The 251,742-nt window shown below is 47.5% G+C and overlaps 8 protein-coding genes, 1 long non-coding RNA gene and 1 pseudogene across 25 annotated transcripts in view; 4 read left to right on the forward strand and 6 right to left on the reverse strand.

The window, feature by feature from the left end:
* Positions 1-12,635, reverse strand: part of ANHX (anomalous homeobox) — a 14,624-nt gene extending 1,989 nt beyond the window's left edge. Inside the window, exons 1-7 of one of the 2 annotated variants that reach the window (XM_069558550.1) lie at positions 12,387-12,635; positions 9,863-9,990; positions 6,978-7,101; positions 6,002-6,218; positions 5,491-5,611; positions 4,096-4,388; positions 501-648 (exon numbers count right to left, since the gene is read on the reverse strand). In XM_069558550.1, the coding sequence (XP_069414651.1) occupies positions 501-648; positions 4,096-4,388; positions 5,491-5,611; positions 6,002-6,218; positions 6,978-7,101; positions 9,863-9,990; positions 12,387-12,635 (1,280 nt within the window). The remainder of the gene's footprint in view (positions 1-500; positions 649-4,095; positions 4,389-5,490; positions 5,612-6,001; positions 6,219-6,977; positions 7,102-9,862; positions 9,991-12,386) is intronic. The other variant, XM_069558551.1, reaches the window with a different exon arrangement.
* A 7,169-nt stretch (positions 12,636-19,804) lies between these two features.
* LOC138422319 (U2 small nuclear ribonucleoprotein B'' pseudogene) lies at positions 19,805-20,652 on the reverse strand (annotated as a pseudogene).
* Positions 20,653-35,329: 14,677 nt separating this feature from the next.
* CHFR (checkpoint with forkhead and ring finger domains) lies at positions 35,330-63,799 on the forward strand. Of its 6 annotated transcripts, XM_069557596.1 has the most exons (17): positions 38,788-38,975; positions 39,130-39,273; positions 43,681-43,780; positions 46,987-47,096; positions 47,987-48,046; positions 48,193-48,411; positions 48,799-48,966; positions 51,009-51,165; positions 52,050-52,367; positions 54,153-54,295; positions 55,325-55,441; positions 55,958-56,041; positions 56,815-56,885; positions 58,186-58,273; positions 60,786-60,893; positions 61,328-61,400; positions 62,733-63,799. In XM_069557596.1, exons 2-17 carry the CDS (start codon positions 39,141-39,143, stop codon positions 62,773-62,775), a joined length of 1,992 nt encoding a protein of 663 aa, XP_069413697.1. In that variant the 5' UTR covers positions 38,788-38,975; positions 39,130-39,140; the 3' UTR covers positions 62,776-63,799. The 6 variants fall into 6 exon arrangements, with proteins under 6 accessions (XP_069413693.1, XP_069413694.1, XP_069413695.1 ...); XM_069557592.1 differs by having other exon boundaries at positions 35,330-39,273; XM_069557597.1 differs by lacking the exon at positions 48,193-48,411.
* A 13,478-nt stretch (positions 63,800-77,277) lies between these two features.
* Positions 77,278-123,573, forward strand: GOLGA3 (golgin A3). 5 transcript variants are annotated; one of them, XM_069558323.1, is made up of 24 exons: positions 77,278-77,402; positions 83,554-83,873; positions 86,113-86,232; positions 88,527-88,639; positions 93,012-93,670; positions 94,565-94,676; positions 98,837-99,143; positions 102,231-102,433; positions 104,480-104,617; positions 106,195-106,356; positions 106,596-106,964; positions 107,724-107,801; positions 108,568-108,831; positions 109,966-110,060; positions 110,835-111,051; positions 112,596-112,739; positions 113,372-113,569; positions 114,356-114,472; positions 116,520-116,659; positions 117,248-117,380; positions 117,594-117,716; positions 118,461-118,625; positions 119,491-119,654; positions 120,231-123,573. In XM_069558323.1, the coding sequence occupies exons 2-24, from the start codon at positions 83,741-83,743 to the stop codon at positions 120,445-120,447; spliced, it is 4,371 nt and encodes a 1,456-aa protein (XP_069414424.1). In that variant the 5' UTR covers positions 77,278-77,402; positions 83,554-83,740; the 3' UTR covers positions 120,448-123,573. The 5 variants fall into 5 exon arrangements, with proteins under 5 accessions (XP_069414424.1, XP_069414421.1, XP_069414419.1 ...); XM_069558320.1 differs by lacking the exon at positions 77,278-77,402 and adding an exon at positions 77,531-77,625; XM_069558318.1 differs by lacking the exon at positions 77,278-77,402 and adding an exon at positions 77,535-77,625 and having other exon boundaries at positions 86,113-86,352.
* Positions 123,574-129,136: 5,563 nt separating this feature from the next.
* On the reverse strand, positions 129,137-130,553 carry LOC138422345 (uncharacterized). Its single transcript, XR_011249842.1, has 2 exons — positions 130,334-130,553; positions 129,137-130,198 (listed from the first exon to the last, which is right to left on the reverse strand). It is a non-coding gene; the product is annotated as an uncharacterized lncRNA (long non-coding RNA).
* Positions 130,477-155,025, forward strand: ANKLE2 (ankyrin repeat and LEM domain containing 2). Its single transcript, XM_069557093.1, has 13 exons — positions 130,477-130,880; positions 138,789-139,259; positions 140,743-140,937; positions 142,316-142,509; positions 142,586-142,774; positions 145,677-145,799; positions 147,633-147,699; positions 149,254-149,426; positions 150,140-150,246; positions 150,953-151,143; positions 151,435-152,071; positions 152,625-152,756; positions 153,106-155,025. The coding sequence occupies exons 1-13, from the start codon at positions 130,694-130,696 to the stop codon at positions 153,341-153,343; spliced, it is 2,904 nt and encodes a 967-aa protein (XP_069413194.1). The 5' UTR covers positions 130,477-130,693; the 3' UTR covers positions 153,344-155,025.
* On the reverse strand, positions 154,917-163,294 carry PGAM5 (PGAM family member 5, mitochondrial serine/threonine protein phosphatase). Of its 4 annotated transcripts, none has more exons than XM_069557094.1 (6): positions 162,790-163,294; positions 160,338-160,516; positions 159,556-159,681; positions 159,381-159,469; positions 159,128-159,261; positions 154,917-157,397 (listed from the first exon to the last, which is right to left on the reverse strand). In XM_069557094.1, exons 1-6 carry the CDS (start codon positions 162,978-162,980, stop codon positions 157,247-157,249), a joined length of 870 nt encoding a protein of 289 aa, XP_069413195.1. In that variant the 5' UTR covers positions 162,981-163,294; the 3' UTR covers positions 154,917-157,246. The 4 variants fall into 4 exon arrangements, with proteins under 4 accessions (XP_069413195.1, XP_069413196.1, XP_069413197.1 ...); XM_069557095.1 differs by having other exon boundaries at positions 159,128-159,258; positions 162,790-163,134; XM_069557096.1 differs by having other exon boundaries at positions 154,917-157,153; positions 162,790-163,122.
* A 1,813-nt stretch (positions 163,295-165,107) lies between these two features.
* On the reverse strand, positions 165,108-175,474 carry PXMP2 (peroxisomal membrane protein 2). Its single transcript, XM_069557098.1, has 5 exons — positions 175,135-175,474; positions 172,725-172,841; positions 170,907-171,069; positions 167,915-168,034; positions 165,108-165,448 (listed from the first exon to the last, which is right to left on the reverse strand). Exons 1-5 carry the CDS (start codon positions 175,254-175,256, stop codon positions 165,380-165,382), a joined length of 591 nt encoding a protein of 196 aa, XP_069413199.1. The 5' UTR covers positions 175,257-175,474; the 3' UTR covers positions 165,108-165,379.
* Positions 175,475-175,569: 95 nt separating this feature from the next.
* POLE (DNA polymerase epsilon, catalytic subunit) lies at positions 175,570-231,836 on the forward strand. 2 transcript variants are annotated; one of them, XM_069557099.1, is made up of 49 exons: positions 175,570-175,662; positions 179,632-179,773; positions 180,210-180,290; positions 180,714-180,758; positions 180,912-181,004; positions 181,312-181,466; positions 183,585-183,726; positions 183,853-183,933; positions 184,631-184,738; positions 185,071-185,181; positions 185,443-185,528; positions 185,699-185,818; positions 187,608-187,740; positions 187,832-187,945; positions 188,053-188,265; positions 188,526-188,633; positions 193,056-193,184; positions 193,260-193,362; positions 193,448-193,594; positions 193,953-194,098; positions 195,975-196,123; positions 197,224-197,316; positions 197,573-197,717; positions 200,910-201,067; positions 201,417-201,612; positions 202,244-202,458; positions 203,661-203,763; positions 204,205-204,285; positions 204,382-204,504; positions 209,765-209,977; positions 210,247-210,456; positions 210,696-210,839; positions 212,263-212,403; positions 212,556-212,709; positions 212,787-212,893; positions 213,107-213,283; positions 213,366-213,589; positions 213,701-213,921; positions 214,156-214,360; positions 215,544-215,717; positions 216,584-216,709; positions 219,005-219,137; positions 221,191-221,380; positions 223,083-223,214; positions 223,335-223,528; positions 228,899-229,099; positions 229,393-229,518; positions 230,131-230,220; positions 230,367-231,836. In XM_069557099.1, exons 1-49 carry the CDS (start codon positions 175,601-175,603, stop codon positions 230,478-230,480), a joined length of 6,858 nt encoding a protein of 2,285 aa, XP_069413200.1. In that variant the 5' UTR covers positions 175,570-175,600; the 3' UTR covers positions 230,481-231,836. The 2 variants fall into 2 exon arrangements, with proteins under 2 accessions (XP_069413200.1, XP_069413201.1); XM_069557100.1 differs by having other exon boundaries at positions 221,194-221,380.
* Positions 231,837-233,138: 1,302 nt separating this feature from the next.
* P2RX2 (purinergic receptor P2X 2) lies at positions 233,139-236,708 on the reverse strand. 3 transcript variants are annotated; one of them, XM_069558620.1, is made up of 12 exons: positions 236,481-236,708; positions 236,012-236,147; positions 235,835-235,906; positions 235,666-235,741; positions 235,499-235,595; positions 235,243-235,323; positions 234,995-235,133; positions 234,478-234,608; positions 234,167-234,257; positions 233,983-234,048; positions 233,812-233,889; positions 233,139-233,619 (listed from the first exon to the last, which is right to left on the reverse strand). In XM_069558620.1, exons 1-12 carry the CDS (start codon positions 236,654-236,656, stop codon positions 233,515-233,517), a joined length of 1,248 nt encoding a protein of 415 aa, XP_069414721.1. In that variant the 5' UTR covers positions 236,657-236,708; the 3' UTR covers positions 233,139-233,514. The 3 variants fall into 3 exon arrangements, with proteins under 3 accessions (XP_069414721.1, XP_069414719.1, XP_069414722.1); XM_069558618.1 differs by having other exon boundaries at positions 233,139-233,889; positions 236,481-236,680; XM_069558621.1 differs by lacking the exons at positions 235,666-235,741; positions 235,835-235,906 and having other exon boundaries at positions 233,139-233,889; positions 236,549-236,663.
* Between the last annotated feature and the right edge of the window lie 15,034 nt (positions 236,709-251,742).

The following is a 251,742-nucleotide window of genomic DNA, read 5'->3' on the forward strand; positions in this document are numbered from 1 at the left end:
AGACCCCAAACCCTGGGGACCCTGTCCTGTGACCCTCTATCACAGGTTCCCCCTTCACCAGAGGCCCAACACTCTCCTCCTATGAAATCTGAACCACTGTCATGCCCCCATGCCACAGTCTGCAGCACATCCCCTATTCACAGCCCTCTAAAGCTCCTTTAAAATTATAATTTGGAATATACAGGCAGCTCTTGATGCTGTCCAGAAACTGAAACAATCTTTGGGGAAAAGAAAATGCCTGAAAGAGGCTGCTAGAGCCCAGGGAGACCTCTGGGGAAGCACCATCCACATGCCTATATCTGCTCCTGTGCTTCCAAGTGTTCTTTTGTCTGTGGGAAAAGACTATGATCATGTAGGATGGGGGAACTGTTGAAGTTTCCAGAAATCCATGAGGAAAAGACTTCATCTGCCCCATGGCAGATGGTGAGTCTCCCGACCAGGCACCACCCCATGCGTGGCCCGTAGGAAGTGTCACCTGAGCCCGGTGGCTCTGCACTTACCTCTGGGTGAGGATGAAATTGGGAGCCTGTGCCGGGGGCTGGGTCACCTGAAGGTTGCCCGCCTGTTGTTCTGCTTGGCTACCGCAGGAACCCGGATCCTCCTCCAGGTATGTGCCCTGGGGGTTGATGCTGGGAGGGTCAGCGAATCCTGCAGGGGCGGAAACCCCACAACTTAGAGCTGGGAGCCGGAAGCACAGTCCATGTGCAGCCCAACACAGAGGTCCGCGGAGAGGCAGCGTCCAGTCTGCCAGCCCCCGGTCTCCGCTCCGCGTTGAGGAAAGAGAAGCCACTTCTGTCCATCTCAGTGGCTTTTTCAGGCTTCCAGAGACCAAAACAATGTCAAATTTTACTGGCTTCAAGTTTTTGTCATTCTAGACCTCACACCAGCCCAACAAAGACTCAGTATCCAAATCTGCCCACGTTCACCGCTGCCGCGTGAGGACAGACTCCTCTCTGCCTCCCTGCTTCACCACAGGCTGAGCCCAGCCACCTGCCGCTTCCCTCCCTTTTTTCCTTGGGTTTCACCTTGACTTCATGGCAGTGTGAGGTGTTACTCCCTTGCCCCACCCTTTTTCTTTACTTAAAATGTTGTAGAAAATCTCTCAGGGTGCCTTTCACTCTAAAAAGGAAATCCACATGGACTCGATCAGTTCCAGGTTGACATATAGGAGCAAAGTAAGCTAAGAAGGAAGGTCCATTTGTGCCCTAAGTCCATCTGGCCAATAAAACTAGCAAGCGTCCTGATCTCAGACCCCAAACGATGGTCCTCCCTCCTGTCTGCCAGAGCAACCATCTCATCTGTCAGCCGCTCAGACCGGCCAAACCGTTTGCTGTGTGACTGCCTCCATCTCCATTGTATCTTCTTTCCACAGAACTTCAAAGATACTCTGAGGTCCATGAAATATGGGTAAGTGCAAATTTGAACATTTCAATTCACACAGAATAGATCAATGGGTTAGAGCTTCTTCCTCTAAGAGTAAGGGAAATAAAAAGCCCCGAGCCTAGAACAAAGGGAGTGTCATGGGAAGGGCAATTAGCAGGTGGGAGGTGTCCGTGTTCGGCAGATGCAGGGCACACGTCCAATGCCATGGCGGTGGGTGGGGTGTCTGAAGGGAAGCCAGGGCGTAAGTAGGGGTCAAGGACCCTGAGGAGTTTGCAGAGAGGGAAGAAAAATGAGGCGCTCAGGTAGTCAGCAGGGAGCTCACCAATTCCCAGAGAACATCACCCCTCACATATGCTCAACATGGTGTGAAGACCAGCTCCCCACTTCCCAGTATGAGGCTGCCCACTGCCTGTCCTGACTCCAGCCTTGTTAGTACACATGGACAGGAAAGGGTCTCTGAAATGAAAGACCAATCTGTTCAGAAGGAAAAACTGCCTCAGAAAAGTAAGTCTCCAGGCTCTTCCACTTTCAGGCCCTACCTCTTCCTGTTTCCAAGGAAGGTCCTGAATCCACCATCCTAACATTTCCTCCTTCAGGCAACAAAGCATATTTACTGAAGCTTGTAAGCAGGATACTCAGAGAGGTATAGATATTGCATCTATAAAAAAGTAACACAATCTATGAAGAAAGGAAAATCAGAATTAAGAAAAGAGAGCTTGGAGTTCTCTTAAAATACATAACTGTCACAATATCAGAAGATAGGACTTCCTTGGTGGTCTGGTAGTTAAGAATCCGCCTACCAGTGCAGGAGATATGGGTTTGATTCCTGGTCCGGGAATTTTCCACATGCCAACTAAACCCCTGAGTCACAACTACTGAATCCCACGTGCGCCTATGGCCCGTGCTCTGCAACAAGAGAAGCCACTGCAATGAGAAGCCTGTGCACTGCAACTAGAGAGTAGCCCCTGCTCACTGCAGCAAGAGAAAGCCTGCACACAGCAACCAAGACCCAGTGCAGCAAAAATAAGCAAATAAATTTTTTATAAGAAAGTCAGAAGATAGAGTTTAAGACAAAAGCATATACAATAAAAAGCAACTTTTTTAAAGGTAAGCATTTTGGGAGATTGGCTCAGGATTTCCAACATCCAAATAACATTTGTGCTGTAAAGAGAGAATTGGAAGGAGGAAATTATCAGGAAACTATCAAAGAATATTACAGAAAGTGCCGGGAGCTTAAAGAAGACCTTGCTCTCTCTTTAAATTGAAAAGCTTAAGAACAAAGTGATTTTAAAAGACTCACACCTAGAACCATCACTGTGAAATTTCAGAACACCAAGACTTAAAAAATAAAAAGCTTCAAGAAAGGAAACATATGTAAAAAACATGTAAAAATCAGAATGACATCTGACTTAAGATGACAACACTGGATGCTGTAATGATATGTTGCTTTCAAATTTCTAAGAAAAAAAAGTGTTTTGAACTCAGAATTCTGGCCCTGACAAATCATTAATCAAGCATGAGGGAAAATTAAAGACAACTTCAGAAGATGCAAGGAATCAGAAAATTTACCTGTAGTCACCCTTTCTTGTAAAGTTAAAGACATTCTCTAACATAACAAGAGTCAAGAAAGAAAGAAAGAGACTTGCAATTAAGGAAACACTGAAGTGGAATTCCCCTGGCGGTTCAATGGTTAGAAGTTCACCTTCCAACGAAGGGGACGTGGATTTGATCCCTGGCGGGGGACTAAGATTCAACACTGAGCAAACCCAGGTGCTCTCAGGATAATGGCTTCATCCCAGGCCTAGGGAGACTGCACTTGGATGGGGACAGGGAGAAGGAGGTTCCCAGCAACAAGTCTTCAGAGGTGATGCTTGAAATATTGGGAGAAGCTAAGGACGTGACAAAAGCAGACAATGTAGGAAAAAAGAAAGGCAACAAGAAACTATAATGAGACATACGTATATATAACCACAGAAGAGGACTTCCCAAGTGGCGCTAGTGGTAAAGACTGCCGATGCAGGTAGGCATAAAAGATGTGTTTGACCCCTGGGTCAGGAAGATCCCTTGGAGGAGGGCACGGCAACCCACTCCAGTATTGCCTGGGAAATTTCAAGGACGGGGGAGCCTGGCGGGCTACAGTCCATAGGGTCACAAAGAATCAGACACGACTGAAGCAACTTAGCATGCATGCATAACCACAGAAGACTAAGAAATTTAGGTGACAGGCTGAATTCAGTGCCAATATCCTCCTTATGGAGGTCACAAGCTGCTGTCATGGTTGGTGCACAAAATATATACCTGAATACGACTTCGTTAAGGGTACGTATAGCTACAGTTACAACTAAGAAAGAAACCAGGACAAGAGGGTAAAGTCCGAGCAGCTCAGCCCTCCTCTGTGCTGGCAGATGTGGACAAGCTAGCCACGGGGACTGGATCAGGGCTGGCAGCCATTCCATTTCATTTGAACTCTTTCCTCACTATCCTATTTTTTAGTCATGTGCACATTTTATTTTGAAAACAAACATAAATGAAAAAAACATCCAGCTATTCGTGGGAAGAGACTGTTCCAACTGCACTGGTTTGTGGGTCTAATAAACTACATGTAATTCAGGCAGAAAGTCCTTGCCCCTCAAAATCCTGCCCCTTCAAATGAGATACAAGTTGTCAAAGCATCTGAAGTAGAAACACGTGGTCTGTCTAGAGTGGACCTACCTGTGGGGCTGGGCTCCCTGAGGGCGGCAAAGGACACAGCCAGAGCAGCGTCGGTAGGGCGCATGGTGACGTCCAGCCCACGACTGTGGATCAGCTGCCCAGTCTGGAAGGAAACTTCCTTGGAGGATGCCAGTGCGAGAGACATCAGCCACGACTCAGGGGCAGCCAGAGAGGGGTCCAGCATATCGTTGGCAGCAGCCAGAGGACAGAGACCAGGGCCAGAGCAGACAGGGGGCAGAGTGGCAGGATCATGGTTAGGTCCCTCCTGGTGTATCTCACCACCCTGCAGAGACCTGGGGGACATAGGGAACACCACCCCTTGGTGGGCAGAGGTCCTCAGACTGGGATAGGGGGGCCTGGGAGGCCATTCCAGCTCAGCCTGGGAATCTGGGCTCGGATGGCTGTGGGGCCCACCACATTCCCAGTCATGCTGCCTTTACCATCCTCCCTGGGGCTGCAAGAGTAAAAAGTATTACTGCTAGAAACCTAAGATATATTAGCAGTTTATTTACAAGTGCTTTCAATGAAGCATTGTTCTGCAATACTGAAAGCTGAAAATGATTAGGAACAACCTAACAGTTGAGTGACTATGTGAAGGTGATCTTAAAGGACTATTACACAGAAGTTAATAATTCAAAGAAGTAATATTCCACAAATGCTCACTGTATCTCAGATGGCGCTCCTGGGCTTTTGTTAACAACTCCCCACCTCTATAATCTGTGTGAAGACCTGCATGGCAGGGCTTATCACTGTCCCCATTTCACAGATGAGAAAAGTGAGACACCAAGAGGTCATGGGAACTTGCCTACGGCCACATGGCTGGGTAGTGCTGGCCTGAATATGAGGTGTCAGCCCAGGTAATGTCATGAGAGATGCTAATAACACAAGGGTAACAGGGAAAAGTGGGCACAGCTTGTCTTGCTCAGACTCAGTCCCCCTGCTGGCCAGCACTCTTCTCAGAGCAGTCTGTGCATCGTCACAGGAGCGGCAGGTAAGGTGAGGCACTGCCTGGGCTGTGGGAGGAACTTATTAACTTAGTGGTTACTGACTTAGAGATATACCAACCACACCAAACGCTAGAGATAAACAAACCACGAGGAAGGCTATTTGCCTTTAGGAGATAGGTCTGCGTGTTTTTCTAAGTCTGTTTCCCCATTCTCCAAAATTTACATGAAGTTAGGCTGTGAGTCAGGCTCTAGGAAGCAAGTGTGCTGTACGTGATGTGGGTTCCTTGCCAGTGGCTCCCCCTCCTACCTGGAGTCACAGCTATCTCTGCCCTCAGCCATCACAGACCTCGTCCCAGGGTCTAGCTGGTGTTCCTATGCCCACTCCATTCCTGGTCTCCCACTGAGAGTGGAAAACTGAACTGCCCTGGCCTATGTGCGGTGGCAGTACCTGGGAGCCAGTGACTTGGGCATAGTCTCGTCTCCAGAGAGGTCTGGGGTCAGAGCCAGCGGCTCCCACGGCCCTTGGGTGGTCTCCAGGGTCTGTAGAGGCCCACTTTTCTCTGGTCCTGCTAAAAGCCGATCAGACAGGAAGGGAGGCTGGGAGATGCTTGGAGTCCCAGCCTCCTTCCCAGCAGATTGAGAGCAGTCATGCTGGCTGCCTGCTGCTCTTTGTTTGACCCTTGATCTGTCTTTGGTCTGAACTGAAACCCACAATTATGAACCCAGGCCACCCCAAGTCTGGTGCTTGGCTCAACTCCCCGACTCCTGGGCCTGACCTCACAGTAATCTCTCAATGCAAAATGCTGCTGCAGCCCCACCTGGACCACCCTGAGCCCAACCTGACCCTTAGCGTCAGTGATCTCACTTCCCACAGGGTGAGGTGCTGAACGTGCAGACTGGGGCTGGAGGGAGGGGCCTGGCTGGTCCTGGATACAGGTTTCGTCAGAGGGGCCACTCACTTGACCACTGAGGCCTGTCCACAAGCCCAGAGCCAAGGTGGGGGTGGTCTGTTGGCTGCGGGGGGAGGTGCCGACTCGCCTCCCCCGACGTGAGGTCTTCTGCTGAGTCTGGGGCTGGCGCTGCACGCTGCATCAAGGCCCTCTGGCGCCGCCGGTAATTGGCAAACCAGTTGTAGACTTGCTCCGTGGTCAGGTGCGTCTCAGAGGCCAGGTCCTCCTGCCCCAAAACAACCCGCCACTACCCCAGCCCACTCCCAAGCCAAGAGGCCGGGGCACAAAGGAGGCAAGCCACCACCCATCCGACAGTCACTCATAGCCAGGAGGGCTCCGAGCAGCTGGCAAACCAGATCCTCCCGAGGTGCCACCCAACCACTGACCCTCCACCCACCCGTGCCAGAGTGTATCGGCCATGACCAACCCTACAACCAGGCACGTCTCAGATGTGAACTGGCACCACCAGCCACAGCGCCCTGCTCTGGCGGAGCCCAGCTGACTGGACACGGGGAGGAGAGAGCAAGCCAGCTTTCTGAGGAGCAGGATCTGAGGGGGCAGACTCTTGCCCCCTCCACCTGCTCCTGGAGGGTGCCCCCCTCCACCCCTCCTGCTGGAGCCCCGGCCTCAGCGAGCGCTCAGTGTCTCCTGAAGTCACATCGGCTGACGGGGTATTAAGATGCCTGTGACAAAACTCACTCCCCAACCTATGCAGGGTAGACATGCAGGGGCTGCCAGCCAAAGGGTGTCATCCCCAAGGGAGTTCAGGGTGGTCAGAGACCACCATCGCCCTTGCAGATAGGCCACTAGGGATGGTGTGGATCTACCCCCTAAGGTGGTGATGTCACCTAAGGGTGGCAGTCCCCCAAGGGTGTTAGTCCCCCACCTGACAGTAGGGGTGAACCAACCAAGGGTGGTCCTCCCCTAAGGACAGGGAGTGTTGGCGAAGGGGAGGATGCCTGGCCATGCTTATATCTGCTCTTACCCGCTCAGCCTTGCTGGGGTTGGTGCTCACGCCCGAGGCAAAGTCCTCCAGCTTCTGGCGAACTTCTCTGGGGAAGTTCCGGCTCTTGAGGCCATTAGGACAGAGGGAGGCAGGTGGTGGATTCCTAGAGGAGGACACTGAGTAGGTGGTAACAGACCCCTGCTCCTCTGGATGCACCTGTTGTGCCCCTCTGGACTCTTCTCCTTTCACCGGCCACCCTCTTCCCCACCGTGTGCTGTAGGCCCTGGATCCAAGCCCTGAGCAGGGAGGGGCCTGGTGGTGCCTGGGCCCACACTCCACACTCTCATCAGGGTTCCCAGCACCCCTCATTGACCAGTGGCCCTGACTGCTGAAGCTGGATGATGAAGATATTGAGGTGGGTTATGCTATCCGCTTTACTGACTGTATAATGGAATTTTTTGCAAAAGAAAAAATGACAGGGGACTTCCTTGGTGGCTCAGTGGTAAAGAATCTGCCTGCCAGTTCAGGAGACGGATTTGATCCCTGGTCTGGGAAGAACGCACATGCCAAGGAGCAACCTAGCTCATGCACCACAACTACTGAGCCTGTGCTCTAGAGGCTGGGAGCCACAACTACTGAGGCCCAAGCACCCTCAAGTCCGTGCTCTGCAACAAGAGAAGCCACAATGAGAAGCCTGCAGAATACAACCAGAGAGTAGCCCCCACTCACTACAACTAAGGATTCCCTGATGGTTCAGTTGGTAAGGAATCTGTCTGCAATGCAGGAGACCCTGGTTCGATTCCTGGGTAGGGAAGTTCCCCTGGAGGAGGGGTAGGCTACCCACTCCAGTATTCACAGGCTTCCCTCGTGGCTCAGCTGGCAAGGAATCTGCCTGCAATGCAGGAGACCTGGGTTAGATCCCTAGGTTTGGAAGATCCCCCGGAGAAGGGAATGGCTACCCGCTGCAGTATTCTGGCCTGGAGAACTCCATGGACTGTGTAGCCCGTGGGGTCAGAAAGAGTTGGGAACGACTGAGCGACTTTCACTGCAACTAAAGAAAAGCTTGCACAGCAACGAAGATCCAGCAGAGGCAAAAATAAATAATTTTCTTTAAATGACATATAAGTGAACAACACCGGTTTTCTACAAGATTTGATATCCAAACACCAATTGAAAAATCCCCATGAAGGTCGAGAACACACCCCATACATCCCAGTGAAGCTCAGTTTCCCACTTCTCACATCTTCCCCCAGCCTGTCCTGCCCGTCCCAGTGAGAGAACACCACGTCCCGGCCAATCAGGCCACGAGCCTGGGTTTATTATCTTACCTTCTTCAATACATTCAACCTATCAGCAAATCCTCCTGAATCCATACTGACACAACCCGTTCCCCAGCCACGGCCTCTGCCAGAACCTCCAAGCACCTCCTGTCTCTGCTCCTGCACTGACCACCAGCTGTAATGTGTATCACGCCTCCTTGTGCCCAGGGAGTGCCGTCCCTGTGCCCAGGCCTCGCTCAGGTTCTGTGGCCCTGTGCTGCAGCCCCCACCACAACAAAGGACCACCGAGCCACAGCCCTCTGCTGGGCTTGTCCTGTCTGGCATTCCTTGCTCTGAATTAGGGGATCTGCTTTGTTCCCCAGTCTCTGGTCCGTCATCTACACCCAAGTGCAGCTCCAGGAAAGCCCCAGGGGCCTCTTCACAAACACAGCACACTGCTCCCCAAGTCACTTTGCTGAACCACCCTCAGGCAGGCCTAAAAACCTATAGGGAGGGGACTGACTGCAACCCTTGACAGCCTCAAGGCCGATTAACTTCTGGTCTTTGAGGACGTATTTGGTGGGCACTGTGAGAAAAATTCTGTCTGATCCAAAAGGAATCCATCCATCTCTTCCTCCATCATCCAGGCCCTTGGCTCAGCAACTCCTGTCACTTGGGCTTTCAGGAGCTCAGAGTGAGACCTGCAGCCCCTTCTGGCCGGTGGAGAACACCCAAATAAAGAACAAAGGCTCTACAGCCTCAACGTCTAAGCTGGAATCCTGCCTTTGCGTCTCTCTAGTGTGTAACCAGGTGAGTCACTAATTTGTCTGTGTCTCGGTGTCCTCATTCATGAATGGTGATGGTTATAACTGGTAGTCATAATGTTTACTTAGTGCTGATTATGGTCATGGTGGTGATTGTTAATTAACATCTGTTCAGCAGCTATCATGTGCCAGACTTCAACCTATCTGTCTTCAAAAGGTCCTGCAGCCCTGAGGCGGAGAAGGTGATGGCACCCCACTCCAGTACTCTTGCCTGGAAAATCCCATGGACGGAGGAGCCTGGTAGGCTGCAGTCTGTGGGGTCACAAAGAGTCGGACACGACTGAGCGACTTCCCTTTCACTTTTCACTTTCATGCATTGGAGAAGGAAATGGCAGCCCACTCCAGTGTTCTTGCCTGGAGAATCCCAAGGACCGGGGAGCCTGGTGGGCTGCCGTCTATGGGGTCACACAGAGTCAGGCACGACTGAAGCAACTTAGCAGCAGCAGTAGCAGCAGCAGCCCTGAGGAGGTGTGCTGAAATCTCAGCCAGGCCACTGGCAGAGCCTAACCATGGGGACTAGCTGACATGAGGGGCATCCCTCCTCCCACAGGAGGAAAGTGAGGTCGGGGGTGCCCACCTGCTGACTCCCTCCCTGCAAGGTCCTCACTGACCGGCAGTGGCTCCTGGTCTGGGTCTTGGGAACGGCTCTCTGTCCTGCCCTATGGGCAGAGGTGGGACAGTGTTCCCACAGCTGAGCAGGCGGAGAGGTGGCTCAGTGTTGGGCACTGACATCACTGTTTCATCTCACCTCCCTCCCTCTACTTCACCTCAGCCCTTCTATGGTTCTGGAAGGCAAATCCCTCATGCGCCCCTGGGAATAAGCGCCAAGACCAGCACATACCTCTTCCTGCACCGGAACTTCTGCACTGGTGTCAGCGTGGACACACCAAGCCTCTTCATGGCCAGACGGTAGTGGATGTCATTCCAGAGCTGCACCAGCTTGGGGCTGCCACCCGGCACCTGGCACCCCTGTGGACAAGAGCCTTCTGAGATCCGCACCCTCCCCTGCCCTGGAGCCCCATCGTCCACTTGCCTGAGCCCTAAGACCAGCCACTGACTGGTGCCCAATGGTGAGGGCATGAGCTCCATGGCTGGGCTCCAGTCCCCACCAGGGAGCCCCCGGGGGGGGGCACATTTCTCCTCTACCCCCTACAGGTGAGGGGCAGGCAAGGGGAAAGCCACCTCTGGGCTATGACATCGCACAGGAGGCAGAGCTGCGCTAAGGACCATATGAAAGATCAGATTTGAGGGGCCTGAGGCGTGACCCCTGCCTTGTATGAGAGGCCTTTCCCACCAGCTGGGTGGGTCCCTGGGTCTCAGAGAGCACATTCTGAGCTGAAGGGGATGAAGGGGTCCTGGTCACACCACTGATGGCTCCCAGACCCAGTGGGACGTGGTCACGTGACCTGACTTTTGAGATGGCCAAGGATGCGGAGGACAGGCCTCGCCTAGACACAGCCCCTGAGCTTTAACCCCAGTGTTCTCAGGACCATTTCAGTGAGGGAGGTGCTGAGAATCGTTTAGCTTTCTCTCCACAGCAACAAAAAGCCCATTTTGCTGGGTCGAAGCCTGCAGTCTCCTCCCAGGATAAAGCAGCAGACCCAGGGCACAACCTATGGGCAGGGAAACCACCTGGGACCTTCCCACCTGCATGAGTGGCCCTGGGCAGGAAACACCCTTTTCTGAGGTGGTGGCCCCATGGCTTCTCTCAGGTCTCAGAACACATCACTTTCTCAGAGGCATTTCTAGACAATCCCGAGTGAGTTATAGTCCCTCTCCTGGGAGTTTTGCATCACATTTCATCCTTGACTGCCTACACAGCAGCTATGACAACTCTGTGTGTTCATCCATTTGGTCTGACATCGCTGGAAATCTGAGTTCTCTTATGTTTCAGGTGTTGGGGATCCTTGAATGAGCAGAACTGATGCGCCCCCTGCTCCTGGGGCCTGCGGTGCAGGAGGGGAGGCAGACAAAGCACAGGTTGAAACATAAACAGATTTCTACTTATGAGCTGAGGAAGGAGCCATAGAGGGGGATGAGGGCTCCTTTATATCCTCGACAATAAAGGAGGCACTAGCTGTACAGGGTGACATTTAAAGCAGAAACCAGACACGGAGGAAAGCTCCAGCCACACAGAATGGGGCTCCAGCCTCTGGCAGAGGAAATGACACCTGCAAAACTCAAAAGAAGAGGATCTCAGGAGTTTCAGAAACAGCAAGAAAGCCAGCATGACAAAGGGGGGTAGGAGGGGTCCAAAGGCTGGAGAGCAAGCCAGCACTGACTGCAGGCTCTGGGGCCACCACCTCAGCACACACCATGGTCCCATCTGCAGTTTTAAAACTCCCTCTGGCTGCTAGGTGAGGAACAGATGGAGGGAGCAAGAGAGAACATGGCGGAGTGCTGGCAGGGAAGGGAGAAAGGTGGATGCCACAGGGCTTGGGGGAGAGGGAGCAGAAATAAAGAACTGAAAGAACTGAGTATCTTGAAAGTAAACTCAGCATGACTTATGCATAGATGTACATGCATACATGCATATGGAGTGAAAAAGGGAAACACTGGCCCCCAGATCTCTTATTAAAACCTTTCGAGCCACACATAGTTTGGAATTCAGAACGTCACACATTTTAAGAAGTAACACAGGTATACACTACAGAATTTGCCCCACTCCAGAATGATCTGGGCAGGCAGCAACCAAACATACCAATATTTGGGTAGTAAAACGTACCACAGTAACATAAAAGTGGATAAAGACATCACTGGCTTCATGTGGACATAGCTCAGGTTTTCATGCCAAATGACTTGAGGTTCAAAGTGCCACCAGAGGACTGACAAACATACTTGTGATTTCAGAGCTCCCGAATGCAGACCCACAGCCAGGGGACTGAGAGACTGGGTCTGTTTGCTTGTCTCACTAACTGGGATGCCAACTTTCCAAGCCAGGACCACGAAGATTCCAAAACTAGACAGTCTCATCTTCAGTTACCAGGCAAGTTAAAACTTATTAGAGAGAGAGTGGCTCAGAGGTTAAAGCATCTGCCTGGAATGCGGGAGACCCGGGTTTGATCCCTGGGTTGGGAAGATCCCCTGGAGGAGGAAATGGCGACCCACTCCAGTACTCTTGCCTGGAGAATCCCATGGAGGGAGGAGCCTGGTAGGCTACAGTCCATGGGGTCGCAAAGAGTCGGACACAATTGAGCGACTTTACTTTACTTAGAGAGGGAGTGGACCATCCCTGCTTGCTTTATGGCACCTCTTTACAAGCTCCTGCTGACTCTGGGCATTTGTGTCATGTTTAGGACAGTGGTGGCCGCTTCCCCTCTCTTCACACCCCCATCCCCCAACCCCATCTCATAGACCAGCTCTACCTCCAGCAGCCGGCAAGCGGCCTGGTGCTGTTCTCGCTGGGCCAGCACGCTGGCGCACACCAGGGCCACATCCGCATTGTCCAAGAGGTACAGGCGGAACTGGCTGTCCAGCACAGCTGTGACCAAGGGCTGCACCTGGGTGGGATCATCCTGGAGGTCCCGGCACAGCCTGCCTGCGAGGGTCACCAGCTCCGGCAAGGGCAGGCTGGGGCCCCCGTTTCCCCTCAGCAGTTGCAGGAAGCTCTGCATCGCCAGGCAGGTTGGGCCCCTCTGCAAACAAGACGACAAGTCAGGACCACGGTCTGCCCATGCTGATCAGCTGACCGCACATCTATATTCAGCCAAGTCTGCCAGGCCTCTCCTGCCACAGGTACTTGTAATGCGGCAACAGCGAGCGAAGGCAGGGGCATCAGGGACCCGCAGAGTTTCCCATGAGTTCCCACAACAGTCCAGATCCTGGCTGTGTGTTGTGGCTGCAAGAGTCCTCCTCACTCCTCACTCCCAGAACCTCTGTTCCCTTCGTGCCCCTTGCCCACATCACCAGCTCTCTGTTTCTCACATTTTAAAACTACAATCTGACTGTGTGCATATACACCAAACCGAGAGAGCTTCCTTATGGCAATACTTAGTCTGGCAGCACTGCAGGAAGGACCCCTAGTCTCCACTGGGTTCTGAAAAGGACCAGGTGGAAGGAGGAACTGTAACCACCTCCCCAGCCCCACACTAGTGAGCACTTTCTCAAACCTAAGGTCCAGACCTGTGTTCCAACTACCTGAGGGCTATGGCAGCCAAATTAAAGGGTGTGTACTTAGCAGATGCTACCAAACCACTTTCCACACAGCTGTGAGAATCTGAACAGACTTGCCACGCTCCCTGGCAAAAGGTCTGGCCTGTTTCCAGCTCTTGCCGCCCTGTACCACCTACAGGGACACGCCCTCGTCGCCGCTCCCGGACCTCATCGCCTTGTCACCGGCTCCTGTCCCAAGGCCCCACCTTTCTTGCTGGCATGACGGGCAGGAGGTCCGAGCCCTCGCATCCTTCGAGGGACCCAGGTTTCCTCTGGGGCCGACTGCCCCATCCCACCCCCCACCGGGCTCCAGGAAGGGCAGGGAGGAGGCTAAGGGCCAAACTCACACGAAGAGGATCCTGGGGTTGAGGAGGGGTACCCGGAACACTGAGAGGGCCCGGCTCCGCGGGGATAGACGGCTCTATCGCGCCATTCTGCCTGGACACCCTCTGCCCGGCTGTGGCCCTGCGCCGCCCCACCTCTCCAGGTGCCCTGCTCCCCGTGGGGGCCAAGAGGCCTCCCCGGGCCCCCACCCAGGACCGCGAATTCAGTCACCGTACCCCATAAACTCCCTCCTGAACGCCCCCTTCACCCACCTTCATCCAGACGCCCCCAACTCACCCCCTAGCCAGGCCCGGGTTCCCAGCTTTCAGCACGCAGACACCCGGAGGCGGTTCCGAGGTGCGGTTGCTACAGAGTATCGAGGACTTGGCCAATCCCTGAGTACCTGGCCCGAAGACCCTGGCCTCGCCCTCTCCTCCTAAATGCAGGGGGCCTGGGGATCAGCCTGGGTGCCAGGGGTTCTAGTGGTTCTGGCAGGTCTTAGCCTAGAAGTTCTCGAGGGTCCATGGGATTGGGGGGGCGGGGGGCTGCACGGAAGCCAAGATCTTGTGGGGAGCTGGCATCGGAGGCCCCAGAGCAGCAGGGCCGAGTTGGAGGAGAGGGTGTCACGACCCTCAACCCCTGCAGCAGGAGGAAGCTGTGACCCTGAGCTGACCCCAAGCAACCCCTGAAGCTCTGCGGAGCCAAAGCCCATGGGACAGACACTCCCCGCCTCCCTCACGTGCCCGGAGGGATTCACCCCAGCCTGGGTCGCAAGGGAAGGGGGATCAAGGAGCCGGGATCATAGGGGAGGCCCCTGTAGGGCCCACCTCCTGTGATCCTGGGAGCCTCAGGACCCGAGTTCTCCACGCCCCTGGTCCACACGCAGGGGAAATCACTGAACTGCCGCCATCCCTGCCCTGGCGTCTGCCCGGTACAGGTTACAGTCTTGTGAATTTTGCCCAGCAAGCTGGAAGGCGCCCTAGAGATGAGACCAGGAAGACTTCAAGTTGATTTTTCTTTTTCCAGTTTTAAAGTCTTTAGTGCATTTGTTATAATATTGCTTCTGTTTTAAGTTTTGGTTTTTTGGCCTCCCAAGGCAGGTGAGATCTTATCTCCCCTACCAGGGATTGGACTGCACCCCCTGCATTAGAAGGCAAGGTCTTAACCACTGGACTGACTGACAGGGAAGTCCCGCAAGGTGTTTTTTTTTTTTAATATTAATTTTTATTTATTGGCACAACAATTCTCTCATTGTGACGCCAGGGCTTCAGAGTGTGCTGCAGGCTCTAGAGCAGGTGGGCTGAGTAGTTCCTGAGGGCAGGCTTAGTTGCTTTGCATCATGTGGGATATAAGTTCTCCAACCAGGAATAGAACCTGTGTCCCCTGCATTGCAAACTGGATCCTTAACCAATGGACCAACAGAGAAGTCCTGTAAGCTGGTTTTTAAATGGTGGTGGAGGCAAAAATTCTCTGAGGCCAGAGCTTATGGGCAAGACTTTGGCAGAAAGAGAAACATTTCAGTGTTTGTTCACAATCTGGAAACAATCCAAGATCTGGTGGAAGTTTTTGGTAAATACATCAAACTTCAGAAAGAAGGTAGGCTCAGGAAGGTTAATTAGTAGTTGTGCAGAGAAAGAGTGCCTCCTGACCCCTACAAATGATACATTGTTTCTCAAAAACTGCCTGTTAGAAAACAAGGTGAGTGCTATGAGCCCATCTGAAAAGTACAGACATGAAATGATACATGCCACACTGTTAAAACATTCCTTGCCACCTGGTGACAAATTATTTATCATTTCTATTTGGCTTTTAAATTTTCTTCTTTTTGCTTATTCATGTTTTCTACTTTTTATAAAAAGATAATGGGTTTTTCTCCTTTTAAGGTTCTTTTCAAGAAATGAAAGAAAAAACACATAACAGGGTTGGAGGAAGCAACCTCCACCCATGCAGTATACTAGAGCAGACACGGGTGAACAGAGGCAATGAGAGGCTTGCCGCAGGAAACCCTGCCGCTGTGGGAATGTGTTCCCAGGTCCTTTCTCCAGGGCCAGCTGAGAGCTCAATGACAACATTCCTGGTTGTTGTCCACCCATTAAGCACCAGTGAGTTAAAATGTCAGTGGAACCCAAAATGTCCACCTAACTACATTATAAAATTAAACTTAAATGTAATTCAACAAATGTTATGATTCTGATTCCTTTCTATAAAGTCAGTTGTTTTTGTTGTTGGCTGCTAGATAAGAAGTTACTATTTATAAACACTGTCTTATTTGAGCTTCCCAACCCGGCTCTGAGTGAGAGTTATGTTCTCTTCTTATGTTCTCTTAGTATGGGTCCAGTGAATTTTAAAAGTTTCCACCTATAAGTGACTTCCTTTAAATGTAAGACTCAAAAGCTTACATTCTTAAGCACATAATTTTAAGTATTCTAAATCAGGGCAAACTCTTCATAAGTTTCATTTTTAATAGAGGTCTGACCTTCCAACAAAAGGTAGGCCAAAATGTGTGAAGTATCCAACATCCACTGTAAATAGATGCTGCCTCCCTTCTTCCATGCTCTCTAGTATGAAATGCAATCATCACCACATAATGCATTCTAAAGCATAATGACCAGCTGTTTCCTGATTTTCTGTTCTCTTCTGGACCCAGGCTACCTGGGTTGGACTGCCAGTTCAGTAGCTTAAAGTTGTGTGACTTTAACCCTATCTATACTTTCTCTTCTCTTCTCTTTGGTGAAGTTTATTATTTGAAATAATAACAGGCCTTCTTTGCTCATTGGATTGAAAAACTTAAATGAGCCAATACTCTCATGTGCTATTTTCTTCATCATTTTGTTTCTTACCTACACTGTTGATTTTTAACACGTTCAAAATCTGGTTAGGTAACCTCCCTCTTATGACTTCTGTTCAGAAATTTTGTGGTCATCCATGTACTTTCCCCGTAATGATTACCTGAGTAATTTTTTAAAATTCCTGATCCAGGGACTCCCTTGGTGGTCCACGGGTAAAGAATCCACCTGCCAATACAGGGGACATGGGTTCAGTCCCTAGTCTGGGAAGATCTCACAGGCCATGGAGTAACTAAGCCTGCAAGCCACAACTCCTGAACCCATACGCCTCGAGCCCATGCTCTGCAATAAGAGAAGCCACTGCAATGAGAAGACCTTGCACATATCTAGAGAGTAGCCCTGACTCACCACAACTAGAGAAAGTCTGCATGTACCAGCAAAGACCCAGTGCAGAAAAAAAAAAAAAGGCAACAAATAAAATCCCTGATTCACAGAAGGCTGGAAGCCCACCTAGATACAACCTCCTAACAACCTCTTCTTCACCCTGAACCCCTCTCTTCCATCCAGGGAATTACCTTCATCCCCAGGGTCCCCCTGATGGAGTTCTTGTCCCACCCTCACTGCCCTGGGATGCCTTCTAGAAGGCCCCAGAGTAACTACCTCCAGTGGGTAGGCTGGAGATATCAGATTTGTTAAATGTCTCTCTGTATATTGAGTGCTTGCAGCTGTTGGAGACCAGTTCTTTGGTTCACAGAAGTCCAGGGAGCAGGCCATCTGGGGAACAACCTGGGAAAGCAATGCTGGACAGAGGTTACTTGACATCCTGGGTAAAATTCTGTGAAGGACAGAGAGTGTAAACAGGAGCTTCCAAGAGTGACTCAGCTGCTCTTCCTTTCTTGGAAGAAGGCCGGTGCAGATGGGGGCAGGGAACAGGAAGACCCTCCCCACACACTGACCCAAACACAGTTGAGGCTGCCAACTCTGCTAGAGGATTAGACCCTGTTCTCCTTCAAGCTCATATGAGTTGCACTCCTGCCACAGGTCTTTCAGGGGGTCAAAGCTATACATCCTCCTCCTCTGGGTCCTGTGCAGGGGCCCCACAGTGCACCTCCTTCATCACCCCGGGTGCCAGCATCACCACTCAGGGCCATGACCAGCATGTGGGTGTCTGACACTCCCTGGAGTCTGGGTCTGTAAGGCCCAGGCTGGAGAACTTTACTGTCCAAATAAGGCCTGCAGCAGGGGGAGGCAAGTGAGGAACCAAACAACTCAGTCATCAAGATAAATAGTATTTTAACACAGTATTTTTAAAAACCACAACTTTCGCCAGAGAATCCATGATGAGCAAGATATTTTTTAAACAATTCTAAAGATGAATAGAACTGATTTTCTTTTGCTTCAGGCGCAGAGGTGGCTGGGCAGTGGTGCTGTGCCCAAACAAGACCCACTTCACATGCTGCAACCCTTCTCTCCTGCTGGTGATTAGTCAGGGGCTGGTTGGGGACAGGGACTTGGAGCCCAGGGACTGTTTACTGAACATATGTGACTCTGTGAGGTGTCCTTATTTCCAAATGACAAGGTACCCATCAGAAGGTTAAGTCACTGGTCTACAGTCACAGGACTGGCAGAGGGTGGGTTTGAGGTGTGTGGTTGTCCTGTCACCTGGCAGCACCCTGAACTGGAGGGTGGGAGAGGAAGAGGGGAGTCGTGGTGTAACCTGCATCCTTCCCACTCAGTCCACCTTCCCGATGCTGGTCACACTCCAGATCCACAGTGGACTCTGACGTCACAGACGAATGAGTTTGAGGAACCCATCTCAGGAGTTGCTGATTCCCTACTCTGTGTAGAGCATGAAGAAATCAATCTGTTTATTTCTGTTGTTTAGAAACAGCCTATTTAACCAAAAACGTTTTAGATTTACATAATATTACATGTGAAAAGTTGAACAGACATACAAGTCCAAGAAAATGAAAGCATATTGTGAATGTTCTTGATGTTTTGATTCTCTGTCTTTACAACTTACATGAAGTGCATGGATCTATAGGGTTTACCTCTGAGTTTTTCATGTGCAGACACTGTCCTCACCACTTCCAGCACGCTTGAAGGCTCTTTCATGCCCATGTCCAGTCACTATCCCTCCACAGTAACCACCGTTGACAAGTCACCAAACATTAGCTTTTCCTGTTTTTGCACTTGACCTGCCTTCTCAAAAGCTACAAGCTTCCCCTCTTTAACCTTCTAGAAGGTCTCTTTTTCCCCTTTATATTTAGGTGTGCAATTCACTTGGAAATAGTTTTAGTTTATGATATGATATACAGAGGTGTGAACTCCCCTCCACAGAATACCCAGTTGGTCTAGCTCATTTATTAAAAAGGGTGTCTTCACCACTGCATTGAAGTGGCACTTTTTGCCTGAAATCAGATGATGGTACATGTGTGGGTTTCCTGGGTTCTCAAAGGATATATCATTCATTGCTCTGTTTGTCTAGCTTTATACAAAATTATACAATTTTAATCATGGGATAAGTTGATATTCAGTGTGTATCCTTCAATTTTCCTCCTGTTTATCTTTGCTATGCTTCAACCTTTGCATTTTCACATGATTTTCAGAATAAGCTTATGGACAAAAATGCATCTACTATGATTCTGAGATGGCATTGAATGTATCAATCAATTTGGGAAATGTTTAAGAAAATATTGAGTCTTCCAATCCACAAATACAAAATAGATCTCATTTATTTAATTTCAAGTAATATTTTGTAGTTTTCTATATAGAGGCTTTTCACCTTTCTTTAGACTTTTTTCTAATATTTTTGATGCTATTGTCAATGGTAGTTAGTTCCATTATCTAATTGTTTTGTAAGATATGGAAATACAGTTGACTTTTGTATATTGACATTATGTCAATACCTAACAGCTCTGCTAAATTCACTTAATTCCAAGAATTTATTTGTAGATTCTTTTGGGTTTTCTAAGTACATAGTGTGTAAGAATGACTAGTTTTCTTTCATTCTTTCTAATCCTCACACTTTTAAAAAAACTTATTGTACTGGTTAGGAACACCAATATTCCTTGTTGAATTAAAGAGATAATAGTTGTAATTTTCTCTGTTCTTATATGTAAGGAGAGAATAGTACATATTTTCATCTAAAATTAAATTATGTGTTTGCATCATGAAGTGTCTCTGAAAGATTTTTTAATAGATATAGTTTATCAGATTAAAGAAGTTCCTATTAATAGTTTTAAGAACTTTTGCTTTAAATACCTATTTAATTTCATCAACTTTTTTTTGCATATTTTGAGTTGCTTCTTCTCCTTTCTTCTGTAAATGTGGTGAATCACAGTGTGATTGTGTGGTGTTTTGTTTTTTTTTTAACATTAAACCATCCTTGAATGGATAGTATAAACCATAACATGATATAGTTTTTTTACAGAATACAAATAAAAGTTTTATTGTACAAAATTAAGGCCTTCGCAGTCCATAGTTCACTAAGGCTAAACAAAGACCACGTAATTTTTTAAAATCCTTTCAACAATTTCACATACACTGCCCCTCTCCCCCCAACTATTAAAATGGCCTGGCCAAATGTTATCAAAACAAAAACTATAAATAATACCAGTCCTTTAAAGACAGTTATCCCAAATGTTATTTTTTGGCATAGGTTATCATCATGGCATGGGACAATGTGATCTCAAATCCCTGTAGAGCATCTCTGGCAGCTCCAGCCTGTCCATCATTTTCAGATTCAACAAAAGCAATGTCAGTTCCTCTCAGGTACCTAACGTACTTCCTTAAAACCAGAGAAGTGATTAAACAACATGGATAATATCATCTCACTAGTCTCTTCTGGTAAATTTTTAAGGAATAAAGTACTGTTTGGAGGGTAATCAGGGACCTGAGGATTGGTGCAGCATTTCCTTGGATATTAGCTGAATTTGGTGTTCCCTGACCAGGCTTTTTGTCCATGGTTGGTTTTTGCAGTCAGTTCCACAGTTTTGGCTTTTTTCTTTTTTCAGCAAGAGTGCCACACGTTATATATTATATCCGAATCTGTTTTTGCATACTGGATTTGCATCAGTTTGCCATAACATGGAAATCCTTATAACTGTCTCAAGGCATTTGCAGATGAGCTCAGTTCCTTAAATGTAACAAAGGCTTGCCCCCTCATCTTCATGGTCTTTAAAGACACAGTATCTACCACGTGGCCAAACTGAGAAAACAGAGCATACAGACGTCTCTTCTTCTTTTTTGTCATTCATATTGTTAATGTAAATTGGATGATTTGGTGTGATATCTGTGTTTGGGGTTATAGTGTTCAAATAGCCAGAGGGTCCTACCATGTCCTGTAAGAATCTCTCATGATATAATTTTTAAATATCACTAGATTACACCTGTTTATGACTTTTGAGTCTCTCTTCATAAAAAAGAAATGTCTACGTTTTCATTTTTTCTAATGTGCTTGTTTGGATTTGGCACCAAAGTTATGCAGGTCTCAAATATTTGGGGAAAGTATTCTCTAACTTTTCCTATTTTCTGGAATAACTCCAATGTTTATAGAATTGGAATTATTTCTTCTTTAAATGTCAGAAGAATTCACTGATGAAGTCATCTAGGCATCAAGCTTTTTTTGTGGAAAGGTTTTTATTTTTAGAACCAATTTCTTCCATAGATTTAGGACTGAATTAGTTTTTTTCTTATTGTGTCCATTTTGACTTGTGATTTTTAAGGAATTTGTCCATAATATCTAAACTGTCAATTGTGTTCGCCTACTACAAAACCTTCTTTTACTTTCATTTATGTTATATTAATTATTTATTCATTTACTTTGATGTAAATTCTATTGTGATATCCCCATTTTCATTCTGGATATTGGAAATATATTTTTTCCTCTTTCTTTTTTTAAAAATTTTATTTGTTTATTTCTGGCTATGCTGCGTCTTTACTCTGCAAGCTTTTCTCTAGTTGCAGTGAGCCGGGGCTACACTCTAGTTGTGACCCCCAGGCTTCTCATTGTGGTGGCTTCTCTTGTTGTAGAGTATAGGCTGTAGGGCACGTGGGCTTCAGCAGTTGCAGCTCCCAGCCTCTAGAGCACAGGCTCAGTAGTTGTCATGCGTGGGCTTAGCTGTTTCTTGACATGTGAGATCTTCCCAAGTCAGGGATCAAACTCATGTCTCCTGCATTTGCAGACAGTTGCTTTACCACTGAGCCACCAAGAAGGCTCTTTTTTCCTCTTTCTTGCTTCTTCTTGACCAGAAGTGAGTTTCACTAATCAAAGGATCAATTTTCAGTAGTATTTATTCTCTTCTACATTGGTTTTTTATTGGAATAAAACTGCTTTACAATGTTGTGTTAGTGTCTGCTGTACAATGAAGTGGTCAGCCATATGCATGCATGTAACTCCTCCCTCTTTGGACCTCTTTCCCACACCCCAACCATCTAGATCATCACAGAGCACTGAGCTGAGCTCCCTGTGCTTTGTAGCAGGTTCCCACTAGCTATCTACTTTATACATGGTAGTTTATATATCATGCTTCCCAGGTAGCTCAGCTGGTAAAGAACCTGCCTTCAATGCAGGAGACGAGACGCTGATTCGATTCCTGGGTCAGGAAGTTCCCCTGGAGAAGGGATAGGTTACCCAGTCCAGTGTTCTTGCGCTTCCCTGGTGATTTAGATAGTAAAGAAATCGCCTGCAATGTGGGAGACCCAGGTTCGATCCTTGGATTGGGAAGATCCCCTGGAGAAGGGCATGGCAACCACTCCAGTATTCTTGCCTGGAGAATCCCCGTGGACAGAGGAGCCTGGAGGGCTATAGTCCATAGGGTCGCAAAGAGTCAGACATGACTGACAAGCAACTAAGCACTGCATAGCACAATGTATATATCAGTCCTAATCTCTCAATTATTCCCATACTCCCCTTCCTCCCCTGGGTCCACAAGTCCATTCTCTACATCTGTCTCTCCTCCTGACTTGGAGACTGTACCATTTTTCTAGATTTCACATATATACATTGTTATATGATATCTATTTTTCTCTTTCTGGCTTACTTCACTCTGTATGACAGACTCTAGGTCCACCCACATCTCTAAAAATGACCCTGCTTCATTCCATTTAGCAGCTGAGTAACATTTCATTGTATATATGTACCACATCTTCTTTATCCATTCATCTACCATTGGACATTTAGATTGTTTCTGTGTGCTGGCTACTGTAAATAGTGCTGCAGTGAATGTTGGGATACATGTGTCCTTTTGAATTATGGTTTTCACAAGGTATATGCCCAGTAGTGAGATTACTGGATTATATGGTAATTCTATTTTTAGCTTCCTAAGGAACCTCCATACTGTTCTTCACAGTAGCTGTATCAATTTATAATCTCACCAACAATGCAAAAAGTTTCCCTTTTCTCCACACCCTCTCCAGCATTTATTATTTATAGATTTTTTTATGACAGCCGTTCTGACCTGAGGTGATACCTTATTACAGTTTTGATTTACATTTCTCTAATAATTATAATTAGCATATTATAATACTACTTATAGTAACATAAGATAGAAATATAATGATCATAATTAGCAATGTTCAGTATTTTATCATGTGCCTTTTGGCTATTTGTATGTCTTTTGGGGGGAGATGCCTATTTAGGTCTTCCATCTATTTTTTTGATTGGATTGTTTGCTTTTTTGATAATGAGCTCTTTGTATATTTTAGAGATTAATCCTTTCTCCATTGCTTCATTTGCAAATATTTTCTCCCAGTCTGAGGGTTATCTTTTAGTCTTATTTATGGTTTCCCTTGCTGTGCAAAAGCTTCTAAGCTTAATTAGGTCCCATTTGTTTAGATTTTATTTTCATTACTCTGGGAAGTGAGTCAAAAAAGATCTTACTGTGGTTTATGTTGAAGAGTGCTTTTCCTATGTTTTCCTCTAAGAGTTTTTGTAGTGACCAGTCTTATTACATTTGGATCTTTAATCCATTTTGAGTTTACTTTTGTGTATGATGTTAGTGTTCTAAACTCATTCTTTAAGATGTAGCTGTCCAGCTTTCCCAGAACCATTTATTGAAGAGGCTGTCTTTTTTCCATTGTATATTCTTGCCTCCTTTGTCATATATTAGGTGACCATAGGTGTATAGGCTTATCTTTGGGCTTTCTGTCCCATACCATTGGTGTATATTTCTGTTTTTGTACCAGTAGCATACTGTCTTGATTACTGTAGCTTTGTAGTATAAAGTCAGGGAGCCTGATTCCTCCAACTTTGGTTTTTCTTTCTCAAAATTACTCTGGCTATTTGGAGTCTTTTGTGTTTCCATACAAATTGTAAGATTTTTTTGTTCTAATTCTGTGAAGAATACCACTGGTAACTTGATAGGAATTGCATTGAATATGTAGTTTGCTTTGGATAGTATATTCATTTTCACAATATTGATTCTTCCAATCTAAGAACATGGTATATTTCTCCATCTATTTGTGTCATTTTTTGATTTTTTTCATCAGTGTTTTATAGTTTTCTGAGTGCATGTCTTTTGCCTCCTTATGTAGGTTTATTCCCCGGAATTTTCTTCTTTTTGTTGCAATAGTAAATGGGATTGTTTCATTAATTTCAATTCCTGTTCTTTTGTTGTTAGTATATAGGTATGCAAGAGATTTCTGTGCACTAATTTTGTATCCTGCAACTTTACTAAATTCATTGATTAGCTCCAATAGTATTCTGGTGGCATCTTTAGGATTTCTATATATAGTATATCATCTGCAAACAGTGACAGTTTTACTTCTTCTTTTGCAATTTGCATTCCTTTTTTCTCTCTGATTGCTGTGGCTAGGACTTCCAAAACTATATCAAATAAGAGTGGCAAGAATGGACATCCTTGTCTCTGCTCTGATCATAGAGGAAATGCTTTCAGCTTTGAGAATGATGTTTGCTAGAGAATGATGTTTGCTATGGGTTTGTCATATATGGCCTTTATTATGTTAAGGTAGGTTCCCTCTGTGCCCACTTTATCATAAATGGATGTTGAATTTTGTCAAAAGATTTTTCTGCATCTATTGAGATGAAGACATTGGTTTTCTTTTTTGTTACTATGGTGTATCACATTGATTGATTTGCATATATTGAAGAACCTTTGCATTCCTGGTATAAACCCCACTTGATCATAGTGTAGGATGCTTTTAATGTGTTCTCTTTGCCAATTTAATGGATTCTCTTTGCTAATACTTTGTCGAGAATTTTTGGTTGTGTTCAGTGATATTGATCTATAATTCTCTTTTTTTATTTTATCTTTGTGTGGTTTTGGTATCAGGATGATGGTGGCCTCATAGAACAAATTTGTGAGTGTTCCTCCCTCCAGAATTTTTTGGAAAAGTTTGTGGAGGATCAGTGTTAGCTCTCCTCTAAATGTTTAATAGAATTCACATGTGAAGTCATCTGGTCCTGGACTGTTGTTTGTTGGAGGACTTTCAGTTGCAGTTTCAATTTCATTACTTAGGATTGGTCTGTTTATATTTCCTACTTCTTCCTGGTTCAGTCTTGGAAAGTTGTACCTTTCCAAGAATTTGTAGATTTCTTCCAGGTGGTCCATTTTATTGGCTATAGTTGCTTATAGTAGTCTCTTAAGATCCTTCATATTTCTGTGGTGTCAGTTGTAATTTTTCCTTTTAGAAATTTTGGAAATTTTCCCTTTATTAGAAATTTTCCATTCCTAATTTTATCAATTTGAGTCCTCTCCCTTTTCTTTCTTGATAGTCTGGCTAAATATTCATCAATTTTGTTTCTCTTCTCAATGAACCAACTTTTACTTTTGTTAATGTTTGTTATTGTTTTCATTTGTTTCATTTATTTCTGCTCTGATCTTTGTGATTTATTTCATTCACTAACTTTGGATTTTCTTCATGCTTCTTTCTTTAGTTGATTTAAGTGTAAGATTACATTGTTTGAGGTATTTTTTTGTTTCTTGAGATTAGATTTAATTACTATAAACTTCTTAGAACTGCTTTTGCTGTGGTCCATTGGTTTGGGGTTGTTATGCTTTTGTTGTCATCTGTTTCTATGTATTTTTTATTTCCTGTTTAATTTCTTCAGTGATTATTTAGCAGCACACTGTTTAGTCTCCATGTGTTTGCATTTTTACAGTTTTTTTTCTCCCTCTGTAATTGATGTCTAATTTCATAGTGTTGTATTGTGGTCAGGAAAGATGCTTGATGTAAATTCAGTTTTCTTAAATTTTACAAGGCATGTTTTGTGACCCAAAATGTGGTCTATCTTAGAGGATATTTCATGTACAATTGAGAAAAAAGTGTATTCTGCCATTTTGGGGTAGAACATACTATAAATATCAGTTAAGTTTATCTGATCTATTTTGTTATTTAAAGCTGGTGTTTTTTAACTTATTTTCTGTTTGATAATCTGTCCACTGATGAGAGGGATGTTAAGGTCCCCCACTATTATTGTATTACTGTCCATTTCCCCTTTTACGGTTATTAGCATTTGCCTTATGTATTGATGTGCTACTGTTGGCTGTGCTCAGTTGCATCTGACTCTTAGCAACACAGCGGACTATAGCCTGCCAGGCTCCTCTGTCTTTGGAATTTTCCAGGCAAGAATACTGGAGTGGGTTGCTGTTTCCTTCTCCAGGGCATCTTCGAGACCCAGGGAAAATCCTGCATCTCTTGCATCTTCTGCACTGGCAGGTGGATTCTTTACCACTAGTGCCACCTTGGGTGCATAAATGTTTATATCAATAATTGTTATATCTTCTTTCTGGATTAATCCCTTGATCATTATTAGCCCTTACTTATCTCTTGCAACAGTATTTCTTTTCAAATCTATTTTATCTGATACAAGTATTGCTACTGCAACTTTTTTAAAATTTCCATTTACATGGAATATCTGTACATCCCCTCATTTTCAGTATCCCTAGGTCTGAAGTCTCTTGCAGACAACATACATACAGATCTTGTTTTTGTATGCATTCAACCAGTCTGTGTCTGTTGGGGCATTTAATCTATTTACATTTAAGGTAGTTATTGATATGAATGTTCCTATCACCATTTTCTTAATTGTTTTGGGTTTTTGTGTATCTCTTTCTTGTTTCCTGCCTAGAGAATTTCCTTAGCTTTTGTTGTAAAGCTGGCTTGGTAGTGCTGAATTCTCTTTTTCGCTTGTCTGTAAAGCTTTTGGCTTTTTGATCAAGTCTGAATGAGATCCTTGCTGAATAGAGTAGTATCTGTTGTAGGTTTTTCCCATTCATCACTTTAAACATATCCTGCCACCCCCTTATGGCCTACAGAGTTTCTGCTGAAAAGTCAGCTTGTAGCCTTATGGGAATTCCCTTGTATGTTATTTTTTGTTTTATCCTTGCTGCTTTCAATACTTTTTTGTGCTTAACATTTGTTAGTTTGATTAATATGTGTGTTGGTGTGTTTGTCTTAGGGTTAATCATTTGTGGGACTCTTTGCACTTCCTGAACTTGGAAGGCTATTTCCTTTCCCATGATTAGGAAGTTTTCAACTATAATCTCTTCAAATATTTTCTCAGACTCCTTTTTCTCTTCTTCTTCTGGGACCTCTATAATTTGAATGTTAGTGAGCTTAGTGAGGTCTCTGAGACTGTCTTCAATTCTTTTTATTCTTTTTTCCTTATTCTGCTCCTCAGCAATTATTCCCACCATTCTATCTTCCAGTTCACTTATTTGTTCTTCTGCCTCAGTTATTCTGCTATTGATTCATTCTAGTGTATTTTTCTTTCAGTTATTGTGTTGTTCATCTCTGTTTGTTCTATAGTTCCTCTAGGTCTTTGTTAAACATTTCTTGTATTTTCTCTATCTGTGCCTCTATTTTATTTCCAAGATTTTGGATCATTATTATTATAAATTCTTTTTTAGGTATGTTGCCTATTTCCTCCTTATTTATTTGGTCTTATAGGATTTTACCTTGTTCCTTCATCTGTAACATACTTTTCTGTTCTCTCTCTCTCTCTCTCTCTCTCTTTTTTTGAGTGGGTCTGTGATCCTGTCTTACTATTGTTTGGCCTGAGGTTTCCAGAACTAGAGTTTGTAGGCAGTTGGGCAGAACCAGGTCTAGGGGTTGAGATGCATACTTCTGGAAGATCTCACTTCAATTAACAGTCCCTGTGGTCTAAGGTTCTGTTAGTTCAGCAGTTCAGACTCAGTGCTCCAATCACAGGAGTTCAGGCCTGACCTTTGGCCCATGAACTAAGCATGGCAAAATGACACAGAAATAAAAACAAACAAAACAAAAAAGGGGGGGACAACAACAAAGCATAAAAAATAAAATAAATTTAGGAAATTTAACTGATATATTAGAAAAATAAAACTATAAATGAAACAACCAGCAGAAATTATAACAGAACCACAAAAAAAAATTACTGGAAAAAAACCTTGGCTGTGGGGATCAGGGCTTAGGGGCAGGGTATAGCCTCATGATCTGTACAGCTAGAAAAAGCCCTTGGAATGGTGGGGGGAGGGCCTGTGGGCAGGGCCTATGCCCAGCACAGCCCAGAGGGGACCCCAGAGTGCCTGCTGCTTCAAAGTATGGAGGATCAGGCCAGGGACCTCAGCAGGCTCCCAGGGGCAGAGAGAGTGGGGGGAAATGGTAGATGCATTCCCCTTGATCCTCCAGTCCCTGAGGATCCCTCCCTGTCTAGCTCCACTCTTCCTTCCCAACTCCCTCTCATACCCCCAGGATCCACATGGCGCCTGTCATATTTCCACTGCTCCTGCCCTTTCCCACCCACCCATGTCTGACCCCCATCACTTGGGGGTTGCTCCCATCCACGTGGGTATCAAGGTCCCCCAACGGTGTCTGGTTAGGTACTTTTGTGGTGAGGAGATGCAGATTCTATGTCCTCCCACTCCACCAACTTCTGTACTTTGGTGGTGGCTTAGCCGCTAAGTCATATCTGACTCTTGTGACCCCATGGACTATATAGCCTGCCAGGCACTCTGTCCATGGGATTTTCCAGGCAAGAATACTGGATTGGGTTGCCATTTCCTTCTCCAGGGGATCTTCCTGATCCAGGAATTGAACCCAGGTCTTCTGCATATAGCAAGTAGAGATAAGAAAGCCTTCTTCAGTGATCAATGCAAAGAAATAGAGGAAAAGAACAGAATGGGAAAGACTACAGATCTCTTCAAGAAAATTAGAGATACCAAGGGAACATTTCATGCAAAGATGGGCTCGATAAAGGACAGAAATGGTATGGACCTAACAGAAGCAGAAGATACTAAGAAGAGGTGGCAAGAATACACGGAAGAACTGTACAAAAAACATCTTCACGACCAGGATAATCACGATGGTGTGATCACTCATCTAGAGCCAGACATCCTGGAATGTGAAGTCAAGTGGGCCTTAGAAAGCGTCACTAAGAACAAAGCTAGTAGAGGTGATGGAATTTTCCAGTCAAGTTATTTCAAATCCTGAAAGATGATGCTGTGAAAGTGCTGCACTCAATATGCCAGCAAACTTGGAAAACTCAGCAATGGCCACAGGACTGGAAAAGGTCAGTTTTCATTCCAATCCCAAAGGCAATGCCAAAGAATGCTCAAACAACCACACAGTTGCACTCATCTCACACGCTAGTAAAGTAATGCTCAAAATTCTCCAAGCCAGGCTTCAGCAATACGTGAACCGTGAGCTACCTGATGTTCAAGCTGGTTTTAGAAAAGGCAGAGGAGCCAGAGATCAAATTGCCAATATCCGCTGGATCATCGAAAAAGCAAGAGAGTTCCAGAAAAATATCTATTTCTGCTTTATTGACTAAGCCAAAGCCTTTGACTGTGTGGATCACAATAAACTGTGGAAAATTCTGAAAGAGATGGGAATACCAGAGCACCTGACCTGCCTCTTGAGAAATCTGTATGCAGGTCAGGAAGCAGCAGTTAGAACTGGACATGGAACAACAGCCTGGTTCCAAATAGGAAAAGGAGTACGTCAAGGCTGTATATTGTCACCCTGCTTATTTAACTTCTATGCAGAGTACCTCATGAGAAACACTGGACTGGAAGAAACACAAGCTGGAATCAAGATTGCCGGGAGAAATATCAATAACCTCAGATATGCAGATTGTTATGCTCTGAGCCCATATCTCCGAACCGACCGAGAGAGCAAGTCCACCACAGTATTGCAAACGCAAGAAGGGAGTTTGTTTATTCCTAGCGCGCTAGGGCCCAAGTCTCATCCCACACAAGGGAATCTGACAAGAGCCGCGAACAAAGGAGTATGGCGGCTTATATACAGGCAGTTCTTTGTCTCAGTTACAGGAGTAGCTGGCGTTACATGATTGGCCAGGCAGGATGAGCACATACCCTGTCTCTTTCTGGTAAACATGACTCAGGTCCTAGAGACCGTCGTTTGGTCCCTAACATTCCCCCCGTCCTTAGATCATATAGAGGAATCTTCCTCTCGGTCCTGAGACACAGTTTGATATTGTTGTCGAAGCACAAACAGCTGTACTGTATTTATGTGTTCCTTTACAAAGGCTACAAGTCTATTGATAATACATGGGCCGAAGGTAAGCATTAGTAAAAGTACTAGCAGGGGTCCTAGCAAGGTGGAGATTAAGGTAGTCAGCCAAGGGGATTGTTGAAACCAAGATTCAAACCATCCCTGTTGAGCCTCACATTCTCATTTACGTTGGGCTAGTCCATCTCTCACTTTGGCCATAGATTCTCTAACTATTCCTGTATGATCCGCATAGAAACAGCACTCTTCTCCTAGGGCAGCACAGAGTCCCCCTTGTTGCAGAAAGAGCAGATCTAATCTCCTCCTGTTTTGCAGAACTACTTCAGATAGAGAAGTTAGAGATGATTCTAAATGACTAATAGATTGCTCTATATGGGTAATGTCTTCATCTATGGCCGCTCTCAGGGAGTTAAATCCTTGGCCTTGCAGGGACAGAGCTGTTATTCCGGTTCCAGCCCCGGCTATTCCAAGACCGAACATAGTTGCTATGGTTATGGCAGTAAGAGGTTCCCTCTTAACTTTATAAGTTCTTTTTGGAGGATTTAGAGTTAATTTCTGGGCCCAATAATCATATATTGCTTTCTCTGGTCGGTACAGAATCTTTGGCATGACAGCCACCATAACACAGAATTCTTCTTTGGGGTCAAAGATTGAGCTATGCAGGCATGGAGTTAGCCCCATGTGTGAACACACCCACCATCCCCCCATTTGAGATATTAACCATTTAGCTACAGGCAAATCATCAGGCTCGATGACATGCACACAAAGTGGAGACTTTGCTGGTAACACCGTGCCCATGCATAAGCCCTTTCCCCATACCTCTTTCATCGTCAGACCCACCTTTCGGTCCCCCCAGTGACATTGAGGAGGGTCGGTGCTGTTGGCCAAGTCATAAGAGGCATTGAGGCCTACTGCTTCGTAATAAGGGGGAATTAAGTTGTAACATAACCAACAAGATTTAGTTGCCTCAGGATGGGTCTGATTCAGGGTGGCATAAGCTGCCCTAATCAGCTTCCATAGGGGATCTATTTCAGCTAGCGCTTCTGCTTCGGGACTCACTGCCAAAGATGTTGGCATGGAAGTCGTTAGGTGGGGGGTTACAGCCAGCTTTTCTACTTTGATGGGCCCGATACTGTGTATAAGAATTGGCTCTAAGACCTGGCTCACTACTATAATCCCTTTCCCATCAACCCCAAACCCTCCTGATTCCCTCGTCTGTAGCCCCCAAGATAGGCCAGAGATCCAGGTCCCCTCTTTTTTGCTTTTTTCTGGATTGAACCTTATTCTGACTTGTGCATAACTGCAACTTTCACAGCTAAAAGTTGGATCTCTGAGGACCCTAGGGAGGGGCGTGGCGAATGAAAAATTAAGTAAATCTCGATTTCCTACTTCCCAGCGCCGAGGTCCATCATTAGAAGTAACACAATCCCAAGTTTTACAATAAGAGTCTTGTGCCCCCCCCCCAGGTCTTCCAGTCATGCCTGGGTGCACCTGGGCATGACCAGAACCCTTGTTCTCAGAGATAACCCCTAGCCCAAGGCACATTTACCATCAGCTTAAGGTCAAAGTACAAGTCTGGCCACCATGTGTTTGGTGGATGTACTGCACTAGTGGAGTTTAGCACCTCTCGTGTTAGTCCATTTTGCAGCTTCCAGGTGATTTTGACGGGTTGATGCGGGTTCATGCTGGCAACTCCGGAGCAGAGTAACTGGGTCATCCACAAGAGGGCCCAGCCGAGTTGTCCTGGTCCTGTTGGCGCCTTCGAAGCTTTAGCCTCAAGGGGTTGGACGGGTGCAGAGATGCTTCCCATTCTTTCTTAGCATCTTTTTGCTCTGCTGAAGCAGCTGGGCGTACGTGGTTGCAATGCACCCAAGGCCCGATACCGTCAACCTTTAGGGCGGTTGGGGTGGTAAGAAGAACAACATAAGGACCCTTCCATTTGGGTTCTAGTGCCTTGGTTTGGTGCCTTTTGACCCATACCCAGTCTCCTGGGCCAATGTCATGTGAGGGAATAGTTCCCTTATTTTGACCCACATGTATTTCCCGGAGCAGTTTCCAGACACGAGAGTGCACCTTGCTTAAGGCCATCAAGGCCTCTTGGAGTTGCCCCAACGTGGGAGGCGGTAGTTTCTTCCCTTCAAATATTGGACATGCAGGGGGATGTCTCCCATACAGAATCTCAAATGGGGTCAGATTAAGTTGATAAGGAGTATTACGCGCACAGAAGAGGGCGAAGGGAAGGAGGGTCACCCAGTCCCCGCCAGTCTCTATAGCCAATTTAGTTCAAGTTTCTTTTAGAAACTACTTGCCCTGAGCTCTGTGGACTGTATTCACAATGTAACTTCCATTTAGTCCCCAGGGCTAGGGCAAAGCTCTGAACTATTTGACTCACAAAAGCAGGTCCATTATCAGAGCCGATGGTCACTGGCAGGCCAAACCTGGGAACTATTTCTTCTAAAATCTTTTTTTGCCACTATCATCGCAGTTTCTCCCTTTGTAGGAAAAGCTTCCACCCACCCTGAGAAGGTATCCACCAACATTAACAAGTACTGGTAACCATACTTGCCTGGCCTTACCTCGGTGAAATCTATTTCCCAGTGTTGCCCTGGTCCTTCTCCCCGATACCTCAGTCCTGCATGTTGTCCTTTTCCTGGCCTTATCTGTTGACACGCCTTACAAGCATGCACTATGCTCTTTACAGTTGTCTGGTGCCGGGGAAATCGCAGGCGCGCAGTTTGAAAGAGCATCAGAGTCTTCTTTTCTCCCAGATGAGTAGACAAGTGCAAATGCTCACATAGTTGCCGTCCCAACTGAGCAGGGAGTATCAAGTAGCCGTCTGAGTCTCGGTACCATCCATCTTTATCTTTTTGAAGGTTGGTGTGTTTTTGGATCCAAGCAAAGTCTGTGGATGAATACTCAGGGGTTGGGGGCAGAGTTCCCATACCTGGAGGTGGAAGTCCGATCGCCAACACAGGGGTGATGAAATCTTTATCAGCTACTTTTCGAGCTGCCAGGTCTGCGGCACGATTCCCTCGTGCCAGGTACGAGTACTATTGACACAGCCTGAGGCATCTGTACAGCCTCTAAAAGTCTACGGATTTCAGGCAAGTTTTTAATTTCTTTTCCTTCAGCTGTCAAAAACCCCCGTTCCCAATATATCGGGCTCTGGATGTATACCGTGCCAAAAGCATAGCGACTGTCAGTGAAAATAGTTATTCTTTTTCCTTTGGCTCTCTCTAATGCTTGGATCAGGGCAATTAACTCTGCCTTTTGTGCTGAGGTATCCGGGGGAAGGGCCTCTGCCCATATCGTCTGTCCAGAGTCATCTACTACTGCGGCTCCCGCCCGTCTCTGTCCATCTTTTACATAACTGCTGCCGTCTGTGAACCATTTTAGCTCACTGTTACCCAGTGGAGTATCGGTTAAGTCCTTTCGCATTGCTATTACCCCGGCCAGTATCTCATCACAATCATGGAGGGGGCTATTTTCCTCCGGATTGGGCAAAAGAGTGGCCGGATTTAGAGTGCAGGGCGTTTGGAAATGAATCCGTGGGGTGTCAAGTAGCAAGGCCTGGTAGTGCGTCAAGCGGGCATTAGAAATCCATTCACCTGGGGGTTGCTTTAAAACTCTCTCTATGGCATGAGGAGTGTAGACCAAGAGTCTCTGTCTATAAGTCAGTTTATCAGCATCGTGGACTAAGAGCGCGGTGACCGCGATGATACGGAGGCAAGGTGGCCATCCGGCTGCCACTGGGTCCAGTCTCTTGGAAAGGTAAGCTACAGGTCGCTTCCATGGTCCCCATCTCTGTGTTAGTACCCCTTTTCCTATCCCCCGCTTTTCATCTACAAATAATTGGAAAGGCTTAGATGGATCAGGGAGGGCAAGGGCAGGAGCGTCTAGCAAGGCTCGCCTGAGCTCTTGGAAGCCCTCTTTCATTGGCTCAGTCCATTTCCAGTCCTTGTTTTCTTTGGTCCCCTCATATAGGGGCCTGGCCTTTTCTGCAAACCCCAAGATCCATAACCGGCAATATCCCACCGTTCCCAGAAATTTTCTCACTTGTCTAGGCTTAGCCGGCTCAGGGATCTGGAGGATGGTTTCTTTCATAGCCTGTGTTAGCCACCTCTGGCCCTGTTTTATCTTATAACCGAGGTATGTAACCTCTTGCTTGGCAATCTGGGCCTTTTTGGCACTAGCCCGGTAACCTAAAGTCCCCAAGGTTTGGAGAAGGTCACCTGTTGCCTCTTGGCACTCTTTGTCTGTAGACGCTGCCAGCATAAGGTCATCAACATATTGTAATAAAACAATGGTAGGGTGTTCAACCCGATACTCACGGAGGTCTTCGTCCAGGGCCTCATTAAATAACATGGGCGAGTTTTTGAAACCCTGTGGTAAGCGAGTCCATGTCAGCTGCACAGGGGTCTGACCACCGTCTTCCTGCCATTCGAAGGCAAAGATCTCTTGGCTTGCAGGGGCAAGAGGCAAACTGAAAAAGGCATCTTTTAAATCTAAAACAGTGTACCAAATGTAGTTTGGAGGCAAGTTGCTTAGCAATGTATAAGGGTTAGGAACCATAGGATGAATATCATTCACCCGTTTGTTGACTTCTCGTAGATCTTGAACCGGTCTAAAATCAGTTCCCCCAGGCTTTTTCACAGGCAACAGGGGAGTGTTCCATGGGGACCAGCACCTTTTTAGGACCCCAGCGTCTATGAGGCATTGTATATGAGGAGTAATTCTTTGTCGAGCCTTTTGACTCATGGGATACTGTCGTACCCTCACCGGGGAAGCACTGGCTTTCAGTTCCACAATGATAGGGGGCCTCTGTTTGGCTAGTCCCATTCCTACAGTTTCAGCCTAGGCCTGAGGGTATCTGAACCCATGGTTGTACTTCGGGGCTTATTGTCGCTGGGGCCTCTGGCAAGTAGTCTGTATTCATCTTTTAATGCCAGAGACAAGACCTGAAGAGGATGCCCGGTCCCATCTAAAACCGACACTTGTCCGTGGTCAAAATGAATTTGGGCATTTACTTTAGACAGTAAATCCCTTCCCAACAAGGGCGCTGGACACTCAGGTATCACCAAAAAAGAATGGGTTACCTGGTGGGCCCCCAAGTTCACATGCCATTTTGTAGTCCATCCATATCATTTAGTCCCGGTTGCTCCCTGCACCCAGCTACTTTTTTTAGACATGGGTCCATCTTTTTGGTTTAAGACTGAGTATTGGGCTCCCGTGTCCACCATGAAGCCAACCGGTTTCCCCTCCACATTTATAGTTACCCAGGACTCCGGGAGGGGCTTCGAGCCCTGACCCCCCTAGTCGCTATCCTCACCCGCGTAGAGGATATGACTGTCTGGAGAGGGAGTCTCGTTCTTGGGGTTCTTGGGCCCCTCTTTTAGATTTTTCTTGGGGCATTTATCTTTTCAATGTCCAAACTCTTTACAAAACGCACATTGGTTTTTCTCAAGCTTACGCCTTGTTGTTTTTTCTTCAGTTTTTGAGTCCAATTTTTTTCCTTTCTGGAACCTGTTTTTGTTTTCAACCCCAGCAAAAAATATCTGGGCCAGCTCTTTTTGATTTTTATGGGTTTTTTCAGCTCTAAATTCTCTTTCTTTTCTTCTAATGTGGTCCTCTCTCTCTTCTGGGGTCTCTCTATGATTAAAAACTCTCTCGGCTGCCCTCACTAGATCTTTCAAGGATTGTTCATTTAACCTCTCTATCTTTTGTAATTTTTTTCTAATATCGGGGGCTGCTTGATTTACAAATGCTAACATAACTGCCGCTCGTGACTCATCTGCCTGTGGGTCCATAGGGTATACTGTCTAAAAGCTTCCATTATCCTTTCAAGGAAGGCTGCTGGGCTCTCATTTGGTTCCTGCCTCACTGAATTTATTTTGGCCAAATTAGTTGGCTTTCTGGCGGCCGCTCTAAGGCCAGCCATAAGAGTCTGACGGTATACCCAGAGACGCTCCCTACCTTCAGCGCGTTCGAAGTCCCAGTTGGGTCGCACCAAGGGGAATCCCTCCTCAATGAGGTTAGGCTGTATTGTGGGCCTCCCATCCACCCCTGGCACATTTTTTTGAGCTTCTGACAGGATCCGCTCGTGCTCTTCTGTAGTGAAAAGCACCTGTAACAGTTGCTGACAATCATCCTAAGTGGGATTATGAGTAAAAAGGATAGACTCTAAAAGATCAATAAGACCCTGCGGTTTTTCAGAGAAGGAGGGAGTCTGGGTTTTCCAACTGTACAAATCACTAGTGGAAAAGGGCCAATACTGATATGTCTGCTCTCCACCCTCTCTGGCTGGTCCCGCCCGGACCGGAAATGCGTGAACAGTGGAGGAGGGGACTTCTGGGTCTTCTTCCGCTACACTGGCCATTTCTCTTGTTTTTCCCCGAGTTCCCTGGGCGGGGCCCCCTTCTCTGGGATGAGCTGAAGGCTCGGTTCTCCTCCTGGCTTCTCCCGATGAAACCTGTGGAAGCAAGGGCGGATGTGGATCCGCATACAGGGGTGGGAACAATTTGGTCTCCAGATCTGTCAGATTAGGATACAGAGAAGATTCCTGGAATACCGGCTTTGGTCGATTTTCGTCCTTTTTTTCTTCTTTTTCTTCGGAAGCCTTCATTACTAGCACCTGTGGGCTTGGCGAGGTTGGAGTTGGGGAAGAGGGACAGGGAGGTTTAGGAGGAGCGAGAACAAAGGGTTTAAGCCATTCTGGCGGGTTCCTCACTAGATCCTGCCAGACCAGAATGTAGGGAGTCTGATCTGGGTGCCCGGCAGGACTAGGAGTAAGCACCCTCTCTTTAACTGCCTGGATAATTTGGGGATTGAAGGTTCCCTCTTGTGGCCATCCGACGTCAAAGGTGGGCCACTCGACAGAACAGAAAGTCACCAGTTTGCTCTTCTTTACCAGTAACGAAAGATTCTGAGCTCTAGACTTGAAATCAGAGAAGTGGTTAATCATAAGAGATAAAGGAGTAGAAGTTGTTTGTCCCATGATCACAGAAAAGTACACTGGGAGCCAACAGAGCACACAAAGAGCAGCGCAGACACCACAAATAGACAAACAGATAACAAACACAAGGTGGCCACCGACAATGCACTCAATCTTACCTGCAGGATGTTCACAGAGCCAGCTGCCTCCCCAGCACGAAACCAGGCCCCGGCCTTACGCTGACTTGCCTCTGCACTTTACAGCCAGATGCCTCCCCAGTACGATACCAGGCCCCGGACTTAATCTGGGTTTCTGCAATGTTAGCACCGGTGCTCAGAGCTCTTATCTCCTAACGAGGTTACTCCCTTCTACCAGGAGAGTTGTCCTCCCCGGCGGGATGGAGATCCCGGACGAGCCCCCAGATGTTATGCTCCGAGCCCGTATCTCCGAACCGACCGAGAGAGCAAGTCCACCACAGTATTGCAAACGCAAGAAGGGAGTTTGTTTATTCCTAGCGCGCTAGGGCCCAAGTCTCATCCCACACAAGGGAATCTGACAAGAGCCGCGAACAAAGGAGTATGGCGGCTTATATACAGGCAGTTCTTTGTCTCAGTTACAGGAGTAGCTGGCGTTACATGATTGGCCAGGCAGGATGAGCGCATATCCTGTCTCTTTCTGGTAAACATGACTCAGGTCCTAGAGACCGTCGTTTGGTCCCTAACACAGATGACACCACCCTTGTGGCAGAAAGTGAAGAGGAACTCAAAAGCCTCTTGATGAACGTGAAAGAGGAGAGTGAAAAAGTTGGCTTAAAGCTCAACATTCAGAAAACAAAGATCATGGCATCCTATCCCATCACTTCATGGGGAATAGATGGGGAAACAGTCGAAACAGTGTCAGACTTTATTTTCGGGGGCTCCAAAATCACTGCAGATGGTGACTGCAGCCATGAAATTAAAAGATGCTTACTCCTTGGAAGAAAAGTTATGACCAACCTAGATAGCATATTCAAAAGCAGACATTACTTTGCTGACTAAGTTCGGTCTAGTCAAGGCTATGGTTTTTCCAGTAGTCATGTATGGATGTGAGAGTTGGACTGTGAAGAAGGCTGAGCACCGAAGAATTGATGCTTTTGAACTGTGGTGTTGGAGAAGACTCTTGAGAGTCCCTTGGACTGCAAGGAGATCCAACCAGTCCATTCTGAAGGAGATCAGCCCTGGGATTTCTTTGGAAGGAATGATGCTGAAGCTGAATCTCCAGTCCTTCGGCCACCTCATGCGAAGAGTTGACTCACTGGAAAAGACTCTGATGCTGGGAGGGACTGGGGGCAGGAGGAGAAGGGGACGACAGAGGATGAGATGGCTGGATGGCATCACTGACTCGATGGACGTGAGTCTGAGTGAACTCCGGGAGTTGGTGATGGACAGGGAGGCCTGGCGTACTGCGATTCATGGGGTCGCAAAGAGTCGGACAAGATTGAGCGACTGAACTGAACTGATGGACCCAATTATTCTTACACAAACGGGTGGCTACTTCCTTGTCGACGTCCTGGTCGGTCAGACGTGGCCTCGCTGCTCTGAACCGCAAGGTCGGCTCCGGAACTCGGCACTTTAACTCTCACGCGCTCAGCACGGACGATCCCAGATCAATCTCCTTTGGAACACTCACCGGAGCGCCGCCAGATCCCAAAAGGCAGCATCGCTTGAGTCCAGGAAACGTGTGTTTAAAACGGAGACTGTATCACCGCCTCCAAGAGGTGCCAATGCGGAGATGCTCGTGCTTTCCAGAGCTCTCCCAGGGTACTATCAACATTCCGATCGCCAGAAAACTGGCTTTGGAAATTTTCAACTTGCATTTACCTCGTCAGATGTAAGGCAGACCGTCGCTTCGCACTTCTCAACGCCATCTGCACTTCCAACGCACCTTTGGGAATTAGCTTCGGTGCCCAATGCTCGTTCCTCTGTCCCCTCTCCGCGGACTTAACATGGGGCTGACTTCAGCTACTTCTGAGATCCGCGAACACCAAGTCGTCCCGGCCAACATCAAAGATGGCGTCCAAGCCCACAACCTTTCCACTGCGCACGCTCCGCTGGCCTCCACGTGTCCACTCTCGATGTCCGTCCCCCAGGTTCCACTCTAGCCGCCGCGTTCAGTGGTTGCCACCGCCCGCCAATCGCAGGGCAAGGACGCCGCGGGCCCCGCCCAGCGGATCAGCTGAGGGATCTGCGATGTCTGTTGACAGCAGCGGTGGCTGCGCGGCCGGTTCCGGGTTCGGCGCGGGGCGGGGGGTAAGCTGGCGACGGGCGCGGGCGTCCGGCGGGACGCTGGGGAGGCTCGCGGTGCGGGCCGCAGCGCGGGGGCGCGGGCGCCGAGGAGGAGCGGCAGGCCGCAGCCTCTGCCCTTGCGGTCAGAGTCTCACCGGACGTTTCCGGGTCTCGTCAGATGTGAATCCGATGGAGCGGCCGGGGGAAGGCGAGCAGCGGCCCCAGGAGCAGCCGTGGGGGAGGCTTCTTCGCCTGGGCGCCGAGGAGGGCGAGCCGCACGTCCTCCTGAGGAAACGGGAGTGGACCATCGGGCGAAGAAGAGGTGCGGGGCGGAGAGCGGGCATGGGAAACGTGGGACGGGCGGGGGACAAGCCTGGGGATGGGTCAGGGCACGGGGGCGGGGGACCAGGGACCCGGGATGGGGGTGGGGGACGGGGACTGAAGGATAGAAGCCGGGGCCTGAGGGCGGAAACCTGGTGATATGAGCAGGGCGAGACCGGGCCCACCAGGCTATGGGAGGCCCCTGGGCGGGGCGCATTCTGCCGTCCAGTTTTTCCAGTGGAGTGGGCTTTCGTGTAACAGCTGCCATGTATTCACTTAATGGTCTGCCCAGTCACTTCTGAGTACTTCATTCAGGTTATTTAATCCTCACCACAACTTTATGAAGTAGATATAATAATTTATCCCGGGGAATGCGATCTTCTCAAGTTTATTACTACCCAAAGCATCTTCTCTAACCTTAATAGAAATGAAATTAGAAAGCAAAGCAGAAGGAACACTGGAAAATCCACAGATATGTGGAAATTAAATAACATTCGTAAAGAAGCAATGGGTCTAAGAAGAAATCAAAAGGGAAATTAGAAAATATCTTGACATAAGTGAAAATATCATATGTGAAGATCGCTCAGTCATGTCCAACTCTTTGCGACCCCATGGACTATATGCATGCATGCTAAGTCGCCTCAGTCGTGTCCGACTCTGTGCGACCCTATGGATGGCAGCCCACAGGATTCTCCAGGCAAGAATACTGGAGTGGGTTGCCATTTCCTTCTCCTCATGGATTATATAGTCCATGGAATTCTCCAGGCCAGAATACTGGAGTGGGTAGCCTTTCCCTTCTCCAGGGGATCTTCCCAACCCAGGGATTGAACCCAGATCTCCCACACTGCAGGAGGATTCTTTACCAGCTGAGCTTTCAGGGAAGCCCCAGACTATAATGTATCAAAACTTAGGGGATGCAGATAAGTAGTGCTTAGAGGGAAATTTATAGCTGTTAAAAAAGATCTCAAGTCCCAGCTCTTAGAATAGAGTTGATTAAATATTTGTTGATTTAATGAAAGGGGAAGCTAAGGACTTGAAGAAAGTCGCACAAGTAGTGAGAGGAAGCGCCCTCACCCTCCGTGCTTACTGCCTCTGCTGCTGCTGCTGTCACTTCAGTCGTGTCCGACTCTGTGCGACCCCATAGATGGCAGCCCACCAGGCTCCCCGGTCCCTGGGATTCTCCAGGCAAGAATGCTGGAGTGGGTTGCCATTTCCTTCTCCAATGCATGAAAGTGAAAGTGAAGTTGCTCAGTCCTCTACTGCCTCTAGACCTCTGATAATTTAACCTCCCTTGTAGCTTTCATACTGAGAGTGCAGTGCACTGATGAGGCGAACAAAAATATTTTGGTTTTATGCAAATTAATAAATTGTGACTCTGGGAATTCCTTGGTGGTGCAGTGTCTGAGACTCCACACTCCCAATGCATGGGAACTGGAGTTTCATCCCTGGGCAGGGAACTAGATCCCACATACCGCAATTAAGTTCACAAGATGCAACTTAGACCTAATACAACCAAATAAATAAATAATTTTTAAATGAAAATAATACATTGTTTTTCTGACTTTATACTTTAAACAAGAGAGAATGAGAAAAATTACTATTTAAAAGCAAGTATTTTTTGGCTTCATTTTACCCAGTACGATGTACCTGTACCTGTTTTTCTGTTGGGGTCTTTTGGGAGACAGTCTTAAACCCCAGCATCAAGTTATTATTTTTTTACAACTTTAAAAATATTTATGGATTATTAGAAACTTTTCAAGATGCATTAATTAGTGTAAATGGATGTTTGATGAAGAGCAGAAGCCCTAGAGACCGCCACCTCCAGGCCCACCATGACACCAGCAGAAGCAGCAGCACCACCACCACAGTACAACTTACTTTGGGTTAAAAATTTACATTTCAGTGCCTTTGTACCTACTTCATAGGGTCACTGTGAAGATTAAAGAAGCCGGGCTAAGAGTTAGCACTTAACGTTAGCCATTGTTATTATAACACAACACTATAGTATCACTTTACACGTTAATACAAGGAAGCTCCAATACTTTGGCCACCTGATGGCGAACAATTGACTCATTGGAAAAGACCTTGATGATGGGAAAGATTGAAGGCAAAAGGAGAAGAGGGCAACAGAGGATGAGATGGTTGGATTGCTATCCAACTGATATCCAACTGATACCACTGATTCAATGGACATGAACTTGGGCAAACTCCGGGAGATAGTGAGGAACAAGGCAGCCTGGTGTGCTGCAGTCCATGGAGTTGCAAAGAGTTGGACATGACTTTGACTGAACAACAAAGCAAGGAACATAAATATGTAGTTAAGCTGATTCAATGAAAGTCCTTTCCGTGAATGTATTAACCTTTCCAGCAAAATGTAGAGTTTAAAAGTCTGCCCAGGCCTCCATAACAAAATACCACAGATCAGGAAGCTTAAACAACAGAAATTTATTTCTTATACTTCTAGAGTCTAGGAAGTCCAAAATCAAGGTGTCAGTTGATTTGTTTCCTGATGAGAACTCTTCTTCCTGGATCACAGAGAATTGCCTTATCTTTCTGTCCTAGCATACTGGTTCAAGAGACCTGTGGTGTCTCCCTCTTAGAAGTAGTTCAACCCTCTCAGATTAAGGCCCCACCCTAATGATCTTATTTAACTTTATCATCCAAAGTCACTCTCTCTAAATACAGTCACTTTAGGGGATAGGGTCTCAGTGTATAATTTTGGGGGGCACACAGGTTATAGAACTTGATTATTTTAAAACTGTTACATACCTGCTATGTACAAGGCATTATTTTGAGAAAAAGGGAGAGCTGAGTTGATGTATAGCGGGGGGAGTGGGAGTCCTCGCTTTCCCAAAGAGCTCCCCATTCTTGGGGAGTGGCAGAAATGCATACCAGCCATGGAGAGGTTAATGAACTGAAAGACAAGCACACAATATTCCAATTCTCGATTGGAACGCTGATGTTCTGGCATGGAGAAGCCTATTAAAACCCCACTCCGGTGCCACAGTGACCAGCCTGGCTCTGGGGCTGTGAGACCATCCTGGTGGTTTTGCTCAGTGTAATGGGACAGTCTTGAGCACAGGTGAAATTCATCTCAGATAAATGTAACAAAATACTTCCCATAATTTGGAGTGTTTGGACAAATAAGGTTTAAGGATTATGGAAGCATAGTTCACACTTAGTAAAATTTGCCCCTTTTAGGTGTTCAATGAGTTTTGAGAAATAGAGGCACCACTACCATCAAGGTACAGAACATTTCTATCACCTCAGAAAGTTCCTGGTGGTCTTTTGGAGTCTGTCCCTGCCCTTTCAACCTCAAATCCTGACACTCACGTATCTGATTTCTGCCCCTGTAGTTCTGCCTTTTCCAGAATACCGTCTAAAGCCATCTAAGGGAAATCACACATTGCAGCACTGTCTTTGGGTCCAGCTTATTTCTCTTGGTTGGTGCTTTTGAGGTTCATCCTTGGCAGTTATGTGTATCAAGTGTGTTCCTTTTTTTGCTGGGTGGTGTTCTGCAGAGTGTGTATTAATTCATCACCAGTTGATGGGTACTTGTACTGTAATGCTTCCCACGTTTGTTTATTAAAAATAAAGCTACTGTAGGGAATTCCCTAGCTATCCAGTGGTTAGGACTGTGTGCCTAAAGTCTGTGCCAAAGGTGCAGACTCAATCCCTGGTTGAGGAACTAAGATCCAACAAGTCGCAGGGCATGGACCCCAAAACAATAAAATAAAGCTACTATAAACCTTAGGGGCTATGGTGCAAACCTATCATAGGCAGATTAGTGACTTGGTGTTAAAACACTCCTGAAAGCATTTATTCTTTTGATTTTAGGAAAGAACAAAGTATTTGAAGATTTCCCCCTTAGACTTAATGAGAATACAGTAATTGTATTCAGCTGTAGATACATCCCTGTTTTGTTTTAAATTTTCTTAAATGTGTGCATGTGCCTGTGAGAACTCACTCAGTCATATTTTTGTGAGTCTGTCATTGCTTCAATTTTGTGACCATTTATGAAACCTTACATAAATGAAACCTTACATTACACAGAAGAAATTCAGGACTACAATACTGAAGATATTTAATAAGCCCCTTAGGTTTTTCTCAAAGTTCTATAATACTTATCAGGTTGTCTGCATACATGTGCATATTGTAAAAACGTCACCATGAAGCTGTTGATGTATAGCTAGAGGTGTTGATGGGGTATATCCTCTGGGCAATGAGGAAGCAGAAAGGTTCAAGACATAGTCCCCTTTCCTTTTGGATTAACACTTAAATGCTTTTTGGGTCTTGACTTAGTGGGTCTTGACTTCTGGTCATATGCTATCATTAAAAGAAGCATAGTGTTGTGCCCAGTACCCACAGTTGTATTCCCCTTCTCTGCACACCCTCCTCTCTGTTTTAGGTTGTGACCTTTCATTCCCTGGCAATAAATTGGTCTCTGGAGATCACTGTAAAATTACAGTGGATGAAAAATCTGGTCAGGTATCACTGGAAGATACCAGGTAAGCTCTTTCTGAACTTCTTTCCTGTTTCCTCTTGTAGCTTCAGGAGGTCGACTTTAGCCAGTGACTGCAGAGAAGAGACAAAGGCCCACTTTCTGTAGCTCAGAAGTCTGCTAGGGTCTCTGGGTATTGGGAGATATATTTTCTGGCTTCTAGGATGGGCTTCTTAGTGACACTGGTGCCTGTGACAATTCTTGAATGTTTTCAGATTAAAGCAAAAATGTCTCAGAAGTAAGACTTAAAAGGCAGTGATATATTTTGGGTTTTTACAAATATATGCAAGTTCAGTTCAGTCGCTCAGCCATGTCCGACTCTTTGTGACCCCATGAATCGCAGCACGCCAGGCCTCCCTGTCCATCACCAACTCCCGGAGTTCACTCAGACTCTCGAGCAGTGATGCCATCCGGCCATTTCATCCTCTGTCATCCCCTTCTCCTCCTGCCCCCAATCCCTCCCAGCATCAGAGTCTTTTCCAATGAGTCAACTCTTCGCATGAGGTGGCCAAAGGACTGGAGATTCAGCTTCAGCATCGTTCCTTCCAAAGAAATCCCAGGGCTGATCTCCTTCAGAATGGACTGGTTGGATCTCCTTGCAGTCCGAGGGATTCTCAAGAGTCTTATGCAAGTTAGGCTTCTCCAAATCAAGAAGTTTCCCTTTCTTTTTTACTATTACACCACATAAGTAGTGTATGAAAATGAAAAGCTTTTCAAATTGCACTTACCCACTAAAAATATATACATATTTATTTTGTATTAATAGGATTATACTATTATACTGTTGTTATAATAAACAAAGGCTCAGTGGCTGAAAACAACAGCAATCTGGGATATTATAGGCCTGGGGTCCTAAAGTCCAACTCAGGTCTCATTGGCGTCAGCTCTTTCTGGAGGCTCTAGAGGAGAAGTAGCTGTCTTCTGTGCCAGCTTCCAGAAGCCACTGCCTCCCTTGGCCGAGGTGGCTTGAGGGGCAGGGGTGATCCATGCAGAAGGAACAGCAGCTGCAGAGGTCCAGAAGCGCCAGCAGGAAGACCCCAATGTCCACACTGGAGAGACCATACTTTAGTTTGAGAACAGTAAAGAGTCACTAAGGGGTTTAAGCACCCCTTGGAGAAAGAAATGGCAACCCACTCCAGTATTCTTGCCTGGAAAATCCCATGGACGGAGGAGCCTATAGGCTACAGTCCATGGAGTCACAGAGTCAGACATGACTGACTTCACTTTCACTTTTTAAGCAGAAAAGTGAAATCAGACTTTTGGGCTAGAAAGAGCTTGAGGATGGATCTTGAGCCTGGCAGCAGAGCCGTGGCCGTGTGAGACAGCTTCACTGGTCTCTGTAAGTGGGCTTTTACTGGGAAGGCAGCCCAGCCTTTTGGGGACCTGCTGCCAGCTGCTGAGGACTCGAAACAGAGATGGTGTGACAACACCGCCTGCACTATTTACTGTATGGCCCTATACAGAAATCTAGAGTAGTGGAAGCCTGCTCAGAGGCCAGGCTAGAGCCTCTTCCTCACTGGGGGTCATAAGAGTGCAGCCATGGAGTTAGGGCCGAGGTAGACCAAGTGCCCAAAATTGGCTAAGGGGGAGGAGGTTGCTCAGGTGCGCTCCTTCCTTTGGTTGCAGTCTAGTCTCAGTCCACTCAGGAGGACCTCCTCAGGGAGGGGCCTCCTGTCCCGTCTGACTCAGGCTTCTGTCTCTCCCAGTAGTATCCGCTGCCCTCCCATCCAGCAGTGTGGTCCATGATTTTCTTTTTTAATATTTATTCGCTTATTTTAGGCTCTGCTGGGTCTTCGTTACTGTATCAGGGTTCCTCTAGTTGTGGCGAGCGCGGGCTACTCTTCCTTACTGTGCATGGGCTTCTCATGGCAGTGGCTTCTTTTGTTGTGGAGCATGGGGCTTCTCCACTTCCATAGTTTCAGTATGCAGACTCTAGAGACCAGGCTCAGCAGTTGTGGTGCACAGGCTTAGTTGCCCCATGGCATGCAGAATCTTCCCAGACCGAGGATACAACCTGTGTCCCCTGCATTCGCAGGCAGACTCTCAACCACTAGACCACCAGGGAAGGCCAAAAGGGTCCCAAAGTCCAACTCAGGTCTCATTGGCGTCAGCTCTTTCTGGAGGCTCTAGAGGAGAAGCAGCTGTCTTCTGTGCCAGCTTCCAGAAGCCACTGCCTACCTTGGCCAAGGTGGCTGGAGGGGCAGGGGTGTTCCATGCAGAAGGAACAGCAGCTGCAGAGGTCCAGAAGCACCAGCAGGAAGACCCCAATGTCCATGCTGGAGAGACCAGACTTTAGCCTGAGAACAGTAAGGAGTCACTAAGGGGTTTAAGCACCTGATTAACTGGTCCCTGATTAACTGGAGTGGCATCCCAAGCACAGGAATTGCACTGTCTTCCTGTCATCGGTAGTTGTGTGTTGATTTGCTTCTGCCCAGAGCCTGCCTCAGGGCTTCCCAGGTGGCACTAGTGGTAAAGAACCTGCCTGCCAATGCAAGAGACGTAATAGATGTGAGTTTGATCCCTGGGTCAGGAAGATCCCCTGGAGGAAGGCATGGCAACTCCAGTATTCTAGCCTGGGAAATCCCATGGACAGAGGAGCCTGCCAGGCTTCAGTCCACGGGGTTGTACAGAGTCGGACACGACTGAAGCGACTTAGCACACAGAGCTTGTCTCGTGGGGGCCGTCAGTGCTCATGTGAGGAATGAACTGAGGGCCTAAGGCTGCTGGAGGGAGGGGTAGGTCTGTGGACAGAGTCTGGTGCAGAAGAGAAGCTGGAAGTCAAAGGACATGCTGCTGGTGCATTCTAGGGCTTCACCAGGAGGAAAACATGAGTTTGGAACAGTGAAGGCATTCAAACACTTGACAGCATCATTTGGCTGTGAGTGACAGCACAACAGGCAAGGATTTCCTTAAGAGAATTGTAAGGCGGCACAAATGTTTATATCATTCCTATGAGTATTTATCATTTTCAAGGTGATAGGGGCTTCCCTGGTAGTCCAGTGATTAAGACTCCACACTTCCAGTGCCAGGGGTGTCAGTTCAGTCCCTGGTTGGGGAATGAGATCCCATGTGCTGTGTGCCGCCACCAAAACTTTCTTAAATTAAAAAAAAAAAAGATTGGTAATATTGAACTGCTTTCCTACAATTGTAGAAAAGGAAACTTAACTCCAAGTTATTTTAAGTAGGATAAATTCCATTTTGTTGCCCCTACAGCGCCAATGGAACTGTCATTAACAAGCTGAAGGTTGTTAAGAGGCAAACTTGCCCTTTACAGACTGGGGATGTCATCTACTTGGTGTACAGGAAGAATGAGCCAGAACACAGTAAGAGGGGGGTTTCCTGGGCTGGACCCACAGGTGAGGTGTGGCAAGGGGCCCTGCAACAGCTGGAAAGCATTTGGGAAGAGGCTTATTAAAGCCAGTATTTCCTGAAGGAAAGTTAGCTTACCTGCATCCCTTTTGTGTTTATGTAGATTCTTGGTGTAGGTAGTGTCTGTTGAAGAGTGGGTATGTTGGCCTCGCAGTCTGAGCCCCAGGCATTCTTCAGAAATGCCACCGTGGTCATGAGCCAGGGGTCTCAAAATGGTAGCCAAGGAGAAGTGAGTGAATGGGGAGGGGTGAGCTGACAGAAAAAGACTCCTAAATTGAGAATAAGACTTAGAATGGGGGCTGGAGGCCACAGATGGCTCTGCTCTGGGACACTTGATAGTAGATAGCAGAGGTCAGACAGGATTCCACTGGAGCTTGTCCCAATCTGAGCATCCACATTTGTGGAAGAAGAATGATGCAGGACAGAATTAGGGGAGTCCTTCAAATGGTGCCCCCAAAATAGGAAGAAGGAGGCAGGTGTTCCCTAGGTTGTTCTCAGCATAGTCAAAGCCACCCCTGGCCACACAGAAGGATCTCGTGTCCGCTTCTGGTGGTTTGAAAAAAGCAAGGCATAGACTCATCCCTCCTTGTTGCTCTGCTTCCCTTAGTCAGCCTCTTCATGCCAGATGAGTTTCCTGAGGCTTATTTATTTTGGCTTTGGTTCAGATGTTTTGATTCACTTGCTTTAAATTCCCTTAAACCGGCAGCTGTGGTTATTAGTTGATAAGTCAAAATAGTCGACAAGAACAAAGTGGCTGTGAGGTAATGGGAGGGAACAGAAGAGAAATGTGAGTTCTCACCTGGCACGTGACTGACAGTGCTCTGATTTGGTTAATTTCTTTCAGACGTGGCATACCTCTACGAATCTCTAAATGAAAAGCAAGGTGTAACACAAGACTCCTTTGGTAAGTGAGATTTTCCAAGAGGAGTGTGTGTGTGTAAAGTGGGTCTGTGTGTTGACTGTCTCCGTCAACAGGAGTAGCTTGCCTGAGGCGGTGGTGCCCATCTGTGCCCTGACTGTATTTTCCTCCTGCTCCTTCTGTGTTCACAGAAGCTAATAAAGAAAATGTGTTCCACGTGACCAAAGATACCTCAGGTGCAGGCCGAGGTGACGATCCTCAGGATCCCCAGGTCCTGCTGTCGTCACCTGCCACTCAGGTGTGCTTTGAGGAACCACAGCCATCGACGTCCACATCAGACCTCTTCCCCAAGGCCTCTACCTCTTCCATGGAGCCCACCTCTGCAGGCCGAGGGCCTCCCTCCAGCTCCAGTGAGAATGGGGGTCTCGGGGCGGTAGCTACAGTGCTTTCTATTCACTGTTCCTGCCCTGTGTTGTTACGGAGACAGACAAGCACTGAGGAGTTCAGTGGTGGCTTTAGGCATCAGGCTGTCAGTAGTAAGGTTTTTCTAGCAGTCGCTATCTTGTTCCATCCTCAAGAGAAATCCTGGGAATAGGGAACTATAGCAGTGTGGTATTTTTTACAAGTTATGTAATTCATATACTGTAAAAATCATGTAGAATGAACCCTTCCAGTTTTCTGGGTTTTTTAACGGCATCTTGTATTACCTGTGCCTAGTTTGAATGAGTGACACTTTGATCTGCTGTCTTTTCTTCTGAGGCGGGTGAATCAGACTTTCTTGTTTGTCCCTCTCACAGGCTCCAGAGGTGCAGACGTCTCTCCAAAGGGGTGTGGTCCATCTGTGACAAGTGATGAAATCTCCAGCTTCCCTGTGACTCTCCCAAACAGAGAGGGGGCCTCCTTTTCTCTGTCGGAACCCCAGGATCAGGAGGATTTGGAGCCTGTTAAGAAGAAATTAAAAGCAGGTCAGAATCTTGAGGTTTCATGTAACCTTAGGGCCCCAGCAGGACCATCCAATATGCACCTGTTGGGGCCCCACCGTCTGCCAAAGCCTGAGGATGCTGTATTAGGCTGACAGCAGATGGCAGCCTGGGCCCTTTCTTTCCTGTTTGTACCATTGGGATTGAACTGTGTTTACTGCCAGGATATGCTATCAGTCTGCAAACTGCATTCTTTTTTTTTTGGCTGTGCTGGGTCTTCATTGCTGCACAGGCTTTTCTCTGGTTACAGCAAGCAGGGCTACTCTCTAGTGATGTGTGCGCTTCTCACTATGGTCGCTTCTTGTTGCAAAGCTCAGGCTCTGGGGCTTGCGGGCTTCAATAGTTGTGGCTCTGAGGCTCCACAGCACAGGCTCAGTAGCTGTGGTGCACGGGCTTAGTTGTTCTGTGGTATGGGAGGTCTTCCCAGATCAGGGATCAAACCCATGTCTCCTGCATTAGCAGACGGGTTTTTTACCACTGAGCTCCCAGGGAAGCCCCTGGAAACCATATTCTCGAGTTGCGACTCTGTCCTGATACAACAGCCAATTTTTAAGAGTATGTTATCTTTAAGTGATAGTTTGAAACTTCACATTAAAGACAATTTAGAGAAAAACCTATGCTTTAAAAGCCAAAGTTAAAAAGATTGTAAAAAATGTTTGGGAATGTAGTTCGTAAGACAGTAGCTGTAAGGCAGACCTGAGGGCTGCCCGTGGATTGGAGCAGCGTGATGCGAAGGAAGATGGGCCTTAGAAAGAAACTGTATTTCCTAGTGTATTGAGTGGAAAATGAGTTGATTGACCTGGGAAGGGGTGGAATGAATTGGCAACAGATACATAAACAAGTATAACAATGAAGCCATTTTTAATTATCAGAAATGAAAAATTATATAAGGAAGAAAATTCTAATATGCTGTTTGACTGAACAGACTATTTAAGCATAGTAATATACCTACAATATATTGACCCAATAATTGTGTTAGAATAATATTGGGAAGGCTACTCAAAGGGCAAAATCCTTCTCTGTTTTAATGGATATCAGGAGATGATAGCTAAAATCTTCAGCGTAAATGTAGCATGACAATCCAGAAACACAGAGGCTGGGACCAGAAGAAACAGCTAAAAGACACTGTGAGGCAGGAAGAAAGTCCTTTCCTCAGAGGAGACAGGGATGGTGAAGGTGAGCAGAGGCTGGGGCAGAGGGCTGCTGCTTTTGTTTTCTTTTAAATATTTGACTTTTTAAATCATGTTTCTCTAATAAAAATAAAAATTAATCTGTGACATAGAAAAATTAAACATGCCAGCCAAAAAAAAAAAAAAAAATTTAAGCTCCTGGTAACATTTTTAAAATTTAATTATTTTTTAATTGGAGTATAATTGCTTTACAACATTATATTAGTTTCTGCTGTGCAGCAATAAGAATCAGCTATGCATATATCCCATCGTTCTTGAGCCTCCTTCTCACCCACCCCCCACCCCATCCCACCCATCTGGGTCACCACAGAAGCACCCAGCTGAGCTTCCTGTGCTGCACAGCAGCTTCCCACTAGCTATTTATTTTATATATGATAGTATGTGAAGTATGTCAATGCTGCTCTCCCAGCTTGCCCTACCTCTCCTTCCCCCACTGTGTCCACAAGTCTCTCTAGGTCTCTGTCTCTGTTCCTGCCCTGCAAATAGGTTCATCAGTGCTCCTGGTAACATCTGATGGTCTGTATTTTCCAGCACTTTCCTGTATGCATATGAGTCACATTTTTTTATTCAAACGAAAATGACTTCATACACAAATGCCATTTGACAACTGGCCTTTTCTCGTACCAATGTATCCTGAGTGTCTTTTTATACTGTTAACTGTGCTAAAACAATGCTTAAATATACCAGATTATGAAACTTATTTTGGACCTTCTTAAAAATGCCCTTTGAAATACACAGAGGAAGAGGTCTTCTGTCCACAGTTTAAGATATCTATAAATCCAAGAGACGTGTTGCCTCCATGGTCATGACGGTCAGAATGTGTCCCTTCCCTTGTAGATGGGGAGCCAGACCTTAACCTGCCCGTACTGGTCACAGACCCAGGCAGAGACCGTCCCGCTGCCTTTGACGTCAGAGCCGAGGCCATGAAGCCAGACAAGATGGAGGAGACGCTCACGTGCATCATCTGCCAGGACCTGCTGCACGACTGTGTGAGGTGTGCCCAAGTGGGGTCCTATGGGAGGCCAAGGGTGGGGTGGGCCTTTGGGTCAGGTTGGAGGCTGCACCCACTGAGGGTGCCATAGCCGTTTTCCTTGTATGGCTGACGAGCCGGGAACCAGGCTGATGACTGAAGCTACAAAGGAGCCCGAGAGACAGGTGCAGTGGCTCTGACCTCGGGTTGGCCTCAGGCGGAGCAGGAGAGCTGCACCGAGGGCTCGGTGTCTCCTAGCAAAGGGAGCCTGGCAGTCAGCATGGAGCAAGCCTCCTAGAACGAAGATCTCTCATTGCTCCTCTGTGGGAACCTGGAATTAATCTGTCTGAAGTTCAGCTGAAATGCGTGTCCTTTCCACCCACACCCCATGTCACTGCTCTTCCTCCCTGGCCCTCCCTAGGGGTACCATGTGACCTCTAGTTTCTTTTTTTTTTTTTCCTACTTATAGTTGACAGGCACAGAATTAAAGCAGTTGAGATGGGTGCCATGTTTTTGCACAGGGACTTTTTCTCTGGCAGGTTTTGGAAGGCAGGTGGCTTCCCCTGGCATTAGCTGAGGATGCAGACCCCACCAGCAGCAGACCTCACGCATAGTATGGGTGGAATGCCCAGGAATGACAGGCTTAAGGCCCTGCTGAGGCAAAAGAGCATAGGGTCTGGGGATGGGCAGTTGGCTCATTTTTCTGTTTGTACCCGAACCTCAGTCTGAGCAGGGCCAGACTGTTTTCCTCCGAGGAAAGAGGCAGTGTGACCCTGGGTCCTTGATCCTCATGCCCCAGGCCAGCCGTGCCCCTGGGGCCCTGGCATCTGAGGGGCTACTGCACTTGCTGGGGAGATGCTCTGCCCAAGAGTGCCCCCAGTTCTCTGAAGCCCATCCCGTGCCCTCAGCCTGCAGCCCTGTATGCACACCTTCTGTGCTGCCTGCTACTCGGGCTGGATGGAGCGGTCTGCCCTGTGCCCCACCTGCCGCTGTCCAGTCGAGCGCATCTGTAAAAACCACATCCTCAACAACCTGGTGGAGGCGTACCTGCTGCAGCACCCGGACAAGAGGCGCAGTGAGGAGGATCTGCACAGCATGGCTGCCAGGAACAAGATCACACAGGACATGCTGCAGCCCAAGGTCAGGAGGGCCTTCTCCGACGAGGAGGGCAGCTCCGAGGACCTGCTGGAGCTGTCGGACGTGGACAGTGAGTCCTCGGACGTTAGGTGAGCCCCTTGGGCCTGGAGTGGGGTGGGTGGCCCAAGTCTGACCACCCCTTAGGACCAGCTGGCCCAGGCCACTGCTGAGGCGCAACCCGGCAGCCGTGTTGCCTGCCTTGTGCCAAGCACGCCACTCATTCAGGTGACCGTGATGAGGCTTGCTCACTGCCCTGCCTCCTGTGATAGCCTTTTTTCTCTTTTGTTATGCAGTGGAACATTTATTCTATTTTTTTGTTGTTTATCTGTATTGTTTTCCAGTTTATTAAGATATAACTGACATACAGCCTTATAGAAGTTCAGGGTGTGTAGCATAATGATTGGGCTTAATTATTGTGAGAGACTAGCCACAGGAAATGATACTTTTTTAATTGCTGAGTCCTCATCAAGTGCCTTGATTCACCAGCTAATACAAATACCGCATAAGCACACTCACTCTCCACAGCTTACGTAGTGAACATATATCCTAGAGTATCGCTTATCATCTGTCAGGGTATTGTTACAGAAAAGCCACAGCCACCTGGTAGACAGGATGCAGTCCTAGGAGACTTTATTTTACAGCTGATGTCTCCTGACTTAGAAGTCCAGGGTGTGAATTTTTGTGTTGAGGCCATAATATTTAAAAAGACAAACCCCTACCCCTAGTTTGTCTCTTTTCACAAAATTTAGCACATAATGTTCAAGCAAAAAGAAAATAAAAACTCACTTTTGTGTGAAGTTTTTAGTGTATATTCATCCATTCATACACAAATATAGTCATACATACTTAATTTTTTTTTATTAAGACATTTTTTGTAATATTTTGAAACCTGGGACAAAACCACAGTGCGCATTCTGTGTTTACAGTTTAGTCCACATGTTATTTCTTGGAGACAAGCATATGGAAGTAGGATGTTCATGTCAGGAGTCTCCGTGAGAGGATACCTTGCTGTACTTCTGACGTCTGGTCGAGCGCAAGATTGGTGCTCGACAAATGCCTGCCATTGAGTGCAGGTGGCAGCACTCCCCTGGGTGTGTGGAGGAACCCCAGTGATCCCTGAGACACTCGGGGTCTTGGGACAGGCAGGTGACTTATTCCCATTTACATGTTTTCCTTACAAACATGGCTGAGTGTCTTTTCAGCGTTGCTGCCTTTTCTAGTCATGTCTTGCGTGTCCTTCCCATGGGTGCCAGGCTCAGGCAGGCATCCTCTGACTGAGACCAGAGGAGAGTCTACATGTGCCTTTCCTGCAGATTACGTTTTACCATCTGCAGGTTTGAAGGCTCAGCTGAGGAGCATACAGCTGAAAGGTGCTGTGGACAGCGGCATCCAGCCCTGTGCATTTTCAGATTTTAATGAGGGGTAGGGTGTGCACTGGGTGGCGTCAGACCTACAAGAGCGCATCCTGCCCAGTGTGGGGACAGGAAGGCTCCACTCCAGGGGATGGCTCAGGGGGTCGAGGGGCAGGCAGGAGATGTCTCCAGACCCCAGGAGTGTCTGAGGGAGAGAGCTCTGGAGAAGTATGGGAAAAGGGGGCTGGGAGGTGGCAGGGAGTAGAGCCTGCCGACTGCTAGTGTGCAGGGTTGAGTGTAGTGGGCTGGGGGGTGCTGGAGGGCAGCTGTCCTTCCCCTTCGCACACACCAGGTCCAGCAGCTGATGCAGAGCTGAGACATGGAGGCGGGACGAGGCCCATGAACTGGGGTCTGGGTCTTGGCTTGTCATTCGGGCTGGGGCCGTTGTCGCTACCCTCAGCCTCACACACCAACCAGAGCAGGTGTCATCTCATCCCCCCGAGCTCTGTGCTTTCCTTGCAGCCAGCCGTCCATCGTGTGCAGACAGTGCCCTGAGTACCGCAGGCAGGCGGGGCAGCCCCTTCCCTACCCAGGGCCCGGCAGCGAGCCAGGGGCACCGCAAGCCCCCGGGGATGCACCATCCACGTCCGCCAGTGTCACAGCAGGTGAGATGGCCACTCCCTCCTTGCTGTCCTGACCATTCCGGGTGTGGGTGGCGCTTCTGCTGGCTCTTCTCTGCTCAGATAGCTCGTTGCTTTTCGTGACCTGTTTTGAGCTAAGAAACCAGATAATCAGCTTTATTTGTGGATCTCTGCTCTTGAACACACAGTCCTGACTCTGATACTTACCCTTTCCCACCCCTCCCCGCTACTACCTTGGGGCAGTCAGCATGCCCTGGGATGCTTGCCAAAGCTGAAGTGACCATCACACATGGGCCCCTCCGGTGAGGGACTGGCCTCTTTGCAGCAACAGGACGTGATGTTACCAGAGCCGCCCTGAACTGTCTGTTCGCTGCCCATTTCCGCGGGCGAGTTCCTAGGTGCCATTAAGAAAGGGAAAACAAGCATGTGGACTGTGGTTTGTGGCCCTACATTGTAGGGCCTGGCCTCGTTGCCACTGTCAGCCTGAGCCTGTCTAGAGGCCACTGACCTCAGGAATGTGACCCAGAGCCACATTCTTCACCATCTGCTATATGTGCTGTGCCACGGCTCTTGGGTGTCCTTGTAGGCCCCTACGGGTGGGGATGGCCAGGGTGGTGCGTGGAAGGCCCTATTGTGACCATGGTGAGTGCACAGAGCCTCATGTGGTGCGTGAGTGACCAGGGGCCCGGCCGCATTGACAGCTCCTGGGGCAGAGTTAGCCAGCGGAGACTAGAGAAATCACTTTACTGTTTTGTGATCTGTCCTTCCTTTACAGGAAATACTAGAAAACCTTCAAGTGGCCTTTGAAATCTTGCTCCAGCTACTGAACCAAAAGATAGCTTCGGTCACTTTTCCATCTATTAAACCTTTTAGTTTGAGTGGTAGACCATCACTTGGCTGGTAGCAAAATTGGCCTGGGATCTGTCCAGGTTTTCTTGTAGGTCTGTGTTCTCGTGCGTATCTTGTAGCTGCCCCTCCAGGTGTGGGCTGAGCCGCTCGTGCTGCTGCTCCAGTGCTGGCAGCACCAGCCTGAGCAGGCTGTCTGTCCCACAGCCCAGGACTACGTGTGCGCCCTGCAAGGAAGCCACGCCATATGCACCTGCTGCTTCCAGCCCATGCCCGACCGGAGAGCAGAGCGCGAGCGGGACCCCCGCATCGCCCCCCAGCAGTGTGAGTGAGGGTGTGGGTGTGTATGTACACCATCCACCCGGGGCCCTCCCCACCTCAGAGCCACTCCTATGTGTCCTTCCAGCCTGGTTTTCAAAGTGTCATGGACTTCTGTGTGTGGTTTGAGCTAAAGATACAGTTCTGTGTTTTCCACCTGTGTCACCAGGTATCCCTGCAGGGCTGTGTTGATAATCTCTCCTTGGTCACCAGTTGATATCCACCCCTGTCATACACACAGGGGGCTCTCTTTCTAGATCCTGTATCCGAACATCACCCCAGTAGTTCCCCAGGGTCGCATTTTGTTCTATTCTGTTGGCTGCATAGTTTGTTGGATCTCAGTTCCCCGAGCAAGGATTGAACCCGGTCCAAGGTGTCATTTTAAAATCTAACAGCTGAACTGTACGGCACATTAACAGTTTCTAGATGGTGGTGAAAATTGAGCTTGTCATTTGTTTAATGGTTACATGAACTTCCTCCTTGCCATGCGGCGTGACTGGTGCGTGTCCTCTGTGTCCACAGGTGCCATCTGCCTGCAGCCCTTCTGCCACCTATACTGGGGCTGTGCCCGGACCGGCTGCCTTGGCTGCCTGGCCCCGTTCTGCGGTAATGCCGGCCCCACCACCGATCGCCACCACCTTTCCTTGTTCTCTTGGTGTACTTAAGGCCAGTGGTGGGCTGGCTGTGTGCCTGAGCAGGGAAAGGCCACATTAGTCGCCATGAATTAGCTACCTTTTCCTGGAGGTCTGCATGGGTTTGCAAGTATCAGTGAGTGTTGGCTCCAAGACAGCAATAACAACAACAGGGGAACTCTGAGTCGTGCACAAGGACCACCCCCACTAAAAATACATGTCTAGACTTCACAACCCCAGACCAGGGGCTGTGCAGACTGGACCATTTCTGGGGGGAGTGGAATGGAATGCCTTTTACTTTTTCTCTGTTTGCAATTATACTTCATCACAGAACTTTTTTTTTTTAATTAAACTTTCTATTTCATCATGGGATATAGCTGATTAACAGTGTGATAGTTTCAGGTGAACAGCAAAGGAACTCAGCTGTACATATACATGCATCCTTTCTCCCCCAAACTCCTCTCTCATCCAGGCTGCCATATAACATTGAGCAGAGTTCCCTGTGCTATACTGTAGGTCCTTGTTGGTTATCCATTCTAAATACAGCAGTGTGTACATGTCCATCCCAAACTCCTTAACTGTCACCTCCCCCATCCTTCCCCCACCATACCCATGACCATAATGTCACATAACTTTTCATTCTTTATAGAATCCGTAATGAACGAAATTTGGTTATCCGGTCAGGTGAACAGTGCTTTCATAAAGTGCATATGAAATGGGTAATGCTGCTTCCCTCCATCCCAACAGAGCTCAACCTGGGTGACCGGTGTCTGGATGGGGTGCTGAGCAACAACAACTACGAGTCGGACGTCCTGAAGGTACAGGCCAGGTGGAGGCCAGTGGGAGGCTTCCCGGGACTGTCCAGTGTTGTGACTATGCATGTCTGTCTGTGCATGTCTGCATGTTGTGACTCTGCATGTCTGTTTACCCCTGTATCCCCCCAGATAGGTATTCCTCCCTGCCCCTCACACTGAGAAGCCACAGGAATTGTGTTACGCAGTTCCAGCGCCTGCTCAGCCTGCCCGGGGCAGGCAGCAGGAGCGGCTGGCCCTTGGGTGGAACCAGGACTGCCCACTGGCCCTCTTCATGCATTTCAGGAGGCAGCTGGCTCTTAGAACTTCAGAGTTTAACATGCACATGTGTCGCTTGCCAGGGGTCTTCCCTTCACCCCAATTATGTTTGGTATGACACCTCCAGGGCAAGGCCCCTCTCATCTGAACAGCACCTCCTCTACCCCACTGCTCTCTGACTAGGTATTCACAGGCACGCTCTTATAGGTTTACACAGCCAGAACCAAGCAGCTCCATGTATCTTGAGGGCAGACCTACCCAGATGTAGACCCTGGCTTCCTTGTCACGTGGTCGTGGGCCACACTATGGCCGCTCAGGCTACGATTCGGTCTCACTGCTCCTATGCTATAGAAATGTCTTTACAGAATTTCAGAAAGAGAGTGCCAACTCTTACACTTGAGGTTCTAAAGCTAGCCTGCCCTTTGAGACTGAGAAGAAGCTCCTTGGTCGACAAATTTGTGCTGCACTGCGTGGGTGTGACACCATGTCTGTCCCAGGCCTCCTGTTCCAACAGGCCATCCAGGCCTCCCAGCTGAACTCCTGGAAGCAGGTCCCCTAACTTTATGCAACCCTCACCCTCTGCAGGTGCCCATCACACTTGCGTGTTTTGGCTCTACCCACCTTCCAGGGCCTTTTATGAAATGTCAGCCCTCTTCGCCATTTGTTACACGTTTTGGTTTTTTTGGGGTTTTTTTTTATATTTATGTATTTATTGGCCAGGCTTTTCTCTGGTTGCAGAGACCAAGGGTTACTCTCTAGTTGCACTGCATGGGCTTCCTGTTGCCGTGGCTTCTCTTGTTGCAGAGCACGGGCTGTAGAGCGTGGGGGCTTCAGTAGTTACAGCACATGGGCTCTGTAGTTATGGCCCTATGGGCTCAGCTGCCACGCAGCATGCAGGACCTTCCCAGACCAGGGATCAAACCAGTGTCCCCCCACATTGCAAGGCGAACTCTCAATCAGTGGACCACCAGAGAAGCCCCCTCTTTGCCATTTTAGTGTTTCCTTCTCCAAGCTCATGTTTCTTTTCTTGCCCATTCCCCTGTTACAGAATTACCTGGCCACCAGGGGTTTGACATGGAAAAACATGTTGACTGAGAGCCTCGGGGCTCTGCAGAGGGGAGTATTCCTGCTGTCTGGTAAGCCTTGTTGTGCCTACTTGCCCCCCACTGATGGTGGTGTTTTCCAGGGGCACCTCTGTCTCTGGTCAAGCGGTCCCTCCTGCCTGTCCACACACTGGCAGCATTGATGTTGGCTTTCCCATGTTCACTCCTGCAACCTCTGCCCACCCTGGCAGAGACAGACAGAAAGGTCCTTATACTTTGAGATTTCTTTTTCTTGTTGGGTTTGAGTCGACATGACATGTTCCAGAATCTTTTCTCATACAGGGGAGGGAAGGAGCACAGCTGGTGAGGTGCTGGCCCCACCACTGGTCAGCATTGACATTCTAGGGCTGGTTGTCAGGGTCTTTGCTGGCCTGTCCCTCAGTGCATCAAGTGACTCAGCGAAGGCTTACCTTCTCTCCCAGGGACACCTAGTGCTTTGTGAAGTGTGAACTTTTGTCACTAATGGAGGGTGCAGAAAAATCAGTGAGTGATTTTTTTTCTCCCTAACATAAATTATTATCAAAGACTTTAAAGGTACTAAGTTATTTTGTCTCACAGACACATTATAGTGAGTATCTTGAGTTTTCTCTGTTGAGACAGCTCTGTGTGGTTGGATCTTAACTTCTTTTGCTTTTTAATGGCTATTTTTATAAGAATGATGTGGTTCACAAAGAAAATGTTAAGTGGTACAAGAAAGTCTAAAGGATAAAGTGAAAATCATTGGAAATTCCACCACCTAAAATATAGCCAGTCATAATACTTTGATAGCCACCTTCTAAATCTATGTACCCATGTGTGTGCATCATTTTCATAAATGAGATCCTGCCAGATATGCTTTTTTTTTTTTTTTTTTTTTTTTTTTTCAGATATGCTTTTAATAACCTATTCACTCAACAGTATATCTCGGACTCTTCCTACGTCAACAAAGATCTATGCCTTGATTTGTTTTAGTTATTACTTAGCATTCTGATACCATCGTTCATTTAGCAAGTTTGTTATTAAAGAGTATTTAAGTTCTTTCCAGCTTTTCACTGTTTGAACCACCATTGAAGCTGTCAAGCATGCAATCCTGTAGGTTTCACAATCAATCCCCATCCCTGTGCCACCCCTCCCCCCAAAAAAACACAGTTGTCCCCTAGGATAATAAACAGGACTACTGTCACTGGCTTGCATGGTTGAGGCATGTCCTGGGGCCTGAGTGCCAGCATCCCCTAAGCCTGTCAGCTGAATGTTTGCCCTCTCAGTTCAGTTCAGTTGCTCAGTTGTGTCCAACTCTTTGCAACCCCAGGAATCGCAGCACGCCAGGCCTCCCTATCCATCACCAACGCCCAGAGTTCACCCAAACTCATGTCCATCGAGTTGGTGATGCATCCAGCCATCTCATCCTCTGTTGTCCCCTTCTCCTCCTGCCTCCAGTCCTTCCCAGCATCAGAGTCTTTTCCAGTGAGTCAACTCTTCGCATGAGGTGGCCAAGGTATTGGAGTTTCAGCTTTAGCATCAGTCCTTCCAGTGAACACCCAGGACTGATCTCCTTTAGGATGGACTGGTTGTATCTCCTTGCAGTCCAAGGGGACTCTCAAGAGTCTTCTCCAACACCACAGTTCAAAAGCATCAATTCTTGGGTACTCAGCTTTCTTCACAGTCCAACTCTCACATTCACACATGATCTCTGAAAAAACCATAGCCTTGACTAGATGGACGTTTGTTGGCAAAGCATGTCTCTGCTTTTGAATATGCTATCTAGGCTGGTCATAACTTTGCTTCCAAGGAGTAAGCGTCTTTTAATTTCATGGCTGCAGTCACCATCTGCAGTGATTTTGGAGCCCAAACACTGTTTCCACTGTTTCCCCATCTATTTCCCATGAAGTGATGGGACTAGACACCATGATCTCTAGGTCTTGTAAATATGAAAGAGGCAAATGGTAGGATATTTTATCTGCCATGTTTGATGATAAATGAAATTGAAAATCTTTTTCTTATATGGGATATATATATGCTTGTCTGTGTCCTTGGTTCATTTTTGGACTTGGGAGATTGTTTGTGTGATATCTTTGTTAATTAAGGGTACAGTACATTGTCATTTGTGTTAAAAATGACTTTTTTTATAAAAAAGTCATCATCACTTAGAATTCTTAACGTCCTCTACTAATTCATTAGTATTTCTCCTTTGTTATATGTGTTCCCATTGTGATGTGTAAACTAGAGGCAGTCGCATTTACAAATCCCTTCCTTTGTGCCATTTGGTTTTCATGTCATAGTTAGAAATAGCTCAAGAGAAGAATATTATTCCTCTTAGTACTTTTTTAAATTGTTCTAAATATTTAAATTTTTAATCTAGATGGAATGATTTTGCTATAAGGAAATAAGTTGGCATCTAGGTTGGTTTTGCTCTTGTTTTCCAAATGTCCAGCCCTCTGTCTCACCCTGTCTATGGATCAGTGCATTAGTTCCCCAGCAGCGTGCAAGCCACGTCTGTTCTGCTATGCTGGAAACATGATGCTACCCACTGGCGGGCTGCGCCTGTAAGAGGCTGTGTTCCTTCCAGATTACAGAATCACCGGGAACACCGTGCTGTGCTACTGCTGTGGCCTGCGGAGCTTCCGCGAGCTCACCTACCAGTATCGGCAGAACATTCCTGCTTCTGAGCTACCAGGTGAGGAACCATCTGGCCCCTTCCTGGCCTGCAGTTCAGTTCTGCTTGTGTGGGCTCCCACTCTTTTGCAATAGTTCAATACCCTGTGTGGGCCTTTACTCTGAGTTCAGAGCAGGGCCAGGGACACAGCCTGGTGGGTGGGGGCGCAAAGGCCACGCTTGTCTCAAGTGCCCCTTGCCTGGTGCCTGCACAGGCTCTGGATCGGGTGAGGTAGGTTCCTTAAACAAGATGGCAACTGGAGTCATCTCATTTCTAAACTGGATTTTCAATTAAAGATTTTTTTTTCCTTTCCTGGAGAACAAGGAAGCAAGCTATAAAGTGGGTCAAAGCATTGTGTGTCTCAGCTGCAGTGTCTCTTTGGGTCTCAGCTTAAATTCACTAGGCCAAGTCTGTAGACATGTGCATGACATGTGTTCATTTTTTTCTCTTCCCAGCGGCTGTCACATCCCGTCCTGATTGCTATTGGGGCCGCAACTGCCGCACTCAGGTGAAGGCCCACCACGCAATGTGAGTGTGCAGGCAGGGCGGGGGCTGGGCAGGGCTGGAGAAGTGAGTGCAGAAAGGCAAACAAACCCACGGTTTCCTAACAGGAACTGCTTTTCTTTAAATCTTTTGGCCATGTTGATTTTGAAGGTTTTAGGAGAAGGAAATGGCAACCCACTCCAGTGTTCTTACCTGGAGAATCCCAGGGATAGGGACGCCTGGTGGGCTGCCATCTATGGGGTCGCACAGTCAAACACAACTGAAGCGACTTAGCAGCAGCAGCAGCAGCAGCAGCAGCAGCTGCAGCAGCAGCAGCAGCAGGGATATTCATGAAGTAGTCAGTTCTCTACTTAAAAAATATACTAATTCATTAATAATTGTCATGCTTTTACAAAGTCATGTAGTATATAAAAAAGTCATCGTCACTTAGAAATTCTGCTCTTCTGTTATGTCATTTCATGAAATGTTTGCCCATACACATTCATCTCCTTCTCCACCTCCATGTCCCCTGCCCACATGTTCGGGGCTGAGCACTTTGCGAATCCGTGGTTGTGGTCCCTGAGACCCATTTCCCAAGTCACAGCCATGTGCACGTTGCCCTGCACCTGGATCTACCTATGGTGATGCGATGGCTAGAGCTCTCCCTGGGAGTTTCCCATGGGGTCTTTAGAGGCTGTTCGTGTTGACATTCATGTCACCACACATGGTCGCCCATAGGAGTAGATCGGCCTCTGCTTTGAAGCCATGAGGAAAGTGATCACATAAGTCAGTTTCATGGATTGATGCTGTTTGCGGTGACTGTGATCCCAAACAGCCATTTGAGGTTCAAATTAAAGAAATTGGTTAAAAGAGCCATCATGAGGACGCAAGTAAAGGCAGCCACCCAAGGGAGTGATTCTGTAAAATAAAAATCTTGGTTTGTATTTGAGCATAAACTGTGTGGAAGAGATCATTTTATTCCAAGAGATTTCGCTAGTAACAGGCTAACCTGTCTCTATTAAAATGTGGGGAAGAGGGGCAGCAAAGGCACCCTCGTCTTCTCAGAGAGGAGGTCACCCACGGTACCTTGGGGATGCTAACGAGGCACAGGTCTGAGTTTCTGGAAATTACCCAAATGTTCCACTTATATTTTACATTTAGAAAGGAGGGGTCACAAAGGAGTCAGACATGACTTAGAGACTAAACAACAACAAAGAGGGTTGCATTTGGGGTTAGTGTGTTTGCTGTATGAGAAACATGCCCTTGCAAACCCCCAAGCACAGGATCACTGTTTCCTGTAGTTCCTTTGGGTGCAAGTACAGAATTTCTTTACTGAATGCATCTGTCTCGTATGATTTGACTGTTTTCTCCCCACAGGAAATTCAATCACATCTGTGAACAGACGAGGTTCAAGAACTGAGCGTCCAGGGAGGCACCGTGATGACTCAGGAGTGTTGGCAGTCAGTGACACGCATCTCAGAAAATACCGAAAACAGACATTTTAAGGGCATTTCACAGTCCCCCCCGCCCCAGGGGGGCTGGGGTCTCGGCATGGGGCACTCTGGTGTGACCTTTCTTTTGTGGAGCAAGACCCTCTCGGCGAGAACCCCCACCTGTGGCACCCAGAGCCCTGGGGCCAGAACAAGAGCCATCAACCATCCCCTGTGTATCTGTCCCACAACCACAGTCAAAGCAGAAATCTCTCTTCAAGAAGAGTGTCCTGGGAGAGGAAGGGGAGTTTGTCAGAAACACTGTGCTGTGAGGAAAGGGAGCACAATTTTCCAGCCACAGGACGCACAGCGGCTCACATGTGTGTTTTCATAGCTTCGGTGCTCATCTCCTAATGAGATTTAAATATCACAAACTGTAGCACAAATGATATAATTTATATTTGCAAATTGACTAAAATTGGAGACACTGATATTTGAAAGAATAAGCATATGTTCCTGTTTATGAAAAAAAATCATTAGACATCCAGGACTTCCCAGCGCCAAGGGCATGTTTGGGTCACTAACACATGGGCTTCTCCTTGGCACAACTGCAGCCCACCAAGCCGTCCACCTTTTTCACTCCTCCCAAGCCTCGGGGCTGGGGTGGCCTGGGGCCAGGCTGCAGGTTGTCCCTGGTGATGCCCCAGCCCACCTGGAACAGCCCCTTCCTGCCAATAGGTTCTGCGAGTCCTTAGCCTTTCCTCCTGCGTTGGGTTTGCCGTGTCATCTGGAATAATACTTGAAATTTTGTTGTTTAAAAAAAAAATTTTTTTTTTTATCATTTGTTAAAGCCACCCGTTTGTTTGCAAAATTGTACTTTTTTGCTTCTTCTCAGGAATACGATTTTCAACTTTGTCTTGCTCTTGATACAGACTCTGAGAAGCAGTGCTCTGGGGAAGAAGGCCTCCTTCCCGCATTCTAATAAACACGCTGTGTCTGTTTCTCTCCCTGGCACCTTCGTCTGTGTTGATTGTGATACCCTTCCTTTGGTAGGACCGCCTGCAGAGGTCACTGGTTACCTGCTTAACTAACAGAGTGTGCCCCCAGTGGGGGGCAGGGGGCCACTGCACTCATTAGCCTCGCCAGCCCTGCAGGTGTAGGTGACCTGGGGCCAGGGCCAGGTCTGAACAATTGGGAAAAGGCATAGCCTCCCTGGGATCCACCAGTCCAAGCCTTAGCCTTCTGGTCCCTAGTTAAAGCCACAGCTTTGTGTCTAAGCTCTGGCTCAGCTCATGCAGGCACGAGGCTGCCGTCCAAGGTCCTAACTTGGCACATCACCCCCTTCACTTTGGACTCCGACCACTTCTCCCAAAGTAAGAACAGAGATGCAGGACCCTTAGCAGATGTAGCAGCTTTTTTGGCTGAGGCCTAAACATGCAGCCTTCCTACACTGGATCCGTAGGTGAAGGGAAGGGCCCACACCACCTCAGACAGCTGGTCCATGGTGCAGGCCAACTCCAGTGGAACTCAGATTCCCTGTTTCTGATGAGCACACAGGGTCAGAACAGACCTTGTCAGCCCTAACCTGAAGAGGAGCCGCAGGACCCAGGCTTGCTGACCAGCTCTTTTATAGGGTAGGCACCATGCAGTGTTTTTTATGACTTTCTGTACTTCCTGTTCCTTGATACCCTCCCTGACCACCACCACCACCCCACCCCTGGCATCCAGCCCACAGTGGGTTGGAGCCTGCTGTGTGCTCCTATCCTGGTGGTTTGGCTGGCACTGAGTGACTCCTGTGTCCTTGGGCCCAGCTCATGTACTCTCACAGCCTCGCTACCCAAGTCCCTCTTGGGCTCCTGGTGCCCGTGTCAGAAGGGCTGGCCCTGCCCACACTGCCCATCTGCTGGGCCTCCTAGGGCTGCACACCAGCCCTTTCTGGCCTGGGTCCTGGCCCCCAGATGACCAAATGGATTCCTCTTTGGGCCAGTGACCAGGAACCCAGCAGGTCATCTTAATACTGCATAGCTAACAGGATTGGGGGCTTCCCTGGCAGTTCAGTGGTGAAGAATTCACCTGCCAGTGCATGAGACATGGGTTCGATGTCTGGCTTAGGAAGATCCCCTGGAGAGGGAACTAGCAACTGTCTCCAGTATTCTTGCCTGGAGAATGCTATGTAGAGAGGACCCTGATGGGCTACAGTCCATGGCGTCACAAAGAATTGGACATGACTTTTCAGCTAAACAACAGTTATTGGGATCACAGGCCCAGGTCTGAGAGTCCCAGCGTGACATTGGTGGATCTTGCCCCAGGGGAAATACTCCACGGAGAGAGTGGAGTAGCCAGACCTCTACCAGTGGAGGCCCTGCAGCAAAACCAGCTCTCACGCAGCAGCAGAGAAAAGACCCAACGAAGCTCAGGTTCTGAATCAGGATTGCTGCTGCAGAGAGCACCAGACAAATGACCTGTGCTCTGGAGGAAGGAAGAGAAAGGAGGGATGGATTGGGTTTAGAAAGCCTAGGGTGGCTGGATGCGGGATCCTTCTCCTCCTGTGTATGGTGGCAGCTTCCCAGACCTCAGGTTCCCTCCTAGCAAGTACAGGTGAACTGGTGATTTCTCCATCAGTTCAATTAGAAGGCTATCCCTGACCCTAAAGCTGATGACCTGGCAGACCTGAGCTTTCTACCACCTTCTGGCTACTAGCACTCGGTAAGCAGGTGGGGCTGGGGAAGGCAGACTCCAGAGTCACCATCGAGAAAGCAGACTGGCCGCTGTGGGCCAGACAGCCCACCAGAGCTGAGCCCATCCTCATTTCAGGCCTGCTCTCCCAGGCCTGACCCTAATGGGAATGTGCCACTGGGTCTCAGCTACTCTCCCTGAAAGCGCCAGCCTGGGATGGCATTTGTAGTTCCAGCAGAAGTAAGTCAAAGGTCCTCGGGTCACTGGGGTGCCACCCAGTCTGGCCTCCATGGCTCTGTCTCCTCATTCCCACCCCTTCCTGGCCCCTCTGTGAGATGAATCCATGCAGAACTCACTGTGAGGGGTATTGAGGCTCGAGGCCAAGGCCATGCTGGTGATTGTCCAGCCTCCCAACCAAGCCGCTCAGCACTCGCTCAGCTGTGCCACCTGCTGGTTCATTTCTCTGTCTCAAGTGGATATCCTTTCCATCCTGTCCCTCGGGATGTGAGCAAAACAAATGCAACAGAGATGAGCTGTGCACATTCCCTCCCACTCTCAGCTGCCACCCCAGGCCCCAGAGAACCTGGAAGGAGGCCCAGCCCCACGGATCCACCGGCTGAAAGTCTTGACCTGCAGATGAGCCACCCAGCCAGCAACCAGGGAACAAGTGTCACCATCTCAGGAATGACTCCAACCAGTAACTTAAATACAACTGTCGCAAAATCGTATAATCTTGGAACCCCAAAATTATAATTAAACAAAGGTAATGAACACTCAGGACTCAGCCCTTCTTGATGAAGTTTACTCCCATCGGCGTCTACCTGTCTGGACCTATAGGTTCTCTGCAGTGCTGCCTTTGGTTTGGTCTGTGGCCCTCACCTTTGGCAGCTTGATACTTGCCACACTATGAGTATTCACAACATGGAAACTGGTAAATGCTGCAACTAGGGTCATTTTTTTTTTTTCTTTTTCTGGAGAGGAGGTTATTAAACACTTACCAGCATACCATTGCCCCAACCAGTATAATCATGAATAAACAGCTGTTTGAAGCCACTGCATTTTGGGTCAGCTTGTTACTTAGAAACAAATGGCACTGCCATGGCCCATGAAGGCCCAGCACTGGGTGGCCCCCGCCCCTCCCTGAGCAACCCTCCCTTTCCACCCACCCCACCTCGGGACCTTCCGAAGCTCCACTCAAAGCTGGGCCCTCGCCCGCTTCTGCAGTGGTGTCCAGGCCTCTGCCTTACTCTGGGCTCACCTCAGACCCGCTCCTGGAGGGAGCCTCCCAACCAGCGTTCTAGCACCAGCCTGTTCAGTTTCTTCCTGGTGCTGACCAATCATTTGAAAGGAAGCATTTCCTTACTATTTATCTCCCCTTCAGAATCCCAGAACAAGGCCCCACCCGGCTTGCTCACTGGCAGAAATGTCTGATAATCCCTGGCTGACTGGTCCTTGCAAAGACCCTGCTGAGACATCCCTCTGCTGGGGCTCTTCCCCGAGGCACGGGTGATGGCTCTTTCCCTCGTCTCTGTCGAGTCTAATGAATCCTCTTGTTCTGTTTTCTGTGTGTTTCCTTTTGAAGACAGTGAGCCTGGAACACACCCTTATCTTTGGTGCTCCCATGCCTACATGGAGCAGACTGGTGTGACGGGTGTGGGAAGCCAGTTTTGCGCTGACGGGACCAGGGGTTACATGGCCATATGCTGTGCTGTCAGAGAAGGCAATGGCAACCCACTCCAGTACTCTTGCCTGGAAAATCCCATGGGCAGAGGAGCCTGGTAGGCTGCAGTCCGTGAGGTCACTAAGAGTCAGACACGACTGAACGACTTTCACTTTTCACTTTCATGCATTGGAGAAGGAAATGGCAACCCACTCCAGTGTTCTTGCCTGGAGAATCCCAGGGACAGGGGAGCCTGGTGGGCTGCCGTCTATGGGGTCGCACAGAGTTGGACACGACTGAAGTGATTTAGCAGCAGTAGCAGCAGCATGCTGTGCTGTGAGGGGGGTTGTTCTCAGTAGCAGTTCTGTGTGCTGGTCCTGGGGCCTGCGTAACACTCACCACAGGTGAGGAGGCTGAAGCAACAGACATTTACAGTCCTGCAGTTCTGGAGATAAGGTATCACAGGGCTGGTTCCCACTGAGGCCTCTCTCCTTGGCATGCAGACAGCTGTCTCTGCCCCATGCCCTCACATGGTCGTCCCTGTGTGCCTGTGTCCTTATCTCCTCCTCTTAGAAGGACACCAGTCCACTGGGTTGGGGTCCACGCATACGGCCTTGTTTTCCCTCAATCACCACTTAAAGGCCCTATTTCCACACATAGTCACATTCTGAGGTCCTCTGGGTCAGGGCTTCAACATGTGAATTTGGGAAGGGACACAGTCCAGGTCACAACACTTTGTCCTCAGACATCAAGCACCACAGGGTTTTATAAAATCAGATGGTTTTTTTTTTTTTGCAAACCCCACATCCTATAAAGAATCTGCATACAATGTGGAAGACCTGGGTTCAGTCCTTGGGTCAGGAAGATAACCTGGAGAAGGAAATGGAAACCCACTCCAGTATTCTTGCCTTGAGAATTTCATAAACAGAGAAGACTCACAGGCTACTGTCCGTGGGGTGGCAAAGAGTCGGACATGACTGAGCGATTAACACTTATATAAGGGAGGGATTGAGGGCAGGAGGAGAAGGGGACGACAGAGGATAAGATGGCTGGATGGCATCATTGACTCGATGGATGTGAGTTTGAGTGAACTCCGGGAGTTGGTGATGGACAGGGAGGCCTGGCATGCTGCAATTCATGGGTTCGCAGAGTCGGACACGACTGAGTGACTGAACTGAACTGAATTGAACTGAACTGAAGGCTTCCTTAGTGGCTCAGTGGTTAAAAAAAAAAAGCCACCTGCCAATGAAGGAGATGCGGGTTCTACCCCTGGGTCTGGAAGATCCCCTGGAGAAAGAAATGGCAACCCACCGCAGTATTCTTGCCTAAGAAAGTCCATGGACAGAGAAGCGTGGCAGGCTATAGCCCATGAGGTCGCAAAAGAGTCAGACATAACTTAGCAACTAAACAACAACACTTTATATACTATTAACATCCTGTGGCAGGCTGAATAATGCTCTCTGCCCTTGTCCCCAAAGAAGTCCATGTCCTGACCCCTGGAACCTGTGAATGTCACCTTATCTAGCAAAAGGGATTTGGAGGAGGTAAAACCATCCTGGACTGTTCAGTGGGTCCTCAGTGAAATTGCAAGGGTCCCAATAAATGGGGGGCAAGAAGGTCAGGCAGAAAAAGATGTGAGAGTACCAGAGGCTGAAATGATGCCTTAGAAGTTGGAGGAAGGAGCCACGAGCCAAGAGATGCACTAGAAACTGGAAAAGGCAAAAGAAACAGCTCCTCCGAGAGCCTGGAGAAGAAACATGGCCTGGAGACACCTGGATGTTGGATATCTGACCTCCAGAAGCATGAGAAAAGGAAACTGTGTTGTTTGAAGCCACTAAATTTGTGCAGCTTGTTACAGTGGCCACAGGAAGCTAAGACACACCCTCACCCTCTTCTCCTTTAGCTTTTAGTCTTTAGGAAGAGGCCAGTGTTTTCTGAAGCACTGTAGGAAGAGGTGAAGAATTCTCTCTGCCTTGAGCCCCAGTGGATGCCTTAGCTAGTTGACTCATTGGCAGGGTGTGGCTGAGCCTCTGCCCTGGTCATAAGGGCTGCCAGTCTCAAGCTGCCCACAACCCAAGTCCACATGGCACCTGAGCCATTTCTTCCAGCACCAGGCAGATGATGTCACCCCTTGCCTGAAACCTGCCAGCGGCCCCACCACACCAACAGACCCTGTGTGTTGTGCCCTCTCTGCATCATCTCAGACCCCTCCCACTCCTTTCCTTGTAAAACTCCTCCATAGACCTGCACACGCCTGCCTCCTTATCACCCAAGGTCAACTCAAGTGTGACTTCCTCAAGGAAACTTTTGAAGTTTGGGATCAACATATACACACCAGGGGCTTCCCTGGTGGCCAAGTGGCTAAGACTACATGCTCCCAATGCAGGGGGCTGGGTTTGATCCCTGGTCAAGGAACTACATTCCGCAAGCCTCATGAAAGATCAAAGATTCCACATGTTGTAACTAAGATCTGGCGCAACCAAGTAAATACGTAACACAAAAAAACATACACACTCGAGAAGGAAATGGCAACCCACTCTAGTATTCTTGGACATGGACAAGGACAGAGAAGCTTGGGGGGCTACAGTCCATGGAGTCGCAAAGAGTCGGACACGATTGAGCACCAAAGGAAAAGAAAACCATATACACACCAGTGAATATATGTAAAATAGATAAACCACAAGGACCTGTGCATAGCAAAGGGAACTATATTGAATATCTTGTAATAAGCTATAATGGAAAAGAATCTGAAAAGAATATATTAATATATCTATGTATAACTGAATCACTTTGGTGTATACCTAAAACTAACACATTGTAAATTAGGTACATTTCAATTTTTTAATTAAAAATAAAGTTAAGAAGCAAAAATCCCAAGCACATGGTTCTCTTTGCTGTCCCACAATTACCCTCATGAACTTTTTTCTTACTTTCTGCATGTTTTTTGAGCAACTCAGCTTAGGGGGCCTCCCTAAACTGCTATCTAAAATAGCAACATGCAGCTCCACCTTTCTCTTCACCCTGCCCTTTTCTCTTCTCAACTCAGTTCTTCCTGTCCTATAAGCACAGTTCTTCTGTGCTTGTTTTCTGGCCCTGCAATAGGATATAAGCCCCGTGACAGCAAGGGCTGTGTATGGCAACTAGAATGGTACTTGGCATACAGTATCAAACTGCGATAGAATGTAAGCCCCACGACCGCAAGGACTGTGTGTGGCATCTAGCAAGGTATACTTGGCATATAGTAGACCACAATGAAGGAAGGAAGGATGGCGCAGTGGAAGCGGCGTCTGTCCCATCCTAACGCACTACCAGTTTCGTGAGTTATCGCTCTAAAGGTCTGCTCTTCTCCACACAAAGGAAGCTGGATCAGAGCAGGGATCTTGTGTCTCCTGTACCTGAGAACATTGACCAGCTCTTTTGAGGCACTTGAATGGGTCCATCCATGGATTAGTGCATCTTAAAATGGTGTATATCCAGACAGTGGAATTATACATCCATAAAAGGAGCAAAGTTCTGATACACATCAAGCATGGATGAATCTAAAAACATTATGCTAATTAAAAGAGAAGGCAGTCACAGAAGACTGCATAATGTGTGAAACTTTTTATATGAAATGCCCAGAATAGGCCAACCCATAGAGAAAGAAAGTAGGTTAGTGGTTGTCAGGGGCTGGGAGAAGGAGGAATGGGCAGTGACTGCCCATGGATTAGAGGGATCCTTTGGGGTTTATCAGAATGTCCTGAAGCAATCTGTAGTAAATCCAGTGTACTTAATAAATGTGATGCACCCAGTTTTATCTACTAAAATTTAGTGAGTATAGCTGAATTTATCAATACTTAAAAATCACTGAAGTGCACACATAATATAAATAATGTATATGGTATGCAAATAATACTTTAATAAAACTTTTTAAATGTATGAGATTAGGTGTTTTTTCTTATGTGTGGATATCCCATCAATTTAATATATAATTAGGCTCAGTTGTTTCTGTTTGTTTTTAAATTTAGTGTTTGTCATACTCTAATTGCTAATTTAATTATTTCCTCAGTTTCCCCCACTGGTTGTGTCATACGTGGCTGTGGTACTACATCAAAACCAGGAAACTGGGACTTCCCTGGTGTCTCAGTGGTAAACAAACTGTCTGCCAATGGGTTCGATCCCTGATTTGGGAGGATCCCATGTGCCATAGAGCAGCTAAGACTATGGGCTACAACTACTGAAGCCTGTGTGCCCTAAGTCACCACAATGAGAAGCCCAAGAACCACAACTAGAGAGTGGCCCCACTCGCCACAACCAGAGAAAAGCCCATACAGCTATGAAGATCCAACACAGCCAAAAATAAAATAATAATTTTTTTAAAAAAGGAAACTGACATTAGTCTAGAGTGCAGGCACAGCCCTCTGTCATTTTACCCCACGTGCAGTTTAGTGAATCCACTGCTACATTTAAGGTGCTGAACCGCTTCACACCATAAGGACCCCCTTCATCCTACCCCTCTAGTCACACTTACCCAGCTATTCCTTGGCAACCACTAATCTCTTTCCTATCTCTGTACTTTTGTCACTTCAAGAATGTTTTATGTGTGAGATCCTATCATACAGTATATTCCTTTGGATATTTGTTTCCTTCCTCAGCTTAATGCTAATGAGATGCCTCTGAGATTCATCCAAGTTGTTGTGTGTATCAAAAAAGTCTCTTACATATGAATCCTCAAGTTGCAAACTTCCAAATATGCAAACGTGTGTTCACATATCCAACCATAGAAGTTAGTCCCATGTCTGGCATATATTGTCACGTGCATGCATCCTCTACAAGTGGTTGTGCTTCTGTGCACTTTACCATACAGCACTGTATAGATTACAGCAGTGCATTTTCTGTATTTCAAGCCCAGGATGTCCAGAAGCAAGCATAAAAGCTGTGGTAATGTAGTTGGTACTGCTAAGAAGCAACAACAATGGAAACAAGAGGTGAAAACAATTGGGAGAATGGAGCTAGGCAAAATGATGATAGACTTCACTCATTCTTATAATATTAATCATTCAACCACTGGCGCGATTCTAAAGAACAAGGACAAGATCACGGAATAGGTAAAGTCTGCTGTGTCAACGACATAGAAAATAATATCAACGAAGCATGGAAAAATAATGGAGGAGATGGAGAAACTTCTCGGTGTGCAGGAAATGGCAAGGGCTTTCTTTATTTAAGGAGGCACTGTTAGTTGTTGAGGCACTGAACTCAAATGTCGAACAGTGCATAAAGGTTGCAGCCACCGTTCAGAATGCAATCTAGTGCTACTGTGCCATCTATGACAAGAAAAAAAGAACTACTACCCAGATATCACTGCATCATTGTTTTTCCAGGAGAGTAGATAGAATTGAGTGAATCCTGCAAAGAACCAGAACCTGTACTTCAGTGTCTGGTGTCATTGAAATTGCAGCTTGCCCTTCAACTCCACCTCCTCTCCCTCCTCCAGTCAGTAGCTCTTCTTGTCTGTTCACTTGATGCCAGCCCCTGTGTGTCAGCCGTTGTACTGTACTACTGTACTTTTAAAGGTACTTTATTGTAAAATTTTAAATATTTTCTTATTTTTGTGTTTGCTTTTTTATGTATTATTTGTGTAAAGAAATGAAAGTGAAAGAAAGTGAAGTTGCTCAGTCGTGTCTGACTCTTTGCGACCCCATGGACTGTAGCCTGCCAGGCTTCTCCATCCATTGGATTTTCCAGGCAAGAGTAGTGGAGCTGGTTGCCATTTCCTTCTCCAGGGGATCTTCCTGACCCAGGAATTGAATCCAGGTCTCCCGAATTGCAGGCAGACTCTTAACAGTCTGAGCCACAAGGGAAAGATTATTATTTGTGTAATCAATCTGTATGCAGGTCAGGAAGCAACAGTTAGAACTGGACATGGAACAACAGACTGGTTCCAAATAGGAAAAGGAGTACATCAAGGCTGTATATTGTCCCCCTGCTTATTTAACTTATATGCAGAGTACATCATGAGAAACGTTGGACTGGAAGAAACACAAGCTGGAATCAAGATTGCTGGGAGAAATATCAATAACCTCAGATATGCAGATGACACCACCCTTATGGCAGAAAGTGAAGAGGAACTCAAAAGCCTCTTGATGAAAGTGAAAGAGGAGAGTGAAAAAGTTGGCTTAAAGCTCAACATTCAGAAAACAAAGATCATGGCATCCGGTCCCATCACTTCATGGGAAATAAGTGGGGAAACAGTGGAAACAGTTTCAGACTTTATTTTTGGGGGCTCCAAAATCACTGCAGATGGTGACTGCAGCCATGAAATTGAAAGACGCTTACTCCTTGGAAGAAAAGTTATGACCAACCTAGATAGCATATTGAAGAGCAGAGACATTACTTTGCCAACAAAGGTCCGTCTAGTCAAGGCTATGGTTTTTCCAGTAGTCATGTATGGATGTGAGAGTTGGACTGTGAAGAAGGCTGAGCACCGAAGAATTGATGCATTTGAACTGTGGTGTTGGAGAAGACTCTTGAGAGTCCCTTGGACTGCAAGGAGATCCAACCAGTCCATTCTGAAGATCAGCCCTGGGATTTCTTTGGAAGGAATGATGCTACAGCTGAAACTCCAGTACTCTGGCCACCTCATGCGAAGAGTTGACTCATTGGAAAAGACTCTGATGCTGGGAGGGATTGGGGGCAGGAGGAGAAGGGGACGACAGAGGATGAAATTGCTGGATGGCATCCTGACTCGATGAACTTGAGTCTGAGTGAACTCTGGGAGTTGGTGATGGACAGGGAGGCCTGGCATGCTGCGATTCATGGGGTTGCAAAGAGTCGGACATGACTGAGTGACTGAACCGAACTGAACTGAACTGAACTGAATCAGTATTATAAACCAATTACAGGACAGTACTATATGGCTGATTGTGTTAATTAGGTACCTAGCCTAACTTTGTTGAACTCACAAATAAATTGAAGTTACAACCAAAACTTGTTGTCTGCAGGGGGCTTACACTATACTGATAATGAACGTGTGGAAAGCAAAATTTAAAACAAAATATCATTTATAACCACTCCAAAGAAAATGAAATACTTAAGTACAAACTTTGGGCTTCCCTGGTGGCTAAGATAGTAAAGAATCTGCCTGTAATTTGGGAGACCTGGGTTCGATCCCTGGGTTGGGAAGATCCCCTGGAGGAGGGCATGGCTTTCCACTCCAGTATTCTTGCCTGGAGAATCCCCATGGACAGAGGAGCCTGTTGGGCTACAGTCCACCTGGTTGAAAAGAGTTGGACATGACTGAGTGACTAAGCACAAGGTATAAACTTTAAAAAAAACATGTTTAGGATCTGTATGCTGAAAATGGCAACCCACTCCAGTACTCTTGGCTGGAATATCCTATGGACGGAGGAGCCTGGTAGGCTGCAGTCCACAGGGTCGCACAGAGTTGGACACGACTGAAGTGACTTAGCAGCAGCAGCAGCATGCTGAAAATTATAAAACACTGATGAAAGAAATCAAAGATCTCAATAAAAGGAGAGACATACCATGTCCATGGGTTGAAAGACAACATAGTAAAGATGCCAATTCTCCACAAATTGACTTATTAAAGTTTAAATAGTTAAATTACAGTTTAAGTGCAATTCCTATCAAAATCCCAGGAAGGATTTTTGTAGATATAGACAATTTTTGTAGAGATAGTCTCTTCTAAAATTTATATGAAAGGACATGAACCCCAGAATAGCTAGAATAGTCAAAAAAAAGTAAAGTGGAAGGAATCATCTCCTCCATATTATGGCCTGTTGTAAAGCTACCATGGTGGAGACTGTGGTGTTGGTGGAGACAGAGGCATGTCAACCAATGGAACAGGGCAGAGAACCCAGATAGAACCAACAAGCATCCAAATGACTTTTGACAATGTGCAAAAACAAGTTAATGGAGGAGGGATAGACTTTTCAATAAACAGTCTGAAACAATTTGATTGTTGTTGTTGTTGCTTGTTGTTCAATCACCAAGTCATGTCTGACTCTTTGCAACACCATGGACTGCAGCACGTCAGGCTTCCTTGTTCTTCACTATCTCCTGGATAGTGCTCAAATTCATGTCCACTGAGTCAGTGATACTATCTAACTGTCTCATCCTCTGTTGCCCTCTTTTCCTTTTGTCTTCAATCTTTCCCAGAATTAGGGTCTTTTCTAATCAGTTGGCTCTTCATAGCAGGTGGCCAAAGCATTAGAGCTTTAGCAACAGCATCAGTCCTTCTAATGAATATTCAGGACTGATTTCCTTTAGGATTTACTGATTTGCTCTTCTTGTAGTCCAAGGAACTCTCAAGAGTCTTCTTTAGCAATACAATTTGGAGGCATCAATTCTTTGGTGCTGAGCCTTCTTTATGGTCCAACTCTCACATCCATACATGACTACTGGAAAAGCCATAGCTTTGATTATGTGGACCTTTGTCAGCAAACTGATGGTTCTGCTTTTAAATACACAGTCTAGATTTGTCATAGCTTTCCTTCCAAGGAACAGAAGTCTTTTAATTTCATGATTATAGTCACTGTCCCCAGTGACTTTGGAGCACCCCCCCCAAAAAATCTGTCACTGTTTCCATTTTTCCCCCTTCTTTTTGCCATGACATTATGGGAGTAGATGCTATGATCCATGTTTTTTGAATGTTGAGTTTTAAACCAACGTTTTTACTCTCCTCTTTCATTCTCATCAAGAGGCTCTTTATTTCCTCTCCCCTTTCTGCCATTAGAGTTGTATCATCTGCATATCTGAGGTTGTTTCTCTCTTCAGTCTTGATTCCAGCTTGTGATTCATCCAGCCTGGCATTTCACATGATGTACTCTGTGTATAAGTTAAATCAACAAGGTGGCAGTATGCTGCCTTGTCGTATTCCTTCCCCAGTTTTGAACAGCTCATTGTTCCATGTTCTGTTCTGTTGCTTCTTGACCTGCATAGAGGCTTCCTAGGAGACAGGTAAGGTTGTCTGGCATTCCCATCTCTTTAAGAATTTTCCACATTTTCTATGATCCATGTAGACAAAGGTTTTCATGTAGTCATTGAAGCAGAAACAGATGTTTTACTAGAATTCCTTTGTTTTCTCTATGATTCAACAAACATTGACAATTTGATCTCTGGTTCTTCTGCCTTTCCTAACCTAGCCTGTACATCTAGAAGCTCTCAGTTCACATACTGCTGAAGCCTAACTTGAAAGATTTTGTTGTTGTTGTTTTAACTTGAAAGATTTTGAGCATAACTTTACCAGCATGAGAAATGAGTGTAATTGTACAATAGTTTGAACATTCTTTGGAATTGTAATGAAAACTGACCTATTGCAGTCCTGTACCCACTGCTGAATTTTCCATACTTGCTGACATATTGAGTGCAGCAATCTGATATCCATGGACAGAAAAAGAAAGGAAAAAAACCCTCACCTCATGCTCTATGCCAACAATTCTTTCTTTCTTTCTTCCTTTTTATTTTGACTGTGTGGGGTCTTTGTTAGGCTTCCCTGGTGGCTCAGACAGTTAAGAATCTGTCTGCCATGCAGGAGACCCAGGTTCAATCCCTGGGTCAGGAAGATCCCCTGGCAAAGAGAGTGGTTACCTACTCTAGTATTCTTGCCTGGTGAATTCCATGGACAGAGGAGCCTGGCAGGCTACAGTCCATAGGATAGCAAAGAGTTGGACAGAACTGAGCGAATGTTTCAGTCACTGGGTCTTTGTTGCAGTAGGTGGCCTCTTCTTTGTGGTACACAGGCAGCAAGCAGAGCCACTCTCTAGTTGTGGCTTTCAGACTTCTCTCATTGCTGAGGGAGGGCTCAGTAGTTGTTGAGGGCGGGGAGGGAGTTGTTTCACTGCACAGGTGGGATCTTAGTACCCCAACCAGGGATGGGAACTGCTGCCCCCTACACTGGAAGGGAAGAGTCTTAACCACTGGACCTCTGTGAAAGTCCACGAGTCTCTTGCATACCTGAAAGATAAGGACTAGCGTTGTAGAGGGTTTAGAAGAGGGACAGCGGCCAGCACCACCACTTCCACCCACACTGACCCACGCCCACCAGGGTGCTTACGAGCAATGCCGCCAACAAGGTAGAGGCGGGGCCAGAACGACCATGCCCAAGCACTGACAGCTGGGGCGAGGCGGGGCGGGGGCGGGACCGGAGCTTGGCCACGCCACTTCCGCCGGAAGCTTAACTGCCGGCTTCCTGTTGGAGTTGGTCCGGCAAGTCTGGGAGCTGCGTTTCTGAAAGGCAAAGGCGCCCCAGATTTACTTTCTGAAATCCTCTTCGGACCAGTTGTGAGTGGGCTCTATCCAGACCTTGAGGTTGAAGCAGTCCCCGCCCGAGGGCGGCTGCGGGCTAGCAGAAAGGGACCTTCTGTCTTGCGGAACGGAGGCACTGTGTACAGGCTGTTTCCGGGGGGGCAGATTACGTCGTTGCTCCGCGCTCCGCCCCTCGAGGGGCCACGTCTCCACCGGAGCGGCCGGGCCGGGCGTTCGCCGCGGCTTCCGCACCGCCGGGGTGAGGGTCGCGGGGTGGTGCTTGGGCAGGAGCGCTGGTCGCGGAGGGCGCGAGAATCCAGGGAACCGCAGCACAGTCGGGGTATGGGCTGGGAGAAGGGCGGCGGGGCCCGAGCGGACGGGGAGGCCGACCGCAACTCTGTCTTGAGCGGCAACGCCCCGCGCTAGTCTGGCTCCTCACCGTTGGTAGCCTCCGGGCCTGGAAGCTGGCTTGTGCAGCTGTTAGGGAACTGGGTTCATAAGTAAACATACATTCGAGCCCTTCCGGAGCTCTGTCTACCCGTGCCAGGGAGAGATTTGTTCAGGGGTACCCGCAGCTGCTGTTGGAGCTGCTGAGAAACAGCTCTTGTCCTTTTGCAGAAGTTATGTCAAGATGACATGCGTGATTTCGTGTCGGGTGGTTAGTGTGAAGCTTGGTTTAAAGAACGCGTGTGATCTCAGTCTCTGAGTCCACTTCGATTCCATCTCGATCCTGGGTGCTTAGAGGCGTTTCACCGGTGCAGTAATACTTTCCAGAGGGAGTGAGGCCAGGCTTTGTCACTAGTGTGCTGGTGTTGTGTGAACAGCTCCGCCTTCATTCAACAACTGTTGGTCGTGTGATGGGCAACACTCACTGTAGGTCCTGGAATCCAGAGCTGAAATCGTGTCAGGATCCCTGCTGTACTGAGCTTACGTCGTAGTGGAGGATAAATGAGACATTGTTGAGAGAGTATTAGGCGGTGCTTGGGGTGGGTCTGTAGGAAAGCCTGTCCGCGAAAGTGACTTTTGACCTAAGGTTTCTATCACAAGAAATTAGCCACGAAAAACGGTGGGATAAGAGTGTTTCAAGCAGAATGAACAGCAAGTGTGATGACCCCGAGGGAGGAGTAAATCTGATGTTCTTAGAGAAGTATGGCAAGTGTGTCATGAAAAAGGAAGAAAGCGATAAGGGACAAGGATGCAGTGTGGGGAGGGGCCAGATGGTATGCAGTTTCCTAGTTCAGGGTAAGAGGCTTAGATTTTATTGTCAGTGTGATTGGAAACCCCTGGGACATTGTAAGCCATTTACAGGTGACTCATGGGTTTGTTTTTTTACTTTTTAAATTGTCCCTTAAGTATTGGAAACATAACTTTTTATTGGAGTGATAGCCTTCAGTTACAATGGGCCTTGAATGGCAAGAAAAGGAAATAAAAATCATCTGACATTACTCAGATTCTAAAGTAGCCTTTTTTTTTTTTTTTTGCCAGTTGCCTTAAGCAGCAGTATAATTTTTAAAGTGTAGTTAACTTACAACCTTATGTTAGTTTCAGGTGTATAACATAGTAATTTGATGTGGGTTTGGTTTTTTTTTCTTGTTTTTGGGTTGCACTCTGAGGCATGTGAGATTCCCAAGCCAGGGATTGAATCCGTGCCTCCTGCAGTGGAAGCATGAGTCATAACCACTGGAAGACCAGGGTCCTGATGTTTTTGTAGATTACACTCTGTACTTTCCATTCCATGCAGGGTTGTTATAGAATACTGGCTGTATTCTCTGCTGTACATTACATCCTTGTAACTTATTTATACCTAGTAGTTTGTATCTCTTAATCCCCTTTATCTACTTTGCCCATCCCCCTTCCCTTCTCTCTGGTGACCAGTAGTTTGTATCTCAGAGTCTGTTTCTTTTTTGTTTTATTTGTCCTGTTTTTTAGATTCCTCAAGTGATAACATACAGTATTTGACTTTTTCTGTCTTGACTTCTTTCACTGAGCATAATGCTCTTCAGGTCTATCCATGTTGTCACAAGTGGCAAAATTCTGTTCTTTTTTATGGCTGAGTAATACTACAGAGTGTGTGTACGTGTGTGTACACTGTATCTTTATCCAAGCAGTATGCCTTCTTGAATGAGAATATCTTCAGTTGGCTTTTACCTGTTGATTTGGACAAGAAACAATTGAAGGAAAAAGTAACACTAATAATAAATAGCTGTCATTTACTGAAGTCATGGGGCATGTCCCTTGTTGCATTTAATCCTGGCACAAGTGTTTTGGTCTTTTTCTCATCATCTTACTGATGGGATCACCATCTAAGAGTGGTTAAGAAATCTGCCCATGATCTCACAGCTGAGTGTGGAGGACTCAGGACCTAAAGCCAACATGTCTGATGCCTGAGTCTGTTCTTTACGTTACACTGCTCTACAGTGACATGAGGCTTTCTGGGTTTTCACTTTGGCCATGCTCTATTGTTTCTCTTTTTGTTTGGGACATGCTGCATGGCTTGCAGGATCTTAGTTCCCCAGCCAGGGATCAAACCTGTGATCTCGCCAATGAAAGAGCAAAGTCCTGACCACTGGACCACCATGGAATTCCCATGCTCTGTTGTTTCTGAATTGCCAATAGGACCATCGTAAAGAAGGTGAAGTAGATGGAGCTGTTGATGTGCGTATACCAGATCGAAGTGATCTGCTGTCTGGGGGAAGCTGAAGATCACGTAGTTGCCTGAGATGGTAGTTTCTCAGTCTGAAGTCTCTTAACGTCAGACAGTGGTGAACCTAGAGTTACATACTTTTTGAAGTTCTAAGTGATACCTTTGCTTCATCTCTTCCCTCTGGGAAACACAGAATGCAGGTGGTCAGAAATGGTACTGTGATTAGGCTGATCTCTGTATTTTTAATCACAAAATGGAGTGCATGTTACTAATAGCAGCTTCCTTGTGATGTACTCCCAGCTGTCTAACCGTCCTTGTCCTGTTTTTGCCAGCAGTCTGAAATAATGAGGCCTGGATGACTGAGTCATGCTAAGTAAAATTCACATGAGGCTGAGGAAACATGGAGAATGCCAGTGTATTATAGATAGGGAGACATGTCCCTTCCCCAGAGGCTGCTTCTGGTGTTCTGTGAATCCTGTGTCTTGTCTGGCTTCAGGCAGGGCTGTGTGTGAACAGGAGCCACTTTCATAAGTTACCAGAACAAGTCACAGTCACAGGGTCTCCAGGGCTGCACCATTCATCTCAAGGGGTGGGGGTGGGGGGGGCAATTAGGGCTCCTTGGGAATCAGAAGACTTCTTGTTTATCAAGAAATCCAAATAAAGGCAAGTAAATGCATGGACTGTGCATTGCTATTAGGCTCAAACAGCCTGACACATTTCTCTCTGTCTTTGGTGTGCTTCCTCAGTGCACACAAACATCTCGGCCAATGCTCTCTTTCCTGCATAGTGTCAGGGTCAGGTGTTGTCACTGCTTGCCTCAGTTACACATTCCCTGTGGCTCCTTAGATGCTTCTCTGACCTGTGGCCATTTACATGCTGCTCTCCCAGTTTGTACCTCCCAGGTGTTCTTTGCCCTCCCAGAACTGTGACTCCCAACTGCATTGAGTAGTAGAATTATCCTATATTTGACAAAGCATTGTGGATATTCAAGGATGCAAATACTGTATCGTTTTGTTTTCGAACTACTAGCTTGGTTGCTAAGGGGTAGGACTTGGTGGAGGCAGAGATTTGTTTGTCAGCAGCCGGCATTGAGCACTACTCTGTGTAGGGGATGTTTGAGAGGGTAGGGGCAGACCTGGAGTGGTGATTTCTGTGTCTAAGATCTTACAGGGTGATGGAAGAGATGGGCACACACAATTGCCGTGTGATATTCACCGACTCAATGGACATGAGTTTGGGTAAACTCCGGGAATTGGTGATAGACAGAGAGGCCTGGCATGCTGTGGTTCATGGGGTCGCAAAGAGTCGGACATGACTGAGCGACTGAACTGAACTGATGCACGCAGGGGTATCATGATGGCACAGAGGGGTGCTTTACCTGAGACTCAGGAGACTTGAGAGCAGTGCCTAGTGGCAGACATGAAAGGATCCGGGGGGATTTGCCTGGTGGTCAAAGGGAAAAGGGCATTGGCAACAGAGGGGCCAGCTCTGAAAAGCACTTATCTGTTGTTGTTACCCTCTCAGGCAGGCATCTTAGGGAACATGTGATAATGTAGGCAGCTTCACCCCACCCCCACAAGACAGAAACAAAGACATTTCAAAGCAAAATGCAAATATCTTCCTTTGTTAAGGAGCGTTTCAGGATGGCCAGCACTTACCATACACCATAGGCAGGGACAGTTGATTCCACAGCCCACTGTGTGTGTCCCAGCCCGACCATCTGTAGTCACCTGTCTGTGAAGTGAAGCCTGTGGTGAAGGGACAGCCTGGGTGTGCCCTTGCCTGGCCTTGTGGGCATCACCTCCTCTATGGTGTCACTCTGGCCAGCTTACCACCAGCTGTGCCCACGGAGTGAGGGCAGGCTCAGCAGGTGTCACAGTGGTGTCCTGTGCAGCCAGGTCCCTGTGAGATGGTGGTTTTCAGAGGGACCTGTGGACTGGCCTGTTTGTCTACCCACCTTCCAACCTGGAAAGTGTCTCCGTGGATGAAAGAGGTTACCGAATGTTGTAGAGACAGAAACTAAGTTGAGACCTCATTACACATAGGATCATGTTTGATTGACCTTGGTACCTCCCTTCAGACATCATTTCAGTCCTCAAATACTTCCTCGCACCAGGCACCATGAGCCAGCAGCACCCGGTGCTTATTGATTCACTACACTGGATTGTAGCTACTCATGTTTTCACGCAATTCTATCTGTGATCCTTTCAAGTACAGAGTTTTAGTACTAGCTCTGCACTTGATAGTAGACATGGGACATCCCCCAGCAGTCCACTGGTTAGGACTGCATACTTTCAATGGTGAGGGGCTGGGTTCAATCCCTGGTTAGGGAACTAAGATCCTGCAAGCCATGAGGCCACCAAAAAAAAAGTCAGCATAGCCTTTTTATATTCATAACAGCACTTATTAATCCATGATGTTGCTGGCCTGTCGGGTGCCAGATAGCAGAGGGAAATGTGTGGATGATTGACACTGCAGGTCAAACACTGCTGGGTTCCCATCACTAGGTATTCACAGGTTGTGCCAGCCACTAAGGACTACCTGTTCATGGGTGACAGGGTGACAGAGAACTGTGGAGAAACAGGATCATCTAGTGAGAGTCAGCTGTTGCTTAGGCTCTTCTCAAAAACATCTATGTGGCATTTGGAAGCCGTGGAGGAAAGTCCCGTAAATTTTTGTCCTGGAATTCATGAAACACCAAACAGTACATAGGGTAATATGAAATCTTATCTTCAAGGAAGTAAATGCCACCATTTCTGCAGAATAGTAGCAGCACCTTATCTGTTGAGGAGGAAACGAGGTGATAATATCCTCATTACACTTCAAAAGCAATAACCAGTTGCCAGGCTTTGGGCAATTTTGCTCCCTTAAATTCAGCTTGGCAGAACAAGCTGAAAGCAGATCTTGTGAGAAATGAAGAATGCATCTGGTCACCTGCTGTGAGGTCCTTTCTCTGCCCCCCAGACCCCAGTGGCTATTTTCCATGTGTCCTCGTCCCCCCATGCTTCCTCCGTTAGTGTCCTGTTTACCGTGCTGCTACGTCTTCCTTGTTGACCTCTGGTTCTAAGGCATGGCCTGGGCACTGACATGCCAGGTCTCCTGGGAGAGGAGCTCACCCTTTGACCCCTGTGAGCACTTGGGCCTCTGTGTCCAATACTAAAGCCACTGGCCACATGCGCTGTTTACATACAAGTCAGTTAATTTTAAATAAATGAAGACAGCTCCTCAGTCATCCAAGCCCCACCCCCAGCTCTGCGGATTACATGGAGGAGCTCTGCAGGTTACATGGAGGAGCTTCTCACCCTGGTGGGGGATGGTTTTCAGCAGTCATCAGTGCAGATGGCCTTCAGGGATGGGCCAGATGGGTTTGGGTCAGTTTTTTATCCTCAAAAAATAGGATGCTGTAGGTGCTCAAGGATTACTTGTTGTATGAATATATTTAATATACAAATGCATGTTGGGAACCAAATGTTAGTCTTGGACTTGTTACTTCAAATCTGACGAAGTTTCATAATACCTTCTTTCTCTTTTTATTCCTGTCAGGTATCATGCATGATATTACCTGGTTTGATTTCAGGCCATCTGTGAGACTGTAAATCTCTTCCCCAAAATGGCAAACCTAGTGTGGTCCGTCCCAGGAGCTTTTGGCCATTGCTAATGGCAGAAACTGAACTCGCTCCCAGTTCACTTGTAGCCTCTGAGCGTCAGCCCAGCCCGTGTCACCCTGACCATGGACAGTGCAGCGGCTGTGCAGGAGGGCCTGATGGAGGACAGATCCGGCAGCGGCACCTCAGCTCAACCCGAGGGCCCCCCAAAGCCCCCTGGCTCACTGGCGCCGCTGGATCAGTGGGATGAAGCCCAGCGTAAGTTGCCAGTTACTCTGTGTTCTGCTCACATCTTACCTTTAAACAGGAGAACAGAGGTCGTCTTGCCTTTTGGAAGAAGACAGTGATGTCTAAGAGCTTAATGAACTTTATAATTCATTCAGAGTGTGTTTCTATGTATTTTTTTAGTTGAGGCCAACTTTAACTCAAACACCATGTGTGTTAAATGAAATGGGAACTTTCTGGAGCTTTCTGCTCCAGAGGGATGGAGCAGCATGGTTTACCCATAAGGCTTGTGCAGATCTTCACTGACACATCACTGTCTCCTGCCTAACATTCTACCTTTTTGGTTGGTTGGTTGTCAGATTTTTACTAACTGGAAAGTGTGCCACTAGTGCTCTGAGGATTACTGGGTCACATTTCCATGTTAGCTAGTGGCTTATTCGTGTTTTGGAAGCACAGAATAAATGACTGCTTCCTCATGCCCCTTCCTGGGCAGCGTGTGCTTGAACATCGTAACATGTGTATGCACTGATTTACTAGCAGAAACTGTGTTTCCCTTCTGGTAAAACAGTGCTCAGGCACCTGAAATGGCTTTGCTGCTTCCTGCTCCTTAAGTGCCAGGTGAGGCTGATGCAGCTTGGCCCAGGATTAAGGGTTCTGCAATTGGAACAACTAGGTCTGCCGCTAACAGGAATGAGCCCTCAACCAAGATCCTTAATTTATTTCTGCCTCACTCTCCTACTGAGAAAAATGGAAAGATGAATGGTCCCTGCGTCTTTGTGTGTGTGTGTCAGTTACTCAGTCATGTCCAACTCTGTGACCCCATAGACTGTAGCCCTCCAGGCTCCTCTGTCCAACGGATTCTCCAGGCAAGAATATTGGAGTAGGTTGCCATTTCCTTCTCCACCCTGCATCTTAGGGTGGTGGTGAAGGCCCATGTGAAATGTGAGCACTTGGAAAGCACCCAGGAGGTAGGGCTGGCCAGTTTTTGTGTCATCATTATTTGTTTATCCATAATTAGACTTCTGTTTGGAAACAATCAAGTCTTATTATTTATTAGGCCTTCTTTTAGATTTTTTTTAAAGTGCAGTGTGACTCTCAATTATTTTCGTATGTAAGCAGGATGCTTTAGAGACTCTCCCAGATTTGATAAGCCCATTAGGAAGTGGTATTGACCTGATTAACTTGCATCTGAAATACACGATTTCCTCCCCACTCCCACCCCACCCCTCACCTCAGCTGTTTGTGTAAAAGAACAGACGGTTATGTCAGAGCTGTGGTGGGGTCCTCCCACTCTGTTTTGTGTCTGCCCCCTCCCCACCACTTTATATTCTAGTTTTCCTTTCAGGGAGGCATGACAGTAAGTGGCTATGTTAGTTGGGACTCACATTTCAAGTGACAGAAAGCCATTTTCAATTTGCTTGGGTACAGAGGGAATTTCCTAGTTGCATACTGGGTACATCATGAGATCCAAGTGGTGCTAACCTTATGGGGACCTGGGGCACTGCAGTGCTTAGGAGCCCCCGGAACATGCCTGGAAGCCTCTCCATGTATCTCCTCAACTCATTGGCTGCCAACTGGCTGCCCATCGGGGGAGAGCACTTTCCTTTTGATACAAAAATAGGTTTCAGTTAGTGTGTAAGTAACTTGTAGTAATGTTAGTAGAGGAGACTGAGCTTGATACTCAGGTGAATAGTCATCACTGGTTAACTTGGGTTTTTACCCATTAGGTGTTTGTCAGTCAGAAGCATAAACTCTGGGTTCTGTCCTCACCTTTGGGGAAATCATTCTCATCAGCTGTTCTAACTCTTCACCTTTGATGTCTCATTTTGGATGATAAACTTATGCCTTGAAATAACTTTAGAATCAGCCCTTTGTGAATGTGAGGCTGTGACACTGGTTAGTACTGCTGTTAACAGTGCTTATTAGAAATATTGTTGGCCACGTTTTAAGGATTTGTGGAGGTTTTTTTGCTATTTTTTTAACAACAGACTTTCGTAAGATTTCTTACTGGTCTTGTTAAATGAAAAGGAAACATGACTACTGAAATTCTACCGCTGTAGTGCGGAAGGTGAAGAGGGCGTCCTGCAGGTGAGGGCATTACTCTGCGAGGTTGAGTCACTTGTCCACATCACCTGCCCTTCGGAAGGACAGGCTTGCTGTCCTCGTAGAGTGAACAGGTTCCTGGGATGTGGAGAGTGCTCCCATGTCTAGATTCCCTCTTGTCCTGTTTTAGTTGTTAAAACATGATGGCCCAGCACACCCTCTTTTCCAGGTGCCAGTGCCAAGGTAAACAGAACTTCAGATGAAGGACGCCAGGGGGACGCCTGTCTGAATGGGCCGACACCGCAGTTCCCAGAGCCTCCCTCGCCAGCGGGTCCTGATGCGTCTCCAGGTGTGGCTGGTTTCCATGACAACCTAAGGAAGTCTCAGGGGACTAGTGCTGAGGGCATTGTTAGAAAAGAAGCTTTGCAGTCCCTCAGACTCAGTCTTCCTATGCAAGAAACGCAACTGTGTAAGCATCTTCCTGCTGGGCTCTCCCCCACCCCCTCATCCCCCTTCCCACCCCCCGGGCCCCTGTCACTCACCGTCCTTGAGAGGCACAGGCCCCGAAGGGCTCGCCCCTCGGCCGTTGCTGTTTTATCACCTTGGTGGGTTGTGCGTTTAACAAATAGCTCCATTTCAGAGGGAAGATACGCTTTGTCACAGCCTGCTGGTGACAGCGGCACTGGAGGCCCCAGTGTGAAGGGCCTGTGCGTGCATGTCTTCCATCACCGGAGGGGTGAGCAAGCAGCAGTGGGGATTTCATCTTGACAGTTACAGCTTGAAGGCTTTCTTTTATGAGTTACTTTAATCAGCCTTCATTTTGTGCTAATCCCTGGGGATTCAGGGGCAAACAAGTTGCAAACTGTCAGCCTGAGAGCCCTGAAGCCTCCAGGCTTTTCTAACATGCAAGTTTTCACACACAGACTTGTGTAATCTTACCTAATGGGTTCATTTCACAGCTGCTGTTGTTACACCTCGTCCCCGCTTCAGTACTTCCTCCCCTCTCCTCCAGGTCAGCCACCTTCTCACATAGTGCCTTACAGGCCTCTGAAAACAGCCAGGTTGGGAGGATCATTGTTCTTAAAATGGGCCTATGTCCTTCACATCACTGCATGCTCTTCTCACCTAGCGCTGCCACCTGGAGATTGCCCCACGTCAGTTGATGCAGCTCCACATCCATTCTTTAAAGGCTGGAGGAGCCCCGAGTGTGGCCGGGTCAGGGCCAGGGGACCGGTGCTGCAGTGAGCAGCTCCCCGTGCATGTTGCAGCACTGGTGCTTTCACTTCTATGCACTCCATCCCAGGAGCAGAACTCTTGGTCAGAAGCAGTGGTTGTGTTTATCTCCATCATGGGTGGTCACATTGCAAGGGCGCTGATGCCCTGTGAGAGGACAGAGATGCTGTTTCCCTTCAGCCTTCACCAGTCTGCTGGGTGTGCAGCAGTGCTGCCTTGATGCTTTCATTTGCACTTGCACTCCCATGCTTACTAGAGGGTGTTCACAGGAATTTTTCCTTTATGCTGCTAGTGTCACAGCATACTTTAAACATTTCTGTAAACAAACTGTTAGCATGTCAGCCAGGATGCTGTGTGAAATCCTGGGTCCTGACCTGAGGGGTTTGTGAGCTCTGGCCCCAGGTTCTCCTGCTTTTCCCCTGCCTGCCCCTCCCAGGAATGTGCCCAGCCCTGAGGCCATGCCTCTGGTGGTCTCTGCCATCTGGACCACTTAGTGATGTGAAAAGTATGTAAGCTCTTTCATATGAAACTTATATGGAGAGTATGAGCGCACAATCAGTAACAACACTAGTAAATTCCTAGTGAAATTCTTGGCGACTGCTCAGGTTTTAGGGATTATTTAAAACAACAGCAGCTTCCCTCCCAGAATTCATATTTGAGGATGGTGCCGCCCAGGAAGGGGCTCAGTTACAGCATTCCTCTGCTCTCACCAGCCCTTGGCCCTGAGCTGGGAGGCCTGGGTCTTGCCTACCTTTCACTCACTGTGCAGCTCTTTTTTTTTACCCAAAGTGAAAGTTTGGGTTTTGATATTTTAAGTTTTGTTAGCTGCCCGAAAGTTGTCAGCGTAGTTCCCCTCTTGTCCCTGAGCATGGCCCTTGGACTGGAGTCGCCTCAGGTAGGAAACTGAGGTAATCTGCTGGGATGTTCCTGGGTAAAGCAGGCGAGTTTGGTAGAATGTTCCTGTTAGCTGCTGCCGCCTGTCGTTCCATCAGGATTGCTGTTCATGTCCCTCTGTAATGTAAGGAAGCAGAGTTAGAGCTTGGTGGGAGCCTCAGAACACTCACACTGGCACCAACTTCAAGTTCAGTTCTTTAATTACTAAAAGGCGCAAGTGGCGCACGTCCTGTTTTATTGGCGGGATGCCCATAGGTGGCAGTGCGCTGCTGGCAGAGGCACCACCCCTGTGCTGGGCCCTGTGTCTGCCACCAGGTGGGTCCTGTCTGTGGTCAGTGTCCAAGGCTTACAGTTCTCCATCCGTTTGCAAACAGTTCTTTCAAACTAGACAGCCATGTATTATTTAAAGCTAAATCATATCGGTAATAAAACGCAAGACAGCCAAGCTGCTCTTCTGATTTATCTTCTGTGTGCTATTGTGTTGTGAGTTTCTAAATGGCTATTTCTCCACCTCAGGCTCAACAGAGGCTTCCCTGCCCCTGGAGAAGGAGGAGCAGGTCCGACTGCAGGCTCGGAAGCGGCTGGAAGAACAGCTCAAACAGTACAGGGTGAAACGCCAGCAGGAAAGAGTGAGTCTCCCTCTCTCGAACCAGCTAATGGAGAAAACAGTAGGCAGTCAGTCATAATTCTAGGATCTGCTGTTTATTTCTCTTTGCTGGGATGGGCTTGTGTGTGTCTCTGCAAAGATCATCTTTCTCATGTAGTTCCCACCCTTTGAGGAGATTTCCTGGGGCTCTGGTTCCCACCCCTCTGGTCCTTCTTTCCTCCAAACAGGCATGTTTTATGTCTAAATCTGCCATTAGAAAAGCAGAGGCAGCGAACATGTGGGTGTAGCCGCTCTCTGTACTTGAGCAGCCAGTCCTGGGTGTGACTTGTTTATTGTGTTAGTGTTTCTGCTGAACTTTGCTGTATGGTATTAGACTGTGTGGCGTGTCACACACATGATAGCGTGTGTGCATGTATGTTAGTTACTCAGTCATGTCCAACTCTTTGTGACCGCATGGACTCCTCTGTCCATAGGATTCTCGAGGCAAAAATACTGGAGTGGATTGCCATTTCCTTCTCCAAAGTATGTGCATAAGCTTTCCTAAAATCAGTTTTATTCAGGTATGAAACCCTCATTAGGATACTAATGAAAATAGTATTTTTAATCAGTCGAGTGAATCTAGGAAAGGCATGTGTGAAGGTTCACTTCAGTCTTAATCCAAGTTTATCGTGAACTTGAGAAATTTCAAATTAAAGGAATTTGAAACTAAACGAACTAAAAAAAAAACATGCTTTAAAAAACTAAAACACTTGCAGTGAATGATTTAGTTGTGACAAGTCCTTATCAGAATTGGCCATTTGTTTTCCCAAGAGAGGATCTTGGCTTTTCGAGTGTCACTGCTCCAAAGCCAATGTAAACAGACTGGAAGAGCCAGCACCAGGCTCTGAACTGACTGAGGCTCCCACCCGGTCAGGGGCATTCAGGCATCTATCCAGGTGGCCTGTCAGAAAACCTTACAGTGACAGTCAGTAGTCAGGCAATAGTAATTTCCCCACAGATTTTATAGTGAGACTTAGGCAGGTAAAGAACTTGCCAAAGGTCACTTAGCAGTAAAGTGGCGGAACCAAGATACAGACCAGCCAGTGTACATATGCCCCATCCTGTCCGCAGCCTGCCTCTCAGGTTTGCACCGCAAGTCCAAGCTCTGTCTGGGTCATCCAGCATTAGGCAATTAATGTGTTAGGAGTTCAGGGTGAAATTTAACATCAGTTCCCATCTTTAAAAATTATATGTACATGGGACTTCCCGGTGGTCTGATGGTTAAGAATCCACCTTGCAATGCAGAGGATGTAGGTTTGATCCCTGTTCAGGCAACTAAGATCCCACATGCTTTCAGGCAACTAAGCCTGCAAGCTGCAACTACAGAGCCCACGTGCTCTGGAGCCCACGTATCACAGCTGAAGAGCCTGTGCATGGCAACAAAAGTCCCCCAGGGTGCGACCAAAGATCTCGTGCCACTAAGAAAGACCCCATGCAGCAAATTAAAAACAAAACAAGCCAGCAAAAACAGGTAAACTAAAAATGTGCTTAGTCTATCGGTCGTGTCTGACTCTTTGCAACCCCATGGACTGTAGCCCCCCAAGCTCCTCTGTTCATGGGGATTCCCCAGGCAGGAATACTGGTGTGGGTTGCCATGTCCTCCTCCAGGGGATCTTCCCAACCCAGGGATCAAACCCAGGTCTCCCACATTGCAGGAGGATTCTTTACCGTCTGAGCCACCAGGGAAGCCCAAGCTAAGAATAAAAAGATACTTCTTTAGGAGTGTAATTCATACTTCATGTCTAAAGGCTAGAGAGGATGAGTGAAAGTCCCCCCATTTTGTAGTCTGGTAAATACTTTGAGAGCGTCACCGCACAGGTCCTTCATGTAGAGGTGAAGATTGTGTACAGGGCGAGTGCCCTCTCTCTGCTGCTCTTCACGTGACCTTTCTCACGCACCTGTCCTCCCTCAGCGCAGTAGAGACCCTCCTCACCCTTTGTAACCATGCGCACATACCAGCATTGCATTAAGCAGCCCGAAGTGATCAACATTTTAGGTTATCTCTAATTTTTTGAAATTGCAAACAGTGCTGCAGTGAATGTTTTGTGTCTTGGTATACTTTTGTGGGTAAATCCTTAACTGTTAAATTATTGGGTAAAAGGTTTTATGTATTTGTTAGTTGATAAGGACTGGTTTACATTCCATTTAGCAGTCTGTAAGACTGCTAGACTTCTCATCTTTGGGAGGATTAGAAATAATAAAAATTGAATCTTTGTTCTCAGATAGCTGAGAAAAAAAGTACTTCCTAACAATAAGCACCTTTTTACATATTGGCTGAGTGTCTTTGTCAGCCTTTGTCTGTTTTTCAGTTTGTCTTTTTGCTGTGTTGGTACTATATATGAGGAAATTATTCCCTTTTAGTATTTTTGCAAATAATTTTTTCTTAATTTTCCATGACTTCTTTTCTGGTATATTTTTTGCTGCACATCAGCTTTTTGTTTTTATTCATTTTGGCTTTGCTGCTCGGCTAACAGAATCTTAAGGGATTGAGCCTGAGCCCCCTGCAGTGGAAGCTCAGAGTCCTAACCTCTGGACCGCCAGGGAAGACCCTGCACATTGGATTTGAACGTTTACAGTCAGAACTTTTAGTCTTTGCTGTTACTTCTTTTAAGGTTTATATCATATTTAAGGTCTCCCTATTTGAAGGATATAAATTCACCTCTTTTATTTTTATACTAAAAGTAAGAGATAATATAAAAAGTTTTCATAAGCTATGTTTTTTATTTTATTATGTAGATATAATTCACTTGCTTGGATGGAGGCGAGAGGTAGGAATGAGCCTCTTCGTGAACTGCTGGTCAATTATCTCAAGGCTGCTGATTTTGTAGTCTGTCTTTTCACTTTTTGCCGTTCTCCCTTAATATCTATAGATGCCACCAATACTTGGGCCAGTTCTTGGGTTGTGTTCTGTGTCATCAGTCCGTCGACGGCTTTTCTTGGTCTCTGTGGCTCTAATTATGGCAGCTTTATACTGTGTGTATCTGTCTGGGAGGTCCAGTCAGTCTGCCACCCCACATCCCTTACTCTTCCTCACTGCTCCGACTCACGTATCCTTGCTGCCGTGTCATAGCATCGTTCTGAGATGCTTCTCACCCACCTTGTCCCTCACCACTTTGCGACTGCACTGACTTTATAGAATAACATGAACTGAACATTAATTTATTTGTAGAAGAAAGTCATGTTCATTTAGCATCAAGGAATGTTATCTTCTCACATCCTCAGCTTCATTCAAGGCCAGTTGGGAAGTTCTAGATAACACAATGATATAAGAAAAAGAAATGAGAGATATAAGTATTAAAAAATAGAAGAGGGCTTCCCTGGTGCTCAGTGGTGAAGAATCTGCCTGCCAGTGTGGGAGACATGGGTTCGATCCCTGGTCTAGGAAGATCCCACATGCCGTGGAGCAACTAAGCCCATGTGCCGCAACTATTGAGCTCATGCTCTAGAACCCAGGAGCTGCAAACTCCCGAGCCCACATGCTGCACCTGTTGAAGCCCACATGCCCTAGAGCCTGTGTTCAGCAACAAGAGAAGTCATCACAATGAGAAGCCCATGTACCGCAACTAGTGAGTAGCCCCTGCTTGCCTCAACTAGAGAAAAGCCTGTGCAGCAACAAAGACCCAGTGCAGCAAAAAATATAAGAGAAATGACATTGTTATTTGCAGGTGTTGATAACACTTTAGAAAAATGCTGACGAATCAACTGAAAATTCTATTATTTTAAGTTTATTAGAATATTATAAAATAGTTGGGGTTCAGAAATTGTCAGTTTGAAATACAGATATGAAAAGTAGTTATCCTAGTATGACCCGTTATAAAATTAGAGGGGAAAAAATAATATTTACAGTATCAACAAAATAATTTCTAAGTATCAAATGGCAACAAAAATGGTTTAGAATCTAGATAAAACACTACATAAGTTTCTCTGTCAAGGATCATGCAAATAGATATGAATAAATGGAGGAAAACTGCTCATTATCCCGTAAGTAATTATAAATTTATGGTAATTCTAATTCAACAGGACCAATATTTTAACTTGAAAAATTTCAAGGTTTATCTAAAAGAATAAACATGAGAGAATAGGCAGGGAAATTTTGCGAAGGAGGCATGATGAGGAAAGACTTGCTCTGGTAGGTGTTTTACAATGTCATCAGGTCACAGTCATGATAGGCCTGTGCTTGGACTTTCCCTGGGATGGACATGGAGGAGTGAGGTCAAGAATGGAAGGCCCGTGATGTGGGAACATGGCGGGAGGGTGCTCTGTTTATGTAATCAGTATGGCCTTTCTCGGTGGCGATTTTTGAATGCTGATTGTCAATTGTAAACATAATTTTTGTACTTTTTTTTCCTCCTCAGTCCAGTCAACCTGTAACTAAAACGAGACTTTTTAGCACACTTGATCCTGAACTCATGTTGAACCCAGAAACCTTACCAAGGGCCAGTGCCGTGGCTATGACAAAAGAATATTCCTTCCTGCGCACCAGTGTCCCTCGGGGGCCGAAGGTGGGCAGCTTAGGGCTCCTGGCACATCCTAAGGAGAAAAAAAGTTCCAAATCAAGCAAAATTCGGTCTCTGGCTGATTACAGAACTGAAGATTCAGACGTTCGGAATTCTGGTGGAAATGTTCCAGCTCCGGACTCTACCAGGGGCTCCCTGAAGCAGAACCGAGGCAGCGCGACATCAGTGGTATCTGAGGTCAGCCTGTGCCCCGAGGCCGATGACCGCCTGGAGAATGCGTCCCTGACTGGAGACAACGTGTCCGAGGCTGACGGGACGGAGAGCGATAGTTCCTCCTACAGCAGCATCTCCACCCGCGGGACACCAGGCATCCCAGCGAACATGGGGGGCACGCGTGAGGCCCCCTACGTGGTCAGTGGCAGGGAGATCGCAGTTGGAGCCCTGGGCCAGTTCCCCTCCATCTCAGATGTCCTGCAGGCTGCAGCAGCCGAGCACCAAGAGCAGAGGCAGGAAGTCAACGGGGAGACGCGAAGCCGGACCAATAGCATCTGCAGCAGGTGAGTGACGCTGGAGCCCACAAGACACCACCTTCTTCTCAGAGTTCCCACTCAGTCCTTAACATTTCATTTATACACTGTGTGTTGCTTTGTTAGAAAAGAAACTGGGTCTGATGAGTGCTTACCTGCAATGTTAAGGTACTCTGCTTTCCAGGATTTCTTGCATTGATGTGACATGGATTCATGTCTCCATAAAGGTGTTCTGGCCCTGTGCTGGCTGTAAAGGCCCTACTGTGGGCAAGAGTTTGAGCTTTGACTCTCTACCTAAATCTTTTTATTTATCTGTTTCTTTAAAAATGTAGGGAAAGGGCTTAAACCTAAGGACTTGACCTAATTTTAACAATTAGAAAAGATGGTTAAGAATTCATCTTCCAAAGCAAGGGATACAGGTTTGATCCCTGGCAGGGAACTAAGGGGAGAAGGCAGTGGCACCCGACTCCAGTACTCTTGCCTAGAGAATCCCATGGATGGAGGAGCCTGGTAGGCTACAGTCCATGGGGTCGCTAAGAGTCGGACACGACTGAGCGACTTCACTTTCACTTTCTACTTTCACCTATTGGAGAAGGAAATGGCAACCCACTCCAGTGTTCTTGCCTGGAGAATCCCAGGGACGCGGGAGCCTGGTGGGCTGCCACCTATGGGGTCACACAGAGTCAGACACGACTGATGCGACTTAGCAGCAGCAGCAGCAGGGAACTAAAGTCACATGTGCCTCGGAGCAACTAAGCCCAAGTGCTGCAACTAGAGAGAAGCCTATACCACAATGAAAAAAAGTTGTTTTAATTAGGGGAGACTAGCCAGAAGGGTGTGAAATCTGGAGAGTATGGACAGTATAAAGGAAGATAATGATCAATTATACTCCCACCATCTGATCCTTTTGTCTTTATCCTCTAGTGTCTCCATGGAAAGCTCTGTTGCTGAAACTCATGATGAAATGTTGCAGGTTCTTAAAGAAAAAATGAGACTCGAAGGACAGCTGGAAGCTTTATCATTAGAAGCTAGTCAGGTAATTGAAATTTGATGGATATATTAATGTGCCATGTCTTTGGAAAGAATGTACAATTTCCTATTCACTACACACCAAGTTTTACAGATGTATTTAAGAAGAAGCTTTATCATCATTAGCAGCCTTGTCCTCGTAACCATTTATTTTTCTCTGTTCTGTTTGTCAGCCTTAGCAAGAGGTATGCTAGTTTCCCACTCCGACTGTGGGGTCTCTCCCTGTATCTCTGTCAGGATTTGCCTTGGATACCTCCTAGCTCCGCTATTAGAGACCTAAGAGACCATAACAGTTCAATCTTTGGAGTGGATTTCACCTTTTTCTGGCCCAGTGAAATTGTCATTTTTGTCCCTTTAGTACTTTTTGCTTTTTCTGATATGAATTTTGCTTTATCTGGTTAGCATATGCCTGAAAAATCATTTTCCATCCCTTAATTCTCAGCATTCCTATCAACGATCAGAGTAAATCAGTTCAGCTGCCTTTGACCCTCTGTACTTGGCAGGAAGATGGCAAGGGCCTGGGGAGGTGTCTGGTCAAGACAGTGGGGTAGAGGGTGGGGGCTGTCCCCTCAGTAACCTGTGCTGTGGGGATGTGGGGAGGGCACCCACACTAGAATGCTTGCTCTGCTGCATAAACTCCAGACTGAAGAGGTGATTACTGAGGTTTCAAGGTTCCTTTTGGTTGTACATGGTTTTCACTTTGTCCTCCTGTGGAACATGAGAGATACCTGGAGTAACAGGCAAGTTTGGCCTTGGAGTACAAAATTAACCAGCGCAAAAGCTAACAGAGTTTTGCCAAGAGAACACACTGGTCATAGCAAACACCTTCTTCCAACAATGCAAGAGAAAACTCTACACATGGACATCACCAGATGGTCAGTACCAAAATCAGATTGATTATATTCTTGGCAGCCAAAGATGGAGAAACTCTATATAGAGTCAGCAAAAACAAGACTAGGAGCTGACTGTGGCTCAGATCATGAACTCCTTATTGCAAAATTTAGTCTTAAATTGAAGAAAGTAGGAAAAACCACTAGACCATTCAGGTATGACCTAAATCAAGTCCCTCACGATTATACAGTGGAAGTGACAAATAGATTCAAGTGGCAAGTGTGCCTGAAGACAGAGTGCCTGAAGAACTATGGATAGAGATTCAAGACATTGTACAGGAAACAGTGATCAAGGCCATCCCCAAGAAAAAGAAATGCAGGAAGGCAAAATGGTTGTCTGAGGAGGCCTTACACATAGCTGAGAAAAGAGAAGCTAAAGGCAAAGGAGAAAAGGAAAGATATACCCATTTGAATGCAGAGTTCCAAAGAGATAGCAAGGAGAGATAAGAAAGCCTCCCTAAGTGATCAATGCAAAGAAATGAAGAAAACAATAGAATGGGAAAGACTAGAGATCTCTTCAAGAAAGTTAGCGATATTAAGGAAACATCTCGTGCAAAGATGGGCACAATAAAGGACAGAAACAGTATGGACCTAACAGAAGCAGAAGATACTAAGAAGAGGTGGCAAGAATACACAGAAGAACTATGCAAAAAAGATCTTTATGACCCAGATAACCATGATGGTGTGATCACTCACCTAGAGCCAGACATCCTGGAATGCGACGTCAAGTGGGCCTTAGAAAGCATCACTACGAGCAAAGCTAGTGGAGGTGATGGAATTCCAGCTGAGCTATTTCAAATCCTAAAAGATGATGGTGTGAAAGTGCTGCACTCAATATGCCAGCAGATTTGGAAAACTCAGCAGTGGCCACAGGACTGGAAAAGGTCAATTTTCATTCCAATCCCAAAGAAAAGCAATGCAAAAGAATATTCAAACAACCACACAGTTGCACTCATCTCACACGCTAGCAAAGTAATGCTCAAAATTCTACAAGCGAGTCTTCGCCAGTACATGAATTGAGAACTTCCAGATGTTCAAGCTGGATTTAGAAAAGGCAGCGGAGCCAGAGATCAAGTTGCCAACATCTGTTGGATCATAGAAAAATCAAGAGAGTTCCAGAAAAACATCTACTTCTGCTTTATTGACTACACCAAAGCCTTTGACTGTGGATCACAACAAACTGGAAAATTTTCAAGAGCTGGGATTGAATACCAGACCACCTTATCTGCCTCCTGAGAAATGTACGCAGGTTAAGAAGCAGCAGTTAGAATCAGACATGGAACAGTTGACTGGTTCCAAATTGGGAAAGGAGTACATCAAGGCTGTATATTGTCACCCTGCTTATTTAACTTATATGCAGAGTACATCATGCAAAATGCCAGGCTGGGTGAAGCACAAGCTGGAATCAAGATTGCTAGGAGAAATATCAATAACCTCAAACATGCAGATGACATCACCTTTATGGCAGAAAGCAAAGAGGAACTAAAGAGCCTCTTGATGAAGGTGAAAGAGGAAAGTGAAAAAGCTGCCTTAAACCTCAACATTCAAAAAATGAAGATCATGGCATCCGGTCCCATCACTTCATGGCAAATAGATGGGAAAACAATGGTAACAGTGATAGACTTTGTTTTCTTGGACTCAGATCACTGCAGATGATGACTGTAGCCTTGAAATTAAAAGACACTTGCTCCTTGGAAGAAAAGCTATGACCAACCTAGACAGCATATTAAGAAGCAGAGACATTACTTTACCAACAAAGGTCCATCTAGTCAAAGCTATGGTTTTTCCAATAGTCGTGTATGGATGTGAGAGTTGGACTATGAAGAAAGCTGAGTGCCGAAGAGTTGATGCTTTTGAACTGTTGTGTTGAAGACTCTTGAGAGGCCCTTGGACTGCAAGGAGATTAAATCAGTCTATCCTAAAGGAAATCAGTCCTGAATATTCATTGGAAAGACTGATGCAGAAGCTGAAGCTCCAGTATTTTGGCCACCTGATGTGAATAACTGACTCACTGGAAAAGACCCTGTTGCTAGGAAAGATTGAAGGCAGGAGGAGAAGGGGATGACAGAGGATGGATGAGATGGTTGGATGGCATCACCGACTCAATGAACAGGAGTTTGAGCAATCTCTAGAAGTTGGTGATGGACAGGGAAGCCTGATGTGCCATAGTCCATGGGATCACAAAGAGTTGGACACAACTGAGCAATTGAACGGAACTAATCCTCCTGGAATTTGATTTGCTCTTCGGCTGTGTCCAAGCCAAGATCTTTGTGGATTGTTACGGGTGTAAAACTTGCTGGCATTTCTGTGAAGACACTAATTATACTTAACTACAAAATCTTATTGCATCTGCTCAGTTAGCTGCTTTTCTTTGGGTATTTGTTCTTCTGTTTGTTGTATCTGTTGTTTGTCTTCCCAAGGTTGTTTTTCTCCTATTGTATGTTGATGTACAGCTGTCTGCTCCTTTTTGCATTTTGAAATTGCTCTACATGCACCTCCTGATAGGCTGACTTTATGGTGGGTGAGAGATGCTGATGGGTGGGGACTGTGCTCTTTGCTCCCTGTCTCTTCTCTGGTGTTCCAAGTGCCTGGGCCTTCTGCTGGCCCCACCTTTCCTGTCAGTTCCTGCCATGTCCATCAGACAGGGGTCCCTGTGGTCCTGCCACCTAGCACAGATGGTGCCTCAGGCTGCTCTGTGCCCCTGGCTGCAAGGCCTCATGTAATGGTGTCCTTTCCCGGCTGATGTGTTCTGTGGGTTTGGTTTTTCCCAAACTTGAATCTGACTGCTCTGCATCTACTAGAGATCCCTCAGCTCTCAGGTATTTTGTGTGTGTGTGTGTCTGTGTGTGTGTGTGTGTGTGTGTCTGTGTGTACTTTTTTCTTTTTTCAACATCCTTGTGGGTGAGAAGGTGAAGGTATTGTGTGTGTGTCTGTGTGTACTTTTTTCTTTTTTCAACATCCTTGTGGGTGAGAAGGTGATCACAGATTCTTCCCCCCATGCTGGCCTGCTCAGGTGCCGCCATGCAGAAAACAAGCACATTCTGTCTTCACCCCACCTACCTGCCTGCTGGCCCTGATTGGAGAATCCCCTTCTTTGGGATAGCTATAATGCTCGAGTTCCTGAATATTTTGCACAATGTGGTGCTTTCCTGTAAAGGCCACCTGTTGGACACCTTTCTTTATCTCACTGGCTGAGTTTTGGCAGCCCTCTTATTAGGCAGGGTGGAAGTGACTTATTTTTCCGAGAGTCAGCATGGCTGTTTGTGTGTTTCTCCAGGCACTTAAAGAAAAGGCCGAGCTGCAGGCGCAACTGGCTGCTCTGCACACGAGGCTGCAGGCGCAGCTGGAGCACAGCCATAGCAGCCAGCAGAGGCAAGATTCACTCAGTTCAGAAGTGGACACCTTGAAGCAGTCCTGCTGGGACCTTGAGCAGGCAATGACTGACCTGCAGAACATGCTAGAAGCCAAGAATGCCAGCCTGGCGTCCTCCAACAGTGACCTGCAGGTGGCAGAGGAGCAATATCAGAGACTAATGGCCAAAGTGGAGGAGATGCAGAGAAGCATCCTCAGTAAGGACAACACAGGTGAGCAGTCCCGCATCTGCCCCTTAGTTGTATGCAGGTACCCAGGGGCTATGCCCTTGGACATTTCGTCTCATCTGCTCTGGTTGTTGTTCAGTTGCTCAGTTGTGTCCGACTCTTTGCAACCCTATGGACTGCAGCACGCCAGACTTCCTGTCCTTCACCATCTCCCAGAGCTTGCTCACACTCATGTCCATTGAGTTGGTGATGCCATCCAACTATCGCATCCTCTGTCATCTCCTTCTCCCTGTCTGCTCTGGGGACTGACCTACTGTCCCATCAATGTGCTGAGGGGTTATTGTCCCTTCTAATTTGTACATGAAGTGTCCACTTGCCTAATGGAGTGTTATCTTTGGTTGAACTTGTGGAATTCTACATGTTTTTGCATGCGTGTCAAGGGGTGGCTTCAGTTCAGTTCAGTTCAGTCGCTCAGTCGTGTCCGACTCTTTGCGACCCCATGAATCGCAGCACGCCAGGCCTCCCTGTCCATCACCAACTCCCGGAGTTCACTCAGACTCTCGTCCATCGAGTCAGTGATACCATCCAGCCATCTCATCCTCTGTCGTCCCCTTCTCCTCCTGCCCCCAATCCTTCCCAGCATCAGATTTTGTTTCTATCACCAGTCACATCCACAGCTGGGTATTGTTTTTGCTTTGGCTCCATCCCTTCTTTCTTTCTGGAATTATTTCTCCACTGATCTCCAGTAGCATATTGGACACCTACTGACCTGGGGAGTTCCTCATGCAGTATCCTATTATTTTGCCTTTTCATACTGTTCATGGGGTTCTCAAGGCAAGAATACTGAAGTGGTTTGCCATTCCCTTCTCCAATGGACCACATTCTGTCAGACCTGTCCACCATGACCCGCCCGTCTTGGGTTGCTTGGCTTGGTTTCATTGAGTTAGACAAGGCTGTGGTCCTAGTGTGATTAGATTGACTAGTTTTCTGTGAGTATGGTTTCAGTGTGTCTGCCCTCTGATGCCCTCTTGCAACAGCTACCATCTTACTTGGGTTTCTCTTACCTTGGGTGTGGGGTATCTCTTCACGGCTGTTCCAGCAAATTGCAGCCGCTGCTCCTTACCTTGGACGAAGGGTATCTATCTCCTCACCGCCGCCCTTCCTGACCTTCAACGTGGGATAGCTCCTCTAGGCCCTGAAATGGACTTTGGACCTTTGATGGTTAGATGTAATTGTTTCCACTCATTCTGTCTCCCTAGTCGTTTGTTGCTTAGGGGGCTAGACCCGCCTGCTTAGTCCAGCATTGCAGATGCTGTTTGGAGTATTTAAAAGCAACACTGAGACCAGTGACTAGTAAATATTTCTTTTTCCTCCATAAGTTCAGATTTTGGGTCTAGCTGGGTCCCTAGGGGAGCCCCCTTCAGAATGATAGACAGATGAAACAGTGGAGTCTGGGAGCCTTAGTGGTAAGTGAAGGACTTGTGGGATCCTTCCCTCATGCTCTCTGCTCATCCTGGGGACGCACACTCCATTCCCAGAGTCCATGAGCCACCCACGTCCAGGCACCGAGAACCTGGTCTGTGGGCTCAGCATCTCCTGTGCACTGTGGGTAGGAGAAGGGTGGGGGGTTGGAGATGGGGAGAAGGCACTCAGAGCACAGGGGCGTGTCAGCCCAGATCCTGGTCCTCCAGAAGCCTGGATAGATGACACCCTCATCCTTGAAGTCTGGGAGCCTGAGAGATGGGGAGTGGTGCGGCGGGATGGCTGTGAGGGACCAGGTCTGCCCACGTGGAGTCTTGGTCATAAGACTTGTGAGACTAGGTTTTGGATCTTATGACAAAAGAAAGAGTGACAAGCTGCTGTCACAAGAGCTTTATCCTGATACTGGGGAAGCAGGGGAGTGGTGGGGAGCACCAGCTGAGAAATATAACAGCCTACTGTTTTTAGTCTCTGGGCATTTTATGATACCCAGTCCCTTAAGAAAATTATTAATATAATGTTCAAAAAGTTCTGTAGTGCTCAGGTTGCAAGGTCTGACCTGACCAGAGCAGGTCAACAGTGACCCGCACACAGTATAGTGCCAGCTGGGTGGGGGATTTGGGGTGCAGGGGATGCTCCAGTTGCCTTCCTAAAGCCCTACCATGCTGAACTTTGAGGCACATCCGTTCTCAAGGATTTCAAGAGCAGAGGTTGGATTTCCCAAGGTTAGGGGTCATGAATCCTGTCATTTTTTTTTTTGTTTCATTTAAAATTTTTAGAATTTAAAATTGTAAGTTTTCTTAAGTGTTTGGTGAAATTTATTTTTTAAATATTTGACTGGTTTTGTTTGGACTATGACTTGGGTTTGTGCTGTGATTTCTTGTCTGTTCCCCCTCCCATCATCCGTGTTAAGAGTTGACCATATCAGCAAACCAGTGGAGTTTCTTGTGGATACCATTCCTGAGTTTGTTGATGACTCACAGACTTCATCAGGCCAAAGTCTCAAGCCAGAAAGCTCCCAGACACACACAGTCGCTCTCCCTGTTTGCAGATTCCCTAGTTATGAATTCACCAACTTACTGAATTTAATCTACTCAGAGCTCTTTCTGGTTGTTTACAGACAGGTGCAGAGCAGAGAACCGTGGGGGTTGCCTGATGTACAAGGTGCAGTTTTTCCAGTTCACTTCTTGTTCCCCAAGTGCCCTTTTATGGTCGATTTAGTGCCATTTTTTTGTTTGTTTATTTTTGTGCTTTTGGGGGTGGTTTTGCTATTTACAGTAAACCCCAGCACTGTCTGGTGTTCCTAAGTGCAGGATGGTTTTGGTGCGCTTTTCAGAGAAAATCGTTATGCTAGACAAGCTTCATCCAGGCAAAGGTTGGGTGCTGTCAGCTGTCAGTTCAGTGTTAATGAATCCACAGAAAATGAAGTCAGGTGTCTTTCAACAGAAGCACATGTAAAACAAGGTTTTGTGTTATTAGTTGATGAGAAGTGACCAGACCCCAACTTGGATGGCCCTGCTCCAGGGTTAAGTGCCCTCGCTTGCACTTTAGACGTCGCTGCTGAAGAGAAGAAGAACCAGCAGGTCCCTGCTCTGCGTAGGCCGAGCTTCCCAGGCCATGCGGTGGCCTGAGCACTGTGCTTGCCTGTTTCAGTGCACGACCTGCGGCAGCAGATGACAGCCTTGCAGAGCCAGCTACAACAGGTGCAGCTGGAGCGCGCCACACTCACCAGCAAGCTGAAGGCATCCCAGGCCGAGATCGCGTCCCTGCAGAGTGTCCGGCAGTGGTACCAGCAGCAGCTTGCCCTGGCCCAGGAGGCCCGGGTCAGGCTGCAGGGCGAGATGGCCCACATCCAGGTACGGCCCCCACCATGGCCAGAGGGCCACACTGCATGGCTTGTGTGGAACACTTGCTTTTCCTCCATATTGAAAAGACTTCTGAGTTTATATTTCATAGAAAGGTTTTGTTAAAATCTGCTGACCACCTGTCTAGCTCACACCCCAAGACGTGTAGTCACTGCCTTCTGTGATGTTCTGACACAGCTTCTGCTAGAGCATTTTAAATTCTAAAGTCCCCCTCTCTGGGACATCTTGTGTTCCTGGCTCTCACTAATCCATCCCATCCCCTCTCTGAGGGGCACCTGCTATCTGAACCCAGCTATCACATCCATGCCTGCTGGGGTCCTGGACCCCTTACACCCCAGCTCTCTCGCCTTTCACCACCTCCTGTCTTGTGTTCCTGACGTGCAGAGAGCACAGTACACGCTGCTTCCCAGCGGAGCTGCTCCTTCCTCCAGCTGCGTGATCACCTGATCCTTCCAGAAGACACGCATTTCCCGGACCCCGGAGGAAACACTTCCCACTCTGTCTTTCCGTGTTGTTAGGGTGCAAGCATGTTGGCCCCTGATTCTGCGTCAGTGGGAGCAGGTGTGGGTCCAGGTCTGCAGGGTGCTCTGGAGGCACTCGGGAGTGGTAGGCAAATTGCTGTAATACACTTTGCCCCAAATCTCAGGGTTTGGACTAATTGGACTAATTGTGAAGGTGCTGATGGTACCTTGGTCAGCCTGTCTTCTCTTTGAATTTTGCTGTGGGTTTTATCACCTCCCCCCCCCCTTTTTTTTTTTTTTTGGTCCAGATTAAACATTGTAATTTAACTTGTTAAAATGTTCAAAACATTGAAACTTTTATTTCTCAAGTGGAGGATATGAAGTACTTACTCCACCAAAAACTCTTTTTTAAAAAATCTGTAATCTATAAATACACAAAATTTATGTTTTTTTGGCAGTACCATTTCTGGTAATTTTTATTTTCATAAGTTTTCTAACAAAAATTAATTTTTAATCAGAAAAAGTTATCACAATATATTGCTAAATGAAAACAGTTATAAAACAGTAGCACAGAATGTGATTCAACATGTGCTGTTTAAAAAGAGGACCGTATAGATAAGCATTTGTTTACATACAGTGTAGGTGGAAATAAATCATTGCAAATCAATGCAATTTTGAAGCTATTGTGGATTTTTTGATGCATAAAAAAATTTAAAGAAGCGAGATTTATGTGTCCTGACATAATTCAGAAATGGCATTTGGAAGACAGAAATGGAAGATTCCAAGGGAATGGCAGTTGGAGAACCATAGCTTCTTTATTCAAATACCTGTGGCACCCAAGTTTGTATTCCTTTATTAGAGTGTGTAATAAGTTTTTGTCCTCTTTTCCCAGTAGCATAGATATGTCCCAGGAATGCTCAGGCTAGAGGAGAATGCAGGGTGGTCTTTATTCTTTTGTTACTTTGAAATAAAATCCGGCAAATTATGCTTTCCCTTGTTCTGAGCACCTTCTATTTTAAACCCTGAAGCTCACAACGTCTGGCCACACCTGGCGTCTTACAAGTCTTGGAGCATTCACACTGGCTCTGGAAGGGATGTGCTTGAAGGTCTGGGTCAGACACTGAGTGGATAGCCAGTGCCTCTTCCTGGGAAGGGCCAGGGTCAGCCTGATACGTCCAGGATAGTCAGACATTGAGAGGGCAGGGCCCAAGATGTGTCACCCCATAGGTCAGTTCATTTGATGGTTAGATTCCTGGCTGTCCCTGCCGCCCAGATGAGGGCCCTCACCTCAGGGGCTCAGAGATACACCTTCAGTGGAAACTATTGTGCAGGTCTTGCAACAGAGTGCACCGTCATAGGGGTGATGAGCACTGAGTTCTGGGCTGCTGGCTACCCCCTCTTAAGCACATAGAAGCCGGATGGCCCGAGTGTCACAGTGGAGGGGTCTTGGGGAACGGTCCTTCTGGGTGCCAGCACTGTGCAGAGACCCTGAGGCCACCAGAGTGAGGGGCTGGACTGGGCTGGGCTTGTGTTTGGAGTCTAGCAACCTGAAACTTTCTGTTGTTTTCCTCTGAAGGTTGGACAGATGAGCCAGGCGGGCCTTCTGGAGCACCTGAAGCTTGAGAACGTGTCCCTGTCCCACCAGCTGACGGAAACCCAGCAGAGGTCCATCAAGGAGAAGGAGCGCATTGCCGCCCAGCTCCAGGGCATTGAGGTGGGCCAAGCTCCTTCTGGGTCTTGGGGTTTGGGTATTTTTCTTTTATGTTGATCAAGAAAATAATACACACATATACATGTTAACATTAGTACTATATATGTACATATGTCCATATATCTTTTAAAATGTCCTTTTTGAACCATCTGCAGTTATCTAAGGTTTCGGCATTCTGTCCCTCATGTTCGCTCTATGCCCATCCGGTCTCTTGTCTCTTGAGTTGTTAGTGGTAACCTGTGGCCCTTCTGTGAGCTGCCATGTGGGCCAACCTAGTTCAGCCCTTAGCCTACATTAACATTTCACCCTCCAGCACCCACGAGGAGTAGTTAGGACCGTGTTCAGCCATCTCCGTGGATTATCCCCGGGGAAGGAGATGCAGAGGCTTTGAACTGTGCTGTTTGTCAGCTCTGAGGCCCTGGACTTAATATCTTAACCTTTCTGGGCTTTGTTCTCTTTGTATTAAATGTGGATAATATCTGCTTCACAGGCTTTTTGGAAAAGTAAAGGCGAACAAGGGTCTGCGGCATCCCGGCAGTGTATTCAGGGCAGTTTTATGCCGAGAACATCAGTGGTCTTTTAGGAGCACGTGGAAGGTTGGCATCCTATGACAAGAGTGGTCCCTGCCTCCCCTTTGTCCTCACAGATGATGTGGATGTTAAAAGACAGTCATGTTTTGTCAAACATGTTTCAAGGGCTCAGTGTCAAAGAACTGAGAAGATTTTAAGTTATAAGCTCATGCATTTTTTCCTAAGAAAACACCCAGATGTTCAGTCTTATCTACATAGTCATGATGAATGCCGTATTTGCCCCATTGGCCCTGATCTCTAGTTTTACCAAGTGGCATCAGGAAATAATCTTGTGGAAGAGAGTGTGCCGTGTATCACACCCCAAAATGGGGATGTGCTGTACAGCCTGTCTTCACACAAGTGGTCATCATGGCGTTTTCATTCATCACTTTATCTTAATTCTTAAAACCGGGTGGACCGCTTGCTTCTCTCTTCAGCCGGGTCCAAGAGTCAGCAAGGGAGTTGTGGTAAAGGAGTAAGCAGCTAGCCTGTCTCATGGGCAGCAGGAGGACACCAGCTTTCTGCCCTCTTGTCACTTTTGGGCTTTCTGTCTGTGGGTCATGGACAGGTTGGTGATGGAGACCAGGGCTTCTCTCCAGGGTCGTTGGTTTGTCTGTTGAATCTGTAGCCTTCAGGTTATCCTCCTTTTTAAAAAATATTTCTTTATTTTGACCGTGTTGCGTTTTCCTTGGTGCACGTAGGCTTTCTTTAGTTGTGGGAAGTGGGGGCTGCTCTCTGTTGCAGTGCCCTAGCTTCTCGTTGCCGTGGCTTCTCTTGTTGTGAGGCACGGGCCCTAGGGTGCACTGGCTTCAGTAGTTGCAGTTCCTGGGCTTTGGAGCACAGCCTCAGTAGTTGTGGCACATGGGCTCAGCTGCTCTGAGGTGTGTGGAATCTTCCTGGCCCAGAGATCAAACCTATGTCCCCTACATTTGGAGGCGGATTCTTTACCACTGGGCCACCAGGGAAGTCCAAATCCTGCTTTTTAAGAAATTTTCTTTCTTCTGGGCTCAGGCTGACATGCTGGACCAGGAAGCTGCCTTTGTGCAGATTCAAGAGGCGAAGACGATGGTAGAGGAGGACCTGCAGAGGAGACTTGAGGAGTTTGAAGACGAGAAGGAGCAGCTGCAAAAGATGGTAGCCTCGGCGGTGGTGCTGGAGCAGCAACTGGAGCAGGCAAGCACCTGCTGGGGCTCTCGTCACTGCCCCGGTGCCACAGCCAGCCTCACGGTGCTCATTTGTGCTGGTCTGTCCATCTTCTACTCATGTTCTGTGCCACAGCTTTACACCGAAGGCTGCCTCCAGAGCATCCATCCAGATTGCTTAAAACCTGAGCACAGAAAAAGTAAACTCTTGGAGCACACAGTGTTTTTGTTCAAGAGCAGTCACATTGACTTTGGTTCCTTCTTTTCCAGGTGAAGTTGACTTTGCATCAGCGAGACCAGCAGCTGGAGGCTTTGCAGCAGGAGCACCTGGACCTGTTGAAGCAGTTCACCTCAACGCAGGAGACTCTGCAGACTAAGGAGCAGTCCCTCGGGGACCTGCAGGTGCGCTACGATGAGCTGCAGGCCAGGCTGGAGGAGCTGCAGGGGGAAGCTGCCTCCAGAGAAGACGCCATCCAGGCCCTGCAGAATGAGAAGATCGTCTTGGAGGTGGCTCTGCAGGCAGCCCAGAGCAGCAGAGAGGAATTCGATAGAGGGGTGAAACGCCTGGAAGAGGGGGCCCAGGACACGTCGGACACTTTAGAACAGTTGAGACAAGAATTAGCCATCAAGTCCAGCCAGGTAATGCAATTTGCTGTCACTTTGTTATGAATGGAAATCATGCATACAAGAAGTAATGCTCATTGTCTGGCCATTCATTTTATTTGTTTGGTCCTGTTTTGGAACACCTTGCTTTTTAAACATGGAGGAACACTTGCAGGGCAGGGCCCAGGGCTCAGTGGGGAAAGGGTCCATAGCCTCTAGTGTGGTACTTCCAGTCCTGGGTCGGCGGCTGGGTGTGGAGATGGCTGAAAACTAGAAAACAGTTGTTGGAGGCTTTGAAAGTAATCTGCCAGGAAATGCTTGTTTGAATCTACCTACGATGAGGAGCTCAGACTTGGGAAAAGCCACTTAGAACTTCGATTTTTTTTTTCCTTCCTGGCTGCCTGACTTTAGTGTGACCTCCAGGACACATCGACAGAGTGGATGAGGGTGGGGAGATGGCCTGATGGTCCCACACCTGGGAGCTGCCATGCTGTGATGCAAGCAACCAGTAAACAAATACAGAACAAGAAAACTGCAGGGTGTGGAGGAAGCAGAGTTAGTGTCAGGAACAATGTTGTCTTCAAATCCTGTTCCATGAACATCAAAAGGAAGTCAGTGACGTGTTTTCTCTCCAAGGAGTAGGTACACTTTTTCTGCAGACACTGACTGACTGTTACCTTCTAGGACAGGATGCTCGGAGGCAGGTTGTTGATGCCTCTGTGCACATGTGTCCCCCCGAGACACAGGGCCCTCCTGGAGCCATCAGTGTAACATCTGCACTCATGTCCCTCATAGGTGGAGCACCTGCAACAGGAAGCTGGCGCTCTGAAAAAGCAGACACAGAAAATAAAGGAACAGTTTCTTCAACAAAAGGTAAGAACATGTGGTTAGTTTTCTTCCCACAAAACAAGTGCATAAAGAAAATCCTATATGTTTAATCTTATCACTGGAAAGAAATCACTCAAGAGGAAGGTAACAGCTTGGCTCCAGGTTTTTTAAGGCACTTCACTGATTCTAAAACATGTATCTCACCCCTCCCATTTTTATATCTCTGAAGTCAGGTGCATTTTCAGGATGGGCTTGGCATCTATTATCTCACAGATCATGTGCCCTGCCATCACGTAGCATGAGCACGTGTTGCTTCCACAGAGCCCCAAGCCTCTTGTTCAACGTGTCTTTGATAACGGTCACACCACAGTCTAGCATTGAAATAAGGTGTTTCACATTAGTGAAGCCAATTCTGCTCTGGACGAATGAACACAGAGTGTCACCAAGGGTCCGAGGAAGGGCGACTGAGAATGTTATAAGTGGTGGGGGATTTTGTCACTGAGGTGCAAGCAGGGGTGCCTTCAGAAGTCAGGCAGGGCAAGTAGAGGGAGAAGGAATGGCCACATTCCCCCAAGAAGGTGACATGGTCAGGAACCCCAGCGGCTGGCGTAGTTGCTATGTGTCTCACCCAGACATGTTGAGGACTGTAAAATTGTGACATCTCAGTGGGCGGTATCGTGCATTTGCTGAAATACATTATCTTCGCTCCCCAAAAGTGTTGTAGATGTAAGCGGTGAGTGTTTTTGTTTATGCCATTCAACCCCTTGGAAGCCCCACCCCACTGGCTGCAGCTTCTGTCTTTGTTGGGCAGGTGATGGTGGAGGCCTACCGCCGCGATGCCACCTCCAAAGACCAGCTCATCAGTGAGCTGAAGGCCACGAAGAAGAGGCTGGACTCAGAGGTGAAGGAGTTGCGGCAGGAGTTGATGAAACTTCAAGGGGAGAAGAGGTCTATGGAGGTGGAGCACTCACGCCTGCAGAAGGAGATGTCACAGGTCCAGCAGCAGGTGGTGGATCTCGAAGGGCACCTGCATTCGGCCCAGAGGGAGCGTGACGAGATGGAGACGCAGTTACAGGTTTGGGGGCGTGTCTGATGTGTGAGGGCTCAGCTGAACGTGCCTGGGGCTGTATGGTGGGTGGGCAAGGACATGTGGAGAGGTTTTTAGAAAAGTAACTTGGAAAAGGCCCTCCTGGAGCTCAGATGCTGGAGGGTTGGGAGGGGTGGTCCAGGCAGAGATACAGCTGTGAAGGAGGCCTAGAACCAGCGTCTGAGAGCTGGAGAGTCAGCAGAAAGCCAGGGGGCTGCTGGGTGTGGGATGGCACAGAGTTCTGTGCGGGTGGCAGGGTGCATGAGGAATACGCTGGTTTGTGCTCTAGGTTTTAAATGTGCAGCCGGATTCGCTGTGCATGCCTGAAGGCCCCTGTGGTCGAAGGGAGGCAAGTGTGGAGGCAGGGAGCCCGTGAGAGATGGTGGTGGCAGTATCAGAGGGTCTCCGGAATGGGACGGGGAGAGGGAGACCTCAGGCCAGATTCCTGCAGCTGAGGAGCATGGCAAGTGTGAGAAACTGAGGCAGACGGTAGACCTGGGAGAACAGTGGGCAGGGAGTCAGACCAAGGGCTTTGTCTTACATGTGATGTGTCAGAAACCCCACAAGCAGGCCAGGCAGGGTCTAGCGGGGCAGGTGGGCTGGAGGCCACAGCTGAGGGCTGTGAGGGTACAGGCGGGACAAGAGGGCTGGGAGCTGTGGGAGCACAGGGCTCACTGAGGGGTTCAGTCTTTGAGGGCCGAGCTGGGCCTGGGGGCTGGTGCTCACTGCACAGGGGGAGACGGGGCAGTGGGTGAGGCCAGGAGGGGGCACAAGGCTGCCCCGGGCGTGCTGGGAGAAACCAAGGAGGGGCCTCGGGGCTCTGTCAGGGAGTCCAGTGGGGCCCCCGGGTGGGATCCGGATGCCAGAGGTTTCCCCACTGGCCAGTTCTTCTCACTTGTTTCCACCACATTCTTTGGCACAGGCAACTCAGGATGCTCCTAACCTTTGTTAAAGTTGTCACTTACCTCAGGACTCTCTGTCTGGATCTTCCTCAAAACCTGTGTCCTGTAAGGCAGCCCTGAGAGGGCACCATTTACCCGCGAGGAAGCCGGTCCCAACACTGGGGCTTCGGGTGGAGGGCCTGACGCTCCTCATTTTGTCTTTTCCTGTCTTTCTTTGAAGTCTTTGCAGTTTGATAAAGAGCAGATGGTCGCTCTGACGGAGGCCAACGAGGTACTCAAGAAACAGATAGAAGAGTTGCAGCAAGAAGCCACGAAGTATGCGGGCAGGGCATGTGCTGGGGGAGGTCGGGCGGGGTTATGAACCATGAAGGGGACCCCAGTACTCTCTGTCCAGCCCTCACTGGTCCACACCAGGGGACCCCAGCACGGTGTGTCCAGCCCTCACTGGTCTACCCCAGGAGGCTTAGATGTCAGAGTCCAGATTTAAAGCTGCAAAAGTGATTCCGTCCAGACTTGATGGTTACACGTGGATGTGCCAACATAACATATCCTTTCACAAACACTCCCTTGTCTGTTTTTGTTTTTGTTGCTTTTTTGTGTCAAGAACTTGTTGCAGTGCCCTTCCCGCCCCAGCTCCCTGCCCAGGGCAGAGGCTTGTGTTGGTCCCCCTCAGCCCACTCCAGGCCCTTCCACTCCCAAGGTGTGTCCCATAGCACTCTGCTCTGGTCAGCCACTGTTTTACTGTGAGCCTGAATGTTGAGTCTCTTGCTGCTGATCAGGAGGATCCCTGGAAGTCTTTCTTTTTGGTAGGAGGGGACTCTTTCTGCCTCCACCTAATCATCTAAACAGCTCCAAAAGGGGAGCGGGGCCGTTGAAATGCAGTGCTAGGCTCCTCAGGGGCACCCACCAACCACATCCTGAGGAGGCAGATCTGAGCAGTGGCGGAGCTGGACAGGGTGGAGCCGGGACAGCCTCCATCCAGAGCCCTAGAGGAATGGGGCTTGGATGGACATGTTCTTCGCGTGTGCTTGGTATGGCATGTGAATTCAGAGGTGAGCTGAAATTCCTTCTGTCTCTGCCACATCCCAGGGCCATCACAGAACAGAAGCAGAAGATGAAGCGTCTGGGTTCGGACCTGACCAGCGCACAGAAGGAGATGAAGACCAAGCACAAGGCCTATGAGAATGCAGTGGGCATCCTCAGCCGCCGCCTGCAGGAGGCCCTCGCAGCCAAGGAGGCAGCCGAGGCCGAGCTGAGCCAGCTGAGAGCCCAGGCAGCCGCCGGCGGCAGCGACCTCACCTTGCATGTGGGTAACTCGTTTGCTTCGGCCACTTGCAGAGACTTGGTGTAGGGGCATGACATTTGTAGGCAGCTCCCCTCCGAAACCCTCTTAGAGGGTCTAGAAAAGCAATGTGGGGCAAGCGTGTGGGCAGTGTTTTTCTCAGATACCTCATGGTCGTGAAATGACCAGGGACCCTGATGAAGCGTGTGGAGTGCCCCCTGCTCGCTCCAGTCCTCCTCTGCCTCATTGTGGGGACTAGGCTCTGTCAGTAGGTGAAGCTCTGTGAGCGCATGAGTGCGGCATGTGAGGGTTCAGGGTGAGGGTTGGAGAGTGCAGAAAAGCTTTTGGGAAAGGTGACATCTGAACTCACCTTCAGTGAAAGGGGGCATCTCAGCAGAGGGGTGTTCCTGTGCCGGCTGTGCTGTGTGCTGGGTCTGGGGGCACGGGGTGGGTGGGTGTCTGGCTGCAGGGGAAGTTTGGGCTGGCTCTTGCGTGAGACAGAGCAGACTGAGACCTGCCCCGGGTGGAGGTGGGGGAGCCTCGGGTAGTAACGGCGCCTGAGGTGCTGGGAGCGAAGTGGAGGCGGCAGGATGGCAATGGGAAGAGCTGATGGTGGGGCTCGTGGAGCCCCGTGCCCTGTGGAGGCCAGCGCCAGGGGAACGGGGGTGGGGGGGCGGTGCTGGAGACAAGCCCATGGGTCAGACAGCATGTGTAGCATAGTGGATGGAAGTGGCTATGAAACGCTTGGCGTCAGAAGGAAGAGGGAATGTGCGCGTGGCAAGGGTTGAGGGCTGCGTCCTCTGGAGCCTCTCTTCCTCCTCTGGCATCCTGAGGGAGAGCCTGTGGGAGGGAGGGCAGGGCAGCAGGCAGGCGTGCTTGTCCTCTGTGTGTGTGTGTGTAGAGGGGTGTGTTCATACGTAAAGGCCCTCAGGTTTCCCTTGGGGCTGCACTGCCACTCTGTGTTGGTCACAAGTGCCCTGGTTCCCCAGATCCCGGCAATGTGGAGCCTACCACCTCCCTTCACACCCGCTAGTAGGCATGAAGCTCTGCCTCAGTTAATTTGCATTTCATTTATTACCCACAGATTTTGAGTCATTTCACTTAAGCTTAGTATTTGTATTTTTTTCTCATATTTGTTTTTCTCTTCTATCAATTTGAGAATTCATGAGTTGGAGGACACTGTAGCATAGTGTGGTGTTCTCTTGCCAAAATATATAAATTCAGTATTCCCTCTCACACACTTACTTTATACAGTATCAGGAGGAGAACTTATTTGCAGTTTCCATTTTGTTTTAAAGTATCTGTCTGCTTAATTAATCTACTTATTTGCCAAAGATAATAATTTATAGCTCTTACCTTTCTGTCTTTTCAAAGCATTAACTGAAAAAGTTAGTCATTACTGTGTGACACCTGGTACTTCATTGTGTCTCATTGAAGGAGAGGGAAGGCTGTCACATGTGGCTGGCAGCTTCATGCCGTCAGTGCGCTGCCGTCAGTGGCAGCCTCATGCTGACGTGGGGGGCTTTGGTGAGACCCTAACCAAACGCACCTTCCATCCCGGCCGTCAGGAGCGGGTCCAGGTGCTGGAGGCGGAGCTGCAGGCTGTCAGCCACAGCAAGATGATGCTGGAGAGGGAGCTACAGGAGGTCATCTCACTGACCGGCCAGGAGCTGGAGGAGCAGCGGGAGAAGGTGCTGGAGCTGGAGGACGAGGTAGGCCAAGCCCTGCCGTCCCACTGCCCAGGGATGAGCACTGCCCCATGTGCAGGGTCGGGGTGCAGCCGAGCCTGAGTGCTTGGCCTCCACTCTGTGCTTCTGGGGGTTGTCCATCCACTCCCCTGGGTCTGACCACCTGCACTGCTGGACACCCTTCATGCACTTCAGTGAGGCCTGCTGTGCCTGCTCTCACTTCAGTGTGGCAAATAAGAAACCCAGCCTGGAAGATCTCCACATAACCCTCAGGCTCAGAGACAGCTATGGCTTCAGGTGGTGCCACGTGCTGCAGCATGGTGATGTCCCCTGGGTTCTGCACAGTGTCCCAAGGTGGCTGTCGGGAGCTGCAGGCTGCATGCACATTTCATGGTCATCTCTGTCACACTCAGCTCTGGGCCTGCCTGGGCTCCAACCTGGATGTGCTTCTCCAGAAGCCCACAGTCCGCAGGAGAGGACTGGCTGTCGGCTGTGGGTCTAGGAGAGAAGCAGGCGTGGCCACAGCAGCCTTGCCAGCTGTGGAGCGAGGGTCTGCTGCATCTGGTGCTCAGCTGTGTGTTGTTGCGTTGTGATATTATTCATTCGGTGCCTGGAGTACAGTGGCTCCAAAAACCGGTGACTTTGATTTGTTTCAGCTGCAAGAGTCCAGAGGCTTCAGGAGGAAGATAAAGCGCCTTGAGGAGACCAATAAGAAGCTAGCTTTGGAACTGGAGCACGAGAGAGGGAAGCTCACGGGCCTCGGGCAGTCCAATGCAGCCTTGAGAGAGCACAACAGCATCTTAGAGACGGCATTAGCCAAGAGGGAAGCAGACCTAGTTCAGCTGAACCTTCAGGTATTGGAACTCATTTGCCGGAAGCAGGAGGAAACCTGCTGCAGGCCAGGCAGACTCTGAGGGCCTTGGCTGCATCGTCTGTGCTTCATCACAGATGCCTGCAGAGTAGAGGCATGGAGACGGAGGCCCAGAGGATCTGCTGAAGCCTCAGCCCCTCTGCCTGTCCTGAGGTGGGGGTGGAGCAGGGGAGCTGAGCTGTAAAGGAGCTAGACTCAGTCCCTAAGGTTCCCTGGGGGTGCAGAGGAGACCCTTTCCTAGCTCCGACCTAAGGGCCTCCTGTGATTCAGCACTGGGGTTCGAACTCTGGTGGATGTCACCCTACAGACCCCGCTGTCAGTTCCTCAGCTCTGCAGCCCCTCTGGGTTTTCTACCAGCCCAGCCCAGCCCCTGCCTTGAATAATCCGGGCTTTAAAGAGCTTCCAGATTTTCCTATGTGCTAGTTCCCACCATCTGAGTTACCTTCCTTGCCATGAAGACAACTGCATTGATAACCCCTGATTTATATGCATCTTTTGGGCTCCTAACCCTATGTTTGAATATGATCATATGATTGTGCTCACGTGATCTGCAATTTCAGTTTTGAGAACAATGTTCTCCAGAAGTAGAAATCTCACACTTTCCTGGCTTGTACCTTTGTTGATAACATGTCATGATGTCTTGTTCCCACGTAATGCTTGATTCCCTCACATGACCCTGATCACAGTGGCCTGTGCTTTCTCCCAGGGCTCTTCAGGCTTTGGAAATTTGATGTCCTTCCTTCCTTACCCCTCTTGGAATGTGCTGTAGGTGCAGGCAGTTTTGCAGCGCAAGGAAGAAGAGGACCGCCAGATGAAGCAGCTTGTCCAGGCCTTGCAGGCCGCACTACAGAAGGAAAAGGTGATGGTGCACGGCCTCGAGGAGCAGGTGTGTGGCTTCCAGCTGGTATCAGACTGCAACCTCACAGAGCCTTTTGGAATGTAACTTGTAAATATCTAAAAACTCAGCATTAGTACCCTTGACACATCAGTTCCCTTCCAGGAACTTCTCTGTGAATACCTTTGCTGATGGGTCCAAGGACAGGGTGTCATCATGGGGTTGGTGACAGAGCCTGGAGGGAGTCTCCGTACTCGTCAGTGGAAGAAAGGGCTTAGATTAAACTAAGGGGCAGTTGTGCGGATCTAAGATGTGTGCACAGAGCTCCACAGCTGTGTCTTTGCTGGGGAAAGAGACCCTGCATGTAGTGTGGAGCTGAAAAGCAAACTGAAGAACAGTATATGATGACCCCATTTGTGTTAAAGAAGCACCCAAGAACAGTGGTTCTGGAGACCCGTGCCATTCTCGACATCTAGAGCAGTTTTCCTGGCTGCTGCCTTCCACGCTCAGATGTTCACTAGTGCATCAGTGAACTCATCATCAGTGGCTCATCCCACAGAGAGGCCTGCCCTGGCCACCCCACAAGTGGAGTGGACCTCAGGCTGTAGACTTAAAGTTTTACCATCATGATGCATCATCTGTGGTTTCTGTCTAGCTCTTTCCTCATGAGAACATCAGCATCCTGGGACAAGGTCTGTGGCTTGTTTGCCTGCTTCTCCCCAGTGCCTTCTCAGAGCAGACGGCAGAACATGTTTGTCGTGGGCACACTCCTGCGTGTGTAGGTGCATGTCACCTGGGTTTTGCCACTTACTTTTACATTTCTCCATGATAATGCACTAGAGATAGAAGGAAATATTTTTTTTTTTATTTCATGAGTGAGACAGTAAGACATTCTTTTATTTAGTTTTTATTATTTTTGAAAAATATTTTTTGGCTGCACTGCACAGCATGTGGAATCTAGTTCCCCAGCTAGGGATCTGAACCGTGTCCCCTGCATTGGAAGCACAGGGTCTTAACCACTGGACTGCCAAGGAAGTCCCCAGAGATTCTTTTAAAGTAGTACTAGTTTTAAGATATATTAAGAATATTGTTACATGATCAATTACTAGCTTCTTCTTGATCCACATGTGCCTTGTTTGCCATATTTAATCCTTGCTTACAGTTGCTGCATATCTGATGGTTCTAAACTGAGTCAGCAATACTCCCTGCTTTTCTGTCCCCCACCTTCTGTCTTTTGATTTGTACTCAGGTATCACTTAATAGTTTTATTCTCACCTTAAAGAAGTTGTAACTAGGCAATTTTTAAGGAAATGCTGGGGGGATGATGTATATTTGATTTCTTTTTTTAAGGGCAGTAATTGTAAATGATGCCTATTTTTCCAAGTACATTTGGTCTGATGGTCCTAATTGTAAAAATAGTACATACTAGCAACAATTTTTAGTGCATGTGGAGATTAAAGTATCTTGAATCTCTGCCTAGTGACAACCACTGCTAACACCCTCTATTGGAGTTTTTCCAGGAATATATGAGTTCTTTCTATATTCATTTGTCATATACTATAAATATTTTTATTAAACTTCTTTTACATGAAGTACCTGCTAGTGTAGTTAGACAAGAAAACTAAAATATTGGAAAATCAAATGAAAAATGTTGTTATATTCTGAGAATTTGCTTATCTTCTCAGAAACTTTGAGATAAAATGTTGTTAACCATGAAAAAGCTAGTTACATCCTTAAAGGAAAATGAGCAGTAGCATTATTACACTTAGACGGTCTGATGGAAAGGTGGATTCTTCCTCAATACATAAATTATGAACAAAAGTAACAAGAAATATGCAGATACACTTGAGAGTGACTGTAAGAACCACTGAGGCCAAGAAGATTGAACATAACGGTTCGCTCAGCAGGTGCTGCTGCCACATTGCATGCTTTCAGGCCAAGTGTGTGTTCAGTACTTTCATCCTTGACAGGCACCTTGAAAAGCTGTGGAAGGAAGGCCTGCAAGAGCGGCTAGGAGGTGGGGGTTGGGGCAGCTGCCTCCACACGTGCTGCGAGGTTCTGCCTCTGTCCTTGACAGTGCTAATGTTTTTTGTTTTAGGTTGCTGCAGCCAAGGCAGAAGCGGGTCACAACCGCCGCCACTTTAAGGCTGCCACCTTAGAGCTGAGCGAGGTGAAGAAGGAGCTGCAGGCCAAGGAGCAGGAGGTCCAGAGGCTACAGGCAGAGGCCGACGGGCTCCAGTAAGTAGCAGTGGGTGCCACCACCATCTCATCTCCAGTTAGCACCTTCGACACACCAGGGTCCCGTGTTCTAGCAAATAGCTGGGCAGATCTCTGGAGGCAGATCTAAGGAGGAAAAATGCATCCAATTGCTATCTCAGAATGCTTGCAGCTTAACACTGAAACTTTGACCTTGATGCTGTGTGCTCCCACTTTGTGCCTTGCTGGTCCTTCTGTGAGGACAGAGAGCCCTGGGGGCTATGCCCACCACTGATGCTCACTGTGGGCTCCCACTGGGGGGTCTCGGCTCAAACGTGTGTAAGCGCACATGTGTTGGGCAGTGCACATGCATTGAACTCTGCGACACTTTCCCTCCCATTGTAATCTATGATTGAGCATTCATGGAGAAGCCCTCCCAGGGGTTGTGAGCATTAGTTGAGCAAGTGCATTCACAGCTCCTAGAACAGTCCCCATCCAGGGAGTGCGGTACGTGAGTTTTGTCCTTATGAATGTTACCCAGGACATCTAACAGTCAACTGAAAGCGTTTTTGAGTGGGAAGGTCATTGGAAGAACGCTGTAATTTTATTCCTTCTCATTTTTTGTGCTAGGATCCAGGAGGGGAAGCACTCACAGGAAATAGCAGAATTCCAGGCGGAGCTGGCAGAGGCCCGGACCCAGCTCCAGCTGCTGCAGAAGCAGCTGGATGAGCAGCTGAGCAAAGAACCCATAGGAAACCAAGAGGTGACTCACTGGGCAGCTTTCCCTCCCCAGTTAACAGGGCTTACAGAACAAGACTCTGCTTGACACATTCACTTCATTCCCCGTCTTCTTGGAAAGGGATTTTTTTTCCCTAAGTGTATTAAATGATACGAAGAGATAGAGTTACAGCAATTTTATAATGCAAGAAAGCCATTTTAAAATTCTTTGGATCATGTGATGTTTTTCTGTCTCTAGATGGAAAATCTCAAATGGGAGGTGGATCAGAAAGAGAGAGAAATCCAGTCCTTGAAACAGCAGCTGGACTTGACCGAGCACCAGAGTAAACAGGAGTTGGATGGAATACAGCAGTCGTTACAGGTACAGGTCACGTCAGGGCCCCAGCAGCAACCCCCCTAGCTCTTCCCAGTATCATGCCAAGCAGCATGCTACATGCACAGCAAGAGTTTTTGATGGATTGAGTGCTCACACCAGATCATTCATGTTTCAGAAAGCAGCCCAGGTCAGGCAGCTGAGGGACACCGAGCAGAAAGACCAGAGCCCCTGGGCTGAGCTGTGCAATTGTCCCAGGAACGAGATTTCATTAAGTCCAATATATGAGAGTGCAATTCACCAGTGTGTGATGAGCTTCTCTGAGAAGAAGTCTATGTACATATGGTCTTGACTGCTCGAGGATGGGATCGGGGTTGGGGGGCGGGGGGTGACTCTGACTGAGATTCCTACATGTGGATGGACAGCTTGTAATCATCAGAACTGCTTTGTCTTCTGTCTTGGGAACAGTTAAGCTTATTCTAGTAGCTGACCTTGGAATTTATACAAGGATTGGGTTCATTGTCAAATGTGGGTATGGGAATGTTACTGGTTCCTCGGCAGAAGCTCTGAAGTTTGGATGGGAACATTGAGGACAGAATTGTAACTGGATTCTCTGCAGTGTAAACTCCTAGAGAGGAGTGTTGCTGGGAGGGGAGCGTCACATGAAAGCTTTAGTGTACAAAGCCAGGCTAGTAGCCCCAGCCCTTTAGAATTGTGACGTACAAACTAAGATTTGTGCAGTGTGCTTAAGATCTTTCAGTGTTTGAAAATCTATGACTCCACTTTCTTTAGAATATTAAATCTGAGCTGGAGATGGTACGGGAAGACCTGTCTATGACCCAGAAAGATAAATTTATGCTTCAAGCTAAAGTGTCAGAACTGAAGAACAACATGAAGACACTGCTCCAGCAAAACCAGCAGCTCAAGCTGGACCTGCGGCGAGGAGCAGCCAAGACGGTATGAGGCCGCCCGGGCCATCAGCAGGCCGTTGTAGACGTATTGGCTGATGGTCGGCAGCCATTCAGTCATAAAGTTACATTTAATCAGTGTTGGGCAACAACCATGTGAAATGATGATGGCATATTCTTTTTGGACCACCGGCCAAATCTTTTTAATTTAGTGCTTTTTCTAACAGAACGTTGGCCTCTTTCTATGAATTCAGATGCCATTTTATTGTAATATGCTTTACAAACCAAATGAGGGCATGGTTTGCTTGTGTTAACAAGAGTCCCTGGCCTTCTAGGTGAGCCCAGCTGGGACACACAGCTGCCAGAACAGGCTCGAGGGCCCAGGAACCCCTGAAACTGCTGTCATGAGCTCTTTCAGATTATCTGTTTACCCACAATTTGTTTCTCTCCTCAGCCTATGTAAATACTCTGCTGGTGCAAAGATCTCGCTCAGATTCAGAGGTTTATTTAGCATGGTTTGGTTATCTATGGAAAAAGTTAGAAGTCCAAGGAAGGGGAGTCTTACGAGTCAGAAAATTGACTTAATTTCTCAGGGAAACTCAGAGTCAAGGCCTTGGTCTCTCTGGAAAGCCCCACCTGTGAGCTGTCATTAGGGCGCCTCTGGTCAGGTCCATGCCCCTGAAGAGCCAGGACTATAGTATTTGTTACATGGTTAGGAAGAAGATTTTCTATTTAGCAGACATTTCCTGAACCCCCGAGGCTTCCAGCTCTGCGGAGTGGGAGTTGCCTCCTCAGAAACCCTTGGGGAGCTGGGGAGGCGCCTCCAGAAGCACGTGTGATGGCAGGGACCCTTGGGGAAGGGGTCGGGGGGTAGGCCTCCAAGTGGGAAACTAGCCGTGTGCTTTGAAAAACAGAGAAAGGAGCCAAAAGGAGAAGCCAGCTCTTCCAGCCCCGTGACACCAGTGAAGATCCCCGACTGCCCTGTCCCGGCCTCGCTGCTGGAGGAACTGCTGCGGCCCCCTCCTGCCGTGAGCAAGGAACCCCTCAAGAACCTCAACAGCTGCCTCCAGCAGCTCAAGTACGAACCACACTGGGCTCCATGGCTTAGTCTTTACAGATAAATTTCTTGTTTAACTTGGAAGAATCTTTCCTGTTACAGCACCCCACATCCAGCAGAGGCCGAGCAGCTCTGGGGGTGGGGGGTGGGAGGGGACCATGGGGTCCCATGCCTCTTGCTCTGTCTCTAAGGTGGGAGCTGTCCTGAGCTAAATGACAGTGGCCAAGCATCAGGAGGCCCGTGTCTGGAGGGTGTGGGCAGGTATCGTTTTTGACCCTGAAGAAGCCAGGCAGGACAGATTCAGCTCTGTCTTCCCCACATTCTCCCCAAGCAGCAGTTAGCATGTGCAGAGCTGCCTGGCTTGTGGGCCTCTGTGAGCGAAGGAAAATGCCCAGAGTCCCATTTGTTCTGTGACCCAATCAGTTTGCTGGTCCCAGTAGAGAGATTCAATGGGTCCTGTGAGTGTGAGCACCTGCCGTCCAGTTGAGGCTCGTCAGGGCCGAGTCCTAGGTGATGGGCTGTCTCTAGGGGAGCAGCAGCGCCCTCCCTGGCTCTCCTTTGACAGCGTCCCTTCCTCTCCCTCCCCTGTCTCCCCAGGCAGGAGATGGACAGCCTGCAGCGCCAGATGGAGGCACACGCAGTCACTGTGCATGAGTCGCTGTCCTCATGGACTCAGGGGGACCCCGCCAGCCCCTCACCACCGGGAGATCACGCCAACCCTAGAGGAGACACAGAGTGGCACGGTCAGGGCAGGGCCTCGCGAGAAGGACTTGGAACAGTGACCGCCGAGCATCCCCACCCCGAGTGTTTGTAACTACCCCGAGGAATGTTCTCTCATCGATGTTATTTATTTGACTGTGTGCTCTATGTTTTTCTAAGAGGTGAAATTTAAGTTTTGCGTTTGCCTTTACAAGGAGTAAAATAACAAAACAGGAGCCAAGGATTGAGAAATAATCATTTGCAGATCACAACCAGCTTTTCCCACGAAGTGACCAAATCTTAGAAACCTAATTTAGGTCTCAGTGAGACATTTTTGGATGTGTCTGAAGCATATGTGTAGAGAAGGTATCTTAGGCATGACCATAGACGCTGCTCTCGGACGATTGCTGGTAGAGACGTTGCACAGCTGAGTCCGGTTTCTCACTTTCCTGCCTGATTCAGTAAGAGTTTTACTACCCTGCAGGAGTGAGGCTTCATTTGCACCTTTGGTTTTTATTTTATTTTATTTTGATTTCAATAGCCATCTCTCCATAGGATATGTATATAAATACTGAAAATCATAATCTAAACTTTAAAAAGTATATCCTTATATTATTTAAGAATGACCCGAATTGTCTTTTTATTGATTGCCTTTTGAAAATCTGCTGTTAGGAAATAATGTACATGTAGAATTTAGGAATGTCAGAAAATTATATTTTAAGAAATTTATTTACCTCCCAAAGCCAAATATTCTTAGACAGAAGTTCTTTGTTATTTTAGTTTCACTCTATTTTGAGGGTCTTTCCTTGTCATGAGTGCACAATGCCCACCTGTTCGAGCCCTGGTCCTGCATGGCCTCGCTCACCCCAGCCAACCCCTGGGCAGGCTTGATGACCACCAGGATGCCACACAGACACCACGGTCAGCAGGCGCTGACCTGACACATGAAGTGTGGGGAGGGGCTTCAGGAGAAGAGAGGAGGGGTGGTGAGGAGAATAAGGCAGGGCTGCCTGCAGGCTCCCAACCTGGGAGCAGGCCTTCCCCAGGCCTCCCACTTTGCCTCTGTGTGGAAGTGTCCATCAGCACTGTGTGGTCATCACGAGATTTGCTGGCCTCTGTGTGTGACAGCCTTCAGAAGGGCCTTCCCCTCTCATCTGGAGAGCAGCAAGGTTTCTGAAAGGGGCAGGTCAGCACGAGAGGGTCTCTAGAGCCTCCCATGTGGGATGCCTTATTGGAAACCAGACACCCCAAGTGTGTGAGGTCCCACCTAGAATGACTGAGACTCGAGGTTTGAAAGTCTGTCACTAGTTTGCTAAGATGATGTCAAATAATGTTTATTGTTCCAAGTTGAGAGAGAGAGAGAATGGGTCTGTGTGGCCCCCGTGCAGGGCGGCTGGTCTGAAGATGAAGTCTGCGGTGTTAGTGATCAGGCCAGACACGCTCGTGTCACCTCATCACCTGGGTCTCTTGTGGAGAAAACAGCGTGGTGTTTTTAAGCTGCTTGCGTTCTCTCACAATATGCTGTTAGAAGGTTAATCAGTAAGGTTAAAATAGCACTAACCAGAAAGATGTTTAGCATTTTAAAAAATTCTCCAGCAAGTATTGGAACTTCTAAAATACGTATATCATTTGTACAGGGTTATTCTTGGAAACTATACTTGAACCTTCTTTACATAAATATATTCTACTTTTCCTTCTAAGTTGGAAATCATTTTTGACAAACTGTTTTTGTACCATTGGAAAAGAAAAATGGTAATTTACATTCTTATTTATTTTGGCTGCGTTGTCCTTTAATTTTAGAGCCAAGAAGTCACTTAGCCTCACTTTGTAGCTGCTTTCTTGCTCCTTGCTGAGGTCTTCTGGAAAATCACCGTGCATCTTCTTCCTTAGGAAATGATGAGCGCATCTTGAGTGTGTCCATCGAGAGAAAGCCAGTCTCTGTTTTTCACCCCTTTTCCTTTGTGGAGTCACCCTCTGTTTCAGCAGCAGCACCTCCTTGGGGCTCCTGCCAACCTCCTGTGCCAGCCTTATCCGTAGTTCTGGGCCAGCCTGGCCTGCCTCTGGCCCAAGTGCTCTGGCTGCCCCCCACCCCCTGCCTTGTCCTGTGTGTGCCCCTTGTGCCGTCACACTGGCCTGCAGTTCCCGATCTGGGGCCCTTGTGTCCAGGCTCCCTTAACAAATTATCCTGAAGGAGGAAGTTGGACTGAAGTCACCTGCTCTTGGTTTGTTACGGCTTTTTTTTTCCTCTGAGAGACTTTACTGGTGCTCCTGCCTCCCAGCATTTGAAATATTCTTCTTCCATGGCAGAAGTGGGAATTAGGAATTTGCTCATGGAAAACAACAGTAAACTCTGGAGTACTTGTAGAAATACATTCGTCATCACGTTGCATTTGTCTATGTTGTTAATCCTGTACCTCATGTCCTCATTGGAGGACGTGTCAGCTTAGACACTTCACGATGTTATGACTTGATTTTCTTATGTTCCAAAAATAACTTACTGCGAGGTGGTTATCATTGATTTTTCCACGGTACCCATCACATAGATGCCACGGATTTACATGCCTTTGTTCTACTATTCGGGAGGTGTAACAGGCATTGTTTTTGATAGGATGTGAAACTGGTTCATTCTCTGGCCTGGGGTCCAGGTACCAAGATGGGCCTTGAAGAAGACAGCCCGTGGAAGGCTGTGTTAGGAAGATATCTCATTAAACCCTTCCTCAGTTTAAAGACTTTCTTGGTCTTTAGGATACTGCTAAAGCCATGGGCCTGCAGAGTCATCAGGACATATATTCCTATGAGTATTTTTTTAACAAAAATTAAATGTCATGTAAAGACTGCTAGTAGTGGAAGGGACCAGCAGATCTGAGAGAGAAATGTCCCGGAGCCTCCCCAAGAGCCCATGACATGCATAGTGCAGGGGCGTGTGAGACACTCTGAGCCTTACTCAAACAAGTCACTCACTCCCATGCCAGGCGATTCTCAGCGTATGGTGGTCTCAGGTTAACGATAGGATCCTTGAGGGTCATGTTTTAAAGGATCTAGAAAACTCGGTGGTGTTAAGTTATTCATGTCTATTAAAAATTTCCTCATTAAAAGGGAGTCCTCAGGTTGGGGCTGTTCAGGGGAAAGGTGTCACCATGCACAACAAATTGTAACTTTAAAAAGCATGTTGATTTTTTTATAAATTTAAGTGTGCTTGGGAATTCCTTGAATTTTGTGCAATAAACTATTTTTTGTTAAAGATTTTTATATTTCATTGGGGGTGGCTTCATTTTCAGCTATATATTTTGTCATTTCTGGGAGTGACTGTTACCGCACGTTGTTAACCAACTCTGTTCAAACATGTAAAAGAATTTTATTCTGTCAAAGCTTCAGATGGCTGTGAAATGTCTCACAAGGGAGACACTTCTGAGTAAACCACTCCTGAGGCCGCGGATGCGCCACACACATGCTTCCTGGTCTGGAGTGTTGCCCAGCCTCGGCCTCCGCTGACCATCCCTTGCCCACAGCAGTCTCAGCCTTGTGGCTCCCCAGTCTCACCCGTCTTTTTCATTCACACTTTCTTTTCAATCAGTGAGAGTAAACCGGATGTAGATTCTTTACTTAAATGTTCTCATTCTTCAGTTAAATGTTATCATAACCAGCATGGTAAAAAATGTACAGAAAATGAGAAGTTAATCAGTGATCACAGAATTTTATTTTGTGATGGGACAGATACATGTTTCACTGTGCTTCTGCCTCAGTGTCTATAAGCAATTTAGGGTCAGGCATTCCGTGTACCACCCAGACCTAAATGAAACTGCTCTGACTGCCTCCTTTTGTGATCTTAACTTCCTGAAACATTGCGATGCAAATTCTCATCTCTACAATCAGTAGTCATGAAGGGGATGATCATAAGTATTAACTTTTTCCTTTTTCTGTAAAGCTGCTACACATTTGCAGGCCCCAAACAAATGAGTTGATGGATATATTTTTAAGCTGTATCTCCTTTGTCACATAGAAGTTCTCTGCTGTACCCTCCTAACAGTCATACAGCGGGTATTACGGGAGTGATCCAAGTGAAGATTCATGGGCAGCTGCTTCCTGGCTCCAAGGGGGATGGAGTACCGGCAGAAACACGTGCTGAGTGTGGGGCCGAGTATGTGGTGCTGAGTCCTCCAGATCACGAAGGCTCCTCTGTTGTCTTGCAGACTAGGTGGGGAGTAGAGAGAGGATTACTGATGCCATGGTGTCGAGTGTGGTGGATAAGCGTGATAGCTGTTGGAAAAGTCTCCAAGCCTTCCCCTTAGATGAGGTGGAATTCTTAGCCATCAGCAGTGGCCCATACCAGAAGCAGCATTTATTGGAATTTTGCTTGCCTTTATGCCTATTTCACTTAGCAAAGAATGTTGCAACTTCTGGTTAAAAAGTTTTCTTTGGCCTTGCCTTTTTCCTGGAAACAGGAGAGGTGTTAAACTGTGTTGCTGATCCTTTTCTCTGCCTATTGGGGGGGAGGCGGGGGCAGCACTCCTATGCCAGGCCCCTTCTCTCATCCCAGCCTGTCCGTGTGGAGTGGGCACCTCCAGGAGCTCAGAGCAGCCTCTACCCCAAGCAATATGCTTCTGGGCCAGGTTGGAATTGGAAACGTGTGAATCACTGCAGCATCTGGAGGTGGAAGCATCTAGAAGTTCTCATCAACTCAGCCTTCTTTCACCTGGTCTGGGAATTGCTGGAGAAAGTGACCCGCTGGGTTCTTACACATAATCTGCAGGTCAGAACATGACGAACGTTTCTGGGCTCGTGAGTTCTCACAGGACCTTCATTTTGTTTGTGAGCTTTCAGCGTGCATTTCTAAATACCTGATAGACATTTCAAAGTGATTTTCCTATACTCGAGCCCTGGTGTGTTGAAAGCCAAAGGGGTCGCCTTCATCCAGAAAACAGCCCCTTCCCTTGACTGACTGACTTATAGTGATAGAGTCCCCCTGGCCTCCTAACCCTCAAGGTCTCCTCCTCGCTGGTCCGGCCCAGCCCACAGCTCCTTCACAGCCCAGGTCTCTGCTTCATGCCCCCTTCCTTCTCCGCATCAGCTTGGAACCTGGCTTAGCTATAGACCCAGCCCTGTGGCGGTGTCCAGGCCTTCAGAGGCATCCTCCTTGCTCTGCTGCCTGGAACATATGCTTGCTAGCCCTGCAGGTGGCCTGCTGCCCTGTAGGACTAAGTTCTATACACATGACCCTGATTGGCCTCTCTCACTTCTTGGTGGAGCTTTGACCGACTCCAGAGCCCTCACCAGTGCTGTCCTCCTCTGCCTCCCTAGACACGTGCACAGCAAGGTGGCAGGCTCAGCTCCCCGAGCTGGAGAGACGGTGCACAGCATTGGCTGCCTGCTACAAATCCTTCCCCAGGGTCACAGCCTCGTCCTTGAGTAGTACTCCCAGTCAGCGTGAACACCTGAGTGATGGTACCAGCAGCTGACCCACAATGGGTGGCAGGTGGCAGCAACAGTGAACCTGTTCTCTCAAGCCCCTGGAGACTGGGGGTGACCTGTAAGTGCAACATGACCCAGCCTGTCCTGGCCAGTCCGAGTGCCCACAACAGGCCAGGGTGCCCTGGGCCTTGCTTGGACAACTCGCCCATTCCCCTTGTAGCGAACAGCTGCTGCCTTGCCTTTTGATCAGTAACCACATGTCAGGCTGGGCAGTCACACACTTTCCAGAGCTATTCAAAACCAGCTCTGCAGGAGGAAAAAGCCTGATGCCTAGCATCTGATGAGGTGTAAGCACCCTACTTGGGCAGATAGGACACGACCACTGGGAAGTCACTGGAGCTGGGAAGGGTTGTGGGCAGTCACATGTAGGAGACTAGCACACCAGGCTATCCCCTCGTGATGCGACAGGTAAGCAGAAAATAGACCTGCATCAACTTTTGTAAAACCTTCCCTGGGGAGTCAGTGGTAAAGAGTCCACTTGCCAATGCAGGAGGCACAGGTTTGATCTCTGGTCCAGGTCCTACGTGCTATGGAACAACTAAGTCCTTGCACCACAACTTTTGAGCCTGTGCTCTTAGAGCCCAGGAACTGCAACCACTGAGGCCATGCACTGCAACTCCTAAAGCCCAAGTGCCTAGAGCCTGTGCCCATGAGAGAAGCCACCGCAAAGAGAAGCCCGAGCACCGCAACTACAGAGTGGCCCCTGCTCACAACTAGAGAAAAGTCCACGTAGCAACAAACACCCAGCACAGCCAAAAACAAAATAAGTAAATCTTTTTTAAAAAAAGAAAAATGGAGGTAGGGATCAGAGTAGGAGACAAACTGCAATCATGAATTAGATTAAACCAGCTCCTCTCCCAAAAGACCATCAAGTCTCTTAAACTTAATTTTCTCTTCATTTGTAGAAATCCACTTCTACCTACAGGGATTTACATCTCAAATTCATTTCTGCCTCAAAGGTGAATAGTGGCCAATACAATGTTGGCTTAACAGTGGAATCGTGTACCACCACCACCCCCCACACCATCCCAGTCTCGTTTAATGGACCGTAGACTGCATTAGATGGCAGTTAGGAGGATCCAGCCATAATAGGATTCCTATTGTTAGCTGGATTCCACAAAAAATCCTGGTATTAAGATACTTGTTAGGCTGGTAAAGCAGCTATGAGACCCTGAAACTTAGTGGCTTCAATGAGAGAAGTTTCTCTTTCATGAAACAGCCCGAGCAGTAAAACAGAACTGATAAGGGCAGCTTCTGGTGCCTTCTAACCTCCAGCCCCACCTGTGGTCCAGGATAGCTGCTCCAGGTCCCACTTCCTGTCTGCATTTCCCAAAAGGAAGGCATATTGCATACCCTCATCTAAGAGTACCGCTCCCTAGCAGTGTACACTGTCTGTTGCCTCCACTTAGTCACTGGGCCACAGGATGTGTGTTTAGCTGGACAACAGTGTGCCCAGCTCCAGCTGGGACTTCTGTCATTAAGAGAATGGATGATACTGGCAACAGCCCCTTATCACCATACACAGTCTCTCAAATCAGTCCTCTCCGCTCTGAATCACTGGGGTTTATGATTAATATAACAAAATCCCTCACAAAGGAGGCTGATACTGCTACCGCTTGAATGCATGCTCAGTTGCTCAGTCATGTCCAACTCTTTTTGATCCCATGGACTGGCTCTTCTGTCCATGGGATTTTTCAGGCAAGAATACTGGAGTGGGTTGCCAATTCCTTCTCCAGGGGATCATCCCTACCCAGGGTTCAAACCCTTGCTCTCGTGTCTCCTGCCTTGCAGGTAGATTCTTTACCACCGGTGAAGCCCTCCCTTAAAGCCATATATATAACTTTAATAATTTTTAAAGTATGATAGAAGTGGTAGTAACAGCTAACGTTTACACAGTCTTGCACTGTAGCAAGAGCCTGGCACAGATTAATCCTCATCTCTGAGACAGTGCAATTATCATTCTATTTTATCCCTGAAAAAAAGACAAAAACACAACACAGGGAAATTAAAGAATTCACCTAAAGTTACCCGGCAGGCAGGGGCGGTCTGACCCAGTGCTTGGAGCTCTCATCACTGAACAAAGTCACAGACTCAGAAACGTCAAGTCTGAGGAGAGGCTGGGGATAGAGATCCATCCTCAGGTACTTAGAAATTAAAGAGAATATAAAGTAAGATCTCATCTAACACGGTGCTCTTTATCCCTTTTCAAATATGGTTATTTTATTGGCTGCACCCTGTGGCATGTGGAATCCTAGTTCCCTTACCAGGGATCAAACCAGCACCCTGCAGTAGAAGCACAGAGTCTTAACTACTGAACCATCAGGGAAATCCCTATTCCTTTTTAAATGCAGACAAAATATACACTAAAATAGGCACAGATTTTGGTGTATATTTTGGTAAGTTTTGACAAATGTCAATCAAATGTGTACCGGTATTCCTATCAACGCAAGTAAGACGCAGAGCGCTTCACACAGTGGAAGTCCCTCACGTCCGTCACAGCTCATCACCCCACTCAGAGGAGACCCTTGGTCCGATTTCTATCACCAGAAGCTTTCCCTTGAGCTTGAGTTTCCCTTCCCTTGAGTTTTCCTGACTGGACCTTGACTGATAAGGTACCTAGCATTGGCTCCTGGCTTGCTGATGTCTGAGGCCTCTGAAGTGCTTGCTACTTCCAGTTGCTCAGTCAAAAGTGGAAAATATGAAGAAGTGGGATGTTCCCCGGGATGTCAAGATTTCAATGCCCTCTGTAGTTTGTGGCAGAGAGCAGGGGAGCCGACATGGTGTCAAAAGCTAACTGCTGCTAATGGAATAAATGGAATTGTGCAGTATTGTTTTTGTGTGGCGTTCTTAGCGAGGTTTTGATTCAGCCACCCTGCAGCTAATAATAAACCTCTGTGCAGGATTATCATATGACGATTCTAAATTTGTTTATCCATTCTTCCGGGGTTTACCCAAACAGCTGGGTGTTTCTCGCTTGGCTATTCTGAATAAAGCTGCTGTGAACATTCTGAAAACTTTCATTTTTCACACCCAGGGCCGCAATGCTGAACCACAAGGAAACGTACATTTAACTTCACTAGAAACTGCTTCGTGGTTTTCAAAGTGGTTGATTCATTTTACACTCATACCAGCAGTGTATGAGAATTCTAAAACAGCCCCACATCCTCACCAACATTTGATAGTCAGTCTTCTAATTTTAACCATTCCTGGTGGGTGGAAAGCAGTATCATTGTGGGTTTAATTTGGACTTCACCCATTCTCAGATTCACTAACTCTTCAATTGTTGTGCTCAATTGACTGTTAGTACTGTCCAATTGATTTTTTGAACCAAGGAAGTCAATTTTATTTCTTTAGGTTTTTTTCTATTTAAAAAGTAAATGTATAAATTACAGTAAAATTTGCCTTTTTATTGTACATGCCCTGAGAGTTTTGACAAGCGTAGTTGTGTGACCCCACCACTATTAAGACAGATGCTTCCACCAGTCGCTAAAATTGATTAAGCCACTGTATAGTCAGCCCCTCCCCTGCCTGCAGCGACCACTCCCCTGCCTGTCCATCTGCGTCCAGTGAATGGGGTCACCTGGTCACTTAGGTACAGCTGTTAATCTGTGTCTGGGAAGCCGTGGATCTCTCCAGGGACAGGATGGTGAGAAAGTAACCTACACTGGCTAAGAAAGTTACGGAAGTCAGATAAGCCAGACAAGCCAAATGCAGACATGAGTCTGCTGCCAAGTTAAGAGGAGTTGTTGCAGAGAAGAACCAATTCTGACTTCATGCTGGAACTGTTTCTTTGACTTACTTTTCGTTGCTGTTATTATAATCATACATAAATGGCACACCTCAAAGGACCCTGCTCCTCTGCCTGTTAAAGTGGGTTTGTTCAGCTCATAGATAATCTGACCCTGGCCACCCGTGCATGGCTGCAAGATAGAAGAGATTAACACATCCCTTCCAAAGACTGGCCTTTTCCAGAGATGTTTTGCAAGACTGATGGCCCTTTTTACTTCCTCGCCACCTCTCCCTCTCGATTCTGCTTTTTGACTTTAGTTCCTCATTCTCTCTCTCTGCCTATATGAAAAAAATATGCCATCCAGACTCCGATAAGATGGTTACTTTGAGACTTTAGTCAGCCATCTTCTCAGTCAGACAGCTCTCCAAATAAATTCTTATTCCTTGCCGCTACACCTCCTCTCTTGGACTCATCGGGCCTGCCTTGCACGAGGCGAGCAAGCTTCAACTCGGTAGCAGTCTTGATGCAGCTGGAAAGTGCAAGGAGAAATTTGTCTTCTAGAATCACAAGATGTCAGAAACCTTGTTTGAAAGCATGTCCATAAAATACCAGGAGCTGGCCTGTAGGATTTTGGTCGCTTTGAGCCGCAAAGCAGCCGTGTTTCCACCTAGCGCAAAAGAGAAACCAGAGCGGTTCATTTGTGGTTCCACCGCGACTGGAACCCGGCCTGACCTGAACCCCCAGCACAACCTCCTCCCAGATCCCAGGGACTCGCTCGGAAACCTGCCAGCGCCTGGACAACCTCTTTCAAGGCTCCAGGCCCGAGCCTCAGGGATCTGTGGACCAGTCTTCGGACCCGCCCCTGGGGGCAGTCTGCCTGCCCGAGGACCCCGCGTGCCGGCTGCCCGCGCCACTGCCCGACCACGCCCTCACGCGCCCGGAGTCTGAAGGCGCGGCGGTAGCGGCCGCGCTCCCTTGTCGAGCCGCCAGGCGCCGGCGCGGGATCAAGCGCCCTGTCTCGCGCTTGCGGATCCGGCCCCGCCCCGGCTGCCCCCGGGCGCGGCGCCGTCAGGCAGTGGTGCAGGCAGCCTGGCGCGCGGGGTCCTCGAGCGAGCGGGCCTCGGCGGCAGCAGCGGCGGCGGCAACCGGGCGAGTTGTGGCGATGCTGTGGCCGCGGCTGGCGGCGACTGAGTGGGCGGCGCTGGCCTGGGAGTTGCTGGGCGCCTCGGTGCTGCTGATCGCGGTGCGCTGGCTGGTGCGGCGGTTGGACAGGCGGCCGCGGGGCCTGGGTCAGAGCGGTCCACCCGACCCGCCGCCCCGCGCGGCTGCGGGCCCAGCCCCCGATCCAGGTAAGACCGGTTCGCGGGTGGGCCCGCTCCCTTGCCCGGGCCTGGGTCCTGCTTCCCGTCTTCTCCCACCCGCCTCCCCGGCTCGGGTCTCCCCTAGTTTCTCCTCTCCGGGCTTGGATCCCCCTCCCCGGCCTGAGTCGATGTTCTGGGAAGAGACTTGAAGTGAAACGCGCGAGTCCTTGACTTGCAGACGGTGAGAGCGCCGCAAAGCTGGACGCCCGGGAGCACGTCTGTGCCCAGTTTTGTGGGTTTGAGCCCCCTGATTTGACCGAGAAGGCAGTGTGCACCCTGCGTGCATCCCAGATCCTCCTTCGTTCAGTTTTCTTTCACCGCGTTGCCCGCAAGTTTGGTTTCTTCCTGAAGGATAAACAACAGTTTCTCAAGTACCCTGATAAGGAGATAGAATTTTATTAGCAAAAAGCACAGCTGATAACCCTACCTAGATCTCTCGGTGCTGCAGCGGTCCTTCCAGATGACTTAGTTTTCACAGCTGAGGGAGCAGGCCTCAGGAAGGTCCCGCTCGGCGAGGATGACAAGTCCGAGGCAGAAGCCCTGTGGAGATGCAGGCCTGTTGACACGAGGTCCAGCTAGCCCTCCAACCTGTTGGGTTTCTTGTTGTTTCCCTTCTCTCATCCCTTTCAGGAAGTTTCAGGTGATGTCTTTAGTAAATAACATGCTGCTATGTCCAGGTACACTGTCAGCACTGTGTCAGAAAATCCCCTGTGACAGAAAACCCTGTCAGAAAACACGACGCCCCAGTGAAAGGCTGTGCAGACACTAAGACTGAAGGTGGTTGGGGCCAGTGGTGTCAGAAAAGTGAAGGGAAAGCCGCTGTCAGTCTCTTTGCAACCTGATGGACTGTAGCCCACCAGACTTCTCTGTCCATGGGATTCTCCAGGCAAGAATGCTGGAGTGGGTTGCCCTTCCCTTCTGCAGGGGAATCTTCCTGACTCAGGCGAGGAACCCCGGTCTCTTGCATTGCAGGCAGATTCTTTAGGGTCTGAGCCACCAGAGGCTAAGAAATTACAGTTTGGAGTGTCTTATTTATTTCTTTTTAAATTTTTAACTTATATTTCTAAGTCACTTCAGACAAAAAATTACAAAAATGGTACAGAAGAAATAAACACATGTGAAAAGATGTTCAACATCACTAGCTAGTCATGAAACTGCAGATTAAACTTATGATGAGATATCACTACACACCTATGAGAATGGCTAGAATAAAAAAATACCAATGACATTTGGTAATGCTAGTGGAAACCCTGGGAAACTGGGTCTCATTTACTGCTGGTAGAAATTTTTTTTTTAAATTTACTGCTGGTAAAAATTTTAAAGGTGCAGTCATTCTGAAGTCAAACTCCCAGTTTCTCAAATAGTTGAACCTGTACTTCACTCTTGGGCCTTTACCCTAGAGGGTCAAAAACTTATTTTCACACGAAAACGCTTATGCAAACGTTTATAACTTCATTTGTAATTGCCAAAAACTGGAACAGCCCAGATGTGTCTGAAGGATAAAGCTGGCATCTTCATGCTGTGGAATGCTGCTCAGCAGTGAGGCCAAATTGTTGCTCCATCAGCAGTTCGGATGGATCTCAAGGGCATTATGCTGAGTGAAAAAAGCCAACCTTAAAAGGTCTGCAGTGTATAATTCCATTTATATAACATGAAGTGAAGGTGTTATAACAACGGAGGACTCCTCAGTGGTTTTCATGTGTAGGGAACAGTGGAGGAGATTGGATATGATAGTGAAGGGTTGGCAGGAAGATCTTTGTGGTGATGGAACAGTTCAGTAATTTAGCATGTCTATGTGAAGCTATTCGTGTGATAAACGATCATGTGGTAAGCGATCACAAAGTTACATACAAAAACATACGAGAGTGACTGCAGAACCCGGTGAGGGTGCGGTTAGTTTAGGGTGTAGAGCCAGGGTCGGCTGCCTGGGTTGGATGCAGTGTTTCAGGTGTCCCACTGAGGGAAGCCACATGGTGAGTCCACAAGACCTCTGTACCATTTTTCAACTTCTTATGTTTATAATTAAAATATAAAATAAAGAGTTAAAGAAACCCTGTATACTTAGATTCCCAAATGTTAGGATCTTGTGTAATCATACTGCTAGTAGTAAAGTCAGGAAGCGTTATACAGTCTACAGACCTGCCTCAGTTTCTTAATCTCTATCTTTATGTTTCTATCAAGTGAATGGACATGTTGCAGATACTTCTAACTCTAGCCCAAGGGTCAGCAACTATGGTCCACAGGCCAAGTCTGACTCCTACCTGTTTTTGGAAGACAGCCGTCTTTTATCTATGGCTCTTGAGTGTTTGCAGGTTCTTGGGCTCATAGAGCCTCAAAATTTACTCTTGGCCCTTTACAGAAATTTTCTGAGGCCTGTTGTAGCCTCTCCCTTCTCTGTCAGTGAGGAGCCTGGGTCTTAGCAGCCACAATATATCCAATTATTTGCTGATACCTAGCGGACACACAAAAAGCTTCAGAATCACTAACTTATACCACTGTGAAAACCTACCTTCCAGCTAGAGTGTCTGTGTACCCTTGCTGTCTTTATCCTTAGAGGAGAGCATCACATTTTATTTTTCAGTGGCTACATTGCTTCTCCCTTTCATTATGTAACTAACTTGTAATACTGATGAGCGCATTTGTTTTGGTTTGTATGCCATTTGGAGGTTTCCCCTATCTATTTGTTTATTTACGTAGTTTTTGTGTATGTGAATCACAGACTGTGTTACTAAAAGTCAGAACATAAAATCATTCAGAAGTGTCCTCTCCTCTGCCCTCTGGCCTTCCTATCTGTTTCCCACCCTCCCCTGAAGCTAACTAGTCTCATTATTTTCTGCTTTATCTTTTCTTTCCCACACATAAGCAAATATTTGTGTATTAAGAATATCAGTAACAGGATATATGTTTGTCTTTATTCGAGTTGACTTTCTAGCATACTGTGTATTCTGCAAGGCTAATAAGCTTGTATTTACTTAGTAATAACTTCATATCCCTGACGTTTATGGATGCTTTGTCAGTGTCAAACACATGCATTATATTTTATCTAATTCTTGTTAAGCTAAGAAGTAGAGCTATTGTATCTGTTTTATAGATGAGGAAACTGAGGCTTAGAGTTTACATAACTTGCTCAGGGTCACACAGTTAGTGATATAATGTAATTGTTCTCTTCATGGCTTACTTGGTTACAAGGACAAACCCCTCTTCAGATTAGCCTATATTAAAAAGATAGCTTTAACTGTTTATAATAGCCAGAACATGGAATCAACCTAGATATCCATCGACAGATGAATGGATAAAGAAGTTGTGTTGTGTGTATATGTATATACAATGGAATATTGCTTAGCTATAAAAAGGAGCAAATTTGAGTCAGATCTACTGAGGTGGATGAACCTAGAGCCTGTTATACAGAGTGAAGTTGCAAGTCAGAAAGAGAAAAACAAGTATCATATATTAACACATATATATGGAATCTAGAAAAATGGTACTGATGAACCTATTTGCAGGGTAGCAGTAGTGACACAGATATAGATAACAGACTTGTGGACACAGCAGGGAAGCAGGGAATGAGAGGAATTGAGAAAGTAGCATTGAAACATACATTACCATATGTAAAATAGATGGGAATTTGCTGTATTTTGTAGGGAGCTCTACCCAGTGCTCTGTGACAACCTAGAGGGATAGGAGGTGGGAGGGAGGTTCAAGAGGGGAGGGGATATATGTATACCTATGGCTGATTCATGTTGATGTATGACAGAAATCTTTACAACATTATAAAGCAATTATTCTCCAATTAAAAACATTAGGTTGGTGTAAAAGTAGTTGCGGTTTTGCATTGTTAAACTTTGCCATTTAATATTGGGATAATTCTTAAATACATGTGGTTATGTTATCATTTTAATGTGTGTTTCTCGCTTTTTTTTTCTGATGACTTATTACTTGCTGTTAATTTTATATTTATTTTAGACTACAGAAATGATGTTAAGCAAAAAGCAGATTTGAGCAATTTTTTTTTTTTAATTCGAGTTCAAAATGGGCCATAAAGCATTGAGACAACTTGAAACATCAACACATTTGGCCCAGGAACTGCCAGTGAACGTACAATGCAGTGGTGGTTCGAGAAGTTTTGCAAAGGAGACAAGACCCTTGAAGATGAAGCGCTTAGTGGCCGGCCGCTAGAAGTTGACAGCGACCAACAGAGAGCAATCATTGAAGCTTATCCTCTTACAGCTACATGAGAGGTTGCCGAAGAACTCAGTATCGAGCATTCTGTGGTCATTTGGCATTTGAAGCAAATTGGAAAGGTGAAAAAGCTTGTTAAGTGGGTACTGCATGAACAGACCGAAAATTTTAAAAAATCGTTGTTTTGGAGTGTTGTCAGCTTTTATTCTACTCAACAACAACGAACCATTTCTTGATCAGATTGTGACATGCAACAAAAAGTGCATTGTATACAACAGCTGGCTCAGTGGTTGGGCCAAGAAGTTCCGAGAAGGATAACTTCCCAAGGCCAAACTTGCAGCAAATAAAGGTCTTGGTCACTGTTGGTGCTTTGCTGCTGTACTGATACACCGCAGCTTTCTGAATCTTGGCAAAACCCTTACATCTGAGAAGTACGCTCAGCAAATCGATGAGATGCACTGGATACTGCAGCGCCTGCAGTTGGCACTGGTCAACAAAATGGGCCGAATTCTCCACAATATCTGGCCACACATCACACAATCAACCCTTCAAAAGTTGAACGAATTAGGCTACAAAGTTTTGCCTCATCCGTCATTTTCACCTGACCTCTTACCAGCTGACTACCACTTCTTCAAGCATCTCAACAACTTTTTGCAGGGAAAGCACTTCCACACCAGCAGGAGGCAGAAAATGCTTTCCAAGAGTTTGTCAAGTCTTGAAGCATGGATTTTTTTTTTTCTCATTGGAAAAAAATGTGTTGATTGTAATGATTCCTATTTCGATTAATAAAGATGTGTTTGGGGCTAGTTATAATGATTTAAAATTCACTGTCAAAAACTGCAATTACTTTTACGTCAATCTAGTAAATTTTTTTAAAAGATAGCTTTAGAGTCAGGACACAGGGATGGTATATGCAAAAGAGAATATTATCAGGATCAGGTGGAATTTCTCTCCATTTGTTCATAACATCTGCCCCAGTCCTCCCCACCCCTACTTTGCCTTGCGTGTGGCTTCAGCCTGTCCTGTACTTCTCATACCAGCCCCCTATCACATCTGTTGACCTTATGCCTAATGTTCAGACTCCCCGTAGGGGCTCTCTTTGAGTGGGCTCCTGTAGTCAGTTGGCCTCCCCCTTTATTTTCTTGGCAGCTCTAGAGGGGGCTATGCAATACATTGATTGTTTGAAAAGTCTTGGAGTGTGTGAATGGGGGAAGGGTGGTATAAAAATTTATTTAAAAAGAAAAATACAGAAGTAACTATCATTCAGCTGTTACTGAGTCCAAGCTCGCTCTGCTGTCTGCATGACAGCCCAGTGAATTGGAGACAAGGTGTTGAGGCAAGGATTAAGCACTCATATACATACCCTTGACACCCAGCTCTGTTTTTCTCACTCTGAATGTCTTCTGAATCTCAGACTTGAAAATTAAAATGCCTACTTGATGTGCGGTGGGTGTCTCTGATACTCACTTCCTAAATCCCCATTTGCATCTTTCATATTCTCTGCCTCAGGGAGAATCGCTTTCTAGGCATCTAGACTGGAAATCTAGGTATTACTATAGGCCCACTACAGTCCCACCAGACCCCACTCCTGGCATCTGATCTGTGGTCAAGACATCCTGTTTCTCTAGTCTGAGCCCTCACCTCCAGCCCCAGTAACTGCAGCAGTGACCCATGCTCTGTCCTTTCTTACCTTCTCCCAATTCTAGCTGATCGTACTTAAACCTGTACCATAGATTTAACTGCTCTTTCTCTAAACGTACTGTTGAAAGCTCCAGCTCCAGTTCACATCCATTTGATTGGTGACTGTATAACTTGAACAAGTCACTTAGCTTCTCTGATTTAGGATCTCCATCTGTGAAGCAGGGGTGAGCAATGGCAATAAACTTTCATGCAGAGTTACTGTGAATTTTAAGTAATTTAGTGTAGACAGAGTGCTTAGGATAGAACCAGGCACTTGGGAATCCCTCCACATGTTAAATATTAGCTATTTGTCATCAATATTAGCAAAATGACTTCCAGAGCTATCTGTGTGGCTCTTCTGTTTAAATCTTTGCATAATCTCTCATCATGTATGGAATAAAGTACAGATGTATCTGTAGGATAAATTTCTGGAGTTGGAGTTTTGATGGACATTGTCCAGTTGCTTTCCTGGGGATTTCTTCCTAATTATTCTGCAGCTGGCGTTCCCAGGTGGCCCTAGAGGTAAAGAGCCTGACTGTCAATGTAGGAGACAGAAGAGACACAGGTTGGATCCCTGGGTCAGGAAGATCCCCTGGAGGAAGGCATGCCAACCCACTCCAGTATTCTTGCCTGGAGAATTCCATGGACAGAGGAGCCTGGTGGGCTACAGTCCATGGGGTCACTAAGAGTTGGACACGACTGAAGTGACTTAGCACACACACATGCACACTGCAACTAGCGACAAGTGGTGCACCTGTTTCTCCAGCGTGCTGGCCTCCCTAGAATGTTGGTGTGATGAGATCGTATCATAGGCTGCAAAGAATATGGGGAAATAATGGGTTGAGATGAAACTTTGAAGTCAACCTTTTTTTTTTTTTGGTCACAGTCTGTTGCTTTCAGGATCTTAGTTCCCCAATCAAGGGTCAAGCCCCCTGCAATGGAAGCACGAAGTCCTAACCAGGGAATTCCCTGAGCCAGCTCTTTTGCCACTTTTTAAAAAAAATGGAAGTATAGCTGATTTACAATGTCATATTAGTTTCAGGTTACAGCATAGTGATTCAGTATTTTTACATATTGTACTCCATTAAAAGTTATTACAAGATAATGGTTATAATTCCCTGTGACAGAAACCTATCCTTATTCCTTGTCTATTTTATACCTAGTAGTTTGCATTTCTTAATCCCATACCAGCTCTTGCCCCTCCCTTTCCTCCCCACCAGTAACCACTAGTTGTCTTTTATCTGTGAATCTGTTTCTTTGTTATTGTATTCACTAGTCTTATTTTCTAGATTCCTCATACACGTGACTACACATAGTATTTGTCTTTCTGTCTGACTTCTTTCACTAAGCATAATACCCTCCAAGCTCTTCCATGTTGTTGCAAATGGCAAAATTTCATTTTTTGTAGCTTGGCTATTGTGAATAATGCTGCTGTGAACATTGGGGTGCTCATATCAGATTAGCACTTTTGTTTCCTTTGGGTTTGTGTGTATAGATAGATAGGTCCCAAAAGTGGGATTGCTGGATCATATGGTAGTAGTGTTTTTAGTTTTTTGGGAACCTCCATATTGTTTTTCCGTAGTGGCTATACCATCTTGCAGTCTCATCAACAGTGTACAAGAGTTCCCTTTTCTCCACATCTCCAGCCTTTGATATTTGTAGACTTTCTGATGATAACTATTCTGACAGTGTTAGGTGATATCTCATTGTGGTTTTGACTTGAATTTCTCTAATAATTAGTGATGTTGAGTACCTTTTATGTCCCTGTTGGCCACCTGTATATCTTTGTAGAAATGTCTGTCTTCACAGGTCTTCAGGTCTTTACCTCTATAGTTAAGTTTATTCCTAGGCATTTTATTCTTTTTGATGTGATTTTAAACAGGATTTGTTACTTTCTCTTTCTGGTAGTTCATTATTAGTGTATAAAAAAGCAGCAGATTCCTGTACATGAATCTTGTATCCTGCAACTTTGCTGAATTTGTTTAAGAGAAGACGTACTTACAGCCATCAAATTGATTTTCGTTCTTTTGGGCCTAGGTGAAATGACAATGGATACCATCTTGGCACGATTGAAGCTCCTGAATCCAGATGAGCTTAGAGAAGAGATTGTCAAAGCTGGATTGAAATGTGGACCCATTACATCAACAACAAGGTTCATTTTTGAGAAAAAACTGGCTCAGGCTTTGTTAGAGCATGGTACACTGCCTTCACACCTGTCCGACCCTGGTGGCGCAGATGCCCCATCCCTGGGCCAGGACACACAAAGGATTGTGAAGTCTGCAGTAGGGAGCCCAGCTGAGCAGCTCAGCTTTTCTGAAGACAGAGACTTTGGTTATAGTGTGGGCTTGAATCCTCCAGAGGAAGACGCCGTGACATCTAAGACCTGTTCAGTGCTCTTCAGTGCCTCAGGCAGCGTCAACAGCCAGAAAGCCGTGCTGAGGGCCTCTGCAGAGGTGCCTCTCTACTATGGGGTGTGCCCGGCCTTTGAGGACACCCCAGCAAGAAATGGTAATATGACCAGTAGGTTTCTTTTACACAGGTGGTTCATTTACATCGGGGGAGAGGGATTTTGAAAAATCACAAACTACAGAAGAGAAGAAAGAAGACTTTAGTCACCATAATACTCCTCCAAACTAACCATTGTTCACATTTTTGTATAGAACGCTCCTGAATTTTTTGTAAATCTATAGGAATTTTTAGAAATTAAGGAAATTGGATTCTACGGAGATATAGTTCACTTATAAATATTTATGGATTGGCTCCATTTTTTGATTAATTATCTCCCTCACTTTTTTAAAATTCTCTGTAACCTGACCACCTTTTATATTAATGAATGCAAATAGCCAGTGAAGTTATAATTTTCAACATTAAAGAATTGTAATTTTAAATAAGACTAAAATAGCATTGGAAAGAAGTAGTGAAAGCTTGATATATATGTGTGTAGTCTATAAAGATGAAACTTATTCCTCCCCACCCAAATCTTACTGTTTTGTGTATCATTCCTGACCCTGCTTACTATGTTTTATTTATATATTTAAATTTTAATTACTTTATATTTTTAATATATTTTAATTTATATTTAACATATATATGTAAGTATGTACATTATTTTTATTTTTATAAAATTGGTAAGTGTCAGGTCAAAAGGTTTTTTGCATTTTTTTTCAATATGCATTTTTAAAACTGAAAGCTACTGTCCTCCAAAAGATATTACTATTTGCTGTGAATGAGTGACTTTTTAGCCTCTCTATAATGTGAAATGTACATTTTGGTCTATCTGAAAAGGGAAAACAAGTATCTTGTTTCTGTTCCATCAACCATACTGCATGTTATTAAACTTCCCTTTTGGTCTTTTCAAATAAGGGAAACCTGTCTTATTTTTATATCTAGTACCCTTTGTGTGTGTATGTATTTTTTATTTACTTGTTTATGGTTGTGCTGGGTCTTTGTTGTTACACTTGGGCTTTCTCTAGTTGCAGTACATGGGCTTCTCATTGCTGTGGCTTCCCTTGTTGCAGAGCACAGGCTCTAGGGCAAGGGCTCAGTAGTTGTCTTACTTCGCAGCATGTGGAAATCTTCCCAAAGCAGGAGTTGAACCCATGTCTTCTGCATTGGCAGGCAGATTCTTAACCACTGGACCACCAGGGAAGTCCAATAGTCATAGTTTTTTGACTTACTTTTAAAATTATTTAGATCGTTGGTCCATAAATTTCATTTTTATATCCTTAGGTATAAAAAGTGCAGATACAGATATAAAATATTTATCATTTATATTCATGCATATTCATATGATCAAACTTACTGTGTTCTTTTTGCTAACTGAAGCCCTTTTTTTTTGAAGTTTAAAAATCTGAACTATTAATGAGAGGAAAAATCAGGCTACTGGGTAACAATTGTTAATAAACAAACCCAGGGGGCTTCAAGTGTGAATTAGGTGACAAGGGCTCCAGTTAATCATCTCTGATTTTCCTTTGTCGCTTTTCCCATACAGAGAGGATTCACGTTTATGAAGATAAAAAGGAAGCCTTACAAGCTGTCAAGATGAACAAAGGATCCCGATTTAAAGCTTTTACAAACAGAGAAGATGCTGAGAAATTTGCCAGAGGAAGCTGTGATTATTTCCCTTCTCCGAGCAAAACCTCTTTACCACTTTCTCCTGTGAAAACGGCGCCGCTCTTTAGCAATGGTGGGTTAAAAGGTCATTATATAGCAGTTCATATCTGGCATTACTGTCAGATTTACTCCTGGGTATTTTACACCCTCTTCCTTGGTAACTAGTTTTCTCCATCTTTGAGAGAAGTCCAGTGTGCTGGGAGTAGAGAGCTGAGGCCCAGGCCACGGAGCAGCTGGAGGAGGATGGGTCAGTTGGCTGGTCTGGGTTGAGGCAACAGGAGCTGAGTGGGCCAGGCAGCTGTTGAGGCCCCAAAGCTGACAGGGCCATGGGAGATGCAGCGGAAGGGCCTCCATTGTCCTGTGTTCTGTCCCTCTTATCGCACTTTCTCTCCTGCAGCCTGTTGGGTTCTAGGCCTTTTTAGATGCTGAGACCTATCTACTTCCGCCCCAAAGCTACACCTTCTTCTAAGACTCGTGGTGCTTGCTTTTGCTTGTGCTTGTACTTGTGAAAGCACTTTGTTGTGCATGTGCTCAGTCAGTCATGTCCGACTCTGTGACCCCATGGACTGTAGCCCGCCCGGCTCCTCTGTGCATGGAATTTTCCAAGCAAGGATACTGGAGTGGGTTGCCATTTCCTTCTCCAGGGGATCTTCCCGACCAGGGTCAAACCTGCATTCTCTTATATCTCCTGCATTGGTAGGAGGATTTTTTACGCCTGCACCACCAGGGAAGCCCAAGTGGTACCTGCTTCGCCTCAAAGAGTTCTCCAGTAGTTGAGCTTGCCTTCGGGAGCCGTCTAGCTGGAAACCTGGCCACTGCCACTCCCAGCTCAGGACCAGGGTCTTGTGGGGCCTTTGCTGTCAGCATCATACAAGCCCCAGTGGACTAGCCTCATTCTGGCCCCTCCGTGAGCTCACAGCGGCCCTGCTTCCCAGGCTGGCTGGGGTTGCTGAGGGAGCAAGCGGCTCTCCTTGCAGGCAGTTGGCCTTGGGTCAAGAGTGCTATGTGCCTCCTCTTCTGTCCCTTCATGGAGGCGCTTCCTCAGCAGAAGCCAGGATGATTCCCAACACTTAGATGTTTCCCTGTTCACGTTTGGTGATAGTTCCTCAAATGGCTTTCACACACCCACAGGTGTTGTGATTCAGCCAGTAGACCTTCGTCTTGACTCACTGCCTTGCTGGGGATGCTCCTTGTTCTTGCAGGGTCCCGTGCAGGAGTGGATCGTATCCTGGGCAGCGTCCCCCTGCTGAGCGTCACAGCCTGTCCTTCACTGCCCTAGGCTGGAACACGCGTCCGTCTGCTGCAGATCGTCCTTGTTTCTTAACCTTTTACTCCCAAGTAGATCATCAGCATCTGTGGGAAAGATTTTTCTTGCCCTCAGTGAAGCACATAGTGGATGATGAGAAAATGTTTGTGAAATTCAATGTCCTTCAATTGTCTCTTCGTGACAGACGGGTTGTACTTGTCTGAGTCAGAAACAGCAAGCAAAGAGCGAGCAAACAGCTATAAAAATCCGCGCACACAAGACCTCACTGCCAAACTTCGGAAAGCTGTGGAGAAGGGAGATGAAGACACCTTTTCTGACCTCATCTGGAGTAATCCCCGGTATCTGATTGGTTCGGGGGACAACCCAACCATCGTACAGGTAAACCTGTTAGCATCATTAGCATTAAGACTGCAGGTGATGAAAGTGAAGCTCAGGGTCTGCTGTTTTCCTTCAGGAAGGGTGTCGGTACAATGTCATGCATGTGGCTGCCAAAGAGAACCAGGCTGCTGTGTGCCAGCTTACCCTGGAGACGCTGGAGAACCCTGAGTTCATGCGGCTCATGTACCCAGATGACGAGCCGCACATGCTGGAGAAGCGCATTTGCTACGTGGTGGACCTGTACCTCAACACACCGGACCGAGTGGTATGCCGCGTAGCCATCCTGGGGTGGAAACAGTATTTGGGTGTTTGTTTACCGCGTCCTTGCTCTGCATCAGCTCAGAGGAGATGCGCTTTCCTTGAGGTCCGAGAGCCTCCTGCGGGCCTGCATACCTGGGTCTCAAGTAGGGTGGAGCTACCCCCAGGGCACTTCCCACCTGGCCTTATTTCGGAGAGGCTTGAGCTGAAAGGAGGGGGAGTGAATGCCCCAAAGCTAAAGGGAGAAGGAAGTAAAAAGGTTTTGGTGCCTTACAGTCCTGTGTATGTCTTGTTGTTTACATTTAACGTTCTGTGAAGAATATTTCCTGTGGGGTTAAAATGTTCAGTGGGGTGACTTTTTTTTTGTTTTTAAATATTTTATTCAGTTATTTGTGGCTGTGCTGGGTCTTCATTGCTGCTCAGGCTTTTTTCTCTAGTTGTGGAGAGTAGGGTCTCCTCTCTAGTTGCAGTGTGCAAGCTTCTCATTGCAGTGGCTTCTCGTTGCAGAGTGCAGGCTCTAGGTGTGCGTGCTTCCAGTTGCAGCATGCAGGCTCAGTAGTTGCAGCTCATGGACCCTAGAGCGTGGGCTCAGTCGCTGTGGTGCACAGGCTTAGTTGCTGTGCGGCATATGGGATCCTCCCCACCCAGGGACTGAACCTGTATCTCCTGCATTGGCAGGTAGATTCTTCACCACTGACCCACCAGGGAGCCCCCCAGTGGGGTGATTTTTAATGGTGCATAAGGCATCACTGACTCGATGGATGCGAGTCTGAGTGAACTCTGGGAGTTGGTGATGGACAGGGAGGCCTGGCGTGCTGCGATTCATGGGGTCGCAAAGAGTCGGACACGGCTGAGCGACTGAACTGAACTGAACTGAAGGCTTAAGTAAGGATTCTTGAAATAGAAGAGTTTTACATATTTATATAAGGGAGAACCCAATGATGGCTGAGAGCCAAGGGCTGTAAATTCTGAGCGAAACCTAGGAGTTTGAGAAGTCGTGGTTGGCAGGAGAGGAAATAAAGAAAGCCTAGTGGATTATTTTGTAACATATTGAATATGATACATTGAAATGCAGAACTGGAAGCCAGAATAACTTTTCTCACAAGAGAGAAAAGGACAGAGGGAAAAATTTTGGCCATGCTGGCAAAATTAAAGAAGAGCATAATAGAGAAACAGTGGTTACATGAAAGCAGTATTAAGTGTGAAATAGGCCAGAAAGAACAAAGTCATAGTATATTAGACTAAGTGTGAACAGACTGAATCAGGGTGTGTGACAGTGCAGTTAGGAAGTGTGACTTCTTGATGCGATACAGGCCCGTGTGCCCTGCCGGAAGTATAACGCAGTGTTTTCCATGCCTGTGTAGCGCTCATTGAAAACATGCATGTGTGTCCACAGAGACCACTGGATAAGTTCTTGAAATTAGGTGTTACAGATCCCATTCTTTGACCACGAGGCACTGAGAGTAGGAAGCGCCTAAACTGGTGTTGACCTCCTTAATTGGTGTTGACCTCCAAGCCCAGGGGCTCAGCAGAGGGTGTGGTGTGAAGGAGAGGCTGGATCAGCCAGGAGTGGCTAGAGGACCCAAAGCCCCCCAGCTGTGCGGGAATGAAAGTTGCTGGCAGGTGTGAGGGAAGTGACTGGGGTCAAGCTGCTAAAGCTCAGAGCAGGTTAGGGAAGGATGTTATGTGCTTGAGGAAGAGGGGTAGCCAGAAGGAAGGGGAGTGTGGAGGGCACTTTGCACTCTGATATCTTGAGCACTGAGTGGACACAGCTGGCCTTGATGTGCAGCGGCCCCAGCCCCCTGGGCCTGCCTGGGAGCTGTGGTGATGCTGCAGCCTTGGCCACAGGGCTGGAGGCGGCTCAGGTGGACTGGGGAGGGCCTGGTGGGAGAAGGCAGGCAAGCCAGGGCTGGCAAGGGGCAGCCTGTCCCATTCAGTTAGTATAGCTTTACTGGAGCCCAGCTCTGATCCTTCTGTGTGTCTACAGCTGTGGTGGGTCGGCCGGGTGTGTGTGGCAGAGCCTAGTGGCTGTTTACTGCGTGGGAAAGCCAGGGGCGGTGTCAGCAGCTCCAGGAGACAGTGAGATGACCTTAGAAGGTGCAGAACAGGGATGGAGCTGCCCTGAGGGTATTTGCTTGCCCTGGGGCCTGGGCTCACCTTGGAGAAGGGGGACTGGAGCTGGGAGTGTGGGTGCGGGCAGCAGGGCCCTTGGGACTCTAGATAGCTGGGAGAGAAGCTCTGAGCACGCAGCATGGCATGTAGAGGGAGGAACCCAAGGGCTGGAACGTGTGGTGGTTGCAGGTGGACCTAAGCAGATTCTATTTTGGTCGAACTGCCTCCTAGTCTGCGGCCATCCAAGTGAACATGCCGGGGGCGATGGCTCCGGCGATGGCTCCACAGCTCAGGGGCCTGCTGGTCTGTGGGGAGACTGGGGAGGGATTGAATTGGAAAACCTTGTGGAGTCAGAAGGGGGGAGTTTCATTTATTGCAATACTAGCCATTGGAGAGAATTCTGAGTACAGACCAAATCATGGGCTTGGCTCAATTCTAGATCTTATTTTTATCTATTTGTTTTACCATATGAGCATTGATTTTAAGACACTGTACTGGGCCCTGAATTGTTAAAGCGGCTGTTTGCTGACCAGGTGTTACATCCTAGCTCTGTTGTAAGCTCCTCCCAGCCACTGGACACACAGGAACAGAGCGTTATGCTGGGCTAACGCCCTGGCATAAAGTGGGTGTATGCTAGTGTGCCAGTTACTTTTCAGCTATAAAGACACTGCCTTTTTATAGTCTTTTATTTTTAAGGGTTTTTGTTTGTTTTACTAAATACTTATTTTTAGTAACTTGAAGCAACTTTATGAACCAAAAAAGTGTATATAAGTGTTCTTCTTTTGCATTTCTCCCAGGGCTACGACACACCATTGCATTTTGCTTGTAAGTTTGGAAACGTAGATGTGGTCAATGTGCTTTCTTCACACCCTTTGATTGTAAAAAACCCGAGGAATAAATATGATAAAACACCTGAAGATGTAAGTACTTATTAAACTCTTACTACATAGTTTTAGAAATGAAAATATATAAAATTACAAGGTCTGCAACCACAGCTACTGTGAAGACACAAGTAACTGTGTGCATGTGTTTGCCTTATGGCAACAGAAGCTTGATTGTCAAGTAAGATGTGCTCTGAAGAAGATGCCTCTATAGAGCCAGGAGGGAGTGAACTGCCCTAGTTTGCAGATTTTATTTTCCTGAACTGGGTGGTCAAGCTGTCCTCTGTGGCTCACTGTGTTTTGACAAGTTCCCTCTGCATCCTTCAGCTCACCAGGGTCAGAGAGAACATGGGAGGTGGTGCTTGTGCTGCTGATGGTGGTGGTCATGGATGATGGAGATGGTGAGGATGGAGTCAGTTATGATGGTGGTGATGGCGGTGGTGGTGGTAATGTGAGATGATGGTGAGGAGGATGGTAACTGGTGAGGGATAATGGAGATGGTGATGATGGCAGTGATGATATGATGATAAAGATGCTGCTGCTTGTGTGTTCAGCTCGGTGTGCACCAGGAGCTGTCCTGCGCCCCTCTTCTATATTCTTGCCTGGTCCATACAAGCCTTAGGAACAGGCCTTGTCAGAATGTATGTCAGCAGTTGAGCAAAATGTGCTTTGGAGAAGGCACCAGTGCCTCTGTGCAGTGAGGTGGAGAGGAAAGTGGACCTGAAAGAACTGGAAGATGAGTTAGTTTGTAACATGCATGGGAGCTCTTGGCTGGCGTGGACCTGCCAACCCTGTGGAACAGAATTTGTAAGATCCTGTTCTGGCAGTGGCACCTCCTTTTCATTTGCTGTGATTATGTAAGTTGCACCCACTTCTGTAGCAAGTTTAGAATTCACATAAAAAGAATAAAATTTACCAGCCAATTCTGCAACTCAGAAATTACCATTATTTTGGATAAATCTGACTCAGCTTTCTGTGTGCATGTGTGTGTGTGTTCTCAATATAAGATGGTGACACGTTTTTGTTTGACTTTTTATTTTGTATCATACTGATAGCTTTGATAGTTTCAGGTAAACTGGCTGAGGGACTCAGCCATACATAAATATGTATCCATTTTCCAAACTCACCTCCCATCTAGGCTGCCACATAATATGAGCAGAGTTACATGCTATACAGTAGGTGGTGACACATCTTTAAAGCATTGGACATCTCTCACAATCAGTTACAGAGTTTAAAAGAAAATGTTGCACTACTTGAAGGGTTCACTCTGCAGTGGTAGTTTGTTTTTCTCACAGGCTGGCAGGAGATGGTAATTTTGTGGTTCCTTCCTTTTTATTTTAAGGTTATTGGTTTTTTATTGTTTGTAGCTAAAATGTTCACAATTCTCTGTATTCTCTAATGTCTGAGAACATTGATTCCGGTAGTTGCAAAAATGAAACATCTGTGTCCCTGTTCAATAGAAGTTGTATTTCAGTCCAGCCAAACCGTAGAAGACAGGCTCCCAGGCAGTGAAGAGTATAGCCCTGAGGTGTGGACATGTCTGCTCTGACTTGATGGTTCACCTTTAGGTTTCCTTTCCTTGTAGAAAATTAGTAAATGTAGACAGCATGAAGAAAGAAGGTAAAATTTACCTGTAATCTCAGAGTTTGTTCTCCTTGTCCTGGCCCCTTGGAGCTTTTACAAAACATTGAAGAAGGAAGATTGCACTGTTAAACATACATTTTTTATTGTGGGCTTTATGAAATACTCAGTGTTAGGATCTATCTATCCTTGTTGTGTTGACTTTAATACTTGCTTCTGCAAAATCATTTTCATGATAAGAAAATGTGATAAATTCGATTCAGAGCATTCACTTATTTTTTTTTTGAATAGGTTATTTGTGAAAGAAGCAAAAACAAATCTGTGGAACTGAAGGAGCGAATTCGAGACTACTTAAAGGGTAAGGTGGGGAGTGGGCGCCCAGAGTGAGGAGGCCCTCCAGGAAGGTCCTGGCAGCATCTAGGCTGCCTTGTGTGTGGGAGTGAAGCCAGGGGGCTGTTGGGACCCCCTCAGAATTCCCCTGGGTTCCACCTCCCTTTTCTGGGAGACCAAGTTGTCTGTCACTTGACTGTTGCTTGCGGCCTCACCCCTTGACCTCTGCAGCCTCTTGGGCAGCAGCTGCCTCCGGCGCTTCTTCCTTGGCCACAGCCTGCAGGGCAGCCAGAAGGCAGGATAGGCCTGCCTGGAGCCCCTATGTCAGTGGTTGTGGCTCCCTGTCCTCCACCACCCTCTGCCCAGGCTGTCCCCGTCTCTGCTTCTGCGACCTCCTGGCCCTGGATCACCACTCTCCAGGCCAAGGGCTTCTCAGACCATAGCCCATGGGCCAGTCCTTCCTGCTTGGTTTCCCGGGGCCTCCAGCCTCTGGCCCAGAGCGCCCAGGCTGTGTCCCAGCCAGCCCGCAGGCTCCAGGGCACCTGGTGGTGGAAAGCCCCGCTTCCTACCCCCTTTTTCCTCTGTGTTGTTTCCAGGGAGTTTGAGCAGTTGGCAGCAGCTTGTTCAGTGGCCTTGCTGCAGATACTGGAAGATCTTTGCCTCCCCTGTGTGCTCGTCTTTATCTTCTTCCCTCTGGTTTCCATTCCTGCCCAGATCCCCGGTGGTTTCTTTAGTGCAGGGCTCAGTGAGGCCTCTTGGTGTGAAGTCTTATGGGTCCCCGGCAGCCACCACCATCGCTCGCGTGGTGTCCTTGGTGCTTTCCTGCCACATTGTCCCTGTGGCTTCACAGCCTTTGTCCTTTTCAGATTCCATACCAAAGTGTGTGATTCCAGGTCTATTTGGATATATGTGTTCAGTAATAACAAAATTGTAACATATGAAACAGAATAGGAGTTGGGGGAGGACGGAGGTTGACATGCATCTTCTTTGTAAGGTTTCTCCAGCTCCTCTTCAGCTGCTCTGGTTTACAGGTCCCTCTCAGTCCTCCTACGAACCGGGGAACGAGCATGTGTTTGCTGCTCCCCTTTCCTTTTTTCTTCTCCTCCTTATTTCTCTGCAGAGGAAGAGTGTGGGGCTCGTTAGGTGCAGGAGTCTGGCGCAGACTGACCTCTCTTCAGTTGCTCTGGCTCCAGAGCTTTCTCAGCCTTTTTACTGTTAATATCTTTGACTGGCATGCAGAGCCTGTGGGGTAATAACCCAGCTGATTCGCAGGCCGATTCCCAGGGCCTAATGGCCACTGTCGGAGAAGGCAGTTGCAGTCCATGGGGTCGCGAAGAGTCGGACACAACTGAGCGTCTTCACTTTCACTTTTCACTTTCATGCATTGGAGAAGGAAATGGCAACCCACTCCAGTGTTCTTGCCTGGAGAATCCCAGGGATGGCAGAGCCTGGTGGGCTGCCGTCTATGGGGTCTCACAGAGTCAGGCACGACTGAAGTGACTTAGCAGCAGCAGCAGCAACAGCCGCTGTGGTGCAGGCTGTTCACACACATCACCTAGCCCCATGTGTTTTCTCCTCCCAGGTCACTACTATGTGCCCCTCCTGAGGGCAGAGGACATGTCTTCTCCTGTGATCGGGGAGCTGTGGTCTTCAGACCAGACAGGCGAGGTCTCTCACATTGGCCACACTCGAGGCTTCTCCAAAGACCCTGTTCTAACCCTTCGAGCCTTTGCAGGGCCCCTGAGTCCATCCAAGGTGAGCATCTGTGAAGGTTCTGGAACAACTCCTGGCTGTCCCCACCAGGAGTGCTGGGTTTTTCCAGCCTTTTGCTTTGTGCTTGGTCCTGGAGACCAGGTCTCATGAAACTCCAGAGTTGTCAGTGAGGCTTTAGAACTTTCCTGGAGGAACAAGAGTGTCTTGACCCTATTATTGTTAGCCAGAGCAGTATGTGACAAGCGGTGCTCCCAAGAAATGAGGTTTACCCGGGCTTACTCTCCCCGTGCTGGCATTGCCTGTGCCCAGGACCTTGCGCAGCACATGCCCATTCCATTGTCCTTGGATTTGTGCTGTCACTAGGAAACTTCCACTTGCAGACTCTGAAGTTCACCTTCCAGATGGAGGTACTTCATATACTGACCTGTATGCACTCTTTCCTCTTGGTAAAAGAAAGCTGTAGTTAGTTACCTTAAACTATAAAATGTTAGGAATAGATTTAGCTGCATGAAACATAAAAAGCGCTTATTGGGCAGCAGGTCTGTAGGGTCTCCCTCAAACTCTCCTGGTTCAGTTCTGACCCTCAGCCCAGCCCAGACCTTGCCAGGGTCCCTCCTGGCCTCTACTGTGATACAGCTGAAGTTCCTTAGCTCCAGGGCAGGAGGGCACATTGCTTGCACTGTATTTGGGGTTGGGTGGGGGTACTGCCTGGCAGTGTGGGTGCATAGCACATATCAACACACTTTCTGTTCTAGGCAGAAGATTTTCGCCGACTCTGGAAAACCCCGCCTCGAGAGAAAGCGGGCTTCTTCCACAGTGTCAGGAAATCTGATCCAGAAAGAGGCATTGAGAGAGTGGGAAGGTACTTAAAGAGCACGAAGTGACAAAGAGCCGAGTGGTGGTGTCTTGTGTGCTGTGTGCCGGTGTGCTGATTGGGGCTTTCAAAACAGTAGTTCCCAGAAGTGTTTACTGGTAGACTTTAAAAGCCTTTCTACTAAGGTCTAATTTGCAGAGGTGTACGCTGCATCCTGTGCAGCAAGGCTCCATGAAAACAGTTCCTCCTGGCAGTCAGGTGGGGTGTCCAAGGAGCGTGAGGCTATGTGGGGAAAGGAGCCACACAGGGAAACTTTTTCTTAAAATATATGCCCAGCTTTAAGTTCACAACTTGAAAAGGACCTCTAAACATTTATGTCTGGCCCAAACCAGAATTGTCTTCAACTTTGTACTGTTGTTTTATGAAAACCAAAATGTTCTTTGTTAGTGGATTTTTACAGTTTGCCCTTTTTTATCTCTTGTGAGTGTTGGTGTGAGTGGAATGGTTTGTTTCTAAGTGGTACCTTTCTCAACCGTGACCTTGACTCATTCCGTAGCACCGTCTTACCCTGTGAGGAGGGTGCTGCTTCAGGAAGTTAAGCATACTCTTTCAGCCCCAAATTTAGGATAAAATGAAACCAAGGTTGCAGGTGCAGTTTGGGTATTTCCAGCATAAAGTGTCTCTTTTCTCTGTAGTCAGTTCTGTGAGTTTTTCTTCTGCTCTCAAAACTGGTTAATTTGCTTTATTCTTACAGGGAGCTGGCTCATGAACTGGGGTATCCCTGGGTCGAATACTGGGACTTTTTGGGCTGTTTTGTTGATCTGTCTTCCCAGGCAGGCCTGCAAAAGTTAGAAGAATACCTTACTCAGCAGGAAGTAGGCAAAAAGCACCTACAAGACATGGGAGAAAATGCAGTGTGTCTCCAGGAGGACACCTCAGCCCTAGGTAAGGACACGCAGTGAATCCAAGGCTGGTAAGACTGGCAGCTGTCCTGTGGCCAGGTCTGTGGGAACCTGTGGCTTCTCATTTTCCTGCCCATGAGGGGGGACAGCTGGGCCTGGAGCCTGTAATTCTGTCTGCAGGGTCCTGCTTGACTTTTTCCAAGGTTTTCTGTCTTAAACAACAAGGAGGAGGCTTTGAATATGGGAGTGATTTGTCACAGGGTTTGTGCTATGCGCGGTGACATCTGAAGTCCCCTTGTCAGCACCTCTGAGAGCTGGTTTCTCTCCCTCACAGGCCGTCAGAGGAAGTGCAGCAATTCCATCTCTGTGAGGGCGTTTCTAGATGAAGATGATGACATGAGCTTGGAAGAGATAAAAAACCGGCAAAACACAGCTCGAAACAACACCCCACCCAGGGCAGCTGCTTTTGGAGACTTGGGGTGTGACATCCTCCCCTTGGAGCAGACAGAACTTATCGAAGCCTCAGCCCCGACCAGCCCCCACAGCAGCAGAAATGGGTTTTGCAGCCCTCTGAGGGATGGCAAGACCCTGAGTGGGAAGAGGCCCAAGGCCCAGAGTGGGGAGGAAGACCTCCTGTCACCCGTCTGTGACTTGACTGTTGAGTTTGATAAATTGAATTTGCAGAATCTAGAAAGTAGCTTTTCTAAGACACCAAATCAAAGAGTGAAAACTAGAGATAAGAAGATCCTGACGTCAAGAGTGAATGCAGGAGGAAGTGACGTGTTAGAATCTCTTGGTGCTGATAGACTTGCAAATAACCAGGGAAGGACAGAAAATGAGATGTCTGCTGGAATTGCTAACATGTGCCTGAATCCGGACAGTTCTGTGCATGAGCCCCGCTATGGCAATGGCTCGGAGCCCTCGGAGGTTCCTGCCTCAAAGGAGCCTGTCCAGAGGCTCTTCCTTTTTGGGTATGAGTTGGGGAGCATGCATGTGTATTGGGGGGTGGTGGGCACAGGCGCCAGTATGATTCTTGGACACTTCCCTCCAACCCGGCCAGCCTAACAGGCACTTGTTCCATCTGTCTCATGAGTTGGTGGCTTTCTATCCATCTTCATTGGTCCTCCAAGCCAGTGGGAGACAGCATTTTCCTTCCTGGCTCCTCCTCGCGTCCACTGTACTTCCCACCGTGACTGAGCTGTCCTATGAGTTTTAGGAAGAAAGGCCATCTTGGGGTCAGTCTCAGTTGTCCAGCTGATGGCCTGTTCCCCCTTCTGCTCTGACTTCCTAGAGGTGGTTATACACAGAGCGCGTCTTGCCAGCAGGGCTGGGGCTGGGGTCTCCTCCCTGTGGGCAGCACATTCCCTCTGCCGCCCCCAGCCATGCTGGTCCCACCTTCACCCTCATCCCCACCCCCACCCCGGATTGCAGCCTGCAGCTAGTGCCTGTGGTGGCGGCAATGGACACAGTGGTGCTGGATTTCTGGGTGTAATCACGGAGGTTTCTGCTTCTCGTGCCTTCTAGAGAAGAGCCGTCAAAACTGGATCGGGATGTTCTGGCAGCCCTGGAGTGCACGGATGTGGACCCTCGCCAGTACCCAGCCGTACACAGGTGGAGGAGCACTGTCCTTTGCTACTCGCCTTCGGACAGACAGAGGTACCCACAGGCCCGGGGATCAGAGTTGCTAGATTCATGGGGAAGTTCACACAGACCCGTTAGCCAAGCTGGTGGGAAGTCCCCTGATGTGTGGCTGGGGGTGACAAAGTGGAAGGGTGCTGCTGACAAGTGGGTATGGGACGGAAGTAGCCCAGGTTCCTGCTCAGGGTCACATGCCACTCGTGTGGGGAATGGTAGTGAGCTTTCAGTCTTCAGGGCCCACAGCTCCCAGGCTTGCAGCACCTCTGCCCGTGTTCTCGGGGGCAGGGGCCCAGATCCTGTCTGTGGCCTCCACTCACCCCATCCCATCCAGCCGTCCATGCTGACTGCCTGTTCTTGGTTTCCTCAGCTGGTCCAGCCCCTCACTGAAAGGGAAGTTGAAGTCTCAGCTCCTGGACGTCAGTGGCCCTCCTAGCGGCAGCCCGGGGAGAAACAGCCCTGCAGGTGGCAGCCCTGGGAAGCCTGGCTCCACACCTCACGCCTCCGGCCTGGGCAGCCCCGGGCGCGGCAGCCCCGGGCGCTACAGCCCCGCCAATGGGGGCCACCTCCGCCGGATGGCGCACCTGGCCCAGCTTGCCACCTTGTAGGGCCCATGCACACTGCTGGGGTTCTTGGTTTGTTCTTCGTTGTTTTGTTTGTTTTTTAAGAAAAGTACTGTGTTTGTTGCTGAAATTTCACATGCCAAAATAATATTCTGATTAATTTATCAGTCCTTATTTAGAGAGTAAAATAATTTTAGAAATTGCAAGTATTCTGTATAAAATTTAGCTTTCTGTTATTTGGAGAGAAAGTGAACACAAACTCCTGCAGATTTTCTGAAAACCCTCAGTGTGGTTACAAACAGGCTCTGTTAGCTGCCCCAGGTGCACATGTAACAGAAGAGGGCACCAGAGAGGCCTGGGTGCCCCCTCCTCCCTTGACAGTGCTGCGCTCCCTTCTGCTCTTTTCCTGAAATGGGTGAAGTTTGTGCCTCTGCCTTTTCTGGGGAGGGTCTTTGACTTTCTAGTTCATGACAGAAAATCCTCTCTGCTTTGCCGGTCAACCATTGGGTAGACACTGACGAGGTGGGCATCCAGGAGTAAAGGAGCCTTGCACGTGTCGGACAGTTGCAGCGACACTTACAGCTGGGAGTCACTGAAGACATTTCAGTGAGTGACCAGAAGATGAAACTAGCTTTTTTCTAGACGAAAAATGGTAGTTGCTGGGAGTCATGTGAATAGTCTCACACAGGACTCACTCACCAGTGGTCCTTGGAGGGTGTTTCCTTTCTCACCAGCACTTGGCCTTTCACAGTGCACCTTATGTAGCTGCCAGTGCAGTGTAACAAAGTAACCTGAATGTTATTCCCTGGTTTTGAGGTGCACTGCATATTTTAGAATGCATTTCAGTTGGACTTGCTTTATGAAAGAGCATCACGTTTTAGTAGAGACAAAAGGTTTGCTTTGGAGGAAATATCTGATCCCAGTTCTGTCCTTTCAGTGTGGTTTGTCTTCCCTCCCCCTGGGCCATACCTGCTGGAGGGTTTGCACACACAGAGCTCTGCATCCCGGAGGGCTAGGACATTGCAGCCGAGCTGAGGGCTGTTTCTCCCGTGTTACCAGTGACCACTCACAGCAGGGTTCTGGGGGCATTGTCAGTGTTTCATCAAAAGTGAAAACTACCAATGCGTCTGCTGTCCAGTGCCTTTTGTAAATCATTTTTGATTCTTCTGAACTTACTCTTTGAGACTATACAGTGACAGGAGGTAGACATAAGTGAGTCTTTCTTATTTGTAAAGATTCTGAATTGAAACATGTTAAAAAAAGAGCTTATTTCTTTCACACAATAATAAGAGATAGGTCAGGAATATCGGACCTGATATTAAGGTTTTAAAATTCAAAAGGTTGTTACACAGGGTGTTCTCACTTGTGTAGTAGACAACCTAGACATGAGAAAAATACATTCTGTCCTATAAACCAAATGGCGTGTTTAAGACATCTCTAGTCTCAAAGAAACCAGAACACAGATGTAGTCATAGTGATGATCTATTTTCTCTAAAATTTGACCATGCCATCCTGTATAGTTATAAGTATTCAGATGGAAATTAAAGTAGGGATGTGCCCTAACTTTGCAGACTGCTGTTCTTGTTTTCTCAAGTTTAGATCTTTGATTATTTCTCCATTTGTTTATATAAGTTGGCCCTGGTTCCACTAAATGCATTATCATGTGTCCCGTGGTGATTTTACATCTTTTTAAAACTACTTAATGGAATAAATTATTTTTAAAACCATGTGGTAGTCATTCGAAGCTTTTAGAAAGACCTCTCTCAACTGTGCCCAGGAAAAGTGCCCTTTTTAGCAAACTCTTAAGCAGTGTTTGGGTTAAACAGAACATCAATCTGAGTGGTTTATTTGCTGTCTGGGGTCCTTTCATTCCTAACACAGTTGTGAAAAGCCTTGCCTGGCATCAGTTAAACTAGCAAATATTTCCTAAGTGTCCTATGAAACAGGAAGCCTTTTTCTGTGATGTTGACAATCAGTGTGTAATGTCTTTGGTTGGAAAGAGGTGATGGGAACCCCATCATGGCGGGTGGTGGCTGTGCTGTGGTCTACAGTGCAGGGGGCTCCAGAGGGCCCCTTGCTCCTGGGGGAGAGCAGGTACCACACCCGCAACCAGATCTTCTGGAGTAGTTTTCGGGTGTTTCCAGAAGCGTTCACAGCTCAGAGAGGATGGTTGTAGGGTGACTGTCTTGTCGGGCACAGTTGCCAGTCACTGGGCACATCGCCATCCCATCCCCAAGCCAGATGTGCTCAGGCAGTCGGAGGCATGTATTTCTCATTCCGTGTGGAGACTGCAGGCAACTCTGGGTCACGTGTGCCCTCAGGTTTCTTCCTCAACTGTCTCGAGATACTTTGGAACAGCACTGCAGCCAGTAGGAACCACCTTCATTCCCGCTGCTGTCAGTTCAGGATCCCTCTTGACGCACAGGCTCTCAGGGTGGGTTTTTACGTTGGTCACATTTATGATGTCTTTCCTGATGTTTCGTAAGTTCTGTTATGTTCCACCTCAGGATGGCTTCTTGGGCCCTTGACACCCTTGTCCCGCTCCTGGGCTCACTTTCTATTTCTGAAATGTTGTCCTGCTCCTCAGCAGTCAAGTACAAAGGGTGGACATGCCACTGAAAAAACAGGTCTGCAGACAGGACAGCAATATGACCACACAAACCCAAGGAAACAGAGAAGACCTGCAGGTGCTGAGGGTCCAGGTGCCCAGGGCTCGACTACAGGATCTCACGGCACCCGAGGCCAGACACCTGGCACTGCCTTTTACTTTTCTGTTCTTGGACATTGGCACAGCCCCTGGCGAACTTGTCAAAACTATTTCTACAGAATGGTGCATGGTTGTTGCTTTTAGAAAACCACTTAAGCTCACTGTCCTGGGTCAGGGCTTCTCACTGAGGCCCCTCTTGGGCAGATGCCCTGCAAAACTTCACCCCAGGGTACACAAGATATTGGGGAAAAGGGCTTTCTGCTGAGACTTTCTCTGCTAGTTGGGGCTGCTGTTGTGTCATGCACAGGCCTCTTGTTTTAAAACATTCACAATTAGTACTTTGAAAAACCAGTAAAATAAAATTTTATTTTGTAGTTATTTCCAAAATCGACAGAAACATCAAATACTCCAATTAGTTGCACTGATTACAGAAAATGTTCATAACCACTTAATAAAAACTGTACTTTCTCCTAAAATAACAGAAATTTGGGGTGGACACACTAAATATTTTAATCCATAAGCATGAAAGATTAACAGCCAGAGGCAAACAAGGACTAAACTGTCAGTTGGACGTTTTACTGAAATGGGCCACTCCTGGGGCATTCATCACTACCTCTCTGGCAAGGCCAGCAGCTCAAGTCACCTCCCTCACCGGCCAAGGTGCTCCTCCTGTGTGTCCAGAAAGGCGTCACGACACAAAAGTTCAGATCCCACAGCGTCAGGGAGGTGTGACTTTGGAGTGAGAAACTGGTTTTCAAAGCAAGAACCAGATGAGGAAAATCTTTATGTAAGTGACGAGTTTTAGGAAACGAATGTACGAAGCAGAATAAGTTACAAATGGAAGAAGCGCTGCGCCCTCCTCCTCTTCCTCCTGCCTGACGGGCTCTGCTGGCAGACACCCTGCTGCCGTGTCTGCCTGGTCCCCATAGTCACAGTATCTGGGGGCCCTCATCCAGTCCCTCAAACAGGCCTGCTTGGACCCCTCAGGCTCGTCCTGGATGAGAGGGAGGCAGACACCCTGCGAAAGAGATGAAGCTGGTCTGATCTGAGTGCTTCCCTTTTCCTTCCTGGACCGTGAGTGAAGAACTCTGTGTTGTAGATCCTTTTGCCTTCCTGCTGCCTAGAGGTGGCCGTCCCCGCTGCGTAGCCTGTGGGGGGGACACGGGGGAACCTGCAGTCTTGGCGGCACCCACACCAGGCCAGCGAGGGGCTGAGGAGGATGTGGGGCCTCAAAGCGGCCCTCAGGAACGGGAGATCTTGTCAGGAGGCATGAACCCTGTGTCCCCAAGGGCCCTGAGAGCCACTCGGCCATCGGGCCGGACCACCAGGTGAGTAATGCTGCCGTTGTTGAGGGAAAGGCGGAGCCAGCCTTCTGGAGGGAACTGCAGTGCCCTGAGGAGAAGAGAGAATGTGCTAGAAACAGGCCAGGTGGGCCAGGTCTCGTCAAAGCTGAGGGTCCCCCACCCCAGATTAGAAGCCCCTGGTCAAACTTCCAGGGGCTGGATCCAGCATCTGTAAGTCCCTCCTGTTTGCAGATGGGGTTTCTCAGAGGAAGGAGCTGCCGGGCAGATGTCAACTTAACAGTCCAACAAGGGGTAGGGGACAGTTCAGTCCCTCTGGGATGGGGATCAACCACGCTCAAGGCCTGCAGGTGAGGCACAAGCACCCTGGTTAACAAATGCATGCAACTTAACCTGCTTTCCCAGTGTAAACAGAGGGGGCAGAGGGCAGCCAGATGGTGCAGCAGGTGCAACCACGACCCATGGAGCATTTTCATGCTCTTAAAAGTGCTTTTGAGGCACAGTTAGTATTTGCTGAAGAGCCCAGCATGACTACAGCCTCTGTCCATGTCACCAGACACTCTTCCTGCCCTAGAACTTTGGGGTCGACAAGTGGCAGCCCCGTGGCTTGTCTCACCACTACTCTGTCAAGAGTTTTGCCTACTTGAAGGAGTAACTACCTACACACTGCTTTTTAAAGTCTCAATGTCACACTCACCACTTTAAAAAACTGTCCTAAGTTAGGGGGCAGGTTGCCCTCCCATTTCCTGGGGCAGAGGCCCTGGCTCCCGGCAGCACAGGTACCACTGCTCCAAGCCCAATCATTTCTGGCCCATTTTCAGCACTGGGTTCGCCTCCCAGTGATGCTGGGTCAGTGCTGTCCTGGGATATGGAAGGATGTGTTTTACACAGCCCAGAAGTCAAAGCTCAGGCAGCTGGCTTCTGCGCGTTAAAAGCAGCACACAGGCTCAGGCTACAAGCCTGCAGCCCAGCCGTTCCTCCCAGCAGCACTCGACCTCGCCTGGAACCTGCTCTCCCAGCATGGCGCTTCTCGCCTGGAGCCGTGTGTGATGTCTGGACAAATGGGCCCATGTGAGAAGGAGGATCCCCTTCGCTCCTGAAGCACCTGCCAAACAGCTTCTAATGGATCCGGGGGAGACAGGGTTACAGTTATTTCACATCTTGCTCTACGTGGGATTTGGTCAAATACATGAGCACCCTGCTGGCCTTTCCAGGTCCAGGCCCTCTGTGACTCATGGATGTGGCTCAGGGCAGGCATCACTGCGAAGGCCTGGAACTTGGTGGGGCCAGGATATAGGGAAGTGGTTGGCTGGCTCCAGTGACACAGGAGCCCCTGGAGAAGCTCCCGACTTCGTACCCTGGATCAGCTGGAGCAGGGAAGTGACTAATACGCCCACAGGTTATAATCCTGCACAAACAGGTCCATGAGCCCATAACTGCAAAAAATTTCCAGTTAATAAGCTAAGGGAAACATGAAACTATGAGGCAAACATCGAGTAACCACGGCAGCATGATCCAGCGACAGGTGCTAAACCAGTCACTGCATGTCAGGGAAATGGGGTGTTGGCATATAAAATGTGACTTTGCAGTGTGAGCAGCCGGCGCATAGCGCCTGAACCAAGCAACCACAACATCGCCCGGGAAAGACTGCCAACGGAGGGCATTTGGTCTGGTTTGTTCCCACCAAAAACACACAGTCATGAGAAAACTGGACTGAAAGCCATTCTACCAGACCACCAGCTGGACCTGGAGGAGACACGCTGTGGGCACAGGCTGGCAGGAGGGAAAGTAGGGCCAAGGGCATCCGGCAGGACCCCTCACCGGCACACGATGTAGCGAATGACATTGGCGTGGCAGATGAAGATCTCATAGCTGTCCTCCTGCTGCTTGGCGTCCGCCCGGTGGATGTAGTTCCGGAAGGCAGCCTCGATCCGCGCTCCATCTTCATAATACTGCTAGGGGCAGAAGAAGGAATCGTGCGTATGGCAGTGTGGGCCCCGCTGCCACCAGGAGCCCAAGGGCAGAGTGGAGGCTGCTCCCCACAGGAGGCTGCCCCGGGGGGGAGTGTTTTTACCACAGCCTCCGGCTTCCAGTGAGACACGGGGGGGTCAGGCTCGATGGGGGCGCCTTCCCTCAGCAGGTCTGTGCTGACCTTGCAGACGCCTGCAGAGAAGCACAGGATTCAGCCCCTTTAGGAGCAGCTGCCCCTCCCTCCCTGCTGCTGGGCACCTAGGGTGCCTGGCACTCACCTGGCAGGTGTTTGCTGATGATGTCAGTGGTTTCTACCGCACGGGTCATGGAGGAATGGACGATTTTATTAAACTTCAACCCCAAGCTTGCAAGTCGGAGACCAGTTAGTTCAGCCTGCTCACGACCTTGAAGGTGGAATACACTGGAGAATTACAGGTGGTGGGAGTCCCTGCTTGTTTCTACTTCACAAATACTTCAGTCCTTACCAAGCACCATTAGGGCTGGGGAACAAGACGGGCAGCCCCTCCCGGGTCTCAGGCCTAAGGAAGAGGTCAGGCTTTCAACTGGTAAAGTCAGTGAGACAGACCAGCCACCTCTAGCCCCATACAGAAAAAGCATCAAAACCAATGGCCACAAAGACTTCCCTGGTGGCACAATGGATAAGAATCCACCTGCCAATGCAGGGGACATGGATTTGACCCCTCGTCCAGGAAGATCCCATATGCTGCAAAGCAACTAAGCCTGTGCACCACAACTACTGAGCCCATGCTCCTCAACAAGAGAAACCACTACAATGAGAAGCCTATGCAACATAATGAGGAATAGCCACTGCTCACAACTAGAGAAAAGCTTCACAGCAACAAAGACCCAGCACAGCCAAAAATGAATACATTTTAAAAAACTTATTTAAAAAAAGGTTGAGGACGTTTTCAAAGTCTGTCTTGAGTCAGAATAAGCTGATTGTTACTATTAATGACAAAGCTCACATCTGGGCCAAGAACACCTGACACAGGCCCAAGGAGGCCTGCCGAGAGGATCAGCAGACAGCCCAGCCACATACCTAGGGGCGTCAGCGTGCGGTCCTTCTCCAGGGAGGCGTCCACGTGGTACTGCGAGTGCCTGATGAGGAAGATGTGCCGTGTGGCCTTGGCCTTGCAGTGGTCCAGTCTGGACGTCAGCTCCTCTTCTCCAGACTCTAGGTTCCTCTTCCGCAGGTTGACCAGGGACAGCGGTTCTCTCCTGACGTTGAAACACAAGACGGCGCGCTCTGGGCCCCTGCTCACAAGTCACCCCTAGTCTTTCTGACAGAGGGGCTTCCTGTGGTTGGGAGGTGTAGGGGAGGAGCCAATGTCCTCTGTTCTCGGTGCTAGGCCTGCCCTGGGTGGCTGGATGGTGGACAGACAGATAAGCAAAGCCTCTGTGCTGTCATGTCCTTGTGAGGAGACAGTCACAGCAAGGGGACCAGTGACACAGAGAAGAGGAAGGAGAGGCTGTGGGAGGATAGGTGGGACATGCCCACCAGGCAGCCTCGCTGACAGGGATGCTGTGCTGCCCCTTGGCAGCCACTGACTGTGTGGCTACTTACACTCAAACTCATAAAAATTAAGTACAATTAAAACTCCCATTTCCTCAATCACACAAAGCACAGTTTCAAAGCTTAGCAGCAAGTGGGACAGTGGCCATCACACCGGACAGGGAGAAGAATGTTCCCAGTATCACGGGAATCCCCCTGGTTGGCCCTGCTGGGTGCTGGGAAAGGGCTGATGGGGGGGTTGTGGCTGGGAGGGCACAGCAGTAGCAAAGATGCTGAGAAACGATGTCTGGTGAAGACAGGCTCTGTTAGCTCATGGACCAGAAGTCAGTAGAAGTTAAGTGTCTGTGAGACTGGCAGAGCTGGGAAAAAATGTACTCTGCTGAGACAGTGCTGGAAGAACAAGTTTTGAGGGAAGTCATGGTGAATTCAAGGGTTCTGCTTGGGCCATGTGAACCTGGGGTACCCGTAACATAACCAGGCTGAGATGCCACACTAGCAGTCATGAGGGAGCTGGGGCTCAGCCAGAAAAGACCTCTGGTACCACAGGCAAAGATGCAGGATACTACTCTCCTTACTCCCTCATAAATCTAGACTTGGCAAGCAAATATAGCATGTCATCCTCAAACAAAGCTGAAGTCTGGCTTTCCCTCAAGTTCTTTAACCTCAGAGTGACCCTTTCTTTGGAAAGGCACAAGAAATTAACAAGATTGTACTGATGTTTAAAAGGGAATATGACCCCAGCCTAATCATGAGAAAAACAGACAAATCCCAACTGAAGGACATTCTACAAAATACCTGATCAGCACTTTTCAGAACTGTCAAGTTCATCACAAGTTAAGTCCGAGAAACTGTCAAAGCCTGATTGTCATTTAGGATCCTGGGAGAGACAATGGACTACAAGTAAAAACTGAGGAAATCTCAATAAAGTATGGACATCAGTTAATAATATTGTACCTACACCGGTTCACTGATTGTAACAAATACCCTATGTTAGAGTAAGGTGTTAATAACAGAGGAAGTTAGGTGTGGAACTCTAACAAAACAGGAACTCTATTGTCTTTGCAATTTTTCTGTAACTAGAAGACTATTTTAAAATGAATTTATCTTTAAAAATTAAAGGTTAAAAAGAATACCTCTGAAGTTGTCTATACAATGAGGCTAACAATAAATATTAGTTCTGTGCCCCACACTCAAAGTGTTAAGTAGGAAAGAGCTGGGACTGGGTAAACCATTCCACAACCCAGAGCAGTGCCATCCAATAGAAATAGAACACCGACAACGTATGTTATTTAAAATTTCCAAGTAGCCACATTTACAAAGTAGGAAGAAACGGGAAATTTCAGTAACTCACTTTATTCACTCCAGCATATCAAAAATACTATCGTTTCAATACAATATTTTAAGATCTGCACTGCTTTGGTTTTTAAATTTAAGTTAACATTAAGTAAGGCTAAAAACTGCTTCCGGATTACAGAACCCACCATTTCCAAGTGCTCGATAAAAATACTGACAGCCCGTGGCCGGGGTGCCTGGGACCCCTGGACCTCATGTCAGCTGGCCCTGTCCTTGCGCGGCCTCCTCGCAGAGGCCCCTTCCAGAACCCACCTCCACCTGACCCTCTCCGCAGTATCCCAAATATGGGATTAGCATGCCGTCACCCAATCTGAATATTCATGAGTTGAGAGACAGAAACAAGGACGAGAGCCCTATGAAGGTCCAACCCCTCCGTTTAGGACTGAAAGGGACCACTCCGGGCATCTCAGTACTCCTTCCTCAAAACGACCCCCTGGGCAGACAAGGAAACTGGCGCTCAGAAGAGGGGTCGAGGGACACCTCATGTCCGCAGCCAGCCTCGCGGCCAGAACCGAAAGAGAAACCAGCACGCAAACCTGCCCCGCCCGCCCCTCCGTGGGACCCACCACACCGACCAGACGGGACGGCTAGCGCCCAGGAAGGGCTACCGCCACTGGCCCCGCACCTGTCCCAGTTGGGGTCCCAGACGCCGGGCCCGGGGCGCGCGGCCCCCGCCCACGCCGCGGGCTCGACCACGCGCGGCTCCGCGTCCCCGCCCGCGCGGGGCTTCCCCACCGCCACTGCCGAGAAGAGCACCGCGGCCGAGCCTCCGGCCAGGCCGCAGGCCGCCAGCTGTAGCGCCTGCCGGAACGCCATGCCGGTCAAGTCCCGCGTCGACCCCACGCGGGCTCCGCGCAGGCGTGCTCGGGTGTGGACGGCGTGCGGCGAGGGACACGCTTCGTTGGGCGTACGCTTCCGGCCGGCTGGCTTCGCGGGAGCCGCCGCGTTCGCCGCGGTGACTTCCGGGGATAAAGGCGGAGCCGGGTGGTAGGCGGTGGTTCTGAGACCTTTGGTCGACCTGCTGCCGAAGGCCTGCTGTGCGAGTCGTTTCTGCCTTTGAGCGAGGGCTCAGATGGCGCCCCGGTTGAGCCGTCTGGGCAGGGGCCCGACCCGAGTACTTATACCTGCATCTGCGGAAAGAGCCCAGGGGGAACCCTCGGATAACTTGAGGTTCTGGTTCAGATGAACTAGGAAACTCCAGCAGGGTTTGCTGGTTGCTTTGTTTTTACGGTGGCAAAATACACATATTGCAGAATTTACCAACATAACCGCTTTTAGGTGTACAGCTCAGGGATTAAGCACGTTCTCTTTGTTGTGCGAGTATCACCAGCATCCATCTCCAGAACTTTCTCATCATCCCTAACTAAAATTCTGTGCCTGTTAAAACACTAAACTCCTCACCCGCTTCCCTCAGCCTTTGGCATCCACCATCCTGGTTCCTGTCTCAGTTCGACTGCTCCAGGAATCCCAAAGAAATAGTCAAACAGTATTTGTCCTTTGGAGCTGGATTATGCCACTTAACAATGTCCTCAAGGTTTATCCGAGTCATCTGTCAGAATGTCCTTCCTTTTTAAGGGTGAATAATATTCATCAATGGACATTTGGGTTGTTTCCCCATTTTAGCTATTGAGAATAATGCTGCTGTGAACATGGCATACAAACGTCTCTTCAAGTCCCTGCTTTCTGTTCTCCTGGGTGTATACAACTAAATGGAACTGCTGGATCATCTTGGCAGACTTAAATGGGGAAGTGATATGATCTGACTTACATTTTAAAGTCACTCTGGATTTTGAAGAATGAACGTATTCCACAGAAATACCCAGACCTCTGCATAAACATTGTGTTTTAAACCCATATATTTATGTCTCCTTCCAGAAGGCCACTTATGAAAAATGATAGCAAAAAAAATTTTTTTTAAAGGACAAATTCAAAAAGATGTACTTGAATTCACAGAGGAAACCAAGCAAAGAGATCAGCTGACAAAATTTTGAAAGCTGGAAATCAGATTGTTACTGATCTGAGAAGATGGAATATTAACTGCCTTCACTGAGGGAAGCCAAGAATCAAGCTCATCCAGTCCTGTGAGTCTGGAAGAGCCAGATGAGTTACAGGTACTAGCCCCAACAGAACTGGGTCCCTGCCTGGCCAGCCCACCACCAAGTACGGTGTCACAATCTTCCAAAGAATGTCTGAGTGGCTTTGACTCTTTTAACAATGATATACATCCAAGTATTTACAGACATTTCAGGTAATCCTGATAGGGTAAAACAAAGATCAAATCAACCCTGAATATTCATTGGAATGACTGGATCGAGCCAGCTCATTGAAAAAGACCCTAATGCTAGGAAAGACTGAAGGCAAAAGAAGAGGGGACAGAGGATGAGATGGTTGGATGGCATCACCGACTCGATGGACATAAATTTGAGCAAACTGCAGGAGATAGTAAGGATGGGGAAGGCTGGCATGTTGCAGTTCATGGGGTCGCAGAGTTGGACATGAGTTAGTGACTGAACAACAACAAAGATCAAATAGAAAAGAAAAAAAAAAAGAACCCTGTGAAAACAGAAAACAGCGCACAAGACAGAAGAAAACTTTAAAATATATACAATTGAGATCCCAAGGGATATTGTATCCATGAAATAAGAATGGGAGACTATCAGGAAAGAATGTTCTGAGAATGAAAAAGCAGGGAAGGAGGGCTAATGTAAATGAGCAACAGGAGAGTAGAGCCAGTGGAAAGGGTGGTATATAGGGCCTCTCAGAAGGTCAGGGAAAGTCTTGGTCTAAGGGGCCCTTGCCCTATAGGGCCAAGTAGCTAAACAGCTGTATTGTGATATATTTTACCACAAATTTTTAAACATTTAAAAAATTCCAAGAGCAGTTCTCTGGTCACTCATTTCTATCAAAGCAACAGCAATTATTCTGAGAAATTAAAATCACCACTGAAAATGCTACATTATAGTTTATTGTGATCCTAATTCAATCCAGGGTGACAGGTGAAATCATCTCTGCTATATTTAAGTTTCTAGGGCAGCACCACCTGAGGACAGCGATTGCCTTTTTAAAACACAATTCTGACATTAAGAGATTTCTGTTTCTCCATCCATCATGTTCGAGTCATCTTGAATCTCATGATCTAGAGCGCGGCTGGCTTATTTCTGTTCTCTCACCCCACCCCAGTCATCAGTGTGTCTGACAACCTCTCCAGGTCATCTTCACTTCCCCAGAGAGGCCAGGTAGGCGTACCAGAACAGAGCCACCAAGTTTGCAAAAAGCACCCGGAACTGCCAGAGAGAACAGATGGTAAGGTAAGAAGAGGAAGGCCCTGGGCACACTCATCAAGTACGAGGCCCCCAGGACAGTGCTCATCCACTGGTCAGCCCATCTACCCACTGTTGGATTTACTGAGTCTTTACTATGAGGCACTATGCCTCGGCTCCAGCAGAGAGAGGTGAGGAGGACAGTCCCCCTGCCTGATAATGTTAACTGGACAGTAGGGAAAACACTTCTTCACTGATCACTTCAGCTCCTAGTAGGCCCCTCTCACCCCAGGACCAGACATCATGTGGGTAGCTTCACCCAGCTCTTCCCTGACAACTCCGTGACCAGTTCACTCAGACCCATCCTGTTGCCACTATCTGCTTCAATGATCTGACAGACGTACTCCCACCTAAAACCACCTGTAGTCAATTACTGAGTTTCCCCTGCACATAAGCTCCAGGAAAGTAGCAATCTTGCCTATCTCATTAATCACTCAAGGCCAGAATCTACAGCCACAGGGCATACAGCAGGTGCTCAATACATATGTGTTGAATAAATGCCCTGCCACTTAAGCACTCACCTGCAACCACCTTTTAGGGAGCTCTCTGACCCCAAGCTTGCAGTGCTTCCCCTAAGCTACTCAGAAGGATTCTATTTTCCAGCCTCTCTACCCTCATCCACAGGCCCCGCCACATCCTCAGCCATTCTGTTTTCTCATGTCTTTATTTCATTCTCTATATGCCTTAGAACCTATGGTCCATATCCCTGGTTTTCTTCCCTTCCTGTTCCTCAGTTGTACTCGGTTGAAAAACCCCAATCCTCCCTGCTTCTCACCTGCCCCAGGCCCCTGCACAAAAGGGTCTTTACCCTCTGCTGGTTCCCCCATCTCCAATCAGCTTCCTCTCCTATCTTTCACAATGCCAAGGCGACCACTACTTTATTCCGCTCAAAACACCCATCAGCCTCCCCTGCCCTACCTGCCTCCCTCCTAGAGGAAACACAAGGTGTGGCCGGGGGTCCCCAGTCAACAGTGACCTCCTCTCTCTCCTCTGCTCAAAGGGAAGAAGTGTCTCTCTGCTTATGTGCCACTCCCATCCCCACCCCTCTCACTGGGGCAGCCTGGGGCATCACGTGCCTGTCACATGGCCACTCTTCTAGCTGCCAAACCTCCTTTCCTGGACCACTGCTAACTACTGTTTTCTCCCTATGCTTCACAAACTTGTAGTTAGACTCTGTAGTTTATCTTCTACTTTTTCACCCACTCAGCCTCAACAGTCTGGCTTCAGCCCCATCGAGCCACTGAAAATGCTCTTGGAAAGGTCATTTAAGCTAATGGAGACTTAGTGATTTTTAACTTCCAACAACATCAGCTACTGCTGTTCATCACTGCCTCTGGTTTTCTGCTATCCTTGGTGTGTGTGGTGTGTGATTACCAAGCCCTCCCTTCTCCCCTCTCCTACCCTTTCAAGGTAGCTCTTTCCCAAGAGGGCTCTTGCCCCGGGTCTCTTTCCTCTATCTAAAGCAGGGTGGAAACCAGCTTTTATGAGCTAATTTCAGGTAGATTACTTAAATAGTGTGCAGAAAAACAGTAACACAGCAGGCTGAGGCCTGGGAATTTCTGGAAAGGCCTGTTTGAGAGTTGGGATCTGGGAACTTGGATGTGGGTTCCCACCTTTCTCCAACTGATGAGAATGGCTCTCTGGGCCTAGAGTGCCTACAAAATCAGTGTGCCTAAAGCTGAGTGCCTGCTCTCCTCCCCGGGGTCTGGAACTCTGGTGCAGGCACCAGTGTCCATGTGTCAGCCCCAAGTAAAACCCTGGGCAGAAATATTGCCGTGGCTGATTTTGTGGGTAAATGATCGCTTGCTCCCAGTAGCCCTCAGGGCAGGGAGCATGGAGTGCCTGTAATGGCGTCCCAGGATTCAGTTGTACATCCCTTTTGCATGGCCCTAGTAAATCTCAGCCATGAGCCCATACACCTGGCAGTAGTCTTGGGACCGAGTCATAGGTGAGCTATACTGGGTGTGAAGACAGTGGACAATGGCAGGGCCTTCAACCAACCAGAAGGTGGCCCCTCAGCTGCCTGCCTAGGGTCGGCAGCCAGAGGTCAGTGAGTTGGTTCACACCCAGACACTCTGCCCCTTACCACTCAGAGCCTCCCCGCCTCACTCAGGTTTGGCTCTGATGTCCCTGCGAGTGAGGCTGCCTTGGCTGCAATCTGTAAAGCCTTGGAGGTGGGGGGTGAGGGTGGGCATCCAACCCTAGAAAGCTGAGCACAGCCTGGGATGAAGGGGCACAGCGTGGACCCAGCTTGGGCCCCCCTATGTCACTTTGCCTCCTCAAATCCAGTAATGGTAGCAACTCAGAGCAGAGAGAAAAGCCTCAGGAGGAATCCAGAACCTGGGATGACCCAAGGCTCGGGAAAAAGGTTGGGCTCTAGGGAAGCTTGAAGCCTTCTGTGGCTCCATGCTGGCACCTAGCTGGCCTCACCTGCACAGGGATATAGTTGATGTTAATAAACTGCACAGGTGTCCACACTCGCCAGTTCATCCGCAGCGCCGGCCAGAACCCGCTCTTCATCTTGGCAGTGAAAGCGGCGGTGTCCTGCCCCTGCAAAGGGGGGGAAACGCAGACTGTGAGCAATACTGGTCTTTGAGGCGAAGGACTCCAAAGCCTAACTCAATGATTTCTTTAAAACTGCATGTTTTATTACATTTATATGGACATAGCACATGTGTGTGCTTGATCAGTGATACAGCCGGATGAACTAACAATCTAGTAGAAAGATCACCGAAACAGTGCTCTCATTGTGTGTGACCTTTGCCCACGACCCCTGAGAGCTGAGATGATGATGGTGTGATTCACACTGCTGGCCTGTGCACCAGAATTGCAGCTGCTGATGGCTCAGCTGTCAGTTCTTTCCAGAATAACCTCCAAAGTTGATACATTTCCTTTCAAAACTTGTCAGGAGTTCTTTTTAAAAAATAGACCCCAATAAATGATTCTAAATGTCACCTGGAAGGATAGATGCATAAGAATACCCATCTTCAAAAAGAGTAAGAAAGGAAGGCTTGCTTTACTAGAGATTTTTAAAATTCTCTACAGTTATGGCAATTAAAAAGTCTGCTGGCGGCAGTGGTGGTTTCATCGTTAAGGTGCGTTGAGACTCCATGGACTGTAGCCCACCAGGCTCCTCTGTCCATGGGACTTCCCAGGCAAGAATACTGGAGGGGGTTGCCATTTCCTCCTCCAGGGGATCTTCCCCACCCAGGGCTGAATCCACACCTCCTGCACGGGCAGGCGGATTCTTCACTGCTGAGCCGCCCAGGAGGCCCGTAGACCGAAGTATATCTCACGCTATATTAAAAACAAACACATAATACTACAGGAAAGCATAGGAAAATATTTCTATTATCTTTGGGCCTATCAAAATGTACAAAATCAAATCATAAGAGTAGAAGAGGAAAATATAGGAAAATATTTCTAGTATCTTCCTTTAAGGAAGCCGATGAAGGAAAAAGCCTAGATTTGAATACATGACTTTTTAAGGTTTTGTATGGAGAAAGACACTATAAGATACTTTATATAACTTATACAAACATTTTTATGAAGGTAAACATCTAAAAATGGGGAAAATATCTGTAACTTTTATTTGGCAAAGGATGGATATCTTTAATATGTACAAACATACAAATAAGAAAAAATGCAAACATTCTAAGAGAAAATGAGCAGAGTTAGTGGAAGAAATACAGATAAGCATATAAAAAGATACCCAACCTCATAAAGATACAGAAAATATTTCTCACCTGACTTCCCTGGTTGGGCAGTGGTTAAGAATCTGCCTCACAGTGCAGGGGACACGGGTTTGATCCCTGGTCCAGGAAGCTCCCACATGCTGCACAGCAACTGAGCCTGGCGCCACTACTACTGAGCCCACATTCTAGAGCCGGAGAGCTGCAACCACTGAACCTGCGTGCCTACAGCTCGTGCTCCACAACAAGAGTTTAGAGATCTCTGGGATCACAAAACTTGCATCTGAATCCTGACTCAATGACAGACACAGTTACAGCACCTCAGGCCAGTGTTTACCCTGTAAATAACTGAAGGCCTCAGCTTCCTCAATTGTCAGGTGGATTGATATTAGGCTCAAAGACCTGAAGCACTGGATGCAGAGCTCAGTGCTCAACAGATGTCAGCTGATGCTATCATTCTGCACCACTATAGGGAGGACAGACAAGGACAGCCTTTTTGGATAATAATTCTAGTAATTGACCATGAAGGAATCCCTATACAACAGAGACAGGCGTATGGTTTGTAACACAATGTCTGGATCACAGAATGTCGGATGTGGAAGCAGCTTGTAGTGTGTGTGCCGTATGGAGAGTGTGGTCCCACACGTGTCATGGTAACATTGCCTTATCCATGCAGGGAATTTATTTCTTAATGAAAATATACTCACTTCCTATTTGGAAGGAAAAAATAGGGAGAAACTGCTGTGGTACCCTCAATCCTAACATAAGCACCCTTTCACTTTCTCCTATCTGATTTCCTAAGGACTTCCCAGATATTTCTTTTTACTATCAGGGACTTATTAGGAATCACAGGGAAGTTTAAACATCTTTCCTACCTCTCACCAGGGTCACTTTAGACAGCAATGGGTGTTCTCCTTACTAACAAGAACTTGAGATGTGGTTTCAAAATAAAACCCAAGTGAGAAGTGTTTACTTGCTGTGATTGGTTGAAATAAATTACTTCCAGGGCAGAACATGACACATCTCAGCACACAGAGGACGAAAAGGAGATGGTAAGGGTGGTAGGTAGTGGGAATGGGGTTGGGTGAACACACCTCTCAAGTTTTCCATTGCAATGTTACGTCTATGCTGATAAGTTAACCTCTTCAGAGCACTTGTGATGTCCACACCCCAAGTGAGCACAGGGTTCTGCAAGGTCCATGGACCCCTCTGGTGTCTGGTGAAGCCCATGCAGCCACTTCCCAGAATGTTTTGAAATGCATAAAATATATGGGAGTACAAAGAAATCAATTATACTGAAGTATGGGAGTTGGTGACAGACAGGGAGGCCTGGCATGCTGAGCACATGGGGTTGCAAAGAGTCGGACACAACTGAACGACTGAACTGAACTGAACAGCTATCGAAACATTCAGAAAACATTCTTATAAACCAGTATATGTGCTTCTTCACCTACACATTCAGTGATAAGACCTGCCGAAAGGTGTCAGGAGTGATGAGCATAAACGATACTCCGGGGTAACTGTGACAATGGATGTGTGACAGCCGTCTACCTCGGACGCTTACATCAGGCCAACAGGTACTGCTAGTATGTCTGTGCTTTGCTTCTGATATTTCATAGAGGAAAAAGTGAAACTTCAACTTGAGTGAAAAGTTCAGAGACCCTCTGAATTCCAACCACAGCATCCTTATGCCAACGAACAGCTGGCATGCATGAGTGCTAGAGACCAACCTCCAGGAAGTTCATGACAAGGAAGAACAAAGACAGGAAGGCAGGTGCGAAGAGAAGGCGGTCCAGGAGGAGCCTCTTGATGCCTGCCAAGGGGACATCGGAAGGGATCCAGCGCTCCATCAAGAGGTAGAAGAAGTGACCCAGCGGCCCTGTAAAAAAAAACCTGAGGCCCGCGGTGGGGGTGAGTTGGACACACCCTTCACCCTCAAACCCCAGATCCTAAAACCTGCCTCCCTGGAGTCCCTCAGCACTGACCACAGAGGTCTGTGTGGCCCTTCTAGAAAACATGCTTTCAATGCATCTGCTCCAGGCATTCATTTTTGCCTCTGACAGACCAGGCTTGTTCCTGCTTTGCACCCCCTTGTCATCACATGGCTGGCTCCTTCTCAACATTGTTGGCTCAGAGAGTGCCTTCCAATGGTCCTGAATAATAAACCTACCACTGTCCCAGCCACTCTCTATTCTAGGCCCTGTCCATTTTCTTCAAAGCATTTATCACTGGATGTCATGGTCTTATTTGTTTATACAGTGCCCTCTCTTCACCCTTAGAAGGTAAACGCCACAAGGCAGGATCATGTCTGTCTGTTCACTGCTCTGTCTGGAACATGGCCTGGCTCAGAGATGCTCGGTAAATAAACAGAAGCATCCCAGGTGTCAGAGCTTTTTATCAAACTCTCTACGATCATTATCAGGGCTGAGACCTGGTGCTGTGTGCTGGCTTGTCTATATTATTTTTCATTTCAAACAGCACAGGAAGAAAACTGAACCCTGCCACCATGTCTACAGGATCAACAGATCTGAGATTCCATGAAATCCAGAATCAAAAGATGAGCAGGGGCCCAGGGGCCTTCTAGCTCCACAGTGCCAAGCCTTTAAATGGTTTTCCCTTGTCTTTCTCCACCCTCTCAGAGAATGTTAACTGGCCCAGAGCAGGGCTTCTTAGAAGGAAGAGAAACAGGAAGTCTTGAGGATGGAAAACTGTGACTGGATAAGGGGAATGGATCAGAATCACTTCCAGGTGGAGGGATTATCACCCCCTCTTTGGAGGGATTAGGACTTTAAATACATATGGGAAAAGCTGTGACGACTCAAGTTAGCATGCTTACAATACAAAAAATGTTATTTGCAAATTTTTTTTTCACTTTAATGTATCACTTTTTTTTTTTGGTTTTTCTATTTCTTCTTTATTTTAAATTTATTTATTTTTATTTATTTCTTTTCTTATTTCTTTTTTTTTTGCACCCCCCTCCCACCTCCCTCCCCATAACATCTCTCTGGGCAAATTTTGAATTGAAAAAAAATCAATCTTATTGCAAAAGATTTCTAAAAATCCATCTATACAAACACTGTTGTTGGCCAGAGAACTCGGGGTGGATTTAATAGATAAAACTTCTGAATCTCTGTGCTTTTGCGATTTAAAAAGTAGTTCAGAAACGACAATTTTCAGGATACCTAAGGATTTCTTTTCTGAATGGTTATGCTCTGAATTTAACAACAGAAACTAACTGGTCATATTTGAGTCTGCTTTCCTCTTTCAGAGTCTTTGGGTCCTGAAGTCTGATTTCAGGTTTAGGTGCCCTCAGGCCTCTCAGCTCAATTACTATGGCTACCCTCACCCATGCAATTCAAAATAAAAACCAAATAAAACTACAAAACAAGTGAAGCTAACGTTATCCATCATTCTGATTTTTCTCCCACGATGACTTCAATGCTTTTTTAAAAATTACTTTTCTGAATTAGGTAATTCCAGGTGTTGATATCCTAGCTTTGTCGCACTTAGCCTGCTACTGAGTAAATCAGTCCCTTTATGGAACTCACCCATAGATGGCATATCTGAGAGGCCCGCTGACATCTAGCTTTTGAGAGCAGTTTTCTTTTTTCTGCTTCTTCTCAATCAACTGTGCCAGGAAGTTCCCAAGTGCTGACAAAATGCCACTGTGGAGAGAGGGGTATTCAGAACACAGAAGCGAACTACCGGGGCTGGAGGCGCGGGGCGGGGAGCACATCTATTCCTGCACATAATTAGCACAGTGGTTCGAAGAACATGCTGGGGATGGGTGGAGATGAACCCTTATCAGAGCAGCGAAATGTAAGTTCCCAGCATGAAAAGGTGGAGACGGCAGAACTTAATACACACACAGAAGCATGGTAAGATTTCCAATCGGTAGGTTGTATAAATGTCATATCTGGATTGTGATGATAGCCTATAATTTTAGAAAAAGTTACCCTGTGTAGTTATAAAAGGGCAACGCCGAGGGATCCTTATGAAGAAAATTTTCTTTATTTTGACTCCAGTGGTAGACACACAAACCTATACATGTGACAAAACTGCATAGATCTTAACGCCTACAGTCACGGAAGAGTACAAGAAAAGCTGGGGAAATCTGAATAAGTCCTATGGTCTGCTGTCTATACAGTGTCCTGGTTGTGATACTACAGTTTTACAGAATGTTGCCAATGGGGGAAATTGGGGCAAGTATACTAGGGATCTCCCTGTATTGTTTCTTACAACTACACGTGAATCTGGGGCTTCCCAGGTGGTGAAGAACCTGCCATGCAGGAGATGCAAGAGACACGGGTTCGATCCCTGGATTGGGAAAATCTCCAGGAGGAGGGACTGGCAACCCACTCCAGTTATTCTTGCCTGGAGAGTACCATGGACAGAGGAACTGGGTGGGCTACAGTCCACAGGGTCGCAGAGTCAGATGTGACTGAAGCAACTTAGCACACGCGCACATGTAAATCTACAATCATCACAATAAAACTTTCAAATAGAAAGATGGAGATGGGCCCAGCTGCTCAATAATTGGTCTATATCTGCATTCTGAGAAGCTTTCTAAGCTATAAAGTCCAAAATTCTTGGACGAGACAAGGAGCCTCTTGATCTGATCTTTCACTACTTCTTCCTCATCCTCTCCCTTGGCTGTTGTTCATTTTCTCCAGGAACACAGGCCCATCTTCCACTCCACCACTATTAGATTGCTCCTCCCTCAGGACCTTTGCTCCTGCTGTGCCCTCTAACCTCTGATTCCCTGTTTTGTACAGCCTGTTCCTTCTTCAGGCTTCTATTTAAGTGTCACCTCCTCAAATAAAACTTCCCTGACCACTTTATCTGTGTTATACATTTATCTACTTTTTGACTAGTTCTTTACTAGAACGCAAGATCCGTGAGGGTAGGGACAGGACTTACTTGTCTTAATCATCGCTAATGCTCCCCAGACAGGAAGCAGCTGTACACATGTATGAAAGGCTGTATTAATAAAAGGGGACAAACTTGTAAAATGGATTAATTAAAAGGAAGGGGGGGATGTCTCATAAAATGTTTAGTACTCCAAATCAAAGGGCCCACCTAACCGCAGCAAGGGGGGCACTGTGTCAGCTTTCTCCCAAATGCAAAGCTGCTGAAGCATATCTTAACATCTCCCACCCGGTCTAGCCTTCCTTGCCCTTCCTAAATTAGGTGTTCACCTCAACCCATTTAGTCCATCCGGTGGTGGCTGTGGTTTAGTCGGGAAGTCCTGTGCGACTCTTAGGACCCCAGGGCCTGTAGCCCTAGCCCGCCAGGCTCCTCTGTCCATGGGATTTCCCAGGCAAGAATACTGGAATAGGCTGCCATTTCCTTCTTCAGGGGCTCTTCCCGACAAAGGAATCGAACCCGGGTCTCTTGCATTGCAAGCAGACTCTTTACCGACTGAGCCACCAGGGAATCCCCAGCCTATCCTGGACTCAAAACAAGAGCAGGTACCAGGGAAGCCCCAGTCTAACCTAGCCTCAAAACAAGAGCAGGCACTAACGAACTGGAAGGTAGCTGCAGAACCTGCGCAGAGCCGAGCGGGTGACAGATGTTTCCCCCAGTCCCCTTTCACCCCGGACGACCGCCACCTCCGGGGCAGAGGGGCCGGAGGCCCCGAGGCCTGCAGCAAGTCCTTCAGCTAGGGCACTCCTTTAGTCTGGCCCCTGGGTCCACATTTTAGGGTGTTTACGAGTCACAGCTCGGAACCAAATATACAGAACAGCACGTGCTAAGAGTTCTGGTTAATTTAAGGCAATTGGAGGGTCATTTTGACACACACGGATTTTGCCTTCCACATTCAAACCCCCACGTTGGATGGATGTACCTGTGGGGCTGGGTCACCGGCCGACAGAGCTCTGGGCCGCGCCCACCCCCGCACCCCGCCTCGCCCCCACCGGCCCCGTCCAGTCCCCTCCTCCGCCTCTCTGCGCAGACCTGGTGGCCGCTTTGGTGAGTACTGGGTAGAGCCGCAAAAGGCGCAGGTACTGGGAGAGCGCCCGCCGCGGGAGCGGCCCTAGTCCAGCCTCCGCCCGCAGCTTCGACGCCGCCGGCGCCATCGCCTTCCCCGGTCCACGCCCACTGGGGGCACAGACCCCACTCTTGGCTTGTCGGGCTCTGGGCCCAGGGCGCGGGGCGGGGACGGCCGGACATTTCCCGCCCCGCCGCGTCGCGCAGTGCCGCCGGGTACAGACCCCTGGATACGCAACGCGCACCTCCGCGCACTTTTCCCGGACTCCCTAACGGGCCACCGCCCCCTCGGGCGCCGGCGGCGATTGGAGCTTTTTGGGGCGGGGTGCGACGAGCCTCCTGATTGGGCGGTGGGGCGCTTCCGGCTTCTCGCGAGAGTCATTACAAGCGCGCCAAATTTCTACAGGGAAGTGGCGGCGGCGGCTTCAGCGCTATGGTTCTGAGGAATACTGGACGACTGCGCGCGGAGCCGGGCGCGGACGGGGAGCCCAGCCGGTGAGACAGGTGGCAGGCGGGCGCCAAGGACCCTCCTTTCGGCCTGGCGGCGCAGGAGCGCCCCCTCCTTAGCGCGCGCGCGTCGTCCGTGAGCAGCGGCTAGAGCGGCGCTCCACTCGGCCGCCCGACGTGGGCTCCGGGTTGAGAGTCCGGCAGCTCTCCGAAGCTGCCCCCTCTCCCCGCCGTCTCTTTGTTGGCGCCGTGTCAGAGGTCCTCCGCCTGCGGCCCTTCGGCAGCGCAACGGGGAAGGGCGGCTCTAGGACGGGGGCGGGGAGGAGGAAAGCGCCATAGCTTGGCTCCTGCTGATGCGCTGCCCACGAGTTCTCAGGGTAGTAGCTGAGGGTGTCCGGTTATGCTAGCAGCGCGCGCGGAGGCCTTGCAGCCTAATCTCCGGTCGGCGCCGCAGGCCCACGGTCGGCGCATCTTGTGCTGGAGTGAGGGCGGTGGGGCCGCAAGGCTCCGGCCTCTCGGGTCCAGCCCCACTGCTTCGCGTGGTCGGGGCGGCCCTGACCGCGTTGTCTGCGAGGCTGCGGAGTAAAGGGAGCAGCTTCTGACTTAGTTCTAAGGTCAAAAGCCCTTAAAATTAAGATGTGACAGGGTTTTGTTCGTTCTGAAAGCTTTAGGGGAGAATCTCTTCTCTTGCCCTTTGTAGTTTGTAGAGGCTCCTTCCTCTATTTTCGAAAACAACACTGCCGCATTTCCAGCCTCACTCTCCTCTCTGTCTCTAATTTCTGGCTCTTATAAAGAACCTTATGATTACAGTGGATCCACCCAGATAATCCCCATCTCAAAACACCTAAAGTCATCACACCTGCAAACTCCTTTTGGTCATGTAATATAAGAGGTTCCTTGGATTAGGACACAGACATCTTTGGTGTGGGGGCTGTCAATTATTCTCTACAGCAGGTGGCTATAACTTTTTGTGAAAAATAAGGATCCTCATCTTGAAATAGGTCATTCTGTTCTTTAGGTGTAGGTGACCCAAGAAGTATCTTCAGGCAAAGGAGGTTTTCTTAAGCAAAATTCTCTGTTTATAAATTAATAACTAATTAATCATGTTACAGTAATTAAAGACATGAATTCTGCACAGGCTTGGTTCAGATCTTTTTTTTTGTCTAACTAGTCTCTGTTTTGTATATTTAGCTTTCTTAGACTGCACCATTCTAGACACATACATATTTTCTCTGCTTATTGATTTATAATAAAGTAGCTCATTTATTTACATTAAGACGAAAAGTCATGGGGTATGGATTCTTAGCTGTACACTTTTAAGGAGTGGAGAATATAGTTGGCTTAACTAATAAAGAGGCCTTCAGCCCAAAATATACAGGGGCCAGAATCTCAGAACTGCAGTTTAAAGAAGAAAGTATTAATAGCATTTGCTTTTTAAGTTGGAATGCCAATATGGTAATTATTCTCTTTTGAAGATGGATAAGCCATAATTACTGTATTCTATTTAGATGGTATCACACCTGTGAAATTAAAGATTGTGAACAATTTGGGATTATTCCAATCTCTGGAATCAAAATAGATTTGGATAGTTCTGTTGATGGAAAGTCTTTGTCAAGTAGTTAATTTAAGGTTTATGATAAAATCTATATAAACAGTTATTTAACCCTAAGCAGAGAAAGGCTTGGGAGGTTTGAGGAGATATAACTGAGCTGGGAAGTGATTTCCTTTGTCAGTTGAGATAGTTCCTCTCACACTGAACAATGTTATATCCCCATTCTTATCCATATGTGGTTCTTCAAACATCCAGACTCAGGTGTCCCAGAAGATATATCATGCTTTTAAGGTACAATTTGTTCTACCACAACAGGTATTTCTGTAACCCTAGTTTGCTCACATGTAGTTGGTAAACAGGAGAATATCAGTAAAATATGGAGATTGTATTGGTTCATTTGCAGTTTTTCCCTAGGCAAGGGGGTCAGAATCGAGTAGAATTAAACAATCTTCAGTAGAGAAGGAAAGAGCCCTTGGCTGGAGTGTGGCACAGATATGTGCCCTGTTGGCTCTGTTTGAAGACAGTTTTATCTGAGTGCCTGTACCAGCGCCTCCCTCCAATCTCAGGTGGCAGGCTACACTTTTTTCTCCTGTACTCAACAGTCATAAGCCAGGACCTTACTGCTTGTGTTATGCATTTAAAGCAAACAACTCTGTAGAAACATGGTTATTGACTTTGCTGTATAGAAATTAGAGCTGCCTTTCAGTGTTTATAAGCCAGCTAAAAGAAAAATGGCTTAGCATGGAACACTGCTGTCTTTGTGTACTCAGACACTGAACTGTGCAGCCCAGCACACTGCAGCCATCCTTGTTTCACTTTCCTAGCACGAAATGCACTTCCCTAGATGTGCTGCAGCCGCCTCTATGGTTGTATGAGTGCCTTGAAAAGTGTTCAGTAGATATTTTTCCAACTCAAATTACATGACTTGAAAACACAAGTGAATTAGTTCATTCAGGTTATTTCAAATAACTGACGTTACAGAATTTTATCTTGAAGACAACGAAAAGTGAGTATTTCTCTGTTTCTGTTGGTCTTCAATAAATATCACAAATGCTATTTATCAAGCACGCACTCTACAAAAAATTCTGTCTGCACATCATATGTATTGTGATTTAATCATCACCACTGATTTTTGGTAGAACTAGTGTCCAACTTGGTCATTCTTTTTTTTTTTTTAAGTTATTTATTTACTTATTTATTGGCTGTGCTGGGTCTTCATTGCTGCAGGAGCTTTCCTCTGCTTGCAGAGAACCAGTGAGCCATGGCTATTGTCTAGTTACAGTGAGCAGGCTTTCTCACTGCGGTGGCTTCTCTTGGGGAATATGGGCTCTAGGGTGCACCGGCTTTAGTAGTTGCAGCACATGGGCTCCCGGACCCTAGAGCACAGGCTCAGTCGTTGTGGTGCGCCGACTTGGTTGCTCCATGGCGTGAGGGATCTTCCTGGACCATGGATCAAACCCAAGTTCTGAAAATTCTGTGTGGTCAAATATGATTAATTGCATTTTTTGCAAGAAACAGACTAATAATAAATTTGGGTACCATCATTTTAAAAATAGAGAAAGCTTTTTGAGATAATTGTAGGTTCTTAGCAGTTGTAAGAAATTACACAGAGATCCCTTAACCTAGTTTCCCCCCGTGGTAACAGCTGACATAACTAGAGTGCAATGTCACAACCAGGAAATTGACATGATACAGCAGTGTATGAACACTCGTTTATGTGTATGTAGATTTAGTTCTGTGCACTTTCTGTATTCATGACCAACACCACGGTCAGGCCACAGAACAGTTCTGACCCAAGGGTCCCTCATGTTACCTTTTTATAGCCACAGCTATCTCCCTTCCCCTATTAATGGCTAATCCGTTCTCCATCTCTAAAGAATGCTGTATAAGTGGAATAAAGTATGTAATTTGGGGGAGTTGGTTTTTTCACTCAGGCTAATTCCCTTGAAACAACCATTCTAGGTTATTGCATGTATCAATAAGTTTGTTACTGATGAATTGTGTTCCATGAGAAGGATATAACACAGGTTAACTATTCACCTGTTGAAGAGTATCTGGGTTGTTTCCACTTCTTTTCTGTAATGAACAAAGTTGCAGTGAATATACACATACAAGTTTTTTGTGTGAACATGAGTTTTCTTTCGTCTGGGATAAATGCTCAAGATTGCAATGCTGGACTTGATGCATTTTCCTTTTTAACTACCCCATGAGGCAGCATGTCCAGCCAAGATTGTTGTTTTTATTAGTGTTCTGGTTACATAGTTAAACAAGTTTTGACGTGAGTATGACATCAAACAATATGACGTCCCAGTCATATTTTTCCTATGAGTCCTGTTTTCTTAATGAGCACTTTTCAGGGATGCTCCTACCATGTCACATCAGAAATGCTTATACTGGGTGGACTGAGGGTTGCAGGTATAGAGTGTCATGGTCAGTGGAGACTGGATTTCCCTCTTTTCACTCAGGGATGATGGCTCCTCTTCCTCTGTCTCGGCACTCAAGCGCCTGGAGCGCAGTCAGTGGACAGATAAGATGGATCTGCGGTTTGGTTTTGAGAGACTCAAGGAGCCTGGTGAGAAGACAGGCTGGCTCATCAACATGCACCCTGTAAGCACCTGTGCTTTTCCTCCATCTTCCTCCTCCCATTCAGGAGGGCAGCACAGCCCTTATCTGAAGAGCAGGTGACACCTGGTGGGAACATGTTGTGGACCATCCAGGTAGAGATGGGATTGTTTGCAGCTCTCCGGCTTTCCTCTTTAACTTCTCAGTGTCTTCTCCGGGTCATTAAGAGGTCACTGGGATAACAAAGGGGAGGGGGCATCCCTGTTACCCATAAAAATAAAGCTTTCAAAGATGAGGAGACAGAGACATTCCCATCTGGACGCTGTTATGACATAATTCTTGTGACTGGGTCTGGTAGGGTTTATGTAAAGGTAGAGAAAGATTTTGTTTTTAAAGTACTCAGTTTCCTAGAGAAGGAAGAAAAGGCTCTTGTAGTTTGTAGAGGAAAACCTTGTGCTCTTGTTGATCAACTCTCTTGCAGACTGAGATTTTAGATGAAGATAAACGCTTAGTTAGTGCTGTGGATTACTACTTTATTCAAGATGATGGGAGCAGATTTAAGGTAAGGCCCTTGAACCCAAAGAAGCTAAAAACCACTCAGTGATGAGGCATAACTGGGCCCAAAATGATATATGTCCTTTTAGCTCTGCAGCTGTGAGGAGAGGGTTTATGGGAGACTTGTAGCAGGCAGCTGCCCAAAGCTGTTTAGGAACATGGGCCCCATGGAGCCACACTAGTCACCACTTAAGATGTCCTAAGAGAAGCTAGCTCAGGAAGACTGAAAGATGAGCAGTATTGTGTCTCTTAGACTATTGCCCTTGTGATATGTGCAAGTCTAATTTTCTGTTGTATCATCTCTTCTAAGATATGTCCAGGTCAATGATGCATTGAATCTAGGCTGCTCACAGGTATAATAAAAACAGCCTATCTTCATTTTTCTCCTTTTTTCTTTGTCATCACCCCACATGGGCTGTGATTCTTACAGGTGGCCTTGCCCTACAAGCCATATTTCTACATTGCGACCAGAAAGGTAGGTCTGTTGTTTATGGCATTAGGTCAAATGACCTGAGCTTCGTTTTGTGGGGAGAGTCAAAACTGGAAATAAAGAGGCTTCTAGAGAAACAGGCAAGAAAGGAAGTAGATTTTACTAATGGGTTGTCTTTACATTCTGATCCTGATTTAGGGTTGTGAGCGAGAAGTTTCGTCTTTTCTTTCTAAGAAGTTTCAGGGTAAAATTGCCAAAGTAGAGACTGTTCCTAAGGAGGATCTGGACTTGGTGAGTATCACCCAGCCCTTTCTGGGTAAATTAGGCTGGCTCTGCTCTGTCCGTGGGGTGAGATGGGGAGGACATGTTTAGTACCTGTGGGGCAGTATAGATGATGGATTTTCATGACTGTCCCTGCCTCCTCCTCAAAAACTCTAGTGGCATCTTTGGTGCCACATGCAGAGTTGAAGAAGTTGCTTTGGAGTTGCCAGCTCTTCAACTCATTTATGTACTGTTGACTCGTTCTCCCCTTATTTTATCTCTCCAACGTAGTATTTTTTTCTCTTGAACTCATGAACACCATCTCTTCACGCTGTAGCCAAATCACTTGGTTGGTTTGAAACGAAATTACATTAAGCTGTCCTTCAACACCGTGGAGGACCTCGTCAAAGTGAGGAAGGAGATCTCCCCAGCTGTGAAGAAAAACAAGGAGCAGGGTCATGCCAGTGATGCCTACACAACTATGCTCTCCAGGTAAGCTTCGTTCACATAAGCAAAGTAGCCAGTTGGTCCATAGGACTTTTCCCATTTTTCCTAAGTTTACAAGATGAATAGGACATGGGAAAACTCAGCAATAAAGTTACCTTAATGATTGGCTTTGTTCAGTGCAAAACACTTTTGAGCAATTAGACTTTCTTATATGTTCCCTTTGTGTTAGATTCCCAGGTTGTAGTTCAGCTGTCCCTTCTTTCTTACATGGGGATAGATTTGGCTTCAAACTGAGTTTCTGTAACAATAAAGGCATTTTAGATTTCTAATCCCACCACCGTAACAGAGTCTGATTTCATGGTTTTTAGAAAGTGTTAAGATGTCTGCAAATTTTATTAAATATCTAGATTTATGTAGCACATCGTCTCCAGAGAACCCTGGTTATTATACAGAGAAATTTAAATAAAGGACAACAAACACTGTTCGTTAAATACTTAAACATCAACAGTAGTAAGCAACAGGGTGAGAGATTAAGAAGAAATCTTGGCTAATTAAAAGTTATGATGACTTCAACATTCCAGATGGCCAACAGGCACATGAAGAGATGCACAACATTTCTAAATGTTAGAGAAATGCAAATCGGAACTATAATGAAGTACCACCTCACATTGGTTGTCGTTAAAAAGTCTGCAAATGACAAACACTAGAGAAGGTGTAAGAAAAGGCAATGCTCCTACATTATTGGTAGGAATGTAAATTGGTCCAGCCACTATGGAGAACAGTATGGAGGTTCCTCCAAAAACTAAAAATAGAGTTGCCATATGATCCCACAATCCTACACCTGGGCTTATATCCAAATAAAACTAATTAAAAAAGATACATTCACCCCTGTGTTCATAGCAGCACTGTTCACAATAACTAAGACCTAGAAACAACCTAAATGTCCATCAACAGATGAATGGATAAAGGTGGGGTTCATATATACAGTGGAATACTACTCAGCCATAAAAAAGAATGAAATAATGTCATTGGCAGCAGCCTGGGTGGACTTAGAGATTGTCATATTAAGTGAAGTCAGTCAGAAAGAAAAAGACAAATACCATGTGATAACACTTAATATGTGGAATCTAAAATTTGACAAATGAACTTATCTATGAAACAAAAGTAACCTCACAGACATAGAGAACAGACTTGCGGTTGCCATGGGGCAAGAGTGGATTGGGAGTTTGGGGTTAGCAGATGCTAACGATTATATATAGGATGGATAAACAACAGGGTCCTATTGCATAATACAGGAAACTGTATTCAGCATCCTGTGAGAAATGATAATGGAAAACAGTTTTTAAAAGAATGTGTTTATGTATATAACTGAATCATTTTGCTGTATAGCAGAAATTAACACAACATTGTAAATCAACTAAAAGACATGCAGAAATTTATGAGGATTTTAGAAGAGAGCTAATCGTAACCTCTGGCAAAAGTAGATCAGTTTGGGACTCTGGATGTTTCTGCATCAGCACCCCCTGCCCAGTGGCTCATTAATGATTTTTCAGAATACTGCAAGTTTATCTGGAGACTGAGTCCCCAGAGGCCTGAGCCTTCTCTAAAACTCATTGCCTTTTTCTCCTCCTTAATAGTCCATTCAGTATTTGGAAGCTTAGTGGACTAATATTGGAGTGAATATTCTAGTGACAGTGATTCCCACTTAGATATGGTAAGAATAATTATGATGCAGAAATAGTTACTGTTTACCAGTCACTTCACCATGCTAAGAGCTTGTGAGCATGTTACCTTATGACTTGTGCTGGGTGGGCCTGTTCCTGTTGTCTTTGTTCTCTTGATGAAGAAATAACCTCAGTGAAGGTGGGTCATGTCTGTAGATATGCATTCCAAGTAATAGTCTCCTTTCTTCTTTGCTCTTTTAATTGGGGTGGAACTTACATCCAATAAAATGCATGTCCTAAGTGTACTGAACTTCCTTGTGTCTATGGCCTGCTGCTTGGTCGGATGGGGGTCATCCAAGGTCATTCCTTATGAAGGGCCTGTCCTGATCATCTCAGCCACCTTGCAAACCTTTGTGTTTACATTGTTTGGACTCTGGCCTTTCCCCGCTTCAGCTCCTAGCAGAGTATAGTTGAAAAAGCTGCTCTCTTTATTTTGCAGTGTTCTGCAAGGGGGCAGTGTAATTATTGATGAAGAGGAAACGTCTAAGAAGATTGCCGACCAGATGGACAACATTGTGGACATGCGAGAGTATGATGTGCCTTACCACATCCGTCTCTCCATAGACCTGAAGATCCACGTGGTGAGTGGGCTGTTGCGTGGGGGTAGCTACTGACAGCCAGGAGGTAATACTGAAGGACAGATCCATAGAGTAGACTTCCCTGGGCAGGTGTAGAAGTTTTCGGTTAATGCACCACATGTCCTTTAGGCTCACTGGTACAATGTCCGGTACCGAGGCAGTGCCTTTCCAGTGGAAATTGCCCGCCGCGATGACCTCGTTGAACGACCAGTAAGTACTGCTCACATTTCCTCCATCCTAAACTTTCCAGTTGTTTCTGGCGAGAAAGGTGAAAGGTGAATTTGATTTTGCAATTGGTTTGCTTCTTTTTCGTCAAATTCAAAAGAATTTTGAAATAATTGGGTTTTTTAAAATCAGTTTCTGACCTTGCACATATATATCATGTGCTGTTAGTATTTGAGCTAGGCTGGATCTGAACATTGGAGGGAAAGCCTTGACTTCCATTTTTGATGGTTAAGAGCATGGTTTCAGCATGTTATGTTGAAAAATGGATTCAAAACTGGTTCAGGAACAGCTTTCTGATCGTGGGATAGTCTGTACTCTGTTTTCTCACATCTAAGATGAGATTGTCAGTTCGGTATCATAGTCTCCTGTCAAAGTTGTCATAAAGGTCAAAATGAGGTGATTCATTTTAAGGTGTCTAGAGACTCAAGTGTTCTATAATTCTAGACTTTTCCTGTGAACAGTGGCTCCAGCCATATCTTGTATGTTCAAGTTTTCATATCATCATGGTAGATCAGTCCACCCCAAGATGCCTGTCCTGCTTTTTCCTGGACCTTTCCCCACAGCAGTTCAACTCTTGCTTTTAGTAACTGGCAGTAGAGGTGGAGGTGTCAAGAGAACCACCTGGGTCTCCAGAGCTCAGCTTGGTTCTTGGCCAACTTAATGCTACATTTTGTCCCTTCAGGACCCTGTGGTTTTAGCATTTGACATTGAGACAACCAAACTGCCCCTCAAGTTTCCAGATGCTGAGACCGACCAGATTATGATGATTTCCTATATGATTGATGGTCAGGTGAGTGGGTGCCTTCTGGAATGTGAGCTCTCTGTGAACTGGAACCAAGTCTGGTCTCCAAACCTGAACAGTGTCCACCCGTGATTAGTATTTGTTTGGTGACTAATGAGAGAATGGAGTCCGCACAAGTGAACAAGCAAGCTATTCTGGCATCTAGTGACTCTCTACCCTCCAGGCAAATCTTAGGACTAAGTAGCCTGTCTATTTTGGGAAAGCGATGGTGTTTCAAGTTGCTACAAAGGTTTTGTAGCAAAAGTCTCCAGGCTGCATGTGGGAGGTGTGTCTTAGGCTTTGTTTCTGTAACTTGCACTGACTGCTAATGAACTTTCCAGGGCTACCTCATCACCAACAGGGAGATTGTCTCAGAAGACATAGAAGATTTCGAATTCACCCCCAAGCCAGAATATGAAGGACCCTTCTGTGTCTTCAATGAGCCCGATGAGGTAGAGATGCCACTTGGGAAAGTGCCTGATGTTTGGGAATAGGAAGAGGAGGCAAGCATGGTGATCCTCTCAGATCTCAGCATTTGTTTAATCATAATAGCAGCTGGGCTCAATCCCCAATGGTTGGTCCTCGATCACATAAGGTTAGGATGGAAATAAAGGGGTCCTGTGAAGTTGTTATTCCTCAGCTTTGGAGAGGTATTAAAATCACTTGAGGAAGAGTAAAGTAACCCTTTGACTGCCAAAATTTGTTAAATTCAGGTTCATCTAATCCAAAGATGGTTTGAACACATCCAGGAGGCCAAACCCACCATCATGGTCACCTATAATGGGGACTTTTTTGACTGGTGAGTCAGAAAGGGGGAGGAAGAGATGGGAGAAGCACCACTTGGTAGCACGGGTGAGCTGCTCACCCTGTTTAAGAGGAGATGGTATGAAGTGTCCGCTGGGGTTGTCTGGCCCCTGTGGAAGTTAGAGACTCACTGTCCCACGTGCTTTTCTGTCCTCTCGTCCTTAGGCCGTTTGTGGAGGCCAGAGCAGCGGTCCATGGACTGAGCATGTACCAGGAGATAGGGTTCCAGAAGGACAGCCAGGGGGAGTACAAATCACCCCAGTGTATCCACATGGACTGTCTCAGGTAGGCCCTGCAGCTCACGTGGTGGCTCATCGCAGTGTCTCATGAGGGCTTTCTGTAAGTGAGACTCCCTTATACACACTGCTCCTTTCCATACCTTCTTACAGAAACTGCCGAGAAGTAGCTCCTGTCACCTGAGAGGACAGTGGCTGCTGGCTGGTCCCCAGGGTATAGAAACCAGATGAGAAAGAAGGACCTGGTAGAGTGAGGTCTGGTGCTATGGGAGGTCACAGAGAGGCCTTGGCTTCCCCACATCAGATTGGGATGTGGCAGCCAGGCTCTCTTAAAGGACAAGCATGGTGTCCAGATAGGCTGGAGTGTCCAGACTCAGGATAAGCGAGCGAGGTGGCCCAGAGTGCTGAGAAGGAAGGCTGGAGAAAAAGGTCTTCTGGGCTTCCTGTGTCCAGTGAGGAGGTTGTTTTTTTCTTGGTGGTCATGGGGAGCCACTGACACATTTAAAGCTTAATGAATTTTCTCCTTACCCCTGGTATTATGGTGAAGGGGCAGGCGGATTGCAACATGAAGAGGAGTGAAGAGAGGGCTGGTCTTGAGATATCTGAGAGTCGAGGACTTGGGGATCTATAGATGTGGGGACAGGTGCAAGAGGCATTAGGAAATTCTGGTTCTCAGGACTTGGGCTGGGCTCCTGGAGAAATAGGGCAGAGCTCAGGTTCAGAATAAAAGCAGACCTGGGAGCTCCATCCACATGGAGGATCTGGAGACTGTGGGGCTCGGTGATAAGAGCAAAAAACTTGATAGTTGATGGATTCTCAAGAATAGAAATAGGGACTTTCCCGGTGTTTCAGTGGCTAAGAGTCTTCCTGCTGATGCAAGCCACATGGATTTGATCTCCTCTGTGGGAAGACTGTACGTGCCAAGGGGCAAGTAAGCCCATACTTCACAACTGCTGTGCCCACAGACCTGGAGACCATGCTCTATCGCAAGAGAAGCCACTGCAACCAAGAGTAGCCCTTGCTTGCCACAATTAGAGAAAGCCCACGCGCAGCACCCAAGACCCAGTGCAGCCAGAAAAATGATTTTTAAAAAAGATCCCACATACTACAGTGAAGATTGAAGATCGCTCATGGCTGCAGCTAAGACCCTACACAGTCAAATAAATACTTTTTTTTTAAGTAAGAGGAGTAAAAGAGAGGTGGGGTTCCTCAGTGGAGGCAGCAATCCTGGGGATCCTTAGCAGGGCGTTTCTGAGGGGGAGAATGGCCCACAGGGCAGAGAGGCCACAGACGGTGAGAATGGATGCTGCCAGTACGAAGTTATAAATCCTAGAGATATAGCGGTGTCTGTCGTGGGGCTGAGTTGTGAGGAAGGAAGAAGTGGAGATGGCACGAGGGGGCCTCGAGTGTTTTTATACAGAGGGCTTGTGTAAGAAGAGGACGGGAGTTTGACAACAGGGTGTGAGGGGCAGGGAGAGCAAGGCAGAGCCTGGCAGCACCTGTAGCAAATAAGCTGTGGAGGAATCTAGAAGTTCAGACAGCAGGTTCCTGCCTGGTCCCCTTTTTATTTCTCTGTGAGGGTGAGAAGAAGGCCTCGCAAGGACTGGAAGGACCGGCTGTGTCGTCTCCTGTGTTTGTGGGTTTCTCTGTGAAGTTGACCGGGTCCAGGTGAAAGCTTTTCGCAAGGGGCCTGCACCACGTGAGATCTTGGTGATCTTTTGGGGTACCTGTCAGGACCCTGCATCTTCCTATAGAGTGTCCAGCTTCGCCACATCTCACAGGTTCCTGGGCTTCATCTCAGAATTATCTCTGGCTTTTGCTTTTCTTCTCCTTTCCAGGTGGGTAAAGAGGGACAGTTACCTGCCCGTGGGCAGCCACAACCTCAAGGCGGCAGCCAAAGCCAAGCTGGGCTACGACCCAGTGGAACTGGACCCCGAAGACATGTGCCGGATGGCCACTGAGCAGCCCCAGGCACGTGTGCTGCCTCGCTGAGTCACCTTCTGCTGGGGATGGTGGCCTCTGGACCCCTCACTGACCTTACTGTCTGATGTCTTCTCCTCAGACTCTGGCCACCTACTCGGTGTCGGACGCAGTGGCCACATACTACCTGTACATGAAATATGTCCACCCGTTTATATTCGCCCTGTGTACCATCATCCCCATGGAGCCCGATGAGGTCAGTGCCTGTCCTGGCCCGCTGCCTGACAGGGTGGTCCCAGGCAGCTGATGCAGGTGCAGCCGTTGATTTCTGTATTTGGCTCACAGCCTGATATTTCCCTGTAGGTGCTGCGGAAAGGCTCTGGGACGCTGTGCGAGGCCTTGCTAATGGTGCAGGCCTTCCATGCCAACATCGTCTTCCCCAACAAGCAGGAGCAGGAGTTCAACAAGCTGACAGATGATGGCCACGTGCTGGATGCTGAGACCTACGTGGGTGGCCACGTAGAAGCCCTGGAGTCGGGCGTGTTCCGCAGCGACATCCCCTGCCGGTTCCGGATGGTGCGCCACTCCTAAGGCAGGGCCTCGTCCCGCCAGTGCTGTGGGAGGACCCAGGAAGGACCCAGCCACAAGGGCTGAAATAAAACCCTCGCCCCCTTCTCACCCATGGACCCCTCACCAGCTGTCCTTTGTCTGGCCTACCCTTCAGGTTGCTGCTCCTTCTGGAGTGTTCTCTTAGTAGAGTCCCACCTGAAGTAGGTTACGTGGTGTGGGGCCATTTTCCTGTTTTTCTCACATCCTCTTTTGGTTGTTTGTGTTAGAATCCTGCTGCCTTTGACTTCCTGCTGCAGCGGGTGGAGAAAACCATGCGTCACGCCATCGAGGAAGAGGAGAAAGTGCCCATGGAGCAGGTCATCAACTTCCAAGAGGTGATGCATAGGCTCGGGGGAGTGGTGTGGGGAGAGCAGTCTGTTTACATGCCCTGCCTTGCAGAGTGGCTTCTTTCAGTGGCCTATTCATTGTGCACCTACTGTGTCATAATACTTGGTTGCCGAGACAGGACACGGGGCCTGGTCTCGTAGTTAGGACAGGACAGCGTATTGGCACAGTGAGGGACTCGATTTTATGTTCAGGAGAATTTCACAGAGGAGGCAATGGCTTTCAGAACAAAGTGGTGGGCTGATGTGGGAGAGAAAGGCAAGTGAAGGGTAGATACAACTATGTCTTGTAGGCGGCAAGGAGCCATTGGAGGTTTTTACTTTCTGTCTATGGACTTTAAAAACGACCCCATGGACTGTAGCCTACCATGCTCCTCTGTCCATGGGATTTTCCAGGCAATAGTACTGGAGTGGATAGCCATTTCCTTCTCCAGGGACCTTCCCGACCGAGGGATCGAACCCGGGTCTCCCACATTGTAGACAGACGCTTAACCGTCTGAGCCACCAGGGAAGTTAAAAAAAAATGACGATAGGAGTTCCTATAAATTACAGGGTAGAATATCGTAACTGCAAAGTCCTTCACATAGTAGTTAGAAAGCACCATTTGCAAAGTATGTCACATGACCAGAGGCACCAGGCACCACCTGCTTTGCTGGTCTTCTTCCTTTGGATATGGTGCATCTTGGGTCTCTATCAGGCCCTGCTTCAGCATATTCAGCTACTCGAGTGGTTTGCAGCTCTTAACAGTTCTAGGATTGATTTCAAGAAATGTAACATATTCACCAGGCAAAGTTGAAGCAAGAACGTGTGCATGTGCTCTGCATAGGACAAAGTTCTGTGCAGCTCTTGTCAGCTACAGCTATCATACGCTTTGGGAACTTTCCATGAACCAACTTGGGAAGAGAGTGTAGGCTGAATGACAAATAGGAGTTAAAGAGCAACTTGAGCAAAACAAAGATACTGCTTTTTTGGCCTTGACGTGAGGCCTGTGGGATCTTAGTTCCCCAACCAGGGATCGAACCCAGGCCCCTGGCAGTGAGAGCTCTGAGTCATAACCACTGGGCCGCCGAGGAATTCTCCGAAGATACTACTTTTAAGTCTATGAACCAATGAAATGAGTGAGAAGAGGGCTGAAGGTGTGCTAATTGGAGGGATCCCAGACACCTTAGTGAATCTGGACGTGGACTTTTTCTAGATGACAGATGGTCATCCAAAGTCCCTGAAATTGTTCTCTGTAGGGTGGCCTAGGGTCTTCAGGGAAAGAGTAGCAGGTTCACCTTTTGTTCCTGGGTGACCATCTCGGCAGTAGTGTGATAGCTGGTGGGAGGTGCTAGCTGGGGGCACACAGCGGCATCTGGCCTGTCCAGGTGTCATCCCATCATCCCAGCCTTCCCACTACTGTCGTCTCATCTTCCCTCTCCGAGCAGCATTTCAGAGCATGCCCTAGCACAGAGAAGGATGGGGGAATTATTCTCCAAATGGTTCATTTGCTTAAAATTCAGTTAGAAACAGTATTATCTTTCTGGTATTTCCTGTTCTACTTGATAGATACTCCTTTTTTCCTTCTGGTTGATTTTGTGTAATTTAGATGTTTTCCAGTTTATACTTTGAATGTCCAGAGGTTGGCAAGCTATAGTACAGAAGGGCTGTTTTTGTACAGTCAGCAAGCTAAGAATGGTTTTCATATTTTTAAAATATTTTAAAAGACAAAGTAGACTGTAGCCCCCAAATCTGAAATATTTATTATCTGGTCCTTCACAGAGGTTTGCTGACCGCAGATCTAAAGGTTTGTTTGTTTGTTTTTAAGCCAACTTTTCTCAGAATAACTCCTAAGTACAGTAATTGTCAAGTTTTAATGTTGTATTTCTTGTTGTTGCATAAGTTTTGGACAAAATGAACTTATCAAATAAGTACATATCCAATGTTCTCATTTTTAAGTGTTACATTTGGGAGAGAAAATAAAAGTGTATGACTATCAGAAGCCTGTTTAGCCTTTTTTAGTTTCAGTGACTGTTTTTGTGTTTTAGGACAATATTTTTATTTCTAGAAGCTCTCTATTGGTTCTTTTTCAAATATGCTTTATTTATTTCTTTATAGTGGGCTTTCTCTTCCTGTTTTATTTTTAAAAACTTTTTATTGAAGTATACTGATTTATAATGTTTCAGGTATACAGCAAAGTGATTCAGGTTTTTAAAATACATACACGTATATTCTTTTTTTTCCCCCCCTTTTTTTGGCTGTGCCACGTAGCTTGCAGGATCTTAGTTCCCTAACCGGGGATCAAATGCGTTCCCCCTACAGTGAAGCACAGAGTCCTAACCACTAGGCCACCAGGGAATTCCATGTATATATACTCTTGTTCTTGTTGTTTAATCACTAAGTCTTGTCCGACTCTTCACACCCCATGGACTTGTAGCCTGCCCGGGTCCTCTGTCCATGAGATTTCCCAGGCAAGAATATTGGAGTTGGGTTGTCATTTCCTTCTCCAGGGAATCTTCCTGACCCAGGGATCAGGAAGTATTTCTTGTGTCTCCTAAATTGGCAGGTGAATTCAAGAACCACCAGGGAAGCCTGTGTGTGTGTGTGTGTGTGTGTGTACACATATATTCTTTTTCAGATTCTTTCACATTATAGGTTATTACAAGGACTGTTCACTTATCTCTAATTAGCCTGATTTTACCATGTTTACTCTGGGAGGTTTATTCTCTTATGTTCTTAGGGTTCTCCTCCCACTGTGTCTGCTCTCAGTCATGGTATGGTTTTTTTCCCCCATGCTTTACAATTTTGAGACATTTTTTTCCTTTCTGGATGTGCCACGTGGCCTGTGGAAGCTTAGTTCCCTAATCAGGGATCGAACACACACCACCCCCTGCATTGGAAGCACAGAGTCTTAACCACTGGACATCTAGGGAAGTCCTGTCGCTCTGCAGTTTTGGAATCTGAACTCCTCTTCAGCGGGAGGGCCGTTGGAAGTTTGACAGTTTCTTCCTGGTTCCCCAAAAGTAACATGGGCCCGATGCCCCTTCTTACCTGGTTCCTTGGCTGAAGAGCCCCAGAGCCAGTGGAGACCTGTTAGTGCCTGTTATGATAAATGCTCAGGGAAAATGCTTTCTTTGCCCAGAGTCCAAAATAGACATGGTGAGCAAACTTGCTGTAGTTTATTCTTTTATGGAGGCGGCCTTTGAGAGTCCTGCCTTTATTTGGGGCTCCGCATTTTGTCTCCCTTTTGTTGTGTGTAGCCTGTCCCTCCTTGAGGCAGCATGAGAAATGTGAGGTCAGAGCTCATGGCACAGACCTGAGGCCGAGAACCTCAGAGAGGCCTGCTGCCTGCCTGCCCGCAGCCAGGGTGCGGGAACTCGGGCTTCAAGAGGTTTCTCACCTTCCTCTAGTAAGAATGGCTCACTCACTCGTGCTCAGGTTGTTTGTGCAAACAATGTGGTTTGTGCTAAGTGCCTTCTTTCCTTTCTGGAGTCTGGGCTTTGGTCCAGGCAGGCAGAGTTGCCTACATGATCAGCCCCCTGTAAGAACTCTCGGCACTGGGTCTCCATGAGCTTCCCTGGGGGACAGTACTTTTCACAGCACTTCTCATGTGTTATTACAGTTTGTTGCTGGAAGAATGAAGCTCATCTCAGCTTGAGTCTGGGCTCCTCCTGACTTTCCCCCAAGCGCTTTGCTCTTTGCTCATTGAGCTCTGTGTCTTTTCCCTATGAGTCACCAAACCTAGGGGTGGTCTTGGGGATCCCAACACAGGGCCCAGCCTCTGCCAGACACCATTGAGTCAACTCACTGCTCTGATATTGAGTCTCCTCATCACATTTGTTCTCTGGGAATAACTTAGAAGCTTAAACATCTGCATTCACAGGGATAGTTTTCATATTTCATTTAGGATTTCCATGTGTTTGGTGTCAAGAGGGTTTTTAAGCTAAGAGCCTTGGCTGGAAACAGAATCTGATTCATTGGTTTATAAAGTAATGCTGGAAACCATCTAGTATCACAGTTGAGAGCATGGTGTTTGGTCTCAGAGGGTCCATACTAACTTGAAACTTCTCATCTGTCAGATGAGGAATTGCAGGGACATTGATGGTGTGTCACTTGCCTGTACTGTGGGGGTACTCGGGGCCCCCAGGAAGTGTGGCTGTTGGTAATCCAGCGGGTCTCCCTACTCACTAGCAGACGGGCTGTGCCATATGAGGCCGCATATTACACATTTCTCTCCCAACCCCAGAGTTCTCTGGGGGCGGAGACTGCTGCTTCCTGTGCTGTGGTGCTCTGTCCTGTACCTCCAGGGTCTGGTGTGTTGGTGCCTGTTGTCTGTCGTCCGTTTGGGACCCATGGTGTTTTCTCTGTTACTCTGTACAATCTCCAGTTTCCATCTTGGTCACCAGCCTTCACTTCTTTCCACTTTCTCTGTAGGTGTGTGATCAGATTAAGACCAAGCTCACCTCCCTGAAAGATGTTCCTAACCGAATTGAGTGTCCCCTCATCTACCACCTGGACGTGGGGGCCATGTACCCCAACATCATCTTGACAAACCGCCTGCAGGTGAGACACATTCTCATATCAGAATCAAGCTCTTTCTGCCTAAACCCTAATTGCTCTCTTCCTGTCCCCTCACAGCCCTCTGCCATGGTGGACGAGGCCACCTGCGCAGCCTGTGACTTCAACAAGCCTGGAGCGAACTGCCAGAGGAAGATGGCCTGGCAGTGGAGGGGAGAGTTCAGTGAGTGTTGGCCCTGGGGGGCTGCTCAGCAGGAAGCGGGTAGGCGCGTCTCTGTCACATCCTCTCTTCCCATCACTCCTTCTAGTGCCAGCCAGTCGCAGTGAGTATCATCGGATCCAGCACCAACTGGAGTCAGAGAAGTTCCCTCCCTTGACCCCCGAGGGCCCAGCCCGGGCCTTTCACGAGCTGTCCCGTGAGGAGCAGGCTAAATATGAGAAGCGGAGGCTGGCAGGTGAGCAGTTGGGCCATGTTGGTGTATCGCACCTTGAGGTCAGTCGAGCCAGTTGTTGAAGTAGATGAGGCCACTGTGAATTAGTTTGTCCTATAGCCTTCCTGTTGTCATTTATCCTTGTGCAAGCTTCTAGCTCCTAAACCCTTCCTCCTATAGTCTTTGTATTTGGTCTGTTCATACAGGGCTGCCCTTTGATGTGATTCATTAGGAGCTTGTCTTTCTGAGTTTTCTGCTCCTTTGAGTTAACCAAAAAACCCATGTTTGTTGGCATCCATTGCCTGGCTTTCTTTGGCTGTGTCCAGGAGGCCTGTCCCCTGTGTGGAGTCTCATGTGCCCGCCATTCTCAATTATGCTTCAGATTACTGCCGGAAGGCGTACAAGAAAATCCACATGACCAAGGTGGAGGAGCGTCTCACCACCATCTGCCAGCGGGAGAACTCCTTCTATGTGGACACTGTACGCGCTTTTCGGGACAGGCGCTATGAGTTCAAAGGTCTCCACAAGGTGAGCCTGACCTTCATGAGGTTGGAGCAGGATCTAGTTTCTGAGGTGAAAATTCTTGCTCAGCGCTGTCTCGGTGTGTTATTCCCTCTCTCTGAGTCCAATGCATGCACTCAGACAATAAACATGCAGTTGTTTTTAACTTTGAAGAAGTAAGGGCCTGGGGCCTTGAAGCTATTCTGAATGATTGCTTTTAAAATAATTATTTAGAGCAGGGGTCAGTAAACTACTTTGTCATGGTGAAGCAGAAGGAGCTAATCTGTCAAACACAAGCCTCACAGCATGCTGGGGAGCTGAGCTGTCTGTTGGCCTCTTAGAAGCTCAGCATCCCAGGAGGTGCAGCTTGTGTGGATGTGAGAGATGGGTGTCACCATGTTGCACCTCCCCCCGTCATCCCAGCCCCGACTGGCACTGGGTATTACTGAGGTCCTTCATGCCCCTTCACCACTCCCCTCAGCAGTAACAATCTGATGTCTTCCAGTGTGATACAAATTTTGTATCACTGAGCACGTTGGTTGAGCACCTGTTCTGTGCCAGACCTTTTTCTAGGTACTGAAAAGACATCAGGTGGGGAAGTAATGGTGGAACGTTCTGAGATGAAAGAGAATGTCCAGTGTTTGGCCACTGTGACAGCAGCTAGCCTAGCAAACAGAAAGAGATGCCACTCAGGCAGGAAGTGAGTTCAGATACCCCTGGGTCACATCCCTGTCTCTCACCCTCCCTGGTGGTGACCATGTCTGCTGTATTGAGGTAAAATTGATGTGGGGTACATCTGACCCTTTCAGGTGGGCAGTTCTATAGAGTTTGACAAATGGATACACCTGTGTAACCACCACCACAGTGACAAGAACATTTCCTTCGTAACCATTTACAATAGCCCACAGCCCTTGTTAGCACAGCTGTGTCCATCTTCCAGCGGTTGGTATAGTATCTGATAAACAGTTGTTGGTCCATAAGTATCCAGGAGTTGGCGATGGACAGGGAGGCCTAGCATGCTGCAATTCATGGGGTCGCAAAGAGTCGGACATGACTGAGCAACTGAACTGAACTGAAGGAGTAAATTGTTACTCTCAGATGTTGCCTCTAAGAATGTGCACTTTGCTTTCAGCCTGTCAGTGGTTTCTGAGTTCTGTTTAAGAAACCCTATAACTCAGCCCATTGAATGCATTAATAAGAGTAAATTAAGTAACAGAACTTGGATTGGGAGCCTCTGGGCCTCTTTGGTGGAGTGAAGCCCCTGCCTCTGTCACTGGTCTTGAGATGTAGATTTCATCTGCTTCTCCAGTTAGCTGCCAGGTTCTGGATTCTGTTCTGTGGGCTTGAAATTGCCCTAAGTCTAAGGTGTCAAAGTGGGTTGTTGCTATCACAAAGTATTTTCTCCTAGTCCTTAGTTTCACAAGTAATAAAAATTAATATTGATATGTTTCTTTGTGTTCATAAGTCCTTTCAGGATATCTGTCTTACATGGGGCAGTTCTAGATTGAAAGTGTTTTCAAGGTAGGTGAGAACTAAGCATGCAGACACTATGGGGGACAAGCTGATATATTGATGTTAAATTTCTCAGGTGTAGTGATAGTGTTGAGGTTATATAGAATGTCCTTGTTCCTGGAAATTTTTTGCTGAAGTATTTAGGGGGGTCAGGTCATGATAATTTCAACTTGCCTTTGGTTGTGCCAATAGAGATTTTCTCTAGAATGGAATAAAGGAAAAATGCAAAATATCAACAGTGACCCCTCTGGTATATGGTCTTTGTTGTACCTTTTCTTTTTTTGAAGTTTTCTATAGATTTGAAATTTTCAAAATATCAAAAACTTGGGCCCAGGTACAGAATGTGAGGTGGAAGAGTCTAGGAGGTGATCAGTCTTTGTGCGGGTTGCAGGTGTGGAAAAAGAAGCTCTCCGCAGCCGTGGAGGTGGGGGACGCGGCGGAGGTGAAGCGCTGCAGGAACATGGAGGTCCTGTACGACTCCCTACAGCTGGCGCACAAGTGCATCCTCAACTCCTTCTATGGCTACGTCATGCGCAAGGGGTAGGCCCTTGCCTGTGGGGCCTGTGGGCACGAGCGAGAGGGGGGAGTCAGGGCCTCGTTCAAGGAGTGCAGGAGAGGGCGGGTTGGGTGGGGGGTGAGGTCACACTGACTCAGGGTTCTGGGCATCTGGGGCGTTAGCACTCCTGGACACGTGCCTCTGAGCATCCCGGGCTGCAGAGCGGAGGGTAGTCTCTGGCGTACGACTAGTGCATGCGTGCTCAGTCACGTCCAACTCTTGTGACTCCATGGACTGTAGCCCACCAGACTCCTCTGTCCACGGAATTATCCTGGCAAGAATATTGGAGTGGGTTGCCACTTCCTACTCCAAGGTCTTCTGAGAAGTCAAGAAAGCCAGGAATGGGGGCATCCTAAAGCCAACATGGAGTGTGTTCCCAGGGTAGGGTGCCAAAGGAAGATGAGGCAAGGTGGGGCCTGAGTGTGTCCAGTGAGCCAGCAGCTAGGTGGGTGGGGCTTCGGCAGAGCAGGTCATTGAAGGTGAGGCCTAGCTGTTGTGAGTGGAACCCAGGAGGGTCAACATGGGTGGCCTTGGAGGAGCAAGGTAGTGGTGGGGCAGATTGGTTTGAGGGAAAGTGGCTTTGTTTGTTTGTTGTTGCCTTTTAATGGCAGAGAGGGAGGGGCTGAGAGCAGGGCTAGCACCTGAGCAGAGTTCCCTGAGGCAGGAGGGCCTGGCCTCAGGTCACTTCACACCTGTGAGACCTGATTTGAGTGCGGAGCCAGGTGGGCTGGTGTTTTGCCTGAGAAGTCAGAGGATGAGTGTGGGGTGTGGGAGAACAAGGAAGGCATGAGGTGGTGCCTGGGAGAGTGGGAGGGAACTCGAGGGGGCTCTCTCGGCCACTGCCCTGGAGAGCCCTGCTGAGCTGAGGTCGTGAGCTGTTGCCACGGCACATGCTGCATCCTTTCAGAACTTTCCTGAGCTGAGCACTGCTTTGAAGTAAGAACAGAGGAGTATCCTCAGCACAGAGCTTAATCCTACCCTAGTTCTTCCCTGCTTCAGATGTCCCCTCCTCCCAACCCTAACTCCTCTAACATCCTTCTTGAGGGTGCCCCTCCCACCCCTCAGCTGTGACTATCCCCTCCAGGGCCCGCTGGTACTCCATGGAGATGGCTGGCATCGTCTGCTTCACAGGGGCCAACATCATCACCCAGGCGCGGGAGCTGATTGAGCAGATTGGGTGAGTGCTGCACTTGGTCACCAGCTGCTGGGACTTGAGGGGGCACGGCCTGAGGTGAAGAGGCTGGATGCAGGGGCTGAGAAGGAACAAGCTGGTGACGATAGAGCTGGCGATGCTGGAGATGGGAAGGTGTTTTGTTTTGTGGGTTCCCAGCCAGGAGGAACCTCGTCCACTGTCAAGCACTGACACAGGGTTCTTGCTCTGTAGACATCCATGCCTATCATTCATGTGGTCTCATTTCTCTGTTTCTCTGTAGGAGGCCCTTAGAGCTGGACACAGATGGTATATGGTGTGTCCTGCCCAACAGCTTCCCCGAAAACTTTATCATCAAGACCACCAATGTGAAAAAGCCCAAGGTGACCATCTCTTACCCTGGGGCTATGTTAAACATCATGGTCAAGGTGAGCCTGCATCTCTAGCAAGGACCTATTGTCTGGGGTGGGGTTCTTGACACCACCTCCCTTGATAGGAGTGTGGGAAAGGGGAAAGCATTGGCCCTTACACTGAGGCACTCCCCTTTCTGAGTGGGTGCTCCCATTTCTGAATGTCTCTGACTTTCAGATTATCTTTCTCTAGCCTGAACATCTTGTCCAGAGATGTTGTGTTCAAAAGTTACCTGTGTCTCTGTTCCTATTTAGCATAATGACTAGACTTACAGCAAAACTGGAAAAATAGAACAAGAATTCCTGTATATCCTTTAGCCTGCTTCTCTTTATTTTTTTATTTGGCTGTGATGGGTCTTAGTTGTGGCACATGGGATCTCCGTTGCATCATCTGGGGTCTTTTGTGGTGGTGGGTGGGCTTTGGAGCTCGCAGCCTCAGTAGTTTGTGGCACACGGGCTTAGCTACTCTGTGGCACATGGGCTCTTTCCAAACCAGGGATCTGACCCACGTCCCCTGCATTGCAAGGCGGATTCCTAATCACTAGACCACCGGGGAAGTCCTGCCTGCTTCTGTTTATCTTTTATAAACCCCAGTGTAATTGTCAGAACTGAGAAGTCATGCCAGCACCACACTGTAACTCAACTACAGCTTTGTTTGTATTTCTCAGCTTTTCCAGGACCACGCCCTGCATTTGGCCAGCCTGTCTCCTTAGTCCCCTCCAGCCTGGCAGCCCCCCTTGGTCTTTCCAGTCTATTATGACCCAGACACTTTGGTGAATATTGGCCAGTTGCTTTGCGGACTAACTCTCCATTTGAATTTGTCCCTTGTTCTTCGTTACTAGATTGAGGTTATTTGGGTTTTTTGGAGGGAAAAAAACAGAGATACGTGCTCCATGTTGGCATTCTTTCGGGGCACTGAGTCAGGATCAGCACTCCTGCTCGCTTCCCAACTATCACGTTACAGGAACTAGCCCATGAGTCCACACTCCCAGGAGTGGCAGACCCCAGCCACACAGCAAAGCCATCCCAGTAATTAGTAAAAACTATGGCTCAGAGGTTAAAGCATCTGCCTGGGATGCAGGAGACCCTGGTTCAATCCCTGGGTCGGAAGATCCCCTGGAGAAGGAAAGTGGCAACCCACTCCAGTACGCTTGCCTGGAGAATCCCATGGAGGGAGGAGCCTAGTAGGCTGCAGTCCATGGGGTCTCAAAGAGTCGGACACGACTGAGTGACTTCACGTGATTTCACTTTCACTTTATGGAGGAGATACTCTCCTCTACACTGAGACTCTGCAGATGTGCTGTTTCACTCTGAACCTTCGCCTTCTGATTTTAGCACTGGCAGTATCCTGTCACAGTGGGAATCAGTCTGCCCAAGGCAACTCTGTATTTCCCTCGTTCTTTGTACATTATTAATTGGAACCTTTTGTAAGGAAGAGTTGTCACACTTCTCTCCTACTTTTGTTGTGAAGTCATTCAGTCCTGTCCAACTCTTTTGTGACCCCACGTACTTACTGTAGCCCTCCAGGCTCCTTTGTCCATGGAATTCTCCAGATAAGAATAATGAAGTGGGTTGCCATTCCTTTCTCCAGGGGATCTTCCTGACCCAGGGATTGAACCCAAGTCTCCTGCTAGGTGGGCAGATTCTTTACCCCTGTACCAATTCCTCTTACCTTCTGGGAAGCCCCTTTCTCCTACTTAGTCCCTCACTTATCACTTTATTGAATCATTGGTTAGGTCATTGTGGGTGTGTGGGTGTTTGCTGTGTGGGGTAACAACCCAGTTCCATCCTGATGTGTTTTGTTGCTCAGCTTATTCCACTTTGGCCACTAGGGGCTCCTTCACGTTAGCCCCCTGTGTCCTTGAGACACACCCTGTTATGTGGTTTGGATTTGTGTTTTGGGGGAGTGCTTTACTTCCTGGGACTGCAAGACACTCCAGCCTCATCTTGTATTTCCCCTGTCCCACCTTGGAATCACCCATTTCTCCAAGGAGGCCAGGTTCCTTTTATTAGGAAGCCGTGGTAGAAACCAAGATGGGGTGTCTCTGCTGCTCACAGCAGATTGGCTAGGAAGTTGTGTGTGTGTGTAATAATCCCACACGTGTGTCTGTATTTATTTCTCTGTTTATCTGCATACATGTTTAAATAGACATAACGTGAGCATATTGATATATCCGGCTCCAGTCTGTTCTCCTTTCCTTATTAGTGACTCCTTTGTCCTATCTCTGATTTTATTTGTGTATTTATTTGTTCAACCCTAGTATTTGTGTAAAGCAGGTTCAGAGCTGTGTGTCTGTGAGCAGTAAGCCCACCAGCTGCAGTACAGTGTTCAGTCTTTACTCTTAGACCACCCACACCATGTGAGATTTGCCAAAGTTACTTAAGCCAGCCCTCTGGCAGGGTTCTGTCAAGCAGTGCTAGTGCAGTTGAGTTCATTTGTTCCAATCTGCAGGTGTTCTTGGGGTCACCCTAGATCCTAGTTGAATGTTGGTTCGTTTGCCTCCTGTATGATTTCACTCTTTTGTTGTTGTTTTCATTCATTCATTTACTTCTGGGTCTTTGCTGCTGGGCGTGGGCTTCCCATTGCAGTGGCTTCTTTTGTGGAGCACGAGCTCTAGGGTGTGTGGGCTTCAGTAGCTGCAGCATGGGGGCTCAGTAGTTGTGGCACACAGGCTCAGTTGCCGCTCAGCATGTGGAATCTTTCCAGACCAGGGATTGAACCTGTGTCTCTGCATTGACAGACAGATTCTTATCCACTGTACCACCAGGGAAATCCAAAATCCATGCTTTACAAGGAGCACTTCTGTGGGTTTTGACCCAGACATAGAGGCGTGTGTCCACCATCACAGAGCAGCATAGAACAGCCTCCACCCCAAAGGCTCCTGGACACTGCCCCTTTGTTGTCGGCCCTTCTCGTTAGGCCCAGCCCTGGTTCCCCTGTGTGTTCTTCTGTGTGATAGTTTTGCCTTTTCCAGCATGTCCTGTGAATTGAAACATGCTGTGTAACCTTGGTAGACCAAGCAGGAAGCACTTTGGTTCATCCACGTTGGACGTATGTCAGAACTTGATCCCTTTCTCTTGCCAAGTGGTGTCCATTGTATGGAAGAGCCCCAGCTTGCTGATGCATCCACCTTTTGGAGGGCAGCTGGTCGTCTCCAGGTTTGGGTGATGATGAGTGAGGCCGACCCCCTCTTCACTCTTGCTTGGCAGGAAGGCTTCACCAATGATCAATACCAGGAGCTGGCTGAGCCTTCTTCACTCACTTACGTCACTCGCTCAGAGAACAGCATCTTTTTCGAGGTTGATGGGCCCTACCTTGCCATGATCCTTCCAGCCTCCAAGGAAGAAGGCAAGAAACTGAAGAAGAGGTAGGAATCCCACAGTCTTTATGCTTGGGAAAGGTCTAACAACTCCTCTAGTAAATGGACCAGGACCCACAATGGGAACAGACCTTGGTTCTGGTTTCTTGACCTTTTTGATTCAATTTGGAAAGCTTTTCTTGACACCTACAAACTCTGTTCTCCACTTGTTATATTCTGGTTCTACAGATTGCAGCCCCTAAGTCATTTTCCTTTTGGAGATCAGGGTAGAGAGATGTTTGCTGCTTGATGGATGCTAGAAGGGAGGATGAGAAAGGGAAGGAAAAAGGCAGAGGGGTGATGAGAAGCAGCTAGCATCCCAGGCTCTCTCCTCTGCTCTCTTTGCCTATGTTTCTAGGTATGCCGTGTTCAATGAGGATGGTTCCCTGGCTGAGCTCAAGGGCTTTGAGGTCAAACGCCGCGGGGAGCTGCAGCTGATTAAAATCTTCCAGTCCTCAGTGTTTGAGGCCTTTCTTAAGGGCAGCACCCTAGAAGAAGTGTATGGCTCTGTCGCCAAGGTGGCTGATTACTGGCTGGACGTACTATACAGCAAGGTAAGGCTCCTTATCTGGCTCTGAGGGTCCTGCAGTCAGAGTCCTGGTAAGCAAGATGACAGATGAACTCAAGGCTAATTCTGATGAAATCCCATAACTTCCTTAGTGCCAGGGCTACCCCGAATCCCCCTTAACTTTTGTGTCCAGTGACAGAATTCTGTGAAGGAAACAAATATTAGCATGATAATGAGCCAGTTGTAAGCTGTTCAACCTCAGACAGGCCCCTTGGGCTCCTCCTCATCGTTGAAGAAAGCAGCTGGCTCCTCGATTGGTCCATCTGCTGTCCAACCTGCCCATGTCTCTCTTCTTTTCTCCCTCCTGGCTCCTCCTTTCCCTGTCTTTTTCTTCCTTTTAGGACAAAAATCAATTCTTTGTCTTTCCTATTATTCTGTAGTCTTGGTACTGAAAGCTCAATAAATGTTTCTTGATATTTTCCTGCACAGTTTAATAAAAGTTAAGGTTTTGTGTGTGGTGTGTTGCTGTGCAGTGGTATGAGACAGCCCTGTTACACCACTGCCTTCAGCTCATCAGGCTAGATGAACGCAGTTTCACATGGAGAAAGTCTTGGGTGAGCTCAGGCTGCTGCTCCCTTCCTCTGTATGATATTTTTGCTCGTTGCCTCTCTCTCCAGGCAGCTAACATGCCTGATTCTGAACTGTTCGAGCTGATCTCTGAGAACCGTTCCATGTCTCGGAAGCTGGAAGATTATGGGGAGCAGAAGTCGACATCCATCAGCACGGCCAAGCGCCTGGCTGAGTTCCTGGGAGATCAGATGGTGAAGGATGCTGGGCTGAGCTGCCGCTACATCATCTCCCGGAAGCCTGAGGGGTCTCCAGTCACAGAGAGGTAAGGGTTTCCAGCATCAAGGAAGGAATTCCTTAAGGGTCTTGATTGCTCTCTGAAAACCTGCATCTTCTGTAGAGCCTCTGTTCCTCCATAGAGAGATGAGCTTCCTTAAACAGGGCAGGGATAGTCAGGACTTGGAAGAGGGAGGAACCAGGCCTTGGACTTCCTTCAGAGCAGATGCCGGGAAGGCTGCTGGGGCCCTGGTGGGAATCCTGAGAGGATGTAGTGAGCTTGTCCACTTGGAGCCCAGAGAATCTGGGTTCTTGGGTGGCCAGACTGAGAGTACCCTCTCAGTCAGGCATAGGGCAGTGGGGATGTCTTGGAGGGTCTGCTACAATGAGCATAACACAAAGTCCAGTTCAGGTTTAGGGCAGAGCTCCAGGTCACTCACACACAAGCAGACTGATGCTGCACTTCTCGAGTTGGGATTATTGAACCACAGCTACATGCTACCGCTACCACACTGACAGCAAGAAAGGCAGGGTGATGCATGAAGGCAGAGTGTACTTCTGTCTATTTAAGTTTACACACAGGGGAAGTACAATAGGAGTACTATAAAAGTATGTAGGGGATTGATAAGCACCAAGATAAACACTGTATTTACTTTGTATTAGGAGGGTCGACAGAGCTACACAGGGGACTTCATCATCATCTTTATTTTTCATCCATGACATGAAAATGGCATGGCCGGTTTGATAGAACTAGGTGGTGGGTGCACAGGTTTCTGTTCTTTCTAAGTTTCTTCATGATATTTCAAAATAACAAATACTTCTTCCAGTGAGAGAAAGGGGTAGTGACAGTTGCCATGTTGCTTTGCTAGTGATGTGAAAACTGGTTTCATTTTCAGGCCAGCAGTGGGCTCTGTCTATGTTTTACCCAGTGAATAACATTTTTAGTGTTTATTTATATACATGTACATGAATATATAATTTATGTAAAGACATCTGTAAATAGCTCTGATAACAGTGGTCAAACATACACCAGATGGCCAATGGTAAGGAGTTGTGCATGAAATCATGACATTTTAATATGAAGTATTAATATTTATTAAGTATGATAATAAACATCAGATACAGATAGTTTATACAAAATAACTATATGAACTTAAAACATAGGTTACAAAGTAGGTCATAAGTACTTATTTCCATGTAAACTGCAGGAGATTTTCACATTTGTGAGTTTTTTTATCTCTTCTCTACCAGGGCCATTCCACTGGCCATTTTCCAGGCAGAGCCCACAGTGAGGAAGCACTTTCTCCGGAAATGGCTAAAGAGTTCTTCCCTTCAGGACTTTGATATTCGGACAGTGAGTGCTGATTTTTTTTCCTACCCTTAGAAATTGAGGAGGAAAACTAGATAAGGCAGAGAATCCCAGACTCGGGTCATGTTTTTGTCTGGGGACTTCACTCTTGATTTCCTCTCTTCTATTATGGAATGAATGAAGAAATAGTTACACTTTGGGAAAACCGGGAAAAGCTAGATGCTGCGGAGGCCTTTTTAACTGCTCTCTGTGAGGGGCTAAGGCTTGGGGTCTGGCACAGGGTTCTGCCGCTGGCTCCTTTACTTGCTCTGATCCTGGGGGATCATTTATACTCTGCACTTCCATTTCCTCCTCTGTGAAATGGGGCCTTTCAGCATAGACTTTCTGAGGGGATTGAATGCATGAAGCATTCATTCAGCACAGTGCTTGGCATGGTGTGTTGCTGCTCTTCTCATGCACCCCGTTGCTGGTTTCCTGCATGCTCAGATTCTGGATTGGGACTACTACATCGAGCGGCTGGGGAGTGCCATACAGAAGATCATCACGATCCCTGCGGCCCTGCAGCAGGTGAGGCTGAGACCAGCAGAAATGGAGCCCGGTGTGAAACCTGGACCTGACTAAACTAACAGAGTCAGACAAGTGATCAGTATCGCCTTCATGTAGGTGAAGAACCCAGTACCACGTGTCAAACACCCTGACTGGCTGCACAAAAAACTGCTAGAGAAGAATGACGTCTACAAGCAGAAGAAGATCAGTGAGCTCTTCGTCCTTGAGGGCAGGAGACAGGTAATGGGGCCTGGCCCAGGACGACAGGCTGTGGCAGTCGGGGCTGGGCTGGGTCCTGTGGGCGCACAGGCACCAGTCTCCATACTGCTGCCCATCATTTTGGATGCTTCCATTCAAGCATCTGCAATGTTTTTTTCTTTCTAAAAGTACATATCTTGATACTTAGCCCTTTAGTTCTTCTCTGTGTTCTTCTGTGATAGGAAGCTTTGTAATGCATCACTTTAGGATGAAAAACTATCTAAATATATGATGTACTAAATAATTAGTAACTTGGAATGCATCACTGCACCTTGAGACTTCAGTTTTCTAAACTATAAAAAAAGCTGTTACAAATGCAAAAAAATACTAAAGACCAGTGTAATGAAAAGCATAGCTAAAATCAGAAGAGGAAGAAGAAAATTCTCAGGTGCTGAAAATGGAAACTGAGCTTTAAACCAGAGCAGTATACAAACTCTCCTGCTGAAAACCAGATCCTCAGATTGAATTTTAAAATCTAACTACCTTATTTATGAGTTATACCTAAAAGGGCTCAAAAAAATTAGAAGAATGCAAAAACATATATCAAGTAAATATTAACCAAAGCAAAGCTGATGTAGCTATACTAATGCAAGACCCCCCCAAAAAATTAACTTAAAAAGTATTAGTAATGATAATGATGGTATTAAATACTACTAAAAGTCAAATTTCATTAGAAATATTTAGTAATTCTAATAGCTTAACTTCAAATTAAATAATGTGAAAATTTACATAACTCTTAGAAAAAAATTGACATCTAATCAGTTTAGGATTTAAACACATCTCTCAATTGATAGATCAAGCAGACCAAAAACTAGTAAAAATTTGTAAGGTTAGAATGAGTTGACAAATAGAGCTTTGCACTCAGTAATTAAAGAACACACATTCTTTTTTAAGAACACCTAAAATAAGACTGAATGCTGCAAAGCAAATTGTAACATTCCAAATAATTTATATATATACAGATCATGTTGTTTGGAAACTGTAAAGAAATATAAGTAACTCATGGATCAAGAAGTCACAATGGAAATTAGAAATACTGAATGAAAATACTGTTAAAATTTGTAGTTTGCAACTAAAGACTATAAATAGCACATAATCTATTTTAATATATAGAAAAGAAAAACCAATAGAAAATTAAGTAACTCCCAACTGAAAATTTCAGAAACAGTAGAAACCAAGAAAGTAGAAAGAAGTTATAAAGGCAAGAGCAGCAGTGAATGAAACAATAAAGCCAAAACCTTTATCTTTGAAAAGACGTATGAAATAGATAAATCTTTGTCAAGATAGATATTTCAGGTTTTGTGTTAATGAAAACAGATTATCAGTGCAGCTATTATAAAGTCTAAAAGAAATAAAGACTGAATTATCTTTCCTAAACAATTGGAAAACTTAGATGGAATAGACAGTATCCTAAAAGAATTATTCAAATTAGCCTAAGAAACAATAGAAAAACTGAATAGAACTTCAAGCATTAAAAAGAAACAAATACTGGGCCCAGATGGTTTCTCAGAGGGATTTTATCAAACTTAAAAAAAAAAATTTTTGGTAGTGCTGGGTCTTCACCGCTATGTGTGGACTTTCTCTAGTTGTGGCAAATGGCGGGGGGCTACTCTTCATTGTGGTGTGCAGGCTTCTCATTGCAGTGGCTTCTCTAGTTGCAGAGCATGGCCTCTAGGTACATGGGCTCAGTATTTGGGGCTCCTGGGACCTAGAGTGCCACTAGTTGTGATACAGGAATCCAACTGCTCCACAGCATGTGGGATCCTCCCAGACCAGGGATCAAACCTGTGTCCTCTGCTTTGACAGGCAGATTCTTCACCACTGAGCCACCAGGAAAGCCCCCTACCAAACTTCTTAAACGATTCCAGAGAATTTAAAAAAAGAGGGTCCTTAGCTCATTTGGTGGAGAAGGAAATGGCAACCCACTCCAGTATTCTTGCCTGGAAAATCCCATGGATGGAGGAGCCTGGTTGGCTACTGTCCATGGGATCACAAAGAGTCGGACACGACTGAGCAACTTCACTATCACTATCACTATAGCTCATTTGGTAATCTTTATAACTTTTGTTACCCTGGTAACAAACAAGCCAGGAAAAGGAAGGCCATTGGCAGATAGAACTCTAGGTACAAAAATAGTAACAAACTAAATTTTGCACTGTGTAAAGACGGTAATATTGTGTCCAGGTGTGATTTATGCAAGGAATGGCAGGTGTTAACTTCAGAAACCTGCTAATTTAGTTCATTTTAGGAAAAAGTGATTCATCGTGAAGAGAAGACTTATGGTGTCATTTTCAATAAAGTCAAGAAAGAACATTTGATAAACTAATGTCTACTCATGATAAAACTGAACAGTCAAAATCAGAAAAAAAGATATATTTCTCTGATAAAGTCCATCTGTTGAAACTCAGTAGCACACATCATAATTAATGGCACAACATTAGAATCATTGAAGTGAGGAAGAGGAAATGGATGCCTGTTACTACCACTTCTGTTCAAAATTGTTTAAGTCCTGGCTGGCACAAAACAAGAAAAAGAAGTTAAATTTTAAGGATGGAAAGATAAAAAACATCATTTGTAGGTAAATATAACTGTTAACACAAAAAATGTAAGGAACCCCCTAATTATTTTAACTAAGACATTTCAACAAGGTCATTAGATACAAAGCTCATATATAAAAACCTATAGCTTTCTTTTATATTAGAGACAATTGGGGATTTTTAAAAATTGATCAATTTTTTAATTTTATTTTGGCTATGTGGCATGTAGGATCTTTGTTTCCCAACCAGGTATTGAACCTGCACCCTCTGCAAAGGAAGCACAGAGTTTTAACCACTGAACCACTAGAGAATTCCTTAGAAAGTATTGTTTGAAAGGTACTATTTATAATGATGGTGAATAATATACCAAGGAATAAATCATAGCAACAAAATATGTGTAAAACTTTTATGGAAAAAAATTATACAACTTTATTGAAGAGCAGAGAAATTCACTTAAATAAATAAGGAGATATACCATGTTCATGGATGAAAAGATTCAATATTAGAATCCTTGGGGTGATTTGCCCCAAGATAATTTGTAAAATTCAGTGTAATTTCAGTTAAAATATCTGCAAAAAGTTTTTTGATGGAACTTGACAATCCTAAAATTCATGTGAAGAACAAGGATAAGAAAAATGAAAACAATTTTGAAGATTAAAAAGGGGAAGTTTGTCTTAGTGTGTAACAAAGCTCACTGTTATTAAGGCAAGACCATGTAACAGTGGAATTAATAATAGGGACCGTAGAAACTGATCCCCATGCACCTGGGAGCTTGGTCTATCACAGAGGTAGTGTTATACACTATTAAGGAGAATAGAGTGCTTATTCAATAAATGATGCTGGGCAAAGTGTTTTTTTCATATTTTAAGAAGAAAGTAGCTATCCCACACTGAGTATGAAAACAAATTCCAAATAAAGATATAAGTTGAAAAAAGAGAACTCTTTGGGGAAAGAGCACAGGAGGCTATCTTTATGATGGTGGGGTGGAAAGAGCTTAAGTCATAACTAAAAAACACACATCACAAAAGGAAAGACCAATAAATTCAATTAATTAAACTGTAAATTTTCTGTAGTCTGAAACAAGAAAGGCAAAATGTTGGTATTTATTGAATTTGCGTTATAAGAACATGGGTGTTCATTACTATTCTTTTGTTACTTTTGTAATTAAAAAACTTTTTTCTAGCACAGAAGTCACCATAAAACGAAGTCACAATTCAAAGAAGATATTTGAAATTACAAAGTTAGAAATGGTCCATAAACATGTATGTTATTTTTCTATTTACTGTGTAGCAAGTGATCCCAGAACCTGGCAGCTTAAATATCATGGGTTTATTATTATCTTGCACATTTTGAGCCCTGTGGATCTGGAATCTGGGCACAACTTATCCAGGTCCCCTGGCCCAGGGTCTCCCGCAGACTGCAGTCAGGTGTCAGCCAGGGCTGTGCTCCCATGTGAAGGCCTCCCCAGGAGGTGAGGAGGGATGTGCTCCCCAGCTCACTCTGGTTGAGCCATCCTCGTTCCTAGCTCCATGGGCCTCTCCACAGGACAGCTCACAGCCTGACGGCTGACTCCAGAGCGGGCCCTAGATGTCAGCCAGAGAGGGTGCCCGCAGTGCAGAGGTCACTGTATTTTATAATCTAGCCTCAAAATGACATCCTGTCACTTGTTGTAATCTCTTCGTTAGAGGCAGGTCAGTCACTGGGTCCAGCCTGTACTCAGGAGAGAGTTATACAGGGCATGAACAACTGGAGTTGGGGTCATTGGGGTCATTTTCGAAAACTACCTACCCCAGGGTCAACCCCACTCTTGATTAGGTAAATGCAAAATCAAATATTTAGATACCACATCACAGCAAAAAAAATGATTGTGGTGACATCGAGCATTAACACGTGGGGAAATAGGATCTTGTCTGTGTTTCTTGTGGGAGTGTGAGCACAAGGTCTTCAGGCAGCACGTGAAAGGATGGTTGTTGAACCCAGTTTCTGGTTCTGAAAGAGTGGGAATGAACCATTCTTCATTTTAGAATATTATAGATAGGTCAGCTGGTTTATATGCATAATAGAGTTAGAATGAATGGACAGTGTCCACATGTATCAACAGGGATCAATCGCAAAAATGTATCATTGAGTAAAGAAAGGAAGTCACAGTATGTGTACCATGTGCCTCTATTCATATAAAACTGCAGCTTAAAGGAACAGTTTATGGGTTTATAGATTCGGAGTAAAAGTACAAAATGTGCAGGGAGTGATAGACACTTGGGGGCTGGGCTTGAGAAAGAGGGATCCTTTACCTATGTTTTGCAATATTTCTTATAAAAAGGAGAGGGTTGTAGAGCAAACACAAAAAAATATAACATTCACTTTGTAAAGGTGGTATCCAAGTGACCTTTTCTTTCTGACCTTTTCACTGTTAAAAGTTTAAAAATAGATTAGTCTGAGACTTCCCTGGTGGTCCAGTGGCTAAGACTCTGTGCTCCCAATGCAGGGGGCCCAGATTCCACCCCCGGTCAGGAAATTAGATTCCACATGCCGCAACTAAGACCTGGCATAGCCAAATAAATGGATTTTTTAAATATTAAAAGAATAGGTTAGTCTGTAAATGTGTTCAACTATTTTACCTTATTTAGGAGTTCACTTTTGGTGGGTTTCTAGAAGGGAGATTTATTGAGAGAGAGCTATTTTAAGTCTCCTTTGGATCTTTGCAGGTGGGCATGGCCCAAACTTCAGAAGGTACCCAAAGCCTTGGTTCCCCCGACATGGAGGACTTTGGCCTCACGAAGCCACTTCACTCGGCAGTGCCCATTGCTACCAAGAGAAAGCGTATCCACTGTGAGAGGCAAGAGGGGTCGCAGGACCTGGAGCTCATGATGCCCTGGCAGGAGGTTTTGGGGCAGCCTCCGGCACTCGGAACCACCCAGGCAAGAATTCTCAGGGAGTCTGGAGTGGCTGGTGGGAGAGGGGAGCAGTGATGCTGGTCAGGCCTGACCTGTGACAAGCCATCTCCCTCTGGGGTCTGCTGAGCAGTGCGGGGGCCTAGAAATGGGGCTTGACCCCTGAGGAAGTTGGTAGGATGTGCCCAGATCTTCCAGAGCTTGGGAGCTCCAAGGTTTATTTGCTGTGGAAGAATGTTTCTGTTTTACTGCGTGCTCAGCTCTGTTTGCCATCTCCTCCTCTTGACTTGTCCCAGGAAGAGTGGCTGGTCTGGCTCCAGTTCCACAAGAAGAAGTGGAGGCTGCAGGCTCAACAGCGCCTTGCTCACAAGAAGAGGCGGCATCTGGAAGGGGCAGAGGGTGCACCAAGGCCTGGGGCCATCCGAGAGGGGCCCTCCACAGGACTGGGGGGCTTCTTTCGAAGAACGGCTCGCAGCATTCTGGACCTTCCATGGCAGATTGTGCAGGTGCAGACAGTGATCAGAGAGAGGGCAGGAGCATGGCTGATGGGAGGGGGTATTTGACCAGCTCGCGATCCTGGGGACCTGGTCTGGAATGGGGCAGAAGGGACGGGGCTTTACCTGTGTGCCTCTGTGAAGGAGCTGGTTCTGGAGGCCGCCTGGGAGATGGCCTGTGCACAGGTATTGAGTGCTTTCTGTGACAGGGTGAGACATGGAGTGCTATACGATCTGTGTTTCCTTTTCAGATCAGTGAGACCAGCCAGGCTGGCTTGTTCAGGGTATGGGCTGTCATCGGCAGTGACCTGTACTGCATCAAGCTGAACATTCCCCGGGTGTTCTACGTGAACCAGCGGGTGGCCAAAGCAGAGGAGGGCCCTTCCTATCGGAAGGTACGGGGGGCAGCTCTTGTTTCTGATCACTGAGGTCAGCTGCCTGCTCAGCCTCTAAGGTTGCCTCCACTATGGCAAAGGCCGCATACAGATTCAAGCTTTGCAGATACAAAGACCATGTGAGCTTTGTGACCTTGAGCAAGGTGTTCTGGTGCCTCCATCTCTCCTGAGAACCTTCTTAGGATGCTGCAGAAGTTAAGTGAAATGATGCTGTGGAGCACCGAGTGAATGCTCAGTGAGGAAGCTGCTGGTATCATTGTCCTGGTGGACCATCTCTTGTATCTGTTGTCCATGTAGCAGGGAAAGGACTAGGTGGACGTTTGTCAGAGGCTGCAGGCTCTGTCTCCATAGGTTCTTCTGATGTGAACAGCTTTATTGGGGTATAATTCATATGCCATACAGCTCACTATACGACTCAGTGGCTTTTAGTGTAGTCACAGAGTTATGCAGCCATCTCCCCTGTCAATCTTAGAACGTTTTCATCACCCTACAAAGAAACCCCAGCCCCTTAGCAGCCTTTCCCCTCTTCCAGCCCTCAGTAAGCACTGGTCCACATTCTGCCTCTAGGTTAGCCTGCCGTGGGCATTTCACATATGTGGAATCCTACAGCAGGTGGTCCTCCTCTCAGCTGGGGCATCCTCAGAGGCTCCTGCCCAGTGTCTCCATCTGAGCTCCCAGTTAGCTCTGCCCAGGGATATTTACTGAGCAAATGAGCACATTCCTTGGCTGGTACTAAAATTCAGTGAATGGGGTGACATCTAATTGAGGAGATGAGACTAGAGTATTTGTAACTGGCAGCTAGACAGAGGATGCTTCTGGAAAAGGTGAAATCCAGTTCCGACCAGAAGATTCAGCAGAATGTGGATCCTGGAAGAGGACAGGGAAGGAGTGGGCAACAGAGAACAGATGATCTAGGATTCTGTAGCTTTCTTAGATGTGTGTGATGTAAGTGAGGAGGAGAACATCCTTCCTTTAAAGGTGTTTTCCCCTTGGGGCACCCCTCTCCTCCCTCCTCGCTGAGGTACCCACACTCTGGCTGGACAGGGGTTCCATTCCTAGTCTTCTGTCCGGGAAAACATAGCTTCTGTCTGGGATTTTGCTTCCTGCACCCTTCGGTTACACCCAGGAGAGAACAGAGGAAAATGTAGCAGGAGCACCTGCCCCTCACAGTCTGGGAACTTGTCTACTTTTCAGAAGCCTCAGGCAGCTTCTTGAAGCCAGGCCCAGACCTTTTAATTTTACTGATAGGGAGAAATGGGCTGTAGAACTTTACCCTATGGTTGTGTGCAGACATCCTAGGACTGTTTAAACACTGCATGTATGTGTGTAAGAGTGTGTGCACGTGTGTTTGCCTGTGCGTTGTTGCAAACGTTACCACTTAGCTCAGTTGTGGGGTAAGGTCACTGTCACATGGTGTCACCAGGTGAATCGAGTCCTTCCTCGCTCCAATATGGTCTACAACCTCTACGAATACTCGGTGCCAGAGGACATGTACCAAGAACATATCAATGAGATCAACACTGAGCTGGCGGCGCCAGACATCGAGGGCGTGTATGAGACTCAGGTGATTGTTTTCCCAGCCGAATGGTGCAAGGATCCACCTAAATGCAATAGAGGGAAACAAACCCAATCGAGGCATGGACAGGCCGGCAGCAGCAGCTGGGCCTCTGCCATCCCCCTTCGGCCCTCACACAGCCCCGTCTGCCCCTCTTCCAGGTTCCGTTAGTGTTTCGGGCCCTGGTGCAGCTGGGCTGCGTGTGTGTGGTCAATAAACAGCTGGTGAGGCACCTTTCAGGCTGGGAAGCAGAAACCTTCACTCTTGAGCACCTGGAGATGCGCTCCTTGGCCCAGTTCAGCTACCTGGAACCAGGTATGGCGTGTGCTGGCCGCCCTTGCTTGGCCCTACCTCCTGCACATCTCAGGGTGACGGGCCATGTCCTCTTGCAGGGAGCATCCGCCACATCTACCTGTACCACCACGCACAGGGCCACAAGGCTCTCTTTGGCATCTTCGTGCCCTCACAGCGCAAGGCGGCTGTGTTTGTGCTGGATACCGTGAGTTCCGGGCCAGGCCATGGGACAGCCTCACTGGGGGAGGCGCACAGCCCCGGGCAGGAAGCTCCCACTCCCCCTTCCCTCCCATCACTGCCTTGTTCTTGTGAGAGTGAGAAGTTGATCTGCAGAGGTAGCCCTGCCGCCTGTGTCGACTCGCAGGGCTGCCCCTCCTTCCCCATGGGAAGACGGCTGACCTGGCCCTTGTTTGTCTAGGTGCGAAGCAACCAGATGCCCAGCCTCAATACCCTGTACTCAACCGAGCACAGCCTCCTGCTAGAGAAAGTGGGCGCTGAGCTCCTGCCCCCACAAAAACACGCTTTTGAAGTTCGTGCTGAAACAGACTTGAAAATCGTCTGCAGAGCCATCCAGCGCTTCCTGTTGACCTACAAAGTGAGTGCCAGCGGGACCCCATGCTGTGAGAGCCCCCTCCCCAGGGCCTGGTCCACCTCACTGCTTCCTTCCTTGCACCCAGGAGGAGCGCCGTGGGCCAACTCTCATTGCTGTTCAGTCCAACTGGGAGCTGAAGAGGCTGGCTGGCGAGATCCCTGTCCTGGAGGAATTCCCTCTGGTGCCTGTCCGCGTGGCTGACAAGATCAGCTACGGGGTCCTGGACTGGCAGCGCCACGGAGCCCGGCGCATGATCCGGCACTACCTCAACCTGGACACATGTCTGTCACAGGCCTTTGAGATGAGCAGGTGGGCCGAGGGGAGGCCATCCTGGTTGTCACTGACCTCACTGGTCTCTGGGCGCAGGAAGGCATTCCCCAGTCATTTTCAACTCCTGGGGTTGACCCTGTTCCCCTGCAGGTACTTCCACATCCCCGTTGGGAATCTGCCTGAGGACATCTCTACCTTTGGCTCCGACCTCTTCTTTGCCCGCCACCTCCAGCGCCACAACCACCTGCTCTGGCTGTCTCCTACATCACGCCCTGACCTGGGTGGGAAGGAGGCTGACGACAACAGGCTTGTCATGGAGTTTGATGACCAAGCCGCTGTGGAGATCAACAGTTCTGGCTGTTACTCCACAGGTGGGAGGGCAGGGCGCACCAGGGACTGCTGTTCCTGCTATTTGTTGCCATTCTGGGCTGGTGGGAGCACTCAGGTGTATTGGGCTGGGAGCTGAACCTGCAGGGGGCCTCTGTGGGTGTGGGCTGTGCAGTCAGCTGCCCTAAGCAGCAGTGATTTTTCTGAAATGGTGCTTGCTGGGATCAGGCTCCATACCCAGGAGGGGTCAGTGCACAAGCGTTGATGTCTGTGTGTAGTGTGCGTGGAACTGGATATTCAGAACCTGGCCGTCAACACCATCCTGCAGTCTCACCACGTCAATGATATGGAGGGGGCCGACAGCATTGGCATCAGCTTCGATGTGATCCAGCAGGCCTCCCTAGAGGACATGATCACGGGCAATCAGACCACCAGTGCCCCTGCCAGCTACGACGAGACAGCCCTCTGCTCCAACACCTTCAGGTACCCAGGGGCTTGCCGCTGTGAGAACATCACCTGCCCTTTGGTTCTTCTTGTACCCTCAGCTCTCCAAAGGCAGAACAACAGTTTGCCTCTAGAAGGAGCAGTAGAAATCCTTTTATCCTCTGTCCTTGTTTTGGAAACTGAGAGCTAAGTCAGTATCAGTGGGGCTTCCCTCTGCCCAGTCAGAAACCAGCACAGGGCCAGACTCCTTTTTTCGCTCACGAGTGGCACTCACAAATGCCGCCTTCCAGGTACCAGCGACAGTTCCAGGTGCTGCCTTCTGGCCCGCTTCCTATGGCCGGAGGTATGCCTGCAAGAAGTCACCAGTTTACTTGCGGTGTGGGTGCTCACCGAGCATCTGCTGTGGGGTGCACAGCAGGATATGAACATGGGTAAAGCCACACAGAAAGTGGTGCGAGTTGCAAGGCATGGGTATCGGGAGAGAAGTGCAGTGGTGGCACGGGCAGGGAGCACGTGCTCTCATAGCCCCACTAGGCAAGATGTCTGTCACCCATTGTAGAAATGAGGAAACTGAGGCCCAGGCTTGTGGTCATAGTGCAGCTGAGGGGAAAGGTTGGTGTTCAAGAGCAAGTCTTGTGGTTCCAGAACTGTTTTCTACAACTGCCGACCTGTAGCCTTCTCACAGGAAGAGAACAGAACTGGAGGGAGGGGGCTTCAGGCCAGGGGACTTGCGGAAAGAAAGCCTCAGCAGCCAAAATGCACGTGATGTAGTCAGGGCCAAGGACTGTTTGGGCAGAGAAGCAGCCAGTTCAGTCCTGAGAGGTGGTGCAATCAGACTCCAGGTGACAGAACCATTACACTGGCTTTGTGATGCTGTTTGTAGAGTCACCTGGGGCTATTTAACCAGGGGCAGTTGTGACGAAGCAGTCCTTTAGGACCCTGACTGGCACAAGGGAGAGGGGGCCCTTGAGGTCTCTGCTGTGAGTCTCTTGGTTCTCACAGCAGTGAGGTGCCTCCTTGAAGGGCACCCGCATCTTCTCAGCTCTATCCTGGCTCTGTTGGAAAAGCCAGAAAGGTGGTGTTGAGTCGGGGGTGCGGATGAGTTACAGAGGGGTGAGGAATGGAGCCTGGACAGTGAGAAGAGAGGGCGCAGAGGTGACAGCAGAACGGTGAGGAGCTGGTGCCAGCGACAGTGGGGGCACCCTCTGAACCCCTCCTGCAGGATCCTGAAGAGCATGGTGGTGGGCTGGGTAAAGGAGATCACGCAGTATCGCAACGTCTACGCCGACAACCAGGTGATGCACTTCTACCGCTGGCTCCGGTCGCCGTCCTCACTGCTGCACGACCCTGCCCTGCACCGCACGCTGCACAGCATGATGAAGAAGCTCTTCCTTCAGTGAGTGCCGCCAGTAGCTTTCTCCCCAAACCAGAAAGTCAGCACCTCCGGATCAAGAGTCCCCTTCTGGGCTAGTGGTCCATAGCGATCAGATGGGGCCCATGAAGAGCTTAGTTGCCATCAAGCTTCCAGAGACACGCCATACGGTGCAGAGTCTCTGCTGCTTTTTTATAAGTCATTGCACACTGCTTACTATTCTGCACCTCGCTTGCCTTCGTTAACAGTAGGTCTTGTAGAGCTATGTGTGGATGTACCACACTAATGGATGTTTCGGCTGCTTCCATAACTTTTGTTGTCACAGTAACCAAGGATTGGTCTTACGCATGAGGTCATGTAAACATGTCTAGAATAATCTCCAGGAAGTAACACTGCTGCGGGTCTGATGGATGTTTTCCGATAAATTGAGAGAGGTAAATGCTAATTTGAATCAATATTGTCAGCTCCCTGTAAAGGTTGTACAGTTGGTTGTACTACCAACTCTTAGGAACCAGATTGGGAATGCGTGTCCCCATGCCAAGCCCCACCAACAACCTGATGGGATAAAATGCTCTCTTGGTATCGCCTTAATTTGCAGTTCTAATTATGAATGAAGTTGGACTTCCTTTGACCATTTTTCTGTACTTTTGTTTTGTGTTTTTCTCATTGATCTGTATGAGCTCTTTCTAGATGAAAAGTAACCATTTTTCTGTGATATAAGTTGCAGATTTTTTCCTCTCTTTGTCTATGATTTTGTCTGTGGTAGGGTTTGGCCATGCAGACCTATTTGTTCTTTGTTACTTCTGGGTTCTAGGTATATGTTCTGCTTCGGGACCATTAACTGTTTTCTCTGTGGTGTCTTGACCTTTGATTCTGAACTTGGTCTGCAGGCTCATCGCTGAGTTCAGGCGCCTGGGGTCATCGGTCGTCTATGCCAACTTCAACCGCATCATCCTCTGCACCAAGAAGCGGCGGGTGGAGGACGCCCTCGCCTACGTGGAGTACATCACCAACAGGTGTCAGCATCCCGGTCGCCTTCGTTCGCTCGTGTTCTCATCTGCTCCATTTGCCTGCTGCTGACAGACTTCCTTAACAAACCTTGTAGTGTGGCTCTGTTGGTAACAAATCCTCTCTGCCTTTGGGTATCTGAAAAAGCCTTTATTTCACCTTTGTTTTGGAAAGATACTTTCGCTGGGCATAGAATTGCAGATGGATATATAAATATGATTTTATTTTTATCTATTTATTTATTTTGGCTGTGCTGGGTCTTCATTGCCGCCTGGGCTTTTCTCTAGTTGCAGAGAGGGGCACTGCTCTCTGGTTGTGGTGCACCAGCTTCTCATTGCAGTGGTTTCTCTTGTTGTGGAGCAGGCTCTAGGGTGCACCAGCTTCAGTAGTTGTGGCTCATGGGCTCAGTAATTGCGGCTATCAGGCTCTAAACCACAGGGTCAGTAGCTGTGGTACACGGGCCTCGTTGCTCTGCAGCATGTGGCATCTTACCGACCAGGGATGAAACCCATGTCTCCTGTGTTGTCTGTCGGATTCCTTACCACTGAGCTATTTTTTGCAAGTCCTTTTTTCCTCTTTGTGTTTCTTTTTGAATAAGTTTCTGTTGTTTTATCTTTTAAGTTCACTGACCTTCTGGAGTGTTTTATCTGCCATTAATCCCATCCAGTATATTTTTCATTTTGGACACGACAGTTTTCATCTCTGCAAGCTTGATTTGGGTCTCCTACATTTCTAGAGTCTGCTTAACATGTTCAGTCTTCCTTCTAGTTTTTTTTAACACATGAAATACAATTATAATAACTGTACAATTGTAACTGTTCTAATGTTCTTTTCTGCTCATTATAATATCTATGTCAACTCTGATTTGTTTTCAACTGATAGATTCTTCTCATTTGTTGTGTTTCTCTGCTTCTTTGCACACCTGGTGATACAGGACTGGATGCCAGATGTTAAGAACCTTGGCTTGTCTGTTAGCTACTTTTGCATTCCTGTAAATATTGTTGAGCTTTATGTTACTTGAAAACAATTTGATCCTTTTGGGTATTTATTGAGATTTATAGTCAGAGCCAGAGCAATGTTTAGTCTAGGGCTCATTATTGCCTCTGTTGAAGCAAGATTTCTGTGAGCACAGCCCCACATGCCCCTGTGTATGAGGCTGTGACACTGGCGGGAGCAGGTGCTCGAGGCTGGTGTGATTTTCTCACACACGAGTGTGGTCTGTGCTCTGCTAAGTGCTGGAGGGCGAGCCACAGTACTCCCGGGGTCCCCTCTGCAGCTCTCACCTGTCATTCTCTCCGCACTGCGCCCTGTTTCCCCCTCCTGGTGAACTCAGCTGTCTCCTCAGTATCGTGTTTATCATCATCTTCCCTAGGAAGCTTGAGAGATAATAAAATGTGAATCCACCTTAAATTCATTTTTATTTCATTTGTTTTTGAAATTTTTGTTTTATATTGGAGTGTAGCCAATTAACAATATTGTGATAGTTTCAGGCAGATAGCAAAGAGACTCAGCCATACATATACATGTATCCATTCTCCCCTAAACTCCCCTCCCATGCAGGCTGCCACATAACATTGAACAGAATTCCCTGTGCTATACAGTAGGTCCTTGTTGGTTATCCATTTTAAATATAGTAGTGTGTACATGTCTCTCCCAACCAAGCTCCCTAACTTCCCTTCTCCCAGCTCTTAGGCCCAGCAACCATAAGCTGGTTCTCTTAAGTCTGTGAGTCTGTCACTGTTTTGTAAATAAGTTCATTTGCATCATTTCTTTTTAGATTCTGCATATAACAGATGTCATATGATATTTCTCCTTCTCTCACATACTTCCCTCATCATGACAATCTCTAGGTCCATTCATGTTCCTGTAAATGGCATTATTTCATTCTCTTTATGGCTGAGTAATATTCCATTGTCTGTATGTACCACATCTTTATCCACTCCTCTGTTGATGGATGGACATTTAGGTGGCTTCCATGTCTTGGCTGTTGTAAACAGTGCTGCAATGAACATTGGTTGCATGTGTTCTTTAGAACCATGTTTTCTCTGGCTATATGCCCAGGAGTGAGATGGCAGGATATATGGTAACTCCATTTTTAGTTTTTTAAGGAACCTCCATACTGTTCTCCATAGTGGGCACACCAGTCATTTTCCCTAGAAAGCCTGAGGGATGATAAAATGTGAATCCACTTTAAATTCACTTTTAAATAAGTAGAGGGTGAATAGATGATAAAAAAAGGAAAGTAGAGTAAAAGGGGAAGACTACTGATTTCATTTCAGCGATTCTGTCTTGTTTCTTTTTAGCATCCACTCTAAAGAGATCTTCCATTCTTTGACAATTTCCTTTTCTCGATGCTGGGAGTTTCTTCTCTGGATGGATCCCTCTAATTATGGTGGAATCAAAGGAACTGTTCCATCTAGGATTCACTGTGGACAGGTAAGAGGTAACCAGTCTTGGAGAGCTGAGGCTGGAATCTGAAGCAACTTGAAGGGTCCACGTTGTCCCTTCAGTGCACACTTGATGGTCACAAGCCGAGTTCCAGGCACGGTTCTAGGCCCCAGTCATGCAGCAGTAAGCATCATGAAGTCTATAAGAGAAAGGATCATGAACAAGCAGACAAGTAGATGTATACGGCAGTGTCGACAACAGTAAGGGCTCAGGGTAGACAAAGCTGGTAGGCAGAGAGTCCTGGGGCAGGGGCCAATGTGGAGGGGGGTCTAGGAGTCCTCCGAGGAGGTGTTGGGACTGAGATGTGAAGCTGCCTGAGTTATGGCACAGAGGTGGCTGGGACCAGGCCACTTGGGCCCTAGGGCTGTGATGGAGACTTGGCTTTTATTGACGGGGAGATTCTGAATGGGCAAGTGTCGGGGCCTGACTTCCACTTGGGTCCTGAGTGGACATTACTGCAGGATGTCAAGGTCTAAGTGGAGCCCAGTTAGTGTCGGCCCAGAGAAGATGCAGGGCAAGGTAGAGTCAGGGAGAATGACCCAGGTGTGTATTGAAGAGGGTGTGGACAGGCCAGTGGGGTGATGCTTGGGACACAGGGGTGATGTCTGAGCATGTAGGTTGTGTGTGAGGGAGCTGTGTCTGGGTGTGTAAACCCCAATGGACTGGGCAAGAGAGCAAGTGTGGGGAGAAGGGAGCTGTGCTTATCTGGGGCACGTGGTGTTTGCTGCCCCTGTTGTTTGCTTAATGTGCACAGGTGGAGACAGAGGGGTCGGGTAGTGACTGTGTGTCTTGGGTAGGGGGCCGTGAAACTTGGGGTCATCTGTGAGCCTGGCAGTTGGGGCTGGTGAGATCACCTGGGGGTAAGTATGAGTTGAGAGGACAGCTCCCCCAGGGCAGGTCCCCATGGAGGAAGCTACCAGTGGGTGGGGCCTCAGGTGTCAAAAGGAGAGCACCCCCAGAAGGAAGTCACCATCTGCTGAGAGGAGACCAGAAGGAAAGGCTGCCCTTGGTGCTAGGATTGGGAGGTTCACTGAGACCACATGCAAGGGAAGGAAGTGCAGGTCATGTAGACGAATAGGGGAAGGCAGGAGTGGTTGCTGCTCTTAATAAGGATGGTGGCTGTCAGAGTTCAGATGTTGAAATGAAAGGCGCTGTATAGAAAGGGGACCTTAGTCGAGGGGTGGCAGGGGTCGTCCACCAGAACTAGATCTTTGGTAGAACTGATGGCTTACCATGTCAGATTCGTGATCTCCAAAGAAGAAGATTTAGTTTTGGAACCAGGGACCAGGCTTGATCACTCAAGAGCTTTTGTGTAGCAGAGTTTAATTAAAGTGAAAAAGGGACAGAGAAAGCTTCTGACATAGACATCAGAAGGGGACGGAGAGTGCCCCCCTCGCTAGTCTTAGCAAGGGAGCTATATACATTATTACAGTAAAGGGTCTTACCAGACCCACTCCCTCAGTATAAGATAATAGGATTAGAACTGACAATAGAGAGGTCTTACCAGACCCACTCCCACAGCATAGGTCTAAAGATAACAAGATTAGTCAGAAGGCTCTTGTTAAGAAGCAAGATACATTGTTATATTGACTGAGACAAAGCAGCGTAGAGAAAATTGTTTGTCCTTTGCTCCTTCTTGAGAGCCCCAGACCCCTTTCTCCTTGAGGGTCCTGGACTCCTTATCAACCTACCTAAGGATCTGTTCTCAGAACTGCGGCCGTCCCAGGAAGAGATCCGAAACTCAACAAGAGAGGTGGTCACCCAGGAAGCACCCTTGATTCTTCCCTTCCTGAGAAGTGGGAATTGAATAATTTTAAAGTGAATCCTGTGAAATAGCAAATGAAAGTAACAGGCAGCAGCTTACTGAGAATGTACCAGGCTCATTCTGTACATGACCTTGTTCTTGGAGCCATCCTGCAGGAATCTCTTGGGCTCAGGGGCTGGAACGACTAGGTGAACAGGACATGAGACAGACTGGGACACTCCCCACCAGGTGGTGCCAGTGTGGGCAGACGTTACTGGGATTGTCTTTGTGTCAAAGCAGGACTCCCCAGAAGAGGGCAGAGCAGAGCGGGGGGAACCTGAGGAGGAGGAGGACGAGGAGGAGGAGGAGGAGGAGGGAGACGCACAGGAACTGGATGTCGAGGACTTGCTGGAAAACAACTGGAACATCCTGCAGTTCCTGCCCCAGGCAGCCTCCTGCCAGAGCTACTTCCTCATGATCGTTTCAGGTGAGTGGTCCACACTCACCATCACATCTGAGTCGTGCGGTGGGAATAATGTGGCCCTGGTGGGAGCATGCCCAGCGTGCGTGCCCTGGCTGCATAGCACTGTTAGAGGCAGAAAGAAGACCCTCGGGCTCTGCCCAGGCCCCAGACCTCTCACAGAACCCCACAGTGAGGAAGACTGCCCTGGGGCATCACAAAGGCTTCATAGTCCCGCCCCCGAGGTTGTACGTGTGTACACTTACAGTGACTAAAAGAGATCCCATGGAGAGGAGTTTAGATACTCCTAAATCAACTGCCCCACTGGCTGGTCTCTGAGGCTCAACTTCCAGTGTGAGAAACCCCTATATTTCATTTGGGGCTAAAGGCATTCAGTTCAGTTAAGTCGCTCAGTCGTGTCCAACTCTTTGCGACCCCATGAACTGCAGCACACCAGGCCTCCTTGTCCATCACCAACTCCCAGAGTTCACTCAGATTCACGTCCATTGAGTCAGTGATGCCATCCAGCCATCTCATCCTCTGTCATCCCCTTCTCCTCCTGCCCTCAACCCCTCCCAGCATCAGAGTCTTTTCCAATGAGTCAACTCTTCGCATGAGGTGGCCAAAGTACTGGAAACACTGGAAACTGAGTTTCAGCTTTAGCATCATTCCCTCCAAAGAAATCCCAGGGCTGATCTCCTTCAGAATGGACTGGTTGGATCTCCTTGCAGTCCAAGGGACTCTCAAGAGTCTTCTCCAACACCACAGTTCAAATGCATCAATTCTTCGGCGCTCAGCCTTCTTCACAGTCCAACTCTCACATCCATACATGACCACAGGAAAAACCATAGCCTTGACTAGACAGACCTTAGTTGGCAAAGTAATGTCTCTGCTTTTGAATATGCTGTCTAGGTTGGTCATAACTTTTCTTCCAAGGAGGAAGCGTCTTTTAATTTCATGGCTGCAGTCACCATCTGCAGTGATTTTGGAGCCCCCCAAAATAAAGTCTGACACTGTTTCTACTGTTTCCCCATCTATTTCCCATGAAGTGATGGGACCGGATGCCATGATCTTAGTGGTCATTATTAACACCACATGGTAAATCAACTATACTCCAATCAGAATTTAAAAAAAGAAATAAAAGTTTAGTGTTTCCAAACAAAGTTATTTAGGTTGATATGAAAAAGAAATGAGAAGTTAAGCACCCACTGTAATTCAGAACTAATCATTAGAATAGAACAGTTGGTGAAGAGCATCATAAATTATCAGCAGACGTAGATACAGGTCCATCTATGCATACAGCGGCAGAGGGAGTTCTGTTTATGATTATTTTATCCCCTGTCAATTTACATATTTGAGTTCTTTGCCTTCTCAAGTTCTCTTTTGGAACGAGTGGACCCGTGGAGTTTTTGGAGAAGTGTGTTGACCACCAGAGGCAAGGTGAGCCCTCTTTTGCACCAGTTGGTGTGAAGGTTGGTACTTGCTGCCTCAGCTGTGCAGCAGTCTCTCTAAGCATGAACCGGGGCATCAGTGAGTGCTCTGATTGTTCCCATTTGTCTGATTGACTCTGGCTCATCTCAGTGCAGCAAATAGAATCATCACCAATAATGACATTTCAGCCTCGTCTGGCTAGCAGCGGGACCAGCCACAGGGTACCCCCAGATTCTGGGATGTGTGAGGCGTCGCCGACTCTCTTGGCCTGTGGCCTGAGCCTGCCCTCTCTTTGCAGCATACATCGTGGCCGTGTACCACAGCATGAAGGAGGAACTGAGGCGCAGCACCCCAGGGAGCACCCCCGTGAGGAGGAGGGGAGCCAGCCAGCTCTCCCAGGAGACCCAGGGGGAGGCCGGAGCCCTTCCTGGTGAGCACCCTTGCTGTGTGAGGCCACCAGTGTGTGCTTCTCAGGGTCCCCATCTCCTTCCCTTGGTGTCCTGTTGCCGTGAGAGGTAGGGAGCAGGCGCCATGTTGCTTCTCTTCCCAGGAATGATCACCTTCTCACAAGATTATGTGGCAAACGAACTCACTCAGAACTTCTTCACCATCACGCAGAAGATTCAGAAGAAAGTCACAGGCTCTCGGAACTCTACTGAGCTCTCAGAAATGTTTCCTGTCCTCCCCGGTTCTCACCTGCTGCTTAATAACCCTGCTCTGGAATTCATCAAATACGTGTGCAAGGTGAGGACACTCCCACTGACGTGTGTGTAAGTCACTCCTCTATTCCACAAACACCCGCTGCACCCAGTCTGTGCAGTCGCTATGGGAAAGACCCCTGTCCTCACAAAGCTCACAATCCCCTAGAGGGCACAGGTGAGCTCAGAGAGCACAGGTGCCGAGGGGTGAGTTCAGGGCAGGGGCAGGTGAGAAAGGACCTCTGGTGGGTCCTGGGCTGAGACCACAAGGACCAGGAGGCCCTGGCAGTGGGTGGATCTGATGGAAGAATGAAGTCCAGGCAGAGAGGATACAGAGCCCCTGGGAGGAGGGGTGACAGGGCGGTGCTGGCGAAAGGTGAGCAGAGGGACGGCAGAGCCAGCTTATGGGTCACGTGAGGCCGGTGGGCCAGACCAGGAACTGGACAGGGCACCCACAGCATCCAGGCTGCTGTGGAACCTAAGAGGAGAGCTTGCCTGGACGCTGAATGCCTTCTGGGAAAGGTAGGCTGATTCAAACGAGGGATAATGTTACCAGATAAGGACCTGGCAGGTGTCCCCTTACAGAGGACTTTACTGTCCATTAAGTTATCTCCCAGTACTCTGTGTTTCACAGTGATCAAGTGACTCTCATGGTGGTTAAGAAATGGCTTAATATAACACTTTAACTCCTTGGTAGACTTCAGAATTTTTAAGTTCTATTTTTATTAAAGTATAATTTACATACAGTGAAATTCACCATTTTTAGAGTGCATTTCATGGGTCAGCCAGTCACTTATTCACCACCACAGTCAGGATACAGAGTCGTACATTATCCTCCAAAGTTCCCCACCCCTGGTACGTGCTGATCTGTCTGTCTCTATGTTTGTTTTTTTATTTTTAAAATTGTATATATTATGGCTGTGTTGAGTCTTCATTGCTCTTTGGGCTTTCTCAAGTTGAGGTGAGCAGGGGCTATTTTTCATTGCAGTGCAAAGGCTTCTCTTTATGGCAGCTTCTCTCATTGCAGAACATAGGCTCTAGAGCACACAGCCTTCAGTACTTGTGGCCTGAAGGCTCAGTTGTTGTAGCTCCTGGGCTCTAGAGCACAGGCTTGGTAGTTGTGGCTCATGGGCTTACTGCTCTTCAGCATGTGGGATCTTCCCAAATCAGGGATTGAACCCGTGTCTACTACATTGGCAGGCAGATTCTTTACCACTGAGCCACCAGGGAAGCCCCCATGTCCCTATGTTTATTTACTTTTAAATTTTTTCTCTGTGAAGTGCAGTTGTTTGTGTTTTCACATATGGATATGTGAACTGGCCACCAACAGCAAAGTACAGAACATTCTCCACCCCTGAGAGTTTTTCCATGTGCTTCCCCTTGGGACTCAGCCTCTCCTCTCGCCTGCATCCCTAGAACTACCAATCTGTCTTCTGTCCCTGCGTTGAAACCTCTTCCAGAATGCCACGTGAGTGGAGTGGTTGGTCATGTGGCCTTTTAGGTCTGATTTCCTTCACTGAGCAAAATGCACCTGGGGTTCCTGCGTGTCGTTGCTTGTTCCTTTCCATTGCTGAGTAGTGCTCCATTGTATGGGAGGACCATAGCTCCCCGATTAAAGGACATTCAGATTGTTTGCGCTTATGGGTGACTGTCAATGAAGCCACTATAAACATTCTCATGTAGGTTTTTGTGTGAACATAAGTTTCATTTCTCTCGAGTAAAAACCCAGCATGGGAATTGCTGGGTCATATCATGTTTTGTATAGTGGCTCTGTTTTGCATTCTCATCAGTGGTGAGTGACTGTAGTCCAGCTGCTCCACACCCCACTGGAACTTTGTTCATTTTCAAGGTTTTGTCTGTCCAAATAGATGTGTAGTGGTATATCATCATGTTTTTAACTTGCATTTCCCTAATACTACTTGGGCTTCCCTGATAGCTCAGTTGGTAAAGAATCTGCCTGCAATGCAGGAGACCCTGGTTCGATTCCTGGGTCAGGAAGATCTGCTGGAGAAGGGATAGGCTACCCACTCCAGTATTCTTGGGCTTCCCTTGTGGCTCAGCTGGTAAAGGATCCTCCTGCAATGTGGGAAACCTGGGTTTGATCCCTGGGTTGGGAAGACCCCCTGGGGAAGGGAGAGGTCTCAAAGAGTCACTCACAACTGAGTGACTAACACTTTCATATTTATGCATAAGCATATCCAATTATTCCAGCACTATTTGTTAAAAAATTAGCCTTTCTCCATGTAATTATGTTTGTGCTTTCTTCAAAGCTTAACTGGCTGTATATGTATATGCATCTGTTTCTGGGTTTATATGTCTCTCTATTCTAAAACACCACACTGTCTTAATTTCTGTAACTTTATCAATAAGTTTTAAAACCAGGTAGTGTGAATGCTTTATCTTTATTCTTTTTTTCAAATTATTTTGACTTAATTTGCCTTTCCTTACGAATTTCAAATCAGTATATCAATTTCCATTAAAAAAAAAAAAAAACCTGTGTAGACTGTTGAAGGGACACCCTGAAGCAGGTTGAGAAAGTTCCTTGGTGCCTTGATAATGGTCATTTCCTGAGAGTGAGTTTGTTTTTTGGCCGCATCTTGCGGCGTGTGGTACTTAGTTCCCCGACCAGGGATCCAGTCTGTGCCCCCTGCAGTGGAAGCAGAGTCTTTTTCTTTTTTATGGATTTTTAAATTTTTTATTTGTTTTTTAATTGAAGGATAATTGCTTTACAGAATTTTGTTATTTTCCGTCAAACCTCAACATGAATCAGCCATACATGTGTCCCCTCCATCTTGAACCTCCCTCCCATCTCCCTCCTCATCCCTCCCCTCTAGGTTGATACAGAGCCCCTGTTTGAGTTCCCTGAACCATACAGCAAATTCCCATTGGCTATCTATTTTATATATGGTAATGTAAGTTTCCATGTTATTCTCTCCGTACATCTCACCCTCTCCTCTCCTTTCCAATTGTCCATAAGTCTGTTCTCTGTGTCTGTCTTCATTGCTGCCCTGCAGAGAAATTGTTTGGAACCATCTTTTTAGATCCATATATATGCATTACTGCTGCTGCTGCTAAGTTGCTTCAGTCACGTCTGACTCTGTGCGACCCCATAGACAGCAGCCCACATTAGTATACAATATTTATCTTTATCTTTCTAACTTAATTCACTCTGTATAATAGGCTCTAGGTTCATCCACCTCATTAGAACTGACTCAAATGTGTTCCTTTTTATGGCTGAGTGATATTCCATTGTGTATTTGTACCACAACTTCTTTATGCATTCATCTGTTGATAGACAGCTAGGTTGCTTCCATGTTCTACCTGTTGTAAATAGTGCTGCGATTGGGGTACATGTGTCTTTTTTCAATTTTGATTCCTCAGGGTGTATGCCTAGGAATGGGATTGCTGGGTCATATGGTGATTTTATTCCTAGTTTTTTTAAGGAATCTCCATACCATCTTCCATAGTGGCTGTATCAATTTACATTCCCACCAACAGTGCAAGAGGGTTCCCTTTTCTCCACACCCTCTCCAGCATTTATTGTTTGTAAACTTTTTGATGATGGCCATTCTAACCAGTGTGAGGTCATATCTCATTGTAGTTTTGATTTGCATTCTCTAGTAATGAGTGATGTTGAGCATCTTTTCATGTTGTATGTCTTCTTTGGAGAAATGTCTATTTAGGTCTTTGCCACTTTTTGATTGGGTTGTTTTTCTGGTATTGAGTTCTATAAGCTGCTTGTATATTTTGGAAATTAATCCTTTGTCAGCTGTTTCATTTGCTATTTTCTCCCATTTGGAGGGTTCTTTTCACCTTGTTTATAGTTTCCTTTGCTGTGCAAAAGCTTTTAATTAGGTCCCCCTTGTTTACTTTTGCTTTTATTTCCATTACTCTAGGAGGTGGATCATAGAGGATCCTACTTTATGTCATTGAGTATTTTGCCTGTTTTCCTGTAAGAGTTTTATAGTTTCTGTTCTTATATGTAGGTCTTTAATCCATTTTGAGTTTACCTTTGTGTTTGGTGTTAGAAAGTATTTTAATTTCATTCTTTTACATGCAGCTGTCCAGTTTTCTTAGCACCACTTATTGAAGAGGCTATCTTTGCCTCAATGTATATTCTTGCCTCCTTTGTCAAAAATAAGGTACCCAGAGGGGCATGGGTTTATTTTTGGACTTCCTATTTTGTTCCATTGGTCTATATTTCTGTTTTTGGAACCACAGAGTCTTAACCACTGGACCCCCAAAGAAGTCCCATCCTGAGGGTTTTAATCAAGGATGGTTGCTGAATTTTGTTAAGGACTTTTTCTCCCTCAGTTGAAATGATCATATTGGCTTTTGTTTGTTAGTTTGTTGATATGGTGAATTGCACTGATTTTCTAGTGTTGATCCAGCCTTGCATTCTGGGGGTAAGTCCCACTTGGTCAAAATATCAGTGGGCTCAATTTGCTCTTATTTTGTTGAGGATATTTGAGTCTGTGCACATGAGAATTAGTAGTTACCTTACACAGTCTTTGTCTGGTGTTGGTACCTAGATGATGCTGGCCTTCCAAGTGAAGTTAGCAGTGTTCTCCCTCTTATGTTTTCTGGAAGATACTGTCTATAGAACAGTATTACTTCTTCCTTCATGTTTGGTAAATTCACTTTCATTTTTTTGTCTCTTAATTAAGTCCAGTGTTCTCCCTATGTAAGTGATGTGTATAATGTATATATATTTTAAACAATACTTCCCAGTAGGCCACTGATCCTCATTGTAAATATACTTTCAAATTCACCCACTTTGCTTCACATTGACCATAAACACTCCCCTCAGAGATGTGTTTTCTAAGTGGTGTTTGGTTCTGTGTTCTTGGCATTGTGCTAGGCTAGGACAGGAGCTTTAGGGCTGGGAGAGGCCTGGGGAAGATGTCGGTCCTGTCCTCTCATTTACAGACAGGAAGCTTGATGACTCCCTATGGCTCTGCCAGCACCACGGTGGGAGCCGGACCTCCCGTGTCCACACCGCGGGCTCTAACACACATGTGTGCTACAGGGACTTTTCTGGGTTGACCTGGAAATCCCTCCACCATGGAAGGCTGAAGTCAGCCCCTTTGCATTTGAGATGGTAAAACTCTGGTGAACTTGAGGCTGCCTGTCACTGAGGAAGAAGGAATCCCTAGGGGTGACAGGTAGAGCATGCTTTGGTGTGTCTCAGACACCCCAAGGCCTGGGGGCAGCGCCTCCACACCTGTGACCCTAACTTGGGGAATCACTGGTGGGCAGGAGGCACTTCTTATCTCTGATGCTTCTAACAGGAAAAGGAAGAGTTGAGATACTTCTGAGAAACTGTAGCTTAAAGAACTGGCTGCGGGGTTTTCCGGTCCAGACAGCTGCAGGGAGGTCTGGGAGCCGTCCCTGACATGGTCTCGGTTCTCGGCAGGTCCTGTCTCTGGACACCAATGTCACAAACCAGGTGAACAAGCTAAACCGAGACCTGCTGCGCCTGGTAGACGTAGGCGAGTTTTCAGAGGAGGCCCAGTTCCGAGACCCCTGCCGTTCCTACGTGCTCCCTGAGGTCATCTGCCACAACTGTAATTTCTGCCGAGACCTGGACCTGTGCAAAGACCCCTCCTTCTCTCAGGTGGGCTCCCTCAGGCCCCTTGCTGGTATAGTCAGAATATCCAGGCCTCAGCGGATCGGGGGTTCCTGCAGGGCTCCCAACCAACTCTAATGTGAATTAGAAACAAGCACCCTTTTTCAGGCCACTCAGCTGCCACATGCCAGAACCTTGTCCTGGTAATCACATGGGTGATGACAGTGGAGATGAGTGTGCCCTGGAGCTGTGACCGCAGTGGCACACTTCTCGAGAATCCCTGTCTCTTCTCAGCACTGGGGACCAAGGAAGGTGACCTGGCCCTTTCCCTGTCTGTCCAGGATGGGACCGTGCTGCCTCAGTGGCTCTGCTCCAACTGTCAGGCTGCCTATGACTCATCAGTCATTGAGATGGCCCTGGTGGAAGCCCTACAGAAGAAGCTGATGGCCTTTACCCTGCAGGACCTGGTGAGCAGCGGGCCTAGTGCTGGGTCTGCAACCAGTCTGACCACCCCTCCAGTAGGTGGAGGCCTCATCAGTAAGCAGTTTGCACCCATAGGAGATGAGAGGTGTGCGCAAGTCTCAAGTTGTAGCCTGATCCTCCGAGGTGATACCCCTTGGGTCAGGCCTCATCCACAGGCCCAGCTGACTTTCTTACAGCATCTGTTGGGCACCTACAGGGGCCGATTGCTGGCTTCATGGACCTTTATTCTAGGAGAGGGAGACAAACAGTAAACAAGACAAGCAAGTAATGGTCAGAGTAAAGAACTGACAGGCAGTGTGTGTGTGAAAGAGGGAAGCTTTCAGCCTTCAGTGGGGGAGTGAAGACCCAAGGGAAGTGTTGGGGTTCAGGCAGGGAACAGCTGGTGCCTGGTGTGATGGATAGGGGACCGCAGACTCAGAGTCAAAGGGAGGTATCCACAGGGAGGGTGTTGGGAAGCAATTGGCATGTTTGGATAAAGCCCATATCAAGTCTCAGATTTTATTTGTAATTGAGGTGAAAAGCCTGTCTGGTGCCAAGTGACTGGCCGGCTCTGGCCTGGGGCGGGGAGGCTGTGACGGGGCCGCTTCTCCTTGCAGGTCTGCCTGAAGTGCCGGGGTGTGAAGGAGACCAACATGGCCGTGTACTGCAGCTGTGCGGGGGGCTTCTCCCTCACCATCCACACTAAGGTGGGGGCTCCCGTGGACAGCCAACCCTGCTGCTCACCCCTCGCCTCCCTCCCCCACCCCGGGCCATTTGTCCTCTCTGAGCCTCGGCCTTGCCTCCCTGTGCCTCCTCTGGGACTAGGTCTCACTATGACTGGTCGTTTCTGTAGGTCTTCATGGAACAGATCGGAATCTTCCGGAATATCGCCCAGCACTATGGCATGTCGTACCTCAAGGAGACCCTGGATTGGCTGCAGCTTCAGAACCCCCAAGTGGGCCATTAGCAGTCTGGGCAGTGTCCCTGTCCTCTGCTCCTGTGTCCCACACCCAAGACGGGCACTCGGGAGGGTGGCCCTCGGGGAGCAGGTCACACAGCCCAGAAGCGTGAACCAGTCAGAGCAAGAAGTGGCTTCACTTCCCGGCTCTCTGGGGTTCAGCCAGCCCTCTTTAGGCCCAGGAAGCGTCTCTAGCGAGGGGGTCCCAGGGCTGGTTTCTCACTGGATGAACACACTCTGCTGCTGCTGCACGGCCCTTGCTGTAGCCCCAGCCCTTCCTGCCCACTCCTTTGCTGCCCTGAGGTACCCTCGGAGGTCCTCTGTTTGAGCTGAGACCCTGAAGAGGGCTGGAAGGGGCGCCTGAGTGGAGTGTGCAGCCCCAGCTTCCAGGAGTAGTGCTGTCCTACACTCCACGCTGGCAGCTTGTGGGCTGTGTCCCAGGGATCCTGACTGAACCCGCGGTCACCTGGGCGTCTCTCATTCACTGAGTTCTGGGGCTTGGGCTCCTCTGTCTGGAGACTCAGGGTCAGAGTGAGGTCTGCTGGGCTGTTTGTGTATGGCGCAGTCACCTCGTCAACAGCAGCAAGACTGGGCTGGGGGCACAAAGGCTGGGTAGGGGGCGGGGCTCAGCCACAGAGGGGCCCAGCACCTCCCCCTCTGCACCTGCGGTGCGGGGACTGCCGCAGCAGGAGGCCTGGGGCCCCAGAGGGGATGAGGCACACCATCGTCGCAGACTCTGACAGCATATTCAGCACCTGGATTCTCAAAGTATTTCTTCATGTGCAACACAAGGTTCTTTGCTTCAGCTCTGAGCGGTGGGGGAAAAGGACGGAGAAAAGGGCAACAGAAATGCTATCAGGATGGAGGCCACTGTGTTCTTGCCTCAACCTCAGGTCAGTCCGAGACGTCTGACCCCACGGGCCTGCCCGGCCTCTGACTGCCTGAGGCAAAGGGTCCTTGGCCTGTGCCGCCTTTAAAAGGTGACACCATCAGCTTGTTCAGGGCCCTGTTGCTTCACAGGGATGTAGGCCGTGCTGTTTTCCCCTCCAGGACGGAGCTGGGTTGGAGAGTCTGCCTGCCAGCAGCCTGGGGAACCCTCTGCTGAGCAGGAGTTGCTTCCTCTGTTCCTCTAGCAACCCCAGAACATAAGACTGCCTGCCTGCACCTCATTTTTAACTAAATGTGACTGAAAGCAGAAGAAAACCAGTCAAGTTGGCAAGCCAGCAAGCACATTAAATGTAAATCATAAACTCAGAAACCCACACGGGTGGGCAGTAGAAGCCTCACTGTTGGCTCTGGAGCCTGGTGTAGCTTTGTCCCTGTTGCCTGATTTACACTTTGACTTCTACATTTCCTTAGTCTTTACTGTGTGTGTGTGCATGCTTGCGCCTGGGTATCTGGAAGGAAGGATAGTAACTGACGTCTGTCTGGCTAGGTTTGTCAGCTGGGTACTGCTGTTGCCCACTGGCACGTCCAGGTCCAGTGACTGCAGGAAACTTGACTCTGCTTGGAAGGTGATGGCGCCCGGCAGCCCCCAGATGGAGATCAAATCAAATTAGGGCTGGGGCGGGGGGGGGGGGGGGATGGGGGGGGGGGGAGACTAACCAGCCTTCCTGGAAACGGAGCCAGAGAAGTCCCAGGGGAGCACGGAGGAGTGAGGAGCTGGGGCTGTGTGGCTCACCCTCTCCCTGCAGCAGGGCGGGGGCACCACAGCTCCCAGTGGTTCCCTCAGAGGCCAGCTTTGGGGCTGGGGCTGAGAGTCCCAGGGTCACTCTCATAGTAGGGGATGGGAAACCTGAGCTCCTGGCCTGAATTCTTGAGCTACAGCCCAACCCCAACTGGAAAAGCCAGTTTCTCTAAAACTAGAGCTGGATCTCTGAGCATCTGAGTGGCCCATGGAGCTGACATCACAAGCACAGGAGGATCTTCAGGGGTGAGGGGGCTTCTTGGAGGGTTGCTGGCTCCAGTGAGTGGTGCTGGTCCAGTCAGCAAGTGGGAAGACCAGCTCTGACCTTGATTGTGACAGGGTCGCTGGTGAAACAATCTGTGGGAGGCACTGTGCCTCCTCAGACCTGTGCACTGGTCATTGCCGTTGCTGGGGAAACTGAAACCGCCATCTGGCCAAGTTGGGTCAGAGCTGCTGAGTGGAGTGACCATTGTAGCATCCAAGGCCATAACCAGATTATCCATAGGCCTGATCCGGCTGATGCTGGCTGTTCCAACCTCGCCCTGCTGCTGTGTCCACTCCTGTCCCCCGTCCCCATGTTAAATAGAGCCTCGGGTTCTGGGTGGGCATTTTGGTGTCAACCTAAGCTTTTGTTATCCTTGGGAACAGTTCCCATTGCCCGCCTCCTGGCTTTCTTCCTCCTCTAGATGTACCACCCTTTTCCCCCTATTTTGAGGTTTGGGGTCTGGGGTGATGCCTACAGGAAGCTGAAAGACAGCTGTTGGGATGCACTCAGCCTACATGCCCCCCACCACTGGTCCCCCCGTGAGACTTGATTGTAACCTGACTGGATTTGGGGGCAGATGATCCACACGCTGCGCCCAGGCTGGCTGGGGGAAGATGAGGACCAAGCACACCCACTGCCCGCCAGGTGCGGACCTGCCGTGGTGTGTTTGTCAAGAGCCTCAAGCTGCTTCTCCCCCAAAGATGAGGCTAGAAGGTTCTGGTCACAGTTTTATTGGACAGTGGATGTGTGATTTCTTAGCTGTGAGGCAAGCAGAAGGTCTGGGTAGGGCTGGGTGGGTGGGCAGGAGCAAAGCCTGGGAGGAAGGCAGCTAGGGAGGAGGTGGAGACTTGCTGCTACAGTTGGGGGCTAAGATGGAGCAGGAGTCGTCATCCCATTCATGTCACCCCCCGGTCTAGCTGCATGGGGACCCTTTGGCTGCTGGTTTTGCTGAGGTGTATGGGCAGGGCCCATGTCCATGGTCCCAGCTGTGCTGCCCTGGAGAGCCAGGGGCTGTGCTGGGGCCTCAGATGTCAGGGGTCCCTGACACGCCTGGGGCCTTAAGTGCAGTGTGGCAGAAGGTGGAAGTAGGCTCAGAGCTGGGCCAAACCTCGGGCGTCTGTGAGCACGCAGTCCTGTTGGGAAGGCTCGGAGGCGCAAAGCCCTGGTCCCGCACCCCGCTCGGGAGCATCCACCATCTGCTCAGATGGGGCAGAGGTGGGGCAAGGCCATGGGGGTGGGGCAGCCCAGGCCTGGCTCTGCCCCTCACCCTGCAGTTGGCCAGCCTGGCCTGGGTCTGGAGAGCAGGGATAGGGTGGGGGAGGGGCCTGGCCCAAGACAAGGGCCAGGGTCACAGGCCAGCTGCCTGAGGAGTGACTTGGAGTACACACCTTGTCAAATTTCTTATGGCTGTAGACCTTGTTTTTGTTCATGAATGTTAGCAAGATCCAGTCGCACAGGAAGGAGCCCTGAGGCCAGCAAGACAGATGCATGAGGGCCTGGCACCTGCCCCCCATCTCGCCCCGGCACACACCCGTCCCCAACCCGTGTGCTTTTCTTACCACCCCAATGGAGGTCAGCGCTGTGGCCAGGTTAATGATGGTGGGAATCAGGCTGAACTTCCCCGCCTGGGGGCAAAGGCACTACCTTAGATAGGAGTGGGGCCCAAGGGAGGCGTGGGTTGTGGTAGGGGAGACCAAGACTGGGTCAGCCCAGATCCCATGTAAGCAGGGTGGGCTGGCCTACCTGCCCGTGCACGATGACATCAATGCGGATCCCATAGGCTTTGATGAGTGTGCGGGTAATGCTGCCATTTATTTTGTAATACTTGGCAAACCTAGGGCAGAATGACCCAGAAGCACATCAGCACCTAGGATGGGATGACCCGGGTGCAAGAGCGCTGGGAAGCATGGCAGCGGGGTGTGCCCATTGCCCAATGGGGTGGCTCCAAGACCATCAACTGCTGGCATCCCTGGGTCTTGAGGCACCTGCCCTGTTGGTTCTCAGACCTCCATAGCCAGGGCAGACAAGGAGCCAGCATCTGAAGGCCAAGATACCTGAAGTTGTAGCCAGATGAGGCTGGGATGTGCTTGGGGTCCAGCCTCCGGAAGGAGTATTTGGGGTTGCACTCTGACGCTGAAAGGTCCAGGTCACAGTCCCAGTTGATAATGACCCCGATGACACCACCCTGCCCAGAAGTGGACACAGGAGACGGGTCAGGACGGGCTCACAGGGGACGTTCAACAGCCCTGGGGTCCTACTGAGGTTGCCCATGGGGTGCATATTCTGGGCACCCCAGGCAGCTCAGGGCAACTCTGGGGAGGGGGGCTTATTGAGTGCCCTGCTTCCAAGGCACAAGGGGTGCCAGCAGCCAACTGTGACCAGGAGTCAATAATTTAGCAGCAGCCACACACCCAGATGGGTCAGCCGATCTTGTTTCTTTTTCCTCTACCCGAGCAGGGCTGGGGCTGGCCAAAACTGAAAAGGGACTGCCCTGTAACAAGACCCCTTGTATGCAGGTGACAGCCAGCACCTGGCCAGACAATTGTCCTGCCCGCTCTCGGGCACCCTCACCGTGTGTGCCAGCTCTGTGAAGTTCTCCCCTGCCTGCTCCACGATGTACCCCAGCTTGAAAATGGGGCAGTAGAGGTCAGAGACCTCATGGAATGTGCAGTGCTTCAGGTAGCCACCCTTTCGGTTCTCAATGTTGCCCCTAAGGACAAGGCCCACTGGCATCAGATGCTGAGAAGCCATGCACCCCCAAACAACACATTCCAAGAGGCAACTCCCACCCCTTGTCACCACACCCTAATGGCTCTTACTTGGAGAACTGGAATTTGGGGTAGTGGATGCTGTTCTTGATGAGGATGGTGAAATTGGGGGCCATCGTACCGAGAAATTGGCTGAGGAGGCAGACTGGGCGTGTTTAGTCTCCCTTCCCTTCCAAAGCCTCTCCCAGCCTCCCAGCTGCTCTGTCCTTCCCTTCCCCCTCCCCCAACAAATCCCAACTCCCCTGGTCAGTGAGGAGAAAGGAACGAAGTTTGGTCCCAGGTGGGTGGGGTCACCGGGCGCGCACACCTGACTGAGGCCCCGTCTTCCACCGGGCACCAGGCGGACACCTCGCAGGTCTTGGAGGACCCGTGGTAATAAGGTACGCAGCGCCCAGTCCGCAGGCCTGCGGGCAGACGCGCGCTCAGGTGGCAAGGGGCGCGGCTCGCCCCCACCCCCAGTTGGCGCACACTGACCGTTTCCCAGCATGTCCAGCTGCCCAGCCACACAGTCCTCGTCCGAGTCGCAGGTGGCGTTGCTGACCCTCATACTCTAGGGAAAAGACCGCTTGCTCAGGAGCCGGACAGGCGCAGCTGACCAGGCAGGGCCCCTCCCATCCCAGCTCTGCTTTCGACGCAGCCTCACCTCGGCGCATGTTCCGAGGGTCTGGAAGGGGGTGACCTCAATCCTGGTGATGATGCTGAACACGCTGCCTCCCTGGGCTCAGAAAGAAGGGACGGTAGGCCGGCGGGGACAGCTCGGCCACCGATCAGCCCTACCCTCAGGGTGCGCGGGGTGCAGGGCGGGGCCCGGGTTGCGCACCTCCGGTGGTTTCACGTACTCCTCCACGTCCCACACTTTGTGTTCGGACAAGGTGATGCCCTTGACCTTGGTGATAACGGAGCTCTCGGGGCCCGTTTCGCTGTCCTGGTAGCTCTTCTGCACGATGAACACGTACCTGTGCGGACGGGCAGGGCCGACTCTCGGGACGATCCTGGGACAGGACTGGGACGTCTCCCATGCCGAATGAGCTCGACTCCGGCGGGAACGAGGCTGCGTCACCGCCTCTCGAGGGCTGGGTAGGCTCTGCGGGGGCCCGAGGGGCCAGCCCGCGTTCTCCACCCCCTGCGACCCGTTCTCCCTGCTCAGAGCCCAGAGCTGCCCCTCCAACCTGGGACTTCAGAGCAGCCTTAGCCTCGAGCACTCCCCACCCTCGTGAACCCGCCAGACATCCCCTCCCGCCGGACGCCCCAGGCGCCCCCTCCCCGCGCCCGGCTCCGTGCACACCCACCACACGAAGTAGAGCAGGATGAGCAGCTGCACCGCGCGGTACACGATGCCCAAACGCCGGTTCTTCACCACGATCACCTTGGGCGTCTCGTAGTCCCAGAACGCGGACCAGCAGCTCCGGGCCAGGCGTCGGGCCGCGGCCGCCCCCGTTGGGGGCTTGGACTCGGCGGCCGCCATGGCCCGGAGCTCGATAGGGCTGGGAGCAAGGGCTGGGGGGCTCCCGGGCACCGCCTCCTGGGCGTGGCCTCGGGCGCCCCGCCCTATCCCGCCTCTCCCTGCCCCCGATCAGTCCCCTAGCAGCCCCGGCGCGGGGCGGAGACGCCCAGCGCACCTGGCAGGTGTCACCAGGTGGGACCCCGAGCCGGCAGAGCCCGGGTCGCGGCAGCCTTCGGCCCCAGACCGCTCAGAGAGGGTGTGGAGACGGACCAAACCCTCGCGTCCCTCGGAAATCAGACACTTAAAGACGCGGGAGGAAGCCGCCCGAGCATGGCCCGCCTCCTCGGCTTCTCCACTGGTGTCGAATGTGCAGCGCGCATTAAGCCCGAATTTCTTTAAAAATAAATATATGTATATTTTCCCCAATGTTCCTGAGATACAATTGGCACGTGAAGTAGAGTTTAAGGTGTACAAGGAGATAATTTCCCAAGGGCAACCCTTGATTCGCGCCCTCGGTTCTCCGCAGTTCGGCAAAGACACCCCTGCTTCCAGGGTTCACATAAAAATCTGGATTTCTTTCTTTCCCCAGTCTTCTTGCTTTTATCTACAGACACACCTCGGCGCTGTTCGGTTCTAGCCTCTTCCTCCACCCAAGCGCCCAGCCTCGTTTCTCACAAGGATTTCGGCAATAACTTGACACTCCAGGTTTCTATCCATTTCCGACTCTGTTGTGCTTTGTTTTTGTTTTCACTTTTTGTATCTCTACCCTCACTTCATTAGTTTGGAACAAATCTCAGATATCATAGTGTTTCACAAACGATAAAGGTCACATTTGAGATGAAATTCACGCAGTATTCAATTAACCGTTTTAATGAACAATTTGTTGAAATTTAGTCCATTCACAATAGTTTGCAACTACCGTCATCTACGTCCAAAACATTTTCATCATCACCAAATAAAACCCATGCTTAACAAGAACTTCCTATTCCCCTCTCCTCCCACATACTGGCAACCACCAATATACCTTGTCTCTCTAGGATTTACCTGTTTTGGATATTTCAAGTAATGGACTAAGAATCTTTGCCTTTTTTGTGTCTGACTTCTTTCATTAGCATAATGATTTCAAAGTCCATCTGGGTTGTAGCATGTGCCAGCACTCCATTCCCTTTTATTGCAAAATAATATTGTATTGTATGGGTATTCCACAATTTATCTATTCACCCACCAATAGAGGTTTGAGTTTTTGTATTTTATATAAAATAGTGCTGCTATGAACATCTGTGTACAAGTATTTGAACACCTACATTCAATTCTTTGGCATATATACTTAGGAGTGGAATTTCTTTTTTCATGGTAATTCTGTTCTGTATTTAACTTTTTTAAAGAACCGCCAAAATGTCTCCCAAACAGCTGGGCCATTTTACATTCCAGTTAGCAATATACAAGGATTCCAATTTCTGCACATTCTTGTAAACACTTGTTATTTTCCACTCACTTTGAATTGCCATCCTACTGGGTGAAATTATATAATTTATTTGGATTAATGTCTGTTCAAGTCCCTTGCCCATTTTTCAGTTGGATTGCCTTTTCATTATTCAGTTGTAAGAATTCCTTATGTATTCTGGATAGTAGACCCCTATCAGATATATGATTTTCAAATATTTTCTCCCATTATTAATTGTCTTTTCACTTTATTGGTGATGACCTTTGATGTACAAAAGTCTTTAATTTTGATGAAGTCCAATTTATCCTTTTTTTTCTTTTGTTTCTTTTGCTTTTGAAGTCATTTCTAAGAATCCATTGCCAAATGCAAGGTCGTGAAATTTTGCCCCTCTTTTCTTTTAAGAGTTTTATGATTTTAGACATTATATTTAGGTTATTGATCCATTTTGAGTTAACTTTTGCATACAATGTGAGCTAGGGGCTCCAACTTCATTCTTCTGCATGTGAATATCTGGTTGTTCCTGCACCATTTGTTAAAGAAACTATTCTCTACCTACTGAGAGTCTAGCACCTGTGTGGCAAATCAATTGTCTACAGATATAGACAATTTATTGAAGACAGGAGGATTGAAGACAACGATTGAGGGCAGGAAGAGAAGGGGATGACAGAGGATGAGATGCTTGGATGGCATCACTGACTCAATGGGCATGAGTTTGAGCAAGCTCTGGGAGTTGGTGATGGACAGGGAATACTGGCGTGCTGCGGTCCATGGGATCACAAAGAGCCGGACATGACTGAGCGACTGAACTGAACTGATAGGCATAGAATTTATTCTGGTCTTTCTGTCTATTCTATTCCATTGTTCTATCTGTATGTCCTATGCCAGCACCACATTGTTTTGATAACTATAGCTTTATAGGAAAACTGGAAAATGTGAATCCTCCAACTTTGTTCTTCTTTCTCAATATTGTTTTGGTTATTCAGTGCCCCTTGCGATACCATACAGATTTAAGGATCAGTAGTACCATTTCTGCAGAAAAGACCATTGTAATCTTGATAGCGATTGCATTGAATCTAGTTTGCTCTGAGTAGTATCTTAGCAATATTAAGTTTTCCGATACATGAACATGGAATGTCATTCCACTTATCTACATCTTCTTTCATTCCTTTAAGCAATATTTTGTTATTTTTAAAACTCTTTCACTTCCTGGCTAAATCTATTCCTGTGTAATTTTTTTGGATGCTACTTTAAGAGAATGATTTTCTTAATTTCTTAATTGTTCCTTGATGGTGTGTAGAAACACAACTGATTTTTGTGGGGTGATCTTCTATCTTGAAAATTTGCTGAACTCATTTGTTAGTTCTACTAGTTTTCTTGTGGATTCTTTGGTATTTTCTGTATATAAGATCCTATTTTAAAATGGATAGCCAACAAGGACCAACTGTATAGCACAGGGAACTCTGCTCAATGTTATGTGGCAGCCTGGATGGGAGGGGAGTTTAGGGGAGAATGGATCCTGAGTCTCTTTGCTGTTCACCTGAAACTATCACAACATTGGTAATTGGCTATACCCCAATACACAATAAAAAGTTAAAAAAATGACCCTATCGTCTACAAACAGACTTTTCTTCTTTTCTGACTTGGAGGTCTTTTATTTTTATTGTCTGATCTTTCAGGCTAGAACTTCCAACACAGTGTGGATGGCAGTGGTGAAAGCAGGTATCCTGTCTTCTTCCTGATGCAAGGCGAAAAACTTTCACTCTTTCACCACTGAGTGTGATGTTAGGTGTGGCTTCTTCATAAATGCCTTTTATCATGTCGGAAAGTTCCTGCCTTTTACCACTTCTCTGATTGTTATTATGAAAGAATGTTGGATTTTGTAAGAAAAATTTTTTCTGCATCAGTTGAGATAATCATGCGCTTTTTGCCCTGAATGCTATTAATGTGTACATTGTACTGACTAACTTTCATTGCCAAATTACTCTTGCATTTTTAGAATAATTCCCACTTGGTCATGGTGTATGATCCTTATAATATGCTGTTGGATTTTTTTATTGAGGATTTTTGCATCTATATCCATGAGAAATATTTGTCTGTAGTTTTCTTTCCTTGTAGGTCTTTGGTATCAGTGTAATACTGGCCTCATAGAATGAATTAGAATGTGTTCCTTCCCCTTCAATTTCTTTAGAAAAGGTTGAGAAGGATTGGTGTTAATTCTTCTTTAAACGTTAACTTTTAAAAGTTAGAAAATAAAGGAACAGATCCCAACTCATCCTACAAAGCTAGTATTACTTTCTGGGAAAAAAAGGAAGACATGACAATAACAGACTAATTCCTTAAAATATAGATGAAAAAATTCTCAAAAACTAGTAAACCAATAGTTAATTTAATATCCAAAATTTAATAATGTCTTTATTATGTGAAATTAGATTCCCTCTATGCCCCATTTTCTGGAGGTTTGTTTTAAATCATAAATGGATGTTGAATTTTCTCAAAAGCTTTTTCTGCAGCTATTGAAATGATCATATGATTTTTATTCTTCAATTTGTTGATGTGGTGGATCACATTGATTGATCTGTGCATACTGAGAAACCTTTGCATCCCTGGGGTAAATCCCACTTGATGGTGGTGTAAAATCCTTTTAATGTGTTGTTGGATTCTGTTTGCTAGTATTTTGCTGAGGATTTTTGCATATATGTTAATCAGAGATATTGGCCTGTAATTTTTTTGTATTTTTTTGGTGATATCTTTGTCTGATTTTTATTTCAGGGTGATGGTAGCCTCATAGAATAAACTTAGGAGTGTTCCTCCTTCTGCAATTTTTTTAGTTTGACAGAAATAGATGTTAGCTCATCTCTGTGAGGCTATCAAGCCCTGGAAGATTTTAATCACTAGTTGTGATTAAATAATTCACAAGTTTTAATTTTGTTCCTTGTGATCTGTCTGTTCATATTTTCTGTTTCTTCTTGATTCAGTTTTGGAAGGTTGTACTTTGCTAAGAATTTGTCCATTGCTTCCAGGTTGTCCATTTTATAGGTGTGTAATTGCTTGTAGTATTCTTTTATGATCCATTGTATTTCTTCAGTGTCAGTTTAACTTCTTTTTCATTTCTAATTTTATTGATTTGAGTCCTCTCTCTTTTTTATTGATGAGTCTAACTAAAAGTTTATCAATTTTGTTTATCTTCTCAACAAACAAGCTTTTATTTGATTTGATTTTTGCTATCACTTTATTTCTATTTCATTTATTTTTGCTCTGATCTTTATGATTTAGTTCCTTCTATTAGCTTTGGGTTTTGTTTGTTCTTCTTTGTCTTGTCGCTTTAGGTGTAAGGGTAGTTTGCGTGAGATTTTTCTTTTTCCTTGAAGCAGGACTGTATTGCTATAAACTTTTTACTTAGAAATGTTTTGCTGCATCTCAGAGGTTAGCTGCATTCCATAAATTTAAAGTAGTCACAGCTGATATAAGCTAGTCTAAGCTGAACTAAACCAATCTAAGCCAGTTCAAACCAGCCTAAAATCGAAATTGGTCTAAATCAGATCAAACCAGCCTAATCCAGATCAAACCAGTCTAAACTGGACCAGACTGGTATAAGTTCAGACTGGTCTAAAGCAGTCCAGACGGATCTCCCCCTGGGATTCTGGTTGATATGTGTTTGCTTCAGTCAACAATCGTGTCAATTTGTCCCTTGATAGAGGGGCTGCCCGTGCTGCCCTAGTCAGCTTCCCCTCACAGACAGCTTCCTGTCATTTCATCCTTGACTCTGCATGTCCCCTTGCCTCACTGAGATGTCCAACATGTCACAGTCACTGTTGTTCCTCACCCTGAAGTGGACTGCTTCTTCCTGGCAGTGAGAATCTCTGGAGGGGTGAGTTGTGTCGACAGCTCCAACCTTAACACAACAGCAATGAGCAGGACCTGGCCAGCACGGCCATGTAGTCAGGGTGGGCAGAGTGGGCGAAGATATTTGAGACCAGGAAAGTTGTGCACAGTACAACCAGAAGATGAGGGGGAGAGTGAGTTTCCCTAGTGGTCCAACATCCTGAGAGAAGACTGCATTGGCAAATGCAGAGACTTTGAGGCAGATGGAGAGAAATGTGAAAAGTGGGTCTTGAGTGTGAATCAAGTATAGTGAAGGCAATCTAAGAGGAAAGCAAGTTGAGGAAAGAAGAGCAACACACAGAAGTTGGAGAGTACAAACAAAACACCTCGGGGTGCATGTGGAAAGGGTCACATCAGAGGGAGGCTGGAGGTGAAGAGGGCAGAAGAGGGAACACCATGACAGCAGAGGTCTTTCCAGCTTCCCAGCTGAGGAAGCCACAGCCTCATCCAGTCTGCCACCTGGGGAGTAATGAGGATAAGTTAGTTGCATGTGTACACTAAGGCGCTTCAGTTGTGTTCCACTCTTTCCAACCCTATGGTGTCTGTAGCCTGACAGACTCCTCTGTCCAGGGGATTCTCCAGGCAAGAATACGGGAGTGGGTTGCCACACCCTCCTCCAGGGGATCTTTCCAACCCAGGGATCAAACCCACGTCTATTACATCTCCTGCACTGGCAGGTGGGTTCTTTACCACTAGCACCACCTGGGAAGCCCAAGCTGGCTGTATACCAAGGCACTATATAACTTAATAATACTTTATCCTTGACTGGGGCTTCCCTGGCGGCTCAAATGGTTAAGGACCCCCCCTGCAGTGCAGGAGACCTGGGTTCGATTCCTGGGTCACAAAATCCCCTGGAGAAGGGAATGGCAACTCACTCCAGTATTCTTACCTAGAGAATTCCATGGACAGAGGAGCCTGGAGGGCTATAGTCCATGGGGCTGCATAGAGTCAGACATGACTGAGGGACTAACACACACACACACACACACACACACACACACACACACACACTCCTTGATTAATAAAATTATCAAATAAGTCCACTGCTTTAAAACTCCATACAGTACTTACAGTCAGATGTTTCTTTTTTGTACAAAGGCCTGATCATTGATTGACCTTGTGTCCCACCCGGTAATGCAGTGTAGAACTAAAGATAGACAGGGCTTCGCTGATGGCTCAGTGGTGAAGAATCCACCCGCCAGTGCAGGAGACACGGCTTTGATCCCTGGTCTGAGAAGACTCCACATGCTAGGGAGCAACTAAGCCAGCACACCACAACTACTGAGCTTGTGCTCTGGAGCCCTGGAGCCCATGCTTGGTGACAAGAGAAGCCACTGCAAGAAGCCCTAGCAGCACAGCTAGATAGTAGCCCCCATTTGCCGCAACTAGAGAAATCCCCATGCAGCAAAGAAGACCCAGCGCAGCAAAAAATAATTTAAAAAAAGACAGAGATAATTTTGAATCTCAGCTCTGCCTCATGGTTGATATGACTTATGGCATGTCCCTTACTCCACCTAAGCCTCAATTTCCTTTTTATTTAAATGAGGCATGATAATATTGGAAATTGCTTATGAAATTATACAGTGCTAAGGTGTGATGCTAAAGCTGAAACTCCAGTACGTTGGCCACCTCATGCAACGAGTTGACTCACTGGAAAAGACTCTGATGCTGGGAGGGATTGGGGGCAGGAGGAGAAGGGGACGACCAAGGATGAGATGGCTGGATGGCATCACGGACTCGATGGACATGAGTCTGAGTAAACTCCGGGAGTTGGTGATGGACAGGGAGGCCTGGCGTGCTGCAATTCATGGGGTCACAAAGAGTCGGACACGAGTGAGCAACTGAACTGGAGGCATGATAGGCTTGCAGTGTTATCATACTTAATATTATTTTGCATTTTCAGCCTGAATTCAGAGATGCCTCTTCACAAAGGGCATTGTGGGAACTGCACTGGGCACAAAATTGGATTTTTTTACAACCAGCAGCCTAATCAATCTGTTCTTCTCCACTTTGGCCTGCATTCTTGGCCTCTCTAGCTCCCCCTCTCCTCCCTGTTTCCTGCCTCTGATGTTGTCAGTGCTGTTCTCTCTCCAGTGTTGTGTTTTGTCCCCTCTTGTGGCTACTGTGAAATGTCAGTCGTCTACTAGTGGGAACGCCTGACCAAGATTCAGTAAGAAAGATGACTAACTGCCTCATAAAATGGGGAGATTCAGAGCTCATTTCAGTGCCACTTTCTATCTGCTGGCTGTAGCTTTCTCATCCTTCCCCAAGAGATCAGTGATCACAATCCCTTTCTACCCACAGACTTTGCTAAGCCCTTATTTATGTAAAGTCTGAATGTCCTTCAGCCCTATTGAAGGATTTAACATGTGGCTATTTTACAGATCTTTTCTCATATGAACTAACGTAAACGATGCACCATACCTTGGCATAGCATTGGAATTTCATCAGAGGTAAATAATCAGGAGATCCAGTTACTAAAATGAAAGAAATTATCCTTCAGATTGTAGGCTTTTAAAATTGGTGGATCATTGACAGCAAATATTAAATCAAACTTCTTATTTCTTCTGAAAGATCTCTAAATGTTTTTGGTTGACCTGTAAGCTATGACATTGATGTCATCTCTGTCTTGCACCACGGCCCAGCAGCCCTTGCTCCAGTGCATACACTCTCAGAAATCTGTGGCCTCCAGTCCATTTAACAGAGTGAGTAACATGCTTAGACTAACCCCACACCTGGCACAACAGCCCACTTGGCATAAAATAGCATATCTCATTACTGAGACCAGAGTAAAAAGCTCATCCTCTTATAGTTGACAAACCCCTAAGAGTCTCAAACTAAGTAACTCTTGGTCATATCTTCTGACTGTTTTTGATCTTGAACATCAGGTTTTGCTGGTTCAAAGTGTTTTCTTCTGTGCTGAAGTGACCCTTCATTGTTCCATCATGTGTATTCCATAGAGCACAGGATTTCTGCTTTAGTCTTGTCATAATGATTAAGAACAAGATAAAGTAAAAGATGAAAGCTATACAAAGTTTTCTTATTAAATTTTAGTAACATAACTAAAACAAAACAAAATGAAAAAAATAAAACATTCCTGGGCTTTCCTCATGGTCCAGTGGTTAAGAATATGCCTTGCAACACAGGGGACACAGGTTTGACCCCCAGTCGGGGAACTAAGATCCTACATTCTGAAAGGCAATGAAGCCCGCACGCCATAGCTAGTGAGTCCTTAAGCCGCAACTAGAGAGTCTCCATGCTAGATGGAAAGATCCTGTATGATACAACTAAGATTGGAGGCAGTCAAATAAAAAGTTAAATAAATAAATATTAAAATATTTCTTGGGCATTAAAATATTCCTCACTGTCCTGTTTATTTTTATAAATTTAACATAAAATTTGATGAGAGCTTCCTTTTCAGCACAAGCCATAATTTTTTAAGATTTATTTACTTTATATTTGGGTTATGGTAGGTCTTTATTGCTCTGTGTGAACTTTTTCTAGTTGCAGAGAGTGGGGGCTCTTCTCTAGTGTGTGGGCTTTTCATTGCAGTGGCTTCTCTTGTTGCAGAACGTGGGCTCTAGGCTCAGTAGTTGCAGCTTTCAGGGTTAGTTGCTCCACGGCATGTGGGATCTTCTCGGAGTAGGGATTGAACCCATGTCCCCTGCATTGGCAGGCAGATTCTTAACCACTGGAGTATCAGGTAAGCCTACATGTCATAATTCACATGTCTATTGCTATGGTGATGTGATTTTAGGGTTGGAGGCTGGTCTTTTAGAAAATAGAAAGAAGTACTTGTGATGATGAAATCTCATAAGTTTTCTATGGCAGGATAATCTAACCAAGACAGGAAGAAACAAAATAAATGACATTCCCACTTTGTGGTAGACTGTTCTCAATGGGCAGTGTACATCCATCCACGTTATATATTAACCAGACCTCTTCAAAGCAGGAGGAGGAAATCAACCTTTGAGAAAAGTTGGTCTCCTTCAGATAATAGTATTGTGATTCTAAGATTAATACTCCTTTTTCATTTTGTAAATGAATCTTTCATCTTTTTCAAGGGGTCACATTGACCAAAAGCTTTTTCTGTACATGCATAAATGACTAAAACAAAATTTTGATGAATTGTGCACAGTTCCTTGTCTCAAAATATATCTATAACTCTTGATCAATGGAGCAGTTCTCAGAGCTTCTGATAATGTTTCCTAGGTCATGATCTCTGGTTTGGCTTGAATAAAATTCTCTTTTCTTTCTCTTTAGCTTGATTGTTACTTGATTCTCTCTGACACTTGTTATCCTACATGTGAATTCCATCTGTTCTGGCAAAATCTAATCTCGCTTTGCACCTGGTTTCATGTCATTTGTATGGGTTTAGTGTAGTATCAGCCTTCTACCAGGAAGCAGGTTCATTTTTTGTGTACTGTCAAATGAGGTTGTTCTAAGTGTGTGCTTGTGCTTAGCCACTCAGTCGTGTCCGACTCTTTGTGACCCTGAGAACAGTAGCCCACCAGGCTCCTCTGTCCATGGGATTCTCCAGGCAAGAACACTAGAGTGGGTTGCCATTTCCTTCTCCATCTAAATGTGTAAGACTGGTCAATCCCATTGTTAATTCTTCAGTTAAATGGATGCCAACTTATAGGTCCTCTTGAGTCTCTCCAGGCAAGAACACTAGAGTGGGTTGCCATTTCCTTCTCCATCTAAGTGTGTAAGACTGGTCAATCCCATTGTTAATTCCTCAATTAAATGGATGCCAACATATAGATCCTCTTGACTCATAGCCAGCTACACTGCATCCATTGTTGGTGGAGAGTATTTTTCTATGACACGGAAATAATGCAATTGGAGTGATGACCTTTACAAAGTCGATTCCAAGAAAAACAGAAGGTGGAGTGTGTGCAGTCCCAAAGCACTTAGGACATGGGACATTAGAAACTGAGCAAGCATTACATGAGCCAGAAGTCCCCCTAGCTGACAGAATGTGGACAAGCTTTATTTATTATTCATTTTGAATTACCGTGTTTATCAGAATTGTTGGCTTAATGCATGATTTGCAATTAAGCAGAAGGTCCCCACTCCAGAAGGAGGACCAAGTGGCATTCTAGAAGTAGCTTTGCCAGAAATAAAATGGTATCTTGCTCACACTCTGACTCTTACTGTTAGTTCTCAGTTAGGTTGGCCCCTAAATAAAAGAAGGGATAGTGGTTATCGCGCACACTGGGACCCTTCTTATGCGCTTGATCCTATTCTTCCTAAGGAAAAAGCCGTATTTGGAGATTACCTTTGTGTGCATGCATGCTCAGTCTCTCGGTCGTGTCCAACTCTTTGTGACCCCATGGACTGAAGTCCTCCTGTCCATGGGATTCTCCAGGCAAGAAAACTAGAAGGCTGCCATTTCCTTCTCCAGGGAGTCTTCCTGAGCCAGCTTATCGAAACTGTGTCTCTTGCAGCTCCTGCATTGGCAGGCAGATTCTTTACCACTGAGCCACCTGGGAAGCCTTACCTTTGTGTGGACCCCCTTTATTTTTCATACATAGGGTAGTAGGCAGATACAGTGAACTATCATACAAAACTCTTGTTTTTCTTCTTATTGTCTTCTTCATATGGCCCTTCCTCTGGTTAGTAAGCGGCATCTGTGTTTTCTCGAAGAGACAGGTTGTTAGTGTTTCAGGTCATTTTCTGCATCAGTCTTTGGTCTTTTCTCTGACTCTACGGACACAGGTATTTTCTGCCTCTCTTTTCCTGAGATTTGTCTGTTATAGCGAATCTTCCTGAATATATGTATGTAGCAAAATTCCTAAATGTTTGTGTTTGTAGTTCTGTGCCAGTTCATTTATTAACTTAAAACCTAATCCATTCCGACTGACATCATCTAATCTGGCTTGATTTAAATTTCAAGTCATGGTACTCAAAAGAGACAAATGAGCCTCCAGCTCAGATGTGTCCCCGCGCAGGTTCCCTGGAGACGGTATCTGTCGGCTCACTGTGATAACCACCATCCCTTCTTTAATTTAGGGGCCAACCTGACTGAGAACTGGGAGTAAAAGAGAGTGAGCAAGATACCCATTTTATTTCTGGCAAAGGTAATTTCTAGGATGCCACTTGGTCCTCCTTCTGGAGTGGAGACCTTCTGCTATCTCCCCACTGAAGTGGACGGACTCACCCACTCACTCACTCACCTACAGAGCTAACTAGAGGATCGTAGGTTGTGGAGGCTCCAGATAAGCAGACAGTGTGAGGTGGACAAAGAGTGAATAGAAGGCTGGCCAGGTTGAGGGGGAGAGCTAAGAGCATGGGTCCCTTAAGAGCTGTGGCTGACACCAGCACCCACCCCCGCCCTGAAGCCAGCAGATGCAAGTCTCCGCTCAGCACTGGTTGTTCAGTAGCATATTGTTTAGCATGGACACATGTTTGTGTTTTTTTTTGCAGTTTTTTTTCTTGTAGTTGATTTCTAGCTTCTCTGTCGCTCTCTTTATATACATATAGCGGTGGGTGGTTTAGTTGCTAAATCGTGTCTAACTCTTGTGACCCCATGGACTGCGGCCCGCTAGGCTCTTCTGTCCATGGAATTTTCCAGGCAAGAAATTGGAGTGGGTTGCCATTTCCTTCTCCAGGGGATCTTCCCAACCCAGGGATCGAACCCGTGTCTCCTGCACTGTAGGCAGATTCTTTACTACTGAGCCACCAGAGATTCCCGTATATAATCATTTAGTTGTACACCAGAAACTAACACAACATTGTAAATCAACTATACTTCAATTTTTAAAAAACGGTTTAAAAATTAATAAGTTAAAGAAATTAGTCTTAGGAGGATTGAGTCCCATAAAGGTTTTTTTGTTTGTTTGTTTTTTTTACTTAAAAAGTCATTTTACAAGTGAAAAAAATCAAGTTATTCAATTGAATTCTAAAACCTTTGGTAAAAGGAAATGCTACTCTCTGATAAGAATAAAAGTAAAGTAAGAATAGAATTTTTAAAATGTATACAACAATCAAGTTATAAGTAAAATTTCAAATAAATTTCCTTTCCTAAACAGCTTCATTGAGATAAAAGTCACAGCTTATACAATTCACCCATTTAGAGTATATAATTCATTGTTTTTAGTATGTTACAGAGATCTGCTTTAGACTGTCTTCCTTAACCCCTGTAAGAAACCATATCCCATGGCCAGCAGCCCCTCCTCACCCTCTGCAACCTCCCTGAGGGATAGTGTCTGCTCCTGGGTCTCAGCCCTGGGAGGATCACTCCATCTCCTATACTGACCAGGCATCTCCCTGGGGATGGTGCTGGCTCCTGGCCTGGGTCCTCCTGGGACTCAGTGTTGTGAGGAAGCCCTGTCGGGGAGGCACCCCAGCCAGTCCAGTTCCAGCTATCTTGGTGGAAAAGACTTCATTTCAGGTCACTTCACCAGCCTGGCGCAATCTGACTGCCCTTTGCTGTGTGAGTCCCAGGGAGAACTTCCCTGTCCAGCCCCATCAATCCACAGCACCAGAGAGGCTGTCACAGATTGCCCTTTGGGCCACTGAGCTTTGGGGGGCTTGCTGGCAGTGGTGGGCCCTTGAAATGCTGTGCAGAACAGAGTCCCTCAGAGCCCCTCCCTAGAACCTGGAGTTGTCCTGGGTCCCTGACACCCTCACCTCCGACACACGGTCAGCACCCAGCCCCAGTTCTTTCTTGGCTGTGCCGGGTCTCCGCTGCAGCACAGGCTTCTCTTGCTGCGGAGCACGCGCTCAGTAGTCGCCCCACAGCATGTGGGATCTTATTTCCTCCACCAGGGATTGAACCCACACCCCCTGCATTGGAAGGCCGGTTGTTAACCACTGGACAGCCAGAGAAGTCCTCCAGTCCTGGTTCTTACTGGTGCCTGCTCCACAGAGCCCACTGACCCCAAGGTTCAGCAGTGCCATCTCGTCTGTCCCACGTGGTGCCCGAGCTTTCTGAGACTCTCTCTGTCCTGTGAAGGTTCTCATGCCAGCTCTCCAGGCCCCACCCTCTCACCCACCCCGCAAACCCAGGCGGAGCCCAGCCCCCTGCTTTGCCAGGACCTCTGTCCTGCCTCCCGCCACCTAGGGAACCCCACCTGGAGACCCCTGGTACTCCTCCCAGTGTCCCCACCGCTCCCCTAAAGGCTCTCCGGAGTCTGTGCACGGGTCTCTCCCCAGCAGTAAGCCCAGAACTCCTTTCCGGGTGACAAGGCAGATGCTTGATGCACAGTCTTCTTCCCAGAGCTGGGCGTGGAGCCAAAGGTAAATGTCAGTCAATGTTAACTGAATGAACACTGTGTTCACACCACCCACAGGAGAACAAACATGGCCGGGAATCGGCAGCCCCCCAGACAGGCAGGTGGGGACCCTGAGAGTGAAAGAGGTGGGCTCCAGGGGCCCTGAGGGGTGCTGGTGGGGAGGATGGGGCGGCTGACCGGAAGCGGGGTGTCCCAGGTGAGGGGCTAGGGGCTGGTCCTGCGTGGAGGCGGGCAGACCCGGGGAGGCTGCGGTCACTGGCCGGCGGCCGTGGTTGCAGAGGCTGCGGCTGGTGTCTGGCGTTCTTGTGTGGGCCAGCGTCCTGCTGTCCTGGGTGCCCTGGCCACGGGCCACTGTGCATCTGGTCTCTCCTGAACAAGGAAGAGACTTCTCCTGGAGGGCAGAGACGGGGACACGGTGGGGGCAGAGGAGGGGCTGGGGGCAGCTCCCGTGATTCTGAGCAGCTCTCTTAGGCGAGTCTCTGCTTCTGGGCTGGGAGTCTTTTCTGTGGCCACAGCCTGGTCAGTATCGCTTCCGCACAAAGGAGCCGTGGGCCCCAAGATTTAAAGGTAGGGTGGCTGTGAACTTAAGTTGTTATCAGCTACCAGAGGGCGTTTTTTTCTGCAGGGAATGTCCAGTCTCACATGGTGACTCGCAAGTCTTGCTTTTCCGTGTGTAAATGTGCCGGGCTGTGCCCGCGACCCCTCATCTGGGCTGCACATTCGGGTCACCTTTCTCGTGGGCACCAGAAGCTAAGCCGCCTCCCCATGCAAGGACTGAAACAAGCAGGGTTGGGGTGGCTCCAGCACGAGGGGTTTATCCTGTAAATACAGTAGTTGTACTTTGATCATATAATTTAAATTATTCAGATTTGTAAGGTTTTTGGCAAGGTTTGGCATCAGCCTTTTATTGGGTAGACTGAGATATCATGGAATCATACCTGATGTTGGTGTTTGGAAGGCAAACCTGTGCAAAGATGCCTGATTTGAGAGACGTATGAACGAATATCCAATAAAAGAGATTCTGTGCATAGAAGAATATTTCAAAATAACTAGAGGCAGCAAATATGAGATAACTATGCCTCCAGGGCCCTGAGATTAACCCTGGTAAGATACATACAATATAGAATTTACCATCTTAACAAGTTTTAGGTGCACAGTTTAGAGCCATTAAGCGCATTTTCATCGTGGTGCAAACTTTCCCCCATCTCTCTCCAGGCCTCTTTCATCTTCCCAAAGAGAAACACTGTCCCCATGAAAGTGAATCATACAGAATCTGTCGCTTGGTGTCTGTCTTATTTCACTGAGTGTGATGTCCTCCAGGTTTTTCTGTATTGTAGCTGGCATGAGTCTCTGTCCTTTTTAGGGAGAGTAATATTCTATCATGTGGATGGACCTCATTTTGTTTGTCTATCATGCACTGATGGGCCCTTGGGCAGCTGCCCCCTCTTGGTTGCTGTGAGTGATGGGCTGTGAGCACAGGTAGACTGTGACCTTCCATGAACTGGGCTTTCTTGAGCCCCAGAGGGGGAGGGTCCAGTGCT

The sequence above is a fragment of the Ovis canadensis genome, chromosome 17, assembly GCF_042477335.2.
Source record: "Ovis canadensis isolate MfBH-ARS-UI-01 breed Bighorn chromosome 17, ARS-UI_OviCan_v2, whole genome shotgun sequence".
Lineage (NCBI taxonomy): Eukaryota > Metazoa > Chordata > Mammalia > Artiodactyla > Bovidae > Ovis > Ovis canadensis.

Bases quoted from the DNA above. Each gene is read 5' to 3' on its own strand.
- CHFR (XM_069557592.1), top strand. From the start codon at position 38,736: ATGGCGTCCAAGCCCACAACCTTTCCACTGCGCACGCTCCGCTGGCCT. The intron at 48,967-51,008 runs GTCAGAATCTTG...CTTCCCTTGTAG, and splicing joins TAAGAAGAAATTAAAAGCAG to ATGGGGAGCCAGACCTTAAC. The intron at 60,894-61,327 runs GTGAGGAACCAT...TTCTCTTCCCAG, and splicing joins TCCTGCTTCTGAGCTACCAG to CGGCTGTCACATCCCGTCCT.
- GOLGA3 (XM_069558318.1), top strand. From the start codon at position 83,741: ATGGACAGTGCAGCGGCTGTGCAGGAGGGCCTGATGGAGGACAGATCC. The intron at 99,144-102,230 runs GTGAGCAGTCCC...TGCCTGTTTCAG, and splicing joins CCTCAGTAAGGACAACACAG to TGCACGACCTGCGGCAGCAG. The intron at 114,473-116,519 runs GTGTGTGGCTTC...TTTTTGTTTTAG, and splicing joins TGCACGGCCTCGAGGAGCAG to GTTGCTGCAGCCAAGGCAGA.
- ANKLE2 (XM_069557093.1), top strand. From the start codon at position 130,694: ATGCTGTGGCCGCGGCTGGCGGCGACTGAGTGGGCGGCGCTGGCCTGG. The intron at 142,775-145,676 runs GTATGCCGCGTA...CATTTCTCCCAG, and splicing joins TCAACACACCGGACCGAGTG to GGCTACGACACACCATTGCA. The intron at 147,700-149,253 runs GTAAGGTGGGGA...TTCTCCTCCCAG, and splicing joins AATTCGAGACTACTTAAAGG to GTCACTACTATGTGCCCCTC.
- PGAM5 (XM_069557094.1), bottom strand. From the start codon at position 162,980: ATGGCGTTCCGGCAGGCGCTACAGCTGGCGGCCTGCGGCCTGGCCGGA. The intron at 159,470-159,555 runs GTGAGTGCCAGG...GCTTCTCTGCAG, and splicing joins CATCAGCAAACACCTGCCAG to GCGTCTGCAAGGTCAGCACA. The intron at 159,262-159,380 runs GTAAAAACACTC...TTCTGCCCCTAG, and splicing joins ACTGGAAGCCGGAGGCTGTG to CAGTATTATGAAGATGGAGC.
- PXMP2 (XM_069557098.1), bottom strand. From the start codon at position 175,256: ATGGCGCCGGCGGCGTCGAAGCTGCGGGCGGAGGCTGGACTAGGGCCG. The intron at 171,070-172,724 runs GTGAGTTCCATA...CGCGGGCCTCAG, and splicing joins CTCAGATATGCCATCTATGG to GTTTTTTTTTACAGGGCCGC. The intron at 165,449-167,914 runs GTGAGGCCAGCT...TCTCTCTGGCAG, and splicing joins TCAACTATATCCCTGTGCAG to TTCCGGGTGCTTTTTGCAAA.
- POLE (XM_069557099.1), top strand. From the start codon at position 175,601: ATGGTTCTGAGGAATACTGGACGACTGCGCGCGGAGCCGGGCGCGGAC. The intron at 188,266-188,525 runs GTGCGCCACTCC...TGTTTGTGTTAG, and splicing joins TCCCCTGCCGGTTCCGGATG to AATCCTGCTGCCTTTGACTT. The intron at 230,221-230,366 runs GTGGGGGCTCCC...TCGTTTCTGTAG, and splicing joins CCCTCACCATCCACACTAAG to GTCTTCATGGAACAGATCGG.
- P2RX2 (XM_069558618.1), bottom strand. From the start codon at position 236,656: ATGGCGGCCGCCGAGTCCAAGCCCCCAACGGGGGCGGCCGCGGCCCGA. The intron at 235,742-235,834 runs GTGAGGCTGCGT...TCTTTTCCCTAG, and splicing joins CCCTCGGAACATGCGCCGAG to AGTATGAGGGTCAGCAACGC. The intron at 235,134-235,242 runs GTAAGAGCCATT...CCTTGTCCTTAG, and splicing joins CCCAAATTCCAGTTCTCCAA to GGGCAACATTGAGAACCGAA.